Source organism: Ascidiella aspersa, chromosome 1 (assembly GCF_963924565.1).
Source record: "Ascidiella aspersa chromosome 1, kaAscAspe10.2, whole genome shotgun sequence".
Lineage (NCBI taxonomy): Eukaryota > Metazoa > Chordata > Ascidiacea > Phlebobranchia > Ascidiidae > Ascidiella > Ascidiella aspersa.
In genome coordinates, this window is record NC_139447.1 from 4860807 (window position 1) to 5146637 (window position 285831).

At 37.2% G+C, this 285831-nt stretch overlaps 23 protein-coding genes and 1 non-coding gene across 29 annotated transcripts in view; 13 read left to right on the plus strand and 11 right to left on the minus strand.

Moving 5' to 3' along the window:
• Positions 1 to 4743: 4743 nt before the first annotated feature.
• Positions 4744 to 17588, minus strand: LOC146166675 (uncharacterized). Its single transcript, XM_083384536.1, has 18 exons — positions 17531 to 17588; positions 17021 to 17103; positions 15760 to 15855; positions 15501 to 15636; positions 15142 to 15330; positions 14375 to 14480; positions 13407 to 13561; positions 12540 to 12715; positions 11405 to 11595; positions 10862 to 10869; positions 8711 to 8793; positions 8494 to 8589; positions 8216 to 8351; positions 7936 to 8124; positions 7301 to 7406; positions 6314 to 6468; positions 5608 to 5783; positions 4744 to 4935 (listed from the first exon to the last, which is right to left on the minus strand). Exons 1-18 carry the CDS (start codon positions 17586 to 17588, stop codon positions 4744 to 4746), a joined length of 2331 nt encoding a protein of 776 aa, XP_083240662.1.
• Positions 17589 to 18495: 907 nt separating this feature from the next.
• Positions 18496 to 34497, minus strand: LOC146166676 (uncharacterized). Its single transcript, XM_083389180.1, has 13 exons — positions 34314 to 34497; positions 32742 to 32856; positions 29569 to 29697; positions 28829 to 28934; positions 28480 to 28623; positions 26989 to 27052; positions 23910 to 24051; positions 22354 to 22495; positions 21922 to 21995; positions 21084 to 21228; positions 20732 to 20906; positions 19463 to 19539; positions 18496 to 18658 (listed from the first exon to the last, which is right to left on the minus strand). Exons 1-13 carry the CDS (start codon positions 34438 to 34440, stop codon positions 18590 to 18592), a joined length of 1509 nt encoding a protein of 502 aa, XP_083245306.1. The 5' UTR covers positions 34441 to 34497; the 3' UTR covers positions 18496 to 18589.
• A 4514-nt stretch (positions 34498 to 39011) lies between these two features.
• On the plus strand, positions 39012 to 40034 carry LOC146166677 (macrophage migration inhibitory factor-like). Its single transcript, XM_083390718.1, has one exon. It carries the CDS (start codon positions 39026 to 39028, stop codon positions 39395 to 39397), a length of 372 nt encoding a protein of 123 aa, XP_083246844.1. The 5' UTR covers positions 39012 to 39025; the 3' UTR covers positions 39398 to 40034.
• Positions 40035 to 46666: 6632 nt separating this feature from the next.
• Positions 46667 to 49787, plus strand: LOC146166678 (macrophage migration inhibitory factor-like). The gene is made up of 2 exons (XM_083389891.1): positions 46667 to 47160; positions 48869 to 49787. The coding sequence occupies exons 1-2, from the start codon at positions 46791 to 46793 to the stop codon at positions 48922 to 48924; spliced, it is 426 nt and encodes a 141-aa protein (XP_083246017.1). The 5' UTR covers positions 46667 to 46790; the 3' UTR covers positions 48925 to 49787.
• A 938-nt stretch (positions 49788 to 50725) lies between these two features.
• On the minus strand, positions 50726 to 51578 carry LOC146166679 (uncharacterized). The gene has a single exon (XM_083389377.1). The coding sequence runs from the start codon at positions 51539 to 51541 to the stop codon at positions 51017 to 51019; it is 525 nt and encodes a 174-aa protein (XP_083245503.1). The 5' UTR covers positions 51542 to 51578; the 3' UTR covers positions 50726 to 51016.
• Positions 51579 to 52873: 1295 nt separating this feature from the next.
• Positions 52874 to 66864, plus strand: LOC146166680 (nucleolar complex protein 2 homolog). Its single transcript, XM_083389260.1, has 18 exons — positions 52874 to 53005; positions 53627 to 53709; positions 53789 to 53929; positions 54622 to 54732; positions 55107 to 55232; positions 55898 to 56094; positions 56663 to 56779; positions 57198 to 57390; positions 58226 to 58342; positions 59505 to 59693; positions 60168 to 60307; positions 61771 to 61911; positions 62539 to 62623; positions 63215 to 63343; positions 63920 to 64036; positions 65329 to 65442; positions 66095 to 66242; positions 66624 to 66864. The coding sequence occupies exons 1-18, from the start codon at positions 52924 to 52926 to the stop codon at positions 66845 to 66847; spliced, it is 2454 nt and encodes an 817-aa protein (XP_083245386.1). The 5' UTR covers positions 52874 to 52923; the 3' UTR covers positions 66848 to 66864.
• A 2435-nt stretch (positions 66865 to 69299) lies between these two features.
• LOC146166681 (uncharacterized) lies at positions 69300 to 70288 on the plus strand. Its single transcript, XM_083389159.1, has one exon. It carries the CDS (start codon positions 69433 to 69435, stop codon positions 69940 to 69942), a length of 510 nt encoding a protein of 169 aa, XP_083245285.1. The 5' UTR covers positions 69300 to 69432; the 3' UTR covers positions 69943 to 70288.
• On the minus strand, positions 69857 to 76612 carry LOC146166682 (uncharacterized). 2 transcript variants are annotated; one of them, XM_083389157.1, is made up of 3 exons: positions 76470 to 76612; positions 71314 to 71455; positions 69857 to 70565 (listed from the first exon to the last, which is right to left on the minus strand). In XM_083389157.1, exons 1-3 carry the CDS (start codon positions 76473 to 76475, stop codon positions 70279 to 70281), a joined length of 435 nt encoding a protein of 144 aa, XP_083245283.1. In that variant the 5' UTR covers positions 76476 to 76612; the 3' UTR covers positions 69857 to 70278. The 2 variants fall into 2 exon arrangements, with proteins under 2 accessions (XP_083245283.1, XP_083245282.1); XM_083389156.1 differs by lacking the exon at positions 76470 to 76612 and adding an exon at positions 73284 to 73415.
• Positions 76613 to 77969: 1357 nt separating this feature from the next.
• On the plus strand, positions 77970 to 86858 carry LOC146166683 (membrane-bound transcription factor site-2 protease-like). The gene is made up of 11 exons (XM_083388979.1): positions 77970 to 78101; positions 79272 to 79425; positions 79507 to 79625; positions 80330 to 80448; positions 80906 to 81155; positions 81737 to 81866; positions 82356 to 82495; positions 82869 to 82983; positions 83460 to 83640; positions 84032 to 84113; positions 85232 to 86858. Exons 1-11 carry the CDS (start codon positions 78027 to 78029, stop codon positions 85370 to 85372), a joined length of 1506 nt encoding a protein of 501 aa, XP_083245105.1. The 5' UTR covers positions 77970 to 78026; the 3' UTR covers positions 85373 to 86858.
• Positions 86859 to 90743: 3885 nt separating this feature from the next.
• Positions 90744 to 233230, minus strand: LOC146166684 (uncharacterized). 2 transcript variants are annotated; one of them, XM_083389142.1, is made up of 8 exons: positions 233218 to 233230; positions 93063 to 93161; positions 92891 to 92950; positions 92663 to 92778; positions 92488 to 92578; positions 92254 to 92398; positions 91989 to 92131; positions 90744 to 91663 (listed from the first exon to the last, which is right to left on the minus strand). In XM_083389142.1, exons 2-8 carry the CDS (start codon positions 93154 to 93156, stop codon positions 91404 to 91406), a joined length of 909 nt encoding a protein of 302 aa, XP_083245268.1. In that variant the 5' UTR covers positions 93157 to 93161; positions 233218 to 233230; the 3' UTR covers positions 90744 to 91403. The 2 variants fall into 2 exon arrangements, with proteins under 2 accessions (XP_083245268.1, XP_083245342.1); XM_083389216.1 differs by lacking the exon at positions 233218 to 233230 and having other exon boundaries at positions 93063 to 93212.
• LOC146166685 (small ribosomal subunit protein uS17-like) lies at positions 93638 to 97617 on the plus strand. Its single transcript, XM_083382564.1, has 4 exons — positions 93638 to 93687; positions 94221 to 94343; positions 96698 to 96903; positions 97445 to 97617. The coding sequence occupies exons 1-4, from the start codon at positions 93670 to 93672 to the stop codon at positions 97569 to 97571; spliced, it is 474 nt and encodes a 157-aa protein (XP_083238690.1). The 5' UTR covers positions 93638 to 93669; the 3' UTR covers positions 97572 to 97617.
• Positions 99540 to 116370, minus strand: LOC146166686 (uncharacterized). 2 transcript variants are annotated; one of them, XM_083388785.1, is made up of 15 exons: positions 116169 to 116370; positions 114562 to 115388; positions 114313 to 114426; positions 114103 to 114168; positions 113259 to 113342; positions 111774 to 111923; positions 109680 to 109772; positions 108771 to 108969; positions 107017 to 107185; positions 106241 to 106349; positions 104832 to 104997; positions 103688 to 103897; positions 102232 to 102386; positions 101341 to 101518; positions 99540 to 101121 (listed from the first exon to the last, which is right to left on the minus strand). In XM_083388785.1, the coding sequence occupies exons 1-15, from the start codon at positions 116292 to 116294 to the stop codon at positions 100996 to 100998; spliced, it is 2772 nt and encodes a 923-aa protein (XP_083244911.1). In that variant the 5' UTR covers positions 116295 to 116370; the 3' UTR covers positions 99540 to 100995. The 2 variants fall into 2 exon arrangements, with proteins under 2 accessions (XP_083244911.1, XP_083244910.1); XM_083388784.1 differs by having other exon boundaries at positions 108771 to 108976; positions 109669 to 109772.
• Positions 117791 to 153155, minus strand: LOC146166687 (neural cell adhesion molecule 2-like). Of its 2 annotated transcripts, XM_083383286.1 has the most exons (22): positions 152951 to 153155; positions 146166 to 146308; positions 144996 to 145140; positions 144289 to 144432; positions 142500 to 142640; positions 141610 to 141715; positions 140554 to 140639; positions 139172 to 139264; positions 135088 to 135224; positions 134493 to 134649; positions 132568 to 132929; positions 132008 to 132133; positions 131425 to 131560; positions 130530 to 130658; positions 128495 to 128622; positions 126378 to 126471; positions 125577 to 125669; positions 124003 to 124116; positions 122868 to 122997; positions 122311 to 122334; positions 119949 to 120101; positions 117791 to 119331 (listed from the first exon to the last, which is right to left on the minus strand). In XM_083383286.1, the coding sequence occupies exons 1-22, from the start codon at positions 152994 to 152996 to the stop codon at positions 119235 to 119237; spliced, it is 2784 nt and encodes a 927-aa protein (XP_083239412.1). In that variant the 5' UTR covers positions 152997 to 153155; the 3' UTR covers positions 117791 to 119234. The 2 variants fall into 2 exon arrangements, with proteins under 2 accessions (XP_083239412.1, XP_083239413.1); XM_083383287.1 differs by lacking the exon at positions 119949 to 120101 and having other exon boundaries at positions 117791 to 118623.
• Positions 158843 to 168745, plus strand: LOC146166688 (uncharacterized). 2 transcript variants are annotated; one of them, XM_083388948.1, is made up of 8 exons: positions 158843 to 159686; positions 160088 to 160277; positions 161309 to 161526; positions 162729 to 163014; positions 163535 to 163669; positions 164102 to 164239; positions 165216 to 165462; positions 166558 to 168745. In XM_083388948.1, the coding sequence occupies exons 2-8, from the start codon at positions 160118 to 160120 to the stop codon at positions 166796 to 166798; spliced, it is 1425 nt and encodes a 474-aa protein (XP_083245074.1). In that variant the 5' UTR covers positions 158843 to 159686; positions 160088 to 160117; the 3' UTR covers positions 166799 to 168745. The 2 variants fall into 2 exon arrangements, with proteins under 2 accessions (XP_083245074.1, XP_083245155.1); XM_083389029.1 differs by lacking the exon at positions 158843 to 159686 and having other exon boundaries at positions 159722 to 160277.
• On the minus strand, positions 169088 to 172120 carry LOC146166689 (uncharacterized). Its single transcript, XM_083389952.1, has 3 exons — positions 171934 to 172120; positions 169850 to 169948; positions 169088 to 169335 (listed from the first exon to the last, which is right to left on the minus strand). The coding sequence occupies exons 1-3, from the start codon at positions 172016 to 172018 to the stop codon at positions 169202 to 169204; spliced, it is 318 nt and encodes a 105-aa protein (XP_083246078.1). The 5' UTR covers positions 172019 to 172120; the 3' UTR covers positions 169088 to 169201.
• LOC146166690 (equilibrative nucleobase transporter 1-like) lies at positions 174606 to 177001 on the minus strand. The gene has a single exon (XM_083388720.1). It carries the CDS (start codon positions 176993 to 176995, stop codon positions 175484 to 175486), a length of 1512 nt encoding a protein of 503 aa, XP_083244846.1. The 5' UTR covers positions 176996 to 177001; the 3' UTR covers positions 174606 to 175483.
• On the minus strand, positions 177144 to 177218 carry Trnat-ggu (transfer RNA threonine (anticodon GGU)). The gene has a single exon. It is a non-coding gene; the product is annotated as a tRNA-Thr (tRNA).
• On the minus strand, positions 181066 to 185565 carry LOC146166692 (heparin sulfate O-sulfotransferase-like). Its single transcript, XM_083384548.1, has 6 exons — positions 185472 to 185565; positions 184494 to 184753; positions 182991 to 183085; positions 182338 to 182457; positions 181860 to 181900; positions 181066 to 181226 (listed from the first exon to the last, which is right to left on the minus strand). The coding sequence occupies exons 1-6, from the start codon at positions 185563 to 185565 to the stop codon at positions 181066 to 181068; spliced, it is 771 nt and encodes a 256-aa protein (XP_083240674.1).
• On the plus strand, positions 188121 to 193850 carry LOC146166693 (uncharacterized). The gene is made up of 8 exons (XM_083389332.1): positions 188121 to 188223; positions 188374 to 188463; positions 188677 to 188731; positions 189389 to 189537; positions 189822 to 189951; positions 190442 to 190531; positions 192501 to 192617; positions 193375 to 193850. The coding sequence occupies exons 1-8, from the start codon at positions 188179 to 188181 to the stop codon at positions 193419 to 193421; spliced, it is 723 nt and encodes a 240-aa protein (XP_083245458.1). The 5' UTR covers positions 188121 to 188178; the 3' UTR covers positions 193422 to 193850.
• On the plus strand, positions 202558 to 217383 carry LOC146166694 (b(0,+)-type amino acid transporter 1-like). The gene is made up of 12 exons (XM_083388834.1): positions 202558 to 202696; positions 203127 to 203274; positions 205351 to 205500; positions 206310 to 206405; positions 209054 to 209179; positions 210214 to 210355; positions 211062 to 211185; positions 211764 to 211867; positions 212262 to 212358; positions 214061 to 214210; positions 215197 to 215365; positions 216685 to 217383. The coding sequence occupies exons 1-12, from the start codon at positions 202601 to 202603 to the stop codon at positions 216747 to 216749; spliced, it is 1467 nt and encodes a 488-aa protein (XP_083244960.1). The 5' UTR covers positions 202558 to 202600; the 3' UTR covers positions 216750 to 217383.
• Positions 233231 to 234524: 1294 nt separating the features above from the next.
• LOC146166695 (uncharacterized) lies at positions 234525 to 252698 on the plus strand. The gene is made up of 8 exons (XM_083388040.1): positions 234525 to 234826; positions 242957 to 243328; positions 244622 to 245202; positions 246011 to 246217; positions 246679 to 246816; positions 249373 to 249562; positions 250519 to 250653; positions 251601 to 252698. The coding sequence occupies exons 1-8, from the start codon at positions 234777 to 234779 to the stop codon at positions 251710 to 251712; spliced, it is 1785 nt and encodes a 594-aa protein (XP_083244166.1). The 5' UTR covers positions 234525 to 234776; the 3' UTR covers positions 251713 to 252698.
• A 2131-nt stretch (positions 252699 to 254829) lies between these two features.
• LOC146166696 (uronyl 2-sulfotransferase-like) lies at positions 254830 to 258677 on the plus strand. The gene is made up of 7 exons (XM_083384559.1): positions 254830 to 254928; positions 255326 to 255405; positions 255853 to 255997; positions 256796 to 256902; positions 257595 to 257714; positions 257813 to 257853; positions 258517 to 258677. Exons 1-7 carry the CDS (start codon positions 254830 to 254832, stop codon positions 258675 to 258677), a joined length of 753 nt encoding a protein of 250 aa, XP_083240685.1.
• A 3607-nt stretch (positions 258678 to 262284) lies between these two features.
• LOC146166697 (uronyl 2-sulfotransferase-like) lies at positions 262285 to 278366 on the plus strand. The gene is made up of 9 exons (XM_083384571.1): positions 262285 to 262443; positions 264221 to 264340; positions 271849 to 272120; positions 275610 to 275689; positions 276171 to 276336; positions 276619 to 276710; positions 277085 to 277204; positions 277583 to 277623; positions 278079 to 278366. Exons 1-9 carry the CDS (start codon positions 262368 to 262370, stop codon positions 278237 to 278239), a joined length of 1128 nt encoding a protein of 375 aa, XP_083240697.1. The 5' UTR covers positions 262285 to 262367; the 3' UTR covers positions 278240 to 278366.
• Positions 278367 to 285508: 7142 nt separating this feature from the next.
• LOC146166698 (uronyl 2-sulfotransferase-like) overlaps positions 285509 to 285831 on the plus strand; it is a 5427-nt gene continuing 5104 nt past the window's right edge. Inside the window, exon 1 of the mRNA XM_083384583.1 lies at positions 285509 to 285629. Coding sequence (XP_083240709.1) covers positions 285509 to 285629 — 121 coding nt within the window. The remainder of the gene's footprint in view (positions 285630 to 285831) is intronic.

The following is a 285831-nucleotide window of genomic DNA, read 5'->3' on the forward strand; positions in this document are numbered from 1 at the left end:
GGTTTCTTGTTTTGTTACACACTATACATAGGCGTTCTATTTGAGAACTTAGGGTCCTGGTTTGGTAAAGGTTAGAGAATGGGTGTCCAACTCCAACATGCGGACGTGCCAATTTTTATCTTATCACTTCTTCCTATGCCAAAGTTTAGCAACTATATTTTTTCTAATATTAAAAGGGCTTTTATACAAAAAATAAAAACAGTATAATGTTATAGGCTAATATCAGAAGTAATTGTTTGTTGTCGTAATTGCTGGGATTGTTTTGTATCGTGAATAAACAATGACAATTGGCTGTATAACAAATTTAGCTTTTTTGACAATTGGCTGTACTTTTGGGGGGGGCTGCGTGACATTTTTTATTAGGTCGTGCCTCGTGTTGGACACCCCTGGGCTAGAGTAAGCATCACGCCTTAACGCTACATGGTCTTAACGTTGCCTTCTTAGCGAATTATTTAGGCAACTGATTTCGTTAAATCTTTTTAAACGCGCCCGTTGTACTGGTACTAACGTTTGATGTTATCCTAATTTACCGTAAGATTATTTCACTTTCATTCTGACATAATTTGGCATATTTAAACAAAAGACTGTATCTGCCTGTGGGTTGAGGTGTATTATCCTTGTAACAGGAAGGTATTCCTCCATTGCACACATCCTTATCACAACAACAAGTGCAGAAAGAGTTTGTCTGGTCCTTGTTGCATTGTGTTGAATTGCCGGAGGGTTGATCGTTCTAAAACATTTGGTGTTTTTATAGGGCAGTCCGATAACTAATTGCCATCCGCAAAAAGATTTTAGGCCAAAAGTACCGCGATTTTGTTTTTTTGGCTTCGATCAGGTATGGCCGGATTGTTACGTGCTTAATTAGCACTACGAAGTTATCACCGGTTGCTAATTACGCCGACTGTAAATTCTAACATTCATTATTAATTTTGCGCCTTTGTTCTTAAATGTAGGACTAGGAATTAGGTTTTCGCATTTCGGGACATGTATATTGACGTAATATTTTTGTGCGCTCTGGTTTTCGCCGTTAATTGAACTCCAGACATGTTTTTTCCTGTCTTTAAACAACTCTGCAAATCTCACGATTATTTATCGCTTGTTTTCCGCCGCGGTTTAACTTTTCACGAAAAGGTCCGCCCAATGTTATCTTTCCACGAAATGGCCGCCCTGTAAGGCAGGCCTCGGGTTTCCGGGAGCGCGTCGGTTCCCGTGAGAAGGAGTTTTGTTTTAGCGTATATTACGAGCGGCTGACCGCCTAGACCTCAGTAGACGTCTGGGTGTAGCCTTGTGAAATTAGCGAGTAAAACTTTAAGTGTCATTATGCTCTGTCTGTCGGTTGTTTGTAAGTAATTGTGTGTGTCTAAGTGTCATTATTGTTTGTGGTGTAGTAATATTCTATTCTTGCAACCAATACATCTGTACATTGGGTTTTCTTGTTGTGGTCTTTAACATAAGTTCTCTTTGGTAGGTTATTTAATGCCCGAAAATAAGGACTGACTAGCGGCTTTACAGGAGGCCTAGGTAATTTTCTAGAATTACTAGTAAAGTCGTAACACGGATATCTGTATAGATCAGGGGCGCACAGCCTTTTTTTTTTACCTAGATTTATTTTCTAGCGGTCTCCAGATGTCCTATAGTATATATTTTTAACAGTTATTGGAAAGTCATAATTTATTTTATGTTTGGAAGCGTGCTATTCTCGAACGAACATTATGTTTGTCGAACGAACATACTGTACAACTGAAAAAAACACGTATATTGGAGTTCAAGTTGGTAAAACATTACTTAAACGGAGCCTTGGCACATTGGGACTATTAAAATGGATTATCACTATTTATTGTCGTACACTTTCAGTTTAAAACTATCGGTATCGGAATAAACTGTCAAGTTTCAAAATTCCTCTAGTCGCCATTAAGTTCATATGATTTTACTATATATTTTGTAAATAAATAGAAAAAATAATTATATTTATCTAAGTGCAACAAAATGTCAATTTTTTGGTTATTTTTTATATAATAATATTAAAACGTTTTATTTATAAACTTATGCTCGTCATTCAGAGCCTGAGACAGCTGCGATATTTTATGCATTGCGCGATAACAGCGCTTTTCGTATTGTATCTCCACGCTTAACTTAACCAACCGGAAGACCGGCAACTAAAGGTTGATATATGTCTGGCCTATAACATCTGCACACATTTAAACCAATTTTGGAAAACGGTAAAACGGTAAATGGTGAAAGTTAGAGACCAATTTCACTCGGATGAGAGATGTTTAGACTTTTCTGCAATTTTCAGCTTATTTTGAAATAGTATCAAAAATAGACATAAATTATTTGTGGTAAAATGATGTAAAAAAATATAAATATAACAAAATACCAAACAAAACATATTTCGCCGAAATGACAATGTTTTTTTGTTTATTTCGCCGAAATGCCACATGTTTTTTTGTTTATTTCGCCGAAATGCCACATGTTTTTTATTGACAAATCTTACGATAATCTCAAGCCGTAAATGGGTTGTTGCAATAATACCTGCATCTGATTGTTTTGGCATGCACTTTCATCCTTGCATCGTTTTTCCACCACCATATGATCGGCATATCTTCTGATGGAGGTTTCGCAAACTTGCTGTAACCAAAACAGTACATACATTGGAGGTAATATATAGAGAAAAAACAAATGAAACTTACTTGAAATTGCTGACAATCCGTAACGCGACCACGAATGTCACAATCTTCGAAAGTTGATCCTTTGCAAGTCATGCACTTTAAACCTGAAACTGAAGTTTATCTTTGGAGCAAATGGTTGGAGATTGTATTAAAACGTAGGAGGAATATCAAAACCCATACAGAAGTACGTATAGCATTTTGAAGATTTCGAATAACTCTTTATTCATTTTTAACATCGAACTTTGAAATTTACTACTGTAAACGGCTTTACAAATACGATTTATTGCTAAAACCGTTTAGAGTACTACAAATTTCGACTTTCGATGTTAAAAATCAAAAAAGAGTTATTCGAAACGTTCAAAATGATGCCTACTTCTGTATGGAGGCGAATTACAAGAGATAACTAGTCTCAACTACAGACCGATTGATTTAGGCCTAAATCACTGCCATCATGAAAATATTTTAAGCAATTACCTATCTTACCTTTCGTATTTACAGCCGCCAAAAGCAGAAAGAAGCCGATTTGTAATACGCACTGCTGCATGCTTATGTTGGTTGAACAGTTAACAGTTTAACAGTTGGTTGCTCAGTTAATAGTTAACAGTTAGTGAACAAGATTGCTTTGCTAGCGGGTTTGCCATTGTTTACTAAAATCTACGCTACCCTAGCCTTGGGCGCATTTTTTGCTTCTGTATGAGCAAATGCATGTCGCGACCGCGGCATTGGTTGTTATTATGTGCTGTTGTGGGCGTAATCATGGCGGTTTAAGAGCTAAAAGGTTCTTAATAACAGTGCCCTCGATAAAAACAAAATTCCAGTGCGGTCTGGGGAGGTTTTTCTGATTCGCATTGTTGTTTACTCTAGTCATGCGATGACTATAGATTAATGGTTCTCAACCGGCATGTCGCGACGCCCTGGTGTGGCATTTCTAATGCTCAAGGGTACGGATGGGTATTTTAAGAATTTGAGTTTCGCTCTATTGATAAGCTTCTTGGTACAACTATTTGTGTACGATTGGATACCTATTATATCAAATTACATTTTCCTACATGTTTTAAGTTGATTATGTTTTTCAGTTCCATTTATAGTGACATTTTAGTAAAATAATCCAAAACGTTCCGGAAATCCTTTAATTATTTTTGAGGGATACCGTTAGACCATAATCACTGCTATAGACAGGGTTGCCATCAGCTAAGACCAAAAAATAAGCACGCTTTTTATAACTTGGGCGGATCCAGGATTTCGTTGGGGGGAGGCGTAGTACTGTCAAAAACACTTGTTCTTCTCGGCGCCAAATGGACCTTAAAGCAGTTTAATCGTGCAAAGCTAAAAAAAAATTAGTTTATTTGGTTGAATTGGCGAAATTTTCGTGACGTATTTGGCCAGGGTTTACCAAAATTGTATAGTAAACATGGAATTGAGGCTTAATAAATTCTGAAATAAGACAAACTAAGCACAAAACTCAAAAATAAGCACGTTTCTTAGAAATAAGCAGATTAGTATTTTCTAAGACACTGCAATCTAAAATAAGCACAAATCTTAGAAATAAGCACGGTATGGTAACCCTGGCTATTCTCACGATTATCCCAAGTATTTTAACTACACATTTTCTATGTGCCAAAAGCTAGTTTCGCGTTAACACAAGATTACAGAAATACTGTCACGCCGATTTGATTTAGTTAATGATATTCTCATACTTATAATAATTAATTATTACGCAAAATGGCAATTGTATCATAGGCAGACGAACTTTGAAGTTTGCTATTATCGAGTTTAAACTGTTGTCCTCGTGGGAAATCTTCGCGATAGAAATGTTGCTCACAAAACTGTCGTCGATATATACTACAAAGAGCAAACCCTATTAGCTTTTATTATCAACATTTTCTAATTAATAGGTATACAATGCTTGCTAATAATACTGCATTCGTTTTTAAAAACAAGCATATCAATTAATAATTACGATAACAAAAAACAAAGCGTTCAGTGATTTAAAGAAGGTTAGGTGATACGCGATTAAAAGAAAGTGTTACATTTCTACAGAAATACTTCAAAAAACTTTAATTTATTGCTAAACCTAATGATCGTGGAGAACGTGAATGCATGGGTTCGAACAGAAATGGTAAATAACGTCGGCGAAGTGAGTCAGGGTAAGGTTACTGTAGTGATCGTCGTAAATGTAGTAGTGTTCTTCTTCGCCGCCGACTATTTCGGAGAAGAGCGTAGCGTTGAAGTTCTCACTCTTTCCGTTGAATGCGAAAAGGTAAAACTGCGACAAAATAAGTTAACGTATAGCTTTCTGTAAGTGCATGGTCGCACTCAAACAATTGCTTGTACACTGTTAGTTGTTTTTAATCTAGTTGATTGCGACATCCCAGTTTGTTGCTTTATGAAGTCAAAAGACATTACGCCCTTGTTTGAAATAAACTCTTTTTTTTAATTCAAACCATTTTTCAGATTATACTCAAAAATTTCAATTAGGCCTTCATGGACCATAAATCCCCAATGGGGCTATTTACCCCAATTTATAAACCCTGGACCAGTGGTGCTCAAAGTTTTTTTCATATTCCTACTTACAAGCACAAACACTGTCAATTCCTCCTCAGAAAAACAAAGTATGCCATACCTATACTTATTTATTACTTCGATGTATAAATGTGCCTGCATTGGTGGGTATTTCTTAAATGGCTGTAACTGTGAAATAACAATATAGGCTACTAATAAGTAACGCTAAAGAAACAGTACACTTAGATTATGGGCCTATTTGACTCTTTACAAAACGAATCAATATACTTAAATAAGCTTTTTATTGCATATATCCGATTAAATAACATCTTTTTTATCCATTTATCCTGCCTAATTCCCCCCAAATATAAAAATTTATCCCTAAGATAGCCAAATGTCTCCTATTGAGAGCCAATGCCCTGGTCTATATACTTACAAAAAAGCCGCGATCCCTGGCTTCTTTGCCAGCAGCTATGGCGTCGACAGGATCGTCAGGGTTTTTGTCGATCCCAATTTGGATAAGCTTGGGTACCCGCGAGTCTCTGGCTCCCGCTTCTTCGGTGAACATGTTGTTTGCGGCGTAACGAATGGCTGCTCCCAAGTTAACCGGTCCTTAAAACAAAGAAAAGGAAATACTGCATCCATAGTTAAAGAAATACGTTCGCAAAAGTTTCCAAGAATTTATAAGAATTTGTATTGCGTCCTGTTTAGGTTCGTTTTTTAAAACAGCAACCTATAAATGTTGAGTGATAATCCAAATGGGTGTTCTATTCAAGATAATTTGATCTTCAAATAATCACTGATGGTCCAGGCAGTCTTTAGTACGTGCTGCCAATCAGTGGAAAGCATTTAATAACAGTTTACAAAAGTTCTTGGGTTTACAAAAGTACTAGTTTTGAGTTGACCACAAACAGCTTATTTCAGTGTTTTGTTCAAATAAACGTTGATCAATCTTACCGTTATTAGTATTATATGGTTGTATGTAGGCCTATAGGCTGTTTTTCCTCATGAAAAATATATAATCACATGTTGTTATTCATAACAAGCATATTTTGATCTTTAAAGGGACCTATTTTATTGATATCTCAACCAAAACCACTGAAAATAGGACCTTTTTAAATACGACAAAATTGCCCTCTGACCTTCGTTAACCGGTATCATTCTTTCGTGGGCAAGTTGAATCATCTTGTTTACGTCGTAGTTTGAGTCGGCGAAGTTAATGACTGTATTGAGCTGAGGTTGACCACTGAAGTACATCGCTCCTTCTTGTACGCCGTCCCAAGCAAATATTTCGTACCTCGAATTTCGGAATTGGTTAACTTTGCTGGTAATAATAGTAAAAAAGTGCAAAGCGCTCTATTCATATAAAAACAAAAGTGCAAGCGTTCTGTTTATTGGTAGAGTTTTGGGCTGTATTAATTTGTTTTGCGAAAACACATTCAAAATTTGACTGTTAAATTGATTTGCCGTCTTGCTAACGTGAAATTAATATGTCAAATCATGTCAAGCCGCGGTGGATTTCCTTAGAAATCTATCATAATAGTATTGCCTTTCATTGCATATAGATAGTTACCAACAATCCCAAATCGAACGTTGTAATTTCTAACGTAATGCCTTTATTTTATAAACCACCATTTCAAAACAAATCATGAGGTAAAGCATCCTTCACCGAAAGCCTCAGCGAATATGTCAGTCAATGATGTAAGCAAGGCAAGAAAACCAATTAGTCTGCAGTGAGGTTCGAACTCACGACCTCGGTCATACAGGGACAGTCGCCCTAACAACTGAGCTGCACAGGCTCAGAGAGAAGCGAATGGAGAAACAACCATGACACCCAATGCGCCCTACATTCTGCCATGGCTTTCGATTTACTATTGCTACGTAAACCCTAATGCCTAATCGTTTGTCAAAAAGCAGGTTTAGAAGGGTTAGATGAAATGTGTTTAACACATATGTGTGTGTATTTTTCATTAAAAGTAAAGCATTTTATAAATTTACAATACGAGCGTAAAGAATTGCTATTATTCCTACCGAGCAGGTAAGAAAGAAATGTTGCAAACGATGTTCAAGCTGTTTTACAAAAAAGAACAAGCAGGTTTATTCACGACACCTATAGGTCGGTAACTCACTTTGGAAAGTCCTCTATCCAATGCAAACTCTGTTCACGACCCACCGCTTCTGATTTGTAACTAAAGATGGCCACCGAATCGTACAAAAGGTGAGGCGGACACGAACCTGAGAAGAGATTGCTAATTTAAGATTCGGTATTTATCAAGAAGGTTAAACTTTATAAGGTTCTTGTCAAATTGTAGTTGTTTACTGCTGTAAACATCCCTAAACCTGAGCCGCAATTCATGTGCTAAAAGTGATTGTGCGGAACACCAAACGGAAGTTTATAAATTATAATGCATTAAAATGAACAAAACAACAAACACGCTCGTTTAGTTTTTATTTCATGTTCGGGCTATATTCTAATTCCATTGTTACACAACGAGACATTATTACAACAATAAAGTAACCAAATCACAATACAAAAACAAGTTGGTGACAGTGGAGAACAATTTCATAAATTGAAAACTACCGGTACCCAATTTCATTGTATTAAACCAGTAATTAATTTTCGATGGGTGTGGCATGGAACAGTTTTTAAATTAAAAAAATTCTTGCGAAAAACCGTCAATTTTTTTTCCACGGAGCACCGGTTGAATTACTGCACTAAACAATATATTCTATTATAATACAACCAGCAACTGTATTTACTTACGAGCGCAACAGGGACGTTCTATTGACCAAGTAGAATTGCCCATGCAGACGTTTGTGTCGCGACCCTTCGGATGGATAAAATAATTCTCGTCCGTACACTCGTACTGACAGATTTGATTCTGCCCCTCTCTACCGTAACAATTCATTTTTCCATGCGGAAACTCTCTCTTCTGGCCCGGGCATTCGTTGGCTAAAATTATTATTTTAACATTAAACTTAAATTATTATTCTCCATCATTTTAATTCAAATCGAATCTTACTTTTTTAAGCCCATATCTCACCTGTTGGTAAAGGCATAGCTGCCTTGTAACAAGAAGGTGTTCCTCCATTGCACACATCCGTATCACAACAGCACGTGCAGAAAGAATTGGCCTGGTCAACGTTGCACTGTGTAGACTTGCCGGATCTTTGATTGTCCTGTTATTACTCTTGGTTTAAATTACTAATTTATCGGCAGTATTTCCTGTTGTATTATTTGTTGCAAATCCTCTTGAAAGTATAAGTAGGCTAAGTAGCATATGACTTATCAAGATTTAGAATTTCAATTTGTAATTAAAACCTGCATCTGATTATCTTGGCAAGCTTTTTCATTCTTGCATCGTTTTTCAACAGTCAGCTTATCGTGATGTCTTCTGATTGCGGTTTCGCACGATTGCTGTATAGCAAAAGAAAAAAAACATGAAAATCGGCCATTAGCCACTTGTGAAATTACCATTACAGCTAATCCTTCTGCAACAAAAATCTTTTATTTTGACTGAAATTTAGACTGTACTTACTTGATTTTGTTGACATTGTGTCACGTGACCACGTACGTCACAATCTTCGAAGCTTGAACCCTTGCAAGTCATGCATTTCAAAGCTAAAATAAAGCAATTTTTGTCAATGCTGTCGAGCTAAATTAGCACTAGGAACCAATCTTTTTCAATACCGTATTTGAGTCAGTATTTAAAAAAAAAAGGAGAATCAGATTGTTTACTTTGAAAAATGATTTAAATTTTAATTCGACAATTTAAAGTTTATGTTTTTCGTTCGACTGACCAAGTCATGTAATTCAAATATGTTGTAGCTTTAGTTTGAATCGAGTAATTCATATTGGTCGTTCCAAATGTAAATCGGGTTATTTTTTAACTATACATTAGTTAATCCGATGAACTTAAATATCATCGGCCTGGCTGATATTTAGTTTTTAATTATTATACCAGGGCTACTCTACTGGCGGTCCGCGGTCCGAATGCAGACCTTTTCAGTGTTGAATCCGGACCTTAGCTGTTCAGTATTTACTTAACAATGCGATTGGACGAGTTTTCGCATGGAAAACAATTGCTGCTGTTCATTGAAAACCCCTTTCTAGCAACGGACGTTACAGAATTCTCAGTTAAAGCGAAGGACATATGTAAATTATATCGTATTACAATTTGTATTACTGTAAATTTTTTCGTGAAAGTTATAACCTATCTAAGCAAATTTTAAACTTTTTTAAGTGAACCTTTGCTAAAATAGTTGAGTAGCTCTGTACTATACACACCACCGCTAGCGTTTAAATAATTACCTTCAGTATACGTAGCCGCAACCAGTAGGACTAGGCCAATGAAGAACCTACACTGCTGCATGCTGATATTTGGCTGTGCGGTTATTCGACTATATGTCTGCAGTAACTTGCAAGTTTGTATTGCCAAATAAAGCGGCATTTCGGTTTGCTCAATTTGGTGACCGTGGCATTAGCCTTGGGCAAAACCGGCGCACATTTTATTATGATTTGTTTTTAAGATAAGGATGTTAACCGGAATTTCATGCGTCGTAGCTTAAACCGTGTTTTTTAAACAATGTTTTTTGTAAATATTTTTGACGTCCGATTACCGAGAACAATAATTTGATTTTAGGTGTTTTAAATAAAAAAAAATGACGAAAATTTTGTTCTTAGACAAAAATGTATTTTATAAATTTAAACGACCAAAAAAAAAACACTCAAGTTGGCCGTCCACATTTATATCGAAATTGACCACCGTCGTCATAAAAGTTTAATTTAAACCCCTTCAAACCATTTGGCGAATCGTTGACTCTCCAATGACATTAGAATGATCCGTTTTAAGGAACGAATACTTTAACAGAGCGGTCCAACCACTTTGTCCGCGACTCTTTTAATTGGCCCGCGATCTTACTATCGAGGCCAGTAATGAAATCCCAAAATATATTTTTAGGGCCCGTGATCAAGGTACTTGGCCACACATTGATGCATTTGTTCCCTTGTAATTTAAGTGTACCCAACGTTTATTTCTGTCTAATTAAACTAGGTAACGAAAACGTTTTAGCATTCAAGCTTGGTTCGATTTTATGTTGTTTTTTCTTTGTATGTTTTATATTATGGCGTGCCAATGCACAAATGCGATATTTGTACCTTTTTTAAGTCCTTTCTTAAGTCCCAAGCGAGTAAACAGACCCTTTGCAAAATAAATATTCTTTCCAATTATGTGTGATTTTCAGCTTCGCAGTGTACTGTTGTATGGTAAGTAAAACCCCATGCGCCTTCAATACAACATAAACGCAATATATGTATTTTGCGATTCGAAAATATTTTACGTTAATAAATTTGGCCCGCTATATGGAAAGAATGACTTTTGTTGGCCAGCGACAAAACAAAGCTGAACAACGCTGTTTTAAAAAGTTTATCTCACAGGCTTTTCGTAAGGTCAGTGGTCCAAAACTGTTTTACGTGGCATACCCCTTGCGTTGTTTGCAATACTTGCAGTCTGTCGTTTAAACTCCAGTGTTATAAACAGTCATTTTGAAATGACTGAAGTCCAAGTTAAGTCATTTAGAATAAATAACAAGTCAAGTCCTAATCAAGTCATAATTAAGACAGTGAATTTTAACTCAATAACTCAGGTATGTAAGGCTTTGTCATTTAGTGTCTGCAATGGGCGACACACCCCTCCACCTGTGAGATAAGTATAGGCACTCAAAAAACTTACAAACGTGGTTATTGACAGCAACGAAAGTTAATAAGTAATTCTGTCGTCATTCATTTCCCACAACAAACCATTGTATAAGGTGACGTAACCATTTTTTTCCAAATGATATACAATACTTATACAATGTTTGTATATTCAGTAAGCGTCTTAACCTAACTAAAAAATTCAAACGATGACTTGCATTAAAATTTTTACTTACACTCAAAACTGTTTATGTTAGTTGTATATTTTCAACTGCATATTCCACCAAACTGAAAGTTCATCGGAGACTTAAAACATCATACAACAAAATAAAACACTTCTAGTTTGATTTATTTGAAATATTGTTAGTATAATTATTATCACCGATAACAAAGGGTAAATCCGTAAGTGAATTCTTGCTATTTAGTGTGTATGTTTAGTTTTGAGCGACTCGTTAATTTTACAATACAAAACGTGGTACGTTTCAATTTACAGCACAATTCGAGTCGTCTTATTGAGCAGGATGTTGTTATGCTTTACTCGTGGTCGTGAAGAACGTGTTTGCACGGATTCGAGCAGAAATGCTCTGCCACGTCCTGAAAGTGTTCGGCAGTAAGGTTGATGTAGAAGTCATCGAATATATAGAGGTGCTCTTTTTCTTCGCCAACAATGTCGTAGAGTACTTCTTTGTTGTAAGCTGTCGAGTTTGCGTTAAATGCATAGACATAGACCTGCAACATGTCGTGAAGCTGTAATTTGCGACCAATTGGTTGAATTAAATTCAATCACCCAAAATGCAAAGCCAAATCTCTCATTTTGCATTTTTTTTCAAAAGCATCTGGCACATTAAATAAGTATTACCGGACTCGAACGTTTCACAATATAAATGCTATATGAGTATATACGGTTTAGATTGGATGGGGATCAAAATAAATGAAATTTGGATTACAATCTAAAGTGTTTCAAGCATAAATGAGTCTTGGGCATTCGAGCAAAGACAACTCAAAACAACCTACAGCCCCTGATGTATGTAAACCCCCTAAATTGCCCGACAGGCACGAAGTCACTTCTACCTACTGCATTCTCCCCTTTATAAACTTACTAAGCGTTTGAGTGTGTTGGTTGGGAGTTTTATAGTTCGGCATGAATAAATGTCAAACCCATACGGAAAATGTAAAATTGAATATAGAATTATTTCAAACGTTCAAAATATGATACCAATTTCAGTATGGAAACATATGTACACGCATATGTGTGTTAACAACTGGCTTTCAGTGTACTAATTTCAGTATGAACTTTAAAATTTGACAATCTCTTTTGGGACAAAATTTAAAATACTACGATCTAGAAAAAAATAATTAAAAAAATGACCAAAATAACTTTACTGGGACTTATTTATTTCAAAATGGATTGTTTACAACACTGGATTTCGCTATCCATGTTAGCAACATCCGGCAACTTTGAGGCCAAAAACCATTATCTAGAAAAAAAAACAAAAACCATTATCTAGAAATATTTGTGTCGTTAATTCTTAATGTGACCATTGGGGGCGCGATACTGCTTAGAAACAATCGAACATAAAAAAATATAGTGTGTTTATCAAATTTTAACAAATATTTCGTGTTTTTTCATGATTAAGCTATCTTCAGCTCCATTTGTGGCCAACTTTAATTACCAAAATTCCTTGCGATCTTGCTTCCTTTGCAGCGGCAACTGCATCAGCAGGATCATCCGGGTTTTGATCGGTTGAAATTGAGATCATTTTTGGCACACGCGAGTCTCTGGCCCCTGCCTCCTTGCTGAACAAGTAGTTTGTGGCGTAACGAATTGCGGCACCGTAGTTCACCGGTCCTGCGATATATAAACGAATCAGTAGAAAACTATGTTTATTTTAGTTTTTTTGTCGTAGTCACTGGTTTCGAATCATTGGGTAGAAAGGCTTTACTTTACCCTCGCAGTTTAATTAGGCTCACTGTAGCTCAACTTTAAAATTTTTAGCGGAGCACTCACCATGAAAAAAAACACAACATTAGCTGTGTCATGGTGATTGCTGGTTTGGTCAACCTTTATACAAAGCGTCACCCACCATTGTTGCTATGTAAATAAAGTGACGCTGTTGCCCAGTAATGACTTAAGTAAATCAGCTAAATCAAACAAGTTAAACGTTTTTAAACTTTGGGTCTATTAAGCCTTTTGGGGGACAGTTGTTCTAACCTGAAATTTGTAGAAGGAGAAACTGGCTTGACATCGATTGAGGTTATTTTTTTATTCAAATGGTTCATTTCAATTTATTTCGCCATCCATAAACCGTTTACCCACTGTATGGTTGGTTTAAAACAATTTAGTAAAAAGAGCACACATTTTCTCAAGCATAATTTACTTTTGACCTGTTTTAGCCCACTTTTAGCCCACTACTTAACCTTAAACCGTCTTGGTGCTAACGCTAACATGCTTGGATGCTAACTTGAACAGAAACTTTTAGTTAAATTAATTGACTTGGGTAAGTTTACTATAGGCTTGTTGGTACAAATTATGGCTTTACCTTCGTTGACAGGGTTCAATCTCTTTTCAGCTAATTGAATTATTTTATTAACGTCGTAATTCACTTCGGCAAAGGTGACGACTGTTTCAAGCTGAGGTTGTCCACTAAAGTACAGCAGAGATTCCTGGACGCCGTCCCATGCGAATATCTGGTAGCTGTAAATCGTTTAATAAGATATAGGCGTTGGTCACAACGTCAGAGAAAACATCATAGGCCTACTAAAGCTAAATATGCTGTTGCTGCCAAACGTGGTATAGAGTCTACCATACTAACAAGTAGGCCTATATTGGGCTGTGATTCCCAAACTGTGTTCCGCGACACACTATAGTGCGCCTCGAAAGATAATTTTTGTAATTTCGAAAAAGAGAGTAGGTTATTTGTACCACCAATGGACATACACGCGAAAATTTTATACTTAAATAACTTTGAGACACATACATATAGTTTGTCTTGTTTTAAGGGCGATTGTAAAATTACTCTATTGTTGTTCTGTTAAAAGTGTGCCGCGAAATAGTTGATTTTTTTAGCGTGCCGCGAGCCAAACAGTCTAGGAACCACTGATATAGGGTATACTAACGAGATGTACAGTATAAACCAAAAGTGTATTGTACTAACTCGTTCGGCAATTGAGCCAAAAATTGACCAAAAACTACTAACATATTTTAAGGTATGTGATATAGAGTTTATTTCACAATTTACATTCTAAACTGTTTTACGTACAGAAAACAAGGGTGCATCTAAAATATACAGGATCACGAGGTACGCAAGGAGCCTTACGATCATTGCGATCCTTGTGTGACTTGTGATCCCGCATATTTTAGATGCACCGGAAAGGAATGTCCGGCGTAAGCATTTAGTATGACAACCTTGTAATTTGTCAAAAATAATATAATCATCCACGAGTAACACTAGCAATAAAGGTTGCGAACACTTAGGTTTTTACTGCAACACATATTTCGTTAACTCACGTCGGAAAGTCTTTTACCCAATCCATACCCTGCGTTCGTCCGACGGCTTCAGATTGGTAACTGAAGAGAGACACAGAGTCGTACAAAAGATGCGGTGGACAAGAACCTACAACATATCCTAATTAACTTGTTTGATCTTTAACCTTTTTCCAGGGATGGAAATAGAATAGTTTTCTTAACGAAACGCATAATATTTTTTATAGATGTCGCCACAAAGTTACGTCACACGTCTGAAACAGGTAACTTTAGGCAGCCTGAGGTTAATGTTTGAGGTAGTGCACTAATGTAAAATTAGGGCAATCTGGTGGCGGTATGTAAAGACAAATTGTATTAAATGCTTGACAGGCTTTTGCACAACCGTGCTCCATAAAGGTCAAAGTAGAAATGAAGGCAACCACAATGCTTAAAGTAGAAGCACATTTGCACAATTAGACAAATATGGCCATTTATAATGGAATATGAAACTGAAAACCTGATTTATGTAGGCCTATATTATTATAATACGCATACTACAACCTCCAACCATTATGCTCCATAGTTTAAAAACATTTAAGTTAAGGGAATGCTCTCCAGTGAGAGTTTGCATTGTGTTCCCATTATTATTCCCAAATTCGTTCCTATGGTGGGCTGTCCTGGTTTAAAAGGGCATAGCCCGGTAAAAATTGAACATTTTTTTACCAAAACAATACACTTAACTGGAACCCCGTTCCAGACCGTTTGGCACTGTCATTATCCAAGGCCAAAAAGTTATATTAAGTTATTCTTACGAGCACAGCAAGGACGTTCTATTGACCAAGTCGAGTTGTCCATGCAGACGTTGGTGTCGCGACCCTTCGGATGGATAAAATAATCCGGACCCGTACACTCGTACTGACAGATTTCATTCTGCCCCTTTCCACCGTAGCAATTCACCCTTCCATGCGGAAATGTTAGCTCCTGGGCTGCGCAGTCGTTGACTAAAATGTACTTTTAATTATGAATTGTGTGACACATATACTGAATAGTGAAGTCGAAGAGTAAACGTTTAAAAAAATACTGACACTTTTAACACTGTTTTTAAAATGTATTGTCATATGTCACATATGTGCTTTATCAAAAATTACGAACGTCATTTTAAACCGTCCACCTGTGGGGAGAGGCATATCCGACTTGTAACAGGAAGATATTCCTCCATTACACACATCTGTATCACAACAACAAGTGCAGAAAGAGTTTGTCTGGTCCGTGTTGCATTGTGTTGACTTACCGGAGCGTTGATTATTCTGGTATAAAGAATAGCACAGTTTTTGTCCGGTCCTAAACCAGCATTGCAGTCCAACACTTGTATTTTATTTCGTAAAACGTTTTAGTACGCATGAAATAATTAGTTGTCATTCAATCCACACCTGCATCTGATTGTTTTGGCATGCATTTTCATCCTTGCATCGTTTTTCAACAGTCAGTTTATCGCCATATCTTCTGATCGCTGTTTCGCAAGATTGCTTGAAAAAAACATTTGCTTGTTGAAAACAGGGGTGTGCAACCTGTGGCCCGCGGGCCCAATGCGGCTGGATTAGCGAAAATAAGTAACCCACAAAAGGGGGTGTCCATAAAGTTAATTTACAATTTAAAAAATGATTAAAAAATGAAATGATGATAATGAGGTTTGTTTTATGTTAATCAGTATTTGACACTAAAATTAATTGTTTCAGACAAAATTTCTAAATTAACCGTTTATATGTGCTTGGTGCAACTAATAGTGCCCATATAGAAGTGTATTAAATAAAGTAATGATATTTTTTAATATTTTTAATTAAATGTTGATTAAATGTTTAGAAGTGTGTTTAATGTGTATTTTATCAATGGTTTTCTTGCTAATGATAAAATTGTTATTTTTATAGACAAGAAGTTAAAAGAGAATTCGTTTTTTTTTAATGTAAACACCCAATGTGTTTCAAAAGCATTAGAATGATTCTTACCTAAAATTGCAATTTAAACTTCTCAAGGTAAATTTCGAAATACATAAGTCACTATTTCAATAAAAAAAGCACCGGATTCCTTCAGGAAAAATGTTTATTGTAAAAAAAAAGTCAGACCATTAGCAAATTGCAAAAATACAACATAATATCATAAAGGTAATTTAATGTCAATTTTACTTTTAAAATTAAATGTCAATTTTTACAGTACATATTACAGTTTAACGAAGGTATTTCTGGAAGTGTACTGAGAATAACATCGCTCATTATATTTAATATGTTGTTGCTAACTTGAAATAGCTCCACATTATGGCCGTGGCTGCATCATCGACATTTGTTTAACGCACATGTACATACACTATTTTCAAACTATAGATTAAACGAATCCGTCATTATTGGTGCTGCCCAAAGAACGCCTGGAAATAGACTTTAATTTTCCAGAACCCCTGTTAAGCTGAATACGGTAGATAACAAACACGTTTTTCCTTTTTGGCATACACATGATTTGCCCAAATCAGTCTAATGCGAATACATATACTTGGAGCGGCGGGTAAATATTGCACATCCTAGGACACTAGATTAAAAATAAAATTAAACAAATATTTGACCGGTAAATTGACATTTTCATATTTCCTAAATCAACAAAAAGTGACTGTGGCAATTTTTAAAAATTGAATAAAATCGCACTAACTTGATTTTGCTGACATTCTGTCACGTGACCACGTACATCACAATCTTCAAAGCTTGATCCGTAACAAGTCATGCATTTCAAAGCTTTAATAAAGCCAAATTGATTACCAAGTTATAACTAGGGGCACCCGATAATATCATATTGCAACTGATACCCGATGCCAAGTCGTAGTATCGCTACTAGTCCGATAATTAGGTTGTATCTGTGTCGATACGATAGCAAACTAATATAGACATTTTAGATATTATTTGCGATCCAACACAGTGACTTCTACTTCCAAAGGTACTAAACTTCTAAACGCTGAAGCAAATTTTGGACTAACCTGGAAAAAGGTCTTGGACGTTTCAGTTTTGCCTATATTTCTTGTTTAAGAATATAGTGATGACGTCATTTTGTATCGTATTGGTTCGCGATACTTTTTGTCCACGATATAAGGTATCGGAATAAAATGTCAAGTATATCGGACATCTATAGTGACAACTATTATCGTAATATGCTAATTTATCTCACCTTCAATCGACGAAGCCACATATAGTAGATTCAGACTGACACATAACCAAAACTGCATGTTAATACTCTTTGGCCGTTTTTAAACGTATTTTTATGCAGCAAAGCACTTTCAGTTCGGTTTCCCTATTTCATACTGCCAAACTGGTTTGACCAGTAGATCGTCCATCTTTTATAGCCTTGGGTGTAAATCGCCCTCAAACGGCCATGTGCCGCACTTAACCTTATCCAAATTCCGTTTATCTGTTATTAGATATTACCATTAACTGTAGTAGGTATAGGCTACCCTGAAAGCCATTGCAGACCGAACCTGTCGATCAATGATCAAAAAGCAGCTACAGAAGGGCTAGATCACAGTTGTTGGATACATATCTGTGTGTATCTTTTATTGAATTAACTGTATAACATTCGGTCAATTTTGTTAAAAGAAAACGCAAATTACTTTTACCCAACCTTTTGGATTAAATTTGCTTGATTTAAGCGAAATACTGCTGACAGCTTTTCAAACTGTTTTGGTAGCTTGAACAAAACACGGACCATGGTCAATTTTATCCCTAAGGTTGTCCGTTTTTTTCAACAAGTTAAAAGGTGGAAATATCCACGCTATTACAAATTTCGTTAGTACAGTGGTTGCCAAACTGTTGGCCATGGTCCATAGTGGTCCAAGAGAAACAAAAGAATCCTTGAGCAGTAAATTAGAAATCAACCAAAGTGTTTTAACACATCAGAACAAAGCAGGTTCATTAAACTCAAAGCTGGTATACGAATAGCGAGTTACAACTAACTTGTTCTACAACTCTGAGGCTATAAGCCAGTGACATATATCGTGCCAAATTAGACTTTCAAATTTGTTGATTAATGTGCCTGCAGGTGGTTAAGCTTAACAATTGTTCGGTGACTCCTGCACCAAAACGAGAAGTGAAAATTTCCTCGATTGTGATCATTGGCAAAACGAATAACACAAGGAGTTGATGCAATGAAATTTATTAAGGTTTCCGTATAAATGACGCGAATAGAGCTCCCGCGGCGATTCGTCTATTAGCCTTCTTGCCTGAAGTGCAATTAGGCTGACATGGAGAAACTCGACAAGTCGATGCTACTTGTCACTTGACCCATCACCTCCAAGGCTGACTGAAAACGGAAGACAACGTTTACTGTTTCACAAAACATTCCAAATGCCCGCGTCTTGCAGTTGTATAAAATTAAATCACTTTAAGGTACACGCTTTAAAATATTTCAAGAATAAAGCGAAAAGAATATATTTATAAGGCTATTTTTATCAACCTTTGAACTTTAAGTGCGCTTTTAAACTACAGGCGCCTTTTTATAAGCAAAATTACTTTATACCAATTTCAATTTCACTTGTATGAGTTACGCTTCCTCTGAGAATTGTGAAATGCTTAAAACAGCAAGAACTATTCACTCAAAGGATTCCCATTTATTTGTTTTCGACAAATCCAGTCTAAATGGAAAACTAAACCCTGAAAAAGATAAATCTGTATGTGCGCCGTAGTTTTGCTTGTGACTCAATTTCTCATATTTATTTGTGACTAAATGTCTCCTTATTATCAGTTATGTTATAACACAAAAAATAAAACTGTACTTGCGATCCAAAAAAACGCAGTCCTTTATCAATTAAATAATAATTGCTAGTGGCAGTGTAGCCAGGTTGTATTGCATTTTAGGCCGGGAAAACTGTAATCGGGGCGTTGAATTTATTCTACAGCAGCAAGTATCTTGCTAATGCACGGTTGAATAAATAATCTCTTGAAATTTGTTCTTTTTTTCTAAACCTATTTTATAGTTTATTTATTAGGCTTATATAAAACTGTGTTGGGCCACAAAAATTTTGTGCAACGAAAATGGGCCACGAAAGAAAAAAGGTTGAGAACCACTGGTCTAAAATAAAGAAGTCGCTGGCTCGTTTGGTTTTACCTCCTTCATGTTGATTGCGATGGACGTTAAGCGAAGGCTGAACAACTCCGGAATTGCAAGTCCCTGTTGAAGGAGAGCTACAGAAAGCAACAAAACGACCAAGATTACTCATGGTGATAAACTTTTACTACCAGGCATAGAAAACTATATTATAATGATAAGGTTATAGCAAGGTGGGTAGACTTAGGCTTTTCGGGTTGAATAATACAGTCGTGGGTATGTACAAGTTACACGAGGCAGGTGGGAAAGTATCATGCTGGAATGTAAACCAGGTGGTTTAAATTACTCAGATGTCACTTTAACAAAAAACGAAAATAACAAGTTTGTGGCTCTTAAACCGGTAAGCTCTTTTAAGTGGGACGTCTATTTTTTTTACTATATTTCAATTTTGTTCGGGAATAATTCCAGCTCTATATCTTTTGGAACATCTACAGTAATTTAATTATTTGGCAGAAATCAACTTTTTTTCCAATTGTTACATACAGGAGCATTCAGCATACAAGAGTTAAAGGTGCCATATACTGTTTCGCACCACCATTTACAATATTTTTTTTTGTGATTGATTGTTTGCCGTCCATCCGTATTGTGGCACCTAAAATTAGTAAAAAGTTGGCAGCAAGGTAAAAACAGGGTTGATTAGGGAATACTGTAACGTAAAAATGGGTAAAAACGCTTTTAGGTTAAAAAACGTTGTTAATTTTGAAAGTATATATAACAGCATTAGTCTACATTTTTTCAGTTGTCTGAGCGATGTACTTCAACGCCTTTAAACCAGGGATGCGGAGTCGGTTAAAAACAACACGAGTCCGACTCCGGCCAAAAAAATACACCCGAGTCAGACTCCCGAGTTCCGAGTCCGACTCCAGCCAAATGTAAGATTTTGTCGAGTCCCGAGTCCAGCTCTGACTCTACAGCCTGTATTTTACTCATTTACGCAACTAAATTAAGGTAGATTTTCAGCAATCCACTCATATTGGTGTCATAATTGATCCACCCGCATTACATGGTTAAAAAATATTTCCCCATTTGCTATTATACTTTTACAACTTATATTTTTCCGCCTTAACAGTTTTAAAATTAGATACTGCGCATGCGCAGGTCGGACTCGGGACTCGGGACTCGGGTAGTTTTACGCGGTCTTACTCGAATCCCGAGTCCCTAGTCCGACTCCGGCAAAACAAACCGACTCTGTCGAGTCCCGAGTCCCGAGTCTGACTCCGACTTTGCAGCCCTGCTTTAAACGAAAACAGATAGTGCGAAACTTCTTACTGTTAACTTGAATCTTTAGATATTCCTTGGATGCTTGCAGTACGGTGCTGATGGTGTTAATGTCGACGTTTGTGTCTAAGTTGTTGGTCACCAACGCAAGATTAAATTCATAGTTGTCAATTACTGCAACTAACTTGTCATTAAGGCCAATAATCCTTCCGGTTGCATTTAGATCCTAACAAAGCAAAAGAGCAAGGTTTGATACGATAACAAGCATATAAACTTGTATCCGGCGAAACCACACAGCAGTAAATACTATAAAGACAGTGCATCACTTAAATGTGCATGAGGGTGCATTTCAAAAAGAACTGAACTAGAATTACAAAGGGTCCGTGGTAAAATGTCAACTTACCAGATTTACTGTGAGTGCGGTAAACTTGTATGTTTCGTTCGTTTGAATGTCGAAACTAACGATCATATCTCCTCCAATCATCACGCTGCCATTGTTAACTTTGAAGGTGGGAACCTGGGCTAGACTTATGACAACGTACATAGTACTGTAAAAGAAAATAACATTTCCATGTGAAAAGCTCATAAAATTACTTGTTGTATACAAAGGTGTTCGCATCCTCTTAACAATGCGGTGAAAATATTGCAGTTTACCTCTAGTTCAGGGGTTCTTAAACTGGGGTCCATGGACCCCTCAGGGGTCCGTGAACTCGTTTTAGGGGGTCCATGAAGGCCTTATTTAAATATTAGTGTATATTTAAAAAGTTTCCATTTTTTCAAAGAAAACAGTTTAATTAAAAATAAAACGGATTTGCACTGTATGTATTTAGACTCCATTTCACTTTCACATTTTTGGACCGAAATCAGTAGATTTATTAAGTTTATTTGTATTGTGACGTCAATTTAAGACGTCAAGTTTAAATTTTTTTTCCTACCGTGTTCCACGCAAGGCCCAAAAAAAATTTTAGGGGTCCGCGGTAAAAAAAGTTTAAGAACCCCTGCTGTAGTTATTGGCGGTTTATTGCTAAACATTATAAAGGTTAACTGTTTTGTGTAGGATCATACAAATAAACGGCACACTATGCAGTCTAGCTTTGTTGTAATAAAACTCCAGCCGTTCCTGTTACAAATTGAACTCATGGATAAATTAAAATATCATTCAAGTATCATGTTACACACAAAAAAAAACAATCTATGCATATGCTGTGCCAAGCTGAATTCAGGGTTATCTGTATGCTTACTCGTCTTGGTACGGGGCCAACTGCGGCACAAATAGAGGTATAATTTGGCTCAAAGGAAGCCCCGCAAAGGATATCTGTAACACAAATATCAATGTTATCTCTGCACCTGAAAAATTAATCGCTAATTTTGTTTAATATTAAATTACCCGCTTTCAGCCTTCTAATGCAACGAAACGCCGTACATAACCACAGGTTATTCATTTTTGTTTTTGCTTTTGATGTTTTTGGTTTAAGATATTTTTACAGCTGACCAGGCAATAGATAAGAAATGCGACATTTACAGTTTCAATTTAAATAGTCACGGTAAGTGTCCGTTTCGTGATTCATAATGATAATTCGCGCTCGACTTTTACCAAACTGTTTTACAAGGCAAATTAAAAATACGACACCACGTTGCAAAATTAGACAAATCCAAACCAACATACGGCGCACCTCATTTGCAACGAAGACAAAGGAGAAGGAGTTGTCAAAAGCAGTTTGCAGAAGAGTATTGATGACTTGCTCACTGATAACGGCCTGTGCACTAGCGGAGCTTTCTGTGAAGGCAGGCAGGGCTGGGATTGCTGGCAGAGTCCTACGCAACAGCAAGGAATTGCTTTTTACCAGTCCCTTTATAGCAAGGTGGGCAACCTACGACCCGAGGACCAGCTCCGGCCCGCCAACGCATATCATCCTGTAGCGACATAGTTTCAAAACTGGGCCACGAGGCAATTCCTCATGTTTTTTGATCGTTTCAACTAAGTATGCGCAACTTTTCATGAGTTGCACGTGTAGTAAGCCCCCTTTTTAATTGAAAATACCCTAGTTTAATCCTTGACTAACAGTCGTTTGTGTTGTTATAATAAGATGCTTAAAATCTACACATTTAAAATGTAAGGCCCGCAGAGACCTTTCGGAGTATGGTTTTGTCCAACGACGAGAAAAAGCTACCCATCTCCGTTGTAGCGCATTGCTTCTCAAACATTTCAATCCAGGCAACACTTTGTTTTTGTTACACGAAAGTAAAGCCCGTCAGACAGGGATGAACCCGGAATTTTATTTGGTGGAGGATTTCAGAGATGACGTAACAAAGTTACATAGTTACGTCATATCGTGACGTCCAAAAACGATTACTTTAAAAAACACGTGTTGTCAACAAGCTAACTCGTACGCAAATGCAGGTGAAACTCACTCCGATCGCGCTAAAAAATGCGTCTTTTTAGTTTAAACTGGCAAAACTTCCATTTTAATAAGGTTTCTCAAACGTTTTTTAGCTGCGTTCGTATCCCTTTGAATGCATATATGGCGTACCCCTTAAATCTAATTAATTGAGAAGACCAACGCGGTGGTATTTGAGTTGAAAGCCATAATTGTTTTCTTAATGAATCAAAAATATACTTAAAGTTAAATTTTCGGCATTTTGTCGGTGCAAAATTTAAAGGAAATATTCTGAATGTGCGACGGCCCTGGAAAACTGAAACGACGAAGCAGGGCGTCGCAAAGCACAGGTTGGGAACCTCGGGTCTAATTTAGCGAAAAATCCAGTTTGTAGAGTTCATGAGCCACACGGCGCAACGTGCATATTGCCTATAGTATGCATAGTGCTGATGAGCTAAACAGACGCAAAGCGTTACAAAAATTTTAATTACAGATTAAAATTTCTCGAAAATATAGTTTTTGGGTCCATGGCCTGGTGGCCCGTACACCCCACTTTGAGAACACTGTTTTGTAGAATAATTTTTAGACATGTAGACGAAATGTTTAGGGAAAAACGTGCCAGTCTTTAAACGTACGAGTCTTGGGCATCTATATTTTCGATTTCGTCTATTAAATTAATGTCTAAACTTCATATGCCTTATTTTAATTTAAATCCGATTAAAGGTCAACAGTTATTTTTTTAATTTAATATAATACGGTCAATTGAAAAATTCTAATTTTAATTCTAAACTTATGAGGCAAAGGCCAAAAAAGTATTCCGGTTGTCCAAGTCTGCACGTTAGCCCTCTTACCCAAGTGTGAAATTGTCCGTGTTGGCCACCAAGCCGCTAACTCCGATTTCAACAACCTTGCTTGTCTCATCTAGGCTGACCACACTGGGTTCCTCAGTGATATCCAGATCCATATAATATCCGGTAAAAATCTGGAACGAGTCTGCAGCGAAATTGGTACGTGCTGGTCATTGCAGGTGTTACGTGTTCACTAACACATTTAACACTTAAGTTAACAAATTGCCATAAGCCAAATCTTAAAGTTCGTATTATATAATTATGGCAATTTCATTAATTTAGGTGTTTATTGTGTTATTGCATGTTTCTTAAACTGGTGAATGGTTCACCCCGGGATGAATAAAATGTTTGCAGGGGTGAACCAATCCACAGGGGTGAACAAGGTTGAACCGTCAGAAATGGATGATAGCTCTACAGTAAATCGACTACTGAACTGTTGTTTTTTGGTATTTTCAAGTACAAAAATTTGGTGACTATATGTTTTGGGCTTTTGCAGCTTTATATTTCTGGACTCGAGAAATTGTAGATTTGCAATGGTAAAACTTAGCTTGTGTTGACCTTAACAAAAATTGAACCAACCTAAAATTGATTGAATTCTGGAGATAGACGCCAGGGGTGAACAAAACTAAAAAAGTTTAAGAAGCACTGTTCTAGTGAACACGTAACAGCGGGCACAGTATCCAGTTGCGGTAACTGCTAGATTAGACGGCGGGCAAAGTGCGTACGGGTACCTTTCGATGCGGGTTCTAGCAATAAATCACAAATGATATTTTGAGCCCCTTATATAGTAAACGAATCTAGTTTAGTAATTCACTGGTAAATAGATGCTCGTCATCCAGAGGCGTAGCCCTATTTTGTGCCCGGGGGCAAAATATAAAATTGACGCGTGTTAAATCACATTTTCCATTACATTAACATAACACATAACTTACTTTATACGAAAAAACAATTCAATTGTTTTATAGAATGTTGTATTTAAAGAAAAAGCAGTTTTGACATTTGTAGACCTCATTTTGGCGCCCCTTTACCTTGGCGCCCGGGAACATATTCACCCCACCGCCCCCTCTTAGGTACGCCTTTGCCGTCACCAGACTATTACGTCGATGCTAACATCTGTAGCAACGCTACTTTTTATACAGTTATCACGACAAAAGTCAAAGTGTCCTTTTTTGTCAGCAAAATAGGTGGTAAAATTTTGATGGATTATACAATTTACTAAGATACATTTCATAAAACTGAAAACGCTTGTACAAGTTATAGTCAGTGGTATCTTGTTTTTACGAGTAACACTTAATTGTCGGTTATGTAATAGAACAAGGGTGGAATAACTAACAGCAATTAACTTATTTACGTGTCGTAACAGGGTCGGTCTGCTTTTTCTAAACAAAATTTAACTTCTTAAACGTATAACGTTGTTGAGCAGCCAGCTGGTGAACATTCTCACAATAAAGGTATAGGAAACCACAACATTTTCAAAACAGAAATTGTCTACACCACTTGTGCCCTTTGTTTTGTGATCGTTACATTCATTTAATTACATCCATTCTGGACAAAACTTTTTTGTTTGTCCAGATGTTTGCCTATACATTGCGGATGGCCTGCCCAGAGGGTTTTGGTGAGTTTTCGGGCCAACCAGTCAGAGTCCAAGAGACACATTTCTTACTTAGTGTACAGCATTCAGCTACATTTTGTGCATTGGAAGAAATGACTATTATATGACTTTCTTCCTCACTAACACACAGATAACTTACATATATAAAACACACATATATAACGCTCAGCTTAATATTAAGCGTTGCATATCTAGCAAAATTGCGTTGACCACATTTAGCGAATTTTAAATCACATTGCAGGAAAAAAATATATGTCGCACGATGTCAAAGGTCATAATAGTCGTTGACTTGTTTCTACAAAAAGGTATAGGGCCTGAGTAGGGATAGATCCCGTAATCTGGTTTTAGGGGTATGTTAAAACATGACGCTATAAAATAAGTCTTGTGCTGAAAAACATGATAAGATTAGGGCGTCAAAAGTAGTCGCCCCAAACGAGTTTCGCAAGAGGCGTGAAACATTTTCGTTTTTGTTTAACTTTTTTTTTATATACGAAATTATAACGATTTAAAAAAAACACACGAAAATTGACATTCGAAACGTTCAAAATGATACCTACTTCTGTATGGGCTTTGATATTCTTATTATGTCCTATTACAATCTCCAACCATTATGCTCCGAAATTGACATACATCACACAAAATCAAATACAACCTTTAACGTTGACCAATACTGTTTTAGTGCGACAGGTAATCTGTCTACTTGAAGTAGTAAAACCAGGGGTGTCTAACTCAAACATGCCAGCATGCCAATTTTTATCTTATAATTTCTTCCCGTGCCAAAGTTTCGTAACCGAACCAATTCTTTTTAATCATAAAAGCGCTTTTTTACCAAAAATAAGAACGTTTATTTAAACTTGAAAAAAAAATGTCTAGTGGAAATGCGCATCACTACATCAAAGTGTCTCTCGGTGTGCTGACTCCTTGTTTCTTCACACCAAGCTATATAATATTATGTGAATGCTAGCCTCCACACAGTACACTGTTACCATATCAAAAGTAAATGTTGGTTATCGTGATTGCCGCGATTGTTTTATATTGTGAACAAACAATGGCAATTGGCTGTTTAGTATTTTCTGACAATTGGCTGAATAACAATTTTTGGGTAGGGCTTGCGTGCCATTTTTTAGTAGCTCGCGTGCCACATTTGGCACGCGTGCCGCTTGTTGGACACCCCTGACTTGAACCGTCATTAAACATTTTTTCCTGCTGATCAAACCAAAGGTGGTTATGCGTATTTGAAGATCACCAACATGGACAACCTATTTGCAAGTTGTTATCTGGGCCAAAAGTTACTTTCAGGTCACATCTCGTTTAGGCCGAAATACGTTTTTTCTTCGGTTTTGCTTGGCTTGGTGCTTTTTTGTGTGGTACGGTATGTTTCAACTCGAACTACTCCAAAGTTATCTAAAGTACTTTTAATTTTTTTGGCAATTTATCAGAGTTTCAAAAGAAAACAAAACAGCAACTTACCCGGGACCTGGTTAAGGAGTGCGTTGACTTGCTGGACAGCTGACGGAATGAAAGAACCACACGACTGTCAAGCAAAAATATTGTTGAGTATCTAATAGGCTAGTATACCAACAATTTTTTTTCCTTCAAAAAAAAGTATGGGCGTGGTTTAACAACGCTTTTCCCGATGGACAATCTTTATTTAATATAAAAGGCAAATCTTTTAACAAATAGCTTGCTGAATGAACTGAGTTGTGTTTTAAATAGATTATAGGTCGATTAAAGCCTTTGGCAGAATAATTATACTTGCCAAGTATTCCTTTATTTAGAATTTAATTGCGTCTATAAATCTAATAGATGTTTTTTTGTAGAACGGTGGGCGGCAAACTGTTTTGATCCTGGCCCTAAAAACTCTTTCCGGAGCTATTGATGGCCCACTGCGACAATAGGAAAAGATACAGGATTTTTTTTATTTGAGGGGGCATGTAAATTTAGAGTCACAAAATTGCGTCTTAATACAGTTAATCTTATCGAACTAGTGCGCAAACATGTAGCAAAATCTAACCGCGCGCAGCGGGAAAAAAACTAGGTTAATTTGTTTTAAATTGGCAAAACACCAGAGGACACGTGACGCATGAGGCACATAAAAGATATTCGAATATTGCTTAAAATAACGGCATTCACAGTCTAATTTAACAGAACTGTAGTGTAGAGTTGATGAGTTATACGACGCACGATTCCATAGAATGTATATTGCCTTTTGCTGAATAGATTTGAGTAAAACGTAAGGAAGTTCGTGGGAAGCACAATGAAATTACGATTTCGGGTGTTAGATTTAGCTAAAAGTATAGTTTAGGGATGCCATGGCCTGGAGGTCCTGTAATGTAAAAATGAACCAAGATTAAAACTCTTAGCCACGTCATCTTAGGCCAGTGCTTCTCAACCTTTTTTCGCGGCGACCCAAATATTAAACGTAAGTATGACAACTAAACTTTGGCGACCCAATTGTTTTTCTTGTAAGCGAACAAAAAATAGGCATTATTAAGAATTTAGAATTTTAAAAATTATTATAAGACATTATTTGTATTGCTTCCTTAATTTTCCAAATTTCTTTCTCAGAACCAATCTCAAATAATATAAACATGTGAGCTACTGCGGTCGGCGACCCAACCAAACCAAATATTGACCCAATTTTGAGTCGCGACCCATAGGTTGAGAAGCATTGTCTTAGGCAGACACACACTAACATTTACAACGTATTATACAATAAATGTACGGCTATCACGGGGGGCCACAACTATATTATAAAACTAAACTATTAAAAAAAGCTCGCGGCCCAATAAAAATGGCTAAAAGGGCCGCGGTCTACAGTTTGGTTTCATGGCTACTTGCTAACTTTTTCTTAAATATGGCGATTTTAGCGATGAAAATCAGTTATTAAGATGACTTTACTTCACCTGCGTATGATTTAAATTTGTTTCAATTTTTTCAAGCAAGCAAAGGTAAACTTACATCGCGTGTTGTTGCCATTTGTTGTTCATTCATCGCGTAAAAACCAATGTTTGTTTGTGATTCGTCGGCCGCTTGTGTCCCGTTCTCGTTGGTGACATTAGAGACAAAACTGTCGCCCACAAAATCGCATGAGGAAGTATTTAACTAAAAGCAAATCGAGCTAGTTAATCGCTACGTTCTGCGTTGAAGCAAATACACAGAGTAACTTCGTTTAAACAAGGCGCATGTTTAGGGTAAGAGTCCAATGAATAAGCCCTTTAATTTAGTTTGTGATTTATCATTTAACTATAATGCAGTTAAATCAGTCTATAAGGGTTGAGATTACTTAGCAACACATCAAATTTCAAACCTCGATAGGACCACCATCGGCGAGACTGGATTTGAGATTCAGCAATGTTCTTATATTGTTCATGGTAGATGTAAACGATCCATTAAAAGACTTCACTTGCACATTACTAAGTATAAAAAGTAGAGATAAATATATAATGTCAGCATTTTACAGCCAATACCAGGGGCCGACAACCTTCTATTAGTCGCGGTCCAAAACCAAACTCGGAAAGATCTCTGCGAGCCGCACAAAATGATAACTAAGAATTGTGTTATTAAAATGTTAGAACAACTGTGAATCAGCCGGGCCTCAGATCGTTCTTGCACTTAAAAACGTGTTTAATTAGATTTATGGAGGCAGTATAGTGTTGGCGCAAAACGCGAAAAAAAGCATTTGCCTGGTTTAAAATTCGAGTTCACACGCCGTCATCCATACTACTAATGAATAGTGTAATAAAACTACTTAGGGAAATCGATAATATTTAAAGTTTATCTAGCTCAGTGTTTGTTAACCTTTTAAGTCAAGGCACACCTGGCGAAAGAATCGAGTGCGATTAACCCCCAAAGTCAGAGAGACTCGAATAAGATAAGGTTTGTCACAAAATATCTAAAACATACCACAACTCGAAAGCCGCTTCGCATAAGTTAGCTGAAAATTACTTAACAACAATATTCTGAGCTTGAATACTTCTCCTTGGATTTACCCCCTAAAACCCCTGGGGTAAATTTACCTCAGGTTTAGAAAGGCTAATGTAGACTCACCCAAAACGAGTAATCGTCTCCCATTTCCCCTCCAAGTTAAGTTCACTGTTGTGACTAGTTAGTATAAAGATGTTTGGTTCAGACAGGATCAAGGATCGGTTGTTAAACTTCAAGGAAGTCATTATGGTGCTGCAACAAGATGATTAGGATGACATGCGAGAGTTGTCATATAATTACAATACCAACAAGTACGGTACGGTAATAAAAGTTTAATTAGTGTTTAAAAATATGAGAAAGAAAGGTCGTGAATCGATAGAAAAATATTGTGCAATAAGAAAAACGTTGGGTACACTATGCACGGGTGTGTAATGTAGCTTGATAATGAATTGCAAAGCCAAATAGGTCGAGTAGACCGACATCATCTTGATTAAGACGTTTCGATACGAGCTTGTATCATCTTCAGTTGATGTGATAACAATTGCGTCCCATCTCTTATAGGTTATGCTTAATGTGCTTCTCAGTCACATCAACTGAAGATGATACAAGCTCAAGATGATGTCGGTCTACTCGACCTATTTGGCTTTGCAGTTCATTATCAAGAACAACGTTATTGTGGAACCCTTACAACTAATTTACACCTAGAAATTGCCAAACATGCTACGGTACAAATATTGTACCAACAAGTACGGTACAATAAAAGTTTAATAAGTGTTTGAAAATATTTAACAAAAAGAAAAGTCGTGAATCGATAGGAAAAGTTTGTGCAATAAGAAAAACGTTATTGTGGAACCCTTACAACTAATTTACACCTAGAAATTGTTGTTCTAAACAAAAGCAGGGAAAATCACGACTGCCTTAAATATCGAGTGCTATGTGATTTTTCTTTTAGGGTATAGCAACTTGTTTAAGATTTTGTCTGGGTTATCACGGTTAATATTCCAAAGCCGTTAGTGTGGTGTTAACGTAGCCTAAAAAATATTGCGAAGAGCGAGTCTTGGATTGTTTTTTTTAACAATCTCGTAGGGGCACACATTAACGCTGTGTATAATTATTGTAGTTGACGTTATCAAAACGTTCATATTTTACTGTAGGTGTATGTGCGTCTTCACCAAAAGTTGTTTTCAACGATTCACATAAAACGTTCATATTTTACTGTAGGTGTATGTGCGTCTTCACCAAAAGTTGTTTTCAACGATTCACATAAAACGTTCATATTTTACTGTAGGTGTATGTGCGTCTTCACCAAAAGTTGTTTTCAACGATTCACATAAAACGTTCATATTTTACTGTAGGTGTATGTGCGTCTTCGTCACCAAAAGTTGTTTTCAACGATTCACATAAAACGTTCATATTTTACTGTAGGTGTATGTGCGTCTTCACCAAAAGTTGTTTTCAACGATTCACATAAAACGTTCATATTTTACTGTAGGTGTATGTGCGTCTTCACCAAAAGTTGTTTTCAACGATTCACATAAAACGTTCATATTTTACTGTAGGTGTATGTGCGTCTTCACCAAAAGTTGTTTTCAACGATTCACATATTTTTGTGGCTTGTTGTAACACTTTGTGTGGATATGATGTTTTGGTCGGCAAACTGTTTCGAACGTGGCTCTAAAAATTCTTTCCAGAGCCATTGAAGGCCTACCACGACAGCACGAAAATATCAAGGATATTATATTTGAGGGGCATGCAAAATTTTTAGGGTCACAAAGTTACGTCTTTATACATTTTTGACGCATTCAGACATTTGATGCATTCAGTTTTTTGTTTTGTTTCGTGGTGACTTTTAAAGTTTAATTAAAACCAATTAAATTCTTTTAGGCGGTAAAATCGTAAAAGTTATGGCTTGGTGTAACACTTGTGGATATGATGCTTTAAAAGTTTGACTGGGTGCTAAAATAATTTTCGCGTGTAAGATTTAGTTTTACACAGTAACTTACTGCGTTGTAAAGCCGGATAAAACAAAATATGTATTTAATGGAATTTGGTCGACGCAACGTTATATTACATCTAAAACAGTAGTCATCATGGAAGCGTGTTTTTTTAGCTTTTTTTACTAAGATAAGTTTGTTTTCATTAAAAACTACCTTAAAATTTGTTTTGTTTCTCTTTTTTTAGAATGTAGCATTTTGAGAAGTTTTCCTTCCCAGGCGATAACCTAATCGTGATGAAATCGTTATACATCTTACTGCCACATATTTGTGGAGTGCGATGGTGCATGTATTTACGTAGTCACTTTAGTCAGTATTTCGTTTCCTGTCACGTGTTTGATAACTTCGTTGTGTCGTCTGGCCAAACGCCATTACGGCTTTAAGCTCCTTAAATATTGCACGCACAAAAGTCCCGGAACCGGAAAACGAGACTCGTTTTTGAACTGCTTACAATTTCATTCTAAAATTATTCCAAATTTCTGTAAGGACCAAATGAATGATTGGCAATTTTCTTGTTTTCATCACAGCAAATTGCGATGCAGCGTAACAGCAATAATCTACATTTAAAGTAGCCGCAATATTTTGCATTTAAAGCTGTGTAAATCTTTGTAGTTTTTGGTGAAGTTTTATTTTAATTAATGTTGTTTCACCAATACTTTAGACCAGGGATGTCCAACACTTAAGCAGAATGGGGCGCATTGCCACTTTAAAAATTTCGATAGGCCGCAAAACCCATTAAATTAAAGGGGTGACGTCAAAAGTTGGGTCATATCATGACGTCATAAAACAACCTAACTTATAAACACCCGCTCTTCGAGAGTAAACTCGCGGGCCGCAGGTTGGACAACCCCGCTTTAGATTGTCTTCTACAAAATCTAGCGACCAGGGAGACTTATTAGACATTAAATTGTTTATATATTTCTGGTAACCAAGTCGAATTGTGCTGTCGAATGTAGTATACAAATCAAATGGACTTTTACAAAAATAGTCGTTTTTATATTTTGTCTTACAAATTTATTCTCTGAATAGATATATTTTAAGTGCACAAGCGAACTTCAGAAATAGGATGCAAGCCAGGATTTGTTTAACAGATTCTTTAAACTAGCAACTTTGTGAAAGTGTCGTTTAGGTTGCTTTTATAATTAAAAATAACAGCAAACTCAAAAGAGTAAAAACAAAAAGTGATTTTCAAAACTATGTCAATAGGCTTGTTAAACAGTTGACTAAATTAGGTGTACTAAAGATGGGTGCAATATCTAGAATCTATCCCGAAAACAACAAATGTCGCCTTTTTAGACTTACTCTATAAGTCGATATTCCACAGTAGTCCCAAATCCAACAGCACTAATGCGATTTAGAGGAGCGATAGGCTGATTTCTCCCTAACGCTTCGGCCAAGTCAAACGCCAGATCTTTCACTGAAACAAAAACAGAAAGTCAATTTGTAAAAGACAGGGAGGGCGCGATAGATAAAACTTAAACGACAAGTTTAAAACAAGGCGAGCGAACGCAATACGGAAAACGTTACATCATGAAATATTATATTATTCAGCCAATAATACATTTGATTACGCGAAAGCTAGAACGCGCTAATCTAAAACCCTATTTATCAATTCGCAATATGACTTAATGAAATCCAAGATTTAGCTTATGGCAATTAATTTAATTAGGTGTTTAATGTGTTAGTGAACACGTAACAATCACTGGATTATTAATTTTTATAGTTTGGGTTTGTCAGGCCGAAGAAATTCAAGTCTTTTTAACTAGGCAAACAGTTACTTTTTCAAAATTCGTCTCTTTTGTCTAAAGCGATAATTAGATAAAAACAAACGGTCGCCTAGAGTTGCAATTAATAGTTTAAGCGAATGTTGGTGAAATTTCACGAGTAGTAAGGTATTCAAAATTCTCTAAATCAGGGGTTCTTAAACTTTTTTTACCGCTCATCCCTAAAAAACTTTTTTGCTTCGCACGGACCAGCGAAGGCAAGAAATTTTTATTAATGACGTCATTATACAAACAGACTTCAGAAATTTGCTGTTTTCGGTCCAAAAAAAATGAAATGAAATAAAGTCTAAGTACATTCAGTGCAAAAACGTTTTATTTTTAACTAAAGCCTACTCTTTTTTTTGAAAAATAGATTGCTCGAATATACACTACTAGTTTAGGCCCTCATGGACCCCCTAAAACCCAGTTTATGAACCCCTGCTCTAAATAGTCTAAATATAGTAATCTTCGAAGGTTTTTTACAGAACGATGTAAAACAAAGGTTTTATCGATAGCTAAGTGGGATTTCCCAATTCAATGAGCAAAGTTAAATAAGCGTTTTATCCAATAGCGAGGGTACATCCAGCGGTGGGATTCAAATTTCTTGTCAACCGGTTCTATCGCAAAAGTCGGTTCTGTTACCAAAAGTCATATTTTCCGGGAAATAATTAAAGTATTTACAAAAACAGGATGCAACCCAAGGTTCCAACGAATATTGCGAACCTCGAACCGGCTGAATCCCATCACTGCTAAGAGTCAAACTAAAAAGCAGAAGTCGTCCCATGACTTGCTTTTATGACGCAACAATTCCATTTTCAGACAAACGAGGAAAATTCCTACAATTATAAAAATTTACACAATGTATGACAGTTACGTGCGACCTTGACCATTGCAAAAAATGCATGGAATAAGATGCAAATATTCATTGACAGTAACCAGTAATGTTAACCGGTTCGCTGATCTGATAAAATTCCGCAAGACGGTTCTATACAATCGGTGCGAACCGGCTGAATCCCACTACTGGTTACATCCTACCTTTGCTTAGAGTTACATAATGACCAATCGCACAGCATGTTTACAAAATACACTACCATCCAAGTTTACAACTTACATAAATCGACGCCACCCTGGTTGAGTCGAAGACGAATTCCTGTATCTTTCACATTTGCCGGGTTATTGCATTGCGCTTGCACGACCAGCGTCACCAAAATGCAGACCAAATAGCATTTGAGTGTCATATTGATCCTCAAAAAATGCTGACGCTTAACGTAAAGTTATTTAGGTTTTAAAAACAGGTACCTGTGAACACAAAACCATAAGTTGACTACAAGACTGTTTTACGATAAAGGCAAAGAAAGGAAAGATCAATACAACTAAAGTCAGTAAATTGAACTGAAGGGCTAAATATTGCGAGCTGGGAAATAAATGAACGAACGTTAAATAAATTTTGTAGACCTCAATGGTTAAAAACGTGATTGTTTGTTACATTTGAGCAATTTTTTTTCACGACTAGAAACGAAGACTCGCCGATTTAACCTAACAAATTGGTTTAACAAATTTTTCAAACTTTTTCGGTTTAACAAATTTTTCCCAGTTTGCATTAACTCTATACAATGTTAAATGCAAAAAGTTTCGCGCGACTGAGTGTCGATCACTTTCAACCGTTTGCTGAAGTCCTGGAACGCCATGCAATCAGACTTGGACAACTAGATTTGTTTCATCTTTTTAAAACTAGATCAGAATTAAATTTAGAGCATTTTAAGTCTTCTCAAATTAGATTAGAATTACCGAATTCTCATAAAAAACGAATTTAAACTAAAATTACATTTATTATTCACAATGAATTTAATTTAAATCGTAAATTGTTCTACTCAGAATGTGAATGCTAAGTATTCCTGTTCTGATGTTATTCCTTTTAGCATAGACTATGTTTTTCAAAATTACACACAAGTCGTTCCGACCAAAGAGTTTTAACTTAATTTTTTTTTCGACTGAGACACAAAAAATGATAGAATTTTTTTTTTAATCCTAAAAAGTTGAATTTTTTTAGTAAAATCCGAATTAGATTAGAACTAGAATTATCACACACATGCAATTCTCAAATTAGGTTAGAATCAAAATTAGACGCACTTTGCTCTAATTCATTGAACTAGAAAACTCGAATAATCTAGTTGTCCAAGTCTGCATGCAATCAGCCACTTCTGAACAGCCCAACACCACACGTCGCGCATGTTCATACCTGACTAGAAATTGTTGTGCATCGACTTTAACCTGTCGGAGCGTTCTGCCCTTCGGCGCCGAGCGTAGTCGAATGCCGTTTAAAGGTCGCCCGTTTTTTTTTCTATTTAGTTTCAGCGAAAGGCGAGAGCAATTCTGCGTATTCCGGCCTTCGTGCTGCGTCCCTTCCGCGAAAGTCTGGCAAAAGCGAACAAAAACAGAAAAAAATTAGTCACGACAAAAAATTATTGTTTGCCACGTGCGTGACTTCGCATTTCAGCATTTCGTCTGGCATTTGACGCTAAAACAAATTATGAACTGAAAGGAACTCCTATAGCAGGGATGGCGAACAGCAGGTAGCCAAAATCATTAATCCGTGGCCGGTGCCGATCCTATTAGCAATTTCTGAATAACTCAAAAATATGCGAAACATCTTACTAAACATCAATTAGTTGTTTTAGTCACGAAGTGACCCACCACAGATTTTTAATGACCCACTTGTCTCTTGAAGCAGCGGGTTTAATTGCATGTCTCATTAAACTTATTTGGCATCATAAATCGTAACATATTTGATAAATACACAATGCAATAAATTCCAAATTATCCACTAATTATTACTTATAACGCTACACTCTCAAGAAATACAGAAATGTTATTGACTATTTTCATAAAAGAAGAAATATAAAAAATCTGCGTTATATAACATACTGTTTAAATATAACACTATACTGTTTAACTGGCAAATCTGTCGGTCGTGCAAATATGTTTGGGGTGACGAGTAGGCCTACATTAACAGCAGTTTAACAAATCGGTGCAGAAAAGCAGACAACTAAAAGCATTTTGTCTATCGCTGTAAAACGTGTCGGGTGGTGATCCTTTAAGGCAGTGGCTCCTAAACTTTTTTAGCTCGCGGCACTCTAACAAATCTTGAATAGTTCGCGGCACACTTTTTAAATACAAAAATAGAATAAAGTTACAATCGCCCCTAATACACGACAAACTATATGTAAATGTCTCAATATTACTAATTTGTAAAGGATAGTGCGTGTTTAGGTCAAAATGCTTGCGCGTATGCCATTTGGATTTAAGGGAAACTATGAGTTCGCTGACTAAAACTTCTAGAAACCCTGGTTAAACCAATAAACCATGCTGAAAAGCTTTCTGCTGAACTCCTGTAAAAAAATGCTGCAGCATTTGTTAATTTGTGGGAATCCGAATTTACCAACCCAAGCAATAACACTTAAAACGACGCAGCACAGTTTCGCATAAAATTACCAAATAATTAAATGTATGACCCACTTATGCATTTTGTAAGGATTAAAGTGGTGTTTGTAACTCGCGCGATGAAAAGGTTCGCCATCCCTGTCCTATAGCTTATGCCGTCTCTAGGCAATCAAGTTTGTGTTTATTTTCACAGTAGCCATAGAGGAAAGGAAACTGGTTGGTCCTATGCTGTTAAATCTTCAGTTTCAAACAACAAAAAATATTTAGATTTTTTTCCAAACTGACCATACTTTATGGGTTTAATTTAATTGTTTATATGCTTCAAATTCTTCACCAAAACGTAAGATGTACGATAACTATATTTTACGAATTTAGTTCAGCAATTTGTAATGTCAAGCGGCAAAAAGGTAAATAACCGAGATATGTATGGTATATTCACTATATTGCAATGTTTGCCTACATGAAAAACACGTTTTTAAAACCTACTTTACCAGTTTATGACGCATTCTTATATTTGCTGCTGGAATGAACCTTCACAAGCATAAATGTCTAGATTTCACTTGTAATAGCTACTTTCCCCGCCTGAAGCTATTTTACTGAAAGTCAAATCGTCTTCATGATTTCGGCGTAAACTTGATCAGCTGGTTGGTAACCGCTTAATACGAATTAAAAATCCGGATTCTGTTGGAATTTTTTTGCTAGATAAACCAAAGAGGATAAACAGTATTTCGTTTCTGCGGACTTCAATCAATATTTATCAACAAAATGTTTGTGCATTAAATATAACCTAATCGGATAAGTAAAATTGTTTTAAAATTTAAGCTAATATTTTTTGTCAAACTTGGCGTACTGTTGCAATAATATTTAACTTGCAAAACGTTTAAATACGACCCAGTACAAAATTAAAAATGCTTATTAACGTTTCTAAACTCCTACTAACATCATGACTCTGCAAACAGGTGTTTAAAGTCAAACGAAAAACAGCTCTGTGGATTTCAATTCATGCTGTTTTGTTAACGAAATTTGCAGCCGTGGTAATGTGGTTGCGCCTTGCGATTGCGACTAAGGATATAACTGCAGCTTAATAGAATAGGGAATAAAACTTTATCCAAGAATGCTGCAAAAAAAAAAAAAAAAAACTTTAAATAGTGTAAAACTTGGCAAATAGCCACGCTCACTTACCTAATTAATTTATTTTGAGGGTTGGCTTAAAGGTTTGAAAACTTAAAATAGTGGAAGAATAATAATACCCCTTCATGGCTTTTCAAAGATTACTAATTATCAATTTTTGTAGAAGTCCAACTGTTGGATAGGTTAGTTTGTTTTGAGCAATGTGTGACCAAAACGGCGCTCTTTCACTTATGTACGTGAAAAGTTATGCAAAAAACAAAACAAAATAATACCGTATACCACAACGCATATTGTTTGGGTTAGGGTGCGGGTTAGCGTTTGGGTGAGGGTGGGTCAAGTAATATTATGTTTATTATTAATAATAACTTGACCCACCCTCAACCAAACGCTAACCCGCACCCTAACCAAACAATATGCGTTGTGGTATGTGGCATTTAAAGAAAAAAAAATTTTTATTAATTTTTATGTACAATAGTGAAAGAGCGCCCCAAATCCAATGCTTCATACCTACCTAGTTATGGCAGAGTTTGTAACCTTAGGTGTATATAAAACCTTAACTGCACACATTCAATTTTGTTCCTGCAGTGCATACCCTATAGATCAGTGTTTCTTAACCCAAAGTCGCGACTCAAACTCAGGTCACCATTTGATTTGGTTGGGTAACCAACTGCAGTAGTTTACATCTCATTAAGATTGTTTCTGAGCAAGTTTTCTTCAAAATTTTAGAAAACTGCACAGGAAGACATGGCTGGACTTAATTCTAACTTAATTTAATATTTATTGTTTGAATATAACTGCTTAATTTAATATTTATTTTTTAACTTAATTTAATATTTATTGTTTTGAATATAATGTGCCTATATATGTTGCACAAATAATATAATAGGAATTGTGTTAATATCAGCTAATCTTACTTGGCTGTCATATATAAAACAATTTTAATTACAATAAAGTTGCAGGGAACCACTGGTTTCAAACAAATGTTTTTTTGATTTTTTAAATTCATAGTTACACTTTTTATATAGTGGGGCAAATTTACAATATAACTGATGATGCATTGAAGGTTTTAAAGTATAGAATATGCATCCATCTTACAAAAAAGATAATAAGCTTTTTTTTTAAATTGAAAATACTACAATAAATGTATAGTCTCTTCTTAGTACCACAATTCATGTTCAACTTGTTCAATACAGTCATCTTTCTAATACTAATTTCCTATATATTGTAATTTAGCAGGTACAAAAAAGCAAAATGCCAGAGTTGTTTATTAAGACAAATGTTGCCAAAGACAAATTTCCGCCTAGTTTTCTTAAAACAACAACAGATGTCATAGCAAAACTGCTAGAGAAGCCACCGCAGTATGTATCTGTTGTAGTAGTGCCAGATTTGTGGATGTCATTTGGCGGCTCAGAAGAACCCTGTGCAGTTTGCTCTCTTTATTCGATGGACAGGTTTGACGCTGAAACAAACAAGACCTATAGTGATGTGCTTATGAAATACCTGTACAAGAGTCTTCAGGTCCCTGAGGATCGAATGTATCTTACATTGGAGCGGCTTGAAAGGGAAAACTTGGGCTACAAAGCAAACACTTTCCTTTCCATCTTAGGACCAGTCAAAAAATAATTGTTCCTTCATTGCTTAATAAAGCTATTGGTGATTTTATTGCAGTCAATGTCATAATTGTCATGACTAATTAAACTGACTTTAATTATTTTTGTGACTGAAAAAATATATATGAAATAAATGTTTCTTTTTTTTATGATACACTATGATTTTGATGTGTGGTTTTCATTTGTGCTGATGTGCAGTAAATTTTATTTTATCTTGCTGATAAAAATTTGAGTGACTTTTTAAGAAAAAGTGTGACGTCCAATTTCTGTTTAATGTCGTGTACAAATTACCGAAATGTATTTTCAATGACCGGCAGTGTAGGCGAACTTGCAATGCGACAAAAAATCAAAACTTTTCACACATGCTAAGAATTCCACTCTTCGTGGGAAACCGGAAGCTTTATACGCTCAACAACAACGACGAATATCCTTCACTTACGATGCAATGGCAACATTACAAACGCCATTGAATGGCCAAAAATGTTGCAGTAATTAGACAATATATGCCCAAGTTGTCAGCTCCTGGAGTCACAATATTATTTGCAAAATGCTCACGGGCCACGTAGCGATTAGGGACGGATTCAACGTTTTGTTTTAATTTAAAGATTGCTATGCAAATTTTCTCATTTTGTGAAACATGTGCCATATGTGCAAATGGATTTTATTGGAAGCGCGAAAAAAACGTGTGTTAATGTTTTTTTATAAATATATAAACCTATACACAGTATGTGACGCAATAAGCTCACAAAATCTTCAAGCACATGGCTCGATACAGAGGCGTAGCCAGGGTGTTTTGCGCCCGGGGGCAAACTATAAAATTGGCGCCCCCTCCTCCATGTTTTAATCACATTTTCTACTACAATAACATAGTATACTTTACTTTATACGATAAACGATTCAAATTTTTTGAACATTGTATTTAAAGACGAATCAGCCTAATTTTGGCTTTTGAAAGCGTCATTTTGTCGCCCGGGGACGTATGTACCCCACAGCACAAAACATACCATGGTAGGTTGTAACCTCGGCACCTTTTCTTGAAAAACAAGCTTATACGTAGCTTAAAGTTAAATAAGATTCGCGCCAAGGGCGAAATTTTTATAATATGTTATCTTTGTATTGAAAAGCGAAAAACGTTTGCGCGTAACGCAAAAAACGCATTCAGATCTTCAAAGGTGCTTAGACAATCTTTTTGTTGTTAGAACATATATGCCTACCAATGAAATAAAGCAATAAAGGCCTGTGACAAAAATCATCCGCCTTGATAGAGTAGGGTGGTGGTTGTATCAGGCAATGGGCGACTGGGCATTTAAATTTGGTATGTGCTAGATAGACGGGGCCTTCTATTAATCAACCCGTTTTGTATTAACATGTTATTGCCATATGGAACGAGGATGCCAAAAAATTACATCACCCTTCTGTACCAGCTTGATCCGGCGTGTTTCCTTCCCTGTCTCTTATAATCACCAGTTAATTTTCTGCCTACGGCATTTTTTGCTTACATACTTTTAAATAAATATATGGCAATTTCGCGATATAAAACTGAAGGTTTAAATGACTCAAATCCTGAAACCGCTTGCACATGTGTTAGTTTCTAATGGTCTCTTGACATAAGCGGACGGGGTATTTGTTACCCCGGTATGTTACTTTTGTTAAAACATCCTATTTGTGTGAACCACTTAGCCTCCCAATTCCCTAAAACTGAATCATATAGAAACCTAAACCACACATATTCATTGACCTCCAAACCTTTTTCAAATAACTAAAGTGGTTCATCTATAAAGATATCCGATTTTATTGTTCTTGCTGTCCATCAGGGCTGCGGAGTCGGATTCGGGACTCGAGTAAGACCACGTAAAACTACACGAGTCCCGCGTTCGCCGTGCCAATGCGCAGTCCTAAATTTTGGAACTGACAACCGTAAATTGTAAAGGGGGAATATGGCACTCTTGTGAGGAATTGCTGAAAATCCACCTTAATTTAATTACGTAAAGGGTGAAACACATGCTGAAGAGTCGGAGACTCGGCGAAATCCCACATTTACATTTAACCGGAGTCGGACTCAAAAGTCGGAATCGGGTTATTTTTAACTGACTTCGCAGCCCTGCTGTCAATAACCGCGAACAGCTGGCAATAGCGGTAATTTTGTTGCACCTTTGCGCTGTTTTCTATCTAAAACCCTACATCGCACGGAAGTATATGCTGTAATTACTTTTTTTAAATGTAAAAATACGATAATTTCTGGTTATCTAATACTTGTTTTTGTCTAGCGTCTATTTATAGTTTGACGCATTGCAAACATGGAGCCTTAAATGTGAATCAAACGTGTATTTAAAAGGCCCTGAAAATATGTTGAAAGGTATTTTTTTTTCAGGAGATGTTAAATCTTAAAAAAACAAATCGTTCTCAAGGGCCACAACAAATGTACTATTTTTTACTTAGGCTACCATTGTGGAAATACAAGTTGATCCGTCTTGTGTCATTGGAAGACGTATCGATATGTATTTGCTTTCAAACTTTCTTTCAAAGCATTATGGTCAGATAAAATCGATTAAGAGCCGACGAATATTGAGAAATTAAATCTAACTTTGAAACGAGTATAGACAACTGTTCTCGTGCGACAGCTAGCGTAAAAATTCCTAAACGCCAAACGTTTCAATATTATGGATGGCCAGAGGTACATTGGCATGATGCATCTTTGCATTACATATAGTTTAGCTTTTACGGGCAAATATAGTTCAATGTAGGCTATAGGTCAAACAGAGTTTACTGTTCTCCAGGAAAATAAAGTCCTACTAAATGTTATGTAGCTGTTGTAGCTTTACCTACAACTTTTCAGCATGACCTATTATTCAACTATAAAGGTTAAGGGTACGGGAAAAAGTAAATTGCATCAGGGAATTTAGAATTTCGCAAACTATCGTTCACTGTTAACAAAATTGGGTATCCAATACTTAAAAACATAGGATAGTCTACATTTATGTCAACCAGGGTAGGATACGCGTGTGGGGATTCTCAATAAATATTTTGGGTAATCAATAGCCCAAATACCTTGGGTACTACAGCAACCTGTCAAACTCCAAGCTATTGGTTATAATTATTATACCTAAATTAAATAATTGGATTATTCTAGTTTTTACCTTAATTTTCAGTTAATTTTAGGGGTAGGCTACGTTCGTGGGGATTGCCAATATATATTTTGGGGTATGGCAGGTCTAAGATCTAGTTTTATCGATGCTGAAGCTTGTTACGGAAGGATTGGCCAGACTCCATTTGTTGAGGTTGCGTGCTCCAACAGATTAGCCACAGCAATGTATTAAACGTATCTGTGTTTATTGAATAAAAACAAAAGAACAATCAACCTAGCGTAACGTCCAGGGTCCAGTAGTAACATTCAACATAAAAACCGCTGTCAGGCCTACATTATGTTAGTTGAGCGAGTTAAGTCATTTTCCAGTTCAGTTGGTTAAATTAAAAATTTCTTTTTCTTGCCAATTTTTGTGCACACCGCTTGGCCATAAAATCGTTAAGCAGGATCATATGAGCTGTTCGTAACGTTGTAGGACCTATAGCTTCGGCGAATACTGATTGCTGCGAATATAACTCAAGTATAGCTTCCTTTATGCGGGTCATCTATTTAGGAATCGGAAAAGCGCTCGGGGGACAGACGTCGCCCCAAAAAGGAACATCTTAAGCCAATCCACGAGCAATGCCACAAAAATTAATTTTTTTTACTTGCGTTTCTTTTTTGAAAGTCAAGACTTGTTACAACACAGTTTAGCTGTTAAAAGCTGTACAATGTACATGAAGCTTCGTGCGTTTACAGGAAGTTCAAGGCTATCGCTGTGACTGATAGTTCAGCTCTAGGCTTGAATGGCATAAAGGTTATGACGAAAACGAACCACATAGCCTTTCGCGTGATAAACCACAGACTGTTAATGCTCAACCTCGGGCAAAGAAGGTTGCTACAGTAAGCAGATTTGGCGTAAGCCGTCGCAACCGCAAATGTCCTTCAACAGACATTCCGCGTTGAGTTTGCTTGTGACTGTACGCAACAAAAATAGACAACGAAACAATGGTTGATTAAATTTTAAGTAAGCGTTAAAGGTACGATTTCTGCTTATAGTCTTGTTTAAGTGTCCGTATTAACGACGAGAATTTTATATAGTTTAAAAGTTTATATAGGTACAGATGACAAATAAAGTAAATTGAAAATGCAAAACACCGTTATATCCGCGATAATCTAGCAACAGTTGTCTGATTTAACGAAAATGTTTTACAACTCTATTCAATTTATTTGGTAGGATCTAAATTTATCGATTTGCGTTTATATTGTGTTATTTATGATGGGTGTGGACGATGTAATAACCCTATTTAAGATAGCGTTGTATGTCGCGTCTGTTAGGATTTAATTTAATAAGAGACTTGCAGCAAAAGCAGGGGACATTTTATTAATTCATCTTTGATGGCAAATATAATGATTTTATATATATTTATTTTGTGTCTGTATTTTGATAAAACTAAATAACTAGCTGTCAAGACCCCTTTGAAAGGGCATAAGCGGTGATTAAAGCTGTTTTAACAACTTTCAGCTGATGTCTGAAATTAGTTTTGAGTAACTTTTCAAGCGAAACAGGTCAAGCCTCATTCATGTATATGTGTGCGGCTCGTGATTTGGTGCTGTTTTAATGTGAAATATATTAAGGAAGTTTGTGTGAAATTCGTGAAGATTAGTTTTACCTATTTAGGGCAAATACATTTTTTCCATTTTTTCGCGCTTTGCACAATTAAACAGGATTTTATCAGCATATTTGCCCACGAGTTTACTGGTGAACAGCAGATGTTTCTAAGATTACGTTTCATGATTTAACACAGGGTGGTCCAACCTCTTTTCATCGCGGGCCAAAAACAATTTTTTTTTATCTTGCGGGCCAATGTTTTTAAATTGCGATTCTTAGGCTTATTGCTGGCAAATAAACATAGTATATCTATGGCATATATACTAACTTTATGGAATGTATACCTCTGTTCAGTTACGGTAGTTATTATGAAATAATTTCAATCCCAAAAAATTAAAAAAACAAAAAATAAAGTGATATTGCCAGATTGAACCAAAGCTGACTATCAGTTCGCGAGCCAAAAAAGCTGAACTCGCGGGCCAAAGTTGAACCACGCTGATTTAACATCACATGGGCAGACATCTAAGACAGTTGAGAGCAAAAGTAATCATAAAATGCGCTGAAGGTGCAAAAACAATTACTTGGAGATTTTATTATCTCGAATTTTTGTGGAAAAAATCTTAGATTTAGTTATATTTTAAAGCGTTTCGTTTGTTCTAAAAAAATAACCTAGTTCAGATAAATTTTGCCATCATTGCGAACGACTGAATAGCTTTTGTACGTCAATTTGAATACCTCTACCGACTGGTAAAGCAGGTTTCTTTTGAATTCCTTACCTAACAATGTTTCGTTACGACGTATTTGTGTGGCGTAACTGTATACCTAAATATCATCCGTATATATAAGCCTTATGTTGGCAACACTGTTCCAGCTGCTTTTAAGTGTTTCGTCAAAATATTCAATATGCATTTCTAAATCAGTAGAACATTTTATACGCGTCGCGCGTTCCATCGCACTCTCCAAAATGAAAGTTTTGGAAACTGAAACGATATGAAGGCGTTTTTCGTTTTGCGTGAATCGATAACGTCTATTCAGTTTAGCTTTTGTAGTAAAAGTTATACCACCCAAACTATAACTTTAGCAAAACAACCGAAGATTCAATGCGGAACCGTTTGATTTTAAATCAAACTTTTTTCTTTAAAAAAATGTTTACTTCTGAAATATACACTAATATGTCAATGAGCCTTTATGGACCCCTAAAACTAGTTCACGGGTTGGGTAAATTTTTGTATAGGTTTACCGCCGAGTATTTATAACCCTGTTAGTGTGCCACAGGGTCACGGGGCACTGCGCTTATTATAGGTCAAGTGGAAAGTTGGTTTTACCCACGCTGATGTGCGCTATGAACAAAGAAGGGTGTTTTTGCTGCACTATTTAAACCCAAAACCATGCAAACTATACAACTATTGTGTTTTTAAGCCAGCGTTGAACTCAGGTTGTTTTAGACCGACTGCGCAGCCTTGTTCGACCCAAATGGTTAGATGGGTTGAAAACTGTGCTTAGCACAAGGTTTCATAGTTTAAAATAAAAAAGGATAAGTCTTTACAAGCCAGCATGGAACGAACACATAGGCCCAAGACTGGTCCAGGCTTCTTCGCGCCTAAAATTATGTTTTAAAACGGTTAAGTAATAATCACTTAAGGTCACTTTTGTGAATGAAACGCGAGAAGAGCATTCGAAGTTGGTTCTGCATATTTCAGGGATGACAATGCAGTCAAATACCAAGAAACGCATTTTTTACTTGGTTAATCGCAAAGAGCCACACCTTACACACATTTTTGCGAAGTGAAAAAAAGGCATACTCTGTGCGTTTATTAATTTTCAGAAGTTTACCTAACAATATAAATGCCTTAAGGCAAACAGCTTGATTGCAAAATGAACGTAAGAGCGGCACATAACTGGGGAAAGAGCCGCGTGTATTTCAACACGAGGTCAGAGAGCACCATTCTATCTGAACTCCACTAAATCGAAACTAACTGCCATTGCATTTCGAAGTGCATATAGTCAGGTCGCATATCGATTTATTGCACATTCGAAAGATCCGGCATAGCTCCGCTTTCAAAGTAAAGGACAATTTACAGCGCAAAACACGTCATGCTAGTCTGGCGTTCATATCGTTGTGTCTAGGTGCAGTAGAAGTCGAACAAACTAACATCGCAGGAAAAGAAAATGCGTTAGGGATTAAGTGGTTAGCTAACGACATCGTTAGGTTAAGCTCACAGACCGGTACAGTTTAAACACAAATTTTGCGGACCAGTGGACCTTTTAAAATCAAAATCAACCCAAAATGTTATTACGACAAAAAAATGCAACTTAAAAGCAAAAATTGGAAACTTCAATTCAATAAGCAATTTGCTGCTGTCTTTTTCATATCATACGTGTTATACGTGTTTCTATGGATTTTTTGTTCAGATACAATTGGTCTTAAAGTTTAAGACTTTAATGAGTTGTAGCCTACTTTTAAATAGTTGGGTCAACACTCGTAGCATTGTGCGGTACAATAGAGTCCAAAGTAAACGATTAACTGAAGTTCTAAGACAAGCCTTCAACATTTTTTTCCTTTTGCAATTGAGATATAAAATTGTACTATATTTGGCAGACCGGCAGGACAGTTGACGCGGAACGGCGGTTGAGAACCACTGCTCACAGCACCTTTTATATTTCAGGCGCTTGTATATATCGCTATACGGTATATAAATCTTTAAAGAATCATCAACTTAAACAACCAGAATGCCACTTCTTCTCGTACGCACCAACATCGCCAGGAGCAAGATCCCGGACTCCCTGCTCCCAGATCTCACTCACCTTCTCGTGGAAGTCCTTAACCGCCCGGTGTCCGCCTTTTGCATCATTGTACAGCCGGACACGCTCATGACCTTCGCGGCCACCACCGAGCCTTGTGCTAGCTGCGTGCTGCAGGATTTCGAGCACTTTGATGTGGTCCAGAACAAGCGGATCGCCGGCGAGCTGATGCCTTTCCTTTATGAGAAGCTCGGCGTTGACAAGAGGAGGATGTACCTTGAGTTCGCGCCGGTCTTCAAGAGGAACGTTGGCTTTGCCGCCGACACGCTCGACACGTTCTTCGGGCCCGAAAATGGCGGTAAGGATTAGCAGTGTTGTAAACAATTCAGTTTTAAATGACTTAAGTCCAATTCAAGTCTTTTGCAAAATTAACTAGTCAAGTCCCAGGCCAAGTCACCAGTTGCCCAAGTCAAGTTCCAGTCAAGTAATTATGTGAGCAAGTCATTGTTTTAAAATGACTTGACTTGATTTAAGTCGTTTTGGTAAAATGAATTGACTTGACTTAAGTCTTTTAAACAAATGTTTTGACTTGAACGTAAGTTCTTAAATCAAATGACTTGGGTTGAAGTTAAGTGTTTTCATTTATTAAAAAATTGAGCTATTTATCTCAAGCTTTGCACGTTAAACGATTAGCTTGCTGCATGATGTTTTTTTAGTTTATTTTTAGTTAAAATATTGCTCATAATTGAACAGGTGTACCATTTTTAATGGTTTGTCCTTATCGTTTTAACTTGGGCAATTGATGACTTGAACTGGGACTTGACTTGGACTTAAGTTGTTTTTACAAATGACTTGACTGGGACTTCAACAAAAAGACTTGTACAACACTGGGCTCCCAACCTGGGGGTCGCCGTGTAGTATTTGATAAAGAAAAACAAAAAATAAGCAATACCAACTAAAAGTTTAGCAGTATAGAAGGAGCAAAAGCAACCACCAGTCTAACATTTGAGGTTAATTGACCTTTGCTGCAGTGACCCAGTCGTGTTTATGACGTCACCATTACACTTTTTAATTAATGAGTCAAGCGTAGCTTCAGTCAAACAATGTCTAATAAAATATCGTAACTAACTACCTTGTTGTGCATACTTAAATCCGGACAATTTAGCCAAATTTTGATATAATCCGTCTACATTTTTTTTGCAAATTAGAATTTTGCCAAGTTAAAAATTTTTTGTTGACTCTGGTTTATGTATCGTACACTATAATTGGGGGGTCGCTCAAGTTACCGAAACTTAAAAGGGTCGGGAGAAAAAAGGTTGCCAACCTCTGGTTTAAGGTTATGCGTCTGCAGTTGCGCCAAGTTCGGCGCGTCGTTCGTTCACTTTAAAGCAACGACGCTTTCGCAATAAGATCGAAATAAATTGGCACTGCCAGACCTTAATTAACACTTCCCCGTGGGAAATTAGACCGGATTACAATATTACCCGGCGAACTAGCATAATAAATAGGCACCGGACACCGCGATAATAAAATGTAAATCACGTCTGGCACAAATGGAGAAGGTATGACTATTTAGATCCCTCGAGGCTTAAAATTGTTGTCTGGTTGCCGCCGAAGGCAAACTACACTATTTAGGTATGCAGGCTCAGTTGGTAGAGCGACGGTCCCGGCTTGACCGGAGGTCGTGAGTTCGAACCTCACTGCAGGCTAGTTGTTTGTCCAGTCTGCCCTGCTTGCATCATAGATCAACAGACTCGGTGAGTCTGCGATGGCTTTCGGTGTACTTTTTATACGTAAGCCGTAGTCGTTGGTCAAAAAGCAGCTTCGAAGGGCTAGATCTCAGATATTAACACACATATGTGTGAATGTTTCATTGAATACATTTTTACTTCTGTGGCTTTTTCCCACATCTAGTTGTAGTCTTCGACTTTTCCAATTGTAATTTTAGCTCGGACTCCTTGAAAATGCACCAAGGATGTATTTTTTATGGAAGTGTTTTTTGCTACATCTACCCACGTAGGCTAGTTATTTGATGGTCCTAAAACTCTGTACCCTTATGGTTTCAGTCGGCCTGCGGGATTGCTATCCAGACAGAACGTTTACTTGGCCGGACAGCAAATAAAAGAACATCAGGTTCAAAAGATGAATGAAAAACATCAGTCGTTATGCATTGCATATTGAGGCCCGACATTAGCTCACCTCTACTTGGCTGCACGTTTAATACGCTTAAGTTTAAATATCAACTAACGTTTAACAACATTCAAGAAATTTAATATGTGTTGTGTAAATATTTTTTATGAGCTTTATTATCTTCCATTTCTTTTGAAATCATTTCGTTGATGATCAGCGTGGTATATATCGTGGTAAATGTGTAGCGAATCAGCGTCTGTATTTGTTATTTACAGTACTGTGTTTGTTGTGCGTGTGCTAAAGTCTGCTAAAGTCCTTCTGGCGTATTTCCTGTGCGCTGCATCCTGCTTAGTTAACTGGCCAGTTTTAATCCTCAACACATTCGCTTTGAACGCAACGTTAGTCATGTCCTTTCTACTGCAAAACAGTCAACACGCGTTTTTAATGCGCTGTAAGCTCTTTTATTGAAAGCGAAATATGTTAGATTATGTGAATGTACAATAAATCTATAAGCGACCTGACAGTATGCACTTTGAAATGCTATGACAGTTTGTTTAGTTTCGATTTAGTGGAGTTCAGATACCACGGTGGTCATGTCTCACCTGTTGAAATATACAAATCAGTGTTGTAATGACTTAAGTCATTGACTTGACTTAAGTCCTTTGACCAAAATGACTTGACTTGACTTAAGTCTTTTGGACAAATGACTTGACTTGGACTTAAGTCATTTTGTCAAATAACTTGGGAGTAAATTAAGTGTTTTTCATTTAAATTTATCTCAAGTTTTGCACATTTAACACTCTTATTGCTGTATATTGCGTTTGTGTGTTTTTTTAGTTAAATTGTTGCTTGCAATCGGACGAGTTTATAAATTTTAATAGTTTAACAATTTACTTTTATGTCAATGACATGACTTGAAATTGACTTGACTGGGACTTGACTTGGGCAACCGATGACTTGGACTGGGACTTGACTTGTTATTTTTGCAAAAGACTTGACTTGGACTTAAGTTATTTCAAAATGACTTGTTTACAACACTGATACAAATGCATTGCACACGTTTCTCCATACAACTGCTCAAATGGGCACACTTTTTTTTATGTACGTGGAAATTAATAAAAAAAAACTTTCTTCAAATGCCGCATACCACAACGCATATTGTTTGGATTAGCGTTTGCTTGAGGGTGGCTCAAGCTATTATTAATAATAAACATAATTACTGGACCCACCCTCACCCAAACGCTAACTCGCACCCTAACCCAAACAATATGCGTTGTGGTATGCGGTATTATTTTGTTTTGTTTTTTGCATAACTTTTCACGTACATAAGTAAAAGAGCGCCCTCAAATGTATTCGCATACGTTATATTGTCAAAATAAAATGGTTAACACTTTTATTTCGAAAGTATAAATTTACCCATTAGATCAGTGTCATACAAGATTCGGTACCTAGCACTAAATCAGTGCTTCTAATCGAGGGGTCGGGAACCTGGATCGCGAGCAATATATGGCTCTTTTGGACTAACCACTCACATTAAGTGCAGAGATTTGATTCGCCAAAGCTTTGCCATTATATTAAAGCTAAGTATTTGGGTCGTCACAAAAAAGGCAGGGAAACAATAAATTGATATTTGGACAATGAACTTTATTAAGGGTGAGTTGAGCAATGAGCGTTAATAATGTACGATGGTAATTTAAGTAGTTTATTCTTTGGTACAAAGTTACGATATCACACGTCTAAAGAAGTATTCAGTAGGAAAAAACGAAATCAAAAGAAGTTCTAAAGTTGTTTTTTTTTACGAAATTCTTAATGGCTCTTTAACAAACCAAAGCTGCCAAGACTATGCACTTGTTTAATCATAATATGCAATGTTTAATTAATTATTATGTTGTTCTTCACCTACTTATTGTTATGCAATACAAACAAAAAAAACAAAGAACAGTTTGTTTGCGATTGTAGCATCACAATGTGCCGAGCACCATCTCCGCTCGACCAACCCAATGCCAACCAGCAGGTTTTGTCACTTTTGACTCATACAAAGTCCACAACAAAATGCTGTTTGTGTGAAGGCTTAATATACAAGTCTAGCATCTTTGAGAAAGAAGGTCAACATATGCGACTGTTATAAGATCTTCCTCGGCAATTTCGAGCTGCTTCATTAGGTCTTTTGCAATATCGGCGCCTTGCTGTTCAGATTGGTCGTCATTCAGCATCACTTCCAGCTCCATGAAGTCACCCAGACCCTTTACCTGGTCAACGTGGACCCGAGTTTGACCGATCATAAACAGGTGCCTCGTTTTGGCCACAACGCCTGCTCTCCCAAGTGAGCTGGTCAGGCACAGGTCCATGGAATCCGGTTCCGAGACTGGCGACACATGAAAGTCTGATAATTTTGGCCCAGCCTGGTCTGGTCTCTGGTAGAAAATAAGCTGACTCCTCTTGCAGCCTTCCGACTTGATCGTTCTTAGTTTAAGTCGGCCATTTTCAGTTTTGTAAAACGTGTCGCTTTGAATCAGCACCTTGCCTTCTTCCTTGCTTAATGTTTTGGCTAGTTTTAGTAAGTTGCCAAGCGATTTTATAGAAGCCTTAATTTCTACATTGCGTGGCATTGTGCTTGTTCAATACAACCTGTGAAATAAATTAAGTTTCTAACCCTGAAGACAGTACAATATAGCTTTAAAATTAGTTAATTTTAAACACATCTTGTGAAATTAAATATATGTTCAGATATTTCAATTGTAAGTAAAAGCCGAAAAAAATACATAACTTGTAAGTTCGCAAAACAACTAAAAAAAATATATTTTTTGTTCCAAAACATATATGTAAAAGTTATCAAGACCCTTATAGATTCTTAAACTAACTCATTATTTTTTGGTTCATTTTAAAGCAAATTATTTTTTCTCTGCCTACTAGAAATGTTACACATTTAAGAATTAAAGGCAGGAGTTGCATCATTAAAGTGGTAATGTAAAAACAACAATAATTGTGACATGCATTAAAATAATTCCTGTAAAAACTTTTTAGTTGTTTGTATTTATTTGAATTGTGGGGGAATTACACTAACTTGTTTTGTTAAAAGAAATAAATCACTTAGTGCAGGGCAACACTTACAGTGTTTCTAGAATTCTGCGGTAGGAGAACAAACGCTAGATTACCAACTAAATTTAAACACAAAGTAGTGAGCAAGTATAAATATTTTTTCAATACAAATATAAGTTGACTTATTTAAAAACAGTTATACATAACATATATTTGTCGCAATTTAAAAGGTTTAGTTGTTTTGGTTTCAGCCAATATGTATAGTTAAACCATTTGTACCCACAATTTAAGACACTTGTGGTTAAACTCTGGGTAAATTTGGGGATATTTTGAAGTCCTGTAATACTTTCTTTGGATGCTGAATATGAGAAAGTATTATTATTATTATCGGCCAATTGATTGCATAAAATATTTCAAAATATAAATTATAAGAACATTTTAGGTGATGATATTAATTGACCGATCGCTTTTCATAACTTCATTATTTAAAATTCGTGTAATTAAAATTGTTTAGTTATTGTCAGGAGTAAGTAAAATATAAATTCACCAATTTGTTTAACTTTACTGCCGTAAATCGCTTATATAAGAGAAAAAGCAAAAATTGTCTTGCGTTTGTTTCCCTGTACCACGTGGGAAATTTTAAAATAATCCGTTCCATTGAAAAAAATTAAATACTGCTTTGTTATGAGTTTACTTGATTAATTTTATATTAATTACAATATAATTGTAATTTTCATTTTAACCGAATATTAATTAAGTTCAAAAAGAATGCTTAAACAGTTAGTTATATAATAAAATATACAATATTAACTTTAGCGCATGGGATTTATGTCAAAAAGTCCCTTAATGTAAAACCTAACTCAAGAATTTGCTCTGTTAATATAATCTTACACTGATACTAATTAATATAACATACGTATTATAGGTAAAGTTTTATCTATACCTGACTGCAATGGCCTTGGTTGATATGTCTGTGGAAGACTTTATGTCTAAAGATTGGGGCGAAGATTCCTCGCAAGATGAAAACGATGCAGGTAAAAGCAAACGAATTGGCGCTCTTTCCCTATTGTAGTGAAAAGTTATGCAAAAAAAATAATAATAATAATACCGCATACCACAACGCATATTGTTTGGGTGAGGGTGGGTCAAGTTACTATTAATAATAAACATAATATTACTTGACCCACCCTCACACAAACGCTAACCGGCACCCTAACCCAAACAATATGTGCTGTGGTATGCGGTATTATTATTATTTTTTTTGCATAACTTTTCATGTACAACAGTGAAAGAGCGCCGAATATATTAATACTACTTGACCCACCCAAACTCACACGCTAACACCCTACCTCAAAAACTACAATTTAAACATTTCTTTTCTATACCAAAGTGACGCATACCACAAACGCATATTGTTTGGGTTAGGGTGCGGGTTAGCGTTTGGTTGAGGGTTGGTCAAGTTATTATTAATAATAAACATAATATTACTTGCCCCACCCTTACCCAAACACTAACCCGCACCCTAACCCAAACAATATGCGTTGTGGTATGCAGTATTATTTTGTTTTGTTTTTTGCATAACTTTTCACGTACATGAGTGAAAGAGCGCCCAAATATTGATGCTGTTTATACTTAAATTATTGTGCTTTATTTAGAAAAAACAAATGGCAATACAAAGAAAACCAAAACAAAGAAACTCAAGAAGAAAAAAAAGAAGGGCTCTCAAATAAATGTTGCAGTAAGTTGGTTTTTAAAAATTGTCTACATTTATTGCTTTTCTTACTAATATATCTTGATTGTTTTACTGAAAATTTCAGAAACCAAATGTAAACCAAGAAACTGAAGATCAACATAAAAAGTCAGAAAAGCTGAATGATAAATCAAAATCACAAAGTCAGCATCAAAATGAGTTAAACAACTTAAAACAAAGTGACCCAGAGTTCTACCAATTCTTACAGGTAAGGTAGTCCTATATTTCTGTATTCAAGTTTTGTTGTTGATACAATGTGTCTTTATTTCTATTTATGTATTGCCAATATTTTGAGCAATTAACATCTAACTGCTAACAGTTTAAACCAGCGGTTCCCAAACTGGGGTCCGCGAAACAATTAAGGTGCGTACAGCAGTTTTAAAGGGTCAACAATAAAAATTAATTCTTAAAACATAAGGCTTTAAAGCGAATGTTTTTTAAACATTAGTTTATGTTTTTAACATTTATCTGTCATCAATGTTAGTCTTTATTTGTGCTTTATTATTCTATAATATAGCATATTTTATTATGTCTCTTGTGACATCATAAAGCGTCTAATATGCTGTACTACCTGCTATCAGCGAATCGTGGTTGCACTAGTGCACTACGACAAACATAGGTCAACTGACCCTTGAATTTTTAGAGGTCCCTGAAATATCAATTTAATTGCAGTTCCACCAGGCAAAGGTTTTAGAAAAGTGTGGGAACCGCTGGTTCAAATTGAAATTTTTTGCCTGTTGAAAAAATCTTCAAAGATGTAAAAGTCACGTAATCTGTAAATCACTTTTCCTCAAGTATAAGTTTGAATCATCTTTTTGTTGTTATTTTTCAGTCACTTGTGATCACAAAACTTAGGATTTTTTTTTTCCATAAAAAAAAACCTATTTATTTTCTTGAAAGGAAGAAGACGCTTCCCTTTTAAAGTTTGGTGATAAAAAGTTTGATGTTGATGACGAGGCCTCATCTGATGAGAGTGAAGAAGGAGTGCACAAATTGCCAGATACGTTAGAGGTTAATGAAAGTTGCCCTAATTTTGGCTTAAGTTGCTTTATTCTAACTATGTTCAACCTTTTGATAGCTTGAAAATGTAAAGTTGCTTGTACTAACAGAATGTAGCAAGCATTGGCGTTTGGTTGTTTCTCGACTCACTCCTCTCTGAGCCTGTTTACTCAGTTGATAGAGCGATGTTCCCGGTAAGGCCGGAGGTCGTGAGTTCGAACCTCACTGCAGGCTAGTTGTCTTTCTAGCTTGCCCTGCATGCATTATTGATTGACAGATATGGTGAGTCTGCGATGGTTTTCGGTGTACTATTGTGATAACTTATATGCAAGTCCTAAAATGTTTTTTCAGGAGTTTCTAAACATGTCTGTGTTTGGTTTATTTAGGAAGTATCAGAAGATAGTGATTTGGGTGTCGATTCATCGGATGAAAATGATGCTGCTGCGCAAGACGACGAAGATTTATATGATGAAGATGGTACTGAGGCAGTTTCAAAAAGACGAAAAGAATTGGTATAATATGAAGTATTTTATCATTATTTTAATTAAAATCTAATTTTTTTTTTATACAAAAATAATTGTTTTAGTGAAAAATACAAACTTAAAACTCTACTTAAAACTGTAGCATGTAAAACATGGACTTGATTTATCCCAAGTTTTATTTCTACATTAACTAAACTTTACACCAACTTTAATACACAAATAAAATAGTTTTAACACAAAATAGTATACTTTAAAAATAAAAAGCTTTGCTTGTGGTACACTATAACTTCTTAAACCAGTTATTAATAAGAAGTAGATAAACCATCCACTGTTATGTACAACTATTTAGACATGCACTCATAGTAGTGAATGTAGTCCATCTTTAAAGTGAAAAATATATTTGTTAGGATGGAAGATGGTCAATAAATCATATAAAATGTGTAAGGGGTGCTTGTAACAGTTGTGGTTTCAAATGTGTTTCCAACACATTTTCCATTAATTTTTTTGTGCTATATATATGAATTATCCTGGTCTACTAGGAAAAAATATTTCCATATATAAAACATTGCACTAATAAAAGATAAAAAAAACATTTTTTATTGTTAGTTTTTTATAAAATATATACAGAGAAAGTGTTTAAAATTCTGTTTTTACTCGAATTTGACAAGTGAAGTAACTTTATTAATTTCATTTAGATTACGGTAACTGAAAAGATGGTTGCAAGTTGGAAAGAGCGCTTGTCCGGTGAGCAGTCGTCAATCACTGCCCTCCGTCAAGTCATGCAAGCTTTCCATGCTTGTCTTGCCAGAATCGATGCCCTCGAAACTCCCGAGTCCACTGACAAAAAAGCAAAGCGTAAAAAGAAGTCGACTGAGCAAAGACTGAAATACAAGTATGTTGACACTCGTTTACTAACATGTGGTTATATTTAATATTTACTACCAATTCATATATTGAATTTGAATTACTCATGTTGTTTTTGATATGCTTTCATCCCAAGTGATTTTACAGAAAATTTAACTTTATGTTTTCATCATCACAGTAGTAAAACGTCATCTTAATTGCATATGAGCAATGTACATTTCAGTTGGTTCTATTTGGTTTCCTTTTATTTGTTTTATCAGACATTTGCGAATTCGCTTCCGCTATGATGCTGTTATTAAAAAGGCTCATTTTGTGAAGCAGCATGTTTTAAAAAATAAAAAATAAAACATTTTAAGCGGATGATTCCATCATCATAAAATGGTATCCCTTTAGTTTGTTCTTGAGAATATTTTATCTACATAAAAATCTGCAACACAATTTGATTTATGGAATGTAGGTTGGTTAAACCTGCATTTAACTCCTTAATTTTCACAAATTGGATTTAATTCAGCGCCGTGACCGTTTAAAAAAAGAATGAAGAGACCTTAATATATATAAATTGATTTATATAATTTTTTATTTTGTTTATGTTGCAGAGTTGTGGGTTCCTCTGTTTTCAACGACATAATTGCCCTGTGCGTTGGTCACGTGACGCCTTCCCTCGCCAAAATCCTCAACTACTTCCCTGAAAAGATGAAACAGACCAAGAAGAAGTACGTACCAATAAAATAAAGCTTCGGTTTCTTGTTTCAACCATGTATAAAGTGTTTTATTAGGCATTTTTCTTTGTAAAATTAAATTATCATGTAATACATTTGCTTGCAGTATTGGGTTTTAGTTATTTTTTAGTAGAGAGTATTGCTCATATTTGAACGAGTTTAACAATTTTAATAGTTTAACGTTTTTTGTGGCAAGGACTTGACTTGAAATCGACTTGTTCTAATTATGAGTTAACTGGGAATTGACTTGTCATTTATTCAAAATGACTTGGTCAGTTATTCAAATCGACTTGTGATTTATTCAAAATGACTTGTTTACAACACTGCATAACATTGTGCATCAATAGCAGTAAGACAAAATCCCACCAGATAACTTTGCAAATTTAACTGTTTTTTTCTCGCGTGTCGCCAGGAAAGCGCCGCTGCCCAATTCGTGCAACAAGTGGGCGACGGTGCGCGACATGCTGCGCTCGTACCTGCATCACGTAGTGCTGCTCGCCCAGTCGCTGCTCGAGCCGTCGGTGAACCGTGTCGTCATGCGCCACCTCCTTCTTCTATTGCCCTACTTCATTTCCTTCCCGCGCATCTCCAAGCAGCTGCTCAAGGTTAGGCTTTTGAGATTTTTGCCGTATTTTTAAGGGAATGGATTATTTAGGTCTAGGTGTAGTTTACAAGAAAAGCACGTAACACAGGGGTTCTCAAAACTTTTTGGGGATAGCGGCATGCCAATATAATGAAGGCACATTGCCTGCAAAACAATAAATTAAAGCATGGCCACCGGCCAGCCAACAGGTAAATATCATAATATCAACAGGCTTTTGAGATTTTTGCTGTATTTTCAAGGGAAACCCCGCCGTGGATGCGTATTTTTTTTTAGGTATAGGTCAGGGGTGTCCTACAGGCGGTACGCGTGCCAAATGTAGCACGCGACCTAACAAAAAATGGCAGCAACCCCGCCGAAAAATACTAAATTTGTTATCCAGCCATTTGCCATCGTTTATTCACAATATAAAAAAATCGCGGCAATTACGACAACTAACAATTACTTCTAATATTATAACATTATACTGTAGTGGAGGCTAGCATTAACATAATTATATAGCTTGGTGTGAAGAAGTAACTGTCAGCTCACTGACGGACACTTAAATGCAGTAATGCGCATTTCTACTACACAGATTAAGGCCAATCTATCTTCAAAGTCTGGCTTAAAACTCACGTTTGCAAAGAAACAGTTTTGGTCAATTATTATGAATGTTTGATTGATAAAATAAACAAATGTTTTTTATGTAAATGAACGTTTGTAATATTAGAAAGAGTTAGTTACTAAACGTTGCCACGGGAAGAAGTTAAAGTTAAAAAATAAATGATACACGGCCTGTTTGAGTTAGATGTAGGTTAACCACGTAAAACAGTGGCATAACGATGGTGTTGTTTTTTTAGTTTCTGCTGCGGTGTTGGAGCAGTGACGACAATGAGAGTGTTCGGGTTCTCTCCTTCCTCTGCATTTCTCGGCTCCTCAAGCTGGAGAAGGATCGGTTCCTGGAAAACACGATGAAGGTAAATTCGCAGGCCTCTTTAAGTATATACATCAACAATCTTGCGCGAAACCGCACTCAAAAAACACGTTTCTTTTTTGTTGTTAATTATAATTATTAATTCAATTTTTAGAAAATGTACAAAAAGAAAAGAACCATACAATGTTAAAACAATTAAGTCCTGATTGCGATTTGCCAACTCTTTTTTGTATTTCCAATATTTTACCTTGGGCCAATATTATTTCTGTTTTCACTATTATTTGGTGTGATGCACTGAATATGTAATGTTGGAAATCAGTTTGACCCTTGCAAGATAAATGTCGACCTCAATTCCTGATCAGTAACAGCAGAATAGTTCAGCCAAGCTAGTAATTCAGGCCAGACACTATTTATAGATGGCAAAAGATAAATATATATTTCGCCAGCAAAGGCATTGTCAGTACGTCTTATTTAAATAGGATTCTGATATGCTGCCGTTGCGTTATCCGGCGAAATGTTTTTTTTTTGCTCCCATTTACCAAAAAATCTGGATTGAGCCAGTTTAAGGCGGTTCTAACCGGTTTCTGATAAAAATCCTGTAAATTTCGAATAAAATAATATTCAAGATTCTTAAAATCGTCAAAAATTAAGAAAAACGATTGCGGCGAAAATCATATCTTATATCATTATAAATAGTGGCTGACCTAAATTATTAGGTTTGCTACACTACTCTGTTATTTTTTCAAGGAAACCATGTTTTACTGGTAAAATAAAATCTATTTAAAGTCAAAACCGATGCAAGTACATGGTGTATAACCGTATACCTTCATTTCGATTTTCCACCTATTTACTCCAGCCATAAAGCTTATATAAGAACAACACCAACGTCGGAATAAAACATAGTTCGGGATAAGACCAAAGTACGACTAATGCCTAATAATCGTAATACGTTATAAATCAGAATAAGACCTAAATGGTCAGAATCAGGTATATACATTTTTTTACCTAACCCCAAACCTAATTCCTAAGTACTTCACTAACAACCCTAATAATTTTAACCCTAACCCAATTTCTAACCTCACCATTACGCCCCAAACAGGTATTATAGATTATTCGGCTTAAGGTATAGCTGCCTTGTAGATATTCTTGTGTGTTCCCTTATGTAATACTTTATTCCGCCAATAACACTTCTCTGCGTTTTCCAGCAAGCCTACCTGGGTTACGTGGCCAACTGCAAGTTCTCGTCGCCCAGCACCTTGCCCATGATCAACTTCATGCAGCGAACCTTTGCCGAGATTTGCGCGGTCGACGCCGACCAGACTTACCGCTTTGCCTTCCTCTACATCAGACAGCTGGCCGTGCACCTTCGCAAGGCGATCACCACACAGAAAAAGGTTTTATTTCCTGATAAATTTGTCTCATTGATTTGCACATTAGATTTATTATTGCAAAGTATTTTTAAAAATTGAAAATTTTTTTGGTAACTGAATTTCAATAATTGTTTTGAGAAAGCAAGATAAGTTTGTCTCGTTAAAAAAGTTTAAAAAACCTCTACCAAGAATGATTGCTTTTTATTGAAAAGCGTATTTTGATTTGAAATTAATTTGTGCCAACATGTGGGTGGATGAATTATATGACACTCCGATGGGTGGATTGCTGTATATCTACCTTAACCAAGTTACGTAAATGGATAAAATATAGGCTTTAAAGTCGGACTCGGGGCTCTGGAGTCCGACCCGCTTTATTTTTTCGCCTGGAATTGAAGCTCGGGAGTCGGACTCCGGGTATTCTTAACCGACTCCGCAGCCCTGATTTATACCAGCACACATCCGCTGTAGTTTCCCTCCTAACCTACAGTCCTGTTGCAGGAGACGCGACAAGCAGTCTACAACTGGCAGTTCATCCACTCTATCGCTCTCTGGTGCCGAGTGCTGTCGGTTCTGCACCCCAACGACACACTGCAACCCCTCATCTACCCGCTCGTGCAAATCGCACTGGGCGTTATCGAGTAAGTGATGCGTTGCTGTTTCCGCCTGGTTAGTGTCAGCGCATCTAATGAAAACCCACGGCTTTATTGTTAGCGCTAGTGTTTTTTATGCAATTTTTGTACACACTGAAAAGAGTCTGATGGACTCCAAGTGGCCTAAAAAGTAGCCTAAAAATCGCGGAAGACTCGCAATTGTGTAATGGTAATAATAAAAATACCAAGAATTACTTAAAAATTTGCAAATACAAATTTGAAGTAATAAATTGAAGAATTGCATGGCCTTTATAAAAGGTATTTTTACGTGGCTAATATAAAAGTTAACGTTTCATACCATGGTGAAAAATACTCCCCACAAGTGTCAAATGACATATTAAACCAGAGTTCCCAAACCGGTGAGCCGTTTTTAAAGCTCGAGGGTGCCACGAGATAATTTACATTCTTCTGGATTCCAATATTTGCTTTTTTGAAATGTTTTTTTTAAGCAATTTTTTGTGTACAACTGCAACACACTACGAATGTTTTTCTACATTTGACCTCGTTGCTGTGTGCTGTTAGTCGTTACTATTTCGTTTATTGTGACAGTACAGTTAACCACTTAAAGAAATGGCCATTAAGGGTGCCACAAACTATACATATTTTATATAGGGTGCCGCAAGCTTTAAAAAGTGGGAAACCTCTGCATTAAACACTAGCCCATACCCCCTTGTATATTAAATTGCGAAGCTTAATTTTTGCAAGACCTACTTTTCACAACTTCAAAGTAGTTCAGTTTGGGACCTCTTACCGATTCCCGTAATAGTGTAGGCTACACCCACTTTCTTGACCCATGGCGGTCTGTGAAAGCTTTTGAACAGAACATCTAACTTATTTTAATGTGGTTTTATTTTCTGAGCTGATTAGTTATAATGGTTTTATTTTATTGGCCGATACCAGTATTGATAAAAAGTTATACCAGTATTTATTAATCTTTTAACAAGCTTGTGTACATTAAGTATGGTTAATATGATTACCGAACTGAAATGTTCAAAATGGTATCAATTCAACACAATAATAATAACGGTAATAGCAAAATACAATATTTATCAATATCGGTTTTGTTTGATTTGCTGATCTCTGAAACCTTAGCAATACAATTGCGTTGACTTGTTGTTAACTAACTCTTTGATTCTATGTCTAGTGTTACGTCATAAACGAAATGATGGCCTTAAAAAAGAAAAAGAGAGAAACGTTCATAAACGGTACTCTTTGGTAGCCGCTACAGTTGTTTTGGAATTTTACGATTCGCCTAGAAGAGCCACAAAAAACATGCCGGCAAGTTGCATGTGGCTCGCGAGCCGCAGTTTTCCCACCCCTGTTATAGAGTAATTTATTGTACCAAATTTTCACTTTTACTGCCTCAAACATTATAAGGGTCCAACATTATTTCCAAGAAGCAAGGGCCCACGAAGTAAGAAAATTTTACTCGAACCTTGTTTTGTTTTCAGCCTGGTGCCCACTGCTCGCTTCTACCCACTTCGATTTCAATTGGTTCGATCGCTAATCGCTCTGTCCGACTGCACCAACACTTACATTCCACTGGTGCCTTCCATCGTCTGTCCACTGCGACTTCAAGAGTTTAGGAAAAAGTGAGAGCTTTTTGAAGTGTTTTCAATTCCATATATTCATTTTTTTTCTAATTCTGCGACTTCAAGAGTTTAGAAAGAACTGAGAGTTTTTTCAAGGATATTCAATTCCATATATTCATTTTTTTTCTAATTCTGCGACTTCACGAGTTTAGAAAGAAGTGAGAGTTTTTTCAAGGATATTCAATTTTATATATTCATTTTTTTTTCTAATCCCGCGTCTTCAATAGTTTAGGAAAAAGTGAAAGAATTTTGAAGGATTTTTAATTCTATATATTCATTTTTTCTAATATAACCCATTTTCATTGGTACGCTATGCCCTGATTTGTAATGTAGCTTGATGATAAACTGCAAAGCCAATATAGTCGAGTAGATCGACATCATCTTGATTATTACGTTTCGATACGAGCTTGTATGATCTTCAGTAAATGAAAGAAGAACTGCCAATTTTCTGAAAAACAAGATGATACAAGTTCATATCGAAACGTCTTAAGATAATGTCGATCTACTCAACCTTTCTGGCTTTGCAATTTAATATCAATATTAACCCCTTTTTAAAAAAAACACAGCTTACAGTACTATTTATAATGATATTCCATATTGCTGATTTAAAAGCCTTCTCTTGTTTAGGCAAAGTGGGGTCACCGTTCGTCCAATACCATTCGAAACCATTCTAAAGCTGTCCAATTCCCAGTTAAAGGAAAAGGCTTATTGGGTAAGCTTGCATGTGTTTCATTGTAGGGCGTTTGTACATAATCCCCGTTTGGTAATTTTCCTGTGCCTTGCGCCCCCATCGGACATCACATAAGTATTATACTAGAAGAAAATTTCCAAAAACACTGTAGGTGTTGATGGTGACATGGTGCCCAACCCCTTTTGCACAACTTAGTTAGTGGCCCAAAAGTTTGCAAATCGCAAAATTATGAATCGTTTTTCTTCAGTTACTTACCCACGCATGTGTAATTTTGATCTAAAGTATAGAACAGCATAAAAGCAAAATTAACAACAAACGCAACATGACACGAATAAAATTAACATAAAAAGTTAAATATTGGTGTAGAGCTCACGCCAGAGAGAGCTCGATTTAGGATATTTTTGGTAAAGTTGAACTTTTAGGTTTGTAACACATCCAAGAGTTTTTATCAAATTTGTTTGATATCAACTTCTCAAGAACAACAATTGTTTATCAAATCGGCCCAATAGGCTAAACTTTAATTTCCACCCGCAATTTGTTACTCCACCGTTGCATACAGCTATAATTTTACTATTTATCGAGATGTGAAAATCCTTTTGACATTTAACGCAGGACACCACGATGGATCACGTCTACGACCTTCTCATGACCTTCTTCAACGCGCATGCACACTCGATCGCTTTCCCCGAACTGGCCGTACCCGCAATTGTACTGGTGAAAAAGTTTGTCAAAGACTGTAAGGTAATCATTTTAAAGTTTCCTCTTTACACACCGTTATTTCTCTATTTGTTAAGATAGCAATTAAATTTTTGGAGAGTTCTGCAAAATAAGCCCTTTTAAAAAATATTTGCAAAAATATCTCATTTTATTTAACTGTAACAGTAATATATTAAATGTAAATTTTCAGCTCGATATGAATTGAGTGAAACTTGCAACCAGGATTCTTTATTAACAAAGTTTGATTATTTATCTTAATTTTCGCAAATAAAACAAATCATATGTTGCGCTTATGCTATATCTTTCACTTATGTTATTTTTTACTTGAGCCATTGCTCATAATCGAACGAGTTAACCAGTTTTGATAGTTTAAAAGTTTAATTTTATGACAAAGACTTGACTTGAAGTTCACTTGCTCGAATTATGACTTGACTTGGGCAACTGCTGACTTGGACCGGAACTAGACTTGTTATTTATTCGAAAATACTCAAGTTATTTTACAACTTGTCTGAGGTTTTCTGACTTGTTTACAACACTGCAGTAAACAAATAATTGATCGTTTAGGCCAGGGTCTAATATCAATGCCTTTGTACTTCGCAGACCGCCAATTACTGCAAAATCATGAAGCAAGTTGTCGACAAAGTTCAGGCAAACGCCGACTTCATCACAAAGAAGCGTCTCGACGTTTCCTTCCAGGTCAAAGACATTGAAGCCGTGGTGAGAAATATATATTGTTTTTTTACAATCGCCGTGTTTTTGCGCGTGTGTAAATTAAATGGGGTTCTTAAGTTACCTTTCGTCACATCGCTAAAAAATTAGTTTTAACTATGACAACTTTGGCTTGGCTGAAATTATCCTATAGTTCAGAACCTTTTTCTATTCGCGGGCTAAAACGAAATTCAGAAAGGTCTCTGCGGGCTGCTAAATTGTAACTATTTTTTGATTTTACTAAAAAAAAAAAAAAAAAAAAAAAAGTGATTTTACTAAAAAAACATTCACTCATCTAACAACCGTAACGACTATTAATCAGGATGAAATTCGGGTATTTTGCAATTGAAAGGGTTTACCTACATGTAATACTCGATGCAGAGACATAATTTGCACAAATAAAATTGCGTTTACGTAGTTGAAATAGCCAAAAAATATGAGTAATGGCTTCTTCGCGAGTCGCATGATTTGCGTTTGCTGGCCGAAACCGCGGGCTGTCGGTTGCCCACCCCTGTCCTTGTTGGTCAAAGTTATTCTTATTAGTCGAAATCGTGAGTTATCTCATCGCAAGCAACTTAAATTATTTTTGCTTTAACGTTTGTCGTGATCCAGCATTTCCGGCTTTTCCATACGTAGCGGAAGTGAAAGTTTTAAATTCTTCCTCAAATGAAATTGTGTTAAAATTTAATAATTCATGGTCTAATGTTACGCCTAGCCGAGTGAAAAATACATATTCTGACACTACTTAACTTGCCATGTTGTGTTTTTGCATAATTTATTTCCCTAAATCTGAAAAGCACTCTAGTTGGGCTTTGAGAATTCAGTCTTGATATTTAATACATTTTTTTTTTTCAGTAGCGTAGTAAGCACTGAAGTAGACAAATCTCCAGCAGATTAAAAATCGTGCACCACCAGAATTCAAAATTCCTTACTTGTACTTTGCAAATCCGTAGCTAACCAAAGCCTTACATACCGATAACTTTGTGTGAAAAGTTGAAAACCCTTATCTTATCGTGCAGCAAAATTGGGAAACTGAGCTCCGAGGCAGCGGCGTTAAAACTTTAACAGAAATTAAACAACATGACACGTCTATCACACGGGAGTCAAAATTCACCATAATGGTGAAAACAAACCAAACTTGGTCTTAAGGTCATATTATGCATCGAAAAAAATAGCGGCGCCTAAAAAACGCCGATGTCCTTTTCCTGCAGCTTTGCAATTTGGGGTTTTAGATATTATTGCAACAACTTTCGGAGTTATTCCAAATGTGAAAAGTTGAAAACCCTTATCCTATCGTGCAGCAAAACTGGGAAACCGAGCTCCGAGGCAGCGGCGTGCCTTTCCACAAAGTCTTCGCTCAATACAAGAGAGATCGACAGCGCGAACTGGCGCAGCAAATCGCCGACAAGGACAGGGTAAGTTCTCCCCAGTCTTGTTGCTCTTGAAAAACAATCCAGGGTCCTGGACTAAAGTATCTTGTGTCTTATCCCGACGATGGGGGCTTTCTCTTTATTTAATACCCACCAAAAGGTTGTGTTTTTGTCCTTCAAAGCAAGACAGACAAAAACATTGGTCTTTCAGTTTTAAAACAAAAGTATACAGAAGCCGTCTAAAATAGCGTTATTTTCCTTAAATGCTTAATATTTAAAATGCTGGGATGTATGGTGTCCAAACTTTAAAGTCCTTCCTTGTATTTTAAATTAATTCTTGTTTGGTGTAATGCAAAATCAATTTAAATGTTGCATGGATTTTTGGTCGTCCACAAACATTGATCCCGTATTTTTTTGCAAGTGCTGTTGCTAAAGTAAAAAGTATTTGTTATACTTTTTATAAACTTGTTAACGTTCAGACCCAACCTATTTTACTTTAAATTATTCATATGTTTATACGTTGAGAGACCTGGTTACTATCGCCAACAAATTTATACCAAAATATCGTGATTCAGAATAGCTTTTATATCGTTTTACACAATGATTCGCATTTTAACACGGCGTTATGCTCTTGTGTGAAAAGTCCTTAAATTCGAGTTTGCTCGCTTGATTTCATCTGTGCTGTTTTCCCCTTAAGAACGTGGACGAAAAACTGCCGAGCATAGATCGCGCTAAATTCTTCAAGATGACCAAGGATGCCGACAAGGAAGAATTCTCGCAACTCTTCCAGGACGGCTCGGACGAAGAAGAGATCAAAGCCGACTTTGAAAAGGCAATCGAACACGGTACGCTTGCTCCTCATTGACGCAAACATTTGACGAACGGCGGCTCTTTGACATGTTTTCTGTGACTCTTCTATTCAAACAGTACTATCCCAGAAGTTAATAGAAATTTGTAACTTCTGTTTAAACTGTAACTCATATTTAAACTGCAGTGTTAATGTTTTAAAGAACAAAGCCTTCAATATTCATAATATTTATCATGTTTTCAAAAATTCTGTTGTGCTTTTTAGAACCCACTCTCACACCATGATAAAACTACAAACTTTTATCCATTTTATGCGGCTCTTTAATCTACTTAATTTCAGAATGCGGCTCGCATTGCTAAAACGTTTGCCCACCCCTGGCATACGGAATAACAAGTCCAATTTTCCGTTGTCTGTGTAGGTCCGTCGAAGAAGCGAAAGATTGTTCCCGAATCGAAACCGGCGCCTGCGAATAAAGATGACGATATTTCAGAAGAGGAAGAACCAGTTCCTTCGCCAAAGAAGCGAAAGGAGGTCCCCAAAAAGAAAAAGCCCGGGAAGAAACAGCAGAAGGATTCGCCGCAGAACTCCGACGGCGATGCCGACCTTGTCGAGGACTTCCACTTTTCTGACAGCGACGATTAAATGCAAATAAACCTGGTGGTGCCATCTAACTGAGTTAATCTGACTTACGTGTTGCTTTGAAAGTTTATTGAGTTATTTGAGTACACGGCTATTGCGCCGTGTTAGTTTACAAGGTGAGCGTTACCGAGCGTAAACTAGGCAGACTTGGAGGTCTGGTAACTTTTGGAAGGTGTAGCTAGGTAGCTTACCGATTTTTTAGTGCTAGGTAACGCCGGATTTAATTAAGTCTCTTCTAGTTGTGTACCGTATAGGCCTACGAAGATTTGAATTTTACACTTCGTCTATTGTATCAGGTCATGTTCGGAGTGATAAATAACTATCACCGCAATGAACCATATGATGTTACCTTAAAATTGTTTGTTTGAATTTATTTTTCGATCTATTTTGTCAAAATGTTATAGCAAATCAAAAAGTTATCAAGACACAGTGCTAAGGCCCAACGTTAATCAAGACTTTAATTTGTACTTCAATGTTAAGCAATCAACATCGACATAGAAAACTAAGTAAAATGCAAATGTCAACACAGAAAACAATTCTAATTCTCGGGTAATATTATCGCAAACTACGTTTAGACAAGGCATATCTTTGTTTAAGCAATGATACTGAAATGTTTATTTGGTTTAAACACATAGAATGCTAAATTTTCTGCTATTATCAATGTGCTAAAGTAGGGAGCATGAGTTTATGTAAGACCCTGCAATACTTCTTGGGGACTTGGGGTCACGTACAACACAGTGAACAAAGAGTTGGTTTAAACACATAGAATGCTAAATTTTCTGCTATCATCAATGTGCTAAAGTAGGGAGCATGAGTTTATGTAAGACCCTGCAATAGTAATACTTCTTGGGGACTTGGGGTCACGTACAACACAGTGAACAGAGTGAACAGATGAAATATATGTTGCTTAGCCCATTTAATTTTTGAAGCCTACCAACGAACCGAGAGCGTTTTATCACAGCCACGATATCAGGCTGTGTACATTTAGCAATAGCGGTACAAACGGGATATTAACCATAGTTTATTACTTTTTACGTTATATTTTTACACAAAGGTCTTAAGTTAACACATTTTACTTTGAAACTGCAAATTTAGCAGACAGGGTTATGTTTTATATTGCTGCACCCTACTGCTGTGCTTAGTAGTTTTTTAATCGATGTTTTATGATAATACTCTATCGACGAGACGTATAACATTTCAAAAACGTTTGTCAGTTGTTGAAACTCAAATTAAACTTAAGAGTGTTTAATTTAACAAGAACACAACCAGTGTAAAACTTGATTTTAGTAGTTTAGGGCGCTCGTCTAGAATCCTACCACAACAAACATTATCGGGGTTAGGGTGCCGGTTTGGGTTTGGGTGAGTCCAGTAATAGTGTTAAACAATATTACTTGACCTACCCAAACACTAACCGACACCCTCACCCACGTATTGTGCATTGCTTAATAATTAATTTAATCTTGTGGTAGGATTCTCTAGACCAGCGCCGTAGTTTAGTCCTTTAATCCCCCTCTAAGGTCACATGACCTTTTTAGTAAGAGGCTATTCACTGGGACACAAAATTAGTTCAAATCAACATATAATCACTAACAGGTGCAAGCTGGTGTGTCAAGCATTATTATTTTAAAACTTGACCCACACACAACACAAAACCGCCCCCTTACCCAAATAATATGCGTTGTGGTAGGATTCTAGACCAGCGCAGAAGATGCTATTTCCCGGACACAAGCCAATCTGCATTTTGTGGCAAGTGCACACCCAATTCCAATTAATGTTCACACCTGAATTGCTTTATCTCACATGTAAACTTAAAAAAAATATAAATTGTGGTGGAAGTTCTAACCTAAGGTGTGCAAAAATACATGATTGTACACCTGCTCACCTAAAAATTTGAGCACTAATTTTTTGTGTGAAGTGCCATAAAAAGCAGAGTGGGACACAAGTATAAATAATACATATCATGTATGCTTACCTTCAAGCTAATTAGGCTTTTTTTGAGATTTGATTACACAGCTAACAAAGTAATTTTAATGGATTTGGGAAAAAACATGGAAATAATGCAAAACTCTGGATATTAAATTTATACCACCCTAACTATATATAATAAACATGTAAAGACAAATACTTAATGACTTTAGGGTGTCTTAAGTGTTAAATGACATTAAGTAAACTAGAAGTAAAAATTACATTGGTCTAACGAGCAATGCTCATTAAGTAATCTGAACATCTTACTTGCTGTGACCAAAATTTAAGCATGGATTCATTTAATTACTTAATGTACAGCTCTAAGTTTATCAACAATGTACAGCTTTATTTATTAGTAATTATCAGAATTACCTACTATTTTTGTAACTTAACCCTCTATCCCACAAACGAGTCTTCGTTTCACATCAAGTTCTCTGGTGTGCAGCACCAAATATTGAGGTGTGTAGGCACCTGAAGTTCGAAAATCTAACACACCTCAGCCCCTTTCACTATGCGTATCAACCTAAAAATGTGTAACAAAAACTCTAGGCCCATTTTACAATATTTTTTTTATTTAAAAATATGTGAATGATTGGTCATACTATTGTACAGGACAGCAGCAAATGGCTCTTAGGTGTGTAAGGGCACTTGTTCAGCCACTCCTAGGTCAGTCAAAGGCCCCTGCGAGAAAATCAGCCAGCCGTGGATTCCTGTACTTAGGAAACAAGCATTTCTCGACTGCTGGAGATTCATCGCCGGCAAACACAAGCAGCAAAATAGCAAAGGACAAGAGAGGACTGACTAAAGACGACCCTGTCCTTGTCGCATCTACATCGGATAAATGCATTGTTGGGTGCAACTGTGGCCCTGATATGCCAACTATCAAGTGGTTTTTCGTTGAAGAAGGCCCTGCTCAGGTGTGCGAGTGTGGATATTACTTCAAGCTTGATAAGGTCAAGGAGGGTCAGTGGATCCCGGAGCATTCTCGGGTTTTAACAGTTGACAAAACCCTGACCGATGCCAGACATTCGCGCAAAACGAGGCCGTTCAAGCACTACACTGAAACGGTGGTCATAGATAGTCCCAGTCAAATTTCGGAAACACAGTCAAAAGAAAACATTACAAGCAGTTAGGAATTCTTCAAGTTGTAACACATGTTGTTTTATAAATTATTTAGGCAATCCATTTTTCACATCAATGTTGCATTTCGATAAATTTGGCTGTATGTTTTATGACAAAGCTACAAATACTTCTGAAACATTTGGAAATTACAATAATCTGTGTTTAATGCATTTAATACAAATCATTATTGTGTTCATTCTGATTTACTAGGATCTTGTCATTTGTGCTCATAAAAGTTGAAATAGCTCAGCAGCTCATACACTATTACATTTCCTAGATGACATATTTTGTTTTGAAACTTTCTTTATTAAAATATACAAATAAATAAAAAAGTAAGACACGTGTAATCAAACTGTTGTTTCCATGGAGAGTATATCCAGTTTAGGCAGATGGTCTTCTGAAGTTGGATAAAGTTGATCTAAAGAGTCATTTAATAAATGTCGGTCCGCATCGTTCCTGTTTGTTGAAGCACTGCGTAAAAGGTTTTCTGGTTTCGAGTTTTTTCTTAAGTGTGTAGTAGGAATGTTTACGATCATTCGCTTCGCAGATTGGTTGCGTTGTACGTCACAGTGTTCGGTAATTGGTGTATTCGGCAAAAGGTGCAGAGGAGTCATTGGTTGGTATTGATACTTGCCTAAAAAGAAGAAGTAAATGTAAATAAATGAAGTTGGCAGCTAATGTCCGTATTCAGGCCAGTGGCAGGCTAACCGAATTGCTTCATTTGAACTTTTAGTGTGTTAGATAAAATTAAATAATAGAGGAACTGAATTACCAATGTAAGTTCGTTTTATAGCACAACGTACAGCAAAAAAATAATAGGCTGTCCTTGTACGTTAAGTTGGCTAAAAACGTACGAAATAAAAAAAATAAAAAAATAGTGGCTATAGGTTGATTTACTTCTATGAATTAAGCAAGTAACAAAAAGTCTTGCATAAAAAAATACTACTCGCATCATAATGACGAAATAGCAACAAAATTGTATACGATAGTTTACCGCTTCAAAACGTTTTGAAACATAACGCATTACTAAACATTCGCCGCCATATACAAATGCGCTGGTCTAGAATCCTACCACATTTATTTTAACACTTACGAAACTCGGTGTTAAAGTTAAAATTGCAAGGAGGCATAAATATGCAAGAATAAATATAAAAACAGTACCTAACCCACCAAAACGCTACCTCCCACTCTAACCCAAATATTGATAGCAATATAAAGCCCCGGATGAAAATGTGGTAGGATTCAGGACCAGCGCCCAACACATATTTTACATTAAATATACTTATTAGCTTTATTATCACATTGCTTGGTCGAGTGACAAACGGCTTGACAGCGAAGCAAAAAAATCGATAGGGAACTGCCTCGCAGGCGCGTAAACTTACACAGGCACCAGCCCACGTGACAGGCCCAATGCATCATGGCGCACTTTCCGGAATTCGTTCCGACGTTGAAGGTAGGGAAGTGGTTGGTAGCCGAACTCACGGCTAGCTGCTGTGCCGAGAATCGCAGCGCGCCTGACTTTTCCTGGAAAGTACAGAGTGCGAAAGTTGAGTTTTGTCATTGTTTTAAAAAGTGGTTGTTAAGTCTTTTCCTTGTCGCGTACCTTCTCGTTTCAATATCAGAGGTTCTTAAACTGGGGTTCATAGAGCCCAAACTGAAATCATAATGCTCAGTATATTAAAAAGTTATCTTTTTTTTTTAAAGAAAAGTGTTGAATTAAAAAAAACGTTTTTTCACTGAATGTATATTTAGACTCCATTGTGCGCTCACATCTTTTCAACCGAAAACATCAAATTTTTCAAGTCTATTTGTATTCTGACATCAATTTGTGACGTCATCTCTGAAATTTCTTGCCTACACTGGTCCACGCGAAACAAAAATGTTTTTTAGGGGTCTGCGGTGAAACAAAGTTTAACATCCCCTGCTATATTGCTTAAATTTTCGTTACCAGTGAAATACTTAGTGAATCAACACAAGCTTTACTTGTAGGGTCAGGCGCAGTTTCATGAGTAGGCCACATATGGGGCCAGAAAGATGTTCAGATGTTAACTGAAAACCCCACGCATGCTGCTAGTAATTCCTGTACCACAAAACGCTGCTTTAAAAGTTTTGCTAAGCTGTTGAACCTCTATCTTCGACACACCAACCCAAACAACATATTTAAAAAAGGGTGCAAATTTTGTACAAACCAGCAACCCGGAAAGGGTTACGGCTGATAAAATTGTTAAAACCCCTGAAAATGTGTTAAAGAGAGGTTTAACTGCCGTTGCAAAAAGGCTTTATCAGCGGCCTTTTTTTCGAAAACGAAATAAACACCAAGTCTGTGCTCAATGAATGGCGTCAAGAAAATGTGAGAGTATATATAATCAACGGACTAAAATATTCACCGACAAAATCGCTTTTCTAGTGTAAACGAACTTATATATCGACGTTTAGGAACGACGCCCGCTGACCTCATTAGGATGAAGAGATCGCAAAAAGGTCCTAATGGATTATGTTAAAGCTGAACATAAAACAAACAAACTAGTCCAACGAAGTGTTTCACGAGTCTTTTCGCATTTAGAGGTGGATAAAAATAACTAGGAAATCACCTTTTCGCCATCATCATGTAGGCCTACCTAGAGAGCGATTTTATCGATCAATGTATTTTTAGGCTTGCTGATGATCGTGGAACCTGTTTGAGGAATATTGCATCTACTAATCAGAACTTGCAACAATCGATTTTCTACTATTCTTAAACTAGTCTTACAACCATTTTAGCATTTTCAAAACGTTCGTCTTTTGGAAAAACTGTCTTAATGAGCAACATAGTCGCATAAAATTACAGTACTTTAACTACAGACTAGCCTATACTGAATTAACCCGAAAATAGTGTAAACGTGTAAGTAACGTGATGTGCGACCGGAGTAGCGACATTAACACCTAGCTATACCTGACAAATGACTTTATAAAAAAATAGGAACAAGGCACGAACATTTTTAAATCCATAGGTATGTAAACATGTTGTTATTTTTAAGAACACAAGAAAAAAGTCCGAAAGTAACACAAAATGTCGGTGAGCTCGTAAATCGAGTTTTGTTACTGTTCAACAGTTACTCCTTTATTTCCGTCATGTTGTGTCGTCAAAACCAACAAAAACGTGGCCTTTTCTCCTGTCACTAGGCTAAGCAGTTAATTGGCAAGCTGATATTTCGATTTCTCAGCCTTACCTGCCCTACACCGTATTGATTCATCCGATACAATACGAAATATTGCGATATGGGTTTGCCAGCCCTTGTAAAAATTCGTACAACCATTTTGGTAATGATTATGTTTTTAAATATACAAAACCAAATGAATATAAAACCAGCACCTTAATGTCGTCACCAAACACTGATGTCATATCGGCTGACGCCATGCTTTCCCATGACGTATTTGATTGCTCTGATGACGAAGTGCGGTCGCTGTCCCAACTTTCGAAGCGGAACATTTCACAGAAAGTTTTAATCAAGTACTGGTAAAAACAAAACACAATTTGAATACAAAACGAAAAATGTAAGCACAAGTTTGTTGCATTACAAAGAATACCGATTGAAACGGTCAAGATTAATTTATTCGTGTAATTGATATACCCTTACTATCTGTCTGATCTGGTAAAGAAAGCAGTTTTAATACTATTACTTCCTATGTTTAAATCGCCTTTAAGTATAGCGCCGGTCTACTGACATATTAAAATAAATCTATAGACTTAACTTTCAAGGGTTGTCATGTGTTGATGCCACCTGCTTGATGAAATGACCAATCTTTAATACCAACACTAATAACAATCGAAAATATCGATCTGTGATGCAAGAGAATGACGCGGAAGCCAAGCGAACAAATCCTATAACGCAGTGACATTTTACTCATAATCACCAGAAAGTACTACGTAGCCTACGTTTTCCCAAGAGGGACAGAAATCCTCTATAACAAGCGGAATGGCAACTATGGCTTATGTTGGCCACTGAAACATTTTGCTAGCGGTTCAGCAAACGAAACAAACCGAACGGTAAAACCGACATCTTATTCTTAGATTAGACATAAAATGTTTCATGTGGGCTACTTTCGTACAATGAAAAACGATTATTTTGTTTTGACACAACATGCAAAAAAACAGCAGGCGAGCAAAGTTGTTCAGACTGTGGCCATAAAAAGACAAAACCTGCGGTCTTTCAATACACGAACTGACATCCGCCCCATGCAAATTTCATATCATTATTGCTCACTGACCTTAAGCACTGACTGGCAATTAGCTTTGTAGTAGTCTTCCCAATGCTGAACAAATGTAACAACTTTATGTAGGAAACATTGCCTAAACTTCTTTATGGAATTCAAAACCTTGGCAGCAGGTTTCTTTTTTCGATCACTATTTCGCTGACGCGTTTACAAACAATAAAACTCAAAGTTTCAATTATTGGAGAAATATATATTTCGCCTATACTAGCATCGTCAGTTCCTTAATTCGAACGAAATATATATTCCTTTAAAAAATTTCTGATCCTGGTTTTACTCGTTTTTTTTTAGTTTTATTGTTAGCTTTAACTTATGCTGAACAGATAAAACACAAAATGTCCTTTCTAACACTAACTCCATTCCTAGAAGCGAATATGAACTTTTCTGCCATGCGCCTTTGCATGACTACATTGACTACACACAAACTTCTCGATTCGGGCGTTCGTTGCACGAGGATATGACGTCACAGACAGCTGTACTGGCGTTGAAATATGGCGAACTTTTCGGGTCGCGTATTGCTGCTCATAGCGCGCCATGTCGACGCTTATCTGTGCTGCGCTTTACGGTCACGTTTTGGGAGCTCGAACCTCGAATAGCTGGCGTCATTGCATTGCGACTGCGTTTTAGCCTTGGTAGGCTGGGATAAACCAAACTGCATTTTCCATTACCTAAACCCTGATAGACGCCTGGATTCAAAGTGTTTTCTGTTTTACACTGTTCAACGCATACGCAAGTAATTTTAATTAACATGAGTAATACGTATAAAAACAACTTGAATTGCGTAAAATGTTATCTCGAAGCCCAGTATAAGGCTTAATTTTCTACTATCAATTCCTAGCCAAAACAATTATTATTTTAATTCCACGTCAAGGCATTTGCATGAGAAGTTAAGTTCCAAACGTTTAATGTTAATAAACCACATTTCATTTTGTGAACAGCAAAGCATGATGTTGCGTTTTAAGTACACATAACCATTAAGTGAAATCAAAAGTCAGGTGATTTTCTTTGTAAATACAAGTGAGCGTATAAGTGATTTAAAATTAAAAAACTTAAGTGGTAATTTCATAAAAAAGTTAAACCGTTGACTTGAATAGTTACTTACAACCCTTTGGTTTGCGTGTAATTTAAAAATTAATAAAACATTTCTAAACGATATTATCAGGCTAACGTTTGCATGACTGTTCATCGATAAATTAGTCAACTGAGGGACTTCTTTTCAAATTATTTTCGATACGGAAGGCTTATAGATACTTTACCGACCAGTGACCCACCCGTCTGTATAAGCTTTAGGAAATCGCTCCGATAAAGAGTTAACATCGTCGGGCAATAAGCGCCTATCACAACGCATGATAAATCGAGATAAATTATGCATTCGCAACAGCGACAGTCGGGAGCGAAATTCGCTTCTGCTGAATACCACGACGGAGGCGGGTTGTTAGCATCGATGGAGGTAAGGCTGCATACTTACTATAAGCCAGTGTTTCTTATCCTTTTTAGCGCTCGTACCCTTTGAGCTTTCATGAAATTTTTTCGAACCCCTGTCTACAACTGGTCGACGGAAGTAAATAAAATTGTCATAATAGGAATTAAAATCTGTGTATTAATAACTTACGTGTTGACTGCAGGCATTAAAAACAGTCTTGTAAATCCAACAATATTTACAACACACAAACAATCAGTAAATTTACTAATGTTTTTTCGTTGTTGCTTTTCGTAAATTACGCATTCTTCACAAATATGCCTAAATAGCGAATAATGATTATTTTGAAATTCGGCTAACATTTGAGTAAAAAAAATACTGTTTTGTTCTTGAACCCCTGCTCTAAACGGATGAGTATCATCATGCGAGGTATAACTGAATCCTAATTCGCATTCACTTTTTATTGATTCTAAGCCGTTAATGGCGGTATGTAATAGGTAGTTTAGTCTGGCGTGCCATCCTAATATGGAAGCCTTTTGTTTATGTACTCACATACAGACACACGTAATGAGCCTCATCATAGGCAATCTCACACTCCGGACCGAGCTGTTTATTTTACAGACAACAATAAAACCATAACATTGATTTTCTCTACCCGGTGTTACATTCTGTTGTGCATATTCCATTGGGTACCATTATTTTACATTTGGCCTTCTCCGATCGACAGAAATGCACTTTTTAATGCATCCCCTAAAAACATTTTCAAATCTTCTATTTTAGACAGAATCCTACTGTTGTTGGAAAACAATTTTTTTCTGTATGTATTGATAAACAGTATCACATTTAATCAACCCTATAAGAAGTTACCTGCATTTAACTGATTTCCAATCTAATAGTCCTTGTTACAATCTGGAATACAAAACCTCGCACTTACATGTCAACCAACATACAAGCTCCAACTAAACTGCCGCTGCCGTCGCGTCTAATCCAGTAGCCTAAATGAAAGACAACTTGTGTCGACCAGGGCTCGCGATAAGAAACTTCCTTCCACTTTCACGTTAGCGATGATTGACACTTGGCGGGGCAAATTTCAGCGCTAATGGCGCGCCGAGATTTGATCCAACTCACACTGTTATGTTTGGGTTTCAGCCTCCCTTTCACTTTGATTAATAACCCTGGCGCGCTTTCACATATAATCAAAGTCAGATTTTTCACTATTAAGTGAAAATACCCTGAGAAGCAGCGAGCTATATAACCTTGGTGTCACCAAATAACATTTCTATGCACTTATTATTATCCCGAAAGCAAAATAAATCTGCAGCGCTGTCTGATTTTAATGAACGCCCGCTACGTTTACAGCACTGCTGGTCTCAGCAGGCTGCTAAACAAGTCACCACGCTCTCGCGGCCTGTCGTACGTAAAAGCCAGACCCCCGCGTTGGGAGGAAATTCCTCGCATTCAATGAAGTGCATAACCTTGTAAAGGCCCCTGACACATGTTAGTAAGCAATATGAACCAAAACAATCAGCATCAAATAGGAGTCACAGACGATTGAATCTTGTCACAAACCCAATATAAACAAAATATTTCCGAAAAGTATTTTTTTTGGCACTGAACCTGTTATCCACCTACAAAACATTTACTAAATGGCGGAACGACTAAGGTGTACGTACGTTTCGTGCCTGTACAAAAAACTTGTGTTGAGGCACATGAAATGCCCGCCATAATAGATTTGAACCGTTCTTTTATTTTCATAGGATTTCTAGCATTCTGGCACACTGGACGATAAAACCATTACTTATGCTGTTACTCGTACGACCGCCGCCGCGCTGTGACTGGTGAAACTTCATTGCTTGGTTAGATTGTTTACAGACATTAAATGTGATGTAAAACAAGTACTAAATCACTTCGATAAAATAGAATATTAAAGTATGGACCATTGTCTTTCGAATTCTTTATAGGTTAACAAGTTAACTTTTATGAGTGCCTGATGATGTCCTCACAATTACATTTAACTGTAAGGTATATTTCGATTTCCTAAAACCATAGCCAAAATGCGCAAGTTGAAAAGATATGGCGAACAACCTAATTTTCAAAATTAACCGAATACATAAAGTAAAACACAAAATGAGTATCATTGGTAACGCAATAAACTGATGCACCAATTTTATTATATTCTTTAAAATTTGATCTTGAGACTCTATATTATAGTTTTGTCTCTTCCAATACTTACATAAAAGATTTACTGGAAGAGTTTTTGTAAAGACTCACGTTGTAGGACACAAAATGGAGTTTTATTTGTTATCCAAAGTACTAAGTTTTTTCTATTTGTTTTCGCGGTTACTGAGGCGTAACATTACAAAGCACGTGCATTTGTTTTGTATGTTTAGTCAAAATTAATCAGTTGACCACTGGCACAAAGCCATGCTGCCATCGACGTTTGTTGCAATTATACTTGGAGGGTGGTCGTCCTTTCATTTGGTCTACAACTTTCTATCAGTAAGTTGTACGTTTGCTGATAAATAATATTTAATAAACAAGGTAATTGTTTTCACCGACAGCTATCGCAGAGACGCAGACCAACCGAGTCTGTCCATCCCACTTTTGGCGAGTCTGCTATTGATACGTAAGCCGTAATCCTTGGTCAAAAAGCAGCTTCAGAAGGGCTAGATCACAGTTGTTAAACACATATATTTTCGTATCTTTCATCCAAATTGGAAACTTTGGATTTTGCGCGGGGGAGGCTTTGCAGCTTAAAATTGCGCGGCTGTAATAACATTTCTGCCCAAATTTGCGCAGCTGTAATACCGTTATTTGTAAATTTGCACGGCTGAAAATGGAGTACCATGCTGAAAACCGTTAGTGCGACAAAAGTTTTGCTTGTATGAGCGATTTTTTGCGGTTTACGTTGATTTTACATAAAATGCTTGCTTTCCAACCTGGTCTTTCATTAATTTTTGTGTTGAGCTTAATTTTGCAGTAGGTGAATTTTTTGTCCTTGATAACAGAACTCAGAAAACGCCAAATATCTTTATGAGAAGGGCTATTTGCCCGGCTTGCCGTGTTACCGAACTTAGTAATTCGCAAAACTTCAGTTTTCAAAGTTCGGTTACTGGTTAAATCGTATTGTAATTTTGCAGATCCGGTTACAGTAGTGCGAATCAATAAACGGCGCTGGTCTAAAATCCTGCCACAACAAACATTATTTGGGTTGGGGTGCCGGTTAGCGTTCGGGTTTGGGTAGATTAAGTAAGATTATTAAATAATTAATATAATAATGCCTGACTCACCCTCAGCCAAACACTAACCAACACCCTAACCCAAATAATATACAGAAGAAGAAACTTCTTAGTTACAAACTAATTGTATGGACATTTACTGTCCTTTAAATTTCGAACCTAGGAACAGGATCATTCTTCCATATATGGAAAATGGATCGGTTACTGTACATCTTTGAAGTTCAGTAATGGGTTGCCAGGCAAATAGCCCCTTCCTATATTTTTTGATTAACTAGGGTTAGTTGGTGTACCTTGTAAACATAATATCATAAAAAAATGTCTCAACAAAAATTGAAATACTTTTGTATTGGCAATCTATGCAGTATTGTCATATGCCCAAAAGTTGTTTCACCAAGTAAAATGTTTTCACTAAAGTTGACTATTTTTACAGACCAATTCATATACTGCACCTGTGTCAGAAAGATGTTTAACCAAATACAATGTTTTTATCACTCCTTTCCAAATAAAATGGTATACACAGAGATGGAACAGAGTTATCACAAAGTTTGGACGAGTTTGGAATCTAAAACTTTGGTTTGATTTGGGTATAAAAACTAAAATTAATGTAAAATGTCTTTCAACACTTAATTACTAAAATTAGTGTAAATAATTGTGTTTTTTCCTAGGTGTATTGTTTGGTGTGATTGCAATGGTTGCTTCAGTATTTTTACTTATCCACACTCTTTTCACAAGTATACAGGATCTTCCAATTTTCAGAGCAAAGAGTCAACTAGCATCTCCACAGGTTTAAGCTTTTTGATGACATGTTGTTTTTATCTGATTCCCTATGAGCTAAAACTTGGCGAATACACTTCCTGGTGGAATGTATATTCTTTAAAAAAATGTGAATAGTTTGGGCATTTAACACCCTAATCCAGATTGGAAACTTTGGATTTTGCGCTGGGGAGACAATTTTGTAGCTTGCAATTGCGCGACTGTAATAATATTTCCGACCAAACTAGTGACAGTAATAACAGTATTTGTAAAATTTGCATGGCTGAAAATGGACTATATACTGAAAACCAGTAAAAAAACGTGACGAAAGTTGTGCCGGTTTGAGCGGTTTTTCGTGGCTGGCCGCATTTTACATGAAATGCGCAGCTATAACCACGGCATAAAATCCCCTGAATAAATCCCCTGTGTAGGCCTTACATTCCAACCTGGACCTTATGGCGATAAAGATGACAACTATTTTTTTTGCAAGAAACTTCCAACTACAATTTAAACAATGTTAATGGTTGTATAATGTATAAACTAAAAGATAGCATACTTAGGTGTCATTCACCCTGAAAAAGGGTCGCTACGCCGCTAAAACTTTGGCTTTGGATAACATATAAAATTACCAGAGGAGCTATTTTTTTTATGTTAATGCTGATTTAGTTTAATTCCTTCTTAATTTTGCTTGAGTTCAACAGTTTTGACCTAATCATGTACTTGTTTTATTTTTAGGTGCTTGCTGTTATTGTACCTGGAATCAACCTCCCGATAAAGGATGTTGGCTATTTGCTTGGGGCTGTTTTGGTCAGCGCTGTCCTGCATGAACTTGGCCATGCACTTGCAGCAGCAAGGTGATTTTACATGAATTGGACAACTGTATGTTTATACATTCCTACCCAAGTTTACTGATACAAACAAAGGAAACAGTCTGTGCTTTAGAAAATTGGAAAGGAATTTTCCAAAGCTCCAATTTGAAAGACTTTTATCACGGCCTGAATCATTTTCTTTAATTTACTAGATTAAAATATTAATCGTTTATTTTATCTACTTAAAAAATGGCACTTTAAAAACTTATGTAAATATAAATTGTTCTACAGGGTGTACCAAAAAAAAAAGTATACACAATAAAAATAATTGTAAAGTAGTTTTCATTTAAATTTTTTTTATTATAAAAGTAAAAATACAAAAAATTATACTTGCAGATTTTCTTGTACTTCTATAATAGAAAAAATTTAATTAAACACTACTTTACAATTATTTTTATTTTGTATTTATTTTTTTGGGACACTCTGTCTTTTTTAAATTTAGCGAAGGAGTGAAAATCAACGGATTCGGCATGTTCATGTTCGTCATTTATCCTGGGGCATTTGTCGACTTGAATTCTGACGACCTGAATCGTGCCAACACCCGAAAGCAGCTGCGAATTTATTGCGCTGGGGTCTGGCACAACTTTGTCATCGCAATTGTGACCTGTGGCTTGATTCTAATGCTTCCCTATCTTCTGGTGCCACTTTACACCAACAGTGGCCAAGGTGTGGTGGTAACCTCCCATGAACAGGTGCCTATTAGCAATATTAACAAAAAAAATTAAATTTTAGGATTTGTTTCAAGTCCAGTGATTTACAAAACAATTTATTTCCACTTATTTTTTCATGTTATAAAGTGTTACTTTTAGCTTTTTTAAAAGTCTTTTTTCTCAACCTTTTATAGATTCAGTGTTTGTGGCCCCTGTTAACGTTTCAGAAAATTATGTCAAAGACTGTCCATTGTTAGGCAATCATCAGCAATTCAGTTTGGTTTCAAGCAATATTTCAAACACAACTGCTGCACAACTGTTTGCACTTAACAAATTGAAAACACTCCGATATTAAACAGTGTAATTTTGAAATAAAAAGGTCAACTAAAACAATTCCGATTTCATGTATTACGTTGAACGCCTTATTTAAGTCATTTTAAAGAGTAGTCTCACAAGTGCTTCTTAGAACTCCTATGCTAATATTCGGTCACTACAACACTGACTGTTTAGTTGATTGAATTTGTGTTTTTATTTTTATGCCATGCCATGTTTGTAATGTGCTTGTTATTATAATTTGAACTGAGAAACTGCATCTACTCAAACTATTTTCATCACTACTTTAGAATTCCCCACTGCTTGGAGAAAAAGGATTACATCTCGGGGACAGAATAGCTGCTTTGGGGCAATGTACTATTTCCAATTCAGATGATTGGCTTCATTGTTTAAACTTGACAATTTACACTAAGCAAGCAGGTGTGTGGTAATAGTTTTTGATAAAGATGCAATTTATTAACTCCCATTGATATATCGATATCAGTAAATTTGGACTGATATATTTGTGAATATTTTACTATGAAAATATTAAATCGCCTATTCTTAAAAAACAAACAAATTTTTCTAATTTTTTAACTCTCAAATTCGCCATTTTCTCATTTTCATGGCTGACTAATTGTTTCACATAGTGTTTGGTTTACTGTGTTCAGAATCATGCAAAGTTAAATTGGAAAAGATGAGTTGTATAATAAAATAGGTAGACAAAACTGAACAGAAATTTGCATTATATGTTTGATAACTTATTACTGTATCTCAGTTATGTAAAAAAAACAGCTGTCGGAATCTGGTTTAGTTAGCAAAACCATAAAAGATCAGTTATCAGTATCATTCCAAAATTGTGATAACGGACTATCTTTAGTTTTGTTTACTGTTCCATATTACATACAAAAATATAGTTCTTTTGCACAGGATCCTGTATCTCGAAAAGCAAGTTACAATCACTTGCATTACATACTGAACAGGGCAAAAGTTTACCAAATGTTGATTGCTGTGGGCCAAACCCTCCCCCAACACACCTATGCTACACATATGTGTCAAATGAAAATGAGGTTTGTGACTGTGCGCTGTATTTTTTTAATTTCAGACTTACCCCTTGCATTTAATTAGGCTTGTGTTAAAAATTGACTGTGTTTGTTACAATATTAATCATATTGAATCCAAATATCCAAATTTTTGTTGCTTATTGTGCACTTGTGGTTTATTTTTTGACTAAATCCTGGGCTTTATACAACAAAAAAAACTACAAAATTTTTATACAAAAGAAGACAAACTATAAAATCAGGATACCATAGAGTTAAATTGTACTGCCAGCAACTGTAAGCTGATTTTGAGAGCCTACTTGACGTAGTTATTGCATGGTTTGTTTTTATACTCAATCTGTGACAAAATGTTGACCAGTGTTTTATGTTTCGGATTTTTTAGCAACGATTCGCCTGCCTTCCTGGCAGAACCATAATGTCAGGAGCAGTTTGTACACACAATGCTGCTTGTAGCAACCTTGTATCAAATGATGTGCTCTGTGTCACTCCTTACTTGGGTAAGCACTGTCTTTCTTACTTGTGTTATGCATTTTTGCTTTGTTCTCCCAAGGTTTTCTTAAACCAGTGTTTCTCAACCTTTTTTAGCGACACCCTAAATATAAAGAAGTAAGTATTTTTGGCTGCCCAATTATCTTTACTGAACTATTTTGTAAACACAAATGACACAATATCATTAATTATTCCAATTAATAGAAGCAATGTCTTCGCATTAGGTGCGCAATATTCTTAAGTTGTAGAGAAATCTCGCTCTAAGCCAGTATTAAGAAATCTAATAATGTGAAGTGTGAACTACTGCATTCCGTGGCACAACCAAATCAAACGGTGACCTAATTTAGGGTTGAGACCTATAGGTTGAGAAACACTGTCTTAAACTGATATCTCATAACAAGAATACATCCTTTTCCTGCTATTTATTTCAGTGTACGCCTAGGTTTAGTTTGTTGTACCTTATCATGCTTCCCAACAATTCAAGGTGCTTCGTCAAAATTTGTAAAAATTGTCGCGACCGCTGGAAGCAATCGTTCTACCAAGAAACATGTCCTTTACCTTGGCGACCCAATCGATCTTCTGCATTTCCTCACAGTCTCCGAGTACGAAGGAAGGTTTTCATGGGTTCCTCTTCGCCTGCCAGCCATTTTTCTCAAGTTTTTACAGTAAGCTTGCTAGAGTATGAAACCTTTCGATCCTATGACTGGTGAATTTACTGTTACAGCAGAAGTATTCAACTTTGATAAAGCGAACAATTGCATCACAAAGAGCTGCTTTTGACTAACTTAAGCAGTTCTAAAATTATCAGCCTACATTACTTGTGTACTGTTATTTAGTAAAAAAAACTAACATAATTTTTTATTTTATGAACACAAACTATTATTTAACAGTTACAGATTATACTTTTTACATTATATTGATTCATCCTTATGCCCATATGTGTGTTTTTGCTAAAGTCAAAATAGAAAATAATCCAGACAGTTGGGAAAGATAAGACCCCATCTCTGCAATATTAAAGTGGTACTGTAAAAGTTATTAAAGATTTTATTAACACAGGTATATGTTTTCAATGTCCGGTGCACTTGCGCTGCTCAACATCGTTCCTTGCTATGCACTGGATGGACAATGGGCTTTCAAGGTCAGAAATTAATTTTCCGTATGCTAGTGGTCGGCAAGCTGTTTTTTAACCTAGATAAGTAAGAAAAAGTACAGACGCCACAGATGTATTACCCGAGTTAAAACTGCGCAGGCAGTCGGTAAACGTTTTAACCTTTAGTTTGTAATGGTGGGTAAGTATGCAACTATATAGCTCAGTTGGTAGAGCGACGGTCCCGGCTTGACCGGAGGTCGTGAGTTCGAACCTCACTGCAGGCCAGTTGTTTTTCTGGCTTGGTCTGCTTGCATCATAGATCGACAGATTCGGCGAGTCTGCGATGGCTTTTCGGTGTACTATTGATACGGAAGCCGTAATCGTTGGTCATAAAGCAACTTCCGAGGGGCTAGATCACAGATGTTATTAAACACATATGTTTGTGTGTGTCTTTCATTGATTGATACGGACTGATGATCCCCCAGTGTGAAGTTGCTTGTACTAACAAAATGTGCAAGTATTGGCGCATGGTTGTTTCTCGACTCGCTCCTCTCTGAGCCTGCATAGCTCAGTTGGTAGAGCGACGGTCCCGGCTTGACCGGAGGTCGTGAGTTCGAACCTCACTGCAGGCCAGTTGTTTTTCTGGCTTGCTCTGCTTGCATCATAGATCGACAGATTCGGCGAGTCTGCGATGGCTTTTCGGTGTACTATTGATACGGAAGCCGTAATCGTTGGTCATAAAGCAACTTCCGAGGAGCTAGATCACAGATGTTATTAAACACATATGTGTGTGTGTCTTTCATTAATTAGATAGTGGTTTTACTCGTTTTTTTTTTACTTTGAGTTTTATTTTTAATCGAAGTTTTGCCAATATAAAACAAATAAATTCACTCTTCGCCGATTGTACTACATTTCAGCTGCATGTTTGCCCACGAGTTCGCTCGAGACCAGCAGATGTTTTAAAAGTTTTATTTTATTCTAAAAAATGACATGCCCCCCCCCCCAAAAAAAAAAAACGGAATTCACGCCTGTTGTTTAAGTGGTTTCACCCATGCAGTGGGTCTTTCAATAGCTTTTGAAAGATTTTTTAGTTTCTTGAAAAAAAATTGTAATAATTATCCTTAACTATAATAAATAAAAAATGCATAATCTCTATAACTTTTCAGACGTTGGTCGACCACTTCTACGGAAATCAAGCAAACAAGCAAGCAACTAAAGATCAAATTTGCGCAGTCGTGCTCGTCTTTGGCACGCTTCTCATTGCGGCAAACATCCTCTTCGGTTTCGCTCACATTCTCACGCGCTGAGATTTCGGAAACACCATTTTATCGCGGCACCAGGAGCACCAAAAGATACGACCCGACTCCGGAGTTGGCCCGGGGAAATGGATTCAAAACAAGGGAGAATAGCTTTTAATCGACCTTAAAAAATAACCATAAGTTGCTAGATCTATTTAGCAGCCTGTGATCAAAATCTCACTTTCTCTTTGCAAGTTGTGAGCTTTTGACCATTGATAGACTCAAGTACATGGCTCCAATGACGACACCAAGCAAGTGCTTTGCCACTCCTGAGGTTATTAAAATCAAAGCCAAACCTAAGACCTTCATAGATTTCACTGGAACTTACCCAACATGCACACAAGTACATGGCGAGCGGATGGCTGGATTTATCCTATTCGAAGGCATTGGCATTGCTTACTGTAATGCTGCTTATCGAATGAAAATGTACCAAAGACAAATGGCTGCAAAAGAAAACAGAGCGAACTGTGAAACCATCATACTTTAACTGAAAATATATTTATTTCAAAATTTAGCACCAAAATACTGCTGTATTTGGCGTTGTGCACATGTTTCGCGACGCCCAACCTCTTTTTTGTGTCACTTTTACCACTGGAAGCTCTCAAAGCTCATAAGCGACGCGTTTGCGCCGCTAATGCTGCTGCTGGAACTGCTGGCAAGTTCCAGCGTTTTTAAGTCCGCGGAGACCTCTGTCAACATGGCTCGCGTTTTATCGGCGCTTTGCCGCACCGTAGTCCAAGTTTCGTGCTTGTTGAAGCTCGTCTTTGCTTGCAAATCAGCCCTGGTATTGGGTGATGACGCGGTAGCTGCTGGTAAAGAGCTCGGCGTTTTCGACCGAATGGCGCCCTCTGATTTGCTTGGTTTGGCGGCTCGCCTCTCAAACACGACCCGTCTCTGTTGTCTTTTCTCGTTTGCTCGGTCGCCGGCCATCTACGACAAATGTTACACTTTTTGAGGCTGTTTTCAGAAACAAATATATATGGTGAAAAAGTGGAACGGTGCTAATTCAGTTCTTTCCAAGGTGTGTTTGTAACGTGTTACTAAATTGATTTAAATACAGTTTCCGGGCTATGAAACCCTATTATTTTGTTGAGAAAAACTAGTTTTGAAACTAGTTTGGGTTCACACAAGTTTGAATTGAGAAATGGCGCAACACAGAATAAAAAAGGCTATCACAAATGTGTTTTAGATTTCGGTCGCGGAAAGTTTAAATATTTCAACTGTAGCGAGCATTGACGCATGGTTGTTTTTCGACTCGCTTCTCTGAGTCTGTGTAGCCTAATTAGAGCGACGGTCTCGGTATGACCGGATGTCGGGAGTTTAAACCTCTCTACAGGCTAGTAGTTTTTCTACCCTGGCCTCGACAGATTCGGTGTATTAATCAATAGCATTTTCAAAGTGTCCTGCGTTTTTCATTCTAACATGATGCGTTGAATTTAAGTTTTGGTTGTCTTCCATCGAGTTTTCGTTTCGCAAAACAGTAGCGCAATACACAATCACGAAAACGCACCTGTGTCTTTGGCCTATCTTCCGTCGTTAAGCCTTCCAGATCCTCCAACACTACATCACGATTATCCTCAACCCCAGTCTCGCTATTCAGCGAACCCGTTGCACTTTCAATCTCGGCATTGCTTACTCTACGCTCATATCTACGCCTCACCACGGCCGCCACATTCAGTAGGAGCAACGAGATTAAGTCGAACGTCAGTATTACAGAAGCCGTGTAGGCGGTAACAGTGATCGCAGTGTCGCAGCCTTCTTGCCAAAACGAGTCGTCAATTCCAACGGCCGAGGTCGTGGATTCTTCAGTCTGGCGTATTTGCGAATTCGAGAGGGTCGTACTGTCAGTTGGACAGCTGCTGGGCGATTTGCAGCAAGAGCTTGGGACGGCTTGAGCGCCGTAATCAGACGCATTCACGGATCCGCAACAACTGAAAACGAACTGGTAAACATTTAAACAAGGTTCGACTTGGGGCCTTGCGAAACCAACACACATCACCTATACTTATTTAATTAATTCCCTTTTTAATCCTGTCAGTAGGTGCCACATTGAGCGCTCGTAATTCGTTTACTTATAGTAATTGTTAAAATCAATACTTTTAGAGCGGCAGCATCCTGTAAGGTGGTTGTTAAATAATATGACTTTTTGGCTAAAGACTTCCCTTCTATTGCAATTTATTTATTTGTTGTTTAACATTATACTTTGAACTACCGTTTCAAGTGTGTCTTAGGCCTACCTGATAAATCGCCATGAGATTTTTTGCATCTGCTGAATTGGAAGACGTTTGAATATCGACCATTGCATTTGCTGCGTTCAGGCGCAGTATTCTGTGGGCGCCAAGACACAGTCCGATTCCAATAAGTGAAACAACTGCACCGCTCCATGTAAGGGACAGGAAGGAATTTCGCAAAAACAATTTTCTCTTAGTTCTTGTTGCTGCAGCAGCTAAACCCTACGAAAATTTTCATTAGTAAAGCTAAAATAAAAAACAAACATTTTTGAACGCAATTTAATGTTCTGCAAAAGTTGTTATAAATTGCTGAAATCTTTTCCAGAATATTATAACGTAAATGGATTTTTTTTAAATAAAACTTGGTCAAACTACCCTACTGTTATTTAGTACTAAAATACTTTGCTTGGAATGTGTTACAGTTGTTAGCTATTTTAAATTCAATTGGTCGATTTGAACGAGTAGGCTATAGGTATTTTATAAGTAGCCTAATATTATTTTTTTGACTCAACTGTCATTTTTAGGAAAAAAATCTCCCAAACTAGCCAGAACGAAAGATAACATAAGTAGGTCTAAATTAAATAACAAGATTTCGTATACAAACAGAATTGCCCGTTTTCTATCTTTTTCTGTATAATTATACCGTACAAAACAGAGTTTGCTGAAAAAAGTAGGGGAAAGTTGCCCATGATGGGACACGTTTTTTAAATGATTGTAGTTCGCAGTTATAACAATAATTTTGAATAATATCATGCCTACTTGATACCTCTGCCCTTTACGCTTAAAAAACATTTATAACTTTGCCTCTAGCGTTCTAACTTTTTTATAAAACCGTTTTAGAAAAAGCGTTGTTGTGTCCCGTCTTTAGAAACCAGAGTTTCATATAATGGGTAAGGGAGAATCCGTTGTTTTAAATTGAACAATTTTGTTAACTTCACCTGCTACACTTACATAAGTTTAAAACTAGCCTGTTAAACACAATTTCACAGAATCTTAGAACGAATTTGCTGTGGTAAGCGAAAATTAATATTTTTAAATTAACAGGACAAGTGCGTGGCAAAGAGTGACTGTCTTGGAACTTAAGTTTTGTTGTGTCTATATTTTTACATTAAATACCTTATACAAATATTCTGCCTGTGTTGATAGCTCTCGACACACACGACCTAGGCCAAATCTTGTCTGTTTGCTCGTTTGTATTTTAGTGGACTTTTAAACAATAATTTTGTTTTAATTCGAATAGGTATGGTTTTTGTCGTACCTGCATTTGCAATATTTCTTACAAACATGTTGATACGGTGATCCATTTTAACCAGGTGCATTTATTAACTTATTTTATGGATACGGAAACCGTATAAAAGGTTTTACGTCATATACAAAAATTTAAAACTAACTATATTGAAATTTGTTAGTTGAAAACTTTTGAACAAAATGTTAGCTTCTGAAAAAGAGGTAATGGCAATTTTTTTTTTTTTTTTTGGTCACAATAACCCAAACTGTAGGTTGCAACAAATAGTTACTCACTTAGGAACGGCCTGTCCCATCTTACGCACCCATATCACCATATACAGAAGATCTACTGGCTGCTTAAAGGTACAAGATAATATGAAAAACTTACCTGTATAAGTAAGCCTGGTAAGTTACCCATATATTGGTAAAAATGAAAAATTAATTTTATACAACTTCAACAGATATGAAATAACTAAGATATTAAAATAATAAAACCAGCAAGAAAACACCCCTATTTTCTTTAGATTGATATGTTGTAAAAACGCCGTCAGCCTACTGAAATGTTTTTGTGTTGAAATGATGGCTACCATTGGGTGCTTTAAAAAATAATTAAGAATTGGCGGTACCTAATGGCACGTTGATGTAATCCCCAAGTCCCGACTCAGACAACGTCCCATCTAGGGCAACCTTCCCCTATAAAAAGACTATAGAAAAAATAGTTAATCTAGGCATCGCTGATGTAGGCCTGTGCGACATTCTGTGACGCGACGAGGTCATCCAGGGCAAAACTGCACTGTCGGACAACGATAAACGTTGGTTTTAGCATATAAGCTAGTTAACACATTCTGGTTTTAATAATACCCTGTTGAGGCAAGCTGGTATCTAATGCCTAAGTGTCGATTTATAATTCGTTTACACCAGAAGAGCGATTTCTATCTTTCCTGTATCAACCTTATTTTACAATATAAACTCTCACCGTTGATATAATAAGATATACTCCTCCAACAACAAGTGAAAATGTGGTTATGCTATTTGTGTAGTTGTAGCCTCCATAAGACTGATTCAGCAGGGCTACAGCGTCAGAGAAATAGTCTTGTGAGATCAAGTTGTCGTAGGTCAACTTTAAAATGATGCCGAGGCATACTTGGCCAAATCCAAGCAGCAAAATTATTCCACATGTCGCTGAGAACACAATATGTTCGCACTCAAACGACATATTTGTAAAGTGTACTCGAACAAAAATTCGCTTAACAAATCAAATGTCTTCAAACCTTTCTAAAACAATATAATAAGTTAACATTAAAAAGCATTTATTGATTTTTCGAGCTTAGTCGGATTACGTAACGCATCTGTTTCGTTAAAAAGAAGGTCACGTACCGTGAAATAAAGGTTTTCGCCTGTCATCTAGTTTCTAAAACATCTCAAACCGACTAAAAGCTATTTCTAGCGTGTTAGCATATGGATACAACTCAATTTAAAACAGATTTGTCAGTTGTTCTATAGTTGGTAATTTGATTGGTTTGTAGAGTTACAATCGTTTTTGTTACACAACAGACGCTAAAACTTTCACTTAACACATGGGTTCTTAACCGGTGGGCCACAGAGAATTTGCAGTTGGTAAAAATTGTAGTTTTATTCGTTTTATTCTTTAGTTCGTTTTACAGTACATTCTCGAAGCTTCGCATTAACAGTTGCGTTATGTGTAGGTTATTATAAAATACTTTTATTTATTTTTCACATTTTCAAGTTATTCTTGATTTCTTACACATTTCAGTTACATATAACCAATTTAAGAAGTGGGCTACAGAACATTTTTAAAATAAAAGTGGGCCACGACCATAAAGAGGTTAAGAACCCCTGACTTGGTACATCCTTTGAATTTAGTAAATCAAAGCAGCATAAACAAGCAGTTTAACGTTTATTTTCATAGCAAACGTTAGTAACATGACGTATTCCATTCAACAGTAAACTTTGGTATACAATAGCAACAATGACAACGTAATATTTTTTGGCATAAACTTTAAAATCATATGAAACATCGGTAACAGTATTGACGGCGTTACGCAAGGATAGGTAAAATGTATTCTAATACACAGTGGGCAGTACATTGATTCAAAAGAGTAACTTGTAAACCTTTAGCATATTTTATTATTTAACTGAGCCCCTTATAAATGTAAAGCATTTATCAAGATTACGCGATGGAAAGCTTTAATTTATAAGTCTTACAAATCAGAACAAAGAAACATGCAAATACATGGTATACAATTCTTATTACCTAAAGAACAATAAAAATGTCACTCATACAAAGTACTTGCTCAGATTTACAAGATTGGAGCAAAGCAATTCTTAGTTTGATTTTAAAATCAATATGGCTATGATATTTGAAAAGGGTTTTCATACAGGTTTCTAAGAAGACATATCAACCCTTTAAATTCAAAGTACAACTGATAAATCATCGGTTTTATTTAAGAACATTAATATGAAGTAATGCCATATAGATTTTTCAAAATTCCTTCTTTTAATGACAACCACATAAGTATTAAAAGTTATCGCAACATGAAATATGTAGAAATGCAAATATGTCAGGACTTGTGCTCCTTAATGTAGGACCTAATTTCGTTCATGGCTGACATCACTTCTTTTGTCGTTGACAAAAGTTTTTCGCGGTCTTCTACCAAAGCTTCTGATTCAGCACTTTCTGGTGCGCCAACTTTGGCAATCAGACTGTTTACAAGCCTCTTTTTGCAAGTACTTTCAAGTAAAGGGGCACTTTGTGAAAGGTTTTCTTTAACATTGCCCGCATGGAAGTCACTGTCACTGACATCCTCATAGTGTTCCTTTTCTGAAAAAGTGAATAATATAACAAATGCTGTAAAAGTTTTATTAAACTGGTAAATTTTTTTTTTCAAATTATTTGCAAACAATTAAGGCATTTTCCGGGCTATTTCTCATTCCAAAATTAGTGGTCGGCAAAGAAAAAAAAACTTTGGTTATGATCGTTTGTTAAAATTTTGCAATTATAAAGGCTAGAAAGGCCGATTTTTTTAAAAATTCACTAGCCCAACGATATTTCATGCCATATGACGTCACTGGCGACAATTTGGCAAGCATTGTATGCCAAAGTTCCTTGGCGGGTAGGTACTGGAATGAGTTTCTGTCTATTATACCTTCATTAAAACTTTCGTCAGAGCTGCTTCCCAATTCAACAATTTTTGGTCTGTCATAATCATCATCTAGTGAATCTGAATCACTCAGTGACGTGCTGTCAATGTCATCATCCTTGTTTAGTATACTTGAATCTGAGGAATCACTAGGATGGAAATTGATAAAATTGATTAATCGTTATTGTTGGGCATATAATTTTCCTGAAAGAAATTAAGGATGTTCATAGTTAGCCAAATAATTGCCTTTAATCTGAATGGTTGTGCGAACCTCAATGTACTATCATCACTGTCAACCTTTTCCATTTCTTTTTTGTAAACTTCAGTGATTACTTTGTTCGCCTGTTCCAAAATCTTTTCAACGGTTCTTTCCGATTCTGAAAGTTTTTCTTCTAATTGTTGCAATTCAAAGGATGCTAAAAGTACAAATTTGTTAATTTAAATAAAATTCCCGACTAAAGCTGAACTTCAAATTGCAGCAAATAAACAAAATATTATTCATTACTTATTTTAGTTTTTTGATTCCCTCCTATTCTGTCTGTTGGTGGCTTTGCAATTGGTGACGAAATTCTTTTAGTTGCAGATGAGATGCCTGGCTAAAATAAAGTAAAATTGTGTAAAACTCCACCATAAACCTAACCTACTATTGGCTATATTAATAGCAAGCTTAAATACTGTACCTTTTTCTTGGAAATTTTATACATGATGTAAAGAACATATGCGAACACTCCAAGGGAATAATATGGAGCAAGTGAAATAGCCCATCCTTTGCCTTTTGGAGCTGGTGCTGGCGAACCTATGTAAAGACATATTTAAGACATAAACTATGTTGATTTGCAGAGTCCAACAAAATTACTCCATTACCATAGAATGCATTTTAAAGAATTAAAGAGCAAAAATATACTAGCCTTCTGGTCTTGGATTTCGAGGAACATTCCTGAACTGATTAGAGCTATCAGCATTAGAAGCTATTAAAAATAATATAACATTAAACAAAGCAGTTAAATGGCGTATATATAGGTCAAAATCGATCTCAGAATTTTGTGAAATAAACCTATGATAAATTATTAGTAAACTCACCAGATTTTGAAGACATAAAAAACGATGGTATAACAATGGCCACAATTAATGCTAAAACAGCACCAAATATGAACAGTTGCGTCTTGCTATACATGATTCTGCAATGCTAGCTAGGTACAGTAATGAAGTATAGCATTGGCAAGTTGCAAAAAATCGCCAAACAAAAACAAGTAGAAAAATCGTCTCTAGGGGTTTTGATTGACAGTTGTTAAATCAATCAGCCGTTGCAATTTATTTTATAATTTACCTAAGAGATAATAAAACACAGCATAAATCTGTTGGTCGATACATTTCGTTGATAATAAAATTATCGTCGTTGTTGTTTAAAAAGTTTATTGAAAAACATTTTAAAATAAAATAGAAGATGGTAATGTAATATTTTCACCTACAATAAAAATATTTTCAGTTTAAATTAAAATACAAAAAATATTACATTTCTAATTTATATGACAACTATTGAATATATTTTGATATAACAAGTGGAATAACTGAAAGCAACTATAACGGTAAATAAATAAAATTAAAAAAGGTAAAGTAATTCAATGCTTGATTGCACACACGCTTTCTGTCGAAAAACGTCATATCCTTTCCCTCTTTTTCAATCACCATGGCTGATTCCGCACAGGTTTGTGAAAATTTATCTTAAAACCGTATTTATCACCGACAATAACTATTTAATTGGCCATATTATGATGTATTTATGGTTTAATTTTTTGAAGAGTCATTCAATTTAATTCCAACACACACCGTTACCTATAATTAAAAGAATCTGCCCCTGAGTTCTATTTGTTTCTTGAAATGGTGTCTTTACTATATTTTGTACCAATAAATTAAGTATAACTGGAGGTAATTCTCAAAATTGTAGCTCCTAATATTTGTCCAAGATTACTTGTAGCCTAAATATAAATAAATCAGATTTTTTTATACTGTTCATCCCAATTGCATTCCAATGCCTTCCCGTCAAAGATCTGTGACCTAAAATATCGCCGGCCTAGTGAATTTACAATGAAAAATAGGCCTTAGCGATTTATAACAAAATTTTGGCCAAAAAATCTTTGTTGCAAAGGTTTGGCGGCCACAAAATATGAAAAGCAATTACAAGTGATATTTTCTTGTAATGTTTGTTATTTCAAATCACCTTTATTTTTTTGCTTGCAGAATGAGAGGGCATATCAAAAGCAGCCCACCATCTTTCTTAACCGCAAGAGGGTGCTGACAAGCAGCAGCAAGAAGTTGCGACATGTGAAAAGCGTGGGATTGGGGTTCAAGACACCAAGAGAGGTAAAAAATTGTCTAGAAAATTCTACTATATTTTAGTTTTATATTGCTAACATTTGAGGGTTTGATGTTTTTTTATGAGGTTTAAAATTACTCTATCTAAACATTTAAAAATTAGCTCATTTATGTTCTGTAGTATTGCTTCTGCAATATTAAACCTTCTTGTATTAAAAGCTGGACTCTTATTTGCTTTTATTTGGAAAACATGCGCATGCAGGGAACATTTTTATCTGTAAAATAAATTTAATTAGGATTTTTCCGCTGGTAAGCGGCTAAGCCCAAATAAAGCAACTCAGGCAACAACTTTAATAGGTTTGGTAATATTTTTTTTCTTTATATTAGTCAAAAATGACATTTTTTTTTAGTTTTGCTTTGTTGTCGAATAACTGGGATTGTAAAAAAAATTTCCCAGGATTCGGGATCGTTATTTCGCGGGAAATCCTGGTAATTTCCCGTAGAAACATTCCCGGAGAGGAACCCTAGTGATGTTAGGTTTGGGACTGGGTGGATCCAGTGTTATAATCTAATATTTACTTTCCCAAATTTTTTGTTTCTTGCAATTGCAATTTTGACAATTCGTTTTTTTGATAAATAGTGGTAGGATTCTAGACCAGTGCCAACTTTTTTTCAAATGTGCAGCTGTACTAAAGTTAATTAAATTTACATTGCAGGGTTGAGCTTAAACACTCGCCCGCTCGCCAATGCGAGTGCAAATCGCTCCTGGCGAGTGCTGATTGACACCCACTCCCGTTTTAACAAAAATACGTTATCTTGTGTCGCCTACTTGTGTAACTACAGCTGAGAATTAACAATTAGTCTACGTAAGCATGTGTTGCGATCTTTTAAGTTAATAGCGGTCAACCAAGACAAAGCTTAAAAAATAATATTTTTTTATGGGAATTATGTTAAGATACAAACCGAACCATTTGCGGAAATTGAAATGACCCACTATAGGGCGTCACAGCGTAGAACCTCTGGTGCTTGTGGTTGTTAACTTTTCGAATGAATGTTTAGATGTAAACTTGACTATTTTGTCAGTATTTGCTGTTCAACCAGTAACTATGGTGGTAGGTGAAATGTGGCGTTTTGTTTGTGGCGCGAAGCAACCTGCGGTGAAACGTCCTTCAAGCACAGAAAGTAAAAATACGAAAAAACGAGAGCGCAAGCGCGAGCATTTTTAGAAAAATTGCGTTATTTTTTAACTAAAGATTCAAATATTTCGCTGAAAAAACATTGTTTTAAGTGTTAACTGCTTCATTGGAAATAAACAACCAGACTTTTTATAAAAACTAATGTTTACGTTTAGAAACCATAAGACAGGTTAAGGATAACCCAAGAAATTGCCGCGCTAAGACAAAAGTTTGCAAACGGCGCCAAATATTTTTGGCGAGTGTTATTTCGTCCTGGCGAGTGCTGATTGATAGCCGCTCGACAGGCTGGCGAGTGTAAATTTTTGCTTAGGAACAACCCTGCATTGTCCAGTAAACTGACAGCGCGATTGACGCTTTGCGCTTAGCTTTACAATTAAGCGCAGACCACTACAATTGGCTCTACCCTAACTGTGTAAAAGTTATGTACATATTTATACTAGTCTGTAGCAGGGCTGGGGAGCTGGAGCCCGGAGCTAAGCATTTTCTCTGGTGCCGGAGCCATTGTTATTATTTTTGTGGAGCCGGAGCCATTTTTATTATTTTTGTGGAGCAGGAGACGGAGCCCTTTTTATTATTTTTGTGGAGCTGGAGCCTTTTTTCAATTTGTGGTGCTAAAGCTAAGAAATTATATTTTGTTCCATCTCCAACGTTAGTTAGTCAAAAGCAATTTTTAAAACTTGCCATTGAATAAGTGACTGGTGGCACCGGAGCTGGAGCCGGAGTCATTGGGTGTGTGTTTGATGGCTCCGGAGCCAAAGGATTGAATTTTACAACTCCATAGCTGGAGCCGGAGCTAATGCTATTTTACGGTGGCTCCCCAGCCCTGGTCGGTAGTCACCCGAAGCAAAATTCACCAATCACTGATTGGTAGTAGGCAATACTTAATCCCTAACCAACCACCTAACTACCCTGCACTTATGACCTGGTGGCATAACTACAACAAAAAAGGGGTGGTTTACTATATTCCAATTGTAAAAACTATCACAAACATGCTTGCCAGTATTTTCTGTAATTTTTTCTTCAATATACCCAATATACCGATTTGGGTTTTAGTTTTACCGAAGCAGACAATTGATATTTGTTTAAATAAGCTGAAAATACCTCTCATTGTAATTAAAGTGGAATTTTTGTTAATAAATTTGAACTATTTATAAAAATTCTGAATGTTTAGTAATACTAATATCTTAATACTAAATTTTCTGACAGGCCTTCGAGGGTAATTACATTGACAAGAAGTGTCCCTTCACTGGCAATGTTCTGATTCGTGGAAGGATCCTCAGTGGCACAGTGGTCAAACTGAAGATGCAGCGAACCATCGTGATCCGACGTGATTACCTTCACTATGTGCCCAAGTACAACCGATTCGAAAAGCGCCATAAGAATATGTCGGTTCATCTTTCGCCATGCTTTCGGTATGTTGCTTTTTAATAATTTTATGTGTTAAAAGTTATTGTGTGTCGTATTTAGTATGGTGTTTGCAAAGTCGACTAGAAAACCGTTAGGTATGACATAGGTTTTACAGAATTTGCTTTGTCATATGCTAGAACAGTGGTTTTCAACCTGTATGCCGCAACGCCCGTATGCCGTTTCTAATGCTCAAGGGTGCCAATAAGTATTTGCAAATTTTTAGGAATGAAAGTTGATTGTGTTGTTCCAGTTTCATTTATAGTGATATTTCAGTAAAAACGAAAGTGCATTTGGGGTGCTGAAAGTATATTTATTATTTTGAGGGGTTCTGTAAGCCATAAAAGGTTGAGAATCACTGTGCCAGGTAAATAGTCAGATATATGCTAGGTAAATGGTTACCCTTCCAGGAATATGTTATTTTTTTGACTTTTATTAGGACTGTTATGTGATTTAATTGTTTGTTTTCACCTTTATTGTTTTGTTCGTCACTTCTACCCCTGCGACACACACATTTGTTTAAACTTAGCATTTTTATTTTATTTTCAGTGATGTGAATGTTGGTGACCTTGCAACAGTGGGTGAATGCCGACCTCTTTCCAAGACGGTCAGGTTCAACGTCATCAAGATCGCCAAAGCGAAGGGTGCCTCCAAGAAACAGTTTTCTAAATATTAGTGAGAGCGCTTGGTTATGCCCCAAAAAATAAAATGAAAAAAAACTTTCAACGTGTGCATTCTTTTGAGTGGTTTGCGTTAGATCTTCATAATTTTATTTTATTTTTTACTTAGATTCAAAAAGATTTATCATGAAAGCTAAATCATTCAATTTAAGCCGTTTTTTTGTAACTTGTTCTAGTCGAATTCAAAACTTTAATGCAGAAATGTGATCTCCGGCAAAAAATTCGCTTATTCAAGGGGTAACTTTTTACAACGCGGAAGCAAGTTAACTAAAGAAACATTTTGCATTTAAAATGGAGTCTAAATACTTTCAAGAAAGCGCCTAAGCGTAGTAGTAAAATTTGTCGATTTTTAAATATTCACTAATATTTTAACTAGGCCTTCATGGACCACCTAAAACTAGTCCACGTATCCCAAGGGGTTACTGGACATCACTTAAGAAATCTTTGTTAGAAACTTGTCAATACTACATATGTTTCAGTTTTAAGCAAAAAACGTATTCGTTGTAGTTGCGTTTTAATTTAACAGTTATCTGATAAAGTGGTTAAAAAATTGGCCTCAACCTTACACTGCCACATATAATCAAAATACGCAGAAGGATTAATATGTACAGCCCAGCATTGGAGTAAACAAGTAATGTGGATACTGTCAACGTCACCAGGTGACCAAACGAACTCTCTTTTTAACTAATTGGCAACCTAAATAAATGATAAGCGGTTTATAATTACATTTAGGTTTAATATTTTGTATAACGAACAGCCTATGGAAACAAAGCCAAAGTACACCAAAAATTATTTTAAATAGAAATTAAGGATCTAAATGACGTCAGTCTAGAAACTAGGCCCCAAATCCGCTACGAAGTCGAGTGACGTACTTGTAAAAATTCCCCTAAGCTGTTAGCAAACCGCCACGGATCCAATTCTTTGGCAATAACATTAACTTTTTACTTGTTTTCCTTCGCCAAAACGACTTCATTTAAAAAGTTTGCCAAAAACACTGAGGGTTAAACGGCGTTCTGTTTAAAATTAAGAAGATTTGTGGAAAAAAATAAGTTTGTCTGGATGGATGCAGACTTGTACAACTAGATACTTTTAGTTTTCTAATTCAATGAATTAGAGCAAAATGTGGCTTATTCTAATCTAATTTGTGATTTGCGTGTGCGCTCTAATTCTAGTTCTAGTCTAATTCGGATTTTACCAAAAAATGCTACTTTGTCCAAACGGCATTTTTCTTAGTGAAAAAAAAATTGAATTCCAACTCTTTGGTTGGAACGTAATTTACAGTCTGAAAAGCATAATCTATGCTAAAAGGCATCAAAATTAGCACACGCATATTGCCATTCACTTTCTTATTAGAATAATTTGCGATTTACTGAAACTGATTGTGAATATTTAAATGTAGTTCTAGTTCCAATTCGTTTTTTTTAAGAATTCGGTAATTCTAATTCTAATCTAATTTGAGAAAACTCAAAATGATCTAATTCTAATTCTAATCTGGAAAAACTGAAATGTTATAATTTTAATTCTAATCTAATTTGAGAAAACCCAAAATGAGCAAATTCTAATTCTAATCTAAATTGCAAAAACTGAAATGCTCTAATTTTAATTCTAGTTTAATTTTAAAAAGCTAAAATAAATCTAGTTGTCCAAGTCTGGATGGATGACTTTCGCAATTTGAAAAATGCTACTCTATAGCGGACAACTCTTGAAAACAAATATCACCTAAATTAAGGCATTCTTATGCAGTACCACTTTATATTTTTTAAATATGGTTGCAAGCTGCAACAAAAATATATTTTACCCCATTACGGTTTGTTAAACTAGATAATCTTTGTAAATGCAAACTACATGTTTTAATACAACAATAAAATAGAACCAACTCGTCAACAACAACAAAAAGGCTTGTAAGCTTTTTATTAGAAACAGATTTTTACGCAAGCGTTATACAAAACAAACTAGAACGAATATAACGAATCATGTAGCCACAATTCAACTTAAAAAGACAACAAGTTTTATACGCTTCATTAAGGTCTCAATGCTGAGGACAAATTTATATGAAGAGACGATGTTTAAGAAAACGTAATTACGGCATAAAATTATAAACATCAGGCGCAACGGAACTGTAATATAAATATTAGCTTGCTAAGCGTTATTTCCTTTGCAAAATAATCTGGATCTAAAAAACAGAAAAAAAAAGTCAGTTTGAATTTCCACATGCTTAACGTTGTTGCAAGCTCAATCAACTAAGCCGCAAAAACAAGCGAGTGTGCAGCGCATACCAACTTGGTCAAAAGATCTTTGAGTTTGTTAAGGCTTATATTGAACTGTGGGCCAAATTTTTTGTTTGCTGCCTTACAGCGCTTATTGACCTTTGACCTTTCAGCCAGCGGTTTGTCAAGCGGCAAAAATTGCGTTTCGTGTAACGGTTGCATGGTCGCTAAGCGGCAAATCAAAAGCAACGATATATAAAAATGTGAAACAAAATATTGTCATTTTTGTAAAAAAAAGTGTATTTTTACATGGCGAATTGAGGGAACTTTTTATAAAATAACAATGCGAAAATAGAGTATAATACATTGGTATTCATACCTTATGAAATAAATTTTTCATAGATTTTTCTAAGTCCACCCTTAGCGGTGAGCGTTTGTGCAAAACATCTCATTTTTAGTGCTTTATCTTAAAGTAAGAATCGCAAAACACCAGTTCAACGTTAAGGTCAGGACAAAGAAAAAAAAACAGTAGGCATTGAACAGACTGCATTATAAGATATTAATACAATCGAGGCCAGGTTTAAAACAATTGTATAAAATGTTATTTGAAATGAAGATAATGGTCATAAACATGCCATGAACCCTATCTCTGTAAACTGAGAAGCGAGTAGGCTTGGGGCAGTAATTTTCAACTTTGTGGTTCAAGCGATTTTTCGGGTGCCGAAACTTTTTGTTGTTTAAAATAAAACGTCGCAAATATCAGTGTTGTTATGACCAAATGGCTTGATTTGACTGAAATGCTTTTTAGTAAAATTCGGTTATTTACGCCAAATATTAAAATAAAAAATTCGAAATTGTTATTCGTTTTTGATGATCGATTTTGCAAGCATTGCTCAGAATGGAACGTTTTGACCGATTTAGTAGGTTTAACATTTATGTTGAATGCCATTGCAAACATGGTGACTTGGATTTTGACTGGTTATTATAATTACTTTGACATGAACTTGACTTGTTACCTAATAACTTGGACTTACACTTCACTGGCTCTGAAGTCATTTTATAAAGACTTGTTTACAACACTGGCAAATAGGCATGCAGGCGAGTCTGCCTGGCTTACATAAAATTTAGAAACCAGCGTCAGTAATATCCCTAAGTTTCGCAAAGCACAGAATTTTAAAATTTTAACCATTGCGAGGGTTGACGCCATGAAAGGTCAGGTTGTGTCCAGGCGGATAGTCCGGATCTTACGTTCATCTACCAAGATACACGCCGCCTCGTTCGAACCGCCACAGTAGTAGGATGACGAAAATACAGTCAGCAGCTTACCGTTTTGTTGCACCTATATTTCGGTAAGACACAAAAGTCCGACATTTATTAAAATTATTGGGGTATTGCCGTTTTGCTGCATCTATATTTATTTTTGTCAAAAAAAAACAAAAAAAACAACAGCAGTTTAAACTAAAGGGTATATGGCAAACTGTGCAGCGTATAAAAAAAATTGAGGCGTTCTTTAAGCATAAAGAGCGTGACAAAATAAACAAGTAATTCGAGCCATCACCTTGAATCCGATTTGCTGGACCTCGTGTGCCCTGATCACGTGACTGAATCCGTTATCGGCGAGAAATCGCTCAAGCGCATCGGAAGTGAACATACTGGCGGTTCGACGTCGTTGGTTGGGAACAAATCCGCCCAACTGGGAGAGACGCTTTAGTTCGTCCAAAGCGCAGTCTTCAAGCCTGTCGATGCCATTAATGTACAACTGTGTCATTGATGATTCACAACTGAGTTTGCATGCAATTAGGTAAATGGAATTATTATTTAATATTAATAATTGATATGCAAGCTCTTAGACAACAGCTGTTGCCGGTTTTTACTGAGCCAACCATTTCGCTTTTTAAAAATTTATTTTTGCACCTTTGTGCTGAAAAATGTTTCTATCTAAAATTGGGAAACACGTAACAATAATTTGACAAAGATGCATAAAACATAGAATAGATAGTTTTGGAATTCTATGGCCTCGTGTCTAGACGCTAATTCAGGAAAGTTTTTAACACTTTTGCCACACTAAGACTGTGCCACAGAAATTAGTTTGCAAAATTATTTATAACTTGGTTGAATTCCAGGGCGTTTTGACGCTCTCTAAGAGAAATCCAAAGCGTCTAAAACACTCTTCACATCCACGTTCGGCGCCTCCAGAGTCGGATCAATTACATTAATTCAATTCAACTACAATTACTCCGTTAAATGTTTCAATTACATTACAACTCCATTAAAAACTGTAATTAATTACATCAATTACAATTTTCGTCACTGAAACTTCAATTTTCTCAATATCAATGTATTGAGCCAAAATTTTAGCAAATTATAATTACAATTAAACAAATTGAAACTGGCTCAATTACATTACAATTACATTGAAAACTGCAATAATCACTTCAATTACACTCACCTGATCGGATCGTTCCACATGAGTTCCCACGCTAGGGGGCTTTCCGTCTCGGGGTCGGGAAGGGGTTTGGGGACCTCGTTTATCGCGTCCACTATGTTCTCGTGGGTGTCGCCGTACAACTCCCGGCTGGGGATTCCCCCGTGGACTGTGAAGATCTGAGAAACAAGTGACAAAAAAATTTTGGTCAATTATATGCGACTTTTAAACTATTTAAAAGCAAAGTAATAGGGGACTAGCGCCTGAAGCCCTACGGGTATCCTGCAGGGCGGAAAACTTCTCTAGTCGGCGAGCCGGATAAGGTGAAATTAATTCCTGAATTGATACATTAATCGTGTATTTATCCACCTATAAAAGGGGGAATAAATCGTATTTTGTTGTACTCTTTAACACACTTTCATTGCACCACAAACATACTGCTTTCTTGCCGACTTGAGTGAAAAATAACTTAGGCATCCAATCCTTGTTAAATTCGCGACACTCCGTGTCAACTTTACGTTTCTTGGCAAAGTCCATGGGAAAATATTCATTGTAAATTCTAAATTTAAGCAAAAAAAAAAACTAAAGATAACTAACAGTCCCTATTATTTAACGTAGTAGGCAAGTAGTAGGGGATTGCGGCAGATTGTGGCCGCGGACAAATTTTCGTGTAAGACCAAAACTGTGCTGGCCGGTCAAAATCCCCTCGCGGGCCGCATGTTGCCCCCCTGGTATACAGTAATAGCATTATTATATTGAGGGGATTGACAAACGGTATATCTACTGAAATCTTATTCGCGATTGCACGTAATGCCAAAAAATATTAAAAATTTCCCTAATTTTATTTTTTTAATACAAGGACCAAGGGTTAAAAAGTTCCGTAGATTGAAAATCTAATTTCCCTCGATACCTTTTTGTCTACCACGGCGGCGACGCGCAGCACATCGAAACATGAGTTCATCGCCTTAATACAGGGGTTCTTAAACTTTTTTCACCGCGGACCCCTAAATTGTTTTTTTCTGCTTCGCGTGGACCACGGTAAGCAAGAAATTAAAAAAATGACGTCGTAATACAAATAGACTGTAGAAATCTGCAGTTTTCAGTCCACAAAATGTGAAAAGAAGAATACAAATAGAGACATTCAGTGCAAAAACGTTTTAGTTTCAATTAAACTCTTTCCTTAAAAAAAAAAAAAAAATTTATTACTTCTTAAATATACACCAATATTTCAATTTGGCCTTCACGGACCCCCTAAAACTAGTTCACGGACCCTAAAGGGGTCCATGGACCCCAGTTTAAGAACCCCTGCCTTAATACCTTAAACGTGCTCTTATTTTTTGCTATGGCTCTGGGTTTTTTTTTCGCAAAGAACCAAAAGAAGAATCTCAAAAAAATAATGGCGAAAAATAATAAAAAATTTTCAAATTTTATTTTGACTAAAAGACCAAGGTTAGATCGAAAATGTAATTTTCCCCTATACCTTTTTGTCGACCACGGCGGCGACGGGCAGCACATCGAAGCAAGCGTTCATCGCCTCCCAAATCTTGGCTCCCTGCTCTTGGCCGAACTTGCTCATGCACTCGGCCTGGAAAGTGAAGGCGGCCTGGATGTCTCGCAACTCATGGTTGCCGCGAACTAGGAAGATCTTGTTCGGGCAGAGGATCTTCTGCGCCAGAAGGTACGCCACCACCTGGCGGAAAAAAATAAAACATGCTTGTCACCAGGAGGCGTAAACGGGTGGTTGTATGAAAGGTTTGCAAAACTAGTTAAGTTATCAATGTAGATATGCCGAAATTGCCCCGACTATATGTTACGCTTTTTTGCGATGTCATCTTCTGTTATTTTCAGTTTGTGCCTTATGCCGCCCTTTATTTGAAACCTTAGTAAAATGGTAAATTGCAACTCAACACAACTTCAGCAATTTTACAAGACCACAAGATAGTGCTATATACTTGCAGCAATTTATTTAACCTTTTCTAGACTATCGACAATGATGAACCATGCAAAACATTGTGAATTGTGTCCTTTAATGTGCAAGGTTTGTTATTTATCAACATAAATATGCCGAAAGTGCCGCGACGAGGTAATGCTTTTTCGCGATGTTATCTTCTGTGCGAACTTCCGAGCGATATTCGGCTTTAAAACGAGAAAGTATGGCGATACACGAAAGTAAATGGTCGTTAGTTGCGTGAGAACTTTCCTGTTATAATTTTTTTCCTTCTCGTGTTGACCTTATTTTTTTAAACCAAATAAGCCAAAGTGAAGACAAGAAAAACAGTGACCCATAGTAACCCCGTGACCTCACCTCGCTTATGCAATAAAAAATTAGCAGAAAATCCGAGGAAATTATTTTTTAAATATTACCCGATACGTGCGCTATCAACCAAATAAGCATAAGTGGTGAAAAACAAACAAAACACAGTGACATATAGTAAAAAGAGGAAGTATGGCGATACACATAAAAAAAGTAACACATAGTAACCCCGTGACACCACTTCGCTTATGTAATAAAAAAAATAGCAGAAAGCAATTTTTCTTCATTATCAATTTCGTATACCATTAACCGAATAAGCAAAAGTGATGACACAAAAAAGCAATGACCTATGGTGTCCCCGTGACCTTACCTCGACCCCGTTTGGCCCCCGGTCTACGTAATCGCCGAGGAAGAGAAAGCGGCAGGGGGTGAGCAGCATCCCGACCCGCCAGAGAGCCTTCTCGAAGCAGACCAGGTCGTGAAAGTTCCCGTGCAGGTCGCCAAGTATGTAGGTGGGCGACTGAAGCTCGAGAACCCTGTGGTGCAAGTTAATTGTTTTTTTTTCGTTTTTTTAGGGGGATTTCGTTTTGCTATTTTGGGGGTTTATAGATATAGTAAACAGTAGGTCGCATTAGAAAATTAGCAAAAAAACAGATAACTTTGTGCAGGCATTTTTCTGCTATAATTTTTTGATAGGACCATAAAACAGTCTTAATGTATTGTTAGCAAACACAATTACACAAAGTTATCTGTTTTCTGGCAGCGTGTTTAAAAGTTTACTAATCGACACAATATTAGACGACTGAAGCTCAAGAACCCTGCGTTTGAATCAGGGGTTCTTAAATTTGGATCCATGGACTCCTTGGGGGTGCGTTGACTACTTTCAGGGGTCCACGAAGGCTCAATTCAAATTGTGGTTCATGGTTATAAATACAAAGCTTATATAAGAGTTTAATTGAAAAACATTGCTTTGGTGCCTTCTCCTTGAATGTACTGAGACTTGATTTCAGTTTTACAGTTGTTTGACCGAAAACAGTATGTTTTTAAAGATTCCTAGTTCCATGACGTAGTCTCTAAAAATTTCATGCCGAGCCAGGTCCGCGCGAACCTAAACTTTTTTAGGGAGCCCGCGTTAAAAAAGTTTAAGAACTCCTTGTTTAAATGGAGATTTGACCTCCGATCATAACGCACTTTTGAGTCTGTTTTGTCATTAATATATACTTTTTTGTGGCATCCCAAATCATTTTCGTTTTTGCTATTCAGCGTTCGAAAATTAGCAGAATCTGAGAAAAGTAGTTTTTTTTATTTTTCTGGCAACTAGAAAAAAACCTTGTATGTATTGTTTTGCAAAGAAACGTCTACAATCGGTTGACAAATTGACACAATAAAGATTGTTTTACCACTTATTTACTATGCAAATTAAGGAAAAAAGATACGAAAACTAAGAAATGTGTTCGATTGGAAAGTATAGTTGTCATTTTTTACTTTAGGTAATCTTAAAAATGTTAAAATGTAGTATAGGCCTGATTTTGGCCTTTTAGGTATTATTCCGACGGGCTAAGGACTTATTCCAATTTATACGCTATTACGACTATTAGGTGCTAGTCCTACACTGGTTTTATTTTATTTTTATTTTTTGTGTGTTTTATTCAAACGTTGATGTTGTTCTTATTTCGGTCTCATGACAGGAATCCGAAAAGTAGCGGCAAAAAAGCTAAAGGTACACAATGTGACTGGCCAAGTTGCTCCACCAGTCACACAAGACGCGTTCCCACTTACCTGTCTTCCTCCAAAAGAATGTTCTTCGCCTCTCGGCAAACGGCGAGCAGACACCGCGACAAAGCAGCCATGTCGACGTCGCCCCATGAGAACTCTGTCTTGCCGCCAGCTGCATAAATTACGTAACAGAGATGAAAATCGCGACTAAGACGGGGGTCAGGACTGTACGAGTTCATGTGCGACCACAAAACGTTGACCAATAGTCAGTGTTGTAATGAATTAAGTCATTGACTTGACTTAGGTTACTGTTTTCAAGTATTTTGACCAAAATGACTTGACTTAAGTCTTTGGGACAACTGAATTGACTTGTCTTAAGTCTTTGGGACAAATGACTTGAATTTGATTTAAGTCATTTTGTCAAATATCTTAGGACTGCATTGGGTATTTTTTATTAAAATTTTCAAGTTTTGCTCGATCAACAATTTCATTGCTGCATAATAAAGCGTTTGACTATATTTTAGTTGAGTCATAATAATCGGACGAGTTTACTAACTTTAATAGTTTAGCAGGTCAGTTTACTTTTTTTACTTTTATGTAAATGACATGACTAAAAGTAAACTTGCTCTGATTATGACTTGACTGGGACTTACGTCACTTTAAAATGACTTGTTTACAACACTACCAATAGTTCAGGTTAAGATCCTTTCCTGAAAAGTTACTGGCCCAAGAAAACGTAGCACACGCGTCGCGGAGTTACGTCACATATCCGTCACAGCTTACTTTAAACTGGCAACAAAACACAGCTACCACCACGCATGTTGTTCCCACAGCCTCACCCTTTCCCTTGTGCGCGCGCTCGAAGTATCGCAGTCCGTTGAGCATCTCATTTGCGTGGGATCTCTTATTGAAGGCTTGGACGCTCGCCATTCGACCAAACTTCACCTTCTCGGTGGGAAACTGAAAGGGCGTGTCCTGCATCGTCACGCTCGAGCTGTTCGACACCACCTGCCGTGAAAAGAAGCGATTATAATTCGGGGCCGAATTTTAAAACCAGGGTTTCCGGGTATGCGACAGCAAATAACCGGGTAAGCACGTTTTTTTTTCGGGTTTCGCATAAAAGCGATTTTTTAGTCTTACTAATGGACAAATTAGAAAACTTTTTTATTACATATAGGCTTTATAGTTTATATCTTGAAAGAGGCCTCCGGTATTAAATGAGAGAGCGGCTTTGGCTTTTGGAAATCGTTCATTTTTCTTGCGTTGAAGTGATCGCATACACTATGCATGGATTGTAATGCAGTTTGACAATTCACCGAAGATCATACATGTCGATCTGCTCGACCTTTTTTCCGTGGTGTTATCAAATTTAAAACAAGGCAAAAATGTAATTTGCTTTTGGTTAAAATAAACAGATACTGATGTTAACAATTTCCACTAAAAAGCAGATTCCAATGTTAACAATTTCCACTAAAAAGATTTAGAAACTCTGCACTGATTTGCCAACCAAATGATGTGACTATACTTAATTTGATATTAGACCAATATTATATTGGTATTAAAGCCAAACCACGCCCTGACTTATACCTATATTCTACGTTCTGGTATAATGTATAATAACTCCGACAGGATATTGTCGGGCAATTAAAAATGTAACCCTAAGATTAATTAAATAGGTAGGTGTTAGTGACTCCTTTCTAAAAAATGTAAATTATTATTTACGTAACATCAAGCACGACGTATAAATGTGAGTTGAAAATTGCTAAACAAAAAAAATTCTTTGCAGTCTGCTTATCGACATGAATTAGATGATGAAATATTATTATTAATAGCGCTGACAGGAAACCTCCTGATACACAGGATGGCAATACACGAATGTGTCAGTGTCGCATATTTACGTTTGTTTAAGTTTGGCTTTTGTCGCAACAATGCTGCGTGGGATAAAACTGTGAGACGGATACCGATTCTGCGTAAAGTTACATGTGCACTGCGCAGTGTTTAATAATTCTATAATCCAATCCCAGTTACTCGGCATAAATAGGTTTCGAATTATAATTATTATTAATAGCGCTGACAGGAAACCTCCTGATACACTGGATGGCAATACACGAATGTGTCAGTGTCGCATATTTACGTTTGTTTAAGTTTGGCTTTTGTCGCAACAATGCTGCGTGGGATAAAACTGTGAGACGGATACCGATTCTGCGTAAAATTACATGTGCACTGCGCAGTGTTTAATAATTCTATAATCCAATCCCAGTTACTCGGCATAAATAGGTTTCGAATTATAATTATTATTAATAGCGCTGACAGGAAACCTCCTGATACACTGGATGGCAATACACGAATGTGTCAGTGTCGCATATTTACGTTTGTTTAAGTTTGGCTTTTGTCGCAACAATGCTGCGTGGGATAAAACTGTGAGACGGATACCGATTCTGCGTAAAGTTACATGTGCACTGCGCAGTGTTTAATAATTCTATAATCCAATCCCAGTTACTCGGCATAAATAGGTTTAGATCAGTGGTTCTTTAAAGGAAGCAACCAGGGAGCCATAAGCAACCCAAGCGAAAACAAAACATAGAAATCTTACGTTCTCGTCGACGCCCAGCTCGTAAAGGGATTTGGCCTCAACGGTGGTTCCGGTGCGTCGGACCTTGACCGAGTGGAGGGCCAGCGTGTAGGGGGGCTCGTCCGGGTCCTGGGACGGGGACGTCGGGGGTTCCGAGCAGAGCGACGACTGGAGGAGGGACTGCGAGAAGGTCGGGGAATCCCCGTCGAGACGTAAGGTGCTGGGTTCTGGTAATTGGGGTTGGGTGAGATTTTGATTGTGGCTTGTTGCAGTGGTTATCGAACTTTTTGAAGTTGTCACGATATACGATTAAATGCTACTAAAAAACACAGATCCTTTAGTTATATTTCTTTTCCAACGTTTCGACAACCTATTGAAATCGCCTTCTTCAGGGTGAATGACGTCGAACAATCATACTTCAACGCGACAGGGGTACGTCAGGGGTTCTTTGCCTTACACATACTTACCCACTGACAGAGAAGGAATCTAGGGTTCCCGGGCGTGACAATTGGGTAGGAAATAGATGGAAACTTCTCGAAATTTTTGATGTGGCTTGTTGCATTGGTTATTAAACTTTTTGTTTTTTATTTGTTAGGACTCGGTACTCGGGACTCGACGGAGTTGGATTATTTTGCTGAAGTCGGACTCGGGACTCGAGTAAGACTGCGTAAGACTACCCGAGTCCCGGGTCCAAAGTGCGCATGCGCAGTACCAAGTTTTGAAACTGTCAAAGCGACAAAATGTAAGTTGTGAAAGTGTAATAGCAAATGGTGAATCATTTTTGAAACATGTATTGCGGGTGGATCAAATATGACCTATATGAGTGGGTTGTGGAATATACATACACCTTAGTCCTTAGTTCAGTTGCGTAAATGGGCAAAAATTTCACCTTGATAAATCACTGTTCTAAAAAAGGTACCTTCAGACGGCTGCATATTGACTGATGGGCAATCGCCGTCCTCTTCCTCGCCTCCTATCGTTTTCCTGCGTTTGTTCAACAACTTGGGGCTTGACTGACCTCTTCTGGAAAAAAAGGTTTAAAACAGTGATTTATAATGCCGGAACGTAAACGATTATACGCTTTCAACTGAAATTTCCGTATTTTCCGACCCTTGTTAAAGAATAGGTATATTTTTAACAAAAAACGATTAAACGTGATACAGAAAGATTTATACAAAAGATTTAAATGCAACAAATTGCGTGATGTTGTTTTCGTCCCAAGTAGTGAATATATTTAACGTTTCAGGTTATTAACAGATTTAATGTTTCAGTCTGAAACTGATCGATTTTCGGACAAAATTATAACGTTACAAAGTTTGGCTCCACCAGTCAGAAAAATAATATTTATATACGACGTGATAGCAAATAATGACTGCTTTCGTACGAACTACGCATGAAATCGTTTTCTCTGGTATAATGTGACTGCGGAAACGAAGCACAACCTTGTTCGCCTTTTAATATCCACAACCTTTATTTTGTAGGCAGCAATCCTCAAAGTAGCAGAATTTACAAAATAGCAGAATGTACCATCACAGCAGTGTAAACAAACCATCTGTGCAATAAATTGGCCGGTGAAATAACGAGTAACAAGCCCAAGAAACTTTTGGACCCGAGTATCCCATTAGGGAAGCGTTCGGCTATAAAATCGTTTTTCTCGACATAAAAATAACCACGGCAACATCGTAAAATTTTAATGGCTCTTCATTATTCATGAGGGGAGTCGGAAATCGGTTTATTAATATACTTCGCTAATTGGGGTCGTAACCGAAAATAGCGCCGCGAGATCGGTTTTGATTAAAGTTGTCTTAATGGCATATTAAGCGATGGTGTCGTAAAAACCGACCATTAAGAAAAACATTCAGTTTTAGTTAACATCTGTTTTATGCATTAAGGCAGTGGTCGGCAAACCGTGGGCTGCAGAGCCAATTTTAGTGGGTCGCGAGTTACTTTTGAATAGTTTAGTGTTGTCATGTGGCTGTGGGCCGCGTGATAGCCGTACATTCATTGCACTTTAGTTTAAAAGTTGGTGTGGCATAGAATTTTTAAATTGGCTCAGCTTACGTGTCAAATGTGGCCCTGAGACCCGAACTATATTTTTTGCCAACTTTAACTAAATATAACCTTTCTTTTGTAGTATGTTTTACATTATGACATGGCACTGTTTTGGGCATCAAGGCGCCGTGTAATATTTAACCTTCAAATTAAATATCCTCAATCCGCAACTGTTTCGTAGTGGTTTACGTAGTGGGCCTTCAGTAGCTCTGAAAAGAGTACTTTGGGCCGCAACAAAAAAATTTTGCCGACCACTGCATTAAGGTATCAGAACAAAGCAACTATCCAGTTGGAAAATGTAGAAGCGCTTTCCATGACCTAATTTCGTACCTGATTGAAGAATTTAGTTTCATTTGTGTCACTATACTTCATTTTACAGAAATAACGGCTGGGGAGGAATTGAGAAGGAACGTAAACGATATGTAAATTTATTGTTCATCTCGCTAATGTACGGTTGAATAAACACTGTATTAGAATTAGAAGGATGGCTTGTACTTCCATATATATCATTTTTTGTAAAACATATATAAGCGTATGAGTTGGTCACCTTGTCTAAAAGCACTTACCAGGGACTACAAAATATATCATAACTCTCACACCACTTCAACAAGCCAAACAGGGTTATATTAGTGGATTGTTTCAAATGGAAACTCGACCAAACGTCGAGGTTCCTACCAAGAAAGATAAATTTGTCAGAAAATTTAGGAATTAGCAACGAAAGGTTTAGTTTTTAACGCTAAAGTCAAATTACCCCACACCTGTTTACGAAGGGTTTTGTTTAAAAATATTTTTTACGAAAAAAGATTGTTCTTTTTTCGCAAAAAATCTATAATCGCTAATCTATATATATATTTTTCAATTCTCAAAAATCGTTAAATGCACGTGTGGCGCCAGTAAAAACGTGAACGTGCTTTTTATATCATTATTTTTCGGTGACGTCTAAAAATGCATGGAAAATACTCAATTGTTTACTCGGGGGATTGTCGGATTCGCTTCATGTTCCTTATCCAGGTCTTTTCTAGCATCCGAAAAAGGCCAGAAGTGCCGCGGAACTTGAGCTTTCCGACCGTTTCCAGGAACGAGTTGAGGGTCAGCTGCTTTTGCACGTGGTCGCCGAACAACCTGCATATAAGTGAATGGTTATTGGTTACACAATCCACGGGCAACTAGATAATTCTAGTTTTTTAATTCAATGAATTAGAGCAAAATGCGACTAATCTAATTCTAATATAATTTGTGAAATGCTTGTGCGCTCCAATTCTAGTTGTAATCTAATTCGGATTTTACCAAAACTGCGACTTTGTCCAACGGCATTTTTAGTCGCTCAGTCGAAAGCAAAGAATTTGAATAAATACTTTTGGTCGAAACGATTTGTTTGGGTGAATTTTACAGCCTAAAAGCCAAAAACCTATAAAAACAGCACAGAAATATTCGCAATTTACATTTTGATTGGAATAAATTGCGATTTAAACTAAATTGTTTGTGAATAATTAAATGTAATTCTAGTTCAAATTTTAGTTTATACTTTAGCCTTTTTCAAGAATTCAGTAATTCTAATTTTAATCTAATTTGAGAAAACTAAAACGATCTAATTTCAATTCTAATCTAATTTTGAAAAACTGAAATGATCTAATTTTAATTCTAATTGAATTTTAAACAGCTAAAATAAATATAGTTGTCCAAATCTGCTTCTGAAATTTTCCGTGGTCACTTTTAATTTAATAAAACTTTTCGCAGAACACTTCTTGTAGTCTTATTTGGAACGTATTTGTTAAAGTAATAGGAAATAGGATTGTGTGAAAGGGTGTTCGGTACTTAACGATTTATTTTGATATTGAATATTATGTAAAAAAAAGTTTCGCAATCCAAGGCGATACCAAATCACGTCATTACTGTACTTGGACAAGCAAACTTATTGAAACTATGGTTTCAAAGCTTTCTTTTACTAGTTTAATTGGCTAAAAGCATTGGAAAGTTTATTTACCTTTAGTTTCAACCAACTATTTGCGCATTGGATAGCAATTCATGGCCTAAATTTCTATCATAATTCAGTATCAAATCAACTACCTCTTCCATTCTTGCATTGGATGAGTACCAATACTACCACTTGGTATCGGGTATTGAGTCTCCAAATTTAAATCACTGGACATCCATAATTTTGATTCACATTGTTTTTGTATTTGCAATAAAGGTCGTAACAACTGATGATGTCTTTACTATACTAACAGGCTCTCATAGGGAGACAATATACATGTATCAGCAATATGTCGGATCCCAGCTTTTGCTAACATGCTGTTCGTATTATGAAAAAAATATTTTATTTACAAAATGCTTGGTCAATTTATTGACTAACCTTGGAAAGAACTTGGAATATATTTAATTTTTCCAAACACCACTAGTATTTCGTCCCTATTTGCAAAATACTATATTGTAATTGGTTTAAATATAACCACTTACTTTGCAGATTTCTTAGCAACAGCCACCAGCTTTTCATTGCTAAGAATTTCACCTTTGTTCTTTTTTATGTCGGACATCAAGCGTCTGAGCAGAAAAATATAAATCTAGAGGTTACAACTTGACAAGGTAAAAAACTCAAAAACTAGAGCAGTGGTTTCCAACCTTTTTGTTCTCGCGACCCCTTTTAACTTTTCAATAACTTGTGCGACTTTCTAATTATGGTGTATGAAACCAGAGTCAATAAAAATACATTTTAAAATTGGCAAAATTCAAATTGGGTAAAAATATAGATGGATTATATCAAAATTTGGCTCAAATGTTCGGATTTAAGTATGCACATCAAAATAAAGTTATGGTTTGAGCGCCCATTGATTTCTATTAGTCAGTTTTGGAGTGAAGCTACGCTTGATTCATTAATTAAAAAGTGTAGTGGTGACGTAACTGATGACATAAACATGACTGGTTCCTACATAAACACAAATGTTAGATTGGCGGTTGCTATCACTCCTTCTATACTAGCGGTTCTCATAAGACTATGATAGGTGTGCATTATTGTTGATAAGTATGACTTATGGGCTATCACAATTGTAAAACATATTTATTGAGGGGTAAATTATTCCCAAACAATTATAACAATTTATTTATTGATAATAAATTGCAAAGCCAAAAAGGTGTGCATCAACTGAAGATGATACAAGCTTGTATTGAAACGTCTTAATCAAGATGCTGTCGATTTACTCGACCTTTTTGACTTTGCAATTTATTATCAAGCTACATTACAGATCCGTGCATAGTGTACCCAAATTTATTTATTGTCTGTGAATAGAAACATAAATACACTCACAAAAAGTCATCAAATGTAAGTTTTTCGTCCAGGGTCCGATCATAGAATCTGAATATGCATCTACATCTGAAACAATATATATATTTTATTCACAAATATATATTATATTAACAGAATAAACAATAAACTGCACTTAAACTATCCATTTGGTCTATAATGTAAAAGAACTAAATATTTCACAAAATGAAAACTTGGAGTTTGGAAATTTACCTGTGTTCTGCCATTTTTCCCCCATGCTGAATTTGTGGTTGCATAAAAAGGATTCCGAGTAAAAATTCATGAAAGGAGATAAACGACTGCCCCAACTCTGCCATGCATAAGGATCTGAAATTAATTGCAGATTTATATACCATACCATTTTTAAGATAAAAAATAATAGCAGAAGAACAAAGCAAAATCCCTACATTTTTTTGAAGAGAAATCTTTACATTTTTTTATTTGGTTTGAAATGGGGCTGACCTGAAATAATCCTTCTGTCTGTCTGAGTCTGTTTCCCCAAAGATTGTCTCACAAAGGCCATTGGTGAAATTGGACATGTTAAGAAAACAAGAGGGGAAGCTCTGTCCATAAAACAGCTGCTGCAAATACAAAAGCTCCTCGGCTTCAAAACCCACAGTGTTAAATAGCTCATCCTGAGCTGTTTTTGGAACCCTGGAATTGACTTTGCTTAGGTGGAGATTAAATAATGACAACAGACCAGGTTGAGTATAAACTTGACCATTACTAATTGAATTCATGTCACATACTTCAGACTCTGGTAATTCATTTGCATCTGTACCATTATTCATTTTTGTATTCGTTAACTGTGCCAAGCTAGAGTCTGCTGAGTAGGATGTCAAGTCTTGCAGTAGTGTGCTGGGCATAAACTCTAGCTTTCCCTCCACGGCCAGCATTGCATAGTACAAAGGCTCAGGACCATCAAGATATGCAGCAGAAGTGTTTGCATAGTCTTTAGACATTTGCTTCATAGAATCAATGGTGAACCATTCAGTGAACTCTACACTGTTAGTACGATCTGATGCGACCATGCTTTCATCGTCAATTGGATCATCTGAAGATGGCATCTTGATTTTGTCACTTTCAGATGAACATTCCACATAGAAATTATAAACAGTTTTTTCTCCGCAGCATTCACAGTTTGTACATGATGGGCAGACACGAGCCTTGTCTCCATTTTCGACAGATTGAGTGACAGGAAACCTCGAAACATTGGTGATTCCTTTCAACTTGTAATCACCAATTCCCAACGCACACAAAAGCTGCTTCAAAGCATCCTCAACACCCTCCTAACAACATAATACATATTTTTTAAATTCTATGATTGCTTTACATTTAATTTGAATTAAAAAAACAATGTGTTTTGACAAGACTAGAATTACATTTAAATTTGGTGTGTATCATTTCATTCAAAAAGTAATATTTAAAAAAAAGACCTTGTTATACTTGATATTATTTTTAGTTGCATATGGAATTTCATGTACATCTTTACTGAAGAGCAGATAAAAACATACCTTTTGTTTACAAGTATTTCGGGCGCTGGTCTAAAATCCTACCACAGCGAACATTATTTGGGTTAGGGTTAGCATTTAGGTAGGTTGAGCAATATTATTTAATAAATTTAATGACCCGCCCTCCTTTAAACACTAACCAACACCCTAACCCAGTGATTCTCAACCTTTTATGGCTTACAGCACCCCTTAAAAATAATGGTATTTTACTGAAATGTCACTATAAATGGAACCGGAACAACACAATCAACATAATTCATGTTTGAAAATGTCATTTAATATAATGGTTTCTAATCGTACACACATAGTTCTATTAAGAAGCTTACCAATTGAGCAAAGAACAGATTGTTGAAAATTCTCAAATTACTAGCGACAACCTTGAATATTAGAAAGGACACACCAGGGTGGCAGGGCACCCCGGTTGAGAACCACTGCCCTAACCCATATATTGTGCGACGTGCGTTGCTTAATTTGTTTCAAAGCTGTGGTAGGACTCTAGACCAGAAATGTATTTTGATTTAAGACAAAACATTAAGAAACCCGATTTGAATTACATACCTTTGGAGAAACCTCTTGGTAAGGAAACCAATAAGCTCTCTGTGATGAAGGCAATGAACTGCTTTCAGCTGAAGATAGATAGCATTTTAAATCCGAAGGACGCCACAGAAATACAGCAACATGCATTATTATTTTCACTGACAATTAATGAACAGGATGTTCGGTTTAAAGTGTTTCTATATAAATTTTGTGCTGACCTACATGTTGCTGAAACAAATATATATTGATTTTCCTGTTTGAATTTCACAAACAATTTACATAATAAAGTAATGTTTTAATAAAGCTTACAAGCTATGTAACACTACGATTTCTGTTTGATTTAAATTAGCGCGCAAACCAAATATTAGTTTTTTTTGTGCCGTTTATGTTCCACTAATTTTTTATAAGGCTTTCAATTCATAAATATTGTTGAACGCTTTTTCACAATAACACGAGAACTAAACCCGACACATTTCCTTTGGGGGATTCACCGAATCAGTTTAGGAAACATCGAAAAAGGGCGTTTCGACGTTTGTGCTGTCCCTCAAGTGTTGTCCATAATGCTGTTTGACAGTGTTGTAAACAAGTCATTTTGAAATGATTCAAGTCCCAGACAAGTAATTTGTGAACTTACCTAAGTCTAAGTTAAGTCTTATGTAAAATAATTTAAGTCAAAGCAAAGAGACTATATTATAATCTCTTTGGTCAAAGTCAAGACTTTTTGAAAGATAAATATCCCAATTTTATAAAACAAAATGCCTATTGAAAACACTTATTTCAACCAGGGCTTTGGAGCAGGCGTAAATGTTAAATTGCTCCGGCTCTAGCTCCGGAGCTCTCTTTTATCATAGGTTAGTTCCAGCTCCAGCTCCGGAGCTTATTAATACCACTGCTCCGGCTCCATTACGTCAAAAAAATGTAGTTTAAGGATGAACGCTTAATTTGCAATATCTAGCGTTTTAAAATAATCACAAACAAAATACCACAATAAAAAATTAAAAAAAAACACCACAATGGTTAGTTAGAAAAGGTGGCGCCAAAAAGAGGCAACAATTCTTAAGTTTGTGAAGGGTTGCTGATAAACTATGTGAAATCAGCCATTAGTAATAGCATAGCATCTTATGAAATACATCGAATCTGGAGCTATTTTTTAAACAACTGGCTCCAGCTCCTGCTCCATTTGAATTTTACGTAGAGCTCCGGCTCCGTTTAAAATGCACGGCTCCGGCTCCAAAGCCCTGATTTCAACCCATGTCAATTGAAAACAGTGACACAAGTCATGAAATTGACCTAAGACAATACAACACTGCTGTTTGTCATTGCGAGTTCGTTTAGAAATAAAATACGTTTACAAAAAATAGAGTATAAGCTTACGTGACGAACTTTTTGATATACTTTAATGTTGTTTGCTAAACGATTTTTTTTATAAAACTTTGTGTTTTTTTTATAAAACTTTACGTTTACAAAAAATAGAGTATAAGCTTACGTGACGAACTTTTTGATATACTTTAATGTTGTTTGCTAAACGATTTTTTTTATAGAACTTTGTGCCTTATCTTTGCTACAAAATTTATCTTAAAAAAATATAAACTTTCGTTTCAATTAAACGACTGCAGGACACCGAGTTAACACTTGACTTTTATTTGTACGACATTTCACACCATCAGGAAAATATTGTTCGCAAACGCAGGAACAGATACACAGGCTTTACAGGGGCGTGGGGTCGAAGAAAAGTCACGGGGCGGCGATTTCACACACCAACATTATAAACACTTTTCGCGGTACTTTATTAAAGGTTTTTAAAAAAATCTGTGTGTGTTTTGGGACACCAAAATAGGGTTTCACACGCGGATAATACCAGCGAAGACCTGCGACCGTAATCCACAAGCAAATGGCGAAACTCCTTCCATCAAAATCCTGGGCGAGGGACCAATGCAAAAAACGTACGAAAAAAAAATTCAGCATGCAGTTTTTATCGCGCGGTGTCGCCCTTTAGCGCACTACGCACGATTACAGAAACGCAAAAGAAAGAAAGAACACTTTCTGATCAAATAGGGTTAAGTGTAAGGGTGGTGGGACAGTGGTCAAATCAGGCGACTGTTGTGTTTGATCGGGGGCAAGCAGGCAAGGGGCAGGGGTACGTTTTGTTCCTGGTCGGCGAGTTTAGTACGACGAATAGAACAGAAATGGCAACATAATAAAAAAGAACTGAAGAAATCTCGAATTCTATACAAGGTTTGTACACAGGCAGTGACCGCGGCGTCAACGCTATTATACAGCGTCTTGTACTTCCGAAATCACGATACAAAGTGTTTTGTCTCGAACGTTTTTTTCGCCGGTCAAACTGCCATTAAAAAAACACATTTTAACCGGGTACATTGAGAAACGACAGGAGAAAAAAATCGATCCGATGGCGCGGGTGCTTCCACGTGACACCGGCGTTCCGCTTGATCGCTCTTAGGACGAGTGGTTCTCACTGGAAGGTAAAATAAGTTTGAAGAAAAAAGTTGCGCCAGAGCACAAAACAAAACCACTGAAAGAAAAACCGAAAGCGGGTTCTAGGAAATCAAAAAGGGGAGCGAACAGAAAGTTGCGGCCGCTCTTTTTTCTGCGACCTTTATTGCGTGATAAATTAGGGAAGATGTCCGAATGTTAAACATTGGGCTAATAACACTGCCAGGGTGCTTGTTGCACGGGAATTGGCTCCGGTCAAAAACCGAGCGGAGGCCGCAAAAAAAGGAATGTGGTCGAAATAAAGCAAACGTCGCACACTGAAATAACTAAGCACGCTGTTAAAGAGTATTTAAATAGGAGAAACCGCAATCATGCAACGGCTGTACACGCGGCTTATGGCAAACAACAGCCACCAACGCAGTGACGTCACACACATGACCGCGATGACGTGGAGATGACGTCATTTGTCGACCGTGATACTCGCAGCAAGCAAATTAAAAGCGAAAGGAAAAAAAAGAGGGTTTGTGCGGCGAGATTTATTCTTTTTATACGTCGACGTCGTTGTTATGTTAAACGGTCTGCGAGGCGAAATCATTGTTCGTTCTAAATGTTGCTGATGACGAAACAATGACGTCATGCCACGGGATCGGCTTTGTCTTCGGGTTGGGCCGGCTGCTCGGCGTTGTTGACAGCAATCTCAACGTCTTCGGCTTTCAGGGACTCTTTTCTCCTGAAAACACAAACGCACGAGTTTGAAATAATCGCCTTCCGCAATGCAACTTCAGCCTTAGTAAGTCGAAAAGACGTTTGAAGCACGAAAACATGGTATTTGATTAAGAAACCAAGGCATGTGTTCGCAAAACAAGGATTGGACTCCAGCACCCCAGCTGAAATTTTTCGCGTTTGCGGGAACATGGCCGTTGTCAGAATATTTTTTTATTAGTCGTTTACCATCTATTTTCTTATTTATCCTATAAATCAGTAATTCGCCCTTGGGTTTGTTTTAAGTTGAAAAATAATATTTTTTTTTGGGGGGGGGGGGGGTTATATATTCAACTATTTGCTATTCGGGATTTACAATCAGTTTCAAAATTTGGTTATGCGCACGCGCACGTCCGGCTCGGGACTCGGGTAGATGTACGTGGTCTTACTCGAGCCAAATTCCAACTCCAGCAAAACAAACCGACTCCATCGAGCCACGAATCCCGAGTTTTACTTAGTCTTACTCGAGTCCCGAGTCCCGAGTCCAACTCCAGCAAAACAAACCGACTCCGTCGAGTCCCAAGTCCGCAGCCCGGATCTAAACACGGATCTTCGCTTAAGAAACACTCTACTTATCCAACTTACTCGGCGGTTCCGTTCCCCTCCATTGGCGAGTTGGCGGGAGTGGGCTGCTCGTTCTGCATGAGTGGCGCCGACGCGGACACTGGCTTCTCACTGGCTGGTTCCTCGGCGCCCTGGTTCAGCGGCGTCTCCTCGTTCACGATTCCACGTTCCTGCCTGCTCGTGACAATGACACACGCGTGAGATGACGCTGTGAGCGCGTGATCACACACACACACGCATACACTCATGCGGCGGCATGCGTGAGACCAGCTTGTTGGGCGTTGTATGTGTGTACTATATAGTACAGTGGTTCTCAGGGTTTTTCATTTTCCTCCCTTACAATCCCACACACAGTCAATTCCTCCCCAGCAAAAAACGCGGTATTCTACCTATGTTATTTACTACTTCGCGGTACCCTGTTAACAGAAAACCAAAGTTACGGGAAGAGTCGACAAAATTAAAAAAAAAACAGATGTAAAACTGCAATAGACCCAAATGCGCCAAAAGCCAAGACTTGTAAAAAAAATCAGTTTGTTTGAACGTATGACGTATAAGTATTCATTTTATACCTACGTAAAAATGCCTGCATTTGTGTATATTTCTTAAATGGGTGTAGAGACTAATATGTAACTGTATGGAAAGAATGGAATAAGATTTTGGGACTAATGGACTCTTTACAATACCAATCGTTGCAGTTAACAAGGCTTTTTATTGCGTATAATGGATTATTTGTTTTTCTCCACACTTCCTACATTGAACAAATTTCCCTCCCTTTTGAGAACCACTGGCATAGTAGGGAATCGTTTATCGAACATGTTATAATTTAAAAAAACAACATAGGTAATTATGTTTCTAGGGCTATCGTCGAATGACTAATAACAATCATCTTTTTGTTTGAAAAATTTCAATCGTAAAACTTTCTATAAGGTGAGCGGTGCTACTAAAAAATAAACTGTAACATATTTTTCGAACAAGTTTCATAAACAGGTCACTTTGGCGTTCAAAAATTTTGGTTAATTTGTTTTTAGAAAGACATTTTACAACCACGACAACAAATTACAACGATCAAAAATAGAAACGTCCACTTGATTACATGTTTAAAAATCTTTAATGTTAAAAAAAACAGTCCGTCAGTAATTGTCGGACCCAGTCCTCGGACAACTAATCTCCGTTTGAGGAGCTGGTTCCACCACTGGAGGTAGGGCCAGAGTTAAACTGCGCATCGGCCAAATGTTAACTTTTGCGCTTATGGTGTAAGTGTTAAAATCAGTGTAAATGTAAGTATTAATTTTACTTTTTTAGTGCCTAAAAAAAGGAAAACGGCGTTACCCAGGAAAAAATGGCAGGATATTACTCGAGTGGATCCGTGGAAAGACGCCCGTCAGGTCAGTGTCAATGTGCAGTCGAGTCGTTAAGTCAAAACACTCGGGCCTATATAGTAATGAGTTGGGTCCCCTTAAATGCCACTATAATTTTATGCCACTTACAGGAAATAATTTTGCACATTTATTGATAACTTTGCCAAATTCCAGGGCAACTAAAAATGCTCGACACACCTACGTTAGGCGCCTATGGTCGTACCCAAGTACAAAGCGTAGGCAGACGGCCACGAGGCTACGGATACGGACAGTTACGTAATCACGACGTCACGACAACATGCACTAGGTGGCGTACTGTGAGCCGTTTGCGATAGGTTCCGCTTCGTCGGTCAGGGGAAGTTTGTCGGAGTTGGCAGGTACCACCTCGGCCACCTCGTCGCCCTTACTGTCTTTTCTGGTTTGTGGGGACAAATCGATGGTTAATTTTGGGTAACGGGGTAAGTTGCTGCGCAGCAGTGTGCTGACTTTAAATGTTTCGCGCAATTGTAAAAAAAAATATGTGCGAATAATTTGATTATATTTGAAAAAACAAAAACTTAAGAGCTAATGGGCTTAACATGATAAGGAAAAACGCATTTGATAAGGGGTATTTTATAATTTGTTAAGATTAGTAAATAAATGACCGATAGGAAAAGTGGTAAAAACTTTTAATCGAGAAAAAAAACCCTCTAAAATACACAGTTACTTAACCTGTAAAAGAATAGCCCGTATTTGTAAAAAGCAAAGGAAAAAAGCATTTGTTTTAGGCAGTTTCGGGGTGTTTTATAGTTATTTTACACTAAAATGAGTGAAATTTATTACCAACAACGGGAAAAATGGAAAAACTTTCGATCGAGAACTTTCAAAACCGCTGAAAAAATACAATTACTCAACCTGGAAAAGAATAACCCGTATTTGTAAAAAGCAAAGCAAATGACGTAAGATGATGTCACACTGCGGGATCGCGCATGCCAAAACGCCGAAAATAAGCGAAAAGCAAAAACCTGAAGCCACTCTATTCTCACCTATAATTGCCTGCTTTGCCACGCCTTAATGAACACAGCGAAAGGTTAAAATCTCGATTTTATAGTGTTTGTAAAAAAATACTTATTTGCTGCATCTGTCCGCTGCATCGTGAAATCGCCAAAAAGTTTAAATATCAGGCGACACATTTATTTTAAGGTTAAAACTTGTTCTAAAATAGCTTTATTTGGAAACCAAAGGATAGGTTTTAAACAAAAAAAAACTAAAAAAGTGCTTAAATTTAATCAGGCTACGAAATATTCTTTCGTTAAAACCATATTTAAAAAAACAGACGGAAGAAATTCGAAGCGCTGTTCAAAAAATCAGTTCAAAAAGATTTGTATTAAAAAAATTTTTGTTTTCTTACATTAATTTAAATTTTTTTTTTCTTTTATGAAAGTTTACAAAATATAATTAATTTTCACCTTAATTTCCCAGCAAGTTTATTTTACCACAAATGGTAAAAAAGCAAAAAAAGCAAATATGGACAGGTTCATATTTTCGTTAAAAAAGAAAAAAATAGCGCAAATTTCGAATAGTCATATTTTCGCTGACGTACCTGAACTCGGCCGAGCCCTCCTCGGCTCCCTTCTCGGTGACTGTCATGGAGTCCTTGCTGGAAGAGCCGCAGGTGTGCACGTAAATGCAGTGGATAAGGCCACACTTGCGCGCAATGCAGCAAGAAATGTCTGCGCGTAAATCGTCAGCACATTAGTACGAAAAGTCCGCTTTGCTTGGCCACGCACATTTTCGTTCACAAGTGAGACAACATTGGAGCATGGTTGGAGGTTGTAGTAACACGTAATAAGAATTTCAAAGCCCATACAGAAGTAGATAGCACTTTCAACGTTTCACATAATTGTTTATTAGTTTATTCAAGAGTTATTCGAAACGTTCAAAATGATACCTACTTCTGTATGGGCCAAAATCTTTTTCATTTTTCGCTTTTAAAGTATGGTAATTTAAACATTTACGCAAAGTTAACATAATACATCATATCGATGTTTACAAGTAGTTGATATAACACTTATTGGGAATAATATTTTTAATTTAGTTTTTACCCAATTTTTTTTTACAAATTTACTTGAATTTTAGTAAATTTCGGAAATAGTTTAATTTGAACCAGCAAATAATATTCAGCTTACAAATGACAAAAAAGGTCTGGTCTGTTTGGCGTTTTTTTATTTTTGTCGGCCCTTTTTGCCACAATATAGTTAACCAAGAAAAAAAAATACTTTTTCAGCCAATTAATCAAGATGTTTAGCTTAAAAAATGTCTTTTTAAGGATACACTTTTAAACAACCATATATAGCAGGTGTAGTGAACTTATGTTTGATTGCGAACAACTGAAATCTTTTTAAGAAACTCGCGATCGACTGGTTCGGTACAAAAGTCATAAGAACACTTGTTAAATATTTATTTTTGAGCGTTAATATCTTTCCAAGCCAGCGATGGAGGTTAATTTGTTTCGTCAAAGAACGCTTTTTTAGGCTTTTCCAGAAACAATTGGTCATTTTAATGTTCCGCTTTTGCGCGACAGCTACCGCAATGACGTAACACATACTCGACGCGATTGACCAGGTGAAATGTGGCGATCGACGTGTTGGCTACCCCTGATATATACAAACACCAAACATCTGAGCTTACAACCTTTCAAAAAACAAAAAAACGAGGAAATAAACTCTGGGACTTACCGATGATAAGCAGAAGAAGAATTGCGGCGGCGATAATAATTGCAATTATAAGAGCGTTGGAAGCTCCACCGCTTGGGTCGCGATCCACCGTAGCAGTTGTTGCCTCGACCATTTCTAAGGTGGGAGGATTTATTAAAACACATCTTTATACGTTGGTTGGGCAAAATTTGCGAACAATACCTCGTAATATAGTTACGTTCGCCGACCGTTTTAGTATTAGATGGCAAACCTGACATATTAAAGTATTTATTTCTTTATCTTAATCTCCTGACACTCATTTTTACTGCTCTATACTTGTGCAATCAACTATTTAAAAAAAAGGTAGTTCGTAAACCTGCCAAATTAAAGTATTTATTTCTTTATCTTAATTTCCTGACACTCATTTTTACTGCTCTATAATTGTTTAATTACTATTATAAAATATTAACAGAGTTTAAACTCTAACTGAATAAAAAATCTGCCTTTTTCTGACTTGCACAAATCAATCAACAATTAAAAAAAAATAGTCGTAAACCTGCCAAATTAAAGTATTTATTTCTTTATCTTAATCTCCTGGCACTCATTTTTACTGCTCTATACTTGCTAAATTACTATAATAAGTATTAACACGGTTGAAAAAAATCTGCCTGTTTTCTGCCTTTTTCTGCACAAATCCCGCGACAAAAACAAGGTAGTTTCGGGGGAGTCTTCAATCTGTTTAACTGCACTCGACCCGCGATATATCACGTTATAACTCCCTTATATGCTTAACTGACCTGTACCGAAGCGTCGTGGAAACAGCATGGCTGCGATTCGACTCAACCTGTTTTCGGTCTCATTTTCAGCAGCTGGGAAGTCAGTTTTCCTGCGAACTGTGTCCACACTGGTCGATTCCTGCGAAACTGTGTCCGCACTGTTTTCTGCCAACCTCATCCACAATGGAGAAATGCTTGGCTCAAACTTGGCATCGAAGCTAGCATGGGACGTGGCTACAGTCCAAAGCTGTGATGCACTGGTCGAAATAGCTGGCGGTTCGGCCCCTGGTAGGTTATTTTCTATTTCCTTGTGCTCGCCCGGATAGCCAAGTAGTCTCACTGTATATGGAAGAGGCACTTTACTGTGGCCGTGGGTTTGTGTGGGTTGACAAAATCAACCTTTGGTGATATGGTTAAGGTTAAGCTCCTCACCTTTCGAAGGATACCTATTGTCGACCATATAATATCTGACTTTCAAGGTAAGTTGTTTGCTGCTCTATAACTACACTGACGTTAAATTAGCAGACGACTAATAACCTCAAAAAGCTAACTGCTCTAACAGTGCTGATGTTGCGAGCGCTCTTGCTGACTAGCTTACTCGCGTCTTTCATCTAATCCTTAAGTGAATTTTAACTGACTTTGTATTCTAAATGTTAATAAAATGTGCTGATTCAACACGACGCGTTCTTCATAAAATACAACACAACTTATTTTTACCTTAAAAGCGAAATATCAATTACGAACTTGAGAAAAAGTTGGCCAAAAAACTAAATTTGTAATTTTTTTCTGGTACATCAACATCAATGTTTAGCGGTGAAATAGCTAAAGCCGAAAACTTACCCTTGGGTGTTGTGAAAAGGAAGTTGGAGGTTGCCTCTCCGACCTCGTTTCTGACGATCAGCTCCACTGAGTAGGTCGTGTCTGGTTCCAAGTCTAAACAAAGTATACAAGTGAATGCAAGGCAGTGGTTATCAACCGGGATGCCATTTCTAAAGCTCAAGGGTACCGCGACATATTTGAGAATTTTTGGGAATCTGATTTTTCCTTAACCCTTATAACTTTTTGTGTAAGATTAAAGTGAAATAAAGCCAATCGTAACTTCGTACGTTGCGCATAGTTGATGTGTGTTGTTCTAGTTCAGTTTGTGATTGGTAGTTTAGTGAATTACCTAGGGAAAAATCTCGTAGGGGTGCCGCAATCTATTTAATATTTCTGAGGGTTGCTGCTAGCCGCAAAAGGTTTAGAAACACTGATGTATGTCAAGCGCGCGAAAAATTCTCGAGTTTCCAATATACGTGTCTGCATTTCTGTACTCATATATAAGAGCAGTTTTTCGCCTGCTAAACACCTCTGTTTTGACTGATATGTTATCAAGTTGAGCAAATTCAAAAAGGTAATGTATGTGAAAGACTTTAAAGTATTACCAAGAATTTCGACAAAAATAAATTATCGTCATAATAAGTAATATGAATCAGTAACAAAGTAATGCACTTTAGTTTAAAGTTGCCACAACTTTCTGTTCTGAGAGTTTTTTTCAGGGCTGTTAGAGTTAGACAGTTTTCAATGTTTCATCGTTCTTGGCGAGTTTTATATAAATATTAACTCAAAACAATAACAAACAAAGTGTAAAACATCATTTACCATCCAAATTAGCAAGACTGTCCATAAACTCCTGGTCAGTGGGCTTAAAGGTGAGCACCATTGCATCGTCGGCAGTTGCATTGCTGTTCGAGCTCTGCATAGAATTGAGTACGTTTTAGCTCAGGCCGATAGTTATATAGCTTGTCATTGCAATTTATACTTTGACGTTTGTAACAATAACAATGACCAGTGTTGGTTATTGTACTGATTGTTATGGTCCTCTTGCGTTATAATAATCCTATTGGCGGGTCATACGTTTAAGACTGGGGTTCTTAAACTGGGGTCCATGGAACCCTTGGTGGTCTGTGAACTAGTTTTAGGGGGTCCATGAGCTTCCAATTAAAATATTAGTGTATATTTAAAAGTAATCAATTTATCAAAGAAAACAGTTTAATTAAAAATAAAACGGTTTTGCACTGAATGCATTAGGGGTCCATTTCACTTTAACATTTTTGGACATAAATTAGCAGATTTATGAAGTCTATTTGTATTGTGACGTAAATTTATGACGCCATTTTTTAAATTGTTTTGCCTACCGTGGTCCACGCGAGCCCCAAAAAAATTTAGGGGTCCGCGTAAAAAAAGGTTAAGAACCCCTGGTTTAAGGTCGGGCTAATGGTTGGTTAACCTTCTTGTCATCGGCCTATTTACATACTTTAAGTACTGGTTTATTTAATGTTTTTCAGAAATATAGCCATTAATTACGGTAATCGCACTCTAATTACAAAACTGTCAAATAGTTATTTTTCGAAAGTCCTGGTAAAAGTTCAGCATTGGCGTATGTAACAACAATGGCCAGTGAAAGTGTTTTTATAGGTTTCACTTCCGTAGAGCATTACGTTAAAATGATCTAGTTGTAGGTCACAAGAAAACAATGACTTCTCTGGCCAGCGATCTTAAGTTTTCAATATATTTTTTACCAAGACAAATCTGTTTTTTGCTCAACCGTGCTACATAAAACAAAATAACACTGTAAAAAAGCAGAATATAAGGAATGAGCGAAGTTACGTGGTTTGCGTGATGAGAAATAAATTTATAATCAAATACGCTTAATCATAAGGGCCACGTGGGTGTGCAGAGCGTTTTTTTAAACTCTGGATTTCTGACAGGGCATTAAAACGCCCTCTGGAACCAAGTTACGCGCGCAATTATAAGTCTACAAAATTTAATTGCTGAAAAAAAGTTACCCTATGTGAAATGGTTTATTTAAGTTATAATGTACAACATTTGCTGTCATTCACAAAATGTCACATTATTTTAGTAATTATCAATTCTTTTTGTACTGGTTAAAAATAATTTTAAAAAGTCTTGGGCTCATGAGCTTAAAAGCGCAACAGCAGCGCCAAAAACAGTAAAACGTTAGACCATTTTGTCGTCCATATAATATGATTGCGCAATCTCGACACCGCTTTAGCTTTTGCTTTCGCAATGCACTGGGGAAATTCATTTGGCGAATATGGTTTTGGCAGCCGGGCGTAAATTCGATAAATTAGCGAGCCTAGGCGGCTATATAACGCTGTGACCCGTAAATAACAATGCTAGACGATTTATTCTTCTTGGGATTCAAATGGCTTTGGAATTTATTCTTTCGGAACACTGTTATGTTAACTGAGTCATCTGGCAATTCCAATAAACAACAGCATTGCAAACAAGAAAATTGATGATTTCGCTCACATTGTTTTTTTTTTGTAGCAGTTGTGCTACACTATATTGCATTAAATAAACTCGTGTCTTCGTTTCTAAACACTTAACAATGAGTTGGCTGAAATAAAATGACTTGACTACGGACATCTCATTTTAAAAAAACTACAGGAAAAATCTTGTTATTTTCATAGATTTTTAGTAAGTATTTTTTTCAAGTTTATTTCTATTAGAAAACTTATATAATAAAACTATCTAATAATTTTAAATAGAAAAATTAATGACTTGCCTTTGACTAACAATTAATGGATACAGCTACGGAAAACAATGGCCTGTTGTTGTTAAAAATACTAACAAGATAACGTCCGTCAGTTCGCAGTATAGACCTGGTCCAAAATTACTTCAAAAAATCGCCGGTACACAACAAATCAGTGGTAAAGAAAAACTGTATCCACTGTAAAATAAAAAGGACTCACCGGCCAATACTTGACTTGCACTTGCGAGATTTGCCCGCCTCCGGTTCCTCCCATTTTCCATTTAAGCTCGTAGGCGTACGGGTCGCTCGATATGTCCCTGGTCGTTATGCGGGCGTTCTTGGGCTTGGCTGTTTCGAAAACATGTCGCAATGCATTAGAAGGAAGACCGGGTTGGCGATCTCAAATAAAAGCTGATGGTAAATAAGTCTTGAAATGCAATTTTTCGTTATGCTTTTGTGAAACGGGTTTCCTTTTTTGTTAAGAATTTTAATTTTGTTGTAACTTTTTATTTTTTTGTTGTTAAGAATTAGATTTTTTGCTAGGAATTTTTATTTTTTTTACAGTTTTGTAATTAACCACTCTTGTTTCACTTTTAGAGACAGGTTAGCAAGACCACTTCCCTTAAGCTGCCGCTTAAAACAATGGGGTTACTTTGTTAAAATAAGACCACAGTACAATAACATGCAATATTCATTGACTACATTTACTAACTGCAACATGCAACGGTATGGAATAAGATTTTAGTATTTTACCTTTAGTTAATTTTGAAATACAAGGTTATTTTATGGAAATAAGGCTTTAAAAAAGTAAGCCACATATACGAGAAATATACTTACTAACTGTAACATGCAATGGCAAGGTCAGTTCATGCCAGACGACAAACATGCAACAAAAACATCGACGTTGGTTAGTGTTAGTGTTTGCAACGCGTATTCTATTATAAATAAACAAACATAAACAAACAATAACACCGCCACCAGATTAAGGACAAGTAAAACCCATTATATATTTTTGGAATAACTTTGTAAACATATCTAATTACACATTAATCAAAATACAGCTGCTCTGGTAATTGTAATTCTTAACCAGCGTTTCGGCAACCTATGCTACTGACATTCGTCAGGGTGAATGACACCGAAAAGGCGATTTTTAATAGGTTGCCGAAACGTTGGTTAGAAATTAGAATTACCAGAGGAGCTGTTTTTCGATTAATATTACTATGCCTGGTAGCAACAGTTTATATATCTAATTACATGTTTATAAGTTATAACAACCCAATCCAAACAAAACGGATCAAGTGTACCCACGCTTACCTACAATGAGTTTTGCTCACAGCCCATTTAATTTCAAGTAGCCAGTTGTTATTGCCTCCACGATAAAAACACTCTAATAAAATTGCGATCGATTCAAGGGGCGGTAGAGCGGCCGTTTGCTTTAGAAATTAATTAGGGACAGAAAGACCGACTTTTGGAGTAGGGTACGGAGGGTTCAGAAAAAACGCTAAAAGATTTCCCACGGAAGTGAGTTCGAGGCTCACTCGGGCCGGTTTGTTTTGCAAACGTTACTTTGGTTGACGAGTAATATGTTAAGGTTGAACAAATGATAAGGAATATATTAAACAATCACTTCATGCACATTGTTAACAAAAAAAAAACGGCCGATATCGAGAAAACATAAATGGTATAAAATAAAATAAACCAATCATTTCCCATAGCCACCTTTACGGGAACGCTGTCTTAAAATTGTCACTCACATTATAAACAGTTGAAAAAAAATGTATTTTACGCCCTCGGTTGTGCGGGTAAAAATACATTTCAGCCAATTACTACGTAACACAAGAAATGGCAAAAACGTTAGGGTTAGGCATTAAACGTGAACTGCAGTATGCCCTTACAGGCTTACACCTTTCATGGTTGGTATAACACATTCTGTGTAAAAGTTTTCCGCATGTGGAGGCACTGGATTTTAACAATTTTTGTAAATGGCCGTATTTGTCTAATTCTAATAGAGGAATCAGGTGACAATATGTAAAAAAATTATATTGAATTCTCGACGGGCTTTCACACAGCCGTGCTTCGTCAGGTCAAAGTAAAAATGTTCCTACTTTGATCTGATGAAGCACGGTTGTACGAAAGCTAGTCGAGAATTTATTAATGATAATGATACGTCACAACAACTGGACAAGGAGACAACATTTTTCAGCTGCACCGCATAGCGTTTAAAGGGCGCCGAGGGTACAGTAGAGTTGACTTACTGATCAGCTTAGTGGTGAAGGTCCGTGACATGGCGACCTGACCCTTGCCCCGGCAGTTCTCCCCGCTCACCAGCACTTTGTATTCCGTGTTGTGCTTGAGGCTGGTGAACACATAGCGAAGATCACCGTCTGCCAAGACAGGAGAAAAAAATCAGTTAGCAAGTCAGTCATTATCTTGTTCTTGTCGTTATTATATGGGCCGAAAATTTCTTTTCAGGCCATCCTTTTTTTGCCGTTCTTCTTTTTTGGTTTGCTATGGTTTGCTTTGGTATGTTGACTTGAGACCGACTGATCTTTGTCCAAAGGTTTATTATAGAAAAGTACACATCGTAGAACTTTAAATTTTTTAGACATGACGTAGATAGAATGCGCATTTTGGGATTACGTCGGATCGTTTAATGCCTTTTTGTAAAGATCACAGAAATTTGGAAATACGGAGGCCATGTAAATCGAAATTAGCCACAAATACCTTTCAACAATACTATTTAGTATATACTATTGTTGCCAAGCATTTGTATCAATCAAATCTGGTTCTTTTCAGCAATACGTTTTTAGGCGATTATATGTAATACGTTTTAGGCGATTATAACAAAAATTTTTGTCAGAAGAACAATATTAAAGTAGACTACTTAGGTCACCTTTTTCAACTCACCAGTTTCCAATATACTATATTTTTTTCAATGAAAAAAGGTGTTCATTAATTCGCCTTAGCTTATACTACTCAACTCGTTTGGTTACGATTTTCATTGAAAACGGTAAAACGTCGATTCCCTATTTCTTTTTTGGCTTTGAAATTCTTATTACGTCTTACTACAACCTCCAACCATTATGCTCCAAAATTAACACTTCGTCGAAAACAAATTGAAACGAGCCTTTTTAGCGAGCCATAACTGACCTGCGGAGAGCAAATTGTCGAATGACGACGACCCGTCCTGGGCCTGGGCCTCCACCAGGTATGACGTAATGGGAACGGTGACGTTTTCGGGGGCGGCGAAGGACACGGTGGCGCCGCGGGTGGTGACTTTCCTCACCTGTGAGTGAATATTTTCTCTTAGTTAAGTTCTCCATATGGTGGACAAAAAAATAATAACAATAATAAAATAAATAAACTTGTAGTAAGTTTTTCGGGTAGTCCGTATACCGCAACACGTTAACTACTTATTACAAATAAATATATATATATATAATATATAATAAGTAGAGGTAACATTGTCAAAGTCATCGAACAGTAAATTGGGTCCTACATCGTTTTCACGCGTGGCTAGTGGGCAGTCACGTGACTTTATCAATTTTAAGTAACAATTATATAATAATGGTATTTAAAAGGGAAGGTGACGGTATATTAGGCTAAAAATTTGTATTGAAACATTTTAAATCCTTACTTAATAGTTCTGTAAACTTGTGGTTAATAAACTGACCTCTTGGTCCCAAAAACGTCCACATCATACACTATACACTAGTAATACAGACTACAGTACCTTGAGGTTAAGTGGGGCTCCTGGTACGGTAGCCAGCTTCAGTTCTGTGAAGGCTTCTTCAGAGCCAAGATCATTCTCTGCCTTACAGCTGTACTTGCCCAGGCTATCGTTTCCGACCGACATAATCTGTAGGATATTCATAGAAAATTAACCGCGTGTTGCCGACCAAAGAGATTCATTCTGCCAGCAGGCCAAATTTAAGATTATAAAATGATTTTTGTTTTATTTTAATGCACAATTGTTTTTATTTTATTGTACATCTAAAATGCGTTTTTCTTTATTTTAATGCACAAAAGATGTATAAACGCACATTTTTTAATGCACAAATACACCTCAGCCTCAAGTATACACGGTAGTTTAGTACATGGTGGTAAACTAATTAAAACGGTATTTGGTTCCGCCAAGCTATTGACAAAACAAAATCAAGCTGTTTTTTCATTAATTTCCAACACTATAAAAAAAACCTTTGACATTGAAACTCATTTTTAAAAAAAGTAGATTTCTCTTTTTAATGTCAAACCGTATGAAAATACACAAGAAATCCGTAAGTACACTCTTACCTTCAGCAGCGTGACCGCTCCCTTTTTCACCAGCATAACGTTATCAGAGTCTTGAACAGTCACGAACCCAACTTTTCCACCTTTATCCGCCTTTTCCTCAACTGGAGCGTTCGTACTAGCATCAGCCGCTCCAAAGTCGATATCGGTGAAGAACTTGGACACGCGTGCGTCGAGACTACCGTTGCTAGGTGACGTAACTGGGTCCACGGTCGTGGTCTCCTCGGCCTGGTCGTTAGGGGCGCCGGTCGACATTCGGCCCCAGGCCAGGGCGGGTGCCGGGTTGGCCATGAAGGCGCAGGTCAGTTGGGCGGGCTGGCCAAGGCAGGTATGCACCACTGGCAGAACGGGCTCCTTAGGTGCGTCTGCAAAGATTGGACTTTGTCGGTATGTGTTACAACTCACCCAGACCTGGACAACTAGATATTTCTAGTTTTCTTATTCAGCGAATTAAAGCAAAAGGCGACTAAATCTAATTCTGGTCCATTTGTAATTTGCTTGGGTGCTCTAGTTCTAGTTTTAATCTAATTCGGATTTAGCACACAAATATTTACCGGTCGTATTCTTATGCGAGTAAATTGCGTTGTAAATTAAATTGATTCTAAATATTAAAATGCAATATATTCTGCTGGAAGAGCAACACTCCGTTATTAAAATTCTAGTTTAAATTTTGTTTTTTAATAAATTCTAATTCTAATCTAATTTAACAAAACTAAAAAAGGCAGGTAAATGCACCACTGGCAGAACGGGGTCCTTTGGGGCATCTGAAAATTTGCATATTACAACTCAGTCATCTACAACTCAGTCATCATAACGCTGCCGTCGTGAGAATTCTCAAGGCCCTTGCCATCGACTTTGTGTCCGTTTTAGGCGGCCCGGTGCAAATAAGTTTTTCATTGGAAACTGTTGCAATTCGTTAACATGTTTTGATTTTAAAACATCGTCTGTAAATGTTGGTGAAATCTTCATTTGATATGTTACTAAATTACTAAAGAATTAGTGTTCAAATTTTCAAAAAAGTAGTACGAATTTACAAACGATTGTTTTTTTTAAGAGTTGACTGTCTTCCGTTTTTTTAATGTATCACGTTTCGAGTAAAGCCGATTTGAAAATATAAATAATGTTCCATTAATACTAATATCTTACACAACGCTAACGTTTAAAAATCGTACAACTTTAAACTGGGGTTTTTTCTTGAAACGTTGGCAGGCCCCGAATGACGTAACCATCTGGTGAAGTCGGTAAAATTCGAACCATACATTATGCATTAGGAATATTGTTTATTTTGTCTCACTCATACTCGAAAAAAGATTAAATGCAGATATGGGAAAATTGTTGTAGTTTTTGCAAATTCTAAAATCCAACGTTTACCCTCCAAATGACCAAGGATTTTGCAATTTAAGCTTTCTTACAGAGATTAACTATCATTTGAAAGGTCCGCTTACAGAATTCTATCGATATGGATGCACCAATGGTTTAGAAAGTTCCACATTAGTAACACTATCCGAAGCTGGATATATCCAACTTAAACAGGTAACGACGAGGTTTAGTTAATTAACACCTAAAGAAACAGATTATATCATTAACTATTAGTAGACCTCCACTCGTTTCAAATCTAAGTTGAAGTACTTCATAAGATCGAGGATGCCTTGCATTTCATTTATTTAAATATTCTAAAATTAAATATTCTAAAAAATTATTTAAATATTTCTAAAAAATTAAAAAACGTATATTTTGTATTAAAAAAGTTTTATAAAAGTAAGCCGCGGGCCGGATTAAATTGCTTCGTGGACCGCAGTTTGCCCAGGCCTGCTTTGTAGGCAAGTTTTAATAATACTCAGCTACTACCGATAGATTTATGTTAACTTGAAATCAACACTAATAAAAAATAACGTTTAGTCAGGTCTGTCCAGGACCAACACACTCACATTTAACGTCGAGGGTGACCACCACTTGAGCAAAGCCGACCTGGTTGACCGCTTCACACTTGTACTCGCCATTATCCTCGGCCGTTGCCGGGTCAAAGGTCACGCTGGCCTCGTTCTTCACCAGGTAGTTGACCATGACCCGGGACGGGGTGTTGAGCTACAACAGAAGAGCTTGTTGTTGCGTGTTTTCGAAGCAGAAAATAGACAAGGCGACACAATGTTTTGCCGTTTTGCCACAGTTCCTTACTATTATTTGTAATAAAAAATCGAAAGCAATGGAAAAAATGTTTATTTTTGAGCGACTGTGATGAAAAATAGAAGTTTGTTTTCTAAAATAAAACAGTTTTAAACGGAAAAAAGTAAGAACTGCGAATTAATGTTACCCAAAGAATTTATTTTTACCTATTTTTTCAAAAAGTATATTTTCAAACCCCTTTAATACAAATATAGTTTGCACATCAGGTAAATACAGGCAAATAAATAAAACTTGGCGGTGAAAACAATCGAAAAAAAAAGTTTATAAATCTAGTGCCAAAATACCGGCAACTCGTTTGTTAAAATGTTAAAATATTGAAAAAAAAAACTTAAAACTCACCCCTCCGCTTTCGACGAGGTTGTTTCCCCGGTAGATCTTAACGTCAGTTGCTGGAACGCTGAATGAAACGCAGCTGATGGTGGCAGCCTCGCCTTCCTTCACGCTGTCGTTCTTCACCAAGGTGAAAGTCGGCTTGACTGCAAATCACAAGTGAGGTTATAGCTTAAGAGGTTTAAAACAACGCAATTTGGTCGCATTCCAACACGCTAAACCAACCTCGTATGCTTGCAAATAGAGACCAGCAAAATGCGTTTTTTTTCTGGTCGCTGTAGAGTATTTTACAACATCTTTTAACGCAGGGGTTCTTAAACTAGGGTCCATAAACCCCGTGGGGTCCGTGAACGAGTATTAGGGGGACAATGGAGGCCTAATTAAACTACAAGTGTATAATTAAAAAGTAATCAATTTTTCAAGAAAATAGTTTAACTAAAAAAAAACGGTTTAAGGCTCCTTTTTTATATTTTGATTGCCTACTTTGGTCCATACGAAGGAAAAAAAATAGGGGTCCGCGGTAAAAAAAAATTAGAACCCCTGCTGTAACGTATTTTACAACACCTTTTAAGACTTCTTAGTAAAATAAACATGTATTAAATACGTTAAAATAGCAAAATGCGGCTTTAGATATGAACAAATATTCAAACTATCAGTCAACCGCAGTGTGCCAAAATTTAAGTTTTGTAGTTTGAAGGCTCATTTGTTGGAAAAGGTGGCGCTTACAAAGCACTTTTTAGCCAATTTTTTTTTTAATGTTTCTTCTTCTAGGCGGCAAAAGCTCGTTTGTTTAAATGTGTTTTGTTTATACCGAAAACTATTTTTTTACGTTTAAAAAAACTGCTATTTTTCGCACATTTAAAAGTTACCACACATAGAACCAACATTGTCAGCATGGAATTTGTCTCTAAAAGTTCAACAGTCAAGCGCAAAGAAATTGGTTTTGGCCTTAATCCAATTCCGATCAACATATAGACTGGCAGAATTCAGACACAAATGTGGTTTGAACTATAGCAAACACAATTTTGTCGGAATTCGACGTTAAGCTAACAAAACGCGAAGTGGAAATGTCTCATGTTTACCCCAAATGGAATACAAAAGACAAGGTTTAAATAAAGTTCAACAAGCACTCAAAAAAAATTGGCTTTGGCTTTAATCCGGTCGATAATTATAGTCTGACAGAATTCAGACACAATGTTGTTTGCAAAGGAAATTTTAGTCGAAATTCGACGTAAGTTACACGAAAAGCATAGCATTAGTCAGGCGTCGCAACCCGGACGAGATACGGTCCCGTCAATTAAGCGAAGATCAAGTTTCGGCCGGTGACGCAACGTAGTCGGCATCCCGGCTATGGATTTCCGATCGCTGGCGGAGTTTTAAACGAATCAGGAGCGAATTCCCGGAGGACCGAGGTCGGCAGCCTCGCCCTTGACGCATTTCATCGCTCACTGGAGCGTCGAAATGCTTCTAACTCAAATGTAGACGCGGCTGTTTCGCATGTTTGAAAAAAATGGGCAAAACCTGGAACTATTACATTAAACTAGCACTAATTTACAGCAAGGTATTTTTATAATGCGCCCATTTACCCACAAAGTATAGACATTCCTTTCTTTTTACTTTTATGTAGTTACAGAAGGTTTCTGTTTTCTAAACTTGAACGACATTGTGGAAAAATGACAAAACAGTAATTTTTATTCTTGCGAATTAAAAATACTGAATCCAACTGGGTCAGGCAATTAGGGCATTTTGGTCGCGGAGTGCCACGGAATTTTTGAAAGGTCACATAGGTGTACAAAGTGCCGAAAAAATTGCCAAATATCTCGCTGAATTTATGTTACAGCATTTAAGACGCACGTCGCACGTCGCACGAGTTATCGATAGATGAAAGTCAACTGTTGCCTTAGAAGCAAAAACAAATTCTTCTTTTTCTAACTTTTTTGCTTGCTTTATGGTCACCTTACTAGACCCAATCCAACTTTTGTAGTAGAAACTTCGATATTAATTGGAATTTACGTCATCAAAGGTTCTTTCCGAAATGATTTTTTTTTTGTTATAAATTACAGTAACATGTACTTAAAAGAACATAAACAGCCGTATGAAAAAAACATTAACAGCCGGAAAGAGAGCACATATGGATAAGAGAGTCTCGGCAAAGGAGCCCAATCAGTCCATCGTGGCTCGGTGTCTGTAAAATTATGCTGTCTGTAAATTATTCATGGGCCTATGGCGTGTTCTGTGAAGGTCTGGCGCCAAAGTGAAGCTTTATACTGGGCTTGGGAAGCCAGCGAGAAAACACCCTTCATGTTTGTAGCCTAGATTTTAAGTCGGGCGGCTTGGACTTGAAACAACGTTTAAAAAATGACGAGAGTGGAGCAATTCGAAATCAGTCACTTTCGCATTTCGTTTTGAACACTTTTTTAGGCTTAATGGTTGGAGGTTGTAGTAAGACGAGGAAAGAATATCAAAGCCTATACAGAAGTAGGTTGCATTTTAAACGCTTCGAATACCTCTTTATTCATTTTTCGATGTGAAAATGTATAAAGAGTTATTCGAAACGTTCAAAATCATACCATCTTCTGTATGGGCTTTGATATTCTTACGAAGTTTTAAATATTGCGGTGGGTCCCGGTGACATTGTTAGCAGATCAATTGACAACTCAAACCGCTAGAAAACACGATTACCTGTATGGCAATATAGTAGGCATACATAGGAAAGCAAACGCTTGCATTTTTTAATACCAATATTGATCGTGAATAAATGACTCAGGGACGCGACGGCTTGATATTGTAGACACGCGTTAAACAAATATCGATTTCTTCCAGTGGACGTGGAAGTAAAAACAATGCAGAATAAACGTTTTAAAATATTTTATAGGTATTTGAATATATCCGATATTTATTTTGGGGGCATTGAAAGTTGTTTAAAGCCGCAATACCTTGAGAAGTTAACACTAAACGTTATATGCCACGACATTTAAGCAACCGCACGTTATTCTGACATCCCGTCCAGTCCATAAATAAAGTTGAATAGACTGAATTGGCCAAACCAAAACTAAGAGGTGATAATGCTTATCGCCCAGAAGCCTTAGTACTTAACAACAGCGTTTTTTTTGTTTTTTTTGGGTTGTTTTTAGGTCTTAAACTGATTAGGAGGCTGATACAACAGCATGACCTCAAAAGGGGCGCAAAAATTCTCTCAGTCGCATTGGAGCGCACGACCTTTTTCGGAACGCATAATTACCGCAACAGCTCTGTCTGTGCAGATGGCGATAAAGATAAAGTCAAGGCCCCCTTCCGCCCAAATAACAGCACAAGAAGCAGACAGCACAACACTTCGAGATGACGTAATGTGGCGACAAGGCGGGCGCATGCATGGGGCATTGGGGCACGACAAAACCCTGTCGACGCCTCTGGTGTGTAAATTTAACAGGCGAGCGTGTGTGGAGATAATTCACGTGGGTAAGGTATCAATAAATGATGCCCGGGACCCCGGGTATAGGCGGCAAAGGCATGTGCAATCGCGAACCGGAGTCGAGTATTAATTATTTAGGCGAGTTTGAGAGAAAAAAATGGGACAACGACCGTACGGTGGAGGTAGGGCGCCAATTTATTTTATTTTTTTAGGAGAGTTTTGTTTATTGGGGAGGGGCACGCGCGTCAGGTCACTTATTTTAGGCACTTGGCATAGTTGTAATATAGTGGTGAGCGCGGTAGTGGGTATAACAACAACAAACATCGATTTTTGGGGTTGGAACACGGCCGCCTTTTAATCTCATGTCAGCATCACGTTAAGGAAATTAAATTCGGCCGATTAAAAAAAGACTTCGACAGATTTAATTACAAAAATAATTAATCAACACCAGGCTAGAAACACAAGTAAAAATTACTAAATATTTAATCTAAATTGTAATAATGTTTCGTAAATCCCGGGATGCTAACAGCGTTTTTTTTTTATTTCGTGCACACGTGGTCAGATTTTTACTTTGAGCTAACAATATTAGGAAAGTGACGTGTTAAATTTAGGAGCACACTACTGCCAACCCCTTATAGATATTCCTGCATTGCAAAATCAGCGAAAAAGTGTCTTTCTTACCCATGATGACAACTTTAGTTGTGTTGTGTTGCTGTCCACGGTTGTTGGATGCGACGCAAGTGTAATCTCCGCTGTCTTTTTCGTCGGGGTTTACTGCAAGTCAAAAATGAAAGGGATTAATTATTAAGGTTTCCGAATCTGTCGATCTATGATGCAAGCAGAGCAAGCCAGAAAAACAACTGGCCTGCAGTGAGGTTCGAACTCACGACCTCCGGTCAAGCCGGGACCGTCGCTCTACCAACTGAGCTATGCAGGCTCAGAGAGGAGCGAGTCGAGAAACAACCATGTGCCAATACTTGCACATTTTGTTAGTACAAGCAACTTCACACTGGGGGATCATCAGTCCGTATCAATAAATGAAAGACACACACAAACATATGTGTTTAATAACATCTGTGATCTAGCCCCTCGGAAGTTGCTTTATGACCAACGATTACGGCTTCCGTATCAAGTACTATTGATACGGAAGCCGTAATCGTTGGTCATAAAACAAGCAAGCTGTCAGTCAGTTGAACTGGGTATTAATGTGGTCTCTGTGTCCTTTTTTGTGTAAAATTATCACTTGTCACACTTTTTTCCAAAATTTATTTGGTATTTACTTTTTTAGAACATGGCTGATAATGGAAACAAAAAAGTGAATGCCATCCTTGAAAAACACATTCCTATTTATTACACTCGGCAAAAATACGAGCAAGGGTGCCGCGAATTGTTTATCATTTCTGTAGAATGCCGCAAGCCGAAAAAGGTTTGAGAAGCACTGCCTTAGGTTGTTACAAATAGCCCCCAGCAAAAACGGTCTTTGAACGACGACGTACAAGTCCCTGATGCCGCTCGATCGATAAAGCTACGGCTCAAGTGCATATCAAGTCGAAGAAGGGAAAAAATCGATAGGAATCCGTAAGAAATCTATGTTACTTTGCGCCAAGGAATCGAACCGGACCCGAACCGGAACTTTAAGAACTGCTTCTGGACAATGTTGCCCTTACTGTAACCGAACCTTAAGCATTTTTTGTAAGATTTTAAGGAGCCCAACCGGAACTGAACCGAACATTTTGAATAAAAGAAAGAAGCGGTTTTTTCCAGCATGAAGTCGAAGTCATGCCATGTTCAAAATTTTATGAAATAAATGAATTTTCATTAAAAAAAGTAAACATTTTACAGAGTCAAGTTATGCCATGTTCAAAATTTTTTGAAATAAATGAATTTTCATTGAAAAAGGAAACATTTTTCAGAGTCAAGTTATGCCATGATCAAAATTTTTTGAAATAAATGAATTTTCATTGAAAAAAGGAAACATTTTACAGAGTCAAGTTATGCCATGTCAAAATTTTATGAAAATAAATCAATATTCATTAAAAATTGTAAACCAAACAGGCACCCACCTAAAGTCAGGGTGCGTCCGTTGGCACTAAGGTTTTCCGTAATCAGATTTACCTCCGAGACGGCGTCGATGCCTCCTCGGTACCACCTGTGCGATCAAGCAAAAACAAAACACACATATCGAGGCCTAGCCATGTTGATTATGCGATGGAAAACAACGGGCCATTAGGGTTCATTCCATCGCTTGAGAGACACCGCGTCAATTTGCGGTTTGTTAAGGGGCCAGAATTCAATCACAGGAAATCCAATATTCCGAAAATAAATGGAGGGCTGGGGTTGAATAGCGCGTTGTTCTGTGTAGCGATTATTAAATTTTTATGGTGTAGAAGCACCGTAAAATATTGACCACATTAACCGAGTTATGCCACTGAATGGGCTCTGTTCCACTATTGACTTTCGCCACGCTTTCGGGATCACATGGTGAGATATCTACGCTATAAATCTCATGCTATTGGTGTTGGTGGAGAATTCGACGCTTAGGAGTTTTATTTCCATCTTTTTTTATAAGATGTTGGAATTTAACACTATTTTTTTACAAATTTCCACCCCAGATTGGGGACAATCCACGCTTAGGAGTTTTATTTCTATGTTTTTTCACATGATGTTGGAATTTCACACTATTTTTTTTACAAATTTCCACCCAAGGTGGATTGTTACAACTTCCAAATTTGATAGTGTACAACCAGCGCATCTTGTGGATTAGACACCACAGGATATACTTAAGCGCGGCTAACGACGAATTTTAACTCGACTTTATTTTTTAAACTTTGAGTGACAGTTAACATGTGTCATTATACGGAAACAAAGTAAACGCATTTGACTGAAGATTATGCAGTCCTAGCGGTAAAGGAAATAAGACATTGGTATGCGTAGTGAAACATGTTGCTTTCAAATTGTAATCGGTTTGCTTTAAGGCATCGCAAAACAGAATCTAAATTTCCTTTGATTTTAAAAAACACGGTGTATTTTCAAAACGAACCGATTGCGGCGAAAAATAGTGAAAAATTAGCGTTAGAGGCGAAAGTATACGAAAAATAAACACAAAAAGGCCGGCTTACTTAAATTCGGGCTCTGGTTCTGCTACGGAGTCGCAAGTGATGGTAAGGTTGCCTTCTCCCTTGGTTCCCTTCACAAGCGGTGGTACCTGGATGCCAGCGGGTCCAACTGGATGTAAAAAATGACGCACAAGTTTAGTCGCAAACCTTCTAGAGCAGGAGCGGGCAAATATTTTTGACAGCGGGCCGAATGAGAAACAGAACATGTCTCGGCGGGCCATGTCAAAAAAGGGAATCTCGAACACACATTATACAACATGTTTTATACAGGCTTGTAAGATTTGTAATAAAATAAGATGCCTTACAAGTGTAATGTTTTTAATAAAATATTCTGAAATCAAGAAAAAAAATGTTAAGGCTTATTATTGCCTCAAAAAGTTTAGTGAAAACAGGATTGTATGGCTTGGCGAGTCGTACTTTGCCCAGGTCTGTTCTATAGAGGGGTGTATACCATCAGTTAGGCGGATGCATAGGCTCATATTGAAGTGCAGTAAATACACGTAAACACATCAGAGTCCTATTACTTTTATTTCATTTATAGAAAAGTATGTTATTTATAAAAATAAATACAGCATAAGATATCGCTGACTTTATTATTGTTATACATGAAATCCAACAACTGTTCGCTTTCAAATTGTACTTGCATATTTAGCTTTTAGCTTCAATTGAAGTACGTTACACTGAATATGTGATATTGGAAATCACCTTAATAAATGTCGACCTTAATTCCTATATATCTTTTAATAGCGTCTTTTTAATAGTGTCTCTCTTTAATAGGGCCGGAATTGTCAGCTTTACTAGAGTATTCTGCTGTTCATATTAAGCATTCATGCTTCGATTTTTTATATAACAAAAGCCTTCTGACCAGAAAGCCGATTTGTAATTTTGCTCACATTCGACATCGACGAAAATGGACTTCTTGTCAGTCTTTCCCTGGGTTATTTGCCTGGCGATGCACATGTAAGTCGCCTCGTCCGCCTTCGTAATGTTGTTGATCACTAAGTCGCCGCTTACCGGGTCCTTGTACACTCGCGCTGAAAACGAAGCAGAAAATACGTTTAGGGCATTACCGACGCTTTCTGTGTTTGTTTTTTTGATCAAGTCTATAAAACACTCTTAAGTATATCTGTGCATTCTGAAAATGTCGTAACTCATAAAGTTAAGTGGACTGGCCTTAAGCCCAAGTCTGTCGCTTCTTGATAGGTGCTACTTTTTAATCTATTTTGTTGTTTCAGCATAGTAATATAAAAAAATGAAAAGGGCAGGGGCGGCCAACATACGGCACGCGATGGGATTTTGAGCGGCCCGCAGACAGTTGCAGTCTTTAATCACAATGTGGCCCGCGGCCACAGTTTACTACTTGCTTACCACGTCAAATAATAGTGATTGTTAGTTATTCTTTAGTTCTTGTTTTTTTGTGTGTTTTTAAGATTCTTTTGTTTTGTTTCTGGTCAGTTTTCATCATTTTTATAAAGCTATATGTTTCTGATTATCCGTAGGTTATTTTTTATTATTGGCCCGAATCTCGATGAAGGCTGCGTTTATGAAAACGTTGAAGTAATAAAATCGCAATAAGATTTTTCGGACGCCTTTTGAATGAACGTTTTTGCTGAATAGTGCATTTCCAACTTCGCGCACCAAATGACTAATCACACACTGGTTTACAATGTTGGAACATGGACTGTAGCAAAACAGGCCACGAAAATGCGTGACTCCTCAACAAGCATGACATTATTCATTTTTATCTCCTTTTTTGTGTTGTTTGTTACATTTTCTGATGAAGGCATGCTGGATAGGTAGCCGGAACGTCGGTAAACAAATAAATACCAAGACAACTTATTTTTAGTATATACTAAGCATGGCATTAAGTATGACACATACATTCGCTTTTTGCAGAGAACGAAATATGTTTAACACTTGATCGCTCACAAAATACTGTAAAGGGACTCTAACTTTAAGTAAAAATGCATGAGTGTGCACGTGGATTTGTGTTTTACCGTCAACCTTTGGGCAGAAAAACAAACAGTGGATTTAAAGTTCGATCCGCTGAAAACTTTGGCAGAACGTGAAACAAACAGCGAACTTTGGAAGCATAAAGCGTCTTTTAAGTGCTGTTCGGAGAACAACTTGCAATCCGACTGGTTTAATGCAGAATACAGGATTAAACCACTTTTTAATCCTCTTATAACTAGCCGCGTTCTTTGAGAACATTTAAATTGTTGTCGAACGCGAGGCTCGTTGATTAATACCAGCGCGTATTGGGATTTAACAGCGACATAGAGGCTCACCACAAATTCTGATCAAATCATTTTAAAAATTCGTAATAATTTTCTGAAAATACTAGATTTTTTCAAAGACCTAAAATTAAATTACTCGTCGTGTTTCGAAAGCAACTCGAAAACAAAACTGTGTAAATGCCATGGCCAAGTGTAAAAGTTTGTTTTCCTGTGGCACTTTCAAAACACATAACTTAAACTGCAGATAAAATAAATTAAAATACCTATATACTCAACGACTTAAGAAAAAAAGTTATTTCAAAAACGTTACAAGCAAAAATTAATTTAAATACATATTGGCAACCACGACCACAATAAACGCTCAAAATAAGAGCTCTGCGTCCGGGTAGTACATTGCATCAAGCAGACGTCTCAAGAAAAACGAAATATAAAGAGAAGTAATTACCGGTGGGGTCGGAATTGACTGGATTGGAGTCCTTTTGCCAGGTAACGGTCGGAGTTGGGGTTCCACTGGGTTCGCACTTCACCAGGGCGTTGGTTCCTTGCTCGAAGTTTTGCTTCGCCTCGAAACCGGGCCAGCTTATCGGATCTGCGCCGAAGAAAAAGTAAATTAATTATATTTCGCTCCTTGTTAAAAGTTTTGGATGTTTTACAAGGCTTGTCGTGATCTTGGGTCGTAGTGCCTTTGTTTTCAGCAAGAAACTGAAAAACGCGCCATTCTGATTCACGTGACGCTGCTACTCGCTTCTCTTGGGACATCGATTAATTCAAAACCGTTACCGTCTTAAAATACAAAAATATTAAAGATCCCTTGAAAAGCTTAATAAGGCATCATTTAGAATTCCACGTGGCGTCTTAAAAAAATAGTAGTTAAGACCCATTGTCTACAACACAAAATCCCCGTTGGAAAAAAATGCATTTATAGTATTACTACAAATGTTATAGGACCCCAAATATTCCACAATATTTAATGCACGACCACTATATTCATTGGGCGCTTTCCGACAGGCGTAACAAAACGGCCGATAAGTTGTCGTCTTTACTGTAAAAGACCCAAAACAAAGCGCAGAATACTATATAGTCACGCAAATAGATCGTCACAGTTCTGCTAAAATCCTTAATCACAAACGAATCAAAAAAATTAATCTTTACCGTAAACGGTGACTTGCTTCATTTCGGATACGGTTTGGTTGGTTGCCTTGCTCGTTCCTTGACAAGTGTACTTGCCATCTCGGTCGTAGCCCATGTTCTGGAAGTTAATCAGCAGGGTTCCGGCGCCCACTTCAAGGGTGACGTCCTGGAAAAGGAAAGGAATAAGATCGGCGTAATAAAAGTCTTCCCGTGATATCATTATTGTACCTACGGCTTTTTTCGGATTGGGTTTAAAAAAAGCTTTAAAGGATTTGGCGCAACATTTTGTAGGCTTTTGGGATTGCAGATACTATACAGAAGTAGATACCTTTTTGAACATTTCCAATAATTCTTTATTAATTTTTAACATCAATGGGAAATGAATAAAGAGTTATTCGAAACCTTTAAAATGATGCCTATACTTCTGTATGGGCTTTGATATTCTTAGTAATTTAACAAAAAAAGTTGGTGAAAAGTAAAGAGAAGATTAAGTCGCCGGAAAACAGTACATACTAATACTATAGTTGACTTTTTTAGCGTTAAATGTACAGCCAAGGTTGCTTACAGTCCTTATGTTAGTTGACAAAAAAGTCATTTATTCATATCACATATACAAACGCCTATTAGTTGGTTCAGTCAACCCATTCAAGTGAAAAATGAAATCGGAACTCAGTGGGCGATTGGGAGAGACAAGCGCTGGACATCGTCTTTTATCTCGTGAGGCATATAAACAGGGCGGTTGCTCATAAACAAGACCCTGGATTCAAGTGAAATCGCTTTCTCCCTAACGCACTGGCTAATTTATGATCGCCAGCGATTACAAAAAAACAGACAAAGAGCGAACGAGATAGAGTGGTTAACGACCGACGGTAGGGAGAGGGGAAAAGGAGTACGTAGAGCAGGGGTGGGAAATTATTTTATTCGCGTCAAAAAGGGGATATAAAATAAACATAGTACGACTGTTTCTTTTAAAATAATGCTTTAATATCCTTGTTTTGACAAGCTGGCGGGAGTACAAATATGTGAGGGATTATTGTAAGGGTGCCTTACAAGATAAATTTGTTTAGTAAAATATTCTTAAATCAAGAGAAAAACTATTAAGGCTTTTTTTGCCTTTGGGTTGCTTTGACTTCCCGACGTCTGCCGTAGAGGGAGATAGGCTGTACGTAACGAGACAAAAACAGGCCAAACCTTGGTGTCAGAAGTTATTGGGTTTCCGTTGGGATCAAGCCATTCGACGTTTTCGATCGCGTCGTTGTAGGAGCACTGCATGAATCCGCCGCCTTCGAATGGCACCAGAACGACGGGAGGGCTGATCCATACCTCGCTACCAGCTGAAGACATAAAAATACGAAGTGCTGGGTTATAAGACCATAGGCACCGAACGTATGTGTGCAGAGCGTTTTTTGACGCCCTGGATTTCTTGCAGGGTAAAACGCCCTGGAATTTACCCAAGTATCAGGCGAGAAAACTATAAACAAGAGAACGCAAAATACGCCCTCAGTAACACAGTTTAGGTCCATTAACACGGTGTGATACTTTCCTAAATTTCGGTGTGGGGAACTGTACACAAGGTGACACATTCGATTGGAAGTTAAACAGCATCCTGTTTAGGTAACCGAAACGTCGGACAAAATAAACAAATACCCAAAGAGCTTCTTTTTAGTATTTACTATGTCTGGTAGCAACAGCATATTATATTAATCACATATTTCCAAAGCCACAGAAATTTGGCTCTTAATAAATTTCATAGCAAACCATCATTGTAAGTGGCGGTATCAAAAGCTCAGGCATAGATTGGTCTGTTGAGTAAAAGCCATACTCCCAAATATATTTTGATTTTCCTTTGCGTAAAACGGTGGCAGCAATTCAATAAACGCGCCTTGGAAAAATAAAAATTGCCACTCTGTCTAATTTGACCGGCGTCAAACGAAAAATAACGCGCAAGCAGTTTATTTATGGTGGAGTCGTTTCAACTCGAACCTACGCGACCGTGGATTTGCCGGCGACGCCATTGCACTTAAACGAGACTAGGGACTCGGCGAGTCGCCACAGCTGTCGTCCTACAGCGCTCTGCACTCGAAAGAGCAAGAGAGGCCGTCGGGCGCGTCTGGCAAGTCTCACAATCAATTGCCACAAGGCGCGTTCAATTTGAAGGAGTGGGCAAGCGGGAGGGCGTGTGTGGCTTAATTGTGTAGATCGGCAAAGAGGCCGCCAACGCGCGCGCAAGTTGAGAGGCGTGTAGTAAGCGTGTTTACACGAATGCGGGTTGCGACATGGCCCCGGCGTTGTGCAGTTTGCCGCTTGAACACACGTCTTATCAACGCGCAGTTTTTAAAGCGTTTTGGCATGTGATGAGAAGCGAGTTTTTCTATTCGAAGGAATGCACAACTGGCGCGGCTACAGAGGCTGATGGACCAAAATTGGCGTCGAACAACATCATAATACAACAATTAAAGGACGTATTTTTATGAAATCCAAAACCATTGACAGCAGGTTTCTGCTTGTCGATTACTGTTCCGCTGACGCGTATATTAACAAAAAACTCGAAAGTTGTAAAACAGGATCGTATATTTTTTAAGGAAATTTTTATTCATTACTTTGCTATTTGTATGTGTTTTACTTTATTTATAGAAACTGATGCCAGCATAGACGAAATATATATTCCTTAAAACATGTCTGATCCTGTTTTTACTCGAGGGAGTTCTATTGGTACTACAACATTTTAAACGAATTTGTTTAAGCATAAAATCACCCTTACGCAAACGACATAGATTAAACCGTGTCAGTGGCAATAGAAAAATGACAAATTATTTTCTGCAAACAATTTAAGCAATTTAAAACTTCTGGTTGGGTAAGGGCATTTTCGCGTCAATTAGAGGTTGCGCCCTCTAAAGCGGCAAAATTATCAGGAAAGAAAGGGGAACACTGCATTAGTGCAAGTAAATCGAACTTCGTCTTCCTATTTATAGTGAATGACGCATTTCGCACAAACGATTTCGCACAAACGATTTCGCTTTGAACTAATTTCGACACGCATTTGCAATCCAATCTATCTTTACTTCCTCGTAATGCTATTTCACAGGGTAAACAAAAGTGCGTTGGATTTGTCTGTTTGTGTAACACTTTCCCTTGTCAATAGCTTTCACTTCAATAAACTTGTTCCGAATTGGGGACAAAATGAGGCCAGTCGAGGGCCTGGATTTATTTTTGTTATCAACAGACGCTAATATTTGTATAAACAGCAAGCATTGTTGATCGAGTGTTGTTTATCTACACTAGTCAATCATGATCGCCCTGGCCTGAATTTCACTCCCTTGAACATATCCAACCCAACGATATAAATGTTTGACCTAAATACCAGGTTTTTGAACGCTGAACAGTGCTTTTTAGTGTCATAACAACAGTCCATGTTTTTTGTCGAACGTTTTAGTCTAAAGTTTAAAGCATCAGATTTAAGAAAGTGGGCGTTCGTTCAGTGAAAATCAATTAATTATTATGTTATTTTCCACTTGCATTAACAAGTTGAAATAAACCAGCGCTGCTGTAAATTGAAATTCAAACATGGAGGACATTCCAACAAATAATTAGTTTCTGTATGCTATTTGCTGAAGGAAAATCCCAATAGCTTCACGAAGGACAGACCAAATTAAAAAGCTTGCCTTGGTCTTGTCGTAGGCTGTTTATTAAGGTTTGTGCTAAAATTAGCTCGATTTTCGCGCGTTAACTAAGCACTTTGAACACATTCGTCCTTCATTGATTAAGCCGGGCCTCGGAAAATGTCAATTTCCACCTAATGGAGATTTGCGCGTCTCTCACTATTACAGGGGTTGGGGGTACTCAGATTGACCATCAAGGGGTACGAAGATCCCTTAGAATTGTAATCAACTACAACTAATTTGTGTTATGTAGTAATAAACTTCACTGTCCTATAGCAATGCGTTTTTTAACTGTAGATGATTTACGTGTTGCCTCGAGTATAATCGAACCATCGTTTGAGCGAATTTTATCAATGAAGCAGCAAATATCTCACTGAGAAGTGACAAACTAAATAACAGACATTTAATTTCTTTTTGCGATTTTTGCAGTTTTGAGTGAAATACCGGTTAAACGTTTAATTGAGCTATCAAAGCAATGTAATTTAGCAATATATATATATATATGAAAAATTCCATTCGAATTTTTTTGGGGGTACGAAAAACGCTCTGACCTGACAAAGGGGTACGTACGAGCAGCAAACAGGGTTGGAATACCCCGCACTATAGTTAACGTGGGAAGCTAAAGACATACGGCTTATAATAAGACACGTGGCCTCTCGCGAGTCAAAAACCGGACAAAGAGCGATGGGTTTTGATGGCAAGGTGCTGGTAGCAGATGGGCGACCGGACCTAGCATAACAACACATTGCGAGCGTGCAGCAGCAAGTCGTATTAATGCGATTGGCGTTGGTGCGATGCGACGAACACTGTGCAACGCGGCCCCGCTGGGGACTGTATCTAACTAATGACGAGAGTGAATTATTTATGCGGAATGGATTTTTCCCCATTGATTTTCGGGCACTTTCTAGCGCGTGCGTGCGCTCTATATGTACACTGTTGTAGCCTTTGTTTTGGCGAAAGGCAGCCGCGCTGACGCTTTTCGAGGAAAAACAAACTTGAAGTTTTCGTCCCGTCGAACGAGCCTTTATAAAATACGTGGGTTTAATTCGTTCCAAACTTTTGGGGTTGATTTGCCTTTTTGCGAATAATCATCCTTATAGATACTAAGGAAATGGGTATGTGGCAACTGCTTTTAAAAGTACCTTAAATGTGTTTTTCTGTTTTCGCCACACTAGCCCTAAGTTTAGAAATGTCAACACTTTCCCGTTAAACGTTTAATCGTAACTTTTAAGTGTAAAGTCTGGCCAGTTTAAGAACTTTAACACCACCGCACGCCTATGTGAAAGTCAACAGTGAGATATACATCAGTCTAATTCGAATCGCAACAGCCATTGTGTCATGGTATGCAATTGCGGGTGGGCATCAAACTAGATAGTATTAACCGAAATGATTTCAACAAAACAGAGGGTATTGCTCAAATTGTTTCAAACCACGTTGGCTGTAGCTATAACTGGCGGATTTGATTATAAGGGTACCTTTCAGTAAAATAACCCCACGCCTCGTCGTAACTCCCAAAAGCTCAGTAATCACCATGAATGGCAGGTTAGTTTATAAAAACCAAAAAATATTTAAATGCTGCTTTTAGTTGATTTGCAAATATTTCATGGCAACAAAGAGGCAGATTTGCCTCTGAGGATAGTTAGAGCTTTGATATTATTTTTGTTGGCCAAACACATGTTTTGGGCTCGAAATTACCTAATCAAAATGTGAAAAAACGTCGCATTTTAAGGGGCCGCATGAAATAACAGCCTGGTATTACAAACTATATATATATATACATGCTTTATATTTCCGCTGAGGCAAGCAAAATGTCGTTTTAGTGTTTCATACGACAGAACAGGTGGTGGTCAAAAAAATCTCACTTTGCAGTTCAGACATTTCCCACGTGATCATTGGCTAACGCGCTCGAGCCGAAAAACGCGACAATTGTCCAATTTTTGCCGGTTATTTATGTTCTGTGGGAATTCGGTCGGCTTGGCAGCAATAAAATCGCGCGGGGGTAGGGTGCGACCACGACCGGGGCGGAACGAGTGGTCAGAAACAAAGCCCCCCCTGTGGCTTCAAGTCGGAGGAAATTTGTTCGACACGACACGACGCAGCGCCGCGTGTGGTTAATCAGCTTTGCACACTGCTACGAGTAAAGTAACTCCCGTGTAGCGATTAGTTAATGCAAGCGGGCCTAGCGCCGTGGCGATAACAGCATGCCGGCATACTTCGACTCGGGGAGAAGCGCATTAGGGTCACGGCCCGAATAAGCTGGGCAAAATAGCGTTGAAAATGTGGTTTTCAAATTCGTAGTTTTAGCGTAAAAAACACTGGTTAAATTCGTATTTTCACTCTAAAAAGAAACACTGGTTAAATTCGTATTTTCAGCCTAAAAAAATAGTGACCAGCAGTTGAACAGTGGCACAGTTAAAAGAACTCACATAAAGTACCTTTTTTTTAATTTTATTTCAAAGTTAACACCACAACTGAACCATACCTCTTAAATTGAACAACAAACCTTCAATTAAATAAATATAAGTAAAAGTTTAACAAAAAGAAGTGTGTTTTAAGTTTAAGAAATAAACGTTTTTTCGAGAGTAAAAATAAAATCAAACATTTCAGCACCTGAAAACCTGCAAAAAGCATTACTCACTGCAACGGATTTGCAAAATCGATCGGTGATACGAAGGCAGACAAGCTTTTCGTAACGGGTCCATGGGCATTGGGTAGGCAAGTATTAATTATTGATTGGCTTTCACGGAAAACGACTTTTTACAGCTACCGTAAACGAATTGGGTAGACAAAAATACAGCTGTTTGCCGCACAAATTACTCAAACCAGTTACAACAGTATAACAGAATCAATTAAAGACTTTATAAACAGCGAGTGTAATGAAAGTTTAAAAAACATTTCGCGTTACGATACCAAACGCACAGATTTGAATTTGTGTCAATCGTTAGTCAATTGTCTCACTTTTAATTGCATAGAAATCGACCGAAATCAAACGATCCGCCGAGCAAAAACTCCCCGGACAACATTTATCGACTCGTAAACGACAATCAATGCCAGCCATACGCTGAAGGGATTTGGACGAGGGCGACGACTAGTTTAGAATGCCATCTAAAACTACTAATGAGAAGGACCTCCTGGGAAATAAGCGCCAGATCGCATAAAAAGAAAACAGGCCGCATTCCGACGCTTTCGGCGCAGAGTCTCTTTGGTTTCGGACTCGGGCAATGGATCGATAGGTTATCGCATTACGGCGTATGGCAATCCATAACGGAGCGAACGAAAACGGAAAACAAATTGGAAAGAAAAACAAGTGAACGATTTCCTATCAAGAAGCGACGCTAGTCTGCTCGCCTTACGCCCGCTTAAGCCTATTAAAAGTTGCTTTGAACTACAGTAAGGAACTACAACGTCAAACGCATAAGCAAACGCTTTTACAAACACGTACGATTTAACAAACACAAAACGCCAATGAATTAAATTAGCCGTTTTAAAAACATTTAAAGTTAAAGCTATCGCCATTTGGTAAACGAGTGTCACATTTATAATCGCAATATAACAAACATTTATGTTGGACAATATTAAAAAAAGGTGGTTTCATTTCTAAAGACAGATATAGTACTTATATATATATATATGACTGCAACAACGACCTTTGGGGAGTTGCAAAATGGGCCTTTTTATGAGGTCATGTACCCCAAGAGTAGCTGTCCACTGAAGTCGTTTGTTAATTGCTGTTTAATCGGCCTTATGACATTAAGGGTCAAACTGACATGTTTAACTGTTAGGCCAGCATGTTGTGATTAAATTAGAGATAGGATAATGGTATTAAACATTAAGTCAATGCTTCCACTAGATTTTAGAACTTTACTTTTGCCACAAAAATTAAAAAGTTGGAAAATAAATCAAGACTTGATGTATTAAATTAATGAAAAAGAAAACATCACAGTTATATACTGGATCTCACACTGGCTGAATTACCCAGCATGAATGTGATAACAGCAACAGACATATCTGATTTTGAGCCAAAAGTCAAAAATTTCTCACAGGCAAGTGCACTACTCATCAGGGAAGGAAGTAATAGCACAGAACGAACTAAGTTTGAACTATTTCTCACCACTGCAACAAAGACACACAAATCATTCAAATATTGAACGCATAGTAGAGTTAATATGCTCTAAAAAATCTTGTACAGTTATACAAAGTGTTATATTGGCATAAAAACTGTTAACTTTTCTATTAAAACGCAATATCACTAAATCTAACAAAAATATTTTATCGTTTAAACCAAGTATATTTATGAACTTTATCCAATAAACTTACCTTGAATTCCAGCAACCATTGCCAGGAGTAACAATTGTATAATCATCTTTTTCACTTCAGCCTATCTTCAGCCAGTCAGTAAATGGAAAATGACACAAATCGGCGAAAAGCTTTTAAGGAAGAGTTGCAAAAGCCTACTGTCACGCTTACAAATCTTGAATGAATTTTATAACTAATTCAATTTGATTACGTGGTCAACAATAGACAACCTACAACAGTAAATCAAACATAAGCTTGCAACATATGGGCAGTAAGATGTATTAGCTACAAATTACAAAGCTTCATGCCTGTTTGACGACGCTTCACTTTGCCATTTGTTTCGTAACAAAGCATTTGAACCAGAGTTGCTTCAACACAAAATTAACACTTTGTTAAAACTTGCCGCAACATAAATAACTGTGGCAATTTCAATTTTTATTCTTAAAATAAGCTTGGTTTGTTAATGTGATGTTATTAATATCTAGTACATAAACTAAGCCGTTCTCCACAGGTAAGGCTTCGGTTATGAGCTTTAATTTCTCTTTTTAATCAGTTTTAAATCATCAGATGACAGTTCTTTATGACGTAATAATCGTGGGAAACGTTCTTTAAGTTGTTCTTGAATTTTTATTTTTTTTGGCAATATATGGCGCAATTAACTCTTATCGTTGCTATGATTTTTAGGCTGTTAATAATTCTAGAAATATCGCCCAGATAAGTCAAACAGATGTAGAGGTAGACATTGGCGCAATATCAAGTTAGACATTCCACAACATTAACTTCCAGTTAAAATTTGAAACCTTTTTCAATTAACATTTTTGGCATCAAGTGAATTTAATCGGTAATGTCCAAAATAACTATCCAAAGGGAAAGGGTGCAACGGCATTTTATCAGTTAAGCAATGTGCTTGTAACCTGTGTTAAGCAGTAAAGCTATATATTTTGTTACAATTCTTTAAAATTTCGCAAAATTTGTTATCCCATGCAAACAGTGTGCTTACTAATATATTTAAGCAGCAAAAAAAACTAAATTAAGATTTTCCTTGATAATTCGCGAATAAAAATAAGTGTTCAGCGTGAGTAGACGTTCTGCTCAGTACAAAAATTATTCCATATGAACTAAGGCAAAAATAATTGACGATAATTATAAGTAATAAAGATTTTTATGCAAGCTTTATTGCGTTTTGTCAAAAAATAACCTTTTTTCAAAAACAAATCCTCTAATATTCAACTTCCACGACAGAGCTACTTTCCTGCATACATTTATAAATACCTAAAAGTCAAATTTTTATAACTAACTGCAGTACAACAGGTCAAAGAACGGCAAAAAGCACAGCCTTAATCGTTTTGCTGTGCACTTGCGACCGGCCTCTGCACAGAATTCAGCGTACTACAAACTAGAAACGAGGCAAGATCCCTAATTTCCAGTCTTCCAGCGGCCGACACTTGCCCGGAGTGAGAGACGCTCTGCTCGATGGCTAGCGCCTGCTGCGGGCGTCGGCTATACACTGGGGAAAAATTCGCGTTGAATAATTCATGGCGGCACGGACAGATGGCACCGCTACGTCTTTCTTTGCGGCCGGCGGACTTCGAGAAACCGCTCACACAGATTGAAGGCGCAACTGGCGGCAGTAGTAGCGCGACAGGGCCCGGTCGTTATGAAGCTGGCGTACTGCCCTAAACGACAGCACCAGAAGGCATGGAGCTCGGTGGTCAAACAGCAGTAAATGTGTCTCGAATTGAGGTGAAAACAGCAGCCCACTGCCTCAACACGACTGAGTAAACCTCAGGGGAGACTACTAGATCGCTCATTTCATCCAATTTCACGCTCGAGCTAATCGACCATTTCGCATCGCCTTGATTGAAAAGGCGATTACCGAGATTAAAATATTGTATCTTTAAAACTTGTAATCTATACCAATAGTATGCGATCTTATTTTGATTATTTTAAATAAATCGCATTGTTTATATATTTTTTCTCGAATTATTTCTTTATTGAGTTATTGTCGCATGGATCTGTTTTTGCTAATTTATTCCCGGCGAATCAGAAGTGTGAAGACGAAAAAATTTCATTTCATACAGGTTTTGATTGAGCATTTTAGCGTGCTAAGTATGTACGAATACTCATTTTGACACGGCTATTAAAATGAAACAAAACAAAAGGCGCATAAACCCTTATCACGACACATAAGCCTTCCTTTGTAGCTTATAGATTAGAAAACATTAAAGCTGTTTTGTTGTTTGCGAGTGAGAAATATAAAAATGAGCCATATGTTGGCCCTAACTCTCAACGGGATCGTTAATCTATCCACTCATGAACAATAGAAGCGGTGCACTGTGTAGTACGTTCGTCGTTCATGTTTTCCTGCAAAAAGGCACAACTAGCCACCAATTATCAATAAACATTATACAGGGAATTAGCACGGCGCCAGCTATTTACTAACAGCCAAAAAAGGAACGCACACATACACGACTTGCTAAAGCATGGGTTCTTAACCGGTGGGCCACAACAGAGCATTTGGAAAACTGAAAAGTTGGTAAAAATTGTTTATTTGTTTAATTCTTTAGTTCATTTCACAAGGCATTCACAAGTATCGCAGTAACAGTTGTGCATATGTCCTAATTTCATACGCATTTTAGTTGATTATAACCAATTTAAGCAGAATTAAAAAAAAAGTAATCAACAGAGTATTTTTAAAAAACAATATTGGCCGAGACCATAAAACGGCTAAAGAACCTCTGTGCTAACCGTACCTCGAACTTTTAAACAGCTCGCTAAAAGAGAATCACATGTTATTCTACTTCGCCGGCCCGTATCTCATTCTACCGGGAGGAGAATTCCCAACGGGCTCACTTCGGTTCAATTTAATTGCGCACGCCGATTCGGGCGGCCTGGGACCGGCGACTGAAACGTCGGCTCATCAACCCGCGTTCTTATTACGTCACGCGCTATTTCCAAAGAAAATTCGGAGGGATCTTTGCAAACCCAATATAGCGCGTTGTATGATGTGTATACTCCCTCCCGTCTGCCAAGTATATTGAAGAGTTTTTATTGACGAATGGATAGTAATGCCAGTGTACATAACCGCCTATGTCAGTGGCTCTTAACATTTTTTCTTTCGTGGCCCACTTACGTTGCAAAAAAATTCTGTGGCCAAATAGTTTTATGAAAGAAAAAAATGTAAAATAGGTTTAGAACAAAACACAGCAGAACATATTTCAAAACAGAATATTTACTCAACCGTGCTTTAGTGAGATACTTGCGGCTGAACAATAAATTTACATTCCTTTTTTACTTTCTCCCCATTGAGCCACTATTCCTATAAAATTAAATATAGTGACACAAATGAAACTTAATCTAGCTTTTTTAAATTGGTCTGTGGCCCACCTTAAATGTTCTTATGGACACTGGCCTATGGAGTGTTTCTTAACCTTTTTTAGCGACGACCCATATTCTAAGCGTTAAGTATTGCAGCGAAGGTTTGGCGACATATTTCTCTAAACTGAACTTCTGTAACTGAATACAATACATTTCAAAGAGCAAAATAAATAATAGACCAATGTCGTCGTATTTTCTACCGCAGTTTAACTAAGGGACATTTTGCCAAGAACCAATCACAATAGACTTAACTATATAAACCAGTGCTTCTTAAACATTTTTTTAGTTTTGGTCACCCCTAGCATCGATCTCCAGATTTCATTCACCCTTGTCTAATGATATGATAAACCTATCTCGTCTATATATAACAGCACAAAATGATTTAGGTAGCGACCAGTAGGTTGAGAAACACTGGCTTATGGGGTATGGTCTATTATTAGTATGATGTGTATGTTGATGAAACACGTACGCCTGCCTCCCGTCTGCCAAGTATTTTGAAGAGTTTATATTGATGAATGGATAGTAATGTCAATTTACATAACCGCTTATGGGGAAGCGTCGATTTTTAGTTTCAACCACACTTTGTTGCTTTGTTTCAATCAAGGAATTAATTACACGACATCAGATCTTGAAGAAGAATAACTAGTGTTAAAATGACCTATTTTTTGTTTTTGCTTTAAATTAACTGCTCTCATTTAATATTTTTTTATAAAATTTAGTTCACGTAAAACGATTAGCTGTCTGACGCATTTGATTACGTTCAATTTGCTATGTTTATTCCATGAGAAATGTTCATTATATCCTTAAAGCGTTTAAAAAGTTTACCTAAGAAACTCTTGGCAATAAACGAAAACTGCTCGCACATTTGGTAATGGTCATTATGCTGGTTTAAAATCGTGCCTTAATTCTTTGTTTTATTTTGGAACTTACTTGCGCTTAAGACAACATAAGGCCGGTTATTGTTGTTCAAATTGCATCTTCTGGTGGCTTTAAGCGAATTGATTAACAACGCCGATAGCTGCACTTGATATTTTGCGTTACTGCGCTGTCTTAAACTTGAAACTAGTTTCTGCGTTGTAATTTCGGTATATGGCTCTTTTTTTAAACTCGTATAACGCCCAGTCATTTGTGACAAAGAAGACCCTCAACACACGGCTAACAAAGACGGTCGCTCGTGCTTAAGTGGTCTGTTAACAAGTTGAACTTCAACTTGAAACCTTGGCAACATTTAATGTTGTTGTGTCAGGATTTCTGCTAGGATTTGCAGTTCCTGACAAACGAACAAGCAACTCTTAAACATAGAACTTACCTGGTGTTGCGTGTGATTACCTGTGATTGTATTATGCTGCTGGGGTTAGCCTCCTAAAAATCAGACATATACCATATTTGTCCAGACTGACAATTTTTATAAATAGGTACTAGGCTACTATATAGTAATATGAGTTTAATACAGTTCGCGTTATTTTGATTACTAAAATATTTTATCTAAACTTCAGCTGCAAAATGAACATTAACAAAGCAACAAGGAAAATTTAAATGAGTCAATGATAAGACAATAAGACCTTTTTGCTCGCATGCGCTGCTATGTGGAATTTTCAAAAACTGCAAACTGAGTGTCATATAGATTTCCTGTATGTTACATTACTTTCCTGATAGGAGTTACCAAGTTGCCAGCCCCCCAAACTGTGTTGTTTTTTCACAATTTTTTAACTATACGCAAATGCATTTTATTTTTACGGTTCCGATGTCTAAAGTATCTAATATGTCTTCCTCGTTTGGAGAAAATACTTTTCAGCCCAAAGGAGTAGTGCGGATTTATGTCCAGCATGTTTTCCTACCTAAAACAGTAATATTTTAGAGGTATATGTCACACAGTTAAAACTTCGCTGTAATAGTGTTTAGGTTAGCCGCTAGGTTGCGCTAAAGTTTCCAATTTTTCAATTTTTAATCGCGGTTGACACGCAGACGATACACAAAAAATACAACTACAACAGACGTTCCGAAAAACACAGACGCACAAAGTGACTAGAGAATATCGCATGCATGGAACAGAATTTTATTTCCGGAATTTTAAATACTAACTTCAAAATACAAGCAAAATTACAGCTAATAGCAGCAGTTAACTAATATTAGCCCGCACGAGGGCGTAGAAAAAGGCACCCTTCCGCGCTAGGGTTCGCAGTTGGTGGTTAAGACCCTAAAATACCCCACCTGCGTTCAATCCGGAATTGGTCGCTGTGCTAAAGTTACACAAAAAGCAAAAGAATTAAACGCAAATGCCGTTTAAAATGACAGCATAAGTTTAAAGCTAAAACATGGTAAAATGTTACTAAGTTACATGAACTTATTTAGGCACGGTTGCGCGATAGAAATCAAAAGCATAAATGTAACCAGATGAACAGTTCCAAATGAAATAAAATTAAATTAAAAGTTTCCCAATGACCGAAATTGACAGGTTGTCAAAGAGCGTCACAGAAACTCGATATTCGGCTCCATTGTAGCGTCAGGCGAGTAGATTAAATTTCTTTCGTTACTCCAAAATCATCACTCTACATTGCTCTTCTTTTCTCTTCTTTTCTCTCCAAACCACTTCTCTCTCAAGATCTCTTCCTTGTTTACAGGAAACGCTTGAATGGCCACTAGCAACGCGAAGTTATACCCAGTCAAAAACATGACGTTGGGCAAAGGCTGAAAACTAGTCGTGAAGCTATGGCTTACGACAAAAAACAGATGTCCATACATATTTCTTAATAATAATATAATAATAATTTGTTCACTAAGTGAAAGGGACCGTCGCGCTACCAACTGAGCCATGCAGGCTCACAGAGGAGCAACTTCATATTGAAGGGGATCCACAGTACCATTTCATTTATTTAATGAAACATATGTAGGCCTACACACATACGTGTTTAACAACTGTGATCTGGCCCTTCTGAAGCTGCTTTTTGACCAACGATTACGGCTTTGATATCATTAGTACACACCGAAAGTCATCGCAGACTCACTGAATCTGTCGAACAAAAGGGCTGGCAAAGGCAGGCAGCAAAGAGTCTGCGATGGCTTTCGGTGTACTTGTTCACTTAGCTTAGAAAAAAGGTGGTAAAAAGTGGGGTTTTCGGGATTTGTTTTCATTATTGAAATTAGGATGCAAATTTCCAAACATCTTTCAATGTAATTTTGTTGTTGAATGGCCCTGGTGACCGACAGCTGCAGCAAGCGCATTCGCTTTTAAATTATTTGGCGGCCAGAACGCGAAGCCTAATTGAATTAGAAAAGATTCCAGGTGCAGCCGCTGACGACTGTTTGTGTAATACCCATTTCTTTTCTTGAAAGGAAATGATGTGAATCGAAGTAGCACTTTGGGCATTTGACTATACAGGTCATGTGATGCATATTATGAATTATTTACGCTTGTGTAAAATTATTTTAAACTCTTCTGAAAAACTTGCTCAGTTTGCTGTACTTTTGTAAAAAACAGTTTTGCTGTACGACGTAATAAGAATATCAAAGCCCATACAGAAGTAGGTATCATTTTGGACGTTTCGAATAACTCTTTATTCATTTTCAACATAGCTGATACCTACTTCTGTATGGGCTTTGATATTCTTATTACGTCTTACTACAACCTCCAACCATTATGCTCCAAAGTTTTGCTGTACTTTTGTAAAAATTAGTAGCTTCGAGGATCTGTTTGTTTCGATTGCTTTTCAAGCGACAGGCAGTGACAAAAATGTTCGCCGGTGATTTATAACTGCATTTCTTATGAATCGAAATCTTCAGTGACGGAAAAGCTGTGACTTACAAAGAAAGATGACAGAAAGTGGTTCGATATTAACGGATCTTGAAAAAGCCTCAAAAGAACACGAGCATGAAGTGGTAATCGAATTTGGAACGGATCGCTTGATCAAATGGCTGGGTGTCTACGCTTTAGCGTTCTTAGCTGTCGTGGCCAAAATCGGCGAGCTGGCAGGTAAAGACAAAACTCGGACCGAGCTCATACCGTAATAACTGTCAAACTTTGTCTATTTTTTTTATTACGAATAATCGTCAAACACTATAAACGTTTTGCTTTGGTTACCTGTCATTTCATGTGAAAAAATCGTGACCTGGTAATTTTAGGTAAAATAACGTTTAAAGATTACCGCGTTTTTCTAATGTCCTATAGCCTGACTTTGAAAGTCAGGTTGGTCATTGATTCCTAGAAACTAATGTTATAAATTGTTTTACGTATTTATGGCTGGGGACGTGAATTAGGCTAAGAGTGGTGTCTTTAAATAGACAAAACAAGTGTTTCTGTAGTTAGTAGCCATAATCTGGTTTAATCAGGCTGACTGGTTTTGGTAAGCCTCTTCGAAGGCATTTTGAGTGCTATATATGGGTGCTGTTATGGTTGGCCGGTACGACTCCAGAAGGGCTTGATCACAGAATACACATTGTGTACATGTACGTTTCACTTGCACCTTGACTGTTGGCGCATATCCTAACGCAGTGGTCGGCAAACTGTGGGCCGCGGCCCAAATTTGGAGCCCAAGGTCATTTTTAGTGGGCCGCAGGTTACTTTTAAATAGTTTAGTGTTATCTTGTAGTTGTGGGCCGCGTGATAGACGTACAATCATTGCACTTTATTTTAAAAGTTGGTGTGACAAGGAATTTTTAAATTGGCTCAGCTTGGAAAGGCCCACGTGCCAAATGTGGTCCTGAGAGCCTGTCGAACTATTTTTTTGCCAACTTGTAATTGAAAAAATTTTCGCGCTTCGCGCGTATATTATTTTTTCATTAATATGTTTTACAAATACAATATGGTACAGCGCAGTGTTTTGGGCATTGAGGCGCGGTATAATATTTCACCTTGAAATAAAATACCCTGAATCCGCCACTGTTTTCATAGTGGTTTAACGTAGTGGGCTTTCAATAGCTCTGAAAAGAGTATTCTGGGCCGCAACAAACAAGTTTTCCGACCACTGTCCTAATGCATAATTAACGACTCGTTGTTTCATTCAGCGGCCAGCCTTACTTGCTATCCGGCAAACATGACTTCGGGGCCAGATCGCGCCTTCATAGAGTTCGCCCGGGATTACTGTTGGACTGGCAAAGTGCAGGAAAACGCGACGTCATCGCCTTCTTGCCGCTTAATTGACGGCGACCAGCAAATACTTTTGGAGAACGCAAACAACCTTAAGTTGTTCCTGAAGTGGCTGCCCTACGTCATGCTAGCTCAGGTTATGATTTGGTTTGTTTATTTGAACAATTTTCATGTTTTGCAGAGAGAAAGACTATGCATGAAAGTTTTTTTCTCTGAAGAAAAAGTAAATTCACATTTGAAATGTGTTTTTTAACTTGTGAATAAAAACAAATACGGGATTTTTTAATTTTTTTAAGTTGTGAATAGTATATTACTGACATTGGAGCGACAAAACGTTTCGATTTGTGTTTGAGGGGTCAATGCAATTACCAACTTTAAGCCATAGTTCAAAGCCACACACGTACTGTATACAGGGCTACGGAGTTGGAGTCAGACTCGGGACTCGAGTCCCGGGTCTTACGTGCGCATACGCATTATCAAATTTCGCCACTTACAAGGCCGCCAACAGCAAATTGTAAGTGTAAAAGCAAATGGTGCAATATTTTCCAACCGTGTGTTGTGGGTGGATCAGCTATATAACACCTCTATGAGTGGATTGCTTAATATCCACGTTATTTTAGTATTGTAAATGGGCGAAATGCTGGCTGCAGTGCCATGCCGTACTCGGGACTCGGGGGTCGGATTCCGGTTAATTATTTTGGCCGAACTCGGACTCGGGAGTCAGACTCAGGTTATTTCAAACCAACTCCGCAGCCCTGATTGTATGTTTATGTTGTCGCCATAAAACATTTTTTTATCGTCATGCCTCAGGCGTCCTCTTGTCCCTTCCAAACGCCTCTTGGCAAGCTCGATGATATTTCATGGTTTTCGTTCGTCCCTAGCTCAGTGGTTCCAAATTCCGTGGCCCTATTTTTTTTTACAAATATTATCGTGGCCCATCGCTTTTTTCACCTCTTGTAATGACTATTGCATATTGATTAACAAACGTTTGCCAATATTTTTTAAGATTATTTATCCCTTGCAACAAATGGAGCTTTAATAAGTTTCTAGTTTGTCAAAGTTAAACAACTCGCACGCACAGTTTTTACAAGATATTTTACATATGTCAAGAACTATTTTAGTACCACAAAATGTATAGTTATATTTTCAAATTGCTCTATAGCCCACTTAAAATAGACTGAAGGACAACTAGTTTGGGAACCGCTGCCCTAGTGCTGTGTTTGCATTGTTTGGCGACAAAAAAACATCCAGCTTAAGTAAACCTACTAGACCCGTATGTTCTTAAATATCATTACAATGGTAGTACACGTCGCATAACAACGTTCTTTCTTCCGACAGGCGTTTCTCCTCTCTCTTCCCATCGCCTACTGGCACTTCCGCGTGGGGGCGCGCTTGGTCGGGCACCTGAAGTTCATGCAGCTTTTGCTGATCGAGATCTTCGAGCAAGTGAAAACGATAAAGAGCGGCTACTACACTAATGAGAAACCTTACGACGCGTCCGGGGCGAATTTCGACGGCTGGAAATCCTATCCTGATAAAACGCACTCGTCAGCATTATCCAATGTTGGCCTTTCAAAGCCCGAAGCTAGTCCAAAGGCTGTTTCTGTTGAAGATGGCGACGCCGGTACGTTACTCACTCGCAGTGTTGTAAACAAGTTGTTTTGAAATGATTCATGCTCCAGTCAAGTCATTTGTAAAATAACTTAAGTCCAAGTTAAGACGTTTTTGAAATAAACCAAGTCCAAGTTATTATTAGAGCAAGTCTATTCCAAGTTAAGTCCTTGTCATAAAAATTAAACGTTAAACTTAATTTTAACCCAAGTCATTTTTTAAAAGACTTAAGTCAAGTCATTTTGTGGCCAGTTATTTTGTCCAAAAGACTTTAGTCAAGTCAAGTTATTTACAAACAGTAACTTAAGCCATTACAACATTGCTAACTCAGTTCATGTTTTTTTCTTTTAAGATGTTTTATGGATTCTAGATTGAGCCATGTTTTTGTTTTAGTTTTGTATGATAAAGGAAGCTTGCGTGTTTGATGCATTACAATTTTCTTGAAAAACCTTTTGCAACCGGACGCGTTTCAAATTGCAAATCAGCTTGCGGTCACCATCTTTTGTTTAAAGTGTTACGTGTTTCTCGAGCAGGAGTGTCAACGCCATTGGTTGCCGACCAAAAAAGCGATAGTCCTATAACGCCTCAGGTGGAAAAAAGAAAGTCAACATTATCACGTGGTACAACTAGTGATTCGAAGAAGGAGGGTACACCTGTTCGTCAGCAAGGTGATTCAAATGAAAACAAAACGAAGTTTATATGTCAATAACCAGTGCTTTTTAACCCGTGGGATGGTACCCACTTGTGCGGATGAAAAACAATTGTAATGCGTATGACGAACGTCTTGCGGATGAAAGCGCGGATGAAATTGGTGCATATTATTATTTTTCAATATGTGTAATACAGTAATCAAATAATAATCTGGTGTGCCCACTTATGCGTTACATGTGCAGTAATATAGTCTCTCAGTGGTTCTTTCTGGTTTTAAGCTATCTATTTTATATCAGTCAAGGCTTACGGTGTAAATACTCATACCCTATCATCGTTTCGTGAGGATAAAAAATTTGTGAAATAACGAAGTGCGAACGGCTCTTTTAATGGTTGAAAAGCACTTAAGCCATGCTTTAGTTTTTCTGCAACCGTTCATTCTGACTCCATAGTCAAGCGGCTAAATGATTGGTGCAGCAGAATGGCTCCGTGGAATATCGCTGATGGCGAGATGAAAGATCGCCATTTCTTTTCCATGCTCTGCTTCGAAAACTTCGCCTCTCTCCATCACTTGCCTTACATACTCTCGGGTAAGTGACGTAGGTCATTTGGGAAAAACATCATCAAAACTCCCTCGCGATATGCGGATCCAAATGTGCCTTTTTCCATAACCAATAGTTTTCTTCGTTTCCAATCTCGTTAGAACCCAGTGTTGTGAGCAAGTGAATTATTTAAGTACACTTAATTAATTGTTTTGGAACTTAAGGTTGAAGTCGTTAATATAAAATGACTTGATTGTACATTAATCTAAAAAAATTAAGCAAATAGAAGTAATATTTTAAGTTAATTGGAATATTTACATCCTGTTAGGGCTTAATCATGAGGCCAAAAATAGGAAAGTTGTATAGTGAATGTTTCAGTGTTATAATGACCTAAGTCATTGGCTTGACTTAAGTGCACACTTTTTTACATGATTTTACTTGACTTATGTCTTTTGGGTGAACTGAATTGACTTCACTTAAGTCGTTTGGACAAATTACATGATTTGTACTTGACTTAGGGTTAGAGTTAGAGTTAGAGTTAGAGATAGAGCTAGAGCTAGAGTTAGAGTTAGAGTTAGAGTTAGAGTTAGAGTTAGAGTTAGAGTTAGAGTTAGAGTTAGAGTTAGAGTTAGAGTTAGAGTTAGAGTTAGAGTTAGAGTTAGAGTTAGAGTTAGAGTTAGAGTTAGAGTTAGAGTTAGAGTTAGAGTTAGAGTTAGAGTTAGAGTTAGAGTTAGAGTTAGAGTTAGAGTTAGAGTTAGAGTTAGAGTTAGAGTTAGAGTTAGAGTTAGAGTTAGAGTTAGAGTTAGAGTTAGAGTTAGAGTTAGAGTTAGAGTTAGAGTTAGAGTTAGAGTTAGAATTGGAGTTGGAGTTGGAGTTGGAGTTTCAAAATTTGCGCACATTGTTAAAAAAGTGCGCACATTTTTAAAGGCAGTTCAAAATGTGCGCACATTGTGCAAAAAATTATCGCATTCCCTTCTCCGCTTAATGGGCTTAAATAATCCTATCTAACGCCATTTCCCTTAAGTGTTTAAGGTGTGTGGTCACACCGAGGACCAGGGAAAAGCCAAGAAAGATACGAATAAATTCCCGCTGCTGGAGAGCATGCTGCTGATCTGGTGCGATCCCAAGAACCTGGCAGACGTCTTCCTCCTTCGGGTCTACGCGCGCAAGCAACTCTCCATCGCCTTCCTCTCCCTCGCCATGCTCCTGGCGCTGCTCGCCTGGTTCTTTGCCGACGTCATGTATGACATCATGCTCTCCGACACATTCTGGTGAGTGTTGCGTCAGACCGGGTGTGACGTAACGTTATAATGGCGCCATGAGATAAAGCGTTAAGCTTGTCAGTCGAAGCTGTACTTTCTTAAGGCTGACGGCAGTGATGTAATGACTTAAGTCAATGACTAACATATTTTGGTCACAAAAATAGAGATTTCATTCCTTAGGCTACCTCTGCTTGTAGCCTCATTAGGTATTTTTTTATTAAACGGGGTCTATCTTTAATTTTGCACATAAAACAATTTGCTTACTATGTTGCGTTTTGGGTTGTTTTTTTAGTTGAGTTATTGCTCATAGGACGACCAATTTTAATAGTTTAATTTTTATTACAAGCAGTTGACTTGGAATCACCTTGTTGTTTATTTAAAAAGACTTGACTTGGACCAAATTTATTTTACAAAAGAGTTGTTTTGGACTTAAGTTTTTGTACAAAGACTTAAATGTGTGGGAGCGAGCCACAATAAAAGATTATATATTCAAAACGAACAAAACGAGTAACAGTAACAAATCTGACTCCACGATGAACAGTTTACAAGACTGCCAATTTTGGTTCAAATGCCAGCGCTTAAATACAGCATTCCAGCTGGCGGTAATTATTTCGTGACAACACGATGCAAAAATACCGGAAATTCTAAACAATTTACGAAACACGAGTATAGCAATATGTTGACAGTTTGAAGAATACACACAGCAGGCTGGCGAGGCGACGGCACAATTCACCAGACTGTTTTGATTGAATGGCCAGGAAGTGACCCAATTATAGTTCCAAAGTCCAAACTACTCCAAATGGGACTTAACTCATTTAAAAATAACTTGTTTATAATACTGATAAAAGGCACGATTGCAGCATAATATGTAAATATTGACCGCTAACACGTTTTGTATACAATTTTGTGCGTTTTCTTTAGAGTTGTAGCCAACTAAAGCAACGCCACAAAAAAAGGAATACTAAACGTGCTAGCGCTCTGAATCCAATCTACACCCGGAAACACAAAATTAATAAGTACTCAATTTTGTTTAGCCCACATTTAGAATACCGAGCTATGCACGCAACGGCTTGGCAAAACATTTATATAGGTTGTTTTCAACAGGTGCGAGATTCCCTACCAGAGTGTGTGTATGCTGTGCGCGGTCAAGCGTATCAACGACACGCTCATGCTCTTCACTATTGACGTCACAATCACGCTCATTGTGTTCGCGCTCGCTGTGTGGAAGTGGCTGGACGTGCAAGGCAGCTTATGTCGCGAGGCAGCCCACTTTTTCGACGTGCTTCAGAAGGACAACAATCTGGCGCTTCAGACTGCCAATTACCAAGCGAAAAAGCATGGCTAGCACGCACCTGATCCGTTAGAAATTGGTGCATTTCTAAGCAAAAAGGTCAACGACAATTTGGGCGTCCAAAGGCAGAACATTTTGACTTTTAGACCTTGAGGTCGTGGCAATGCACTAATTTGGACCTTTAGGTAAACTCCCGACGTAGATAAAAGGCCAAGTACTATTAAACTTAATCTTCTTATGCACATTTGTTAAGTCAAATTAGTGCATTGTCCAAGACCCCAAAGTCTAAACGTCGGACTTTTTGATCCTTTGGATGCACTAATTGTCGTAGACCAGGGGTGTTCAAATGATTTCTGCCATGATCCACCACAGTCAAACCTGACAACATGATGAACATATTAGACGCGCTTTAATTTTTATGGTGCTTTATTTATGTAAACGCGATAACTTTAGTTAATCTTGTTTAGTATTTGTTAACCTTTCGAAGTCAGGGCGCACGTGGCGAGCGAAGAGAGCGCGATTTTTTTAGGTGTACCGACATTTCTTTTAAATTTCTTGCAAGTTGTTAGTACATTGCCGAAAATACAAAATGTTAAAAAATATATGTCCAATATTTTTGAATGCGTTTTCCATTAACGGTAACGAAGCGCTGATCTAGAAAGATGATTCGCGCGAGGCGGGAAAAGTTTTCGCACTTACGTAGTTAAAATAGTCTAAAAGTATTTGAAATGGACTCGTATCTAGTTTGTCAAAGAGGCGGCGGACCGAATGAATTACATTGGCGGGGCGCATCCGGCCCGCGGGTCGTAGGTTGCCGACCCCTATTTCAGACTTTAGGTCTTACAATAGCATCGAATTAGGGCTTTCTATCGCTTACTGATATCCTCCAACGCTCACAAAGATTAGCATTTGGGAGTCTCGTTCTATGCTCGATTTTTTACAAAATTCATTAACACTGACAATTGGTATTCACATGAAAACACTGTACAAAGTTTATTTTTTTACTACATTAGAAGATCCGCACAAAATGCTGAAAAGATCCGGAACCGGATCGCGATCCGCCATTTGAACATGACCGTCGTAGACCTTTTTGCTTAGACCTGCACGTATAACGAATGCGTTGAGCATGTAGTGAGTCTATTGGTCCGTTTATAACGGGTGAGTTTACTCCTGTTGTGTTGTTTCAGTCGTCTTCTTCTTGTGTCTGCTTATATTCTTATACAATCAGTGGCAAACCGTTTGATTTTTCATTAAACTATTTATTTGAAAAATACATAACTTCTTAACTACTAATATTTCAACTTGACCTTCATGGACCCCCTAAAATTAGTCCATGGATCCCCTGGGGGTCCCACTTTAAGAACCGCTGATCTGCTCTCTTCATCAGAGACCGCTCTGTCTCTTGTCAAGGCCAGGTCTGACTTCTCTGGTCTTCCTTGTTTCCCTCTGCTCTGCGACCTTCTGTGATGGAATAAACAATACAAGCTAACACCACACTCGTAGTCGGCAATATACAAAACATGTATGATATGCCCTACAAGCATCTGCGTTTCACCCAAACCCATTTGTTTAATGTAAAAGTCATTTTTCAGTACAGACCTTCAATTGACGTTTTTATTTCTGTAGTCTAGATTCTAGAAGACTCAAAAGCTCTATATTTATATATCGGTCGATTGATTTTATACCGAGAGGTTGATTTACATGTTCGCGTGGAAATTTGTAGGACATTAATTCCAAATAAAACGTATGTGAAATGGTGTTATGATTCTGGGTCGTCTTTCAAATTTCAATTTCAATACACAGCTCTAAGGCGCCTGTTTCAACCGAATATAGCTATGTAGTGCTATGCCGTATACAGCAAATTTGTATATACGTGATCAAGTATATGGTGTATGTAAAACTTATCGTGTTTTAGTTTGTTAGCTATAGCCGCATTATTTTAGTAGTTTAAAATGCCTTTTAAAATTCAAATAAACGTGGAAAAAATTCTTTATCTTGGTGCCGCAATTGCCATTAAATTGTTCATTTGTTTAAGCGCGAGATATTTTTACCACGATATTTTAGCCATGCATTTACCACAGGCGCAAACGTTTTTGGCCACGCCGCTATTTATCTTAAATTGCTTGCAAGGTTTTGTCTCATGATCCCAACAGTTAAATATTTAAATATCTGTGGAATCAATGAGCTGAGCTGAAAGAAAAAACAAAAGAGAACAAAATATATGTTTTACCTTTTAGACTGTTTGTCACATTTGCCAGCGGCGCAACTGGCAGCCTTCCATGGCGCACCAGTTAAGAAGCGTTAGCCTTACCATCACATAACAATTTTCGTACGATAAGGTTGTTGGCACGAAAGTCACGTTTATTTACAAGTTGCAACGCTACAAAAAGCTTTTAAATTTTCAAACGCTACATTTCTCAACATTTGGTATATACAGATATTGGCATAATCCTGCTCTCAAGGTCTGAGCACAATGTAGATATCTTCGTCACACTGGTGACTTATCTGTAGCTTGTGCTTTGTGTCAACCGTAAGCTTCACAAAGGTGTCAGGATCAAACCGGCTTGTAGGTCCGAAATACAGTTCTTGTCCTGAAATTCAAACGACTGCTTAAGCACGTGGGTATTGACCACTAGGACTTGTACGATAAATATCTGATAACTTTGCCCCCCCCCCCCCCCCAAAAAAAAAAGAAGAAAAAAAACAATTAAGAATTAAGTGGGTATATGTTGAGCAATCGTGTATAGTATAGAATGTACATTTTTTGCTAAAGGTAAACCTATTTTTGAACCACAATTAGAAAATCGTTTATACGTCAGTACGACATATTTCTCCTAGCGCACCAGCCATTAAGGGTTGAACGTTTAAACAAAATCGTTTCTGTCGAGTTGTACAGTAAGGGGCGGACTGAAGTCGGTTCTTAAACATCCAATCCTGGTTGAATATTATCTCGTATGACGTCTTAACTTGTATAACTAAGATAAATTAGCTTTTAAAATCTTGACGTGACCGCCCGCTTGAGCTTTCACTGTCTTGTATCTTGCAATGAATAGAAGGGGACCGACCGCCTATGGACTTTACAAAAATATACTTAACGATATTTACCGTCTCCTACTTGGACGTGTTCAGTAAGACTCTTTACGAACACGTTCGACAACAGCATTGTGGTAAACTCACTGGAATCCATCGGTTCGACCCTTTCACCTGATAAAGCAACAACGCGTTTCAGAAAAGTACCATGGCGCATATTTTTAGGTAAACCGTGAAAGTCAGTTACACTAGTGTTTCGCTATACCTTTTTTGGCGTGCGGCTCCCTACAGATATTATAAATAGTTCGCGGTACCCTTGCTCGTATTTTTGCTAAGTGGTTAACTGTAACGTTACAATAAACGAGATTACAATACAGCACATTAACTGTGCAACAAGGTTGAAAAACCTTTTTAATTTTTTGCACTTTTATCTTACCGGTACACAAGTATATTGTACCAAGAAGCTTAACAATAGAGCAAAAAATTGGAACCGCTACAGCAGCAGCAATCGATTGGTGGGAACTGGCCAGGTAAGAAATATTTTAGCATGATGAAACTGTATTCATGTGGTTTAATTTCTCATTATTTTATACGATTTAATGACAGTAGGGAACCTTTTGTCACCTACTACCCTTCAAAAACATTTTGTAATATCAAACATGATTTCCTTTTTGGCGTTCTACTTTTTTTTTTTTTTTTTTTTTTTTTTTTATACACTTAGTAGTATTCTTTTTTTCCGATTTTTCCCGATAGTAAGTATAGCAGGGGGTGGGGGCAACCAAATTTTGTTACTTGGTTAACCGTTACGAGCCACACCTAACACAAATGGAACAAAATGAATGGCCTATCACTCCATATCCTACCAACTCCACAAAGCGATCGCGCGAAGCGCGAACAAAGTGCCTTTATTTCGTTAAAAAGACAAAATTTAAATATAGAAGAAGATGCGACGCATTAAATGAAAAAAATACACATTTCTAGATATAATGTTGTATATCAATATTATTTGGGCATATTTTTGCGTTGTTTCAAAACTGTTACTAAAAATACAAACAGTCTGATTCGAAATCGCAACCGACAATAATCCATAACTTAACCAAAGGAAATCGAAATCAAATCATAAGTGCAACATGAACGTAAGAGCCGCATATAACTGGGTGAAGAGCCCCTTGCGAGCCGCAGGTTGGCCACTCCCGAAGTATAGGATTTGTATAGTCAAACAACCACTGCAGTATAAGTCAAAGATTATAATCGAACCTAAAAGTGTTATTACCACAAATAATTTTTATTTTTTTATTTTTATTTTTTTGTCATATTTTACGAAGGCTGCGGAGTCGGAGTCGGACTCAGGACTCGACAGAGTCGGTTTGTTTAGCTGGAAATCGGTACTCGAAATTCTCATAACTTTAAATGTGGCACAGCATAGGATATTTTCCAACGTTTTATTGAGAGCGGATAAATTGAATGACACCCCAATAAGTGTATTGATGAATATTCACCTACTTTAATTACGGTAATTGGCGGATACAGGCTGTAGTGTTAAGTTTTAAGCCGTTAACTCGGGACTCTGGTTATTTTTGCAATTTTGGCCGTTTGTTTTGCAATTTGGCAGTCAATTGCAATAACGATGGCGCCACCTGCCGACTAAAAGCAGGTCCTTCGAATATATTTAAATAACTTTGTATTTTGGTCTGATTCTGAACTGTGTTATGTTCCGTTTTATCCTATACTTACATACACATTTTACCCTGTACTAACATATACTTACCTATAGTGACTGACACCAACCCGCTACTACTAATAAACGGTTGAAACGTTTACTTTCGCCTAGGTCAGTTTGAACTCGGGCCCTACCTCCGTGGCGACACCTGCTCCCTAGTGGAGACAGGTTGTCAGAGGGCTGGCGCAGAACACTTCTGCCTAGGTCAGTTTGAACTCGGGCCCTACCTCCGTGGCGGCACTTGCTCCTTACTGACATAGGTTGTCATAGGACTTTGCTCAGAAATTCACGGCCTCTTCTTGGCCAATGGGAAGAATCGAGCCACTATCCTTAGCTACCTTCTTTACTTTCACTTACTTTAGTTTAGTTAAGTTCACCATTGGTGGACAAAAAACAAATATTAAAAAACAAAACAAAATCAGCGTGTCGTTAAGCTAACCTTTAACAATGTAAACGCTCATGTTGTCTTCGTCTTGGCCGTGGACGATACGTAGAGCATTTAGTAGGATTGCTGCGTTCTTCATAGAAGCGGACACGCCAGCCGTTTTTTTTTCAATTTTATGTTTACCTTTAGAACAGATATCAAAAAATTATTTGCTATGCAAATCTGGCTTGTAATGTTTTGTGAATTGCAATGCCGCTGAGAAGCTTAACCCGGTACAAAAATCCTATTTCACACAAAAATAATAATTAGTATATAGCAGTTAAAAACAATTGAGTATGCCCCCACTAACAATTTTGGGTATTTTTTAGCGTTTTCAAACTATTGTCAGTCGCTTTGATATGCTGTGTAAAAGTTTCGACGGAAACTGTTCAATTATTGCGAATCTGATGTACGACTGTTTTGAACTCTAGCTAAGCGCTTCGCTTTACACAAGTTCATCACCCTGGTAAGTATTTGATTTATATTATCAGGTAATCACTATATAGTTGCTTGGGTCACTATCGACCAGTTTCCTAGCTAACCGATCGAAACTCCATGGTTGTAATGACTTAAGTCATTGACTTGGCTTAAGTGCATTTAGGTAATTGCTTTTAAATGAATTGACTTGACCTAAGTTTTTTGGGCAAAACGTCTTGACTTGACTTAAGTTTTTGGGCATAACGTCTTGACTTAACTTAAGTCTTTAGGACAAATGACTTGGCTTGACTTAAAGTTGTAAAACAATTTGCTTGCTATAAGTTGCGTTTTGTGTTAGCTGAGTTACTGTTTATTTACCAATTTTAAAAGTTTAACGTTAAATTTTTATGACAAGGATTTGACTTGAAATTGACTTGCTCTAATTATGACTTGACTGGGACTTGACTTGTTATTTATTCAAAATTAACTGACTTGGACTTAAGTTCTTTCAAAATGACTTATTTACAACACTGCGAAATCTCTAGTCTATATGTATTGGCAAAGGCCATCAGATCAGGGCATCCCAAAGTAGGGAACGCGCAACTTAGTTTTTCGTGTCGCAAATTATTTTAAACGAGTATTACATCTAAATAAATCGTTTTTTTTTCTCTGACGATATTGAAAAAAAGTGATGAAAATGCTATCCCAGCTGAGTTGTACATAACCCTCCCAACTAAGGTAAGCAGAAAACGAAAAAATTTCTTTTCATCACTCTCTAAGTAACTTTAAAAGTTGCTTCGCCTAAAATGGAGTAATTGACTGAGTTGGCTATGTGTGCCATTCCCTGATGAAGTCTTTCTGAATAGTTAGCCGAAACATTGACTGAAAATGTTTGGCAAACTATGATAGAGGCTATAAAGTATAATTTTCTAAACACGCCGTGCTGGGGGCCTGTTATATTCTCAGTCCTGAAATTATTCCTCGCCTTACACGTTCTTGCCTTTAAATCTATAATATATAATATAGTTTATCTTCACGAATTCGATCTAGTGTTGCCAGTCGCTGTACTTTGCGTCGCATGTACCTAAGTTTAAAATTAAATTACTAAATCGAAACTCGGGCCAAATAATTCAATAGTGTGGACTACATGTTCCCACAGCGCTCCTTTAGTCTTGTAATCAGTTCCTAAAAGGCTTTCCGACATTGATTTTCCAGAATAAATGAAAATCTTTGAGACAGTTTTCTTAAAAATTCTGCAAACGTGATCTTGCAGGAACTAATAATATTACCAACACATGGTAGATACGATAATGAACACCCTAAGTTTGCCCAGTTTCAACGTACAAGTAAATTTTATATTGCAATAGCTCTAAGTTTGTGGTTATTAGTAAATTCAAACAAATTAACCGCGCATTTTAGTAAAGCTCTTCTAATCGTTATTAGCATAAACATGAAGTCTTTAATTCGCATCACGTACGATAAAGTACATAAAAAGCTGTCAAACTTAAGACTACTATTATTAGTGTCCTTCTCGACAGTCGCCACTGCTGCTCTTCTCTGGCTGAAAATGTGTCGACACAACATTTTGAAAATCACCTCACTGCTTAATGGACTCCCATCTTTCTTTCTTTCTTTGAAACTCTTCTCCTTCGACAAAAAAGAAAAGAAGGGTATTCTCTTTTAATTTGCCAAGTGTTTCTTTAAATTAAGTAGCTCCAAATATTTTGTGACCAACTAATCCACGGAAGTTGCGGGCCAGGGGTAAACCTTTACCAAATGGAAGTTAAGTACCTTACGCCACCATGCGGATAGCAAAAGTCTTAATCATCATAGGTGCATCTACAGTAATCGTGTTTTTACATTCCTATTTTGTTTTCGTACTTGTTTTAGAACCAGTTTTATTTAATTCGATTTTAGTTTAACAATTGAATTTATTAACAGTTATTGACTTTGAGAATTTAATTCTAGTAACACATTTCATTTGATGTGCTTCATAAGTATTGAAGACACTTGTCTGGCTCATTACAACACGAGATTTTTTATTTGCGGAACAATGGCTTCTATGGTGCAATAACTCCCCTACTCTGATTTGATTGTGGTCAATAATGGCTTTCCCTATACATTTGGTTTCTCCATTTTGTTTTAGATGCTTGATATGAAGAGTTTCGTTTAACACTCCAATGAACGGCGTGCACATGTAATAATACCCAAAGTGAAAAAAGGTAAGCCTACAAATTGTAAAAATACAGGAGAAAAAAATATATGAAATAAACAACGCAAAAACACAATTAGGAAATGGACTTTCGAAACAACAACATTTAAACTAATATACGCTTTATCAAAGATTTTTAAATCATGTTTCGCTACGTCACGTGAGCCGTTTTAATTTCCAAGAGCGTCGCACATTGATTCCGTTTCAGATGTAAACTCAATTGCGACAATGAAATGCTTGCAAATATTTTAATGTTATCTTATGTCTTGTGCATTTTTGTTTCGAAAAAAATTGCAACGAAACACATACAGCGATTCATATTCATATTCTGGTAACAATAAATGGTAAAATTCGTATCGCTGAGTGCTTCGCAAGCCCCATATAAACTTTTACAAATGCGCTGCATGAAAAACGTTGACAACCTCTGCGCCATATAGACAGTTGCCCTTTCTCATATTTTGACCAACTTTTTAATTTTTTTTTCTGATGAAAGCTTGCGAGATTCTTGTCATTCCAGGCAAAAAATTTTACTAAGAGACCAATGCGATAAACACGAAGAATAAAATAAGTGGTAAAGAACACATCTTAATATCTAAATAAAAAACGAAAATTAAAGCGTTGAACGACGAGTTATTAAAGGGCTTGAATTCATATGCACGTTTGGCGTGGAGAAAGTTGCAACAAAAGTCCCCAATCTACTGCACTTCAACTGGTATAGCGTCCAATGTAGTTGTTCACTGTTTCCTGAATTTTCGATTTTCTTCACATTCAAAACCCCTTAAACTACCTCACTTTGGGACTTACAATTTCGCTTTCAATTGCCATCGTCGGAAAATTTGATAATATCGTAATTTCCCGTTTGAGTTAAATAATAATTTGCAAAACTCGGAAGCGCAATATTACCAAGTTGAAATGACGATGGCGACCTGTGCTAGATTATATGTGAGCAGGTTTGCGTCTAGTGTTTTCATCATTTGAACTGACCAAGCTCCGACTCGGTCCAGCCTCGTTTGAAACAAACAGCTCTGCCTCAATCCTTTTGCGCGCCATTCGCAACACAAGCGGGCAAACCAAGGCGCCCGCGCTTAAAACGGCGCATGCCACTCTAACGCCGACAAAATCGGAGTTCTGCAGCGCGTGGCGCATCATCAGCACACGCAGGAGAGAAATAGCGCCTCCTAGCGCGTAAACGGCGCCCGACTGCGTGGCCACTTGGTGGCTGGGGAAGAGCGCAGAAGTGCTAACCAGGACGCAAATGTAGCAGGTGACGCGTAGGACTGGCAGCAGCATGATGGCGACGTACTGCGACGTCTCGCTCGGGATCGCCGCTGCTGTTGAGAAAGCGAGGCCAACGCAGGCCGAGAAAAGCGCAAAGGCGACGGACGATCGCTGGCGTGCCTTCTGCGCGTTGCCGTCGCACCTGGCCTTGTAGAACCTGGTCAGAAGATCGTCCACGAGTCCCGCAAAGAGAGACGCAAGCCCGCCGACCAGCGATATTACTCCATAGGCAACTTTAAGGCGCTGCTGCTCCGCATCGCCCAGCGTGTCCGCGTAGGCGTCGAAGCTGCCGATGTAGAACAGAATGCTGAGGTTGGTGACGGTGAACTGGATGAAGACACAGGCGTAGAGTGCCGTGCCGAGCTGCGAAAACAACTTCAGTTTTCGCACAACAAGCGCGACCGGCTTCGGCCCGACATTCGCCAAGGCTCGTCGTTCACTTCGGTTGCGTCTCACCCGCAGCCCGTATTGATAATCGGGTGGCAGGGGGTTTGGTATTTGGTCGCGCGGAGATAGGAATAGGTAAAGAAAGCCCATGAAGATCAGCGGCGGGCTGAAAGCATAGAATAGAAGGGCGATCGAGACGCCGCGGTCGTAAGCCATCTGCACGAGCCAGAAAACGACCGCTGAAGACACGAAAAGACCGTTGAGCACTGTAAGCAGCGTGGAGCGTGAACTTGGAAAGAGGTTGGCGAACTGGAAGTTGACCATGTAGCTAAGGGCTCCGGCGGCGGCCAGGCACAGGAAGGAAGGCAAGAGAAGCTGGGGGCGCCCGCCAAACGAAAGCCCGCAAAGCACGAAGGAACCAACGTACAGCGGCGTGCTGAGCCCCTTGCACAACCAGGTACCTGCCTTGTCTAACAGCAACCCGGCAACCAGGTACAGCAGCATGTTAAGCGTTGAGGATGCTGTGAAGATGAAGTTTAGTTGCTCAGCCTGGGCTTCACAGCTGGTCGAGTTCCTTGTTTGATTGACAGCTTGCGCCAAGAACGCCTTGTTCATCGGGCGAAAGCTTGACACGTTGTGTCCAGCGACGTTCGGGCAAAGCTCGCTGTAGAAGCCTTCGTCCTTTAGCACAGCCTCGAAAAAGGGCCAGCCGTAAAGCGTGCCCGAGTAGAACAGGTTCTCTACAAGCGCAAGCATAATGGCTGTAACGTCCTTTAAACGCATTTTGGACCGATTTCCTTTCTCTATGATATGTAGCTATATGCCTGTAACATTAAAAGCAACATTGTTAAAATAAGTACAATAAAAGCCATTGCAGACTCACCGAGTCTGATAATCTATGATGCAAGCAGGGCAGACTAGAAAAACAACTAGCCTGCAGTGAGGTTCGAACTCACGACCTCCGGTCAAACCGGGACCGTCGCTCTACCAACTGAGCTATGCAGGCTCAGAGAGGAGCGAGTCGAGAAACAACCATAGGCCAATGCTTGCTCAATCTGTTAGTACAAGCAATTCAATTGAAGGGGATCCACAGTACCAACAGGCTAGTTGTTTTTCTAGTCTGCCCTGCTTGCATCATAGATCAACAGACTCGGTGAGTCTGCAATGGCTTTCGGTGTACTAATTATACGTAAGCCGCAGTCGTTGGTCAAAAAGCAACTTCAGAAGGGCTAGATCTCAGTTGTTAACACATATATGTGTGCATGTTTTATTGTTAAAAAAAGATCCGAAATTACTGTGCTTTATACACCGGACAAGTTGCGCACAAGTTAAACTAAAGTATTACGGCGCTTAAACGGTAAAATCAGTACTCATAGGGTTGGCCGAAATGATATTGATTTTTCTGACAAGTTGGTCTAAGTTCAGTTTGAGGACACCACTTGAAGCAAGTAGTTTTGGAATATATTTTGAAAAATGTGTTGGCTTCTGGCAGTAGTTCTCAACCTTTTATGGCTTACGGCACCCCTCAAAAATATTGAAAAGAAAAATGGGATCTGGAACAACACAATCGAATGGATCTGGAACAACACAATCAACTTAAAGCACGTAGGAAAAGGTCGTTTGATATATTAGTCTATAATCACATACAAATAGTTGTATTAAGAAGCTTAACAACTGGCAAAAAATCAGATTCTAAAAATTCTCAATATCTATCTGCACCTTTGACCATTAGAAATGGCACAGCAGGGCGCCGCGGCACCCCGGTTGAGAACCACTGGCTTGCTGTGTGTTTTGCGTGTGAAGTATTTTATCATAAACCAACTTGCTTTTTATACAAACGGTTAAATTTTGTATCTATATAGATTCATGGCACGGATGATCAACGGTGTCGCAGACTACAGTTTGGGACACAATTATCAAAGTAGCTGCTAAGAATAAGGATTGACTTTACGTTCTCGAGCAAGACGTTTATTGAACAGTACTACAATCAATATAAAGCAAACAGCCATGCACACCAAGTGCTCACGCATAAGGCAACAGCTGGTCGCTAACGACGATATTGCAAACCGTGCTCAAATGCGTCCGATTCTCTCGGTATCCACCCGACGAAAGGCGGTACAAGACCACACAACACAAAACCAAATCAAACACACAGATATCACACAGCGCTGGGAAAACTGAGGCGGTAAAATTCACACAAAGTCCTACCTCCCCAGAAAACCAAGTCGGCGGGTAGACGATCCTAACGGCTATTCCCGCGGCCAAACGCATTAGTTTGGCACAAATGGTCTACAATCACTATGTTTGTGACAAACGGCTAACATAAATTACCAGTCAATAGATTGAAAACAATGACTCACGAAACCTATAGTTTGAGTAGCACTGATCTAGCAGGCCATGCCCCTCCTAACTTTATATATTTTTTAGTAAGTAAATACAAAATAGTTTTATTTTAGACAAACGTAAACTATTTTTAATATAATTTTTTAACTTGTTTTTGTTATTGATATGTTAAATGGCATCTTTAATCAAATTAGAGTATAAATTCAATAACCAAATCTTATTTATAGACTGAAAAAATCACTACTCTATAAAATCTACTTTACGCTTAGTAAGGTTCATCTACATAACGCTCAGTAAGGCAGCAATTGAAAAGGCTTATAAAAACTTGATGCCCCACCTAAGGAACATAGACCCCATAAGACATACTTAAAACTTAGTGCATAAAGAGATTTTGGCTCACACTTTCAGCACATTAAACATTGACGTTCAGTAAAACGTTTACTGTTGGCTAACCAAGCATACAATGTGCTTCGCTGCTCTTGCAATAGCCTACTTCTAGTACCCTAACCGCACTTGGCCTGTTTAGATAAATCGCGTACTTTTGCTCTGAGCAATGGTAAACAAATTGCTGTTCCGGCTCCGTTTCGTGTACGACGCTTGCAACTTGGTTAAACTCTAAATAAAAACAAAAACTGGTTCGTGTCGTTTCCGTTGTGCATTATTGTTATGTCGTTTCAATTGTGTGCAAGGCCGACTCACCGCTTAATCGACACAGCAGTCGTCTGCTTCTATTTATGGACTTCGTGTTAATTTGTCGTGCAAGCCTATGCAGTTGACAGTTTGGTTTCACCATTCACCGCGATTCGTTTAACAACATGAATTAAAGCAGCGTCAAGAGCATTTTTTTAGAATGACATCGACCCTCATTATTGATTGTAAAGTAATCTGAATTATAATAAATTCGATTAAGACTTGTCATGTTTTTGAATTTGTCGAAGACCGCTTTTGGGTTATACTTTTTCTGAACTTACCAACATTGGAAAGCATGAAGTTATCGTGCGTGACAATGAAGTTATCGTGCGTGACTATATGAAGTTATCGTGCGTGACTATATGAAGTTATCGTGCGTGACTGTATGAAGTTATCGTGCGTGACTATATAAACTGTTATGGGGCCATTTCTGGTGTCCTACTGCAGGGTTTCCCAGACTTTTTTGGACCACGGACCACTATTTTTAAATATGTTGTTTCGCGGACCGCTATACAAAGCAAAAACTAAATAAAACCAAATTTTATATATTTACAATACTGACAACGTCAATGGGACGGATGAGATTGCTTCCTTCTGCTTAAATCATTAATTCATAATAAATTCAAAGCCCGACAAGTAAGATTTACGATACTGGATAGCAAAAGCTTTCGAAATCAATCAGTTGTGAATAACTGCGGCGATTTTTTTTGGGTGGGTATACCGGCATTTCTTTCAAATTTCTTGCAAGTTTTTATTATATTTCAAAAATAAAAATTTAAATCTATGTCCAATATTTTTGAATACGTTTTTCCGTTTGTACTTTTGTACGCGACGCACTTTGGTTCTTGGCAGTCAGTTTTCCACAGCGCAAGAAGCGATAATCTAGGTCAAATGACAGCATCATAACGTAAGCAAACCTGATGTATAAAGATCGTTAACGCAAAGCGCGAAAATGTTTCGCACTTACATAGTTAAAATAGTCACAAAGTATAAGAAATGGACTCGTGTCTAGTTTTGTCAAATAACCTGCGGGTCAGATAAATTACATTGGCGGATCCGGCCCGCGGGCCTTAGGTTGTCGACCCCTGCTGTACAACGTATATGCACCAATGGTCCGCGGACCACAGTTTGGGGAACCCTGTACTACTGTATATCTTAATCGTCATTAGGCTACTCATATTCTTTTCGACCTATCAACGGCTTGAAATCAGCAAACGTCATAAAACAGATGGCAACATTTATATGGAGCCAAAAGCCTAAATCTGAACTGCCGCTTTTTTGGCTTGGTCGGCATTTTTTATTGCGCTTGTTTTAAAGATTGGCTACATACATTTAGGGGGCATACATCGCATTTTTGCTTGGAATTATAAGAGTGTATGTCGCCATAAAACACTTGTTTGATAGGAAAACCTTTCTCCTTGAAACGTTCGTGCTGTACTTCGGTTATTTTCACGGGTGTTCATACTACTGCCTGTTTGTTCATATCATTGTTTTTTAAACATTGCGTAAGAATCTTGTTACATACGCTTTCCTAAAAAACAAAAATGCATAAAAAATGTCATGGAAAAGGTTTAGTTTCATTAGTTGCCAGCAAACTGTTTCTGTTTTTTGGGACAACTTGAATAAGAAATCGAGAGTGCTTTCTGTCATCGCTTGTTTTTTGTGGCCCGATAAACAATTTTTTTGGACTCATGTTGTTTTGGTTTCCGAATTATTTTAATAATGATTTTTTCATTTGCACTTCGCAAAACAATTTCTGTTCCTAAAACCAAACGCAAATTCAATTCGACAAGTAAACAAAATAAAAACAGCAGACGGCGTCACGTGATCTTTCCGCTTGATCGCATATCATGGACCTGTCTGTAAAAACGTTCTTTCAGAAACTCGTAGAAGTCGACTTCGAGGGCGAGTTGCTTGCGTAATATCGACTGAACCTCCTCAGAGGGTGTTTTCCGATTGCTTGTCCGCGAACCGAATATTTCTGTAAACAAAATGAAACACTATAGTCAGTGCCGGATTGCACATTGGGCTACCAGGGCTATGGCCTTAGGCCAGAGTTTCTTAACCTGATTTTTGTTGAACTTACAACTTTTTGTGTAAGATTGGAGTGGAATAAATCAAAATTATAACTGCCTAGGTTGTGTAGAGTTGATGTGTGTTGTTCCAGTTCCGTTTATTGTGACAATCTAGTAATTTACCTACGGAAAAATCTTGTAGGGGTGCCGCAATCTATTTATTATTTATGAGGGGTGCCGCGAGCCAAAATGGTTGCGAAACACTGCCTTAAGCCCTGGAAAAATTCGGCCCTCAATTTGTTTTAAGGTTAAATTTTTGTAAGGCTGATAGTGATACAGATCCAGCACCGGTACAGTACAGTTTTTGCTTAAAAACTATAATAACTGAGTCGAGTCAATATGTGCCTTGTGTGTGAGTTTTGTAGTTTGGTTTGCAAAATTAGGCCATTTTCTAGATAACAGCCTTAAGCCTACAGTACCCTTAATTCGTCACTTTTTTCATGTATACCAATTTAGCTCATAAAAAACTGAGCTATAGAATTATGTGCAGTTTAACGTATTCCATTTGATATGGAATAGGCGCATAAATTCTTCTTTACCTGGCGATGAATAGTAGAGTCTCGCAATTCCTTTGAAGTATCTGAATTTGAAAAAAAACAGGTTTTTGTTATTCATTCTCATCAACCATGTTCTTAGTCAAACCGGACACACGTTACACATCAAAGTTTTATACCACAAAAACGCAGCGCACTAATAATTTAAGGCAGGGTTTCTTAACCTGGAGCGCTCACCCCCAAGGGGTGCGAGAATTGTTCCTAACGGGGATGCTGAATCAGACATTGCAGTAATTTATTTCTTTGTTTAGGTAAATGTAAAACTAACTTAACATTTTTGTCTTGTGTTACTACAATAGGCTATGTTTATTTGTATAAAAATAAAATTACAACGGTTTTGTTATTTAAGATGTTATAGAAGGGGTGTGAGAATTGGTTGGTGATTTAAAAGGGGCGCAGCAATGATTTAAATGATTAATAAATGTATATTGTATACCCTGAATTCTGTCAAGTAAATTACCACCTTGGAAATAGAGCTTCTAACACCTTCAACGTGTTTTCCATGTCCTCCAGAATTCCGACTGTTACAAAGTGTTTGACGACATTTTCCTTCGCCTTTTTGAAGGCCTCGGAAGTACGTTGCCTACACAAAAGAGTTGGCGGCATTTATATGACAGATTAAATCGACATAAAAAAATTTAATAATAATTTATAATCGATTTCAAAAAAAGTGTTGTGTCGTGAAACTAAATTTAAAACACTGACATTGTATTAATGTTTATATTAATGTTTAGAGTCCCCATATATATTTTACGCCTGTTAAGTGTTTTGCCAAATTTTGAAATTGGTATCACCGCCAACGGTAAAGGCGGAATAACATAGTGAATATTTTCAACCATTTATTGTGAGTGGTTGAATTATATCAAATCCCTATAAGTGGATTGCTGAGTATCCACGTATTTACTTAAGTTATTTGGCAGAATACAAGCTGTAGAGTCTGATCCGGACTCGGGACTCGACGAAATCGCACATTTTGCCGGAGTCGGACTCGAGAGTCGGACTCGGTTTTGCTTTTTGGCCGGAGTCGGACTCTGGCAATTTTCAACCGACTCCGCCGCCCTGCTTTTTATCAATAAATACTTTTAAAACAATTTTGGCTGATACAGCTAGGCTAACCTGCACCAATGTTCAAAGCCACAGAAAAACGTGAAGGTTGAAATACTCTCTTGAACGCAGCGACCGTGTTTTCCCAGTACGCATTCGTCGACAGTCTGCAATTTCAAACTGATTACGTTAATCTGTCGAATTTATGACTGTAGGTACAACTCAAGGTCAGGTTCGGATCCAGGTGGAGGGACGTGTAGCCAGAACCCGTGGAAAGCATAACCCCTACTTGGCTGAATTAAATATCTTATGTGCATAATATTATTCTGTAAACTTTGATTTTTAGCTTGTAAAAAGTTTCAATAAATTTTTTAACAAAAAACACCATGGAGTGATAATCCTAGTTTCAAGTTCCAATAAGATACAAAAAAGGCAATTTATAAACCAAAATTACAAATTTAATGAGAAAGTATTTTAGTTTTAATTGATCAGCCTTCAATTGTTTTTGAACATCCGTTATGTAGAGTTTATGCGAAATTGAAAGCACGAATGAATTGATACGTAACGCCGATTCCCGATTATAACAAAAGCAATTTTCATCAACGTAACGTTAGCACTGACCATTTGTCTTTCTTCGTTCGTGTAATTCAGACCTTTTTGGAACTTGTTTAATTTGCCGTTATTTCTTCGGAAACCAAACCTCCTATAGTAGTAGGCCGATACCAGGCGATCAATTGGTTCCCGGACTACATTGATGTATAGCGGGTAAGACTCGTTGAATCTAGTAATTTGATAGGGAAATAACAGGTACATGAACAGGTATATTAAGTAAGGACTTAAATTTTGGTCGTGCGTAAATTGACGATTTTTGTTTTTTACTCAAGGTCTACAGTTTTGAACCAGTACAATTAAATATATACATACAGGTATTTATAATAAAATCATTAATATAATTGGGGTAGTGGGGTAAAACTCATAGGTTGTTCAATAGTCATCATTTTACTAGTTTGTCTTGCAGTGGGACGACACATTTCGTTTACCTTCGCAGGAAAGTGCGAATGTACCGCAAAATAAAAATGACAAGACATTTTTGGAGAAACTGCGTTTTAAAACGTTGACCAAAGTAACATATCCAAACACAGCGTATATCCTAGTTTATCACTTACCTCTCAAAGTTTACAAACGGAAATTGTCCGACAGCAAGAGAATGTTGTTGTTTATCGCTTAAAGTTTTCGCCAACATCTTCTTTAAAGAAAATTAGTATAAATGAAGGCCTACGTATTTAAATGGACGTGCCTTTATTTATCCAAGTAGTTATTAACCACTGATTTATTCTATCACTTAAAAAGCATTTTGTCAAATAACTTGACTTGCCGTTAAGTTTCGGCTTCACTTTTTACTTTGGGCTAATTTTAAATTAAATCAATATCATTTTTAGCTTTAACGGGACGAATAGTATATTAACTTAAAAAATGATTTTGAAAAATAAAGATGTAAGACATAAATTTTTTCAGTAAAAATTATAACTGGAGTATAATATATACCCGCTGTTTTAGCCAACCAAACAATGATACCTCCAGTTTCCTTCCATACAAATCTTTCGTGCCATGATGGTCGATGGACTGAAGTGAAAATTGATTTATAGAAGCAAGACGCTTCAAGGCCCACAGCATGGTCGAGCTGCCACATTTAGGCACACGATTGTAGTAAACAGAGCGATTTGCCTCAACGCTGGTTTGAGGCGGATAAAACCAGTTAAGGTCGTCGAAAACTGACGCTGGTCCACTGAAGTTTAGGGACTTGAAATACCCTGATCTGTGTTGCAGCGATGCATCTAAAGTACAACAAAACTTTTTGTTGGCACAACAACAAAACAATCGTCGCCAATTACACAGCTATAAGGCTTTCCAACATCGCTCTAAAAAAGAGGCCTTGGTTTGCAACGTTCAGATCTATACAGGACTGCTTATCGAAATTAAGCAGGCTATGCGCTTTATAAAGGACTACATGTTACAGTATGTGGTTTTAGGTTAAAGTTGTAAAGCAGTGCTTTCCAAACCTTTTTCCGGTGGGTCACAAAAGCATTTCTAAATGTTACAGTTTTCTATTAGATCGGAAAATTATTGCATTATCAGTACGTAACATTTATGCAACATTATATCAATTTGATGTGTTGTGTCGCATTAACTATTTCAGTACGTACGCCAGTAGTAAAGATGCAGGTTTTATGTTACTTTATCCGTTTATAGTCATATGTCATTGTGGGTTGCACAATAAAACTTGCAATAAAAGTGGGTCGCGAACTGAAAAAGGTTGGTAAGCACTGTTGTAAACACTACCTTTGGTTCGTTTCTGAGTCGTTTGTCTGTCGCGCACCTTTCCTTAATTGTTTGTTGGGTTGTAGGAAATCGTTTTTCAAGTTAATCTAGGTAGGCTATGCTGGGCTCAATTATAAGTGTGGCGTTTGCTTTTGATCGTATGGAGCCTTAGGTAAACAAGTTAAGGGGGCTTATCGTGAACGATTAAACAACTATGTTAAGTGATTAACTTACCTGTTTCTTTTGTTAGAGGTACAAACAGCTGATTGTACGAAAGTAACACTCCACCAATAAGGACAACTAACAAAGCAGCCCGCCTGGCATGCATTTCCTAAAAACCCCAAATTACAAAACAATAATTGGTATTCACTTGCTTTCTACATTTTTAAAGCATCCTAAAATAATAAAAAAACACATACCTATAACTATTTTTATTTGCGCAAACACCATATACGAACAATTCCACAAAGTTACGACTACGGAATAGTCCGGATACTTTATAAAAATCAGAGTCTACAGAACAGATCGCTATACCATAGGTAGGCTACTGCTAACAATCAGGCATGTGCCATTCTGCGTAAAAACAAGACGAGCTTATAACATCCGTGTTAAAATGTCGGCTAATTTTGAACCTACATTTTTATATACTTGTCATACATTCTATAGATACAAATTTTCGGCTTTTTTATTAACACATGAACATTATTATACCACATGAAGGCGTGACTGAACGAACAATTCTGCTAAAATTATATTCTATTCGCTTCTTTTCACCTATTCGCTTCTTTTCAACTTAATATCACATAATAAGAATATCAAAGCCCATACAGAAGTAGGTATCATTAGGAACGTTTCGAATAACTCTTTATTCATTTTCAACAAAAAATGAAGTAAAGATGTGAAAATGAAAATAAAGAGTTATTCGAAACGTTCAAAATTATACCTAGCCTACTTCTGTATGGGCTTGGATATTCTTATTACGTCTTACTACAACCTCCAACCATTATGTTCCAAAATATCACATAGTACCGGTATAGGTAAAACCTAATACAAGCTTAAAAGTTTCTGCCACTGGACTACTTGGCTGTCCATTTCTTATTTTTCAGCGTTACAACGCACTTCGTTTTATAGCTAGCGGCAATTTTGCCTGCAGCCGAGTGGTGATTTTTGTGATTGTTGTACAGACGAGTAATAAGTTTAATAACGCTCCGTTGTGCTATGACTTTAACCTTTCCTGTCAACCTAGTTTCATCGCAACAATTTGATACAGTTGGCCCATAGTCAGAAAATAATTTTTGAAAACTTTTTACTTATCAACTGATGACACTGCCAATAAAATAACCTCTTATCAACTAAAGCTGGCGAAAAAACAACAAAGGACGAGCAAAACCTTTTGCGGTACTGTAGGGTCAATTTGTCAGTGACGATGTTGTGCTAAACGCTTAAGGTTCATCTTGGGAATTCAAACGCCAATGCCACACGTGAGCAAAAATATTCAAAATCAACTTCTTCAATGCGTGGTGAGGAAATTAAAATCGGAAGTTTTTTTACAGGATTAAGGAATTACATTTATTGTAACCGGTAAATGTTGGACAAGACTATACAGATAACTTATTTTCTCAATGGACTGTGTTTAAATTACGTGCGCTTATTGAATAGCCGAAATTTGAACATTACGGAGAGGCGATAAAAATGGGATATAAGTTAGCTCATACAACTAACGAACGAGAGACCAATGAATATACCACAGCAATGACACACAAGAAGCTTTTCGAGTTTATCCAGGGTTTAAAATATCCAACGCCTAAAATGCAACTAAAAACTTGAGATTTTGGCGAACATTTTCACGACCACAAAGAATGCAAATTAATTAGCTGCAGGTTGGCTAAAAAACAAACGCAGAAACAAGCTTTGCCCAAAAAAGGAAATTTAAAATTATTTGACTAAAGTGCCTGTTTGGGTAAAACGTGGTCAATGCTAGGCCTACTCTAGAAACGCCGTGTCATATGCCTTGATTTATTTGGAAAATGACTTTTGGCTGGGTGAACCAATCACAAGCTATTCGCGATGGGCGTTTCAGTGGTGTGTGTTTGTATTTGTGTGCTGTCTACGTGCGGTTGTGGGTGTCGGCACTGTGACTTGACAAAAATACTAATGCTGGAAAAAAAGTGGAGAATTAGTCTATCGACTAACAAATACCGCCACTGGTCTACAATCCTACCACATTTTCGTCCGGGGGTTTATGTTGCTAACTTGCTAACAATATTTGGGTTTGGCTGAGAGTTAGCGTTTGGGTGGGTATTATAATTTTTTGACCCCTAAATATTTGACAACTCGTTTTGTTAGTGTTAAAATAAATGTGCTATGATTCTAGACCAGTGCCCATAATTGTTCTGCATGCAAATAGAAATACGGAAGCTGTAGCACGTATACGTCGTACATATAGTCGCGATAGTGTCAACAAGTGCTTCACGTCTTTGCTGTTGATATGGAAGCAGAGTAGTTGGTTTAGAGTTTTACAAGTCACTTCATAATAACCCTGAACTGGGTCCTGTTTAATTAAACTTTCAATTATTAGGCCATCATTAGCAATGTGTTAATTGCCAAGTTGTGTAACTGGCATATTGATTTTAGGTTTTACCTTCTGTAATACAAACAAACAGGCCAGTCTAAATATTACGCCGAGTTCTCAAGTGTACAATGCCAAATTTTTAGTTGAATATGTTTTTTGCACACCTCAAGGTTGAAAATCCTACTACAATTAACGTTTTTGCAAAATTTAAGTTGGCAACGTACCAATTCAGGTGTTCACACAAATTTTTTAGTAAAAATATTCGGTGTGCCAAAGAATGCAGACTGGCAAACAGATAGTTTTATAATTAACATAACTTGTTTTTTGTTTAGTCAGATATATGCTTAGTGTTAAACTAGTGTGTTGAACATGGTTGAAAGTGTGAATATTTCTTCTGATCTTATTTTTCGCCAGGTAAACATTTATATATATATATATATATATATATATATATATATATATTAATTTTTGTATGTGCTTGCTTCAGCTTTAAAATACTGACTGTTTTTTTTTTGTATATTCAAAATATCGTGTTTGCACAAAAACCTTTTATTTGGTTTGCAGCTTTTTGAAAAGGAAACATCCACCTACACCTACTTGCTAGCTTGTGGGGAAACTAAGCAGGCAATACTAATAGACCCTGTCATTGATTGTGTAAGTGGTTAGTTGCCTATAAATCTGTAAAACTTTGAATTATTTCAGATTTTATTTTTAGGCGTTATGATAAAAATGGATGTACAATATTGTTAATAGCTTTAACAAAAAGCAGCCTAATAATTTTATTAAATAATTTATGTTTCTGCCAAGTGAAATAAATATGCTGATTTTTTTATATTGATTGTAATGCTCAACAATCACTTATTTTAGGTGGATCGGGATTTAAAGCTGTTGGATCAACTTGGTCTAAAGTTAGTGTATGGACGTAAGTTATTTAAAGCATTTATTTGGTGAACAATTGTGTTTATACTGTTGTAGCAAATTAATGTTTCAGGATGTTTTTTACAACTGGTGGTAGTATTCCTTTTTTGTTGATTTAGCGAATAAGGGCTATATTTACGGGTAAGTAAGGGCTGGCCCTCAGGGTGAGTCTTGTAATTGTATACATCAGAGTCACTTCACTCAGTTAATTTTGCTCTTTTGAGTTTTTTACACATCTCTGTCAGATATACATACGATAAGTTGATAATGTCAAACGGTTATTCAACCATTAGTATAAAGCTGTATTTAGTAAAGTAGCATATCCTAGAATTTCTGCCAAGCGCTGAAACCTCTGGTTTAGGTGTTTTTCAAAGGTCAGTGGACCTCGATCAGGTCTGTTGCATACTGGGTTAAGTAAGTTTTGAAGTTTTCATTTTTTCTTTCCATCCACAATTAATGCAATGCACACCCAAAATAGGGAAGCAAATAACTTTACCGGATTAGGGAAAGGAAAATGTAAAACCACAATTGCTTATACAAAGAGACTGCCCTCCATTTGGGTAGTAGTGTAATGCTTAATAAGGCTACAGTTGAAATAACAATTCAGCTGTTTTATTGACAGTCCCGCCAACCCTTTTATTAATTTCGTTTTTGCCTCCAGTCAACACCCATGTTCACGCTGACCACATCACTGGCACAGGCAAGTTAAAGCAGACAGCAAAGGAATGCAAATCGGTTCTCGGAGACAAAAGTGGTGCCAAGGCAGACGTTTTTCTGACTAATGGAGAAAAGTTAAACTTCGGAAAACTGGTTAGAATTGTAGTCTGCTATTTTAGTAAAAATCTAAATCAGAGATTGACTGATAATATTGGCCAATATTCCCCTCCTACCAATATATATGTGTATAGGTACATTTAGATGAATATTTTTATTATAAAAATGGTATTTAGCTTTCGAGTTTTATATTGTTTAAACTTTAAAATAAAAATCTGTTTTTTAAGCAATAAAGGAAAAAAGTTTATTATAAAAGATGAAAACAGAATGGTTGTTTAATGGTACAGCTTTGAATTTGTAACAAAAAATATGTGACACAGACTCTTGAAGCCAGATCAACACCTGGACATACAAATGGCTGTACAACATATGTTGTGCACAGTCATCATATGGCTTTTACTGGTGATGCCCTGTTAATCAGAGGCTGTGGAAGAACTGACTTTCAACAAGGTTTGATTAAACATTGCTAAAATCATTTATTTTTTTACTTGTTCTTTTTTTTAATTGTTAAGCTTTTAAACATATATATATATATATATATATTATATGGGATGTGACTAAATAAGGACAGACCATCTAAAATTGTCATTTAAACTACTTCACTCAGCGGGGAAGTAAAATTAGTTAAAATCATTATATCTACAGCAATTTTTTTCTATTTTTAATTATTAACCTAATCTAGACATAGTAATAATATCAAACCTATACAGAAGTAGGTATCATTTTGGACGTTTTGAATAACTCAAAAGAGTTTTTATGACGTCTTACTACAACCTCAAACCATTATGCTCCAAAATCTTATCTACGTTTCTTTATTCCAGTCTGGCTCATTAAAACCAATGCATAAAGCTAAAATGTTATGTAGTACAAATACAATAGTTAAACCGGTCATTATTTAACCAAGTAGTTAAACCAGACTGTTTGTATAATTGTTGAACAGGTGATGCTGGTACACTGTATGAATCAGTCCACACCCAAATACTTTCCCTTCCATCACATTTTAAGCTGTATCCTGCTCATGACTACAAAGGTAATTAAGTAATGGTAACTGAAAGAACTAAGAAAAAACAAACAACCAGTCAAAGGTTTTTAATTCAAACTTGATTTAAAATGCACAAAAAAGATGATGTTAAGATTTGTTGATAAAAACAGGTATTAAACAAAAAATCATTTCTTAAAATTTTATGTATAATATATGTATTAACTATTATTTTGGGCATTCTATGCTTTTTGTACAGCAACTGATGATGTCTATTTATAAGGCGAAAAATATATTCTGTAAAATTAAAAAAAAATATTTCATGTCTATTTATAAGGCGATATATATATTCTGTAAAGTTTTAAGAAAATATTTTATGTTTCATACCTGTTTGATAAACAATCTTAACATGTTCTTATTGGAAAGCAAGAGTCTTTTTTTACATTTTATTTTCTGCGGGATATTCCTTACTTCCACAAGTGTTCAGCACAAAAAAGAGAGCAAAAAAGAGACTCTCATTTTATAGCTTACGGGCCAGGTAAATTTTTTCCTTTTTTTACCAGCAGCTATTTTACCAATACAGGGCGCCGATAATAAACAATAATGTGGACCACCACTCACCAGGTCGTCAAATCGTTGTTTTAGATTATTTAGAATGTTAAAATTAGATTTTGGCAAATTAGCAAACATATGATAAAGAACTAATGCCTTGGAGAAATAACGTTTAGTCGAAATAGCAGATTCCACTAGAAAACCTTACACATTTTTTAGCTTCACCATTTTGTCTTATTTTTATAAGTTGGGATGTACGATAGTAGACGATTTAATCCTACACTGACACTCATTTGTTCGAGAAGTATCCGAGCTGATACGAAACTACGTCATTACTATGCCGAAGCTAGCAGTTTAACAGATAAAAGTAAAACATTGAAAGGTATTTTTTCTATGTTTTTAGGCAATTACTTTAGACTGAAAAAGTTTAATAACCTCCCGTTGTTAACCGACTTTTTTTCTGATAACTTTAACTTCGGCCGAAATTCCCATATTAATTTGCTATCGGTGCCGATCCGACACCCAATTATCAGGTAAGTACAGGGGTTCTTAACCTTTTTTCCCTTATTACCCATTTCTGTCCAGATCAAAGCCCCATTACCCAAAATCTAATTTTATCCACTTGGCTATTTTACCATACTAAAAATATAAAGCAGCGTTATTCAACAAATTATAGCTCGCTCGTCTCAACACTAACTCTAAATGCACACTTATAGCTATACTGTACACTACGCCAAACAACTCCACTAAGAATACCTTTAAAAATAAACACTAACAACAAACTGATTATAAAAAAATAGCTAGGCTAGCCGGTAGAGGATACACGAAGAATCTTACTATTACGTCACATCAAAATAAAATACGCGAAACCGGCCACAAAAATTATCACTATGACGAAACAATCGTAAAAATGATAAAATATCCTTGTGCTTGTCTGGTTGTTTTGAACGGACTCAAAACATCAAAGAAAGTGAACGTAATAAAGCAATCTACCACTTTCAGCTGGGACGTTGTTTGCTACAACCATAATTGTGGTTCAGCTGATTACCCACCTGCTATCCTGAAATTACCCACATGTGGGTACCCATGGGTTGAGAACCACTGGGTTAGTACAGATGCTACCACTTTGTATCGGGTATCGGCTTCTATCCGATATTTTTGAACATCCATAGTTATTAGTTAATTGTTCAATATACCTTTTCATGTTTTTTGTCAATGCAAAATTTAAAAAAGTATTTTTTTGGTTGAAAATTTATTTTCGGGACATATCTTGTTTTTGCCGTTATTCTTTTTTAGTTTCTTTGGTTTGCTTTGGTAGGTTTCAGACCGTTTTTTGTCCGGAGCTTTATAGAAAAGTGTTCATCGTAGAACTTACAAATTTTTAGACATGACGTAGAGTGGTATGTAGGTGCACATAAGACGTTTATGGGGGCCCCTAGTTTAAAATTTGTTGTTTTTTCGTGTCAAGGTTGTACTGTAACGACGGTCGCCGAAGAGAAGCAGTTCAACCCGCGACTTACCCGCAGCAAAGAAGAATTCATCGAGATTATGAATAATCTCAACCTGGCTTACCCGAAGCGAATTGGTAAGGCTTTTTTTGTCTTAGCAGAGACTTTGAACGATTGATGTTACTTCGATCAAGTAACAATTAATGTGTTGCTAGTCACAGTTTTAAACGTGCTTTTATTTAAAAAATACTTAAACTCTCTGGTATGTGGTTAACCGGTTTAATTCTGTCTACGTTTTTCCTTGAACACGCAATAAGACCGAAAATGCAACAATACCTCAAGCAGAAAAGTCTAGAAAAGCGTAGTATTAAGACCAACGACATAATAAAGCCAAATGCATAATAATATCCAGGACATAATAATATCTAAATCGTCTGAATAAGACCTAAATCTGCCACAATACGCTTTAAATTCATTGGAATAAAGCCTAAATGGCCAAAATAAAGGTAGAGGGTATGAGAGATCGGGGGCCATCGGTCTGACATCGGCCGTTTCGATGTTGACCACCTAGTTTGCTCGCCGCCAACCTTTGTATTATTACGACGTTGATGTTGTTGTTATTTCTGTCTTATGGCTGGTATTATCAGTTTCGGCCAACAAAGGCGATGGTAGTCACTTTTATTTAAAATATTATTGGACCCCCTCACATGTGGTCTACCGGTTTAATTCTGTCTCCGTTTATAAACGGCATTCAATTTTGTAGGTGTTAAAACATTTTTCTTACTTTATGTAGATTTTTAACCGTAATATTTTAATAATATTGCGAGTGTGGTATTTTTGATATATTCCTATTTTGCTATGTTTTCTAATGACCTTCGTCTATACTTTTTTTAGATGCATCGGTACCAGCTAACATGGTCTGTGGAGTTACGGACGCCTAGATCTCCTATTTTTATGTTCCGCGAAAGAACTTTTCATTGTTTATTTTAAGTACGCACTAACATTTTGCGTAATTTTTATTCTTTTTTAATTCTTGCCCCTGGTATTATTTGCACTTGAGTTTTTTTTATAATGACATTTGTTAGCGTCCACAATGATCAGCAATTTAAAGTTTTAACAAATTGTAAGATTTTCCGTTTTCGTTTGTTTAAGTGTTTTATTCGTCGTTGGCGAAACAATGTGTACAAAATGGCATGATTTGTACAAAGTCTTGTGTTGTAGATAATATTACCAACATATTTGGCCTACAAATCGACTTTATTTTTTTACTTACTACCAATATACTACTAATATGCAATTGGTGTGAACACTTGAAGTGATTTGTTTTACAACCGCTATATTCGTTTGATTTTGAAAATACAGAACTTACAGCTAAATTCCGTTTATGGTGAAATTCAATTACACTTTTTTGTAATTCAGCTTCTTATCTACAAGCATATGTATCGAGTTCTCGTGGGGCTAGAAGAATAAAATATAACTGCTAACTAGAAATATATAGTTGACTCATCTTATAGCGCTTGGTAAAAACAAATTCTTTCTTCCACATACTTAAGTTAGGCAGGCGCTGATCTAGGATTTTTTTTGGATAGACATGAAACTTTTTCAGAGGACCCACAATGTTAAATCGACTTTCGTTTTCACTTATTCCCTGTTTTTTTGTAAAGTTTAGTAGCGAATATATATTTCACTAACTCTACAGTAGGGAGTCGAACCGTTAAAACGTTTTACGATTGGTGCAGCGAACATATTTTTTTTTCGAACAATAAAAATGCGTGGTTGTTTAAAGGTATAGATATTTTTTTTGGTCATTTTGGCGCTTGCATTGTATTTAACAATTTTTCTGTTACCGGATACGATTAAACTGGTTATGGTTAAGTTCAGGTTTTTTTTAAGGTTTGGTTTGGGTGACCGCTAAGTATAGTTTTAAGAGACCGCAAGTGTTTCATTTAAATACCAAAAAGTCCAAAATTTGGGAAACCGCTGGAGAAATTTTCGGGACCGTTTCGGTCCCCCAAAACACCTTAAAAAAAACACTGGTTAAGTTTATTACCCAATAAACCAGATTAACTTTTTTGTTTATTTTCATAACTAGGGCGATTATTTTTGACCTAAAAAATAGGAAATTTTGACCTGAAAAATTAAAATTTTTACCTGAAAATAATATATTTTGACAAAATTTTGACCTGTTAGAAATACATTGTTTTAAATAACCTAGGCGTCGTTAATCACGTGTTTTTTATACCGCATATTGCTCTAATAAAAAAATACGGTTAAAATGACTTTGAACATCAAAGTTAACTTTTTTTGATAAAATGAACGATAGATTTCAAAATAGCTGAACGACCAATTTCAAAAAGCTGACTTAAGTTTTTTTTTTTATTTTGTGAGCGATTTATGTGCATTTTTATTTGATTTTGATGTCAAAAAAATTTTGACTAATCTTGACCTAACGTGTAAATTTTGACAAAATTTTGAATTTTTTTGACAAGGCAAAAAATAATCGCCCTACTGATCATTTTTTTTTTTTACATTTTTTAAATAATTTGCAAACGTTGTTAAATGCGATTGTGCTATCACTTGACTCATTAAAATAAGTTGTAACTTAATGGGAAGTAGACTACATTTTTTACAGGTTTCGATTCAATTAATTTCCTGTTCTTTTAAAACTTTCGGTTTACTTAGATGTTGCAATAAACGGTGAGGTTTAGAAAAATCAGTCCGGAACCGGCTTATAAATATCCGGTTGTGTCGGATATATCCTGTTCTAAATGTAACCTCTAAACTTTTCTTCGCGTGGCTAATTATACTCCTCCCCTATTAACTTCTCCTACACCAGTTGTTATAAACCTTTCCTCTGGGCTGTACTCAATAGGAGTTTAAATTATTAATGTTCGTTTATTTTTACAAATGGCTAATTTAGGTCTATTATGTAGTGCTTCTCGTGCGTAGGAAACCAATAGGGTGAAGAACCACTATCCTACACGTGAACTACAGACTTTGTCATTACTATACCCAGTGGCGTAGCCAGCCGAAATTTTGGGGGGGGGGCAAAAAGTTGGAATTTTTTGTTTAGCTTTTGTCATTGTATTAACTGCCGTAACGAACACAAATAACAATGCAAGCAAACCGTTTCGAGCAGCAACCGACTGAGTGTTAACGCAATACAAAAAAGCAAAAACTGTCTAAAAGTAGTAAAACTACATTATTGTACAGCAAACGTTACATCAACTACATCGTTGGTGACGTAACAATTCATGACAATTAAAGGTGTGGCATGCCTGTGATCGACTGTTGTAGTACTGCTCATAAATGTTAAAAATCAAATGATTAAGAGTAAAATATTTATACATTTTTGGGGGGGGGGGGGTACATGGCCCCTCAGGCCCCCCTGGCTACGCCTATGACTATACATTCGTATAAAACAACTAGGTCTATTAAAATTTTCAATCCTATCGCATTTGGTTTAGTAATTACAAAGTGTTAAACATTGGTTTGCGTAAACAAGTTGGTTAAAAATTATTCTCAGTGACACTGTTTAAACACAAGAAGCCTTCCCCTTAGTAATCTGTAACGGAACGCACATTAAATTATTTAGATGAGTGGTTGTCAAGCTGTGTGCCAAGGTCCAAGGCACATATAGTGTACTGTACCTTGAGACATTTTAAAATTCGTCAATGAGTTTTAAGTGATTTCGGAAAATACACTTTACGCCGTTTGATAAGCCATAGCCTACAGGTAAGCATACGTGACCAAAATGAATTCCTTTCTGAGGAAAAGATTACTGATATTTCCTTGACGTACGACGAAATTGGTCGGGGGATTTTATTTTTGTTTCTATTAGAACCACTGATTACAATGCACAAGCAGCTGATTATTACGTCATTTGGTTGTTGCTAAGCTAATAAGATTTAAGGAACTAAATTACTAAAGAATTAACATCGGTGTTGATTTTTAAGGAGAAGATAATCAGGCGAGTAGCTTTGGTTTCTGTTAAGTCAGATAGGATTGATATTCATTTAAAGTTTTGAAAATCACCTGTTGGACGATTGATTAGGTAGTTTAGAAAATATAACGAATGGCTCACGAAATCAGCCTTATTTTGAAAAAAGCTTTAATTGTAAGTAAACAGGAAAAGCAACAAACCTCAAAAATGATAGGGACTGGTTAATACTTTGTAGTTTACATATGTGATTAAAACAAAAGACTCTTGACGACCAACTTGAAAAAGGTTTTCGTAGAGTGAACCAATTTAGAAAAAAACGCCTGAGGTTAGAAAATCATTTTATGACGTAATTAAAACCACGTAAAACACTTTTAGTCTTAAACCATTCGGTTGAAATACATTTTTAAAGCGTGCAGTTGGTTGTGTTGGGCGGCGATATCTCCGCCAAGTCGCATACTTTACAAAGTGCTACAATTAGCGGTCGCCTGCAGGCCTCGTATATAACTGGATAGCTGGGCAATGGAACTTTGCCAGTAAAACAAGTGCAGTTTTATTGTAGACGCAAGTCGACACAGGCAAAGCGGTACTATTTTACGACATGTTGCTGCTTTGACATCAGAGATAACATAAATTTCTTAGTTGAGGTGATAGGTTGAGTGTGACACCAATAAGTTACCAATTGCGACTTGGAAAAACAACTTTACACAGAGTTCAGTCGCGCGCGCCATATTAGGAAACCGACGTCCAAATAAGGCTGATGCAACTGCGTCTCGCCCGACTAGGCACGCAAAACTTGGCGGGAAAAGAAGGCTGATTGTCAAAGACTGAATAAAAATGAGCGATCGGTCGTGCGTAACCAAACGGCGAGGTGACTCTCGTCCTGGCCGTACCTGGATTATTACTACACTACGTGAAGTTTTGCAGGTTGAACGGAGAAGCAGCAATGTTCCATAAACGCCGTTGTTATCAGATATCAGCGTCGGTCGTGCGCCCTTTGCCTAAAATAGAGAAGCCGTGATTTTAGTGACCGATTAGTGAACCCCAGATTACCCTTAAAGCAAGGGCAGTGCGAGTTGTTATGTTCGATCAATTCAAAGTGGTTGCAATATTGAGAAAAGTTTTAATAATTACAGCGAATTCCATAATCCAGTGGGGATAAGCCTTTGGATCGATCTTTATCCGATGTGCGATTCTTGTATATTACAGGCATTAAAAAGATGGCAGCGAAAATCCATTTAAAATTGGTAGGCCGATCCGTTAAGGTCTCCGAAGGGTGCGGGGTGAAGTTTACATCCTTTGCTTCATATGTGAAACAGGAAAACAATTGTACCTAATTTGGGAAACGAAATTGTTTTCAATTAAGACTTTAATCGAACATTTCAATCGAAGGTGCCTTTCTTACGAAGGTGCTTCGAGTTTTACAAACAATATATCTCGTAATTGTAATTGTTGGGCAATGCAAATTACTCCATCGGTATTGGCTTTTAGCTTCCGCCTAATAGTTGTTTCGAAAATGTGCAAGCGTTTGCATTTCGGTCACAAGGTGGAATTGTACATGAATAAGCTCGTGAGGTCAAACCACGCGTAACCAGGTTCAACTGAACTTAATCCCTCAATGCTTAGTGTTAGTTACGGCTCAGGTAAAGGCTCATCAAGTCTCGCTGATTGCGGCGCTTTGCAAGTTTGATTTAACTGCGTGGAACCAGTATTACGCCATCACGCAAATGGCGCGAGTGGCGAATTTGTAACCGACAGCGACTTATACATGTAGCAGTGTTTGGTGCGGCGACGGAGTTGGGTTACTACTGACAGCGAACAGCAGGCTGCTGGTCGACTATTTCCGTAGAGTTTCGTGTTACTCCGGCCCTCGTTCGATAGGCCGCCATTCAAACGACACCAGCGCAGGGTTTTGCGCCAGTCGTGTATTTCGTCACATAGTGCTGGCGAACCGGCGAAATTTGCTAGCAGATGAGTTATGTGCATACTCCTGTCGCTGTGCATTTCAGGCTGGCGCGGATTTGGCCGGTGCAGACCCAACAATGTAGCAAAGAAAGAAGCTTTTATGTTTAGACAGTTTGTAGAGCATTTTGTGCGGTAAACGTAGTTGTGTGTTTTGCGGGTTTTATCACAGTCGTATCACCATGTAAGCGCCTAGACATATACGTCACTTTACCATTTTATATAGATGTTCTTATCGTGGTCAGGTTAAACAGGCGATAGCTCACAGAGTAGCTAAGTTAGTCCACAGCCCTACAACAGTATCAGTGCTTGAAGTATAGCGTGCGGCCCTTAAGCGAGAAGTGACCGACGAGGTTAGGAGAGCATTTCTGTTCGATGAAAATTATAAGGTTACAAAGTAGACTCACAGTAACGCGTTTCATGACCAGTACTTTTTCCTATCATTTTCCTTTTATCAACTCCCGTTTAACGGTTAAAAGTTGCTCAGCGGTTTTACTGACTGCGCATCGAACAGTGCAACGCACAAAAGCGTGAAATTTTAATTGCTTTCAAGCCAGGGCTGATTTCGCTTGTCTCTGTTGTTATACTGCTGGCCACTTGATGTTTTACTACCACTTGTTGCCATAAACCAGACTTTGTTGTCGATAATACAATTGAGAATGTTTCAAGTCTTCCGTCCGCTCTTTGACCATTATTTATGGCCAATTCAAAATAAACGTGTCCCTTTTTCACTCTTGTTGTTGAAGCGCCCCATGAAGTGGATCAAATTACGATTTCTGTTTAAACTATTATTTCCGGCGCTTAACGAAATGTTAACTATAGCTGTTTCAAAGATGGCATGACTGTTTACGACTGGGCTAAAGAACGTTGTTGAGGTTTTTCCCAGTACGAAGCAACAACCACGAGATAGTATCAGGGCAATTTGGGGGAGCACGCAGCCAAACAATGGAGGAGCTGTGCGCCGACTTTACCAAAACCAAATTCAAGGCCGTGTACGCCGTAATGCAACAGGCCTGGTTGTTTTACGCGGTTTTGCAGTTCATCACTCAACGTAGCCCTCGGCAGGCTACAGCTTTAAAAGCTAAACATCCCAGAAGTATTTGGCATGTGAACTAGGTGCGTGCTGGCAAACGACAGAACGATACGCGTGTGACATTTTAGTTGGTTTATCGCAGAGCGGATGTGTTTCCGCTTAGCTTGAAATTGCTTTTTTGTATAGCTGTTTGTTTCGACGTCGTTTGTTTTCTGCGAAATGCATTGAAAGGCGCAGCAAAAATGTAAAGTCAAAAGTAAATTCAGACAGCAACAGCTAACCATATATGACAACTATATATGAAAACATATGAAAACTCTATATAGGTGCTCGCCGTTGTGGAGTTTTTCGAAGTTGCAAACGTTTTGCTGTATTTTAAGAACGTTTATAAAAAAACATAACTTGTTGTTATTAGGCATATTATTAATCAATTTAGCTTATTCGATAACTATTTTTGTTCTTCAAAATTAAAAAAAAAACCTTCACAATGTTTCAAAACGCCCGAGTATACAAAACAACTTCACCCTTTTAGGTCCGTATATAAACTTAGTTTTAGGCAACGCTCCGGCAGATTTAGTTCTAGGTTAACATAACCCTGGATGCTACAATTGCGGCTCAAACTGAAAAAAAAAATACAATTTTACTTTTTCATGTAGCTCCAATATCCCTATTGTAATTTAATAGGCCGACTGCCAAATGCTTTACAATTGTGCTTTATTTGTACAAAAAACTTATTATCCGTTTCTAAGATGTTTGGTTTGTTGCACGTGTAATATCCGGCACTTGGCGTGGATGGTAAACTTAGTCTAAGAAAGCATCCGCCGGGGGATGCACGTCACATTCATCAAGCGAAAAAAAGTAACGTTGTGTTGACACTACTGCTTCCGGTTGCACAAAGCCTGAACAGCAATCCAAATTGATTTCTGTCGCTTTACAACAAGGGTCTCAAACTCAAATTGCTCTGAGGGCCAAATGAGGACGTGTAAAATGCCCAAGGGCCGCAATTCACAATAAATAAGAACACAATGTAATATAAACACATGCAGGCTGATTTTAGGCTACAGTTATTTGTTCTGGCTACTTTACTGGCAGCGTTTTTCAAGGACAAGGATCTCGATATTAGGCTTCAAATTGTCAGCAGAAACAAATCTTAGAGTTGCTTGCAGATGCGGACTGCCTAATATTGGCAAAGAAATTTCTTTTTTTGCAAAATGCTGGTTTAACTTTTTATTTTTTTACTTTGCCCTGGTAAGCATATTATTTATCGCGGTTCATTGTTTCGAAGTGCAAACCCTTGTTATACTTCTTCATAACAGCGATCTTCTGCTGGCAAATAAGGCAATTAACTAGTACCTCTGACCGCGGTGACAAAATATAACTCCTCCCCCTTATCTTGAAAAACTTTTCTTTCGTCTGTGATTTTTCTCATTTTTGAAGCAAAAGACAAGTGTAATTTAGCTTTTTAAGCTATAGAAATTTATTTCAATACTAGGCTAGAACAATCAAAGCCTACAACTCGACAATCAATTTATACATTATGAGATAACCAATTACACTAACACCTGACTGACGCACTTTCCAGCGTTATTGTGACAACTGTACAGAGTTGAACAGGGAATGTGACGTAATAGTAGATCTTTTACCGCATAAATGATAGCGTTTGAAAGTGATATGACAGTGAAGTTTGGTGAGCATAGTTTCAGTTTTTTGAAGCAATTTTAGAGTGAATTTTAACTTTCAAATCTGACTAAAAAAGATATGTGGCTCTTAAATATGGTTAAATACTTGGAAATCCAAAATTTCTACACGGGCCGCACAAAATGTTCTCGCGGGCCGCATGCGGCCCGCGGGCCGCGTGTTTGAGACCCTTGCTTTACAACATGACTGGTTTCTGTCGAAAGGCATGATAGTTGCGTGTTCCTTATCTTTTAATTCAGTTATTGCTCATAATCGTACAAGTTTAAAAAATAGAATAGATTAACGTTTAGTTTTTATAACAAGTGACTTGTCTTCTTCTAATTATGACTCTACTGCAGTGGTTCTCAACCTGTGGTACGCGAAGTCATTTTGGGTGGTACGCTGTACGCAGTATGTTTTTAAGTAAAATTAACAGTTTTACTAAAGGGTTAAGCATTTTTTTTATTGTAAACTATACATTCATCGTAATGATTGTATTGTTAAATTTTTTATGCTTCTTTAACAGTAGGAACTATTATCTTTCCGGAACATCTATGCAAATTTCTTTTATGACATCATAGCAAAACAACAAAGAATTACAAAACTTGACTACCAGTATCTTGCAAGTTGAAAAAGAGAAACTTTATTGAGGTGGGCCGCATTTGTTTTGAAATTTCCGGGCTAACTAATTAGCTAATCTACCCCTGTTAATAATCCTATATACATTTTGAGTAAAGTTGAGTTTTTTGACATTTTGTTGGTACGCAACAAGATCATAGAAGCTCGAGGTGGTACGCAGTGAAAAAAAGGTTGAGAACCACTGCTCTACTGGGACTCGACTTTTGCAGCTGATGACTTGGCCTTTGACTGGGACTTAAGTTATTTTACAAATGATTTGACTGGGACTTTAGTAAAATTTTTGCGTAAAAGCAGTGAGGCCAACGCTATCCAAGAATCAAATTTATCTTGGACGCGAAAGGCTTGCGGTGCATGATGTCAGTCATAATACTTCCGCTGCATTTTACTTCCGAAAGAAGGTTTGCAAACAGAGAGCCGGGTTCGACAATAGGTATACGCGTTGTTCGCCGGTATACAGCGTTGTGCCAAGAGTAGTCATGACATTACGAGTTTTTTAATATCAGAACATAAGTCTCCAAAACAGTTTTAAAGGTGTAGTTTCCTCATTATATTATGTCGTGTCCCGATGAACGTATAAAGTCCCTTAAGGAACCTTGTCGTATTCTAGTCCGCCCAGTGTTGATTGTTACGAGTCTTATGGCGAAATATGCTTCAGCCAATGTGTTTGAATGAGGCAAATAAATTGTGCAATTAAATCCCTGAAATAGTTTACGCTGTAATCTTTAGTGAATATTTTTGATAAGCGGACATTAAATCGGTCTCTTTCGTGTTAATAACCCTTTAAATACCATTATTCTTGTCGCTCTAGCAGTTTCCAGTATAGTTAGGGTTTTCTCACTGGTTCTGGGTTTTGAGAAGCTCCAGGAATAATGACGAAGCAGGACGAAGCGGAAAACAACAACGAGGAAAAATGCCTCACGACTTCAACGTCGGGAGACTTGAATGAATTCCGACTGAAGCGAGAGGTGAGTAAAGGTGGCCTATGAGCAACAGATACGTGGATTGCTGTAGTTCAGGAGTGGGCAATTAGTTTTCGCAGCGGGCCAAGCGAGAAACAGAAAATATCTCGGCGGCCCGTGTCAAAAAGGAGATCTTGCATGCACAATACACATGTATATCGAAAGCTATCACAGACTCACTGAATCTGTCGATCAATGATGCAGATAAGGCTAAAAAAACAACTAACAAGTTTTTTTTTGCCTAAAAAAGTTAGCCGCGGGCCGGGTTATTTTGTATTACCTAAAAAAGATTATTGCTATTTTTCCCGTCATTTTGCCGAAAAGACTTTAGTCATGTCAAATGATTTTTACCAAAATACTTAAGTCAAGTGAAGGAATTTGAAAACAGTGACATAAGTGAATTTAAGTCAAGTCATTAACTTAAGTCATACTCCAGATTACTCTTCTTGGAGGAGTGAGCGTGATCGTGGGATCCATGGTGGGAAGTGGCATCTTCGTCTCTCCAGTGGGGGTCCTCCGCAACGTTGGATCAGTGGGAGCTAGCCTCGTCATCTGGCTTCTCTGTGGACTCGTCGCAACCTTCGGTGAGCCACGTATTCACAGTGAAACTTATCGTTTAAAAGGTTAAGCCAGTGATTCTTAACCGGGGTTCCGCGGCACTTTATAGGTTGCCATTTTTACCGCTCAAGGGTGGCGAAAAATGTTTCAAATATTTAGGATTCCAATTTTTGCTCTATTGGTAAGCTTCTTGATACAATTTTTGTGTACGATAAAGTGCAAAATATTAAAAAGATTTTTCCAACCTTGTTGAACAGTTATTGTGCTGTTTTAATTTCGTTTATTTTAACGTTACAGTTAACCACTCTACGAGCAAAGGTACCGCGAACTATTTATAATTTCTGTAGGGTGCCGCGAGCCAAAAAGGGTTGCGAAACACTGGGTTAATCTGTTATTTTTCTGACAACCTTCTTATCGCTTCTCTTCTGATTTTGTAACTTCAAGTTGTTGAAGCTCAATACTTGTTTTGTGTTTTTTTATATATTACTATATAAACCAAAAAAGATTAACTTTTACAAACCGAAATAAATAAATATGTAAATTAAAAAGACTTTTACCAAAAAATATATTAAGAAATATGTCGATTCACAACCATTAAAGAATATTTTTACGGCAAAATTAGTTATAATGCAGGTTTGCGCTAAATAGCCATGTGTAGAACGATACAATAAGTTTAAAGGGTTGGGAATGAATTGAAAGTACCACGAACCGCTCGTTGAGCTTATCGTTTAATAATTTGGTTTATCATTCTTCTGCATGCCAAGTTCGTCGAACGTGAGGTAGAATTTTTTCAGAGCGAAACTGTAAAACAACATAAGCGTGGAGATACGCGGTTGCATGCATGATCTTCAGTTAACGATTTTGGTTGTAGTTTTGTATAGTTGAACAAATCAAAAAACATTTTTTTTACGTTTAAAGTGTTAAATTCAAATGGAAAACCTTTGTTTAATCTACCGATGGTATTTTTTTTTAACTCGTATGACTTTCATTTTGAAAAAATCAACCTAAAAAGTTTGTTTACGTTCTTGTAACTACACCTTAAACCTCAGTGACCCAACATGTGTGTGGTTCTGCGAAGTGGCGCGATACGGCGCATTAAGTTTCACGAAAAAACGCCGTGGGACATCGATCGCGCGTTATTAGCTTACCTAAAGTGGCCTTCAATTAGCCGCGCAGTGCTGCGTAGAACGTTTGGTCGACAATCAACTAAACGGCTTGTCGCAAATCAAAAAATTATCGACCTCCTATGCGAGCCCTTTGCCGTTGGGGAGAAAATTATCGGCGATTGACGTCACACTTAGGAAATCATGAGATTTATTAGATTGTGTGCGTAGTTACGCTGAACACATAGTGGGATTAAAAGTTTAACTTCAATTAGGTTTATAGTAAAACCTTAATATGCGGCTTAAACTAAAAATCCGGGACCAAATATGTGTGTTTTTTCGCATTTGCGAAAATAAGAATCCAACTGTGACCACGAAGTTTACAATTTTAACAAATGGCAAATGACATAAATAGTTTTGATGGACACCTCGTTAATATTGGACAGCAATATATACGCATTTTTGCCAAGAACATCTCAATGTTTTTAAATAGGCATTTGACATCAACTTTGGGTTTTTAATGATGTTTGGTCCTAGCCTATATCTCGTTTTTATTGCTTTGAATTTAACCTGGTAATATAAACATTTAAAAAAGAACATTTTTTAATGGAACTATATAACTAATAGATAGAAATTTGCTCTTCTGGTGTAAACTTTGTTACAAACTAACATTTCGGTAGCAGATAACAGCTGACCTCATCAGGTTTAATAATAATTAACACGAGAATGCGTTGGCCAGCTTATAAATTAAAACGTATAAAAATAAAAAGACTATAGATTAAATTGAAGAAATCTGGACTTCTCTGAAGTATGCGATAAGCAGCGACGCGACGAGGTCATCCGGTGCAAAATACACCGTCGGAAAACGAGCGTTTATTAGCTATGGCTACAACGACGAGTAAATAGCCGGATACCACGAATCCTTTTTGTTCATGGTGTTACGACATTTGTTAATCGACAAATTTTCATGATGCACACTAAAACCGAATTCTCAAACAGGTTCTCTGACGTACGCCGAACTGGGAACGATGATCCCGAAATCAGGGGCGGAGTACCCGTACCTAAAAGAAGCTTTCGGTCCTGTTCCTGCCTTTCTGTTCGCCTGGACTTCATCCATCGTTCTCAAGCCTTCGGCTGTTGCAATCATAGGTAATACGAGTCCAAGTTTAAAGTAGCACTGCCTATAGCAGTGGTCGGCAAACTGTTGGCCCGGCCTAATTTTTAATATTCCAGTTTTGTCATGTAGTTGTGGCCCGATTGGTAGCAGTACAATTACATTCACTGTACTGTATTGAAAAAATGTTGTGGCTTTTACTTTTGCTCATTGTTGCGTAACAGTGCAGCCTTTATTAAATCGTTTAAGTCAAAAGACGTGATGCATACTAAGGTGTTTTGCGCCGTGTGAGTTAAAAAAAACGCTACAAAGGTAAATTTTTATGAAACGATAAACTTTTCGCACCACAAGCAAGATTTAAGATAAAGGGTTTAATGACGTAACTTTGTGACGTCATTCGTTTCACGTATTGGGCCTTCAATAGGTCTTGAAAGTGCATTTAGGGCCGTGACGGAAAAGGTTTGCCGACCACTGGCCTATAGTAATGGGTTTATAGCTATACCGCCTTTAAGACATGAAACCTTTTTGATTGTGTTGGTTTTAGATTAGTCTTTTTCTTCTCGTCTTTGAAGGTCTAATAATGTTTTATGGGTTTTATTTTATTTGCAGTAGATTTGTATGCAAATAAGCGATTAAACCAACTGTTTTCGTTGGTCAAAACTGTGTGAGGCACGAAAATTGCGATACTAGTGAAACAACTTGGTGACAAAAATATTATTTTTAAATACTTCACCTGCATTTAAATCGCCTTTCATTCTTGTAATACGAAGAAGCGCTTGTCCGTGCAAATTACCTGGTAATAGTTTCGCACTGTCTAACCTTTGTACTACATTTTTCCTTGAAGGTCTGGTTTTCGGCGAATATGTGGTGCGACCGTTCTTCAACGAAGGCGACGAAGTTTCGGCAATGGCTGTTAAACTCCTCAGCGCATGCTGCATATGTAAGTGAACTCGATTCCTCGGTTTTCAGGGCCAAAGCATTGTACATCATGTAACAGACTGTATGTTAGGCAGAATTGGACATCTAGTCAATTCTAGTTTTCTAATTCAATGAGTTAGATCAAAATGCGGATAATTTTAATTCTAATCTTAATCGTGGATTACTTGTGTGCTCTAACTCTTTAATATAACTTGGATTTTACCTAAAAAGAGTACTTGTCCAACGGCATTTTTGGTTTCTCAGTCGAAACAAAGAATTTGAATTAAACTCTTCAGCTGGAACGACTTAACACGTAATTTTTACAGTCTGAAAAGCATATGTTATGCTAAAAGGGGTAACAATAAGACGCACCACGTATTTAACATTCGCGTTTTATGAGAATAAATGCGATTTATATAAAATTGATTGTCAATAAAATCAAATGTAATTCTAGTTCAAGAGTAGTAGAAATACGTTTTTTAAGAATTCGGAAAGACAGAGGTGCTTTAATCTCAATTTCAATCTAAGTTTAAAAAGCTACAATCAATCTACTTGTCCAAGGCTGATGTTAGGTGCCACGGAAAAGGTATTTTTTCTATAACCGGAGGCGATTTGCGTTGATAAAGTGTTAAGACTAAGGTAATTAATCCTTTAACTATAGTCGTGGGATCCAACCGGTTCTGACCGGTTTGCACGAACCGCTTCTTAAAAGTTGAAAAGTTTGCAGAACCGGCTTATGGCCTACTTCTTCCTCAGAGTAGACCTATAATTATATCAAACAACCGACCCACAGTATTTTATGAAAAAAAACTTCTCCCCAAATAAAACTGTGTCCCCAGGTGTGATTTAACCAGCCGTGTCAATTCTTTTGACGGGACGCGCTAATCTATTATACATGTGTCTGCCAGCGATAACGGCACGAAAATGTGTAATTTCCGTTACACACTAAGTGCAAAGCGACCAACGACAACAAGTACTTCTATGTCTAAATGTCTAATTACAATACTTATAGGGTCTTCGCCCCCCAATCCACATGTTTTGGGGAACCCCGTCGTGTCCCTAACAGTCATAATCTTGCTTACACGTGAACCCTTGGGGATTTTGAACTGTTTTCGGTTTTACTATTAGATTTATTCGTAACACGTATGTATGTGCTGAACAGAACTGTGCAAAATGTAACACGGATTGGAGATAAACTATCAGTTTTGTAAATAAGTCATTTTGAAATGATTTATGTCCAAGCCAAGTCATTTTGAAAGAACTTAAGTTCAAATCAAGTCATTTTGAATAATTGACAAGTCAAGTCCCAGCCAAGTCATAGTTACAGAAACTAGTCAATTTCAAGTCAAGTCCTTGTCATAAAAATGAAACGTTAAACTATTACAATTGGTAAGTTAGTCGGATTATGAGCAATTATACGCCTTACTAAAAAATAACAAAAATCCAACATATTGCAAGCGAAATGTTTTATGTGCAAAACTTAAGATAAATAACTAATTTTTTTAATGAAAGATCCTTAATGAAAGCACTTTGTTTTAACCCAAGTCATTTGTCCAAAAAACTTAAGTCAAGTCATTTGTGACTTAAGTGTACTTAAGTCAAGTGATTGACTTAAGTCATTACATCACTGATAACTATATATACCTCTTTAATCCCCAGTAAGCGTTGTTACAAACGGAGTTGCGACATTCAAACTTTGCCGGGGTTGTGTACACGCCCCCTTTTGTGCTGGATTGATTTCGCAAAAGATGCCAACGTGAAACGCGAAACCGGTTGTTGTAACTCGCGACTCATTCTTTGCTGAATTGTCAACGCTTATTTGAGCTCGTTTTTGCCGAAGAACAATGAATAATTAGCGGTCAAAAATTATATGGGTATTTTTTGACTTTTATGGTCAATACTTTTTTTAGTCTGAATTTGCTGCCAGAAAAAAAAGTTATCTGAAGGAATTGTTCATATGGTCAGTGGGTCTAAAATATATCGTTTGCTTAAAAGTGGTATTAGCATTTTTTTGTTAACGATATAGCCTACTTCTAAAATTTTCTAATAGAATGGTATGTTTTTGGCCTGAACGAAAATGACACCGCTGACTGTTTGCTATGATTGCTGTTTAGTTGGTTTGTTGATAAATTGAGAACGAGCAAACCTGGATAATTTAGACGAAACTTTGTTTTGTCTGGAAAAGAGTACAAATCTAAATTAGCGTCTTCTCAGTCGTGCAGTGCGACATTCAAATTTGCCGGGGTTGTACACACGCCCCCTTTGTGGTGGATTGATTTCGCGAATGATGCCAACCCGAAACCAGTTGTCGCAACTCGCACCCCTTTTTTGCTGAAGCGTCAACGCCCATTTGAGCACGTTGTTGCCGACAAACAATGAATAATTAACAACCGTGTTGCCAGTGTTGTATTGACTTAGGTCAATGACTTTGACGTATTGCCCATATTCGGAATAGTTTCCCAAATTTAATAGCTGCCTTAACGTTTAATTTTATGACCAGGACTTGACTTGGAATTGACTTGCTCTAATTATGACTTGACTGGGACTTGACTTGTTATTTATTCAAAAAGACTTGACTTGGACTTTAGTTCGTTTACAAATGACTTGACTAGGATTAAAGTCTTTTCAAAAGCACTTGTTTACAACACTTTGTTTACTTCTGCCTCGCAGTGCTGGTGGCCTCCGTCAACTGCATGAGCGTGAAGGTTGCAGAGCGGGTTCAAATCGTCTTCACCGTCGCCAAGTTGCTGGTTCTGCTGATAATTGTCGGCGCCGGATTTTACGCGGTCGCCGTTGGTGAGTAAAAATCGAACCTGGTTGTTTGTACAGAAAATATAATTTATTTAAAAATCAAAGTCCTCTAACCTCTTCCCGTATTTCGTTTATTGCCAAATGTATTGGAACTTACAATGGTATGGGATAGCATGTGTCAATTGTTTACATTAAGGTATTTATTTGCACGTTTAATTATGCCATGATATACTTAAGAGCCGTGTGCTGAGTTCCCTCAAACAACATTCTTCACAACAGGCTGGTGTTGTTTTGCACAGTTTAAAGTTTTTTTTTCAATATTGTGAAGTTCACTTTCTTCTTGCGTTTTAATACGCCGCCACACTTCGGGGGTTATTGAATTGTGGCTAAAATAGTCTCGGAGATCTTAAGTAGTGGATTCGATATATACATAATTTATTGTGATTATGTTTTTTACATAAGTTGTAAAACAGCATTATTTTGTCAAAATGATAAAAAAATATGGAAAGGTCGATAAATATTGTAATATGAAAATGAAAATTTTTTTTTTTTTGTTAAAAAAGTGTAATGGTAAACAAACAGCGGGATGGAGTAAACTGCTTGTCGAGCCGGACAAGGTGCGTGGGCTGCAGTTTGCGTCTATGTCTGGTCTAATCAACATCTGAACAACTTTTCTGTTAAAAAACAACGTTTACTTCAGCATTAAATCAGGGATTTTTAACCTATTATGAGTCATGGCTCCCTGTCATTAGCACTGAACACTTCGTGACCCCCTTGCTCACGAATTCGAAAAATACTTCAAATAACATTATAAGAGAGATCTTTACAGACATAACAACCCCCCCCAAAAAAAAAAAAAGTTGAACAGGGTAATTATTAAAATAAGCCATGCGTGTGTTGTGGCCCCCTGAAGAATGTTCCGTTCCACCCTCAGTGGTCGTGCCACGGTTAAGAAACGCTGCATTAAATCGTCGTACAATTTGTTTTAGAGAGTCCGTTTTCGGAATTTAAAGGCGCATAAAGTAAATCAAGGCGCCCTCAAACGACAGAGGTTTATCACACATGAATAATTTACCCAGGAATGACGGACAACCTTCCCAACAGCTTCTCTTCGGAAATCCAGTGGGGGACCTTGGGCACGTCTTTCTACCAGGGCCTTTGGGCGTACGACGGCTGGAACCAGCTGAACTACATCACCGAGGAGTTGCAGAACCCGTCTGTGTAAGTCAATGAGTGGGCTAACATGTGGGTATGGCGGGCAAAGGCCGTTTTTTCCGAATGTTTTGAATGACTGAGCGGCACCAAACTTTACTTTCGTGTGCAATTTGAGAAAAGGTTTAATGCTATGGTTAAGGTAGATTTTCCTATTATTTAAGTGCACTTAAGTCACGTTTTTCAAATGACCTGACTTGACTTAAGTCTTTTGGACAAATAAATTGACTTGCCTTAAGTCGTTTTGAAAAAGGAATTGGGTTTAAACAAAGTGTTTTCATTAGGCATTTTTCATTATACAATTTGGTTATTGGTCTTAAGTTTTGCACGTAAATCATTTTGTTTGCAATATTGTTTTTTGTTATATTTTTAGAAGAGCTATTGCTCTTAATCGGACTAATTTACTAATTGTAATAGTTTAACGTTTGATTTTTATGACAAGGACATGACTTGAAATTGACTTGCTCTAATTATGACTTGACTTGTCATTTATTCAAAATGACTTGATTTAGACTTAAGTTTTAAAAAAAATGACTTGACTTGGACTCAAGTCTTTTCACAAATGACTTGACTGCGACTTTAGTTATTTCGAAATAACTTGACTAAGACTTTAGTCTTTTCACAAATGACTTGATCGGGACTTAAGTCATTTTAAATTGACTTGTTTACAACACTGACGATCCGCGAAAACATTTGCCGTTTTGATTCCGCACAGAAACCTTCCTCGTGCGATTATGATTGGAATCCCGCTGGTCACCTTCGTCTACCTTCTCACAAACGTCGCCTACCTCGCCGCCCTATCAACAATACAGATGATGGCGTCACGAGCTGTCGCCGTGGTAAGTTAGCGCAAGTTAACGGAGGAGAATCCGTGCCGAATTTTAATATGTTTCTATGTGTTGTCAAATCGTTCCAGAAATCCGAAATGATCTTACCGTCATTAAGAATAATAAAATAAATGACTTTTTCTGCAAGTGGACAGGGGGCTTTTTTGAAGTCCTGACTTCTATGGTCAATACGACTTTTTTAGTCTGAGTTTTTTGCCTGAAAAAAGTGGTCATAGGGCCTGTGGGTCTCTACAAAATATAGCGTTTGCTTAAAAGTGGCATTATGATTTGAGTGTTCGTGCATCATTTTTTGTCAACGATGCATTTCTAAAATATTCTAATATAATGATATGTTATTTTGTCTAAGTGAAATGACACCGCTGAATGTTTGTTTTAGTCGATTTGTTGATGAATTTAAAATGACCAAACCTGGATAATTTAGATAAAACTTTGTTTTTCTGAAAATGATTCAACTCTAAATTACAAAAGCTTCATGACTGTGAATTAATTTAAACAATGTTTTGTCAACAAACGTTACCGAGTCTTACAACGTTTGCCATACTGCATCTAACATTTCAGTTAACTTCTAGACCTTCGGCGCAAAACTGCTTGGTGTTTTCGCGTGGATTATGCCGATAGGAGTCGCCATCTCAACATTTGGCGGGTGCAACGGATACACAATCACTGGACCCAGGTAAATACACGCTGCAGGGTCGGAAGAATACAGGTTGTAGAGTCGTAGCGGGACTCGAGTAGAACCGCGTAAAACTACCCGAGTACGGCGTGCGCATGCGCAGTGCTAAATTGTGAAGCTGATGGGGCCGCCAACAGGAAATTGTAAAGGCAGATAGCATATGGTTGGTATATATATTTCTTTTGAAGAGAAATGCCTTAGATTTTTCTACTGTACTTACAGTCGTAATTCGAAGACATATTTTATGATATACGCCCAATTTCTTCATGGGAGTCTAACAACTGTCTAAATATGCTTAGCTAAACAAGTGGCCCGAATAACCAGACTGCTCGCATCCATTGGACCGGTGACCAACTGGCCGAGTGACCGACTGACCGTCTTTAATCGTTGGCAGAATCCTCTTCGCGGCTGCAAGGAACGGTCACATGCCCGAACTCATGTCGATGGTCAACTGTCGCAGGATAACACCGGTCACATCCATAATGTTCAACGTAAGTTAGTGGTTCAAGGAGTGTACTTAAACTTCAGGGTGGGAACCGAACTTGCAATTCGTTGCTGTTTCTAACAACAAAAATTGCGACTAGCATCTGTGCTTCAAGAAGGGCAAGTTGAAATAGACTGATCAAATCGTATAGGCCTTCTCATGACTAGTTAAATAAGGCGACGTTTACGGCTTAAATATAATATGATATTGAGGATATTTTCTAATGAGGAACGACGCCGTTTTACTACTGGCTTTTGATAAAATCCGTCACAGTATTGCTGGAATCCACAATTGTGACATTTTTTTTTAAACAACAACAATTCACTTTTGACGCTTAACACTAGAATTGCCGCGTTGTGGTCGTAAACCTAGAATTACCGCGAGTGGTCAAAATGACTGTTTGTCCAATAAAGAAAAAAATGCAGAATTATTTAGCTTTATTGTTATTATAAGTTTCTTTTAACTATCGAGAGACTTGGATCTTTGTAGGTGTGGGATTTATTCGACTAATTGTACTTTAGGCCTCCCCCCCCCCAATGCAATTATTTTATGCTGCTTGTTACATGGACCACAGGTAGCTGTTCAAAAACATACAAGAACAAAATAATAGAAGCGCTCAACGCAATCCACACATTTCAGCACACAACTTGTACACTTTCCGCAACCTATCCCACAACACATTTTTGCAGTTTTGTTTTGTTGATAGTTCACTTTCGTGTGCAATTACTTCCGCTTTCAGCTTCCATCAACCATCGAATTTGAAAAAAAATTTACTCAAAATCATGAACTAGCTAGCAACTAGCTGTTACCAGCTACTGCAGCAAATGTTCCATGGTTGTTTTGAATCTGTAGCACAACAAAAGCCTAACGTTTGAGGTAATTTTTTTTCAACCTGTAGAGCACTAAATTAAAATAATATAAGTTGCGGCACACTTTGTTTTATTACATGCAATCACATACAGGTCAAGCATTTTAATTAAACTGACTTGCCTCGTAATTTATTGTCATGGCAACTTGTAACTTTATTCAAAACTTCTTAATGCAAAAAAGGTTTGCAAAGTGAGAGCATACATTGTAAAATATTACACCTCTGTGGCCTATTTCGGGTCAGTGGATGAACCTAGATAAAATGCGTCGCCGTAATTGTCAGTTGTCCTTGCTCACAACAAGCTTTCATATATTCAACCAGATTTACGCAAATGGCAATGACGACAGCCCGGGTCAGGACCGAAAAAGTTTTGCAAGTTAATTATATATTACCGGGTTAGCACATACACTACAAAATATACTAACCTGCATGTAGAAAACATATGCAAACACGGACTTTGTTGCAAATCAAAGGGAATAATTAGACGAAATATTCTGGATTGATAAAACTAAACCAGTGTTTCTCAACCGGGGTGCCGCGGCGCCCTGTTGCATCATTTCTAATGCTCAAGGGTACTGATAGATATTTGAGATTTTTAGAAACCTGATTTTTGTTTAATTAGTAAGCTTCTTGATGCAACTATATTTGTTTACGGTGATCCATTATCAAATGAAAAATCCTACATGTTTTAAGTTGATTATGATTTTCCAGTTCCATTCGTAGCGACATTTCAGTAGTACACTTCCAGTCGGGCTGCCGTAATTTAATTTATTATTTTTGAGGGGTGCCGTCAGCCAAGAAAGGTCAGGAATCACTGCACTAAACTAACATTTTCGTTCAGACACTGATTGCATTGGCTGTTCTCATACCGAACGACTTCGACTCATTGGTGAACTACTTCTCGTTCAGTATGTGGGTCTTCCATGGAGGATCAGCACTTGCTCTAATCGTACTAAGGAGGACCCAACCGCATCGCGAGAGACCGTACAAGGTAAGTTACGACGGTTTCTCTTAATTATTTTAGACAACTTTTAAATTGGAAAGAGTATACGCACCGTAAAATTTGAAGATTGTAATAATCCACCTTGGGGTGGAAATTAGTAAATAATGTTAAAATTGGTATAAGGTAAGCTTTGAGGTTATCTCTTAATTATTTTGGACAACTATTGAACTATACTCGCTGTAAAATTTGGGGTTGTAATAATCCACCTTGGCGTGGAAATTCGCAAAATATGGTAAGCTTTAACGTTATCTCTTAATTATTTTGCATACTTTTGAATTGGGAAAAAATTACACACTGTAAAACTTGAAGGTTGTAACAATCCACCTTGGGGTGAAAATTTGTAAACAAATGGTGTTAAATTCCACCATCAAGTAAAAAAATTATAAATAAAACTCCTAAGCGTGAAATTTTCCACCAACGCCAATAGCATAAGACTTATAGCGTGAAAATCTCCACCATGTGACCCTAAAAGCGTGGTAAAATCACCGCAGGGTCCTATGGTCGAACAGTAAATGTCAGGATGGACGTATAAAAAATGAGCGAGTCTTGTTAAATTACCAAACCTTTCATTGAGTATCAACGTATTACTTAAGGAATACCTTTATTCGCCTTATAACCTTTCGATACAAGTGACACACACTCGGACGCAAAACCAACATTTTGTGATTTTGTTTAGAAAACAATTATCATTAGTCAGCGATTTGTATGTAAAACTTCTCATTGTGGTTGAGGTTGAGCTTTTCTTATTTGTAGTATGCTGTACATCTGCATAAAAATAGACAGCTGCGTTCAAATTAGCATTAATTATTTAAAAAGCTTGACACAAAGTTCATTATCTGAGCTTCTCATAATTGAGTAACCGTTCGGTGCTAATAGAGTTCTCTCTTCTCGGTATTAAAAAATACGCTAAATGAACATTCTGTTTACACAGACCTGACGCACGTCTGATTAACCTACAACAACTTTTTGTCCAGGTGCCGTTGTTTGTTCCAGCAGTTGTGGTGCTCATCGCTTTGTACCTCATCTTCTATCCGATCATCACACAACCCGCTTGGGCGTACCTCTATGCGAGCCTCTTCATTCTGAGCGGCCTCTTCTTTTACATTCCTTTCGTGCACTTCGGAATTCGCCTTACTTTTATGCGTAAGAAATTTCTTTTAACGTCGGTAGCAAAATAAGTTTGTTCAGTTTATCACGTAGCTTAGTCCAGTGCTTTCCAACCCTTTTTAAGTTCGCGACCCACGTTTAATGCAAGTTTTATTGTGCGACCCAGAATGAAATATAACCAAACGAATTAAAAAAGTTTAATGAGAAACGAAATAATATATACACATGCAATTGACTATTAATGCGAAACTTGAGGTTGCATACTGGATATTATCAGATCTAGTCGAGGCTTGATTGGGGACAAGCTTACACCCAATGTTACGTAATGATAATGCAATAATTTCCCGATCTAATAGAAAAACTGTAACATTTAGAAATGCTTCGCGATCCACTGGTTGGGAGGCACTGGCCTTAGTTGATAGAAGCCAGCAGTGTTGTAATGACTTAGTTCAACGACTTTGACTTAAGTCACTGTTTTTTGTCTTGGGGATAAATTACTTGACTTAGACTTAAGTCTTTATATATTATATGACTTAAAAATTAAATATATTCATTAAACATTTCTTCAAAAATTTGATTTATTTATCTTAACTATTACACGTAAAACAACTTGCCTGTTATATGTTACGTTTTTGTTATTTTTTAGTTCAGATATTGTCATTATCGGACGAGGTTACCACTTGCATTAGTATAGCGTCTCATTTTTATGTCAATAACTTGACTTCAAGTTTATACTTGTTTTAATATTGACCATGACTTGGAAATTTTGCTATAGACTTGACTTGGACTTTTTAAATCTTTTTTAAAATGACTTGTGTCCAACAATGTAAATCAGAGAATAGTAAAGGCTGCGTTACTCGATAAACATTACATTTAGCCTATATAATAATTTTACCAAAACGGAAGGTGCAAGAGGAAAAAAACAAAACATTAACACCTGGCAGCATTTCGAAAATTAGGTATAGGGTCTTAAAAATATATCATCTATTTCTTGTTCACTTTGTTGCGTTAGGTAACACGGCATAAAACTAACATAGGTCGCAATAACAAACGATTATTCTGTGAAAATTGTCTGACATTAAAAATGTGTCTTGGCTTGAAGCAGTGTGTAAACTTTGGAGCATAATGGGTGGAAGTTGTATTTACACGTGGCAAGAATATCAAAGCCCATACAGAAGTAGGTATCATTTTGAACGTTTCAAATAACTCTTTATTCAACTTCAAGATTTGGGCTTTGATATTCTTAGTATGTAAAGTATACGTAGTTTTTGTTAATTGGCTGAAAAACACCCTTAAACTGGTCAAAATTCCCCAACCTCTTTAACATAAAATTGCAAACCAACTCTTACTTTTAGAATCTTTCACCGAGTTTCTGCAGAAGCTTTTGGAGGTCGCGCCAACGGGCATCAAGGAATCGTAGCATGCCGAGACAAGAGCAAAAACGATGAAAATTGATTCTTTTCAGTATTATGTACTTTTTGTACAACTCCCTTTGCATTTAAAGCATACGTCCTGGTCCCTTGCTTTGGCTATAATCTTCGAATTATTTGCCCTTTTAATCTCTTTTTTAATTCCACTGGTACATATGATGCTTGACAAGATTTCATGCGGATTGCGTCTACTTGGGATGCCAAGAGCATTTAGGCTTGAAACTCTGAGAGATTTTGGAAATGCATCAATAAAGCGTCTATCGACCAAAACATGCTTTCAAATCACAACTAAAAAAATGTTTTCACTAATTTTCTTTCTTTATTTGCCGTTTCTGGTAGAAAATTGTTATTTGTTATTTTAACGCAAAATTTGTCAATATACTTTTATTTGATCAAAAAAAAAATTGTTTTTCTAAACGATTTAGTCTACAAGTGCGATATAACTGAACCTATCTCTAGATTGTTTAATTTTCCTCCAACAGAAGCAATGTACAGCCACCACATTTACGTGATCAAAACAACGTACAATGTGGCACATTGAAATCCTGCCCAATGCAATAGTATTTGCTTGTCATTGAAATTATTTTCCTAGCGCGTAGTCCTACTTGTATATCGCTTTGTTTTCTTGGTACAATATTCACGGTGTCGATTTTGTATTACCATGGACGGTCAGAATTTATTACAGCAAGGGTGGTCAAAAATTGGCTGCGAATTACAAGCCGCCAGCCTTAAGCCTTAAACTTGTTAACTGACCGTTTACTATTTCACGCCAACGACACATGCCGTTTCGCATTATCACTTTTATAACGTAATGCAAGTATTTATCTTAACTACACACTATTTTCCTATTTAACTTTTGAGCAGTATCCCATAATTCAAATAAAACGTTACCACTTCATATAGTTTTTGTGGCGAAACCTACCTGCCACCTACCGGTTGTCCGAATAAACACTGAAAATGGTGTATAGTGATAATTAAAAAAATACAGTTTGAATAAAAATATAACGCTTTTGCACCGTGTGCATTTAGACTCCATTGTAGTTTCTTATTTTTTGGAACGGAACAGCATATTTCTGAAAATAACCACCCCTGGATGTTGTGTTTTGCCAAGATTTTCTGTGTTGTTTTTGCTCTTTAAACACTCTAACGTTTGACTGTATCGCAAATAGTGTCGCGCGAAACTTGAGTTTTAATTTATTACAGATTTGTCCCAGAATAACTCAAGAAATGTTATCTGTGTCTCGAGGAACTTTGTTATTAAAATATAACGCAGATTGCGATGTCGCTGGCCACATTGACCCGGATGCCAGGGTTCAGGCCAACCTGTTGTGTATGATTCCCGCCCCAAAAAAAACAATTTATATTTTAATCATAAACAGCATTCCAAGCATTAAACCAGGGTGGTTCAAAGCCAGTATCTGGGACCAATATATAACTTGTTATACTAACTGTTGCTACCAGGAATAGTAATTTTAATCAAAAACAGCTCCTCTGGTAATTGTAATTTTTAACCAACATTTTGGCAACCTGGTTTAATAACCCTGACAAAGGCGGCTTGCATAGTTTGCCGAAACGCTGGTTAAAAATTACAATCACCAGAGGAGCTGTTTTTGATTAATATGACTATTCCTGGTAGCAACAGTTTATACTTTAATTTATATGTTAGTCCCAAATGCTGGCAAGTTTGGACCAGCCTGGTTTAATGCTTGCAATGCGTCGGTTTTGTTAGTATGTTGTATCATCGAACATAACGTGAACCGGTTGCCACAGTAATGCACTTGATCTGCGCAACGATTGCACTTTCTCTTTAGCTTAGCGGCGCGGTTTCGTGTGCGTCATACACTCGCTGCGTCGAACATTGCAATTTCATTGGAATGTAGCGTTTGCGTAGATAGAAATTGTGGCATTCTCTGCCTAATTGTTGGTTAAACCGCGCTTTTTCGGCAGTGCTTTGTCGTGGCGTTCCGCAAATTTTACAAAGCCGATGTTCTTAGATAATACTTCATTATTGTTATGTGATTTAAGCACTCTGTTCTTTACCTTGAAGGGGTAATTCATGGAGAAGGTGCAAAATATTTTTTTTCGCGGATAAATTTTTTTGTACATTTCATGTACTTACGTAACTTTCAACATGAGTCCACTAAAATTAAATATTCTCTTGTGATGAGGTGTAAGCCCATCTTAGCTTTATGTCCTTTCTCTTGTATGATGGTTGAACTATTACCAACGTCCTTATTACACTTTATACTAACCTTTTCGATAACTAACTATGATCATTTTATTTTCTCCTCTTGTTCTACAAGCCAGACATGTTATAGTGTCATAACTTACAATAAAAAATAAAAGGTGTACGATGTATCATTATTGTAGCTAGTGAAATTCTACAGAGAATGATAAAGTGTAGAAGTTGAAAAAAGTACAAAAATTCTTTAGAAGCGGTGATCTAAAACCTATAATAATTAGCACTGTGGCAATGAAATTAGTGAATGATTAGCGGCGTGACTTGAGGGCACCGAAGCCACCATAATTTAACTTGTTCTTGACTTCTTACGCAAAATAATTTCAGTATAGGACTTGACCTGGTGAGTTTAAACTTTTCAATTTACTGCAATATTTTCATAAAAATGTAGCGATGGGTCAAAAAAACAATTTGAACAAAAAGTAAATTTCCAGGAAAAGAGTTCTGGAGTAGAGAAGTCGGCAGCAAAATCAACTCATTAAAAAAAAGCAAATTAAATTGTGAATTCATACAAATTCTAGCTTCTGTTTGCTTAAATTGGTGGACTTATTAAAGAAACCAAAAAAAAAAACGGTAGCTGCCCTAAACCTATAGTGGAGGAGCGATGCACAGAAAAATCGCATCCGCTATTCTGTATGTATAGGTTAGTTGTTGCTACAAGTGAGATTCTTATCGATCTAAAGTAGCGATTTATGCATCCTGTTATTTGACAAGGGAAAACCGATTTCCTAGAGAGAGGGTAACGGTTTAACAGGAATAACCACGGGGCCCTAAGGACCTGTGCGTCAGCCACTTTATTCTGTTTTTGTCAGACAAGGTAGTACGCTACGCGTTTGCACAACCGATTTCACAGTTTGCTTTTCGGAAGGCAAATTGCAAATTAATTTGGTCAAAAAAACGGCACAAGAACACTTATTGAACATTTTGAGCGTTAAATGCATTCCAAACCAGCGATGGAGGTTAAATTAGTACGTCAACAAACGCTTTGATAGGCTTGTCCAGACAACAATTTGTCATTTTAATGTTTCTTGTGTGCGACAGCTGCTGTAATAAAGTAACACATATTAGACGCGATTGACAAGGTGAAATGTGGAGATCAAGCAGGTGAAATGTGGCGATCGCCGTGTTGGCTACCCCTGCTATACGACATGCTGTCACGCGTATCAGTTCAGATCTTAAAGCGTCCGCCTAGCCTAAAGGTTAAACTACAGCCGGAAACGGTTGACGACAATGCGCGGTGACTTCCCTTCGTCACTACGGAAAGAGTTGCATCCGAAGAGCAACAGCACAGCAAACATCGAGCTTCCTGGCTTATCTACTTCCTGTCCGTACGGTTTCCTTTACAGCAGCGACAACACACCGTTTAAGCCAATATCTCGAGATTGCGGCAGGCCGCCAGTTTGCGTGACGCGGCGTCACCGCTTATTTCGCTGGCGTATACGCGCGTATGAACGCGTGGGCGTTGCGTAGCCGTGCGTTCCGTAGACCAAGGTGGTTTGGCGCTGGAAGAACGTGCCGCATTTCGATGGCACTTTCTTGCCCGGTATGATATAAGCAGGGACATAGGCAAGGAAATGTTTGAGGGGGTACAACGTATGAAATGCTTGCATAGAGAACTTAAATTTGAAGGTTTTTTATGCATGTTCGAGTTATGCTATTTGCAATGGATAACTTAAACAACTTTTTTAAGGCTTAAAACAATACTCGTTGTATTTGCGTTGAACGCCGGAAAATCTTTGGAAATACTTGAAAAGCTCTTGAAAAACAAATTGTTAAAAGTTTTTTAAGTTATGCATTGCAAAATGAATTTTATGTTTATACTTATAGAAGCCCTTAAATTAGACACGCCAATTAAGTGCCATTACTACCAAACATATCTGCAAAAGTATTACGCAAAATCTACTGAATTTGGACATAGCATGTTCAAATAACAGGTAGCCTTTCTTACGCATGCGGGGTTTTCTTACGCATGCGGGGCCAGTAAGGCCCTCTTTCTAATACCAAACCATTTCAACATAGAGCGTTTTTTAGCTGTGATGAGCTAGTAACAACACAGTCATGCTAGGACATGTTGGGTTGCAAATTTATATGGCCTTCAGGAGCAAAAATTGTTTACGCATTTTTGATAAAATAGATATAGGTTGAGAGGCATCTCTGCACCTCCCCTCACCAACACCCTCCCCGACACGAAAGAAAATCGACTCATTGAAAAACTTTTTTTTATAAATTCAAACAGATTCTAGCTTCTGTTAGCTTGAATTGGACTTAATTAAAAAGAGAGAGAAGAAAACTCTAGCGGGCCTACAGTGGAGGAGCGATGTATAAAAGAATCACATCCGCTCTTCTGTGTATAGGTTAGTTTGTGCTACAGATGAGATTCTTATCCATCTAAAGTAGTGGTTTATGCATCCTGTTATTTGACAAGGTAAAACCGCTTTTTTAATTTGTTTACCCATTTTAAATAAAATAGATTTAAGTTGAGAGGCATCTCTGCCTCTTCCCTCAACAACACCCTCTCCTATATCAACAGCATGGGCAGCGAACTTTAGCCTTTCAGTCCACAATCAGCGAACATTTAGCCTTCTGTTGTTGTGCTCTTACAACCGCCGCCTCCGACGCGTTATTTTCGTATCGGCCGTTTCCCCCGGACAGATAGCGACTTTGTCGAGGAAGTGCGTTACGGATTAGCCGACCGCAGAACGGATCTACTCGGATTAACTCGGTTCGGCGTATTGTCGAAGTCGAGACGAAATTACAAGTAAATTGGTCAGCTTTGTGCGATAAGTGTCATGTGGTTTGCTGGCTTGGTCGCCACCGCGGATAAAGGTATTGTGAGGGTATTTTTATAGAGCAAGATGAACCCCGTTTCTACCCTTGTATTCCAACGCAACCCTGCTGTTTTGCGACCGTGATTTTTCAAGCATATTTGGGTTAAATTTAAACGACCATTGGAACTTAAGAGTGTCTGGAAACTGCCACATAGAAGTTTGGATATGAGGAACCCTATTAAAATAGGTTATGTTTTTTTATTGATTTGAAAGTGCTTTTCGTGGCATTTAAACGCTTGTTTAAAGTTAATCAGCCAATTTCCGAAATACACATCAAACACTTACGAAAAAAATTTGACCTGGACTCATTTCGACAAAGCTAAGACAGGTCAATATTCGTATTAATTTTTCCGATAGAAAAGCTTCATGTGGTTTTAGTCGATCGTTTTAATAAAATCATTGTAGTTATTTCAGAAAAAACTGTAATTTTGCACAAAACAATGAAGCATTTTGGAAAGAAGACAAACCAATGATGCATTATTTTGAAAAGAAACACTGATGCATTTTGGAAAGATTTCTATGCTTTTAATCCGGTTAAGCAATTAAGAAAACCACAGTCGCTGAACGGTTATTTTTAAACCGGGTGTAGATTTGCCCAAAATTGTTTACGGTACGCCACCTTTTTTGTATGTTTTTTTTTATTTTTACTGATCAAAAGAAAGCGAAAAACGTAATGTAAATTAAATGGTGAAGGTGTAGTGGCCTTTTATTTCCATTGGCCAAAAAGTAGACCGGAAATGCCTGAAATGTCAGAATTTGTTCAGGCACAATACTCGGGACAACCGATCTCCCATAGGGAGACGGTGCCGCCACTTGGAGGTAGGGCCAGAGTTGAACTGCGCATTAGGCCAGAGTTGAACTGCGCAAATCTTCACTTTTTTGTTTATGGTGAAAGTGTTAATATCAGTGTAAGTGTATATAATAATTTTAGTATTTTACTGCCCCCAATAAAACCGGCGTTACCCGGAAACAAAAATGGCAGCATACCACCCGAAGGAATCCGGTGAAAGACCCCGTCACGTAAGATTTTTTTTACCTTTTTTAACAGCTTAACCTTTCTGGTTATGATCTAAGTGTCACACCGCAAGGAATCAGTTCACGACGAGCGGCTTTGTTCAATAGCCTATATATAATCGTATGCACGCAAAAGCACGTTTCTATTCTAATGAGCGCGAAACCCCGGCCCGCCCACGCAAAAGCGCCGTCGTCTCCGCGGCGATATTTGCCAGAAAATCGCCCGAGTCTAGACTCGCCGCGGCCCAGGTAAACACGACCACTCAATGCACCGCTGCGGTCTTTGCTGATGCAAAGGCCGAATCTCCAAAAGTTTCACTTTGCGGCAGACAAAGGGGTTGGGAGAATTGCCAGTCACTGGTTGTGTTGTTGTGATCGGTAGCGTTGCGCATTGTAATGCGCGTTTATACGAGGAAACGATGAGATCGCGTTGTTTTTCTGCCTTTCTAACGGGGATTTTTTGATCGCTTTTGCGCTCACATCGTACAACTGTGAAATTCGAAACTTTTTTCGTGTCCGCGACGATTATATAAATGTCCACCAGGTGAACTAAAGTCGCACTTTTGTATGGAACGGAGATTGGCTGTTTCACAAAAATTGGTCACAAGATGCGTTTTGCTGAGATTAATTCGCAGTTTTAAAAGTTTCATCGTGCATCAAATTAAGTTTGTGTTTAATTATACCGCAAAATAACAGCTCTTGAATAATAAGTTTTAAATAGTAAAGAGCTCTGCGCCGTCTATTCTGACAGAAAAGTAAACTATGCAATGATCGTTAGTGAGGTTGACAAAATAAACCCCGTTATTTATTGTTGAGATTTTTGCACGATGTTTGATTATTATTAACAGCCGGTTTTAAACATAATTAATTTTGGGCTGGTATGAAATTTGTTAAATTATATAATCTATATGTGGCATTTTAATTGCTAACATTCTACTTTGACCTGATGAAGCACGGTTGTGGAAAGCTTGTCGAAGAATTCCATATTATTTATCTTTATATAGTGCCCCCTGATTAACCTAAAATCTAATTCAGTGGTTCTAAACCGGGGTTCTCTCTAGGGTGACATCTTTAACGCTCAAGAGTGCCGAGAGGTATTTCAAATTATTTTGGATTTCAATTTTTGCCCTATTACTAAGCTTCTTGATGCAATTTTTGTGTAGGCCCACGATAAAAGTGCCAAAAATTAAAAAGTTTTTTTCAACCTAGTTGCACAGTTAATGTGCTGTTTCAATCTCATTTATTGTAACGTTACAGTTAACTACTCAGCAAAAATACGAGCAAAGGGTACCGCGAACTATTCATAATTTCAGTAGGGAAGCCTAAAAAGGTTGCGAAAAACTGATCTAATTGTTTTTTGGTGTACACTTTCAGCTTAGTTATTCCCGTTTAAAATTGTTCGCACCAAAATGATTCCCACCGACGACTCCTGTTGGGATTACGAGAGCGACCAATGGGATGTTCCAGTCCAACAGACCTTTCCGTCGTGGAGTCAACTGACCTCGGGTTACGAGAACCGCCGACGACAATCCAGTTGTACCAACTGCACTTGGTCGCTAAGAAGTGGCGACCTCAGGAGATATGGTGAGTGTTTTGTTTATTGAAATCTTTGTATATGGCTGTATTTGTCTAATTCTAAATAGAGGAATCAGGTGGCACTATGTAAAGCCAAATTGTATTGAATTCTCGACAAGCATTCGCACAACCGTGCTTAATCAGGTCGAAGTAGAAATACAAACAATTAAAATACACCTAAAAGCACAAGCGTCACAATTCTTATCGCCTTTTACTCCCTGTTGTACTTATACGTGCATTTTAATTGTTTACATTTATACTTTGACCTGATGAAGCACGGTTGTGTAAAAGTTTGTGGAGAATCCAATACATTTTGTCTTAATACAGTGCCACCTGGTTCCTCTATTTATTTATTGAAAGTGTTCAATTTGTGACACTTTTAGCTGTATTGCAGGTTTCTTAAACTGGGGTCCGTTTACCTCTTAGATGCTCGTAAACTAGTTTTATGGGGTCTATGAAAGCCACGTTTTAGTGTATTATTTGATAAATAGAATGAATTTTTCAAAGGGAAAATATATTAATTTGACGTCTGCTATTTGATCAAAATATTTTTTTACTTGTCAATAAGCTCAAACTTGTTGTTGGTCAGTACGACCTTCACCAAGTCTTAACAAAATGTTTGTACCACTAAAAGGGGTTAGAAAAATTTAAAATCCATCGGTTGCAGGGCCAAATAAGAAAAATTGGCCTTCGTTCATGGAGACAACAAACATAATCCTGCCAAACAAATGTTGTGGTGCAGACAGCAGCTAAGACTTACTAATTGGATCACGATATAATTCCTAGTTGAACGCCATTCCAACGCTCTTTAGTGGTCATGGAAAAGTAATAATGAAAATGACTCTACAGCAAACCCTGAATATGTTGTATACCTCTAACCAACAAAATATCCTCCATGGACTATCATCAGCAAGGAAAGTTTGCGAAGTCATAATAGAAACCGCAGATTTGGGTTTTACTGGAAAATAATTATTATACGCTCATGGCCTGTTTTTCGTGCCCCCTTTCTTAGGGGACTGAGGGCGACGGTTAAGAAACCCTAAACAAGAAAAAATTATTTGTAATTTGTCAACAAATACCTATTTTTTCTCATTTTTTGCGCAATAAAATACGTGGTTTGAAAATTCCACGAACAAAAAAGGGCTATAAAAATTCCAGTTTAATAAAAAAAATAATTTATAGACAGAGACCTGTTTAAAATTCGGCTATACGAAAAAACTAAATGGTTTACTCACGTTTTGTGAGAAAAATGCAGTTATGTGAGTTAGCGTTACAAATATTATTGGTTGTGATTTCAAAAAAACGCCTGAAAATTTCGCACGGGGCAATAATGTAGTGTTTACAACCCATGTGTTACGACCAAAATTGTGTCTCCGTTTATTTGGTTGAGTCGCCGACTGCAGTAATTAACATGGTTAGATTAATTGAGACCGGTCCATAAAACGATTTCTTCAGAATTAGAGAAAAACTGTGAGAGATATACCAAAGCATGACCCATATTACTAAAATTCTAACTTGTTTATGGTAGTTGTCTTATGTTTTGTTTACTAAAAAAGTCATGTGAATAGAACTGTGTCGTCAAAGCTTCGTTGTTAGACTTACGATTAGTAGTAGGGTCGCCGCGAAAAACGGTTTACAAACACTGCAATAAAGCATATTTAGGAGACGTTTGGCTTTATAAAAATATTCCCATATGGTCTTTTGGCAACATAGTAAAGGTGCTTGAACAGAACAAAACATTGATAACTAGTTTAAAAAGCGATATTAAATTAGATAATGTCGAAGAATCGATGTCCTGTAATAAATAAACAGTTTTAAAACTATCTACAAAAATCGTTGGTCAAAAAGCAGCTTCCGAAGGGCTAGATTACAGTTGTTATTAAAACACATATGTGTGTGTCTTTCATATCTAAAAAGGAGGTAATTTAAGTGGTTGAACAAACAGTACCTATTTTCCAATATCACCAACAACGTAACTAAAGATAAACATAAGTGACACGGTGCTATCGCAATCACAGTAATGTTCCAATCTCTAAACATTACAGCAAACCAGGGGAAAGTTTAATATTGACTTTGACTTGAGTGGCGCAAACCTTTTTGCTTCAGATCTTATTAATTGCTTTTCATCGTAGAACATAGGTCATTCCACGTTCCAATAATAATTACAACAACAAGCAACAGAGGAAAATTGATGAAATTCTTGAAATGCTCGAGTCCAGCCCTTCGACGAGATATAATTTCGCGGCTCGGTCTGTCGCGATACGCTTGACCTGTCGCCGTCGCGCCTGAGCGCGTTTGAATACACAGGGGACCTTTGAGGCTGCTCGACTGCGGTGGTTAAAGCCAGTACTTACAGCGGGCCTGAATGGAACGGTTTATATTGCCGTGTGCTGCTGCTGTGCGCTGTGCGACTGGTGTTCGTTCGATTATGAGTCAGGCTATGGAGTGGTATCGTTTACGGCCGTACGCGCCACGCTGATGCCTGCGTTTAGTCTGGGTGTCGCATTTAGCCAGCTTATAGCCTTGTGCCGTTGTTAGGTGCATCAAACACTTAAGATTTATCAGTTTCATCGCGTTATGAGGGATAGCTGGTTGTTTTTCTCAGGTTTTGTTTGCCGCGATTTAGAGGAAATTGAGTTTCGAATGGTTCGTAAAAGCTTACTTACTAAAAGTTCGGCCGATCTTCAGTGTACAACTTGCATAACTAGATACGTTGAAAAGGACAATTTAGGGCAAAAAGTATTGTTGCGTTTCACACTTTTGCTTACGACCGTTTCAGTCAAAGCCTTCACGTAGTTATGCCAATTGACACTGCGAAATAATTTTCCCTTTCTCCTGATTTAATTCACAGTTAATCAAAATGTTTCTTTCCTCCATTGCGGTTACAATCATAGCTAACGAGGTGCCTTAATTGCCTGACAGTGGTAATTGCTTTAAGCCACACCCTTGCAGCTTAAAATAGTTGGCATTTCTGCGAGCAGAACGCTAGTTTTTGCAAGTGGCAGACCGATCACCCGAAACCCCTGATAAGTCAGCCTATCCAATTTTGGTTTTGTCCCTGTAGAAAGCACTCGTTTCACTTTTGTGGTTTGCTGCGTCCCAAGACTGGCTTGGTTTCGCCTTTCATTTGCTACACTTGAGGTTGAAGTTGGCGCACGGTTGACTGGACTGCTCGAGATAGATTCTGTTATTGGTTGGAAAGTGCCCCTTCTTGTCGTTTTGCATCGTCTTAGGCTAAGCGAACCGAGGCTGAGTGCTGAATGAATTCAGCGGAAACTCCATCGGCTTTTATTGACCAGTTCGCTCTCTCTGTATTGCGCTTCATGCTTCGTGTGATGTTTAACCTTTAGAAGAATTTGACAACGTTGCTTCTTATGCGGTTCGCGTAAAGGGGCAAATATGATGTTTTAACCTTTTAGAAGAATTAAACAACTTTGCTTCTTGTGCGGTTCGCGTGAAGGGGCTGATTTAACTTAGTCGTTGATAGCTGCAAGACGTTTATTGTTTGATAAGGTAAGGCGGATATAATAAGGTTGCAGATCGTACGGAATTTGTCAGTTGTGAACAAGTTGCGCGTCGGGATTATTTGCATACACATGTCGAGAGATAAGCAACGAAAGAGATTAGCAAATATAAAGTGAATTGATACCACTTGAACATTTTACTCTTGCAAACTGCCTGGATTGTTGTCATTAGTTTCATTATTTTTTATATTTCGTTGGATTACATTCGACTTCGTATAAACGCAAATTTGCAAATTTACAAAGATTGCTATGAAGATGAAAAAAATCTGTGGCGCTTGCTGTTTATAGCCGAGCAGCTATCTGGATATATCTAAATTGTTTTGAGCATTTTTGATCAGCGATTTTCACGTGTAATGTCAATGAAACCCTGTTGTCCAGTTAGACAGCAGCCTGGAATCGATTGATTTCGGGTGAAAATAAAACTATAAACAAACTGTCGCCAAATCGTCACAGCATTAGTCGCACACCCGCGGCGCTCAATTGAAGCTATCTCTATACCGGGAAAAGCTTTTTTTGCAGACTGGTCAACCTAGCCTGGAGCCATAGGACCGGAGCATTAAACTCCATCTAAATAAACACTGGTGGCTTTAGGTTCAAACTTGTACGATTATGTATCGCTCGTCAAGGGCCCGAAAGTGCATTTATATGCAGCCAGATAGTCAGATAGAGGTATCAGATTTCGGGACCGGGGTTACTCATGGGACTGCAAGCTGCGGACACAAGTGTCTCGATTTCGATCGATTTAAGTGTCGGAGGGAAATTTTCTCGTTCGAAAAAATTGGATAATTTACCGGTGTCTGATGAAACTGCGACGGGATTGTCTTGCGCTGACGTGACACAAATCGGGGAGTGTTGTAAGTCTGAGTTGCAGAAGTTTTTTTCGCAGAGGTTAGAAGCGTCAGTTGTTTTGAATCCAAGGTGGCCAGTTGCATGTCAAAAAACGCCCATCACCACTGTTTGAACATTATTTGGGTTGCGCACGTCAAATGCAATATTGCTGCAATAGCTCGAGTTCGCGCAAGTAGAGAGTAGCCCAGTGCTTTTAAACCCGTGGGATGGTACGCACTTGTGCAGATGAAAAAATTGTAATGCGAATGACAAACGTTGTGCGAATAAATGTGCGGATGAAAATTGTGCATAATATTTTTCATTAGGTCTAAAACAGTAATTAAATAAGCTGGTGCACCCATTTGCGTTACAGGTACAGTAATATAGTCTTTCAGTGGTTCATGCAGCTTAAGCTATCTATTTTATATCGGCTCACGGTTTTAATACACAAAACCTTTCGTTGTTAATTCAAATAGGAAAAACTTAAGGTTGCAAACTTACTGTGCTTGTTTCGTGGGGATGAAAATTTACCGAAATAACAAAGTACGAACGATTCTTTTAAAGGTTGAAAAGCAATGGAATAGTCCAACACCCCTCTTACTCAACGGTTATTTGTTTATATTTTTTAATTATACAATTTAAAAAAAAATTACGAAAATATCATTTCATGCGACGAGCAGTTAGTTGTATCCGCAAAAAGTCTAAAATGGGTGTATGCAAAAATGACGGTACCGTGCTGGCGATAGTGAGATGAACCGATTAAAAGTGGATTCAATTGCAGCTTGGCCTTGAAGCCTGACCACCGGCGTTTCCTTTTTCCTGTTACATAAGCCGCAGAAAACCGACACAGCCAGATAAGAGACTTTGTATGTCGTTGACCCTTATCGCTTGCTCCTAGCTTTTGGACAACTTAGAATTAGTCATCGACTGGCTTGGCTGAGAAACAGTTTTGGCAGTGTATTTCGCCGTAGCTTGGAGTTACACAGGCTTGTTGACCAGTTATATAAAGTAAAGCTAGCCTTTTACACGCCCTTATTGCTTGAACCTTGGCACGCCTCTTGTGGAAGTGTATATGTTTCCGCAACAAGCAAATCTGCCATGTTTAGATCCATAAGCGTATTTGTCATAATGCCTTCGTAGTAGTATAGTATAAAAGTTATAGGCCTAATGCTTATTTTCAAGATAATTCGTGCAAAGAGAGATTATTTGTTTATAGAGAAACGCAAAATGATCAAATAAGAAAAACAGTTTTAAATTAAGTGAACATTATGATGCTTTATTAACAAAAACAAGAATGGAAGTTTTTCTTGCATCATTATTGATATTTTAAGGCAGCAGAACTTTAACCTAATCATCCTAATGGTATGGAGCATGGTTTTGTTATCAACTTAGCTGCTACACTTATGGTTTTGTGCCAAAATTTAAGGAAAATATTAAAAGGTCCATAAAACGTCCCTACTATTAATCTTTAAATTATTCAAAATGTCCTTGATTCATTGTGATGTGTCATATTGTCACGAGAAAAAATGTGTTGCGTCACTTTTCCACTGTATTCTTAGCACTAGAGGTAATTTCAGGGTTGCCAGTTAGGATTTTTTAAAGCCAAATTTAAAAATTTGGGCTTTTTTTGAACCTCTTTGGATTTTATTTTTTCAAAAAAAAATCCAAATGAAATTTGGCTTTTTTAGGCTTTTTTCGTTTCATTCCAAATCGTCATGAGTGTCATGTTAGGAAGAGATCAAACTAACACAAAAAGAGAAAAAAATTCCAAAAAATATCACAAAAAGAAAAAAATTGCTAAGAAAGATTTGCGAAAACAAAAAAAATTGCCAAGAAAAAATTCCAAAAAATAGAGTAAGTTTGGCTTTTTTTATTTTTTTCATCTGGCAACCCTGGGTAATTTCTACAGCAGGTAGTGGATGGATGGCTGAAAGCAGGGCCTAGTTTTCGACTATCACTTGTTGACGTACAAAGAGGAGAAAATAAACACGACTGACCTATATTTTAACTCTTTCCCAGCGGAGTTTGGGCGTGTGCTTGTAAGGCTTAGCCGGGCGTTTATCCATTAACCTCATGCAAGAAGCCACACCGGCAATCCTAGGCTACCCTGTTATTATCCCAATATCTTTTTGAGTAATTGTCACCTCGGCAACGGGGCTAGACTGTAGTTAAGGTCACTTGGTTCGTCCAATTTCAGTGAAGCAAGTCGGCAGGCGAGCGTTGGTCCGGCCAGGCGGTGACACAGTAATGCTCATTACGCACTTGTCGAATTCGATCTTCGTGTGATCAACGGTGACGAACAAGGGGTGTTTATGACGCCACAATGCGGTGTTGATATTCGAATTGACGAAGCACGCGCAAACTGCGCCTAGGCCCGGCCCCGTTTATGAGATCATCCAGGTGTAGGCGAAGATTTTGCTGCTTACTTTAGACGCGAGCCCCAATTAGTCATGCCGTGTGTACACCCGAAGTCTTCGTAGTAATACGAAGGCCAATATTGGTACAGTTATCAGTCGGTGGTGCTTTTTGGGAGCCCATTCAAAGTTTGTCAAGCACTGCCAGTTCTCAGTTGTGGCGAAGGGTCTGCTTTGCTGCGCAGCAAACGGCGCAACGAGGTGGAAATGATTGCTGGAAAGTCGGTTTGAGTTTTAATGTTGTTGTACCGCCAAAGTGTGTACGTGACTATTTTATTAAAGTCATCCATCTGTCTTTAAACAGCTTGTTTTTCGAAGTGTGTTTTTGTCGCAGCTTTAGTAAGGCCGATTTATGATGGCAATCGATTTTAAAGTGTCTTTTCAGCAGCTCTAAAAATAATAAAATAAACAGGAGAAACTTGATAAAAACAGGGCAGAAAAGAAGTAACCAGCTACTATTGACGTGGCCAGTCGAACTGCTAAAAGTTGGTAAAATGTCGCAGTACAGCTACAGTTTTTTTGTTATTTACCAGCACAGCGTTTGACATTAGAGAACGGGTTGTTATATTCTATGGCAGTGGTTCTCAACCTTTTTAGCATACGGACCAGTAAAATTTCAAAACAAATTTTGCGGACCGGTGTACCTTCAAAAATGAAAATTAACCCAAAATTTAATAATGCAACAGTATGCAACTAAAAAGTTATTAGATTTCACATACAATTGAGAACCACTGTTCTATGGCACATGTGCTTGGCAAGTTAACCAGAAGTCAGACATGTTTAAATCTTTACTTTACCACCCTCGTTCTTCAAAATTTCCTGAAAGCCCTTGAAACAAATTGTGTACAAAGGCTTAGCACTTTACAAGGATAAAGTTTACCTTTCAGTCGTAAACTAGCGCCAGCAATTAAAATACGTATTAGTATTACTTAGCAGTGAAAACGCATGTACCGTCGACCTATAAAGGCTTGTTCCTTTGATGTCTGCTAGACCTAGAGCCGACTGTATCACATTTTTATTACCTAAATCCCAGGTGGGAAAGCCTAACTATAAAATATTGCAGCAGAAGGTTTGCCAAACGTTCTATATTTAGTAAAGTAGTATTGTGTCTGAACTTAAAAATAGTTTTAAATATTCTACAAATTGGACGATGGTTTGTAATAGCGAGTTTAGGTAGGTAAGCTTAAATTCAGCATAAGGCGTTTTTCCAGTTCGTTAGGCAGGGATGTATGCCTACTACAGTTTATCAGCAAATATAGGAAACGTTTGTAGCAAAGTAGAGTGAAAAATGTTTTTTTTTTGCTTACTTACCTATCTAACCTTATTCAAATTTTTCTTTAGAAAGCTTAACTTTAATAGTCAAAGTGTTTGTGGTTATTGAAAGTTTCTCATAAAATGAAAGACACACACAAACATATGTGTTTAATAACATCTGTGATCTAGCCCCTCGGAAGTTGCTTTATGACCAACGATTTCTCATAAAAGTGATAACGCATGGTGTTTAGAAAACGACAAATTTAACCTCATAAAGTAAAAAAAGATAACCTACCAAATAAAAACATCACATGTTACCGAGAACTTAGAATAAACACCCTAAGGCCTTGCAGCCTGATCAATAGAGTTTAGGTGCACCGAACTGCCTTGCAAATTCAGCAGAAAGTTGAATAGTTGGTTAGCTGCAGCAAAGCGTAGCTGAGCCAAAAGCGAAACCTATTCTCAACACCGGCTATCGGATTTCCTCTATTACATCTCAGCCGAGTTTCGTGAACAAAGCGACGACTGTGTTGTAACAGATCGCCTTTTATTACGTCACGTAACGCTCGAGAGCCCGAATTGGACTTTTGTTCGTCGGCCAGACGAGGCTTTTAAACGTGTTTGTTCCACAAACAAATTCAACCTGTGACGGCGTAATTCAGGCCATTGAAGGCTGGCTGCCGCCGATCGAAGCAGTCTAGCAGACTTGTTCGAACCCGTATTTTGACATGGTTTCAAAACAAGGAGCGTGGTATTCAATTTAGGGCTTGCACAAAAAAGAGGGCGCTGGTCTAGAATCCTACCACATTTCCGTCCGATGTTAATATTGCTAACGATTTTTGAGTTAGGGTGCGAGTTAGCGTTTGGGCTTTGGGTGGGTAAAAAGTATTATTATTATAATATCTATTATTACATATTTATGCCTTTCTTGCAATTTCAAGTTTGACAACTTGTTTGGTTAATGTTAAAATAAATGTGATAGGATTCTAGACCAGCGCCAATTGGAGATTTAAGGATGCATGTTTAGCCCAATTTTTAAAGATACGCGGATGCCACAGATGTATGCTTAAGATCTGGTAGCCGTTTAGAATACGGCCACTAAACGAATTTTGTGCAGTTGTTACGTTGATAATCAGCTGAATAATTGTCAATGCAGAATATGTAATTATAGAAATCACCTTGACCCTTGCAAGATAAATGTCGACCTTAATTCCTGATCAGTAACAGCAGAAAACTCTAGCAAAGCTGGCAATGCAGAAAAGACACCATTACAAGATTTTTTCTTAATAATTCAAGTGAAATAAGATATACTGACGATGTCTTTGCTAGCGAAATCTATCTTTTAAAAGTGCCTTACCTTAATTGCTAGCTTTGCTAGAGCATTCTGGTGTTATAATTGTCAATTGCGATATTTTCCTTTTTGCATTGCAAATTTAATATTTTGAAAGTGAACATTTCTTACTTAGCAGGCTTCTAAACAATCTAAAGTATGTAATTACTGGCCTGTTACCTATGCTACCCATCTAAATTAAAAAAACAAGAATTACTTGATTAACGACAAAAATACACATATTTTAAAAGGGTGAAGCATATTCCTCTTTCAGTACACAACAACAAACTTTTACCAGAGAACGAACAATTATACACCACACAAGCCTATTTGTATAATTTGTTGCGAATTGCACATCTTTATAAACCAGGCCTGCCATATTCTCATCACCCCAAAAGTGAACAATTTCGCGCAAACGAGGAACAAAGAACAATGCAAATGGAGCTTTAGGTTTGAGAAATGCATCACCGCTTTTCGGATAATTATATGTTTGTTCAGCAAAAAATACACAAAACAAGCCAAACATAATTTCCAGAGTCTCATAATGAACATTTGGTGGTTTCCTTAACCAGTTTTAAAAAAAAATATGATTAAGAAAAATATTTAGACCTGATGCGGTCGTCAAAAATCCATTAAACCTAACTTACGCCTCATAAAAAATACTTATGTAAAAATATGAGAGAGAAAACGAGAAATAGTCAAAAATGAGGACATTTGAGCATTTTTATTGTCTTTGAAATACCATTCAGTTTTCTTGAGAAAATACGATAAATCCTCTTAAAAGAAGACATATATAAACTAAATGCATAATAATGTATTTTAGCATCGATTGTTTTCAACTTTTTTAAGGATGGTATATTTTAAAGACGAATTAAAGTCGCCGTTAAGAATAGAAAAAAGTTAAAATAAAACGATTTGCTGCTGGCAGTGCATCACAACAGCGAGCAGCTACAAGCAGCAGCACGCCATGCTTCACTGAGCGTACTTTCCACTGGATTTCGGCATTGCGGCATGAAACGGAATGCAGACGAGCAGCAAAGTGAACCAAAAGCACCGAAGAGGTAAGATCACCATCGTTAACCACCGCTATAAAATTTTACAAGAGGCTCCAGGTCAGGGTGGGGCAGTTAATTTGGACAGGGGGCCGCATGGGAAAGAGAAAATGTCTTGGCGGTCCGTGTCAAATAAGGGATCTCGAAAACATTTAATACAACGTGTTTTTACACCGAATCTTTAAATACTAATAGATGAGGATGCCATAATAGAGTTGTGTATCCAATAAAATATTGTTAAATCAAGGAAAAAAATGTTAAGATCTGTTTTTGCCTGTAAACGTTTTATTGAAAATAAGCCGCGGGCCGGATTGTATTGCTTGGCCCACTATTTCTCGAGGTAGTCACCATAGCTGGAAAGGACATTACACAGTTGGCATTATACCAAACCAAAAGTGGCGTCTATACGCAAAAGCAAGAGTAGCTTTAATCAAGGAAAAAGGTTAAGAACCACTCGTAAACTGAGATTTTGAAACCGAAATGCATAAGCATATGTGGAGTAAAATTATTCGGATTGACCTTGTAGCACAGGGGTTCTTAAACTGGGGTCCATGGACCCCTCAGGGGTCCGTCACCTAGCCTTAGGGGGTCCATGAAAACCTAATTGAAATATTAGTGTATATTTAAGAAGTAATCAATTTATCAAACACAACAGTTTAATTAAAATAAAACGGTATTGCACTGAATGCATTTAGACTCCATTTCACTTTTTTGGACCGAAATCAGCAGACTTATGAAGTCTATTTGTATTGTGACGTAAATTCATGACGTCATTTAAAAAAAAATTGCCTATTGTGGTCCACGCGAGGCCAAAATTTTAGGGGTCCGCGGTAAAAAAAAGTTTAAGAACCTCTGTTGTAGCACATCTACCTGTTAACATTGCAGACCTTTTTATCTATAGCTAATATAAATTGTAGAGTTAAAGAGAATAGCCTAATGACACGGATATCGTATATCCAATTACACTTTGTGCGCGGTGTACAAGATAATGGTATTTCAAAACCTAAACCATTGTTCTATAAAGATTTAACAAACCTGTTAAAATATTGGGCATAGTCACCCCTAATAATTAGTTTAAACAAATTAAGATAGTGTATATTTCGACAGGGAACATTGACCACCATGATATCTAACTCCAATAAATCGAAACCAAAGAAACCATCGTTGCATATCAAAGTGCATTCTGTCAGGTCGTTATTAAACACTCGAAAAATTCAACATAGCTCCGCTTTCAAAAAAATAACGTACAGCCCAGTAAAACGCGTCTCGCCAGTAAGGCAAGCATTTCAATGTAGATGGTTTGCATTAAATGGAAACAACTAACATCCAGGAAAAGCGAAAGCGTTAGGGATTAACTGGTCAGTTAACGACCTTGGGCAGCATGTAAACAGAAAAAGAAAATAGCCATAACGATTTTCAACAGACTTTTTAAGAACACACGCAGAACGAACACGTTAACTATAACAAAAGCAGATGCTCGCTCTCTACAATAACCCCTGAGATATCATTTTTTCAATGTGTGTCGTCATCGTTAGCTGATCAATGATCATACTTGAACAACGATGACACACTTGTTGATACTCCCCCCAAAAGAATTATCTGCATGGGAACCTACATAAAAGTAGGCAAATAAATGTGTCTGGCCCTCCGTTGACTCATGAACCGTCATTTATTTTGTTTTGGCCGATTCCGCGGTTTGAGTTTGCAGACGTGTTTTTTGTTGGCGTTAGCCTTTTCCAAGCCATGAACTGCCAAAATAAAACGGCTAAGCAAAAGGGAGCGTCACTTTTTAAGTATTGGTCGGTGAGGGTTAATACTCGCGGCAGGTATTGTGGCTTCTTTTGCCTTTGTGTATTAAAGGACTCCGGCCCTGAGATCGAAATAAGAACGACATCAAAGTCGTACTAAAACACAGTTCAGAAAAGGACCGCAATAGGACTATATGGTCGTAATAACGTATAGATCGGAATAAGTCCTATATCCGTCAGAACAAGGCATAAATGGCCAAAATGGGGCCTAAATGACATTTTTTAAACCCAAAACTCACCCCTAAGTACATCACTAACTCCCTGATAATTTGAACCCTAATCCATTTTCTAATCCCTCCTAGTACCCACTACTTACCCCCAATCTGGTGACAAAAATAGCGCAAGCTAGGGCGCCGAAACGTCGACACGAAAACGGCCGATGCCAGACCGACGGCCCCCGATCGTCCCATACCCTCTCCATACAGTTTCAGGCGTTATTTTAGCTATTTAGGCGTTATTCCAGGTTCATGCCTTATTTATACCATTTAGATCTTATTCTGTCTTTGACATTACGATCTTATTTCTGTCTTTGACATTTGCATATGTAGCATTATTAGGTCGTTGGTTTTATTACTATGTTATTATAGATTTTCTTGCTTTAGGTATTGTTGCTTTGCAGGTCTTACTGTGAGTTTGCGTATTAAGCAAACCTGCCTGAGCTGTGCGAAAGCTCGTTAAGTATAGCTAAGCACTGTGTAACGAAAGGCGAAACATGTCAAGGCCTGTCAAATGTCAACTTCAACTTTGCGATTGCTATTGTTTGTGAAGTTTGACGTACGATTAGAAAACAATCTTGTTTCTTTAATGGATTTTATTATTGGTTTATTCTTTCCTGCACTCGGTTAAACGAATACATTAACAAAGCAACCGCGCTTTGACAACCAACAGTGTTTAATGGCGTGCCGTACAGTGATAGACGACTGACAGCTTTAAGAAATACAGTACCGTTTCAGTGCAAACTTATAAACAAAAGTTCAAAACAAGTTTTTAGAGCTGTTTGTGCATTTAAAAGCTTATGTTTTGACGACTGCTGCAGGATGCTTGACCCGTTTGTTGATTGAGCATGCGTCAACAGGCAAAACAAGCTTAGGCGGAATTATTGACATTGCCAATTTATAAACTAAAGTCCAAAACAAGCTTGATTTCAAAGCTTTAGAGAGCTGTTTGTGCATTTAAAAGCTTATGTTTTGACGACTGCTGCTGCATGATTGACCCCTTTGTTGATTCAGCGTGCTTCGCTGGTTTAGTCGGCAAGCAAAACAACAGCATTGGCGGAATTATTGCCCCAAAACAAAAACAGCTGCACCTACACGCGAAACCCTTTTCCAGCTTTACTAATGTTTTCGCGCCGTCAGTCGTGTGACTCAGGGCGATTGGCGGCAAAACCGCAAAGTGCGACGGGGGCGGGACGATGGGTCTTCTAGGTTTTTTAGCAAAAGTAACCCAACGCCGTCCGTTGTCGACGGGGCGCGGCGCCAGAGAAAATAACGCCCCCGTTGTTGATTCTCGTGTGTCACGACGGCCGCAATGAAAAGAGGCCGCCGCGAGCAGACGCGAAGTGCAGCCGGGCGTAACCCAGGCGTGTTGTGAAACGTCTGGCAGTTCTTTTACCCCTGCTATAGCGCCCGATCGCGCTCCGATAACTAGCTGAGATAAGCCGAAAGAACTCAACAGGCCTCTACACTCTCCCTCCCTTTTTTCGGTGCCTGCTGCTGCCTGTTTTACTGCTGAGTTGCGGGGAAAGTTTTTTGGCCGACTTTTATGTAGGACATCGCTTTACGTCCCATGATGGGTTTGATAGATCGATGTGCGAGCGCGACTTGGGGTACTTTGTCTGGCTTATTTTGCTTTGGTGCAAAGGACATTTTCAGGTTTCTTTCTATGTGAATGTAGAAATGTATATGAATTTTTTACATTTTTTTATGTTATATGAAAAAATACAGTTGTATGTTAGATTAAATACTGAAAACCAACCTTCTTCCTGAATTGATTTAAACTTTAAAGAATCTGAACAAACTGAGTACGCTTTGCAAAGGACAATTTTATGATTTTTTAATTAAATGTGGAAATGTATATTATTTTGTTTCCTTTTTTTAGTTACATTTGAAAAATTAGTTTTGTATTGGCGATTAAATACCGCAAACTAACCTTGTTTCCCAAACGTTTGCATGAGCATTGTCCTAAGCGCCTTTTCTTAAACACATGACAATTGTATTTTTAATTTCATTTCATAATTAAGTTTCATTGACTTAATTAAAAAGCATTATACAGCTAAAAAAGGGTTATCAATCATGTAATTAATAAACGCTCATTTCAATCTGCACAGTGCATTGCGTTAAAAGTGCACAACAATTTCTGTTCGCATAACGTGTTTCGGTTAAGAACAAAATGTTTTTAGGATAACCGATTCTAACTATTTACCGACGACACAACTTGTGTGTTCTATACACTCCACAGCAGCTAGTACATTCCTATAAAGTCTTGAACTCTATCGGCATAAATAACCTGTTAAAGGCTCATTGACGTAACTGGAAAAAACCTTTTCCATTTGTTTTCATTTCTCCTTGACGATTGAATGGCTGGCTATGTCAAGGGTGTTCTTTTAAATAGTTTTCACGTTCGCTCATATGTAGCAGCAACATACAGACGTGCAATAATAAATACAAAGGTTTCCGTATTTCAGTATTTAACGACAAACAATATAGCTAGGTTGCAACCATTTAACATTTAACCAGTTTTTTTTTTAACTTTTGTTGTGCAAAGTTTGGTAAACTATATACAATTTGCTTAGTTCAAGAAAACTTAATCATGTGATCTAGATTTACAGACTGATAAGATGTAACTTTAAATATATTAATCAGTCGTATTTACTGTTAGCTAGAAAAAAATATAGAAAGGAATGCCGAACGTCAATATACCAAATTAATATTTGAAGCTAGGTTTCCAAATCCAAAAGTACTCGTACTGGAATAAGCACTGGATTTTTTATAAGTAATGTGCGAGTTCTCCCTACCTTATTAAATGTAAATAAAATAATGTTCAAATTCCGAAATACCCGTTAGAACACGACAAGCAAAATTGCTTTAAAGTTTTAGTTAACCGTCCTCAAAGTTGTGTAACGAATATTCCGTTAGCAACGAACAAAATGGCAAACTAAACACATTATTAAGTGACGCCATAACAAGAAATTGAGTTCTTCGCCATAACTTTAACTTGAATTGTTACTGGGTCAAGTGACTAGGTAAAAATTTCTCAATCGCTTTTCAAAGTGGTTCAGTAGTTAATATATAACACGTTGCTAGTCGTATCTCCAGATATGTATTTGGCGGGCAGATGTGGTTAACATAATTGGAAGGTGTCAATTTCACATCCCTAAAACTTGAACTAGACTAGAAGTGCTACTGTCAGTTTAAAGCTGTTACTGATTAAAAGGCAGTGTTCTAAACAAGTCATTTTGAAATAAATTATGTCAAAGGCAAGTTTTTTAAACAATAATAAGATGTAAAAGGAAAACACTTAATTTAATAGTAACTTGACCCAAATGATGGAAGTCTAAGTCAAGCCAATTGTACAAAATACCTAATTCAAGACTCAAGTTAGACGTAATAAGAATATCAAAGCTCATACAGAAGTAGGTATCATTTTGAACGTTTCGAATAACAGAAAATGATGTTGAAAATGAATAAAGAGGTATTCGAAACGTTCAAAATGATACCTACTTCTGTATGAGCTTTGATATTCTTATTACGTCTTCCTACAACATCCAACCATTATGCTCCAAAGTCAAGTTATTTTACCAAAACGACTTAAGTCAAGTCAAGTCATTTAAAAATATTGACTTAAGTGCACTTTAATTTATGTCATTAACTTGAGTCGTTACAACACTATTTAAATGCATATAAAACACGTCGGTTGCGGACTTTTGTTTTGGCTTTACGCAGATCACTGCGCTTTGTATTTAATCAACATGCTTTACAGCAATGTTGAAAATGAATAAAGAGTTAATCGAAACGTTCACAAAATGCTACCTACTTCTGTATGGGCTTTTAAATGCTTAGTACGGCTTTACAGCAATGTTTACCGATCTGTATGCCGCATGACGATCACAGGTATTTCGGGGTTATGTCCCACAGAGTTTATATACGTAGGGATGACATTTGGATTTTGCCCTAAAAAGTTTAATGCTCGAGTAGATAACACCGCCGCCGTATGCCGTATCCCTACGAAATTGTTCATTAAAGCACAAAATGTCAAAGAACAACCGCGTCAAAGAATAAATGTCAAGACATGACACTAAATCGAGCCTGCAAAGTCGGGTATTCTGTAGAATGGCCAACGCGTGGCAATTACCAATGTACAGTTGTTTGCATCATTCCTAGGGTACTTACTTTACCTTACCCTTCTTACAACCCCCCGGGAGTCCTCGCGCTCACTTTCTGTGTTTCTCAACACGCTTTTAGAAACGGAGGCTAGTTAACATCCAAAGCAACAACAACAACAACAATAGCACGCCTTGTCGGACAACCCAACCGCACGCGCCGTCGGGCAATAACATCACATCGGGGAGCTGTATTTATTGATAGTACGCTCTCTGTGGGTCGCCTGTCAATTGTTTCCCGGCCTTGCTCCCGACTTAGCCTTTGACCTTTTCGCACTTAACCCGAGCGGAGCGCGTAGCCTCGGGCACGAGCTTCAGTCGCCGTCTTGTCTGTTGGCCTGGCGACTTCAAAGCAGAGTCGCTGGCTGCTCGCCCGGCCTTGACTTCATGCGCTTCTAAAAACAGCGGCCTTATAGCGATTTGCCGAACTGGCGCGACTGTGCTTGGGGCGCGATCAAGACTGCCAAGACCAGTGGTTGTTTTACTAACAATAAAACTCAAGGTTAAAAAAACAGAGTAAAATCAAAATCAGACATTAAAGGAATATATATTTCGCCTATACTGCCACCGTCAGTTCCTAATTCGAATGAAATCTTCATTCTGATTTTACTCTGGTTTTTAAACTTTGAGTTTTATTGATATTATACGCGTCATCGGAACAGTGATCGACAATAAAGATACGCCCTTCTATTGTTTTGCTAAAATGATTGTTGGCATAATCTGTATGTACGAGTTGTTTAACTTCAGCAGACTTAACATAAACTTAATAAAGTTACAGTTGTTGTTAGACAAATGGTGTCAAGGAATACAAAAATGTTTATAGTATTGGAAAACTTTTGTTAATCAATATGCACTAGTCATAACTAAAGGTGAAAAAACCAATGGGCCATCATCTGTTTTGTAAAAAATCATTGGGCCAGGGAATAAAATAGTTTGGAAGCCACTGCTGACCTAGACGGTTTTCAGTTCACTGCGAAGATTCGTAATTATGTTAATTTTGTGTTCACTGTCGACCTTGCAGCAAGGGTAAATATGACGCTGAGTTTGCGGTTGCACGACCCCCAAAAATGCAGGAATTCCAGAGCAAAGCGGTTTGCTTATAAACTACTAAACAGGCTTCTGTTTCCTGGCTTTTATTGGTGTGCTAACTTTCGCTACAACTTATAACTATATTAAGTTATGTTTGGTATTTAATTGGCCTGTTTGGCCTGTTTGGCCTGTATGGCCTGTATGGCCCTTGTTTCGGCCTTACGCCTTTATATCAATTTCAGATATAATTTAAACTATTATTAGGGTTGGAAACACTGAAGAATAAAGCTGCGAATATATTTATAACCGAGCGAAACGTAACCGAAATTAAGGCACATAGCTGCATTGCATGTAAGTTCAATAACAACGTAGCCTTTTCGTTACCACATTAGTCTTTGGCCTTGGGGTATGAAGAGGAAAGGGCAGGTTTTGGTAAAAAGAATATTGTCTTGTTTCGTCCACAATTTAGGTGAAAATACAGCTGACAATACAGCTGTTATTTAAGTGCGAGCAACCCGTTTTCCGCACCCGTTCGCTATTAGAAAACCCCAGCGTTTGTAATGAAGTTAATGACTCAAATGACTTGACTTGACTTAAGTCTTTTGGGCAAATGACTTGGGTTAAAATTAAATGTTTTCTTTAAGAATTTTTTCGAAAAGTTGGACTATTTGTCCAAAGTTTTGCACATAAAACATTTTGCTTGCCGTATATTGCGTTTTTAAGATATTGTTGTTAAGGTATTGCTCATACAAGGTTAGCCAATTTTAAAAGCTTAGCGGGTAATTTTTATGGCTATGACTTGACTTGTTATTTATTCAAAAAGACTTGACTGGGACTTAAGTCATTTCAAAGTGACTTGTTTACAACACTGAAAACCCAACTGAAAAGCAGCGCTCGAAACTAAATCCTCGCTCTGTCTCGCAGACTCCACTCGTCCGAGAACTACCGCGAGCAATCCGCCGACTCTTTCCAGCCAGCTCTCAACCAATTCGCATCACAAAGCATGGACACCCTGGACATCAAGCCGTCGTTAGCCTCGCAGTCGAGTCCAGTCGACGTCAGCCAGTTCATTGACCTCAACATGCTCTCGAGCAACCTAGTGTTTGACAATCTGCCCAACGCCTCGCCGCTGGGCGACGCTCGAGCGCTCGACGAACCGGTGATGTGCGATTCCTCCGGCGTCGAGTATCCTCCGAACGTTTCCATATCGCCCGGCTCCTGTAAAAGCCCCTTCTGCTGCACTTCGCCGGGCTACTGCAACTTTCCCTACCACAACCACGGAAACCGGGTCCACAGGTGGGTTTGTCGCGTCACTGGGTACAGAACAAGCCCCAGGAGTAGGGATGTCCGACTGAAGTATCGGTTCTCGGCCGATACTAGGGTGGTATCCTATACCAAATTAATGTAGACATTTCACAAAAACCCTTGAGTCATTATTTCTAGGGTTTTGTCGAGTCACTGGGTACAGTACGATCCCCACTCGTAGGGATGTCCGATAATATCGGATCGGAGCCGATACCCCATGCCAAGTGGAAGTATCGGTACAATTTCGATACTAGGGTGGTATCGGTGACGATATGATACAAAATTAATATAGGTATTCCAGTCATTATTTGCACAGTAATTTCTACTTAAAAAAATGTAGGTTAACAAACAAAGGTTACTAAACTTAAACGCTGAAGCAAATTTTTGATTTTTCTACCTTAAAAGGTAAAATTCTGAAAAAAATGTTACCTTGAATCGAGTATAATTTTGTTTCCTAGTTTTCGTTTCCTGAAAAGTCTCGACCTAATAAACCAAAAAATCATCACCATTGCACTTTTCATTTGAATTACTGTTTCGTGCTTGATTATATTAATGACGTCAGTTGGTATTGGATCGGGACGCGATACTTTGAGTACAAAATATCGGATATCGGTATCGGAATAAAATGCCAAGTATCGGACACCCCTATCCACGAGCATTCAAAACAAGGGCATTTAAATACAGTGGAAAAAGTTAGCCGATAGTGTCAAGGATTGTTTGCTAAAAAGGGCAAAAGGGGATGACATGATATTAAAAGGTTTATAATTACCCTCACGGGTCCCCCCTAAACCTATAAAACGCTCACCCGTTACTGAATAAACTTAAGAAACGAATCGGATTCACGACAAGCTTAAAACCAGCCACAGTTTGCTCAAAAAAGTGAATATTAGGTAAAAAAGAGGACACGGGTTACGTAAAAAGGTAAAAATGGGCCACGGGTTGCAATGCAAATAAAGAAAATGTCCCATATAGTAAATTATTTCCTTAGAAAAGTGAACCCGCAATCATTTCAATGCGGAGAGAGTACAGCCTCTTTAAAATTTAAGCTTTTTAGGCATTGTATTAATGCAAAAAACACTTTGCTAAATTATATGGATTTGCCTAAAAACGACTAGTGGCACATATTGAAACAGCTGGAATCACACTGTTATAATGCGGTTAATTTCTCTTTTACTTGCTATATGTCACACCAATAAAAGTAAGATACCATTGGCCACGGAGCGATTAGATTAATATAGCTTCATAACTATCATGCCAGCGTTTTAACACCTAGCTTTTCATCAGGAACCTCTCGCACCACGACGTGCTGGGATCTGATCTCCACAGCCAATCGTCGACGGACGGTAACCAGCAGCATTCACCGCCCAACCCCTTCCAGCACCAGCAGAGCGAGCAGTCGTACCTCCACGAGGACATGGACGACTTGGACGCGTGCAAGCACCGCGCCTTCACCCGCCGCCTTTCCACGCCGTCAATGCGCCACGAGCCGGTTTCAATGTCGCTCAAAGCCGACCAGATCTCACTCCCGGGAGCACTCTCCGAAACCGACGACTTCTCCGACCTGATCCCTCCCATCACGTCACTCGCATCCTCGTCTTCCTCTTCCCTTTCCTCCTCCGCCTCCTCGATCCTCGGCGACCCGCTGCTGGCTGACGTCACCAGCAGTGACGTCATCGGACTCTTGTCGCTGCCCAAGATCGAGAGCCTGGAGACGAGCGGCACAATGGAGATTGGGGGGGAAGGGTCGCCCGGAACCGCGCCCAAGACGCCGGCCTTCTGCGGCAACGGTGTGGTCAGGAGGAGCCCGCCGCCCCCAAATGTGACCCTTAACCCTGAAAAGCACAAAAGGAGCATGTATCCACCCGGTGAGTGCAAGTTATTGTTGTGGTTAAAGCTTTCGCTTAGTTTCACACTTTATTGGGGACATGTGGCCATGAAACTGTATCTTTGTTCTATTTTAATTAGATAAACGCAAAATGTTTCGCCCTCCGCACGAATCTCTTTATGTTTCTAGCATGTCAGTCCATTTTGATAAAATCGTTTTAGCTCAAACGCGTCGTCTTATCGGAATATCCAAAATAAAAGGGCAACTTGAACGATATAAAGGCTTATTTGCGCTTTGCATCTATAACATCGTTATAGCGCTTGCATTAAGTGTAATTCCTGTCCGAGTGTCCAATTTAAAACTTTTATGAAAAAAAACAACTGTGTGGTGTTTATAAGGTAACTTTTTATGACGTCTTTATGACGTGTTTAGACATAACTTTATGAGGTCACGGTATGAAGTAACTTTGTGACGTTAAGTGATGGTGAAACTTTGTAACTTCATCTCTGAAACAAATTGCAATGTACCCCCCCCAAACAAAGTTCCTAGATCCGCGCCTGCAACTGACATGTTCAATTTGAAGTATGTTTATGATTTTACCCATTTTCTAGTATATGAATGCCCTTAGTTATAACTCCTAATTAAAAACAATTTAAACAAGCTTACAATTGTAATAGCTCAGCAACATGAGATGTTACACTTTTGTAATACGACCTACTATTTACAAACCGTTCATTTAAGTATTGAATCTAAAAAATATCCTGTTGTTTTGAAACGTAAGCCCATCCAACTATGGAGAAGCACACACCTTTTAAATATTGCTAACAACACGCTTTAACGCTTCACAGCAGACCCAGCGACGTGGACTCGAAGTCACGTGAAGGAGTGGCTGACCGGGGTGATCAAGGAGTTCAGCCTGACCGACTTCGAAATGAAGAAGTTCGCCTCCACGGACGGCTACAAGCTGTGCCAGATGACCATGAGGGATCTGTGCCGCGTCACCTCGAAGGAAAACTCGGAAGTCCTTCTTAAACGGCTTTCGATCATCAAACAAAGTGGGTTGGATGTTGTCGTTTTTTGTCTTGCTGCTTTACGTTTCGCAAAACAAACGTTAAATGCGTTTTTATTTTATTTTACATACTTTTTTTACGAACATGTGAGTGGTTTTCTGTAATGTAGCTATATAATTTTTTGCGAACTGGCATTTATGCTTCACATTTAACTTTTAGAAGCGATTAGATTGCTAAAAGAATATTGACAGGCATTTATCGAAAAATCAGTGGTCCAAAAAGTACAAATTTCAAGCTAGACATTATAGAAAAGCAACAACGAGGGAAAATTAGGTTATGTGTCTGTAACAAAAGTAGCAAGTATCACCTCTCAAATATAAATCCAGACGATAAGCTAGAGTACAACTTTTACTATATGATAGCTTATCCTCAATAATCAACATTCACGATCATCAACCCAAGTTGATTTTACCATATTAACGTATTTATGATTTTGCTAAATCAAGGAGTCTCCACTTCACCCACTAACGGCCCGTTCGGCAACGGAGTCCTAGACCCGTTTCAGGCCGCCCAAGCTCGCCAACCGGACTGCAAGGATCCTTACAAGCTCTTCGGCCCGATCTGCATGGAGTTGTCCAATCCAGGTACCTTTCGTCTCAACGCAAAATTATGCTTTTACCCTGCTTTTTTACGCGGACCCCCTAAATTTTTTTTGGTACGGGTGAACCAGGGAACGCGTGAGATGTTTTTAGAGCTGACGTCATAAAAAATGTAGACTTAAGAAACCTGCTCTTTTCAGGCGAAAAAATCTGAAACTGAAATTAAGTCTAAATATATTTAAGCAAAAAGTGGCAAAGCATTATTTTTTTATTAAACTTCTATCTTTTAAAAATTTTATTCCTCTTTTTCAACTGTACACCAAGTTATAAATTAGGCTTTTATGGACCCCCTAAAACTATTCCACGAATCCCCAAGGGGTTCATCGACCCCAGTTTAGGAACCCCTGATTTCGAAGTTAAGTCGTATAAATATGTTGCGGTAAAGCTTTGTTTCTTTTGTTCTAAGAGCTTATCGCTAATGTTATGTAATACCCGAGGATTTTTTGTAATTTAACCCACGTTCTCCTTAGTTTTCCATCCTTAGACCCATACTGCTGCATTTTCTTTAATTAAGCATTAATACCTCACTTTTTTAATACCGTCATTTGCTACTTTAGCGGCCTAAAACCTTTCCATCGACAACATAATACGGAAGTCCGGTCAGGCGCCGTCTCTTTTGAAAAATGGCCTCATAAAGGAAACTATTGTTACCTTTACACAGATTATACTATCGTGTACCTTAATCCTTAGCGGTCATGGTTGCAGAGAATCAAATGCGTTCCACAGCTGTTTCAGTTATTCGCCGTCTTGAGCAATAACACCATGTAAATACTTTGACCTGATAAAGCACGGTTGTGCGAAGGCTTCGAGAAATTCAATACAATTTGTCTTTATACAGTGCCACCTGATTAGATTACAATGTAAATATATTTTTAACGCATCCAAATTGCCTCCATATCGTTGTGTTTCCCTTAGCTCTAATGTTTTAGTGGTCCTTACATATTTTTAATTTTTTTTTAGATTATTTCGCAACGACTAAAATGTCACCATGATCCCAATGGGATTTGGATTTCGAAATTTAGCTCTTGCCCTTCAAGTCCCTTAAGGTTTAGGAATTTCTTAAAAAAATCACAAATGGTCTCATGACAATTAGGAATTCATTTTAAACATGCCGTCCGACATCGTGATGATAAGTGCACTGCCTATATTTTACCCTCTATGGCGAAAATACGTCATTTACAGAAGTGCAATTTTAAGGTAGTGTTTCTCAACCTATGGTCGCGAACCAAAAATTGGTCGCCGTTAATTTGGTTGGATTACAGACTGCAGTACTTCACGTGGGTATATTTATTGAGATGGTTGTGAGTGAGTTTTCACAAAAATTTAAGAAAAGTAAGAAAGCAATACGACGAATGTCTTATATTAACTAATAACATTCGAACTGACTTATATAATTATGCTAATGTCTTAAGTTTTGCGAAGAGAAATCCCAATCTACGCTGTTATAGTTACGCTTATTATTTAAGTCACCGCGAAAATATATTGAAAAACATTTAAGATAGAGCCATATGTAACCGAACAACACTCAAAATGAGTGTTAATGAAACATTATGCAAGACTGCTAAAGCGTAAATAAATCTAAAACATACCGACCTATTGTTTACTATGTCATTCTCGGTTCTGAACAACTTCCTGTCCTTAAATCATTGGTTCTTATACCCCTTTTGAGGTCCGTGAACTAATTTTAGGGGTTCCATGAACAAAATGAAATATTAGTGTATACCTACAAAGTAATCGATTTTTTAAAGAAAAGAGTTTAATTAAAAATAAAACGTTTCAGCACTGAATATATATTTAGACTCCGTTTTACTAAATTTATCAGCATATTTATGAAGTCCATTTGATTGTGACGTCGCTTTATGACGTCATTTTTTGACAATTTCTTGCCTACTGTGGTCCACACGAAGCAAAAAAATTTAAGGGTCCGCGGTAAAAAAAATTGAAAACCCCTGAGTTAAATCGATACTTTAGATGACTCAGCTTACTCATTTCCCATTACACTGAATTAAATTAATTTGCGCGTGTACTCTTGTGGTTATAAACAATCAAACTCGAAGTTTAAAAACCCGAGTAAAACCAGGATCAGACATTTTTTAAAGGAATATTCTCTTCGCCTGTCCCGACATCGTCAGTTCCTATTAGTAAAGTTGTACACAGCAAAGTAATAATGAAATTTAGAGAATTTTTTTTTCGACCGATATCACTTTTTTGGGCCGAAACCGATTTTTTTATTTACCTAAGAAAAGTTCAAATTCGAATTAATTGAAAATAAAATCCAAATAACGTTTTAGTTTAGATACCTCTGTTAATTATTAAACTATTATTTTGCATATTAACTTGGCTTGATGCTGAAACCCTTTTTAAAATGGGTAAATTGTTCGTTGTACAGGAAAAATTATCATATTTTCGTACTGAAATATCGGCCAAAGTATCAGCTTACATTTACTGATACCGATATATCGGTAGAAGCCAAATATCGGCCGATATTAACGCTAAACCGATATATCGGTCTATCTCTAATAAAATTACTTGTGGTTTTAGGTTCGAGTCAAATCCAGCTGTGGCAGTTTCTGATGGAACTGCTGACCATCGCGTCCAACGCGCCCTGTATCGCCTGGGAGGGAGTCACCGGCCAATTCAAGATGGTCGACCCCGACGAGGTGGCCCGCCGCTGGGGGGAGCGCAAGAGCAAGCCCAACATGAACTACGACAAACTGAGTCGGGCGCTAAGGTAACTCATAACTGCTGGTTTTATATTTCAACTAGACACAAACAAACCAAACATACGTTTTCAATAGGGATATATTTCTAATCTTATTAAAATAAAGTTTTTATACATTTTTAAAACTTTCTCTATATTTTATACATATTTGAAAAAACGTTTTACTAATCGGCTATAAACTCCTTATAAATTAGTGTGAAATATTGGTGAAACATATGTTACCACCCGTTTTTACATCGTGCTGCATAAAAAAAAATTACTTTGGCCTAATAATTAAGTCTGTTTATCATTAAACAATCCTAAAAAAGGTGTCTTTTCAGTATATTATAGGTTCTCACTCGTTTTCACATCTTGCTACAATAAAACATTTTGTTAAGTTTCTATAGCGTTAAAGTTTACCCATACAGATGTATTTTCAGACGACGGTATGCTTTGGCCTGCGATATTTATAATCGTTTAGTAAAATGTGTTGTTTTGAAACACAATATTATTTTTTTGTTAAATTTGCTCTGCGTCACAGTGTTTGTTGACACCGGAGACTGCAACGTAAACGACTCGTAACGGTAAAAAATATAAAGCATTTAAAGATTTTGGAGCACAATGGTTGGTCGTAGGAAGACTTAATAAGAATACCAAAATCCGTACAGAAGTAGGTATCATTTTGTACGTTTCGAATAATTCTTTATTCATTTTCAACATCAGTGCCCCTCACTATGTTGAAACTGAATAAAGAGTTATTCGAAACGTACAAAATGATACCTTCTGTACTAATACAGAACCTAGTAAACCGAAAATCAGTCTGTTTGGATGTTCTATGACAAAGTAGGAGTCATTGGAATCTTTATTGCAAATTATAAAGTAAAAACACTACGAGCGTCGAAGGCGCAGTGATCAATAGACAGAAACTTAATGAACATCAAACTTTAGAGCCTTAAAGTCTCTTAAAAAGCTTTGTTTCCTTCCAGATACTATTACGACAAGAGCCTAATGACCAAAGTACACGGCAAGCGTTACGCGTACAAGTTTGACTTCAACGGAATCTACCAAACACTGCAGGCTAACGCTAAGCCGCCGTCCAACCAGCCAAGCCTTTTCTACAGGTTAGTTTCCAGCACAGGGGTGGGTAAATATTTTTTTGACAATGGGTCGCATGAGAGACAGAAAATGCCTTGGCGGGCCGGATTAAATAGGGGATTTGAAATGCACATGACATAAAGCAGGGGTTCTTGAACTGGTGTCCATGGACCCCTTGGTGGTCCGTGAACTAGTCTTAGGGGGTTCAATTTAATTGAAATATTAGTGTATATTTAAGAAGTAATCAAATTTTTAAAGGTTAATTAAAAATAAACGTTTTTGCACTGAATTTATTTATACTCCATTTTGTGGACCGAAAACTGCATTTATGAAGTTTGTATTGTGACGTCAATTTATAAAAAAACTATTACGTCATTTTTTGAAATTTTTCTTGCCTACCGTGGTCAACGCGAATCCAAAAAAAAAATTGGGGGTCCGCGAAACTTGAGACAAATAACGTCAAGGCATATTTCTTTTAATTTATTTTATAATTTTTTTATCGGATTAAATTGCTTCACGGGTCGCATTTTGCCCGAGGTCCGTAGTTTGCCCAGATGTGTTCTAGCATGTCGTGATGTTTTTAAATCGCCCGACCCGGCCACGCACGCCCGATGGCCTCTCCCGTTTCCGCTGTCAACAGGGCAACATCGTGTTACTGGAATTACGCTGAAAGGTCAAAAAAGGCCGTTAGATTTATCACAACAGTCGATGTTTCCAATACTGAAATTGAAGCTGCCAAAATTGCTGTTGCTTAGTATTTGGGTTTCGTGATTTTGGTAAAAATAATGCAAACATGTGCTTGTCCAATTTATATAACTAATAAGACAGGCGATCTTCTTTATTAAAATCCTGTGAATAAGTCACGCGAATGAAAAACACTCACGGTTAAAATCACCTTGAATAGGATGGCGGACTAAATATTAAACCCTCGCCTTTGCGTCAAACCTAAAGCCCTATGAACGTTTTGTTACAGCTCGCGGCAGTCTCGCGTTCGCCAACAGGCGCGCATGTCGCTCGTGCAGCTGCGTAAACTCTCCAAGGCTGGCATGATCCCGCCAGGCATGACCGACCCGCTGCCCAACTGACCTGACTGTGAACTCGCCGGACCGGGACCTGCTTTTCGACGGACTCGCCCGTACAGAGGAATGAGGGCAATATACGGTAGTCTGTGATACGATTTCGCTCGGAATCGCAGGCTTGGCGATTTTCTTCCTCGTTTTTTTTTGTTTTTCGCAATACTTTTGAACCGTCGGTCGAAGTGGTTGTAAAGTAAATGTGGCGTCACAAATATGAGCCGAAATCAGTCGGGGTATGGGGTTTTCTGGGATGTAACCAGCAGTTTTAGAATGAGTTACTTCACTATTGCATGTGGCTCTACAATAGCCTATTCTTCTCGGCCTGTTATTTTGCAATACTTTTATCAAAAGGAAAAAAATAGAGAAAAAGGCTTACCCGTCACCCAGATAAGCATTAAATGTATTTGTGCGGTTTTGTTCGTTCTTCGAAGCAATACACTTTTTTAAAGCCACCACCGACGCCGAAAGTGGCTGTTTGCATGTTTAAAGCCTTGCTGCGTTTTTTCGCCGTTTCTTTTTCTTTCTTTTTTCTACAACTGTATACTGTGCCTCGATGTTGATAATTGCCAAGTGGGGAAGTCGTTTTTTTGTATTTATACCCCGCCAGTCGTTGGATTACGTTACCTGAGGGGCGCCCGCTGATCATTGTCAACGGGTTAAGTTAGAAAACATACTACAAAAATTAACATGCAGGTTTGAAAAGCCTTAACATGAGTTATGTTAACATCAACGTTTGCATGATTGTTATGGACACCAGCTTACTTTTGGAACAATATCTTTACGTGGGTATATCAAAGTTTGCCTATTTCCGACGAATTTATAAAATTATGCTATTTGAAAAAGTTTTAACTTTTTTCGGGTGCCTACGCCTATGCTATTCTTTCACTTTTTTTCTCGATCTGTCACAAGGATCAACCTTATTTTCAGTTTCACGGCCAAGTTGCACCGAATACGTGTTACGATCGTGGATTGTATTTACTTGAGAAATAAAACGATCCGGTTTTGTAACGTTATTCGTGGCCGAATTTAGATTACCTTTGCACAGTAACCGACCTCTATCGTTAGCATATGTATCATCAGCTACTATAGTGTTTGCGTTTGACAGCACAGCTTTTCGTCAGACTTTGGTACAATCAATCGGAAGCACCGTACGGTTAAAACGTGTACTGTTTGCAGTAGTACAATTGTGGAAGTTGATTAATATGCATTTGTATAGATACATAGGAAGAGTTGTATTTTAATAAAGACTGCATAGGGATTTTTGTAGGTAAAGTAACTAGGATTTAATTTTACAAAAGTGCCCAGTAATTTGGTTAAAGTGTAGGACTAATGATCTAACATAGATTTAACAGAGAAGGCCAATACGAGCAGTACTATTGTAAAGTATTAAGGTAGCGAATTCGACATTGGAGTACATACATATTCAGATAAATAGTATCGATAGTATGACATTTCTTTCTTGTCACCAAAAAAAAAACGTCAAAAATTAGTACTTAAAAGCTTGATTAGACTGTCGACAGGCTAATATGTTTTTTAAGCTATTTGTCAAAAAAAAGTATGAAATGAAATGCGTCGTTATACGAAACTCTCAGTGGTGTTTCGAATATAACAAAAATATATATATTCATATGATCTCCGTATTTTAGTATTTACTTACCTTCCCTAGTATTTGCGCAAAGCAAATTCAATAAATACGTTTTCTCAGTGAAAACGCGTCACAAGTAATAAAAACATGACAAATGCGACATAAAAAATGCTGTTGGTTACAAAATGGTGGTCTATAAATAGACGATTTCACTTCCCAAAGTGTTGCAGCATGTAAAACATTTTTTGGCAGATATAAGGTGAATCGATGGTATGTACAAAAAGCTTGGGCTACAAACCAATTTGTCCCCCAATCACATAAATCAATAGCAGTGGCTTTTTGATGTCGCTGCGTACCCCTGTTAGGACAGCCGAGTCGGTTGGAAATAACCCGAGTCCGACTCCGGCCGAAAAAATAAACCCAAGTCCGACCCTCGAGTCGCGAATACGACTCCGGCCAAATTTCGTCGAGGTTGAAAACACTTCTTCCAGCGCTAGCCGCACATTTTAGATTAGATGTTTGACAGTTAAAAAATATAGCTTTTACAGACGCATAATATTAACACTTGTGTTAGTTCGTTAGTTTATTTAAAATCCGCATAAGAACCAGCGGTTCGTGTAGCACATGTTGAAAAACCACTGCTCTAAATGCATGTGTTTTAAATAAATGTAGGAGACAGTATCACATAAAACTATTGGTTTTATATAGATGCTTACAGAGCCCTAAAATCTCTGGCGTGATAGGTTGCTGTAACGCTTCGACAGCAGACAAAGCACTTTGTCGCAGCTTACCATAAGTTATATTAGCCGTTTAAAGTTTTTAGCAGAATATGCTGGCGTCAACGGATACTGGGAGCTGGACAGGTGGCATGAAATTTGTTTCAATAAGCCAGAAACTCCTGATGGTTTTCGGTATGCGTGGACTGGTGTGTGTATCCTTGCTGACCACCGCGTTCGTTTATTGGAACTACACGATGTTATGCACAAGATGTAAGACAAGTACAAGAGTGGTGCGTTACGAAACGCGCGCTATCTGTCGGCTGACTTAGAACCAATTACTCCTTTCGCTACCCCACAAAAAAATGGTTCAAACAATTTGGCGTTTTAAATAATTAAAAGACAAAAAATAATATATTGCTTGAAAATTATTTTTTTAAAAGAGCAAAATAAAAATTGCATTTGAAGTCCATGATGAATTTGGCAAGCAAATGTATATTTTGACCAAATGGTCCACAGCTATTGGACTACTGTTTTTACTAAGTTATTAGATAAAAAACATAAAAAATCTAGAGAATGTTTTAACACTTTATAAGTCTTCTAATTCTGGCCTTTCCAAAATTTTTCCAAATTGTTTTTTATCATGTAGCGGATTTCACCATTGAAAGGAAATACAAAACTGCACGGCAACCTGGCCGGGGAACGCCTGACGGAAATAACAAAACGCTGAATGAAATACTGGACTTGCTTTACCCTGTGCTAGTGACAGCGCCGCAAAACACCCCTGTCCTGTACAACAGGATTACAAAAACAGGCAGCACCACCATGTCGTGGGCAATCAAATTGCAGAGCAAAGCCAAGGGCTTTAATATTAATAGTGGAATTCACGATGAACAAATTAAGTTCTTTCCTGAGGACCAGCAGGTAAGTGCACAAACTCACAAACGTCTATTTAATTTGGTGGGTTATCCGATCCATGGTGATTCCCAACTCATGCGTGTATGACATCCTTATCTGTAGGCGGTGGCAAGCTGCTTAATACGATGATTTTGAAACTTCTTGTATTGCTTCTCTTTTTGTCTTCATAGAGATTTTTTTGCGAAAACACCCTAGGATAGGGGCGCGCATGCATTATTATCAAATTAGCGCAGAAAATACCCTGAAAAATATTTTTTGAGCAAAAAAAAAAAAAAACGCAGGCCAAACTAAATTGCTTGGCGGGCCGTATTTTCCCCAGGTCTGTTCTAACCGCTTTAATTTTTTTTTATTAGGCCAACGTTTTATTATCCTTGTAATGCTACCAATGTTCTATTGTTAACAGAAAGATATGGCAGAACGTATGAATAATTTGTCAAGCTTTTCCATCTACATTCGTCATTTGCATTTCATCGACTTTCACAGGTTAGTCATATAATCAGCTTTAAAAATTAACGGTCTTTTAAAAGTCATTACAACACTTGAATAAGCCATGACTCAATTTAAGTCCTTAATCTTACAACTATATTATGACAAATTTTAAACATCTGCACTTAATGCATGGTGATTTTATTTCAGACAATATTGTGTCAGAAATGCTAAACATATCGCAAACAAAGTTTTTTAACAAAACATAATTCAACAAAATGTGATGGTTTTATTCAACAATTAGATTAGACAAAACATTCCTTATATAGTCACTTTGTTTCCGATGACTTTATGAACAGGTAATAACAAATATTGACATCAACGTTAAAAGTTGGATTGTAACTCATGGAATTTTATTATGCGGCAGTACTTCGTACATTTTTTTGTTTTTTTTTTCTTTATGAATTCGCGTTTGCGTCAAATTGATCGGAGGTTTTTTTATAGTTTTGGTTTAAAGCAACCTGTGTATGTCAACATCCTGCGAAATCCCGTCGAGCGGTTCATCAGCAAGTTTTATTTTCGAAGATTCGGTTTTGCCAAACACAACGGAACCCAGGGAAGTTCTTTAAGGAAGGCTGAAAACCAGGAGGTACAGTGGCAAATAAAGTCCATAATGGTTGGAGGTTGTAGTAGACGTAATAAGAATATCAAAGCCCATACAGAAGTAGGAAGCTATCATTTTGACTGTTACGAAAAACTGTTTCCAATTTCAACATATTGAGCTAAAAACATATACTTACAATCAGTGCCTTCTCTCTATTTACTCAAAATAAAGAAAAAACCGTGCTGCGAAAAATACGACAGTCAAAAATTCACATTACTCTTTTATTTAAACAATTTAATGGATAAGTTATTTAAACAGTTTATTTGAATAAGCTTTTAGGTGCAACATATTTTTTGCTAGTTTTGCAACTATAAACAATAAAAATGTCCTAATGCACTTTTAAATAAACTTTTTGGATCACCAGCAAAATATAAATTTAAACAGATTTTCTATTTGTCAAATTAAGACAGACAATGCAAAAACAGGTATTACTTTTCGTAATCATTCTTAAGGAATTAAATAAAACAGAAAATTTGTATATTAAAAATTCTTTTTTTTGTATTGCACAACGGTACCAGCGGCACCTAGCCCAGATTTAGGTATCTATAGTGGTTATAACGTTTAATTTAAGAAAGAGCTAAGTTTTATATTTTGTGAAGTGTTCCTAAATGTTGGTTGTATAACTCCTGCCCGACTATTACTATAGTTGTCACATTGATAAGTTCATCTAAATTCGCGCTCTATAGCAAATTTACTTTGTTGCAATTTTACCACGGCGTAAAAAGTTCATTCATTGAGCTATATTACCAATTAAAATTGTTCTGTCGCATTTGTTTACGGCAGATCAATCGCACACAGACGATGGACGACTGTATGCTTGACAGTGAGAAATGCTTAAGAGGATATAGGAATATTCTCGCTTACTTCTGCGGTCAAGAGATTAAATGCAGGTTAGTAATGGTCTTGGAAAGTGGTTCTCAAAACCGTAATCCAAAATCGCCATTCCGCATGCAAAAATGGATAAATTATCTCTATAATAGCTGATTCGCGTTAAGATTTTGTTTTGTTGTTTTATTCCACGAAAAAAAGGTGATTACTACAGTTTAATAAAAAAATTCTAGAATTACATTTAACTGTGCCCTCTTTTTACATCGCGTTTACCAAAAGCCATTCAACAGAGTTTATTTATTGATCTACACTAATTAGTATGTAGCTCATCCAAGCAGTTACAACCACTAACCCCTTACAATCCGGAAAGTTTCGCGCAACATCTGTGACACTTATTGCCAGTTTAACTTGTTACTTTCGTTTTATTAACCTTTAAGTTCTTTTCCGCAAATTTGTCTTAAATGACCAAATTGTTTGGACAAGCCTAATAAAGCTTTGTTTGCCGTCACATATTAACCTCGATCTCTGACTTGGAATGTAATTAACGCTCATAATGTTAAATACATTTTTATTGTGACTTTTTACCGAACCAGTCGATCGAGAGTCTTTAAAAATGTTTCAGTTGTTCGCAATTAAACATAAGTGGGCTACACCTGCATTTAGTAAACACAAGTATCTAACACCTGGTGAAAACTAACGGCCAGTCCTACCTATCCCTGCCATTGGTCAAAAACTTTTTCACAATGCTTTCTAGGGATTTAAGCGAGTACGCTTTGGAAAAAGCGAAAATCAACCTTGTGAGGCATTTCACAGTCGTCGGTATTTTGGAGGATATGGACAGCACGCTTAAAGTGTTTGAGGCTGTTTTACCAAAGTGAGTAAACCTTTACTTTAAATATTTTTGTCTAAAATCGTGTTAAGAACGCAGAGGCGTTTCACCAAATTTAACTTTTAATTTAATTTTGCCTTTAGGTTCTTTAAAGGCATAAGAGAAGTGTACGGAAAATCACCAGGTTGTATGTTTGGAGTCTTAGTTCTATTGTGGAATTTGCTATTTGTGTGGTGTTACTTTTTTTTCTAGTTCGAAGAAATTAAGCAATAAACCGGGACAACGGGTATAAGCAACAAAAAGGATAAAAACAAAAATAAGCTAAACTTTTATTAAATATGTTCTTTGTAGTCTTCCAGCATTATTTTATACTAATTTTTCCTTCCCGTAGTTTTGGAAACTGCTAAATCCGCTTTAAAACGTTATTGCTCACTAAGCACACACTTTTTTTTCGCTGAACATGAACATTTCCTAGAGGAAACACTGATGTGGACTAACTAATGGTTACGGCATGTGTTCAGAAATAAAGCTCAAAGATTCACAAATAAGCCTAAAGAGCGCATAATTTCACACTGCATGTCGTACACCCTGCTTTGGTGCTTCGTACCACCAAAAGGTACACGTATACCCCTGGTTAAGAAACCCTGGTATAAGCAATAAAAACAACAAAAAACAAAATGAGCTATACTTTTATTAAATGTGCGCTATCTACTCTTTCAGCATTATTTTATACTAATTCCGCTTTAAACGTTAATGCTCAATAAAACAAGCACACATTTCGCAAAACATGAAATTTCCTAGGGGAAGCACTGATATGGACTAACTTTTAGTTACGGCATGTGTTCAGAAATAAGCGGCTCCAAGACCCTGAAGCGCGTGGAACCATCCCAGCACACCAAGGATTTGATTCGGAAGAAACTAGACTACGAAATGCAGCTTTACTACTTTGCAAGAAAACGTTTTTACCAGCAGTTCGACAAACTTAAAGAGTTAAAGCGGATCCGCTGAGCCGAACGTGGAGGAACGCTGTGCAGAAAAGTTTAACGAAATCAATAAAAAGTTGAAAAAGTTCAACAGTTAAAGATGATACAAGTTCGTATCGAAACATCCTAATCAAGATTATGTCGATATACTTGACCTTTTTGGCTTTGTAAAACATTATTATTACAGATCCGTGCATAGTGTACCCAAAAAATGTATTTTACCAATGCCGATGGTTTTCGTCATATTATAAACTTTTTTGGTAAAACATTCCTTCGGCGGCACTTTTTTGGTATTCCGACACATTTAAAAGTTTAAATTTGTGTTGCCGTATGGCGAGGAATTCAGTAAAATTTATCGGCGTTAGTAGGTTTATAAATGTTTTTTTACGTTCCGAATTTCGTGAAATAAACTTGTTTCATTGTTAACTGGTACTTAAAATATAATTCAAATTATTTTAAAAGAAACTGTAACTATATTTCTACCAATAAAAGGAAGGGCGATTTCTTACGGCAAGTGTATACTTTATTTTTAAATAGTTAACCAAAAAAAAAAGATAGATAGAAATGTGCGCCTAAAACGAGACACCTTTTTTGCATTGATGTTTTGTTATTTATAAAAGGACACAACAAAACGAGTTCGATAGAAAAAGAGGCGAGATAAAACACATGTCAAAAAGCGGCGATTTAGCAGGGAGGTATTAAAATACAGCTGGAGATTTGGGGCCACTTGTATTTGGCTTCAAAAGACCCCTCTTGCAGAGAAAGTCATTAATTTTATTATTTTTAGTGGCGATAAGCTTGTACGATTTCCACGCCGATTTTACCATACCGAGGAACATATGTAAATTCGTAAGGGATTCCGCGTACTTACAGCACTATAGATAACAAAACGCGCACACAACAACAAACAATTCAACAGGGTTTCAGATTCATCCGCCATAAAAAAATCAAACAACTAAACTGTTAAAGCACGTTACGAAGGGTATGTAGCGACACCATGTGGTTTATGTGTTGTCACCAATCTTACACTATAGCCTATGCTTCTTTTCCATTGAATTAATTTTACACGCTTTTTTTCATGGGAAACAGGATAACAATCTTCGTGACTTTCGCACTTTCAAAATAAAAGTAAGCATGATAAACCAACCGGTTAGCTGGTATAATGGCTGTGCATACAAACAATATATTGACAAAGACAAGTGTGGCCTGTTCGGAGGTTTAATAACGCACTATCTCATATTAAGCTCTCTATGGTACCCCAAACAAAACTAGTTACCATTGCCTCCTGCACCTTGTTTATTGCAAGTATTTTAAATGGGACTGAAATTCAACTTAAACCCCCATCGGCCATGTTTATGTAATTCATTGTTACTGGAATTCAACCCAGAAAAATCCATTTATGTATAGTTAATCTCATATATACCGGTAGCATCTTACGCATTTTGTTATTAAGTCTACGGCGGGGATTTGATTTCCAGCAGAGTTTTGCACCTTTGCCGTGAAAGCCAGCTGAGATGAATAGCCAGTTTCATTGTTTGTCGTTCTTAAATGTCCAGCCAGATAACACACACAGCGGGTTTCGTGCGAAAAGTGCGAAAAAATGCGTATAATGCGAGTAGTCGCCGATTCAGTAACTGCAGCAGCTGTGCATAGTGGCCATTCTAAATGATTTTTAATGTAAATCTAGATGCTTTGGTATGGTTTTAGTTGTAGGATCCTAGATGGTAGATGTATTTTTAGAACAATCTAAAAAACCAAATTATAATTTGGTGTCTGGTTCATCGTTCAGGATTAATATTTTATTAATTTCATAAATTTAAAATTTTCGCTGATTGAAAACTAAGTAACGAGGTATAAGGTCAACAAAAAAATCGAAAACTGGTCATATTTAATAAATTGTTTAATGAAACGGAAAATCTTATATCTAAGGCACCAAGCAAGGCCCTTAATGCAACTTTAAACAGTATTATCCTATATATTAAAAATAAATTAATTAATTTTCAAAAATACTTTCTAAATTATTTTTTAGATTATTCTATGAAAAATGGAGATGTTTCTAGGTTTAATGTTGTGTAATTCTAGATGTTTACTCTAGATTAAAAAATGGCACCATGGAGTTGTCTTTCGTTACGATCCAGGATGCTTGTGGGGAATGTGTAAACGAGTGTGTGGGCAATAGTTGGCGGCAGCGCATCTGGATATTTTCCCAAAGCCGCGTCACTACGTTAGGATCCATAGTTAACAACTTTCATAATCGATGGTGGTCGTGAAGCAAACGTGTGGGCGGAAGTAAGCGTTCTTCATAATATGACTTTCGCTTTTAATGGCAGCGCTTTCCAATAGCGCATAAATCACAGAGCAATATACAGCACGCTTGACAAGCGCTGAATGTAACGTTAAAGTGAAAGCTTAGCACATTTGTGGACTTTGATGTGGAGCCTCATAAGTCTTGCTTAGCCTAGGTGGCTTTTAATGCTGTCGGCTATATTTTGGAATCCTATTAAAACAGAAACTTAAGTTGAAGTACTGTGAAAAAAATGAATTGCGTTGCAATTGGCGTGTACTACACAAGCAAAGGCTTTGTTTCGAGGAGTAGGGGGCGAGGTTTATTTGGCAAAAAAATATAGATTGGAACTTTGTTTCATGAACGCAAGACGTATGACTTTATAACTTTGGCAAATTAAATTTTGTTCAAAATTTGATTAGAGCTTTCTGTTTTTCAAGTTAGGAGAAGAATTAGATTAACCGGACTCAAAGTAAACTAAAAATTAAACAAAATATAAAATAGCATTAATTCGAGGTAGGTTTTTGGAAAGTGATGTGAAGATGGATTAATTAGTACTGCTTTCCGTAGTTTAAATTGTTTTTTTTTTAATTTAAAAACTACTTCTCTAAGTACATATAGTATGAACAACAATATATACGTTATTTGTTTATACCTGTATGGGGATTTTTAAATTATACTAGTATAAATATTCTTAAATTACTGAAATAAATTAGATCGCTAAACAGTTGACTTAAGTTGTTTGATACGTAGGGTAAAGTTATTGGCGCCGTGTAAGTCTCAGAACACGCAATAATTTCCCACATAATGACGTCGTTATTTCTCTGCTGGAGTGCTGGTGGCGCATAAGCATAGCGGAAATCAGCGCTTCTCTTTTTCCGGCCTGCCGTTTTTAAAGCAGCTCGTTTCTGTATGACAGCAGCCTGCATAATGCTGCTCGACTGACTAAATGCAATATGTGCTGTAGTGCTTGTGTAGTTCGGTTTGTTCGTTTTTAAACTGCTTATAGTTGTAATATGACAGAATTTAAACGTGTGAAATATTCTTGGTGAAAGTTTTTAGTACTGCCTCATGCAGTTGTTACTGGATGTGTGTGAAAATTGTTCTGTTTGTAATGGAAATTACTACGTTTTTCTCTCACTGTTTGTGTTAAATCGTGTGAATACGTTTTTTTTGCAGAAAAACTTATAGTAAAATTCAGGATTGTGCAATGTGCATATTAGGCTCATTAAGACCCAGCCGCTACAAACAGATTAAAATCAGAAAATGAAATGTGCTAATAGTAACGCAAGGTTATTTAAGATACAAGAGCAAATAAACGAATGCTTTTTCGTTAACAGAACTGACATATGGTTGTATATATATATATAGTGTAACTACACATTTTGCCTTCTCGTCGAAAGAATCTGGACGCGTGATTTCAAGAGCCTTATGAAGAACGCGAGTGTTTTGCTACTGGCGCTGCGAACAATCAACGTGAACGAAAAAATGTCCGTCATCCTTAAAGGTTGGATTTTTGTGGGTATTTACCATCACGGTTTGTAAATTGCTGCCAACTACAGGTCTAACAGCAAAACTAAATGTTGTTTAAAACCTGAAGGCATATAAAGCTTAGGCACGTTTAATAATTTTTTTTTGCCTTAACGTTTTCGGTTTTAGCTTTGGCTTGTCGCTAACTTATAAGTTGCGCACTATGTGATGCACATCGCTATTAACTGCGTGCGTAATAAAGTTCAAAAACTTAATCAAGTTTAAAATTCGGTGCATTCAAGAGACTAAGGGTGTTACAAAAGCCGCAACAAGATAAATATTTGCCGAATGTTGATCTGCGACAATCTACCGACAAACCAAATATAAAACGCCCAGTTTACGCTTTACGCCGGGATTAGACAATTCTTTTTATCCGCGGGCCGCATGACAAACAGAAAATGTTGTGGCGGATCAAAAATGGGATCTCAAAAACACGCAATGTGACGTCATACCTTGAAGCTTTAAAATAAGTAACTTGAACCTGCCATTACAATAAAAGTTGTGTGCCACTGAAGTCCAAATATCAGAAAAAGCTTCTAGAAGAAAATTGGGCACTTTTCGTTTAAAATGCACAGAATTTTAGATTTAGGGTACGTGACGAATTGAGCACAGATAAAACATAATATGTACATAAAGAGCACAGGTAAACATATACAACCAAAGCAATTAAAAGTTGAGCTTGGTTTTAGTAAAAAATATTTTAAGAAAAATAGGATGCGGATCGGTTTAAATTGCTCGGCGGACCGTAGTTTTTCCAGGTCTGCATTACTCTGTTGGTTGAGGATATAAAGTGGCAAAAATACAATGGCATTCTTGAGCTGGGAGTCCTTGACTCGTGTGTATAACAACAGTGGAAAAAATTATGCAGAAATTGTGTACCGCAAAGGCTTCGTCATGTTTAAGGCCTAGACATTCTTCGAAAATATACCTGCTCCTAGTACGAGTGAAACGAAGTGCAACTTTGTACACAAAAAAAATCGGTATAAAATATGAATTCATTTTCTATAGTTTAACATCGAATAAACTTAGCGCAAATTTTAACACCATCGTTGTACTGTTTTTTTTCGAATTTATCATTGTCAATACGAAATATATATTCCACTTAAACTAAGTATTACATAACATTGCAGATTTATTTATGACTCCACCACGCCCAGGGTCGTCCGGAACCTTTTTTTTTGGTTTCTATACCCGATGTTTTGGGGAAAAAAAGCACCGCCGACTTTTTGATCAGGGACCAAATTACATTATTTTATGGTTAAATAATCAGAAGTGCTCAAATTGTAATGTTTCCAGGGTGGTTAAGCAAGAACTTGTTACCTTTATTTTAAAATGGTATTATTGACGAAAAAAATACCTTTTTAAACGGGAAAATGCTTCGTTGGATTACAAACCATAGCTGAAATGCCTGAATTAATTTGGTTTCAAAATTCCTAGTATCAGACGAGCACCATAATACCACTTGGTTTGCGGTATCCCTTGCGACCCGATATAATCAGACAACCCTTATCACATTATGTTGTTTATTACAAAAAAATTAAACCCATCTTCTCACATTGAAACACCGTTATTTACCTAAAATAACCTAAATAAAAAAAAATAAAAATAATTTTGCGGGGGTTTGCTGCCCAAAAAATACATCACACTTGCACTGTATAAAATAAGCAAACACTTTTTTTAATATCTACTGTAGGTTGGATGTTTCAATGACTTTCGTATATTCACCGCTCACAGATGGTGCTTTGTTTTCACAGGAGAAGCAGGTGAACGTCACGATGACGTCACAAAGAAGGTTTCCGAACTGCGCAAATCTGGTAAATTCGTCAGTGATTTTACAGCGCACATTTGGGAGCAACTTGGGGGAAAAGCAGAAGGTACAGGGGAGACTTGGGACAATTAGATTTGTTTTAGCATTTTAAAATTAGATAATCATTAAAAATAGAGCATTTCAGTTTTTCCAAGTTAGATTACAATTAGAATTTGATCATTTTAGTTTTTTCAAATTAGATTATAATTATAATTACCGAATTCTTCAAAACCAAAATTTACTAGAAGTGTTAACTAGCATTACACCTCATTCATTACAATGAATTTAATTTAAATCGCACTTAATTCTGAATTTTTTGGGGGAAATTTTTGTTATTTTAAACATTGTTGAGCGCCCTTTTATAGCAACAGCATATTTATTAACCTTTTGGTTTGGAGTTAATGCTTTTCATCCATATATACTTATTAATGGTGTCATTTAGTATCTGATCAGAAAGCCATATTTTTTGTTATTTATTAATTATATAGTCACCTCAATAATTGAAATGTGTTTAAAAAAACTCCAGCTATTTAATATAATATAAAAATTATTTTTGTGAATACTTTAGGATCTATAAATTGAGATATTTTATTAACTTAGAAAATATTTTACATACAGGTAAAAAGTTGTTTTTCGGAACAAGCTCAGAGCTGGACGGGAGTTCCCGGGAACTTGCCCCAGGGTGCAAAAGAGACTTCGAAGCGATGAGAAAAACTGGGAAGAATATTTATATTATCTTGAAATAGCATTGGCCACATGGCGGCGCATACGAGCACGATGCCTTTTTTAATTTTTGTAATTTCTGACCTGTATTGTTGTAAAGCAATGCTTCTCAACCTTTTTTCGCGGCGACCCAAATATTAAACGTAAGTACGACGACTGAGCTTTGGCGACCCAATTGTTTTTTTTTGTAAGCGAAATAAAAAACAGCTTCTTGTAAGCGAACAAAAAAATGACATTAGCATAAAAAATTGTGAATTTTAATAACTATTATAAGACATTATTTGTATTGCTTCCTTAATTTTCCTAATTAAAAATTTTTGTTTAGAACCATTAGTATAAACATGTGACTACTGCGATCGGCGACCCAACCAAATCAAACAGAGACCCAATTTTGGGTCGCGACCCATAGGTTGAGAAACACTGCTGTAAAGCAATCAAACCGCCCGAACAAAGTGCGAATCTTATTTTACGTTACTTTTATTTTTCCTGGTGTTTAAATGCCATATCAAGGTCGTATGATGTATACTGTAACTATTTCATTCGTCATAATAATGTATAACGGTCGCCCCCCACCAATATTGGAGCCGAAATCATGAAAGAATGTTCGAAATGCCTAACGAGGGTTTGTAAAAATACATAGCACCGCGTTTTGGTGGGACAATAAATTATATTATTGCAAAACACACAGAAAATTAAAAAAAAAAGTTTTGCACCTCGGGCAACAATTTACTAGATTTACGCCAACATTTCATTGTGATTTTGTGTTTCTTGCGCAATAAACCTGTGTTATAACATTTCACCCTTCTGTTAGGAAGTTTTACATCATTAAAGCAGTGATTCTTGAACTGTTGACCACTAGTGTGCCTAAAAACCCTATTTTTATTACAACCAAGCATGCGAGAATGTAATGTACAAAAATTACAATTTGTTTAGAACTGGTAGTATTTAAGCTTTAACCTTTTGCCTTGTCACGATTAAAAGCGTCTGTCCGGTTATATTTTTGTGCCGCTCTTTTTATTTTTGTGCCAACTTAAAAATGTTTTGAGAACCAGTACAAAGAAGACAAACGTTACAATTTAACGGATCTTTAACATCCAACATACAGTAGATACTAGATAGCATTGCGTACCTGTTAAAACCTAACATATAAAAGTAGAGCTTAGTTTTACATATGTGCCTTATGCTTATACTGTTTTCATGGTGAACATTGTCTTTGAAAACAGGGTAGCGATCAAATTGAATTATATTTAAAATTTGCATGCTATATCTATTCAAAATAAAACATATTAGTGACGCTGTTTAAAATATTTTTGGAAGTCCAAAAAAAAATTGATTACTCTCTAATATCAACACAGAAATTTCGTAACCACGCAAGTTGTACTTGATTGTTATGGAATTATCTATGACTAAGTTGATTACACTTGTTTTTCTGGATTACATTTATAGTTTTCAACGTGTCCGATTTGCAAACATAACGCATATGCTGTTGAAAAAAACTAAAGGTTATCAAAAAACGTACAATTAAAACCTAATTTAAATAGTAGCCAAACAAGCTTAACCTTCATATATGGCGGACCTGGGCCAAATTCAGCCTTAACCCGGTCCGCGGCTTACTTCATAAAACTTTTATCAAGAAATATGCCTTTACGTGTTTTTTGGTAATTTTGTAATAATTTATTGGATGAATCATACATGCAAGGCATCCTCACTTATTCCTATACTCTTTTTTTTTTTCAACAGCTTGAAAAACCACTAAAATGTGTATATCTATCTTTACAAAGAAATCACACTTTTTGAGAGGTGTATTTTAAATTCCGTTTTGGACGGCAAGGCATTTTTTGTTTCTCATAAGGCCCTTGTCAAAAATAATTGCCCACCCCTGATGTATAAGCTACGCAGAATAACGCAACACCGGCTGCGTCGCTTCACTGACCAACCGTAAAGCCGATAACCCTCTCATGGTTGAGTGAACACTATTCGACCTTTAACATATAAATAAACCCTTAGGTACCACATTTACAAGGCCAATGCAACGCTATCATGTGTTTTCTAGCACAAACAAGAAAAAGGGAATTGTCTGTGTCTGTTACTAAGCTAGGCAACAGAAGCCTTTCAGGGCAAAACGCAATTAATCTTTCTGGCGCGAGGAATGTCTTACAGCAGTGGTCCAGACAACCTTTTAGTACCGCTGCGGTTTTGTTGTGGAAAGAGTTAGCGTAGCACCGCGATAACGCTTTACTACAGTGTGGCCTGTGTCATATCAAGACCATGACAATGTCCAGTACACTTGTAAGATAAGCAACGAGAAAACATCGCGATGTTTTCTTTGATAAGCCATGAGCTGAAATATGGTGGCAAGGACGAAAGGAAATTTGAAACACCCACCAACTAATTTGATCAATGATCTCATTACTCACGTTAAATTTGTGCAAATCACTAGCAAATAAACTATTGCATCTGGCATTACTACTTCGCCAGTTTCCTACATTTATAAAGTGCAACTCAAAAGAAACAAGCATAGCCTAATAAAAAGAACTGGCAAATGCAGGAGACAAACGTTACAATTTAACGGACCTTAAATTGTGAAAATCACCAGCAAATAAACAACTGCACTTGGCATTACTACTTCGCCAGTTTCCTACATTTATAAAGTGCAACTCAAAAGAAACAAGCATAGCCTAATAAAAAGACTGGCAAATGCAGGAGACAAACGTTGCAATTTAACGGACCTTAATTTGTGAAAATCACCAGCAAATAAACAACTGCACTTGGCATTACTACTTCGCCAGTTTCCTACATTTATAAAGTGCAACTCAAAAGAAACAAGCATAGCCTAATAAAAAGAACTGGCAAATGCAGGAGACAAACGTTACAATTTAACGGACCTTAAATTGTGAAAATCACCAGCAAATAAACAATTGCATCTGGCATTACTACTTCGCCAGTTTCCTACATTTTCAAGTGCAACTCAAAAGAAACAAGCATAGCCTAATAAAAAGAACTGGCAAATGCAGGAGACAAACGTTACAATTTGACGGACCTTAAATTGTGAAAATCACCAGCAAATAAACAACTGCACTTGGCAATACTACTTCGCCAGTTTCCTACATTTTCAAGTGCAACTCAAAAGAAACAAGCATAGCCTAATAAAAAGAACTGGCAAATGCAGGAGACAAACGTTACAATTTGACGGACCTTAATTTGTGAAAATCACCAGCAAATAAACAACTGCACTTGGCAATACTACTTCGCCAGTTTCCTACATTTTCAAGTGCAACTCAAAAGAAACAAGCATAGCCTAATAAAAAGAACTGGCAAATGAAGGTGACATAGGCTACGTTACAATTTAACGAACCTTTGTTTGTGAAATTAACTAGCAAATAAATAACTGCACCTGTCGTTACTACTCAACCAGTTTCCTATCTATTAAGTGCAAAGCAAGAGAAACAAGTATAATAACTAACTGGTAAGACGCCGTTATCAAACTCACATTTCATGTAATAAAACTTACTCTAACTCACATATTAGTTTAACAATCACATATAAGTTTAACAAAACTTAATCTAACTAAATCACATATAACAACAATTCCTCAAACCAAAATGACATCTAACAAAACTTACTCAAGTCTAACGCAGGTTTTACATTATCTGCTCAAAGGTTAAAACAAACCTACCAGCACTTATTAACAAGTAAAACTCATAGTTAAAAACATGAGTAAAAACAGGATCAGAGATTTTGTTTAAAGGAAAATATATTTCGCCAAGTGGCATCATCAGTTCCTTAATTCGAATGAATACCAGCACTTAAAAACTACAAAATTCCGTTCTGTCGACTACAATGCTTTACATCGCAATCAAATCAATCAACGCTTGCGAGCAATAATGATAAATGGCGCGCTAATTTACAGGTTGATTGTCCCAGTTAAGCAAAACATTTGACTCTTGCAGTAGTGTGAACAAATGACTATGGGCTAAAATACAACCTACACTACAGGTTACAGATGAAAAAAAATAAAATACAACGTGTTATGTGGTTAATTCAAGACAAAATATTAGATTTACAATAAATACAAGTAAACGTCTGTGTTGTGGACGAACGGCAAGGATTTTGTGAATTATTGTTTCACGGTCTATCAATTAAAACGGTAAGATCTCTCTCGAGCTATTTTTTGCATTTAAAATTTTAAATAAATTGAGAAAATTGTATTTCTTTGATTGTTTTACCAATGTATTGTACGCTGTTTTTTTTGTTTCCAAAATTACTTTTGTGTCTTACGAATGGCTATAGAATGATGCAAGGTAAAAAAATCAATTTTTGTTTAAGAGAGATATTTCGGAATATTGTGAACGCGTAAATTAGTATAAGAATTTCACCAAATTACAGACAAATGCACAATCAAATAGCACAGATCCTGGTATTTGTCTGTTTTTTCACTTTAAAATCATTTCATAATATTTTTGCGCGAGAAGCCTTAGCACCTCAGTTTTATTAATTAAGGGGGCAATGTTAACTGAGTAATTGCACTATACAAAGACAACATTCTCGACAAGCTATCTCACATCCGTGCTTTATCAGGTCCTAGTAGAAAAGTTTTTTTTATCAGGTGCCCTGTCTGTGCGCTTGGCATCGTGTTGTATGACTGTGCGTGCAATTTTTGCTGCACGGTTCTATGTTCAGGAACCTTATATGTTACACAGCCAGGTCGCCCACGGCCAGTCGGCCACGAAAAGGTTTAACAACGTGTGACATCAAAACAGGCTACCAAAAAGTCGTGGGCGCATGGCTAGCTAATTCTCCGCTGTTGAAGTTTACGTTTCAAAGGCTAGCAAAGGCTAACTTAGGACACGACTCCTGTAGTTGTTGTGTTATGTTTTGCTGCAAACCATGTATACAGGTACAGGCAGGAAAAGGCGTCAAGTCATACGAAAACGTACACACGTAAAGCCCATGTACGTTAACTATTAATCAACTCTGTGTCGTAGCCTATAGTCGACGTACCTATTCTTATAAAAGAGAATAAACAAAATCGAATAACAGCCACGCAGTACGACAAGCTATGGGAGAATGTTGCCTAAGACAATGATGCGAAAGTGTGGGTCAAGTGTGGTTTTGCCTGCGGTTATTTCTATCACGCTACTAACGCTGGCGATGTTTTGTTGGGACAACGCGGTTCAGCACACCGGAGGTAAGTTCGTATTGCTGTTATTTTAGTGAAAGCAGCCTACAGGTTGAGTTGTATTTTCGTGAAAGGCAAACGTGGATGCCCGTACATTTGACTAAATGTGGCCCTAAAAATAGGATTTTATCAGTTTTGTAATGACTTAAGTCACTGACTTAACTTAAGTACACTTAAGGCACTGTTTTAAAATGACTTGACTTAAGTCTTTTGACCAGAATGACTTGACGTGACTTAAGTCTTTTGGACAAATGACTTGACTCGAACATCATTTTGTCACAAACATCTTTGGATTAAATTAAGTGTTTTTTATTAAAATGTATCCCAAGTTTTGCACACTAAACAATTTATTTCTGCATATTCCCTTTGTGTAAATTTTTAGTTAAATTGTTGCTCATTATTGGACGAGTTACCGATTTTAATGGTTGAACAGTTTACTTTTATGATAATAACATGACTTGAAATTGACTTGCTCTCATAATGACTTGACTGGGACTTGACTTGTTATTTTTGCGAAAGACTTGACTTGTACTTAGGTTATTTTTCAAATGACTTGACTTGGACCTAAGTCATTTCAAAATGACTTGTTTACAACACTGGACTTTTTACCCCTTTTAAACGTTTAAACATTAAGAAAACTGTCAAATGATATTCGTAGCAGCAAGCTAAAATTACTAAGCATTTTTTTCCAATACTATTATTGCTAAAAAGTTTAATTCGGGCTTATACAACAACCAAAAACAAATTTTTGTCATTTCCATTTTAGGTTGTAATGTAATCTTTTGATATTTCTTAAAACGTTTTAATCACAATTTTATCATTGTCATGCTTTTTCACAAAAAGGTTAATACATTTGTATACTGCTAAATATTTCACGTTTGGTAAAGTCTTTCAATGTTTTGTTACACTTCAAACGGGACAAATTATAACAAACGGGACAAATTATACCAAACGGGACAAATTATAAATCCAGCCTAGGTTGGGGTTATCAAAACTTTCCTACATGGAGATATGCCATTGCACTTACAAACAATTTTTTTAATCAACGTTACCATTTCAATTATGTTTTAACATTAAAACCGAAAATCGTTGCATATGGCAATACTACTTAAAAGTGCAAAGCCAAAAAAGCCTTAAGTTTTGTAGGGTTCTCCGTTTTAATCACCAGTTAAATCTGTTTGATTTAGGCCTACAAAACTAGCTTTATTGCTGGCATTTACTGCGAAACAACTATAAACCCGATAAACTTGTTTGCCTCTTTGACCATGAACGCAAATCATTAACTGGAAAGAGCGTATCATTAACAGAAAAAGACAAATCATTAACAGGAAAGAGCGTTTATTATCGTTGACATCTACGGTACAGTATGGGCGCCAGGGAGAGTTTACAAAATGCCAAAGCATCGATTTGGTTAAGTATTCGAGTAAATATTTTTGCTTCGATTATCTTTGCGCCAAAGCATGCCATACTTAAAATGGATCTCAACTAAAAAGCAAATCGGTGCGTCGTTAAGGAAAGACCCAGTAGGTTTCATAAGTTGTCTTTTCGGGTATGTTCACTTTGGAGGGTTTTCGTCTACCGTGACCATAGATGCGTATCACGTACCGAATTTACAAACCATTATAGCCTACTCGGCTTACCCTCAACTGACCATATACTGTTTTGCCATGAAGGTGTTTTTACAAAGCAAAAGTCTTCAAACGCAATTCGACCCCCACTCGAAGACAACGACCTTGGTTATCCATCTACGGATATGGATTTGAACATTCTTTATCCCGTCCTTACAAAAGTGCCGCAAAACCTTCTTGTCCTGTACAACAGGGTTCCCAAATGCGGCAGCACTACCATGATGTGGGCAATCAACAAGCAGAGCCTTAACAAGGGCTTTGAAGTTGCTAGTGCGTACCGTCCAAACATGACCAAGTATTATCCAGTAGAAAGCCAGGTAAAAGCTTAAGTTAAACCAGGGTTTCTCAACCGCAGCTCTCGGCCCCCCTGGGGGGGGGGGGGGGGGGGGGGCGGGGGTGGAGCATGGACCGTTGATAACTCTTCAGCTAGGTCATTGTATTACAAAACTTCTGCCGTTTATGTATAGGGCAATTGAAACCAATATTATTTATTCGTTTTAATGCGGAAAGTTTGGATTAACGCCACTTTTGCTGTGGCGAAACAATTACTGTGCTGCTTCAAATGCAGCCATATGAGCGCTGTTATCGTTTTGTCGTACGTCGAATTACCGCTAACCTTCGCCTTATTATGAAGATTTTGTCAAATGCTTTTAGGCGAACAATTAACGTGTAATGCCAAGGGCAGAGATTTCCTTAAAGGGCGTTAAAGTTGCAAAACAATCGTTTCATTGTAAAATGCACAAAGTTCGCTACTCAAGGTCAACTTTACACTGTTAAAAAATATTACAGTAAAAAACACTGGCAGCAGTTTTTACGGACCCTAACGTATTTTTTAGATCACTTTACCGTAAATGTTTTTCCTGTTTTATTCAGTAAAATAACAGGTGAAAGTACTGTACATTTACTGGATTTAATCAGTTAATATTTACGTTATTTTACCGTATTATTTACGGTAAAAACCCTAGTCAATTTATGTAAGCCACTGGCAGCTGTTTTTACGATTCAAACGTATTTTTATTATACTGCGCAATAGACAGTAAAAGTCATACACCGTAAAAGTTGTACACAGTAACAAATGCGAAATACACAGCACAACTGTCCACATAATGCTGCTGTGGTTACACAGTTTTATCACTTGTCTTGCATCATGCGACCAAAGGTAAAACTTTACGATGTACTGCCATGGTTCTTCTATTTTTACTTTCATCTTTTGTTTCCGGTAAGTTGATTTTTGCAAAGTATTTGAAAAAGATTAGATGCCTATCAATTGAAGCAAAGATTTTTCTGAGTGTTTTTTAAAAAAAATCGTTTTACCTATGTGTTTTTCATTTTTTTTACACCTTGAGAACACCTCTTTATCAACTTGAATGAAAATCCGTTTTAATTGCCTTCGGAGGATACTCCATATTAAAAGCGCAATAAAGAAATCAGCACATGAGGCAATGTAGACCTTTTCCACTTTAATTTTATACTGTTTGGTAGCAGCTGATGTATCCCCTAAAATCAGATACAATTGTCATACTTTTAACAGCGCTATTAAATTAGACGCAAAAGCCTTTCCTAAACAAATGTTAAAACGGTCGCAGTTGACACTCTCTAAGTCGCACAGATCGTTAAGAGAAAAGAAAAAAATGATTTCGAAAGCTGCAACCATTAGCTGTGATTGGTTGCCTGTCGGGATCGAGAAAAACATGCTCGATTAACGGGTAATATTAACGTATATTGTGCCTACGGGTGAGAACCGTAAATAAATACGGCGATTTTTAAGTAAAATTTACGATTTTTTTAGAGTGTAGGCCAATATTCAACGAGGGTCTACAGAACGTAATTGTCAAGTAATATTAACGCATCAATGGTGGTGATTACTTTGTAATCTTTGCAGCATAGTATTTAACTGCCTAATTAACATATCACACTTGTAATGAAGTAGAATTAAAACACAACATTGTTTTCAATTCACCCACGATATGGACAAAAATAAGTTTTGGCTACAACCTGGTATTTCTATCTTGTTTTATATTCTTGTTTAGTATTTCGTGTAGTTAAGCACTCTAATTTAAACAACTTTTTTAAGTGGCAGTTGTTTAGAATGTAAATCATTTGTAATTTCTTTTTACGATTACAATAAACATATGTTAGCAATTAGATTAGCAATTAGTTGCTGTCTCCCCCAAAATAAAAGGTAAATAATTATTTTAAAACTTATCGAAATCCTTACAAGGATTCGATATTCTGGAATCGTTACTCTAGATTTCAGAACCTTATTCTAGATTGGAAACCTTACTGTCAACGTATTGTAGAAATGCCTTTGGACTATACTTTGCAGATCCCTATACTCGCCAGTTAAACTTTCTAGAATTATTTCTAGGAGTATTATGGGCAGCTCATCGCGGAAAAGTACAAACCTTCGATCAGCGTGTAAACGTCAGGCTTTATAAAACACAGACTTTCACTTTTACGACTGCAATCAAGCTGCCACATGATAACCAAAGTGATGGCTCCAGTTTTTTGTCTCTGTCCGAGATTTTTTACTCACTATAGTCAACAAGAAGGCCATCGTAATTAATGTGCGCTTGATTCGCAACTAAAACTTTGCGAAGTTTGATTTTCTGATCTTGCGTGTATAAAACGAATCCACAAATCGTCTTAATATGTAATGACCTTTGCTTGGCTTAATACAAAAAGAGACGGAAAAAATACCTTGGCGGAGTACAAGAATGATAAAAAATGGAACAAAAATAGTTCCAAAGGGGTAACTTTTATCATCTATCTGTTAGTTAGCAAAACTGAAATTAAATAGGGCTGTTATTTCTTCGATGATATATGTATAACATATAGACAAAAAACATGCAATGGCACTCAAAGAGAATTTGTACTTAAAAAGAAAAAAAGTAGATAATTGAAATTACGCGCGTAGCGCGACAATTTTGGGCAGTTTCAAAGGTAAAGTTGGGAAAAAACAGAGTTTGTACATCTGTAGAAATTGTGCCTAACCTCAACGAAACCATTAAAATCACGGAAGAAATTAAATAATTAAGTAAAGCCGCGCCCCCTTAAGAATTGATGGCCAGGGGGGCGCACCCCCCGGTTTAGAACCGCTGATATACGCGTTTTTAATTCGGCTATCAGCTTTTGATATCGCATCGCAAAGAGTAGAAGCGGGTCAAAGAAACTTTAAGACTGCCTTGTCCTCACCCGAATGCTTCGCGGGCCACACAAAATTCTTTTGCGGGCCACGTGTTCGTCACCCCTGGTTTAATGGCTGTATTTGTTACTAACGTGGAGAAGTAAAACAAGTGAAAACATGTAAATACAATGCTAGGTATTTTTCATAAGCCGGGGTGGCACGATGGTTGAGAGCCTTTCAAAGGGGTCCACGAAGCATAAAAGGTTGAGAACCACCGGGTTAACATTAACTACCCTAGTAAAATTATTTACTTTTTATGTAGGTCTATGTTTTTTATGTGCCATGTGTATAGTTCAATTGTGTGGCAACCGGTGGTGAAAAACAGCCGGCACATTCCAGAAAGCCAAATAAAAAAACAGTGTTGCAGGACGTTTAGAAAATTGCTATTCGCGGCCAAAAAAATGTTGATTGTACTTAAAAATGGCGTACAGAGAAATTTAGTTTTAAGTCCTAAGTATATTTTGGCTCGTTTTTTATTGTTTAGGAAAATAAAATATTTTGTGGCAACAAATATGACACCGAAATGATCACAAAATCCTTGTCAATGCAGGCACTGGCGGCTAAAAGCGGTATTGCTCAGCGAGAACTTAATTTTTGTGATCCATTTTTCTTTTCACAGAAACATTTGGCCGAAGCGATAAGCAAGCTGCCAAGCTTTTTCATCTATATTCGTCATTTACATTTCTTAGAATTCCAGAGGTTAGTATGCTTAAACGTCATACAAAGTTTCCATTCTGTTTCCCCCAAAAGCTAATTCTTTCGGGAGTAGTACGTCATAAAAACTGAATAGGAAAAAAGGCAGTGTTGTAGATAGGTCAAATAAAATAACTCAAGTCCCAGTCAAATACAACAAGCTAAGTCTCAGTCAAGTCATAAATAGAGCAGGTCAACTTAAAGTGATGTCATTGACATAAAAGCAAAATGTTAAACTATTGAAATTTGTGTTGCTTATAATATAAACTCGTCCGAATTATATTATAAGCAACAATATTTTTTATGAAAAACACTTAATGCAATCCTAAGATATTTAACAAGTCAAATCAAGTCATTTCGGTAAAAATACTTAATTCAAGATAAGTCATTTGAAACCAGTGACTTAAGTGTACTTAAGTCAAGTCAACACTGAAAATAGCAAAGCAACTTATTGATACTTCTTAACAAAACTTTTCGTCTCTTAAAGGTTCGGATTCAGGCAACCACTGTACATCAATATTATTCGCGATCCGGTACAACGATTCATCAGCAAATTCTATTATCAAAGATTTGGTTTCGTTAAGGACAATGGAACTACTGGCGTGGCTTTACAAAGGGCAAAAGCAACGCTTACTGAAGACGAACGATTCCAGGTTTATACCATACTAAACTTATTGATCCATTACGAATTTTACTAAACCTTATTTAGCAAAATGTATCGGTAAAACCCACAAAAACTCACTGGAGAGCAAAATACCGATCTTACTAAGACTTTTGATAAATATCAAACGATTTGCTAACTAATCCAGGTTATACCAACCAAAACATCTTGAGCAAAAGGTAAAAAGAGCAAACACGTAACTTGGTAGCTAATAATTTTTCATTGCGAGTGTAAATACGTTTTCGCTGTAAAACAAAAAGCTGTTCTCGTGAAGACTTTGGATGAATGCCTGCTGAACAAAACCAAGTGTTTTCAAGGCTACTACAACATCCTCGCGTTTTTCTGTGGCCAGGAGAAAATGTGCAGGTATGAGATATGCGAACAGTTGAAAAACTGATTAAAAATGTTTCTTGTTTCCAAAATTGTACGCATTTTAAAATAAACAAATTTTTTGAATCACTTGTGTCTATCTGTCAGGGGTTTACGGGATTAAAAAATACCGCGTAAAGTTTTATATACTTAATTATAGTAATAGCGCTTCATCTATTACACTGACATTAATCTTTTTGTGTTTGGCCTAATAAGCCAGTGGGCTAAATGCAACCCAGCTTTACAAATATTTTAGTAAACTGAGACTTAAAAAGCGCAAACTTACAAAAATTGTAACTGATGTCGTCCTACGCTCAGTCAATTCATGTCGATTGATCGTGTACAGTAAAAATGCACTCAATATTCTGCAGGAAATTAAGTCAAAGTTCTTTGGATAAAGCGAAGATGAATCTTGCGAAGCACTTCGTCGTTGTTGGGATTTTGGAAGATATGGAAAACACGCTAAAAGTGTTTGAAGCTCTTTTACCGAGGTACCTTTATTTGATTTGCGGTGAAGCTGTAAATTGTAAGTTAGCAAACAAATATATTTTTGAGTCTTCCGTCTTATGAAGCATTAAACTTAAGAGGCTGATGATGCTATTTTTTGGCGAAATATATTTATATTTTAAAATACTAGAACTTATTAATGACTGACTTTGACTATAGACGCAGGAAAGTCTAAAGTATATTTGCTCCCATTTAAAGCCATTGCCGTCATTTACTTGTAAGGGCGAAGAAATATGTTCCTACTTTACAAATCCAGTTTGTCATTAAAAAATAAACAAGTAAAGTTTTACTGAGACAAGGAATACATCTGGTTATTTTAAGTGATAATGTCCTGGCTAATGCAAGGTTTTTTTTGTATTTAGATATTTCGAGGGCATTGCAAAGGTCTACAGTAAATCACCTGGTAAGAGTTTTGCTATTGCTTTCTTTCTCATGCACACGTGTAAACCTGTAGTTACGTTCTGTTTGTACCTGAGCAATATTTGCACACCCATTCCTTAAATATACAGCGTTTTAAGATTGTCTTAACCTAGTGGTTCCGGGGGGCCCGGCGCCATGGGTGCCATTTCTAATGCCTAAGGCTGCTGATAGGTATATGAGAAATAAATATGATTTTTGGTGAATTGGTGAGCTTCTTGATACAACTATTTGTGTCACGATTAGAGACCATTCAAACAAATGGCATTTTCCTACATGTTTTAAGTTGATTGTGTTGTTCCCGTTCTATTTATAGTGACATTTAAGTAAAACACCCAACGAAAATTCCAGTCGGGTGCCTCAAATATATTTATTATTTTGGAGGGTTGCCATAAAAGGTTACGAATCACTTCCCTAACCGCTGATACTGTGTTTATTTAGCAATAAACGGTTCGAAAACATTGAATCGAAAAGAGCCCTCCAAGCAATCAAAGGAAATAATCCGAAGGGAACTTTTGTACGAAATACAGTTTTACGACTTCGTAAAGAAACGCTTTTACCAACAGGTCGGACAACTAAAGAACCTGAAACTAATGGTTTGACTTTCTGACCGATTGACAACGTTGCAGTCTTATATGAAATACCTGTAGAAAACATGGCGAGTCCATTTGTCTGCAAAATTCTAATAGTCAACAAAGTTCCTCCGTCTTTTTGTGCAATCTTTTTCCAAATGTTACGTCGATGTTCCTTAATCCACTTAAGTTTATAGCACCGGGATTCACGATTCTATCGGCAGCACTCAGAAAGAGCTGGTCTTCTCATGGGCTAGATATGCATGCAGTGTTGTAAACAATTCATTTGGAAAATAACTTAACTCCAAGTCAAGTCTTTTCGAATAAATAGCCCAAGTCAGTTCGTATTCCCAATCATCGGTTGCCCAAGCCGAGTCATATTTAGAGCAAGTCAATTCCGAGTGCAGTCCTTCTCATAAAAATTAAACCTTAAACACTTAAAATTGGTTAACTCGTCCAATTATGACCAATAATTCAACTAAACATTAACAAAAATACATCATATAGCAAGCAAATTGTTTTATGTGCAACAATTAAGATAAATAACCCAATTTTACAAACCATGCTTAATGAAAATATACATTGCAAACCAAGTCATTTGTCCGAAAGACATAAGTCTAGTCAAGTCATTTTGCTCACAATACTTGTCAAAGTCATTTGAAAACAATCACTTGAGTGCGCTTCAAGTCATTGACTTCAGTCATTACAATACTGTATACAAGAAACCGTTTAGGGTGCTCTGAAGTGTAAAGCGTCATTTTTGATACAGGTCGATGTTCCTAAGTTAGTAATAGTTTACGATTTGGCCTTAAACTTAAAAAGCTGCGAGACATTCCTAAAAGTAAACAAGGCTTGCCGTCGTTCATACAACCGAAATTTACCACAATACTTACGCTTTGGCAGTTTAAACAAAAAGGAACTCTTAAGTTATGTTTAGCAAACAATAAATTTAATCATAAATGCTTAAATATTCTTTGCCAGTAAAAACTTTAGTTCATCTTTAGTTTAAGTCTATATTTCGTCCCATATTTTTATTCAAGGGTTAAGAATTATTGCCGGAATACACAGTTTTTCAATGCAGTTACATGCAAACGGCCGATGGTTGTACTACATATTTTTGTATTGTGTTTTTAATCCTTAGTTTTTCATTGTTTTTCCCTTTTTTGTTTATTCAATTCACTTTAGTTGTACTCTATCGCCCTTAAACTAAATGCGTATCGCACTTCTAAACGCGTAAGAGTCTGTTATGTGGTCGGTTGTGAGTTTCCAATTTGTGAAAATGGAAAAAGATAGTTTATTTGTCGGGCATTCGCAGTAGTTGGTGTTCTTTCAGTTACTTTTTCGTCTTTATATTAATCGCTTCGGTGACTCGTGTACTAAAGGTTTAAAACTCGTATCCTCTGTTAACGTTTCACTGTGTGATGACTATGTGAGCCAACATGTAAGTAAAGGTCGATCGGAAAAGAAACTAACAAAGGGAAGTGTGCAGCTTAAAATGTTCGTAATATCTCCTGGGGTAAACAAGATAACGATCAGAAATTTCTACACATGACTAAAAACAACCTATATTTATAGATATGAATATTAATATTTTTGTTTGATAAAAGTCTGATTCATGCTAAGTTGGGCTGCTTTGAGTAATGTGTAAAAATTTCTGATCGATATCTTGTTTACCCTAGGAGATATTACGCGACGAAATTTCGAGCTACATACTTTCCCTTGGTAAGAAAACTTCCATGTTGTTAAGCAGTTGTACGCAAACAGCAGCCAGGATGTAAAATGCTGCAAATACATGAAAAAAAACATTGTGTTATTTTTGCCTAAACCTTTTTGGGGCTTGTCGCTAACTTATTCGTTATTAACAACGCGCGTAATCAAGTTCAGAAAAAAGTTCATAAAAAGTATTCAAGTTCAAAAAAGTATTCAAGTTCAAAAAAATCAAGTTCAAAATTCAAAAAACTTGTTCAAGTTCGAAAAACGTAATCAAGTTCAAAAAAGTATTCAAGTTCAAAAAAGTATTCAAGTTCAAAAAACCTTATCAAGTTCAAAAAAAAAAATCAAGTTTAAAAAACGCAATCTATTTTAAAATTTGACTCACTCAAGAGACCAAGGGTGTTACAAAAGCCGCAACAAGACAAACATTTGCCGAATGTTGATCTGCGACAATCAACCGACCATAGAAATGCAAAACGCTTCGCTAACACTTAACTCCTGGGTGGGCAATTATTTTTTTTACCGCGAGCCGCATGAAAAAAAATAAAAGGTTTTGGCGGGTCAAAAATGGGATCTTAAACACACGCAATATGACGTCATGCTGTGACGCTTTAAAACAAGTAACTTAACAACCTGCTATTACATTGGAAGTGTGCCACTGAAGTCCTAATTAAAAATAAGGTTTTTAAAAGAGGGCGACATGACGCATTGAGTACAGATAAAACATAAGACAAACCAAAATCACAGATAAAAATGTACAACCAAAATAATTAAAAGTTGAGCTTGTTTTTTTGTAATGTAATTTAAGAAAAATAGGCCGCGGGCCAGGAGTTTAACCAAGGTCTTTACGCGAATGCGCTATTGATTGACGATATAAAAGTGACAAAATACAATGGCATTCTTGGGCTGGGAGTCTTAACTCATGTGTATAACAACAGCGGAAGAATTTATGCAGAAATTGTGCACTGCAAAGGCTTCATTACGTTTAAAGCCTACCTAAACAAAAAACATTCTTCGGAAAAAAAGAGAAAAATATATTTGTGAAACGAAGTGAAAGTTTATAGTACACTTGAATAAATAAATAATGCATAAAATTATGTTTGTTTTTCTGCAATTAAACACCCGATAACTTTAGTGTAAATTTTAAAACCATCGTTGTACTGTTGAATTTAACATTTTATTAATAGAAACTATATTCGAATTGAACTTGGTATTTACATAAAATTACATAGGTATTCGTGAAAAAACTTTTAGTTTATTTTAATAAGGTATTATCGACCAAAAATACCTTTTAAAAGTGGAAAACGCTGGATTACAGACCGTGGCTGAAATGCCTGAATTAATTTGGTATAGTAATTCGTTTGGTATCGAAAAAGTCTCAGACGAGTACCATAATACCACTTGGTTTCCGGTATCGTTTTCGATCGGAACTACTCACAACACAGCATGTTGTTTATTAAAACAATTAAACCATCTTCTCACACCGTTATTTACCTAAAATAGCCTATATTAAAAATAAATAATTTTGGAGAGGTTTGCTACCCGAAAAATCCATCACACTTGCACTATATACGCAAACAAATTTTTCAATATCTAGGTTGAATGTTTCAATGACTTTCTTATATTCACCGCTCACAGATGGTGCTTTGTGTCACACAGGAGAAGCAGGTGAACGTCACAATGACGTCACAAAGAAGGTTTCCGAACTGCGCAAATCTGGTAAATTCGTCAGTGATTTTACAGAGTACATTTGGGAGCAACTTGGGGGAAAAGCAGAAGGTACAGGGGAGACTTGGACAACTCGATTCATTTTAGCTTTTTGAAATTAGATACCAATTAAAATTAGAGCATTTCAGTTCTTCCAAATTAGATTAGAATTAGATTTAGACCATTTTTTTTTTCAAATTAGATTACAATTAGAATTACCGAAAAAAAATTACAATTAGAATTACCCAAAATTTACTAGAAATGTTTACTAGCATTACACCTAATGACTTACAATGAACTTAATTTAAATCGCACTTTTTTGGGGAAAACTTTTTTTTTAAACATTGTTGAGCGCTCTTTTATAGCAACAGCATATTTATTAACCTCTTGGATTGGAGTTAATGCTTTTCATCCATATATACGTATATACAGGTAAAAACTTGTTTTTCGGAACAAACTCAGAGTTGGACGGGAATTCCCGGGAACTTGCCCCAGGGTGCAAAAGAGACTTCGAAGCGATGAGAAAAACTGGGAAGAATATTTACATTATCTTAAAATAACATTGGCCGCATGGCGGCGCGTACGAGCAGGATTGCTTTTTTAATTTTTGTAATTTCTGACCTGTATTGTTGAAAGGCAATCAAACCACCCTAACAAAGGCTTGCGAATCTTATTTTACGTTACTTTTATTTTTGGTTGTGTTTCAAAGCCATATCAAGGTCGTTTTGGAATATGCTGTAACTGTTTTATTAGTCATATAATGTTTCATTAGTCATACAACCCTTCCTTCTTCCAATATTGGAGCCGATGCTAGGGCCATAACAAATGGAAGATTGTTCGAAAATCCTAACGAGGATTTGTATCTTTTGGGAAACAAAACAGAAAAAGTGGTTCATTTCGACGAAAAAGTCTTGCAACCTGCTTGAGCAACAATTTGTTTGGTGGTTATATTCCACGATTTTATCGTGATTTTGTGTTTCATGCGAAATAAACCTGTGCTGTGTTAACGCATTTCACCCATCTTTTACGAAGTTTTGCATCATTGAAACAGTGATTCTTACACTGTTGGCCACTAGTGTGCCCTGAAAAAAATGAATAGAAAAAACAACTATTTGTATAACAACCACTCATGTGAGATAAATTTTTAGAAAACTGATATGACTAAGACAATATATAATATATTGGTGACGCTGTTTATTTTTCAGCAGTCAACAAAAAATTGATTAATCTTTATTTTCAACACACTAATTTCGTAACCACGCAAGTTGTACTTTGTTATGAAATTATCTGTGATTAAGTTAAATTACATATTTGGATATTTAGATTACATTTTATAGTCTTCAACATTTTCGATTTAAAAATATAGCGAATATGCTGTTGAAAAAAAGCTAAAGGTTATCAAAAATCGTACAATTAAAACATAATTAAAAAATGCCCAAACAAGCCTATCTTAATGTATATATAGCAACCCTGGACAAACAACGGCCCGCGGCTTACTTTTCACAAAACTTTTTTTTTTAGTATTCCTTTACGTATTTTTTTGGACAATTTATTAAATTAATTATGCAAGGCATCCTTTCTTATTCCTATACTCTTAACAGCTTGTCGAAACTAAAATATTTATATTTTTCTTCACAAAGGATTCACACTTTATAGTAAGTGTATTTTAAATCCATTTTATGAATCCGGCCCGCCAAGGCATTTTTCATCTCTTATGAGGCCCCTATCAAAAATAATTGCCCATCCCTGATGTAGCCTATAGGCTACGCAGAACTACGCAAAGACGGCTGCGTCACTTCACTGACCAACCGTAAAGCCAAAAACCCTTTCATGGTTCAATGAATACTATTCGACCTTTAACATGTAAATAAACCCTTGGGTACCACATTTGTAAAGCCAGTGCAACGCTATCATGTGTTTGCTAACACAAACAAGAATAAGGGAATTGCCTGTTACATAGCTAGGAATCAGAATCATTCAGGGCAAAACGCAATTAATCTTTCTGGCGCGAGGAATGTCTTACAGCAGTGGTCCAGCCAACCTTTTAGTACCGCTGCGTTTTTGTTGTGGAAAGAGTTAGCGTAGTACCACGATAACGCTTTACTACAGTGTGGCCTGTGTCATATCAAGACGCAGACAATGTCCATCCAGTACACTTGTAAGACTCACTTGTAAGATAACCAGTACACTTGTAAGATAACAATCACATATAAGTTTAACAAAACTTAATCTAACTAAATCACATATAACAACAGTTCCTCAAACCAAAATGACATCTAACAAAACTTACTCAAGTCTAACGCAGGTTTTACATTATCTGCTCAAAGGTTAAAACAAACCTACCAGCACTTAAAAACTACAAAATTCCGTTCTGTCGACTGCAATGTTTTACATCGCAATTATGGAAGAACAGGAGGGATTTTATGAATTATTGTTTCACGGCCTATCATTTAAAACCACGGTAATATCTCTATCGAGCTATTTTTGCATTTAAAATTTTAAATAAAATGAGAGAGTTGTATTTCTTTGATTGTTTTACTACTGTATTGTACGCTCAAAGATTTTCATTTACAGCGCAAACGTTACATTTAAGATATTGTGACTGTTCGTGTATTCCAAACCATCTTTTGTGTCTTACAAATGGTAATAGAATGACGCATGGTAAAAAATAATTTTTTTTTTAGTGAGATGTTTAGGAATCTTGTTAATGAGTAAATTAGTATAAGAATTTTACTGAATTACGAACAAATACACCATCAACTATCGCAGCTCCGGTATTTCGGTGTTTTTCAATTGATAATTATTTTATCATTTTTTTTTATCGAGAAGCCTTAGCACCTCAGTTTTTTAGGGAGAAATATTCGACTGATTGAGTTGTTTATCTTGCCAAGCAGACAGGCAAACCTTGTTTGGGTAAATAATCCTCGGGGGCACCAAAATATGCATGGGGTGCACCACGACGAAAAGGTATACAAGGGTGCATCACAAACTTTTAATAAACTATTAATCCTCCACATTTTCATTGATAAAACTGTCATTAAAGAGTTTCTTTGCTATTTTCTTAAGTTTGCTTGAATGCTGTTGCATGTCATGCAATGGTACTCGCAAGCAGCCTGCACCCAAAATCAAACTCTCACGGACAGTGTGTAAAACTTAGACAGATCCGCTCGGTTTAATTGACTTAATGATATTGATATGCATATCAACTAAATACCGCTTTTTACCTCAGTTTACCTTTTAAGTAAACAGAGTGCATGAGTTCGTCACAACAACTTTAAGAGTTCGCCAAACCAAAAAAGGTTGAAGAGCACTGCTATACAATTTGTCTTTATATATTGCCACCTAATTGCCCTGTTTAGAATGAGACAAGTACAGCCATTTACAAAGATTTTTTTATCAGGTGACCTGTCTGTGCGGTTGCTATCGTGTTGTACGACTGTGCATGAATTTTTTTCTGCACGGTTCTTTTTCCAGGAACCGTATATGTTACACAGCCAGGTCGCCCGCAGCCAGTCGGCCACGAAAAGGTTAACAGCGTGTGACATCAAAACAGGCTACCAAAAAGTCGCGGGCGCCTGGCTAACTGCTGACGTTTCCGTTTCACTGGCTAGCAAAGGCTAAATTAGGACACGCTACCTGTAGTTGTTATGTTATTGTTCAACATATAATAAATGGAATGATCTGCTGCAAACCATGTATACAGGTACAGGCAGGAAAAGGCGTCAAGTCATGCGAAAACGTACACACGTAAAGCTCATTGTACGTTAGCTGTTAACTAAAATCGACGCTGTGTCGCAGCCTACGTACCTATTCTCATGAAAGAATTGAGGCGAATGAACAAAACCAAATACAAGTCACAGTAGCACAAGCGATTGGAAAATGTTGCCGAAGACAGCGATGCAAAAGTGTGGGTCAAGTGTGGGCTTGCCTGCGCTTATTTCGATCGTGCTACTTACGCTGGCGATGTTTTGTTGGGACAACGCGGTTCAGTACACCGGAGGTAGGTTCGAATAGTGTGTTGTTTTAGTAAAAGCAGCTTACAGGGTGAGTTGTATTTTGGTGAAAGGCAAACAAAGGTGCCCGTTTATTTGACTAAATGTGACACTAAAAATGATATTTCTAACCCATTTTGATCTGTTAAAGTAAAAACGTTCAGAAAATTGACACCTGCCTAATGACATTCGTAGCAGCAAAACTCAAAT

What these genes read in the sequence shown, in the direction of transcription:
- LOC146166685 (XM_083382564.1), top strand. An exon ending in GGTTCAAGACACCAAGAGAG is followed by an intron (nt 94,344 to 96,697) that starts GTAAAAAATTGT and finishes ATTTTCTGACAG; the next exon opens with GCCTTCGAGGGTAATTACAT. An exon ending in CATCTTTCGCCATGCTTTCG is followed by an intron (nt 96,904 to 97,444) that starts GTATGTTGCTTT and finishes TTTTATTTTCAG; the next exon opens with TGATGTGAATGTTGGTGACC.
- LOC146166675 (XM_083384536.1), bottom strand. Translation starts at nt 17,588, where the DNA reads ATGCAGTTTTGGTTATGTGTCAGTCTGAATCTACTATATGTGGCTTCG. An exon ending in TGGGTAAAAGACTTTCCGAC is followed by an intron (nt 13,562 to 14,374) that starts GTGAGTTAACGA and finishes AACGATTTACAG; the next exon opens with CTACCAGATATTCGCATGGG. An exon ending in GCCAAGATAATCAGATGCAG is followed by an intron (nt 8,352 to 8,493) that starts GTTTTAATTACA and finishes GAGTAATAACAG; the next exon opens with GACAATCAAAGATCCGGCAA.
- LOC146166681 (XM_083389159.1), top strand. Translation starts at nt 69,433, where the DNA reads ATGGCTCTTAGGTGTGTAAGGGCACTTGTTCAGCCACTCCTAGGTCAG.
- LOC146166688 (XM_083388948.1), top strand. Translation starts at nt 160,118, where the DNA reads ATGACAGAAAGTGGTTCGATATTAACGGATCTTGAAAAAGCCTCAAAA. An exon ending in CAAAATCGGCGAGCTGGCAG is followed by an intron (nt 160,278 to 161,308) that starts GTAAAGACAAAA and finishes TGTTTCATTCAG; the next exon opens with CGGCCAGCCTTACTTGCTAT. An exon ending in ATGCTCTCCGACACATTCTG is followed by an intron (nt 165,463 to 166,557) that starts GTGAGTGTTGCG and finishes TGTTTTCAACAG; the next exon opens with GTGCGAGATTCCCTACCAGA.
- LOC146166693 (XM_083389332.1), top strand. Translation starts at nt 188,179, where the DNA reads ATGGTTGAAAGTGTGAATATTTCTTCTGATCTTATTTTTCGCCAG. An exon ending in CTGATCTTATTTTTCGCCAG is followed by an intron (nt 188,224 to 188,373) that starts GTAAACATTTAT and finishes TTTGGTTTGCAG; the next exon opens with CTTTTTGAAAAGGAAACATC. An exon ending in AAGAACTGACTTTCAACAAG is followed by an intron (nt 189,952 to 190,441) that starts GTTTGATTAAAC and finishes ATTGTTGAACAG; the next exon opens with GTGATGCTGGTACACTGTAT.
- LOC146166683 (XM_083388979.1), top strand. Translation starts at nt 78,027, where the DNA reads ATGCTGCCATCGACGTTTGTTGCAATTATACTTGGAGGGTGGTCGTCC. An exon ending in AAAACTTTGGTTTGATTTGG is followed by an intron (nt 79,426 to 79,506) that starts GTATAAAAACTA and finishes GTTTTTTCCTAG; the next exon opens with GTGTATTGTTTGGTGTGATT. An exon ending in ATTTTTCTCAAGTTTTTACA is followed by an intron (nt 83,641 to 84,031) that starts GTAAGCTTGCTA and finishes TTATTAACACAG; the next exon opens with GTATATGTTTTCAATGTCCG.
- LOC146166678 (XM_083389891.1), top strand. Translation starts at nt 46,791, where the DNA reads ATGCCACTTCTTCTCGTACGCACCAACATCGCCAGGAGCAAGATCCCG. An exon ending in CTTCGGGCCCGAAAATGGCG is followed by an intron (nt 47,161 to 48,868) that starts GTAAGGATTAGC and finishes TTATGGTTTCAG; the next exon opens with TCGGCCTGCGGGATTGCTAT.
- LOC146166689 (XM_083389952.1), bottom strand. Translation starts at nt 172,018, where the DNA reads ATGAAGAACGCAGCAATCCTACTAAATGCTCTACGTATCGTCCACGGC. An exon ending in GAGCGTTTACATTGTTAAAG is followed by an intron (nt 169,949 to 171,933) that starts GTTAGCTTAACG and finishes TTGCTTTATCAG; the next exon opens with GTGAAAGGGTCGAACCGATG. An exon ending in ACACGTCCAAGTAGGAGACG is followed by an intron (nt 169,336 to 169,849) that starts GTAAATATCGTT and finishes TTTGAATTTCAG; the next exon opens with GACAAGAACTGTATTTCGGA.
- LOC146166686 (XM_083388784.1), bottom strand. Translation starts at nt 116,294, where the DNA reads ATGCATGTTGCTGTATTTCTGTGGCGTCCTTCGGATTTAAAATGCTAT. An exon ending in ACCAAGAGGTTTCTCCAAAG is followed by an intron (nt 115,389 to 116,168) that starts GTATGTAATTCA and finishes TTATGTTGTTAG; the next exon opens with GAGGGTGTTGAGGATGCTTT. An exon ending in CGAATCCGACAATCCCCCGA is followed by an intron (nt 109,773 to 111,773) that starts GTAAACAATTGA and finishes CTTTTTTTCCAG; the next exon opens with AAGAGGTCAGTCAAGCCCCA.
- LOC146166695 (XM_083388040.1), top strand. Translation starts at nt 234,777, where the DNA reads ATGAAACGGAATGCAGACGAGCAGCAAAGTGAACCAAAAGCACCGAAG. An exon ending in AAGGAGCATGTATCCACCCG is followed by an intron (nt 245,203 to 246,010) that starts GTGAGTGCAAGT and finishes AACGCTTCACAG; the next exon opens with CAGACCCAGCGACGTGGACT. An exon ending in AAACTGAGTCGGGCGCTAAG is followed by an intron (nt 249,563 to 250,518) that starts GTAACTCATAAC and finishes GTTTCCTTCCAG; the next exon opens with ATACTATTACGACAAGAGCC.
- LOC146166690 (XM_083388720.1), bottom strand. Translation starts at nt 176,995, where the DNA reads ATGCGTTTAAAGGACGTTACAGCCATTATGCTTGCGCTTGTAGAGAAC.
- LOC146166677 (XM_083390718.1), top strand. Translation starts at nt 39,026, where the DNA reads ATGCCAGAGTTGTTTATTAAGACAAATGTTGCCAAAGACAAATTTCCG.
- LOC146166694 (XM_083388834.1), top strand. Translation starts at nt 202,601, where the DNA reads ATGACGAAGCAGGACGAAGCGGAAAACAACAACGAGGAAAAATGCCTC. An exon ending in TGGACTCGTCGCAACCTTCG is followed by an intron (nt 203,275 to 205,350) that starts GTGAGCCACGTA and finishes ATTCTCAAACAG; the next exon opens with GTTCTCTGACGTACGCCGAA. An exon ending in TACACAATCACTGGACCCAG is followed by an intron (nt 211,868 to 212,261) that starts GTAAATACACGC and finishes AATCGTTGGCAG; the next exon opens with AATCCTCTTCGCGGCTGCAA.
- LOC146166687 (XM_083383286.1), bottom strand. Translation starts at nt 152,996, where the DNA reads ATGATTATACAATTGTTACTCCTGGCAATGGTTGCTGGAATTCAAG. An exon ending in GAGCGGTCACGCTGCTGAAG is followed by an intron (nt 132,134 to 132,567) that starts GTAAGAGTGTAC and finishes AATATCCTACAG; the next exon opens with ATTATGTCGGTCGGAAACGA. An exon ending in GAGGGGAACGGAACCGCCGA is followed by an intron (nt 119,332 to 119,948) that starts GTAAGTTGGATA and finishes TTGTGTTTTCAG; the next exon opens with GAGAAAAGAGTCCCTGAAAG.
- LOC146166697 (XM_083384571.1), top strand. Translation starts at nt 262,368, where the DNA reads ATGAAGAACGCGAGTGTTTTGCTACTGGCGCTGCGAACAATCAACGTG. An exon ending in ATTATCCAGTAGAAAGCCAG is followed by an intron (nt 272,121 to 275,609) that starts GTAAAAGCTTAA and finishes TTCTTTTCACAG; the next exon opens with AAACATTTGGCCGAAGCGAT. An exon ending in CATTTCTTAGAATTCCAGAG is followed by an intron (nt 275,690 to 276,170) that starts GTTAGTATGCTT and finishes CGTCTCTTAAAG; the next exon opens with GTTCGGATTCAGGCAACCAC.
- LOC146166680 (XM_083389260.1), top strand. Translation starts at nt 52,924, where the DNA reads ATGGCCTTGGTTGATATGTCTGTGGAAGACTTTATGTCTAAAGATTGG. An exon ending in GCAAGATGAAAACGATGCAG is followed by an intron (nt 53,006 to 53,626) that starts GTAAAAGCAAAC and finishes TGCTTTATTTAG; the next exon opens with AAAAAACAAATGGCAATACA. An exon ending in GAGCAAAGACTGAAATACAA is followed by an intron (nt 56,095 to 56,662) that starts GTATGTTGACAC and finishes TTTATGTTGCAG; the next exon opens with AGTTGTGGGTTCCTCTGTTT.
- LOC146166682 (XM_083389156.1), bottom strand. Translation starts at nt 73,400, where the DNA reads ATGTTCCGCTTCGAAAGTTGGGACAGCGACCGCACTTCGTCATCAGAG. An exon ending in TGTTTGGTGACGACATTAAG is followed by an intron (nt 71,456 to 73,283) that starts GTGCTGGTTTTA and finishes TGTACTTTCCAG; the next exon opens with GAAAAGTCAGGCGCGCTGCG. An exon ending in TCACGTGGGCTGGTGCCTGT is followed by an intron (nt 70,566 to 71,313) that starts GTAAGTTTACGC and finishes TCTTCTTTTTAG; the next exon opens with GCAAGTATCAATACCAACCA.
- LOC146166684 (XM_083389142.1), bottom strand. Translation starts at nt 93,156, where the DNA reads ATGTATAGCAAGACGCAACTGTTCATATTTGGTGCTGTTTTAGCATTA. An exon ending in TTTTATGTCTTCAAAATCTG is followed by an intron (nt 92,951 to 93,062) that starts GTGAGTTTACTA and finishes TATTTTTAATAG; the next exon opens with CTTCTAATGCTGATAGCTCT. An exon ending in ATAAAATTTCCAAGAAAAAG is followed by an intron (nt 92,579 to 92,662) that starts GTACAGTATTTA and finishes ACTTTATTTTAG; the next exon opens with CCAGGCATCTCATCTGCAAC.
- LOC146166692 (XM_083384548.1), bottom strand. Translation starts at nt 185,565, where the DNA reads ATGCATGCCAGGCGGGCTGCTTTGTTAGTTGTCCTTATTGGTGGAGTG. An exon ending in TGTATGGAAGGAAACTGGAG is followed by an intron (nt 183,086 to 184,493) that starts GTATCATTGTTT and finishes TTGAAATTGCAG; the next exon opens with ACTGTCGACGAATGCGTACT. An exon ending in ACTCTACTATTCATCGCCAG is followed by an intron (nt 181,227 to 181,859) that starts GTAAAGAAGAAT and finishes TTTTGTTTACAG; the next exon opens with AAATATTCGGTTCGCGGACA.
- LOC146166696 (XM_083384559.1), top strand. Translation starts at nt 254,830, where the DNA reads ATGTCGTGGGCAATCAAATTGCAGAGCAAAGCCAAGGGCTTTAATATT. An exon ending in CATTTCATCGACTTTCACAG is followed by an intron (nt 255,406 to 255,852) that starts GTTAGTCATATA and finishes GTTTTTTTATAG; the next exon opens with TTTTGGTTTAAAGCAACCTG. An exon ending in GGAAGGCTGAAAACCAGGAG is followed by an intron (nt 255,998 to 256,795) that starts GTACAGTGGCAA and finishes TGTTTACGGCAG; the next exon opens with ATCAATCGCACACAGACGAT.
- LOC146166676 (XM_083389180.1), bottom strand. Translation starts at nt 34,440, where the DNA reads ATGACACTCAAATGCTATTTGGTCTGCATTTTGGTGACGCTGGTCGTG. An exon ending in CCAGGGTGGCGTCGATTTAT is followed by an intron (nt 32,857 to 34,313) that starts GTAAGTTGTAAA and finishes TTTTTGTTTCAG; the next exon opens with TGAAAGATCTGGCGTTTGAC. An exon ending in TCGCAATCAACATGAAGGAG is followed by an intron (nt 18,659 to 19,462) that starts GTAAAACCAAAC and finishes TTCCGTTTTCAG; the next exon opens with TCAGCCTTGGAGGTGATGGG.
- LOC146166679 (XM_083389377.1), bottom strand. Translation starts at nt 51,541, where the DNA reads ATGCCACGCAATGTAGAAATTAAGGCTTCTATAAAATCGCTTGGCAAC.